Here is a 281,040-nt window from a genome sequence, read left to right on the forward strand (position 1 = left end):
GGGCTCCCTCCTTTCTAAACATGCTTTATGGGGGAAATGCAGACAAGAAGCATAACCTAGTCAATTGCTAATCCAGTCATAGCTCCTTACCAGTATCCTCAGCACTTGAGCACACTAGTCTTTTCAGTTCTGATATTTTTAAAGACAATCCTGTCTCTCCAGACGTTGTTTAGTATGCATACTGAATTTTGTTAGTAGAACTGCATGCAACCCTTCTGTGTACTGTGATATGATTAGCCTGCTAGGAAACAGCATGCCTTTGAAGAATCGGAAGTCGTTTACAGTGACGTATTTCTGCATTGGACACATATGACAATCGTATGGAGAGACAACTGGGAATGATTTGGAAAAAAAAAGCTACTGCATCATTCGTGCAAACTTACAAAACATACAACATATAATTAGGAAATAAACTCCGGCGAGTTCAGCGCAGGACGCAGGTAGAATTGAAGTTTCAAAAGTCAAGCGCTGTTGTTAATAATATGGCATATGCAAATTATCTAATATGAATCAATCAATCTACACGAAGCGGTATGCGGTAATTGTGGAAGAAACACGAATCTCCTTTGTGGGAAATTTGGCTCAAACGAGCCACCGTCCCTGAGTTTCCTGTCGGCTAGGAAAAGGGGTGGGGACAGCAAAGCGTCGAATCGGAGCTGGCGGGAGACTCCGGAGAGTCAAGGATGGCTGACCAGGGGCTCGAAATGACTTCCATGATCCCAGCCCTCCGGGAACTGGGCAGGTCTGTGAGGCTGAAAGTCAAAAGGGCTTCACTCTTTTGCTGCTTGCCTTCAGGCTCTTTCTAAATCTCTGTAACCAAGTTTTCTTCCCAAGAGCTTGTTTCATCATTATTTGTCTTATCTGGGTCTGTTGAACTGCAATTCAGAGACTGGCAAAAGTGAGGAGGTGAACAATTCTGCAACAGAATTGTAAATCCAAAAAAACTTGGCTGATATTTTTTCCTAGCCCAGAAAAACTTTAAAATTAGCACATTTTATTGTGCTAATATTTTAATTAATGGGAACTTAAATGTATTAATTACTATACCTTTTGTTTGCTTTTACTACACAGTAGTTATGCTTTACAGCATATGTACACTCATATCTCATGTCCTTATTTTATTTTCCTTAAAATGTTGCACTACCCAACTTTCTGGGAATTTAGTACATTGGAGGGCTCTGATGAGACTTTAGAAAGAGTGCAGAGAAGAGCAACAAAGATTATTAGGGGCTGGAGGCTAAAACATAGGAAAAACGGTTGTGGGAATTGGGTATATCTAGTTTAATGAAAAGAAGGATTAGGGGTGAATATGGATAGCAGTGTTCCAATATCTAAGACGCTGCCACATAAAAGATGAGATCAACCTATTTTCCAAAGCATTAGACGGCAGGGCATAAAGCGATGGATAGAAACTATACAAGGAGAGAATTGACCTAGAACTAAGGAGAAATTTTCTGACAGTTAACAATTAATCAGTGGAGCAACTTGCTTCCAGAAGTTATGATGCTCCAACACTGGATGTTTTTAAGAAGAGATCGGACAACCATTTGTTTGAAATGATATAAGATTTCCTGCTCCAGTAGGGGGTTGGATGAGAATAAAGCACTATTCTCATTTGAGGGGCTCATATATAAAGGGAGAGGCCAGGAAAAAAGTGAAATGCACAATCTAATTAATACACTAACAATTCTAATTGCATGTAAGTACTCATTCACAAAATCATTGATAATAGAAGCATACTTCACATTGGTAGCTTCCATCTCTTATTGAATAATATGCTTTTCATATGTTTCACAAGCTATTTAAGACATTGATACCCTGAACAAATTGCTGTCAACTGAAAATTCATTTTCTAAAAATAGAACTTATTTTCCTACAAGACTGAGCAAAATTATATAGTGCTTGAAATTCAGCATTTTTATAACTGCAATGTTTTAAATAGTTCATATTGTACCTTTTATTTGTTTACAACAGTATACAGTAATGTGTGTGTGTTAATTATATACATCACTATTATTCTAGTCTGTGACAATAATAAATATTGGATTTGATTTTATGCATTTCAGTATAAGAGGTAGCTTTTTTGATAACATAACTTTTAAATGCATCTTTATTTCAGTGCTACACCTGAAGAATATAATACCGTAGTACAGAAGCCAAGACAAATACTCTGTCAGTTCATTGATCGAATTCTTGTGGATGTAGATGTTGGTGAGTAAAGTTAGTAAATGGCCTAGATTCAAACTATGTGATTTCTGCTACATGGTATTCCAACCCTAAATCATGATCATGGACAAAATCTCTTAACACCATACAGTCTTATTATTCACTCATACCACAGAGGGAGAGAACTAGATAAAAATATTCTTTGTTGTAAAATGAAATATTAACTTTCACCTTAATGAAAATAATTCTTAGATAGGGATTGATTAAAATGTAATTAAATCATTTTGGTTAGTCTAGTTATGCTTTGTTGGGTCATTGTAGTTTGAAAGAAGCACTCCTTACAGATAGTTTTCACTTAATGACCATTCTTTCAGTGGCTGTTTGAAATTACTATGGTATTACACAAAGGGATTTATGACTCATGCCTGGAATTACATGGTCACACGATTGCAATCTGGGCACTTCACAACCTACTTGCACTTATGATTGGTTACAAAGCACCCTGTGATCATGTGATCTCCATTTGCAATCTTCCTGATCAGTTTTCCTAGAAACTGATTGAGGGAGCTGGCAAAGTAGACCACAAGCCATTGCTGCCTGCCTAGAGGACTCCTTCTTGTCTGGGGACTGACTCAAAAAGATCTGTCCTGAAATCCACACAGGATTTTGGCATGGAGAGTTTGCAGCATAGGGCCCTAGAGAAAAGAGCCCCCTTTAGAGGAAAAGGGCTGCCTGTCAGAGGGATTCAATCCCAGAGGGATTCAGCTCTGTGTGTGGCTGAGTAGCAGAAAGCTCTTTTGCTCTAGCCACTTAGCAACCTGGAAGATTGCTTAATAACTGCAACTCCAGGTGCCAGTTATTGACCGAAACAGTCACATGATATCTTGCTTAATAAGCACAGTGACCAAAATTTCTGGTCTCAATTGTGATTGTAAGTCAAGGACCACCTTTATTTTATTTTCCTGTATGACTTATTTGAGGAAGAAAGAGGAAAGGAAGCATGAGAAACAAAACATTTAACTTCAAGGAATCCATTTGTAATTGTACAGACTTGTTATAGAGATCCAGGAAATGCTACATATTTCTTGAAATAGCAATAGGTTTGAACTTTCTGATTAGATTATGCTATCTTTTTAGTGGCTCTGGAACTTATGAAGAAGACTGAATCTCAGCCAAGTTCTGTAATGTTGCTTGACTTTATTCTCCATATCATGAAATCATCTCCACTTGTGTTTGTAAATGGAACTGGACCTGATCAGCAAAATGACACAGAGTCCAGCTGTGTTGGTGAGTTTATTGAAACATATCTATTGGATCTATAATTTGACAAATTATAGCATATTGAAATGTTAATTATATATTTTATATCAGTAAATAAACAAAAATGTAGCTGAAAAAATACACTTAATTTTCTAAAAAGAATATGAATTACAAATGAATGGAAAGGGAAATAGCACAATTTATTGAACTAACAGATATGATCTGCAAAAATCCAAAAAAATCAATAGGTGGCAACAAGATTTAAAAAGAAACTCTCATACCCCTGGATTTTTAGTCCTAATTAATATTATGATCATAATGTTTTCTTTTTTCTTTTCTTTAGAATTCAGCAATTGGATAATAGCAAGACTTTTGAGAATTGCTGCTAGTCCAAACTGCCATATTTTACATGAGAACATTAGTAATGTCATTTGCTCTTTACTCTGCCTTTTCAAAGTCAAGAACTGTGTCTTGTTTAACTTGGCAACAAAAGAACTGCTATATCTTCTTCAAGATCTGATTTCAATCCATGAAAAAAATATAGAAACGATTTTGACATGGCCTGCGATTGTGAGCAGATTTTCTTGCAATTCCACTATAAATCTGGGCAATTTAAGTTCTGTTCAACTACAGTTAAATGGAATGAATAATGTAGAATGCTTGGAAACAACTTCAATAAAGATTCTTACTTCTATAGTTTCTTACATGTTTTTCAAACCACAAGATATTATCCTTTTTGGAATAGGGTGCTCCCTTATGGACTATGGTAGTCCTAAAGTTAAAATTTTGAGTATGGCATTTTTAACAGAACTTCTAGAACTTGGAGGACTTCCAGAAGACCTAGCCAATAATTTCTTCTCATTTCTATTTGGATTTTTACAATCCATTCCTGAAATGGATTCTACAAAGCTGGAATTATATGAAGAACCACTCTTAATATTAGTGAGAACTTTATTTCCTTTTCAAATTAATTCCCATGAAACTTTTGAACCTATTTATCTAAACATATTACTGGAAAAACTTCATGCATTGTTTGAAGCTGATGTGCTCAAGTTTCTCCAGTCTATGAAAATAAAAGAAGTATTATGTCACATACTACATTATTTCTTGATGTATGTGCCAGCTGGATATGAATCTGCTGTTCCGGTTAGAAAGACTTATATTAACAACATTTGCAGATTTTTCATCTCAACAATTGGATGCCAGGTAGAACAAGAGGTAAGTGTTATTAAAAGGTTAACAAAAAATTGCCACAAAATGCTGACAAATTAAGGGAAAATTATTAGATTTACTGTTAAGTAGGAGCTAATTTTCTCCTAATGCTAATGCCATCAGGGTTTGTGACAGTAGCTTCTGCTTTCTGTACCGACACAAGCAAGAATAACTTAAACATTTTAGTGTTCTAAATTCATGAGTTTACAGTGTAATTTCAGTATAGGACTGATTTAGTAGAGTTTATAATTGATTGGTACATATTTAGCTTAAAAGTTTAAAATAAATAAACCTGTTAATTCTATTTAAATATCTATGAATTTTATGAACATGGTATATAGCATAATTTCTTCTTTTTGATAAAGTATCTTCTGAGTCCACTCTATGTAGTGCTGAAGACTGTGACAGCAGAAATCATCCGGGAGCTGCAGTGTAGCTGTTATCCAGAGACTTCTGATACTGATGGGGGAAGTAGTAGCAGTAGTGATGATGTCCCACAAAAAAGGCTTCGTTTATGTCTATCCTTAAAACATCCTAAAAAGTTGTCAGCGCCTCCAAAGTAAGTTGGTAGCTTTTAAGAACCAATCTTATTTTTGGATCTATTTTGAATATGCTTCTTGTGTCCAGTTCCTTCTGAATCTTAATACTATTCTCTAAGATGTTTGTCATGCCCACTAGAGTATCTGTAGATTTGATTAACATAGTTTCTAATCTCTCATTCAAGTTTTTTACAAATAGTTGTACAAAGGTCTGTTGTACACTACTTGGTATCTCCCAGTTTAGTGTACCCTTGTTATACAATTTTTCAATCAACTGTATTTTCATCTAACAGTTAAGGTCACATTTTCCATCTTCTCTAGTAGGATTTCAGAACACTTTCAAATGCTTGTTGAAGTTAAGATATAACTACTGTATTCCAATGGTCAAGTAAACTCATTACTCTACCAAAAGGAAGACAAAATTGCTTTGAGCTGCAGGCATGAAATGCTATCATCTTTGCTACTGGTTTGGAACCGCGAGCACGATTGCTTCACACATATGCAGCGCTTCTGTGCATGTGCAGAACCTTCTGTGCATGTGTAGAGCCTCCATGATGACATCTGGGCGGGTGGGCAGAGCCTCTCGCCACCGCCACTACTGGTTTGCCCAAACCGGGGCTAACCGGCTGAATACCACCTCTGATGAGCTGTCCTTGATAAACAGTTGTTGGTTCATTCCAAGCAATGCATTTGTTTTTAAATATTCACAAACCGCTTAATTGTTAACATTTCTGTAAAATTTATTTTGTATTAACTTTAAAAGAAATACATTTCAAACTTTTAAAGTGCCTTTGTCATTATAATTCAGTTTCTTATTCCAGAGTTCTTGAAAAATAACTAATCTGTTAAAGTTAACCTGGATCATATAAATAAAATTATAATACTGATGATAATTCAGATTTTTGGACATCATTAATGCATCTGGATAAAACTGCTTAATTAAGAAAGGTTTTATTTGGTTGGAATCTGGATTTTATTTATAAAATCCAGATTCCAACTCAAGAGGACTTGAGATTTGACTGGTAGTACTTTGATTTAAAGTATTAGCATCTATAATTGTCCTTTGAAATCCTATTTGTTGTGGTGGTTAAGGCATCAAGTTAAAAACCATGAAACATGAGTTCTAGTTCTACATGAGGCACAAAGCCAGCTAAATGACATTGGGTCAATCACTCTCAGCCCTGGAAAGGATGCAGTGGTAAACCCCTTCTGAAAAACCTTGCCAAGAAAACTACAGGGACTTGTCTCATTGTTGCCAGGAGTCAAAAACTGACTAAAGGAAGAATTAAAATAAAATTCTTAACTGCCCCAACACATAAAAAAGAGATTACCTGCTGTTTTCAAATTTATTGTCTCATAATATAAATTTTTCATATAAATACAGGTCAAGATTTTATCTCTGTCCCAACTTTTTCTTAATGCATCCTGGAGCTTTTACTGTAAGAAATACAATAGAACAATGGCTAAAAATGCAGCCAAGCTTCTATCATGATTTCTGAGGAGTCACACAATAATTTTCTAATTCTGCCCACAGTTTTTTTTCTATCACATGTTCCATAAAGAAACAAAAATCTAAATATACTTAAAGGTAAGCGTAAAAATCAGGACAATTAACACCCCCATTCTTATATACATTATAGGGCTACATAAAGTTCTGATATTAATATGTATATTTTGTTTCCTTAAACATGTTTCTTTCAAAATGAAAGATTTAAAACAGTCTTCATTTAGTTTCACTATTACCAAATATCTTATTTCGCTTTTAGTTTTATAGTAAACTTACCACCAAATACTCTAAAATGGTATCTAAAATGTTGATTCACAGGCCCCATATCATGAACATGAAAATGAAGAGCAAGTTGTGGAATTTGATATGCCAGAAGGCAGACTCTCTGTTGTCGCTTTTGGAACAAGACAACCTTCCAGTGGAAGCTCTGCAAACTGTAGAAGGAATTGCTTTAATAGCTCAACTGGCCACAATATGTACAGTACATTCTGGAGAAGATTTCAACAGGTAAAAGAATTAAGGACAGTTTCTTTTTTATTTGAGCTTTACAAAAATATCTGAAGATATTTCTGATATTTTTGTAAATACTCACATGCTATTGGTTCAGTTAAGCTTTGGGGGGAAAGCATGGAGTTATAATAGCAACTGTCTTACCAACAAGGACCGTGATGGTGAACCTATGGCACGCATGCCAAAGGTGACACTCGGAGCCATTTCTTAGGGCAACACCGAGCCTGTCAGCTCCTGATTTTGGCCTTCATTTTTGGCCATTTTTCACCCTCTGGAGGCTTCCCTGAAGTCTCCAGCGGGTGAAAAACAACCCAACATACAAACCAGAAATTCGGAAAATGTAGGGAGAAAAACGGCCTGATGGGCAACCCAGAAGTTGAAAAACAGTCTGTTTCCGGTCTCAGGAGGGCCTCCTGGGGGGGGGGGGGGGGGCAGGGGAGGCTGCTTTTGCCCTCTCCAGGCTCCTAGAAAGCCATGCGTGCATACGCGGGGCGGCGGGGGGAGTGTTCACATGTGCGCATGCATAGGGGGCATGGTGCAGGAGGGGCCTTAAGTTATGGGGATGGGCATGTGAGTGTGCGCGATAGCGTGCACACTCATGCTTTTGGCACCTGAGGCGAAAAAGGTTTGCCATCACTGAACTAGGGGCTCTCTAGAAACTTGCCCACTGCTTACTGCTAGGCCAGCATTTCATTTTAAAAACGAGCATGATGTGGTAGTAGTCTTCCTTCTATGGTGTCAAGAAATGTATAACTTGATAGAAATATTGTTTTTAAAGATCTTGGTAAACTGTAGATATGATCAGGTGATTTGCTGAGTCAGACAGCAAAGAATGGAAAAAAATTAAATGTTACTCATTAAACTCTTTCACGGACCAGTTTTATTTTTCTTTCCTAACAGAGAAGATCATCAAGTTGTTCAAGTATGTAATTTATTTGGTCATGAAAATGGTAAAGCTTCAGAATCAAAAGAACACATCCAGTTAATATGGGTTTCTTCAGAATTTATCATGAGAGCAATTAGAATTTGTTGGAAGCTTCTGGATACTGCTTCACTGATAACTGACCCGGAGCCAGTGATTCAAAAAGTGGTGAAAATAATTGATGCCTTTCTTTATATGCAAGGTAAGATTTCTTTTTTAAATACCTTAACAAGCAAAAATAGCCATATTGATGATGGAAATACGGAGCTGCTGCTTTTGCAACATATTTGCATGGTATTGAATTTCCAAGAACATCATGCAGCAAATTTAAAAAGGCAGGAAAAGGAAAGTGTAACAAAGTATTCAAGCCATGTCTGTACCAACTCTTGGGTGGTACAGGGTATACTAGAAGCATTGTGGCACATTATAATACCTGCCCATTAGGCCATAGAAAACAAAAATGGCAAACCACTTCCATATTGCCATACTGGTGCCAGAACCCCTACAATCATGAATTCAGCTAATTATCAAAAGTCAAACTTGACTTGAGGGAGGCTTTACCTTAATTCTCCCAATAGCTTGACTTACTGGAGCATAACATTAATTCAGTACCTGATAAAATCCAATTTACATATCCTCAGAATTTCAAACGTGATCATCATTTTTAATGTCAATATAAATCTTGTCTCAATAATATAGTCTCTCCACAAAGTTAAAATGACCTGATGCTGTTCTCTTGTTAATGTATTTACCTCTTATAAGCCATCTCAGTAAAAGTGTGTACATTTCTACTACCTAAAAGTTAAATTCCAGTTTAACGATGAAGTGTTTGACAACTTGTTTGGAATACTATCTTTGCCATGGATTTCCAGCCATTTAGATGACTTCCCATCCACGCTTCCTGGTCTTAATTTGGATCTTTTTGCATTGAGTAAACATCTGGCAAGCCATTTTAGTAAGTAAACAATTCTTATATTTATTTTTCATGTTTGTATTGTTCTGTCTGTTTCCTTAGTGTCTTAAGATATGATTTTTACAAACTGCTTTTATTTAATCTAAATATTATTTAAATATTTTGCTCTCAATACTCCTTCCCACTTTTAAAAATCATGGTGGACCCCCACAAGAGCTTTTGGCTATATGAATTATACTGATATTTACTATATTAAATATTAAAATCAATTCATTCATTGAATTATTTATTGAATCATGTAAAAAATAATATCAAATCCATTGGCTAATAACAAATGTTTTTCTTGAAAAAACCCTGTATTTTGTAACAAATAAAAATATTAAAATATTAGAATTTTTTTTCCACATCTGGCAAATAATTTTGACTTCTCAGACCCCTAAGAGGATATTGGGGCACCTGTAGGGGTACTTGGACTATATTTAAGAAAACTAGTCTAAAAGGTCCTTTACCTGTCACTTGGAAGTTATGAACGTTTTTAGGCAATCCTTTTAAATATAGTATTTCAAAGTCAGGATGCCACAAATAAGGCCTGATCTTGGATCAACATCAGCTATACCTGTGAAAGATGGAGATGTAATCTAAACAACCAAAAGTTAATGCTATTCAATAAGTTACATATTGAGAAATATTTAGAAAATATTTATTTCTAGTATGAATGCAGAATTAAAAGACCAGAAAATTGCAGAAAGTATACTGATATAATATGTTTTATTTGTCTCTCTGTATAGTTTAAATTAATATTATATATTTAAAATATTAGCTGTAATGTTGATAGATCTCTAATAGTACCATGTTTCCCTGAAAATAAGACAGAGTCTTATTTTTTTTTAACCCCCGAAATAAACACTTGGCCTTATTTTTGGGAAGGTCTTATTATTTTTGAGGTGCAGGAGGCGGCGTGTGTGGTCACCTCAGCGCTGCTGCTGTGTTGCAGTATTTTCAGGGAGGGGTTATTTGGGGAGATCTTATTTTCAGGGAAATAAGGTATGTCGTGGTCTATAATTTTCATTGATTCAGGGGATAGAGAGAGTATGTTTGCAAGAATCAATATTAAATTCATTGGTTTTCTTTATCTTTCCTTTTAGCACCAGAAATTCGTTCAAATTGTGTGTTCCTTCTTTCTCTGCTTCCAAAGAGTTTGCATCTGAATTGGAGGAATGCTGTGTATGAACACACACTTCAGAGTTCCGATGAAGCTGTTAGAACTAGTTGTATTAAAGGCTTTCCTATTTTGCTTCACCAGTTAGGCATAGAAGTCTGCGCCACGTTGCCCACATGTCTTTTGTATGTATTATTTGATAATTCCAAATAAAATTGTGGTGAAGAAAAATGTCTTGGTAAATACAATAAGATATGATGAAAATAATAGCTGAAGAATGGCCATATCACAGGTTCCTTTCGAAGACATGCAGTTTTAAACTACTATGAGGACTAGGGAGGGGAACTTAGCCTCTTGCCAATATTTATTGTTCAGAGAAGATGATATTCCTATTTAGATTTACTATAGGATCTATATATCATTTTGGGAAAATAGTCTGAGAAATCATGTGGACAGATTTGCATTGGCTTCTGATAGCATAGCTGATTTCTATTTTTTGATCTAATTTATTTTGAGTTAAGGGTAAAAATACCAAGTCACTTTCTATTCTCCAATACTTTTGGTAGCTATGACAAGCGAGGTTTTCTCACATCTTTTCTGATAAAAGCTAGATAAGCTACAGTAATTTTTTACTAAATTATTTGTCACCTTATTTATCTATTATTTTGATTTCAAAAAGGAAATATAAAGAAATGATTTTAAAAAATGAATCTTCCAAGGAATTTTCTAAGGGAAGGGTTCTGCAGGCTTAAGAAATTGAAGAGGAAGGATTTGTTAAAATTTAAAATCCAGCATGTATGTGTACAGGCATATGTTTAAGAGAATAATATACATTGCTACATATATGCATTTGCATTGGCAGACAAACCTATCTGTAGCCTGTAATTGCTGCCAGAACCTTGTAATCTAACTAGGAAACTATAACTATTGCTTTCTAAACAAGTAAAAATACAGAAACCAACATTAGACTAAGACGTCATGTAGAACATACAGTGTTCTGAATCAGTGGTTCTCAACCTTTTCTTCACTGCAGATCCCCCTTTAAATACCTTTTGTGGTCATAGACCACCAGACTTAACTCAAGATTTAAATCATAACATAAATCATTTCTTCAAACCTTCAGGGACCCTCTGTGATATTGTGGGCCCCCACGGGTCCGAGGAACACAAGTTGAGAACCATTGTTCTTAACCAGTGCTTAATATATTTTAAGGCTGTTAGTTTTCTAGTTCAGATGTTTCAGGAAACTGGTTGAAGAAAAAGGGAGCAAAAGCATTCCATAATATTTCTGTATATTCTGACTTAACAAGTTAGGTTTAATCATTTGAAAACTCTGACATACAGTCATGCAGAAAATTACAACTGAAACTTGCTTTAATTTTATTCCAGAAATCACATACGGGACGAATCTTTACTAGTTCAGAAGGCTTATGCTGGTATCATTGAAGATCTAGCTTGTTGTCTTTCTGGCAGCTTTAATTTAAGGCCACCCTCAGCTGAACTTAGTAACCAGTTGAAAATTAACAATATCCTCTGTAGCAGATTTATTGTTACTTCTCAAGGAGAAAAGCATACAGTGAAAGCTGATGTGTTTAAACCTTTTTTATATCTTCTTGAAAACAATATACCTAGTCCAGTAAAGCTTGGTAAGTTACTTAAAACATACTTTTATTGTTTTTTTCCTAACTTAATGTCATTTCATGCATACTTCCTTCTTTAATAAGCAAGAATTTATAGAATGGGAGTGGTCCTATTTAGTACTAAAATCAACCATGTTTGCTGTACAGAATCTGATTCCATCACCCCACCCTGTTTTTTGCATTCCTTACACAGTAATAATCATTCTGTTGGCATACAACATTCCTCGATAGGCTATGTTTGGGGCGTGGATGAGTTTACACTTTCAGCTTTTTTTCTATGTTTACTTCTGGAAACCCTGAATTTTTCCCAAGCATCCTAATACTTGTACTCTTTTCTAGCATCTTTGTTTTGGCTAACTCAGCACTTTAGTATGTCCGAGGTGTTGTTCAATGATAGAGCATATGCTTTGTTTTCAAGATGCCCCAACTTCAATCCCCAGAGTCTCCAAACACAAAAATAAAACAGCCTGAAGTCTGGGAGAGAGTGTTAGAGTCCCCCCACCTCAATTCCTTTTCCTGTACGGGAGGATTTATTTTATAAAAATAAAAAATTGCTTAAACAAAAGTTGGTAATTTTCTAAATCTTAGATACTTACTTATGTGTCTATACTTGCTTTGTTTTATCAAAGTTTGCCAACTTTTCTGGCTTTGTGGACCAGCGGGATGGGCAGAGAGGAGGAAGTGGTTCTATGCGCATGCTCTCCTGCCACTTCTGTGGGTTGATTCTGAACAACTCACAGCTCAGTAGTGGGCTGCGGCTTAGGGCTTGGTGAACCCTGATATATATAATTCTAAGGAGTCTTGTATGCAGTTTCATTTTTCTTTCCCCCACTTTTTTTTAGCAGAAGGGTTGAATTGCTTATATCCGTTTACATTATCATGTCTAATTAGCCCTGACTACCCAAGAATTTTGACAGATTTTGTGACTGACTGGCTTGTTTGGATCTTTCAGCCAAGTACTTGTTGCCTTTTTTAGAGAGAGAGCCAGTGTGGTGTAGCAACTAAAGTATTAGAGTAGGGAGATCCAGATTTTAGTCTTCCCTTAGGTACATAAATCAAAGGTGTAATCTTGGGCCAGGCACTCCCTCTCAGTTCTAATCAGTGCAGTTGGCTGATAAACAAAACCCTTGTTGCCTCATACATTGATTACTGCACTGTAAGAACTAAGTGAGGGCAGTGCAAAACAAGTGAGCATGCAATCATGTAGGACAAATGTTAATAAAAGCAACTGTTTGCTTCCTTCATATGCTGCTGCAAAGACTTCAGCATTTCTAAGTTTCTTAGTCTTTGTTACCAACTGGCTGCTGCTTACCACTTAGCCTTTGACTGCTTGTACATTGGATTCTGTGTCCACTTTTTCCGTATCACCAGTTGCACACTACACCAAGGCAAATTATCCTGCTCTTTTCCTCCTTTCACATGCAGCCTTCTCTCCAATTCACAAACACAAACCTCCCTCTCAACCCAGACCACCACATCCAAATGCAGAAGAACTTATTTTTATGGTTGAAATAGAGCTGTATTAATATCTTAGTGGAGGGAACAAAAGAAAACTGAAGGAGGGCTTACACCAGAGGTGGCAAACTCGTGTCGTTATGTGACAAATTTTGCCTTCCCCCCCCCTTTGCTAAACCAAGCGTGGACGCGAATAGCGTGTGAGACATCCAGCCGAGGGGCAGTGAGTTTCACAGCCCTGGCTTACACTGACTCCTAGGAAACTGTCTTTCCACAGCATGGCAAAAGATATCATGTTTGTTACTTGCAAGAACTGCCCATTCATTCTTTTTTTTTTTTGTAAAAAGTTTTTTTATTTTTCCTTTCAAATTCATTCTTAAATATATATTCTTATAATTGCTGTTTAACATTTGTCAATTCATATCATTTTTCCGCCTGTATATTTACATTTTCATATTTTCTTATTTCCCCTCCTCCGAATTTAATCATGTGTCGTCTACGATATTCATTTCATGTTTTGTTCCTTTTTCTTTCTATTTATATCTTTTTTCAAGCCACTCATAAAATCGCCCCCATGACCTGTAGTGCACTGATTCCTCTTTGTTCTTTATTCTCAATGTCAACTTGTTCATTTCTGCACAATCTAATATCTTCTTTATTACCTCCCCTTCTGATAGGATTTTGTCTGCTTTCCAACTTTGTGCATATACAATTCTAGCTGATGTTATTATTTGTGTAATCAAATATGAATCTTCTTTACTATATTTCTCTGGTAGAATACTCAATAAGAATACCTCTGATTTAAACTCTATGGGCTGATGTATCATTTTCTTTAACCATGTTTGTATTTTGACCCAATAGCTTTTTGCATCCCTACACATCCACCACATATGATAATATGTTCCTGGCAATTGGTAACATTTCGAACATTTAGCTGATATATCCTTAAACATTTTATATGCTCTTTGTATGCAGTCGCCATTGTCAATTTATAGTTCCTTTCCCATAGTTGTTGCTGTTTTTCTAGTTCTATTGTATATCCAAAGTTTTTTGCCCATCTTATCATTGTTTCTTTAACCTCTTTTTCTTCTAAATTTATTCTAAATAAATAACTATACAATTTTAAATCATTTTTTCATCCGTTCCCATGAGTATCCTATCTAATTCTGAATCGTCTATATTAAAATCATACTCTTTAACATCTTTCTCATATCTTGTTTGTATTTATATTTGTTTAAACCATCCTATATCAATCCCTTGTTCTGCTAATTCTTTCTCCTGTTTTAGTTCTCCCTGTGCTATTAGTATATCTTTGTACCTAATAACCTTTTTCGTACTACTAAATATTCAGATGTGTCAAAGCTTCCACCGTTGAAAGCCACATTGGTACTTCCATATAGTGCTTTTCTTTTACTTTTTCCCATACTGCGTATAAACCATTTCTTATATAATATCTCTGAAAATAACCATGTATTCTATTTTTCCCATACCACAAAAATGTGTGCCAACCCAGTTACATATCATGTCCCTCCAAGGATAATAACCTTGCATTTCTTAATAATATCAATTCTTTTATTCACATTAGAGCTGCTGCTTGATAATATAATTTCCAATTCGGTACACCAAATCCACCTCTAATCCGTGAATCTTGTAACATTCTTATATTAATTCTCGCTTTCTTTCCTTGCCAAATATATTTTCCTATTATTTTATTTAGTTTTTCGAAGTATTTTTTCCAGTTTTATCGGTATTGTTTGGAATAAAAATAATATTCTTGGTAATATATTCATCTTAATTACCACTATTCTTCCCATTAGTGATAGCTGTAAGATTTTCCATTTCTCTATATGAATTTGAATTTGATTTCTTAATTTATAGTAATTATCTTCCTTAATAGTTACGCATCTCGAAGTCAACTGTATTCCCAAATATTTCACTCTTTTTCCTATTTGAATATCTAATTACTCCATTATTTCTCTTTTCTGTTTTTCTGTTATGTTTTTCACTAAATTTTTTGTTTTATCTTTATTAATTTTCAATCCTGCCACTCCTCAATACTCTTCTATTTGTTCTAGTAGTTTGGACCTGTTTCTATTGGATCATCAATAATGAATACCAAGTCATCTGCAAATGCTTGCAATTTATATTCTTCTTTTTTAACTTTCATTCCTTTTATATCTTTATCTTGCCTTATCTTCCTGTTCAAAACCTCTAGTGTCAATATAAATGATAGTATAGATAGCGGACACCCTTGCCTAGTCCCTTTTTCTAATTGGCACATTTTCTGTCATATCTCCATTTACTATCACTTTAGCCTGTTCTTCTTTATTGATAGTTTTAAACATATTTATGAATCCCTCCCCAAAATCCATCATTTGCAGCTGCATTATCATAAATTGCCAATTTACATTATCAAAAGCTTTCTGTGCATCCAAAAATAGCAATGCCATTTGTTTCCTGGGATGTGCTTCGTAATATTTTAATGCATTCAATATAATTTGCATATTATCTCTAATTTGTCTCTTGGGTAAAAAACCATTTTGATCTGAGTGTATAAATTCACTTAACAGTCTTTTAAGTCTTTCCACCATTATCGATGCAAAGATTTTGTAATCCACGTTTAATAAAGAAATTGGTCTTTATTTGTTGCAAGTCTGTTTCTTCTTTTGGGATAAGAGTTATATAAGCTTCCGACCAAGAATCTGGTATTTTGCTTTCAATAATAGCTCATTGAATACTTCTAGCATGATGTTGCTTAGTACATCTTGTAGTGTTTTGTAGTATTCCGCTGGTAATCCATCTGGACCTGGTGTTTTTCCCTTTTTTGTCTTTTTATTGCTTCTATTACTTCCATCAATGTTATTCTCTCTTCTAGTGCCTTTTTAAGTTTTTCTGGAATCTTAGGTATTTCCGCGTTCTCTAAATATTGTTTTATCTTTTCCTCTGCCGCTGTGTCTTGCTGGTATAATTCCTTATAATATTTTTCTACTATTTTTTCCTTTTCTTCCTTTTGATAACAAATATTCCCTTCTTGGTCTGATAATTTTTCTTCTTTCTCTTTTTTCATCTTGTATGCCAACCATCGTCCTGGTTTATTTGCGTTTTGAAAGAAATTTTGTCTTATTTATTTGCCACTTCTTCGTTTTCCATTAAATTCAATTTGTATTTTTCTAGATCCATCAAATTTTTAATTTTAGCATTTTGTGGGTTTCTTTGTAATTCTATTTCCAGTCCCCTGTGTTCCTCCTCTTTCTTTTGTATTTGTCTGTTTTGTTTGTTTCTTTTTCCTAGATAAGTCATTACTAGTCCTCTAGTATATGCCTTGCTAGTATCCCACACATTCTGTAAGGATGTGTCTTCCTTCTTATTCTCTTTTTTTTAAAGTTCAATTCTTTTTCCAAATATTGCTGAAATTCTTTTTCATTTAATAGATTTTGATTTAATGTCCATCTCATTTTTTTTCTCTGACCTTTCCATGTCATTATTATTGGATTGTGGTTTGCCCATATACTTGTTTCTATATCAATCTTTTGTATTTTAGCGATTAGGTCTATTGTTGTCCAAATCATGTCTATTCTTGACCACGACCTGTGTGTGTTTGAGTAAAATGTATATTGTTTTTCTCTCAAGTGTCTTCTTCTCCATACAACTTGTAGACTTAATTCCTCCATCATTGTAAAGAATGTTTTAGGCAGTGTTCTCCTTAACTTCTTATTCAACTTTTCAGTTTTATAATCCAACTCATTATTTACTATCGCATTAAAGTCCCCTAATATATATATTTCTTCATATTCATATTCTATTATCTTTTTGTGGAGTTTTCCATAGAATTTTTGATTCTCATTTGGCGTGTATATCGCCACCATCAATATTTTTTTATTATTCATTATTATTTCCACTAACAATAGTCTTCCTTCTTCATCTTCAAATATTTGTTTTGATTGTATTGATTTTTTCATATACAGTGCCACACCTTTTTTGCTTTGATCTGCAAGTGTCGCATACAGCTCCCCCAATTTCGGGTAATCCAAATATTCTTTGTGTTGTTTTTTAATATGTACTTCTTGCATACATTTTATATCTAATTTCAATTTCTCTAATTTATTAAACATCCTCTTTTTTTTATGCTCGATTTTAGTCCATTTATATTTAATGAGATTATTTTTATTTCTTCTTCTATGTCTTAATTATTTGTCGTTTTAGTTGATCTAGTCACTCTCATCTCCATTTGTCCTTTCTTCTCTTTTGTTCTTGCTCCTTCTCTTAACATCCTTTCTTCTTATTCTTTGGCTAGTTCTCTCTGTTCTGTCTCCTCTCTTCTTGTAGGCCATTCATTCTTCTGTATTAAAAGGTTAATAGAAATGGTTATTCGCAAAATGTGATGCATGGCGGGTTTCTGATTTCAAAAACCAGCCTTTGCCAATTGAGATCAGCAATTTCCACAGTAATACTGAGGTCTCCAAAATGAGTTTTCGGCAGTAAAAGAGATGTGGCCGCCTTTCCATATAATCAATACTGCTGTTGTAGGAACAATAACAACCTGAGTTGTTGTTTGGAGTGAATCAAATTTCACTGCCACCTTCTCCCCCTCCCCCTCCCATAAGAACAATTTGTGGTTCTGCTCTTCATGTAAAGATTTACAGAAAGTGAAAAGGGCAGTATGTCTTTGCCTTGAAATATAACACAGGGAGAAGTAGCGGGACCTGATGCTACATGTTGACTGGGAATTTCTGGGTGAAAAATAAATGTGATGGTACAATATGGTCAGTTTAACATTTAACATTATGAATTTATTATCTGGTTTGGAAACCTAAACCTCAAGAAATAAATTATAGGTTAACCTGATAAACAGAAATGAATTTTACTTAATCCTTTTATGAATATTTTGTTTAAAAGTAATATCGAAAAAATGGAATGTGCTATTTCTCTTTTATATCCTGTTTTAGATTTAATAAAGAACATTCCTCTGTTGTGCAAACATTTGGACTTCAGAAATGATACATTGAATGTAAAAACTGTTGTTGGAGCTTTCTTAAAGCTGTTGGAAGATCCAGATAAAGATGTAAGAGTGGCCTTTAGTAATCGCATCAAATATATATTAAATGCTTCAGACTCTGAGGAAGAATTCATCAAAGAGGTAAATTTATTGTGTACTTAGAGACAGCAAAGCATTAAGTTGTATTTGCGACAATGACTATAATACTTTATTTTCTCCTTCAGCTGTTTGTTTCCAGAATGAAAGAGGCTTATACAAATGCAAAAATGTCCAGGAATAATGAGTTGAAAGATACACTGATTATTACTACCGGAGATATTGGAAGGTGATGCTTCTTAATAGATTTCTTTTGCTGCATTTATAAATATTTTACCCGAAGAAGACCTTACATGGAAAATGATTAATTATTGATAGTATTTACTGAATAAAAGCAATCTCATTTTAGTTGCTGAGAAAATGAAATGTTTAGCTGTTATATTTGTTTATGGATAAGTTTGTATGTTTTGTTTTCCCATGTATTATCTTGTATGTTAATATTACATTTCCTTGCTGTTGATTATCATTATCCTTTATTAGGTCAGCAACAGGAGATTTGGCACGCTTTGCACTGTTGCACCTACTGCATTGTTTATTATCCAAGTCAGCATCTGTGGCAGGATCAGCATATACAGAAATCAGAATGCTGGCTTCTGCCAAGTCTGTAAAACTGCAGGCTTTTTTCAGTCAGTACAAGAAACCCATCTGTCAGGTGAGGACAGCATGTTCATATTGACTAAGTGGAATAATTTTGTAACCGTCATAAAAGAACCTGGAGTCATTAATTGGAGCTCAATTGTGGAAGTTTTAGAATGCAAGGCAGTGCTGCCGTGGGATATGATGATAGCTACTCTTTTTGATGGCTTAAATGATAGTTAGAATTAGGGGGGGGGAGGGGATATACTGGCTTCAAGTATCTGATACAATTTCTATGGAGCAAGAATGGGTGGATGCTCTTTTGTTCATATTTACTTGAAAGCTTCTGATTTGTACACCATGGCCCCAGTATGTCTATGTACATATTTGCTTGTTTCAGGGAGCTTTTAAATTTTTATGATTGATAAAATTATTCTTACTTCATCCAAAACAATAAACAGTATTAAATTCAAGTATGTTAAACACTTTGTGTGCTTATGCCATCAGTGTGAGGCTTGGGGGCGGGACTGTTAAATGCACATTGTTTTAGTTGGGAGAGAATTTGTTGCCTGAACCATAACCCTGCAAAAGCTAAGAAAAGCTAAAATAGATGGAATGATCTGTTGATATAGTATTCCTAATTAACACTGCTTGTTTTCAACTGACTGAAATAAGAATAAATGCATTTCTCTTTGTTTAGTTTTTAGCAGAATCTCTACACTCCACTCAGATGGCCCTGCTTGCAAACACTCCACGGCAAAGCAGTGAAATGCAGAAGCAAGAGATTGTTCATCAAAGAGACATGGTTCTGGACATGTTATCTGAAATTGCTAATGTTTTTGATTTTCCAGACCTTAATCGTTTCCTTAGTGTACGTAGCAATTTAAGATTTATTAGATTTCTATATATTGGTTCATTTGGGGGGGAGGGGGATTAAACAAGGTAAAATTCCTGAATTGTGTCTCTTGTATTCTTTTCTATAGTCCGTCCTGAGCTTCCATGGCTTAGGATGGACTATAATTTCAGTCTCTTTGCCCTTGTATACTGTATTAGCTATGACACCATATCTATTTCCTTTGTGGATGGGATGGAATGGAATAGAATAGAATAGAAATTTATTGATTAATTTGACTATATCAAATATATAAATATACAAATAGATACAAAGAAAACAATAGGACATGTTCATAGTAAGTTTCTTTTTATGCAAGTAATGAGCATCCACGTGCTTTTATAGTTTGTCATGGCAAATATAGGAAAGCTGCTCCTTTCTCATTAAGTGAAGCTTAACCAGAAATATCCCTAATCATAAATATCTCAGTGGAGCACAGCAAATGAAAAGTGTTGAGTTAGGGCAGATTTATGCAGTCTAATTGGGAATGATTATGCACATGGATTTTAAGATATTAAGTATTCAGAATTTTTCTCTGCTGCTGATATATAGTTGTCTAAATTAGAGTGACCTTTTCAACTTGGTTTCCTCTAACTGGAGAACCAATTTGATGTAGTGGTTAAGGGATCAGACTAGAAACTGGGAAGATGTGAGTTCCAGCCCACTTTAGGCATAAAACCAGTTGGGTAACTTTAGGCCAGTCACACACTATCACAGTGATAGCTAACCTTTTTGTCATCATGTGCCAAAAGCGAGGGGAGCATGGGGTGGGGGTCATTCACGCACATGCCCCCCATGCATGCTCATGTGACAACCACTACCCCCGCTTTTGGCGCGCAATGGCACAGTGGACCTGTTCTTTTGCCCTCCCCAAGCTTTCTAGGAGCCTGGGGAGGGCAAAAATAGCCTCCCCCACCCTCCTGAGCTGACAGGACAACACATGTGCCCTAAGAAATAGCTCCACATGTAGATTCACCATCACGGCACTATCAGCTTTAGGAAGAAGGTAGTGGCAAAATACATCTGGAAGTCTTGCTAACAAAACAGGGACTTGTCCAGGGAATTGCCAAGAATCAAGACAGACTTGAAGGCACACACACACAAAATTCAATCCTCAGTATTGTGACTTTCATTGATCATGTTGTCTAGAGATTATGGGATTTGCACTGTGCAACATGTGTAGCGTACTTGTTGGGTTAGAATGATTTAGCATTATCATTTTGAATTAGGAGGAGTGACACTACATTTGTACATTTACTTACATGAAGGTATAACATTCCTAAAACAGCCATCTTTTTATTTTTCCAGCGGATTCTCCAAGTGCTTTTGCCTGACCTTGCTGCCAAGGCTAGTCCTGCAGCCTCTGTACTTATCCGAATGATAGCAAAACAACTAAATGTAAACCGCAGGGAGATCCTCATTAACAATTTCAAGTACATCTTCTCTCATTTAGTTTGCTTCTGTAGTAAGGATGAGCTGGAGCGAGCACTTCATTATCTTAAGGTAAGATTAAACTTTATAGAAGAAAGTCAGAACAGTAAGATTGATCGTGTTTTGGAATGTATTGAAAATTGATTAAATGGCACGGACCCTCACTGCAATCACAGTAAAACTCTTGGGTACTTCTAAGATCTTCTAAAGATCCTCTTTGAAATGAACTTAATCTTCAAATGGAAGAACCAAGCCTTAATCATCGTTCTCTGTTTCTTTTGGTTGCAGAACAAAAACTAATTTACAGACCAGGTTCTTTCATTGAAGTATATTATAAACATTTATTTCCCCCCCTTGGAAACAATGGTGTTTTCATTTAGCAAATTAGTGGCTCACCTGTATTTGCAGTAATGGGAATTGTTGTGCTGTAATATTTTTATGTTGTGCACATGCTTGTATAATTTTCAAGCCAATAACATTTTTCCATGGTATCTTATAGAATGAAACAGAGATAGAACTGGGAAGTTTGCTGAGACAGGATTTTCAGGGATTGCATAATGAATTATTGCTCCGATTAGGGGAGCACTATCAGCAGGTCTTCAATGGATTATCAATTCTAGCTTCATTTGCTTCCAATGATGACCCATATCAAGGACCAAAGGACATCACATCTCCTGAGCAAATGGTAAGTAGCAATACCAATTTGTAGTTTCTTCTGCCCTCTTAATAAGAGAGAAAGGAATAGCTCTTGCAACTTTTGTAGGAAGAGAGCCATATTAATCTATGGTGGCCAACAAATCAGGAGTCTGGTAGCACTTTCTGACTAATAGATATTGACATATTTATATATTTTATAAACATTTGTAACCCAGTTAACTATTTATATCTTATTATTATAATGTATTGCTTCTGTTCAATATTTTAGGAGACTTTAAAACCCCATGATATTTTTTGTGTAAAACAGAAAAAATGAGCTTATGATCTGTGATTTTTATGATTAGATCAGGTAGACTATAGAAAGAAGAGTTATAATATAACTTTAGAGAAAAGAGGTAAATCTATACTTACAACTGATCTAAAGAAGATCAGAAGCCACTTCTTTTTTTCTTTTGTATCTTTGTCTTTTTTAAACTTTAGATTTCTCCTTAATTCTTCCTTTCTGTTTTCTCCCCTTGTCTTAACAATTTAGTTTGTATTGATTTGTACTCTTCGTTTTTAAAACTTTCAGTTATATTTAAAAAAGGACAGATGACTTTCCTGAATTAAAGTTGTGAGTGATGTGGTGGTTATGTGTGTGGCAGTGTGATGCATGACTATTCAGATAGGAAGTAGAGGTCATTATTTATTAGTCACAATTGAGACCAGCAACTCAGTTGTTAAGTGAAGCAGTTGCTATGTGAAATCGTGACAGTGCTTATCATCTTACTTCAGCTTTCCTTTGCTTTATAGACCTGCAAAGGTTGCAATTGTGAGGATTGGTCATAAAGTTACTTTTCATGACTATTGTAACTATAAATGGACACTAAATGAGGCAGTTGCTAAACAAGGACCTGAATGTGGCCTGGTTATGTTTTTGCAAGCATTACCTGTTTGATAAACCTAGAGCCAGCAATTCTAGAAGCTCTCTTGGAATTGTACATTCAGCTCACCTCCCTTTAAGCTCTTGGAGCAGAGAGATAAATTAGCTTATGTCATGCCTCCAGTTATTTTTACCTCACTTCCATGCTTCTTCTTGAGGAGGGAAGAAGAATTTCTCTATTTTTATACAGCATATATCCTGTGCAGTATTTTTCGGTTAGATGGTGTCTCCTGGTGGTCAGTGTACCTGAAAAATACCATTCAAGATATACGCTATAAAACATGAGAATTGATATTAATTTTTTTAATCCATCATCATCAATCAGGTTGAGACTGAAATGAAGTGGAATATTTTATCTTATTTTGTAGTTTAGACTAAATGTAACTTATACATAAGGGCTCAGTATGTTGCCAGATATTAGTACTGTATTTTAAATATTTTAAAATATCAGAATATGTTTTATTGCTATTTAGGCTGATTATTTACATCCAAAATTGCTAGGCATTCTGGCCTTTTTCAACATGCAATTGTTGAGCTCTAGTATTGGAATTGAAGATAAGAAAATGGTGAGTAAATCCTTTGTTGAAAACAAAATAGACATGAATATTTTTTTTCTTAGTTAGCAATGAAATCCTTGTAAAAGAATACTTGAAGGTGGTATTTTTGTTAATACTAATGAGATTGGGAGAAGTCCTGAAGTTATTTTTTCATTTGCTTTTAGTAATATAGAAAAACTATATTCATAATTTCTGATTATTTTTTATAAAAGGAAGTCTAAATAACTGACAGAGTACATTGCCTTTGAATCTAGCCTCTAGTGCACGCAAAGAATATATAATCTTGGTAAAAATTAAAGTCTGGTTAAAATAATTAAAAAGCTTGACTATATGTAAAGGACCAGTTTTAATGCATAGAGAGAAGATGGAGGATTATTTTTTAAACTCCTTTATAGATCATGGCATTGGGGGGAGCAGTGCTATGTTTTCCATAGCTAATCCTGACATTCCAACCCTGTTGTTCTGCTTAAAGAACTCTTAGCTTGTAACTTAAAATTTTTAATTGTAATTAATTCAATTTCTATAGCTACCTATTTCACCTTAGTGACTCGGAGCAGCCCACAACAGTTAAAACAACAACCAAACAGATATGGGTTATAAAACTGTTTTAAAACAAAACTATAATCAGCAGCTAAATCGATCATTATTTCATGTCTAATATGATCATTGTAGAAGACCCCCCATTACTATAGATTCCCAAGAGTGATGGCAAATCCATGTCTCCAGGCCAGCAGGATCAGAGCCAATCTACGATCTGGGGGAATGATGTTTCAAAGGACAGGCATCATAGCAGAAAAGTTTCTCTTCCTGGCTTCAGATATAAATGATGCTCTTTTGTAGTCATGGCCTATATAGCATGCCTTTCCTGCTGGACTTGATGAAGTGGGTAGATGTAACCAGGGAGTGACAATCCCTCAAATAATGTAGTCTCTATCTATTTAGGGCTTTATAGTCATTATTACCATCTGAACTGAACCCCGATTTTTCTCAACTGTAGGCTTTAAACAGTTTGATGGCTTTAATGAAGCTTATGGGTTCTAAACATATTACTGCAGTGAGAGTGAAGATGATGACAACACTAAGGACAGGGCTGAGATATAAAGATGATTTCCCACAACTGTGTTGCAAGTAAGAAAACTACCAAAATCCTGATTTATTACTGTCCCTTCTTATATATAAGATTAAAAAGAAATCATTGTGGTATACCTGGCTTAATGGATGATTTTGAAATTGCTGGAAAATATAGAACAATACTGTATATGTTATGTTGCTTTTGTGTTTTAGGGCTTGGGATTGCTTTGTACGATGCTTGGATCAAAGTCATCTTGGGTCTCTCTTGAGTCATGTGATAGTAGCACTCTTGCCCCTCATACATATTCAACAAAAAGAAACAGCAGCAATCTTCCATTTTCTTATAGTTGAGAACAGGTAACAAAATATTTTTAACTGTATTTTTCTGGGATTATACAAAATAATCTTAAAATATAAATGTAATAAGTAATATTGCAAAATTGTCCTTTCCTCAGTTTCAAATGCCATTAACAACATATCATAAATCCCCCAAATACAGAAAATTTACAATCATCAATGTATGTTTCCTTGTAGAAGCAGTTTCTTCCTTTCTCTTCTAATGTTTCTTTTGTAAATCATATCGCTCTCAATTAAGAGAGGAAGAAAGATGATTGCTATTTTCTGAGAATGTGTGTATTACTTAATAAATCACACATGGGTTTGAATAAAGGCAGACTGTCTAAAAGCTAAAACTGTAACTTTCACAACATTAAAAATGTATTTTTGACCATTTCCAATTTATGCGTATTTAAGCATATTGTGCATGCTTTAAAATATTTTTTATTTAACAGTATTTGTTATTTTGCTTTATTGGTTAGGGATGCAGTCCAAGACTTCTTACATGAAATTTATTTTTTACCTGATCATCCAGAATTGAAAGAAATCCAAATAGTTCTTCAGGAATATAGAAAGGTATTACTTTTTCTATATTTTGAATACAAATATTTGAAAATAACATGAATTACTGTGCCTTTGATGCTGACAGAACAAAAACTTTCCTGCATGTCATTTAGTAACTCTGGTATTTGCTCTACTTGCATTTAATTAATTCTTTTAATTAAATTATTAAATGGGAAACCTACAGTTATCATTTATGTCTTGAATGCATTGAAAGTCCACAAATCTTTTATGTAGTTCTTTGTTCCTCTGCCAAGAAAAGGAAAAAGGTAAACTGCCTTATCTCTATGTGGTCACTATAAGATGACATTGATAGCATATTAATTAAGCTGCTTTAAATTCCTAAGATATGTAAGATAGAAAGCTCACCAATAAATGGTTCAATTGTTTTAATTCTGTAGATTACTTGATTTCTTGTATTAAATACTTCTTGTATAAATATTAAGGCTGGGTAGTGCTTTCAATTTGGGGCAAAAATACTTTGGGCATGTGAGAATACAAATGTATCATCTGCATGAAACTCCTTAAAGCAGCCATGCCCTTTTGCAGAATCACACAGCAATCTTCTGTAGCTGCTTTATGAACCTGAAGAAATACGGTTTGGTTTGAAGTGCTGTATACATGCTCTGAAGTACTGTTTAGCCAAATTAAGCACAATACAACCTGTACACTATTAAAACATCCTCTAAATTTGCAAGTTGTGTGTTAGCATTTTCCTATAAATGCAAATATATTTTGACATAAGTACTTCTCAAAATAAAGAACTTAATGAAAGTTGTACCCATCATTCCATACAGGAAACTTCTAGGAGCACAGACCTGCAGACAGTGTTACAACTCTCTATGAAAGCCATCCAACATGAAAATGTCGATGTTCGGATTCATGCTCTCACCAGTCTAAAGGAAACATTATATAAAAACCAAGTATGTAAAGCTGAGGAACTCAAAATCAAGCTGAAGTATGATATTCACTTAACTCCTCGTAAGCCTCCTGAAGTTAGCGCTGCTTTTGACAACATATATATAGTTATGTGAATCAAATAAACTAGCACAGTCTCCCTGACAGACTGTTCAAAATTATGATAGTGTTGAAAAAGTAGGTTTCTACCTAGCCCTCAAAAATATGGGTGTTGTACATCCATGCAGTAATTATCATTTGTGATCCTCACAGTCAGCTTCCAACAAGCAGTGTCAAATGGCAAAGCCAACAGTAAATCACAAGTCATGGTTACAAAATGTTTCACTTAGCAGTAGAGTTGGTGTTTACAAGTGCAGTTGTTAAGTGAGGACTACCTGTATCCCAAAACAGATTTATGAATATAAATACACTTAATAATTTCTACAGCTCACTAGTTCTCACTACCAAAAATAGATACTGATAATGACTTATTTTAGGCCAACAACAAAGCCAAATAGGTGGTTTCATTCTGGCAGTTTAAAGTTTGATCTAGATATGGAAGAAGAAATCTCATAAGTTTTGCTTTAATATTTTTCTTATAATTAACAACAAAATTAATGAGTTTATTACTGTTTGTATAAACACATTTTTTTTAATTTTAGGGTAAGTAAAAATAATGTCATCCCTTGACCTGAAACAGCTAAATTGCATTTCTTTCATTTTAATTCTTGATTCTTTCTTACTTAATTAAAATAGAGTATTTCTATGTTACAAAGTTTTAAAGCACTTGTCTCCATCATCTTGCAATTAATTTATTGTTACTCTTTTGTCAGCATTGCCGAAAAAAGGATATTTTTAAGATCCTATCCTAATAATGACTAAAGTACAACATCACTGATTCATATAGTTGTAAAGTCATGTCCATATGTTTCTCCAAATTCTACCTAAAACTCCCCATATTGTTCCTTTGAGGCAGGGATTGTATAAAGCTCTTCTGTTCTTAGTTCTTCTCTTTTCCTTTTTCAGTGTCTTAGAAAATGATTTGAGAATTTGGATTTGTAAGTTGCTGGTTTACAATTCTACCATTCATTGCCAGCAGTCAGTGGTGAGAGATTTGAAATGGTCCAGATTATCAAGAGACATAGTTTATAGTTTAGTTAGTTTATTTAATTTATAGACCGCCCCCTCTCCCCGTAGGGACTCGGGGTGGTGTACAGACCATTCATAATCAAAACAATAAAAATGACATAAGACATAAGACATGAAAAACAAACAACTCACACACACGGTCTGTTATAAAATCCCAAAACCAATTTAAATATTAAGAACAATTTTAAAACCCGTTAAAACCCCAATATAAAATTTAAAAAGCCATCCAGGAAGGTTTGAATAGATGTTAAATACAGTTACGATTATGGTTGTAATTAGGCCAGATCTGCTACTCGAAACAGGTGGGTCTTGAGTTTCTTGCGGAAGGAGCGGAGATCAGAGGTGGTTCTAATATCGGGGGGGAGGTCGTTCCAGAGGGTTGGGCCCATCACAGAGAAGGCCCTACTCCTAGGCACCGCCCGCCCGCACTGTTTAGCGGATGGTACCCGGAGGAGGCCCTCTCTGTGAGAGCGGATTGGTCGCAGGGATGTATGGGGTAGAATGCGATCCCGCAAATAACTAGGTCCCGAGCCATGGAGTGCTTTGAAGATGACGATCAACACCTTGAAACGCACCCGAAAGGCCACAGGTAGCCAGTGCAGCTCGCGCAGGAGAGGTGTTACATGGGAGTACTTAGTACTCCCCATAATAACCCGCGCGGCTGCATTCTGGACCAGCTGGAGCCTTCGGGTGCATCTCAAGGGGAGCCCCATGTAGAGAGCGTTACAGTAATCAAGGCGAGAAGTCACTAGGGCATGAGTGACTGTGCAAAGGGCGTCCCGCTCCAGTAAGGGACGCAATTGGCGCATCAGGCGAACCTGATGGAATGCCCCCCTAGCCACGGCCGTTTCCAATATGTATTGATTCCAATACAGGAATCAATACATAGATTCCTGTATTGGAATAGTGACAAGATATGATGTATTTCCTTGTGTGATTTATATTGTTTGCTAAAGGCAAGGAAAAAAAGTGTCATGAAAGGGAGAGGTGAACTTAGTGAATGGTGGTGAAACTGTATGAGAGAGAGCATATTTCAGGGGCAGAGTCATACATCACATGCAGAAGGATACGTGGCATTTTAAATTAAAAATATTTGTAGAAACAACGAAAAAAGCCTCAATCCACCTGAAATCTGAGAGAGAGAGACACTATCAGTCAAATTAAACAGTCTTGGAAATGGAAATAGTTCCATGTTCATTTTTTACAGCATCTTAAGAGTCAACCGATTCAACAGAAGCAAAGCAAAGATAAAATAAATTCTGTTATTTCAGGGTGTAGGGAAAAGGACTCATTCTGAATAAATAAAACTGCCATGAAATAAAAATCTTGTCATTGATAAAATCTTTTTCTGTGGTATGCTTGGATAAGAAAATAGCTTGCAAGAAAGAATGCAGGAGTTTTTTTTCCCCAGCAAAACATTTTACAAATAGATGCCTCCCTTACTTCTTCCAGGGCACTTTATAGTATGCCTCTAAATAGGCTGTTCTATTTCCTTCCTACATTTCATATTATTTTTTTAAAATGCTGTATCGTTTGAAAGAATGACAAAAGAAGGGTAATTCAATGAAAGCTAACAGATGTTTGTGGACATAATTTATTAACTCTTTTTTTCTTTCTCTTTTCTAGGAAACTGTGATAAAATATTCAACAGATAGTGAAACTGTTGAGCCAGTTGTTTCTCGACTGGTGACAGTCCTCCTGATTGGCTGCCAGGATGTGAATTCTCATGTACGGTTACTCTCTGGGGAGTGTTTAGGAGAATTGGGAGCTATAGATCCAGGCAGATTGGATTTCTCAACAAGTGACAACCAAGGAAAAGGACTGCTATTTGTGGCAAGTAATACAGTAACATTGACATTTTTAATGCTGGCGGATCTGTTTTATATAATAAAAAAATGATAAAGACTATAGTTGTATATAATTTACTTGTTTCAGTGCTCCCTTACTGTTTAAGCATCCATTTGACATAAGAATGCTAGAGAGATTGTTCTGATTGTCATTGTTTCATTTTTCTGATCAATGAACAAGTATAGGGTTTTGCTGAAAATCATTGTGTGCATTATTATGATTGGGAGTTCCAGAAACATTTTATTTTAATTTACAATGGCATTTAGACTTGGATAATGAGAATGAGAATATTAACATAAGACATTTGCTTTCAGGCGGGTGTAGAAGATTCAAATTTTGCATATGGATTACTCGTGGAATTGACAAGAGCATTCCTTGCTTATGCTGACAATGTCCGAGCTCAAGATTCTGCTTCATATGCTATTCAGGTGAGGATGTTTTCTTTTCCAGTATTCTGTTAATTTATTACTTATTAAATAACACTTTAAAATGTTTTTAAAATCTGTTTTTTTTCCGGTATCATGGTGTCAGAATATGATCACAGTAAACCAGGATTCTAAAGAATGATACTGCTGCTTCTTAATTCCTCATTAGAAAACCAAATAACTCCCAAGTCCGTTGCCTATTGTTCTTTCTTATGGGCAAACAAACCATTTTGAAGCATAATTTTCTTAGCAAGATATAGTCAGAGATTGTTGTTTTATCTTGGTAATGATAATTTGTTTAGAATTTTGGAGCTTTGCCTTGCCAATGGAGTCAGAATTTGGTTGGAACCTTTTCACTGGGTTAATAAGCCTCAACAGGTAGCAGATATAACCATCTCTGGCGATTTAGAACGTTAAGCAAGATTGGCTTGAGTGAAAGATCAGCAGGGAATTGCAGGATTAGGATGGACAAAGGGGTCAAGAATGTATCCTTCAAAAAAGGAACAATTTTCCTACCATTTCCTGGTAAGAAAATGGCATATGTGTTTATATAGTAATCATCATGTGTCAGGTTTGACTCAAAAGAGACTTTTCAGTTGGTTATTAATCAGCAATGGAATTTTTCATTTTTATAATTCTTAAAAATAATTACATGTGGATTCTTAATTTTGTTTTTTAAGGAACTGCTATCTATATATAACCGTAGTGAGATGTCTACTGATGAAGCAGGTGCAGTGCTTTGGAAGATGTTTCCAGAACATATTCAGGAAATATTGGAACCTCATTTAAAAACCCGGTATCAAAAATAAATTTAGTTTTTTTACTTCAACTTTTTTAAAAAATCAAGGTAGTTTTAAATATAGCCTTTTTCTACTTTCTACTTATGCAAAATTGCGCATCACATCTGAATTACACAGTTGAACAAGCTAGCAGACAATTCCCAATTTGAGCTTATACAAATTATATACTATGTAAATGTTAGATATGGATATTTTTGAACTAATTTTAAGTAGAATTATATAATTAAGAAAAGTTACATAACCCATACATTTTTCTGGAAAAATAGCAAAGATGTTCAAAACGCAAAGCCACATTGTATATAAAAGTATGAGAAAAATCAGAATGGTTAACTTTGTTAACAGATAACTAAATTGATATTCAATATTACACGAAATATACCCCATGAGAGACTCAAGACCCGACTTGAATCATATTCAAGTGCAAATGGACTGGTTAGAGGAATGCAGATTTCAGTGGAGTGTTAGAAAAGTTTTCCTAACAACAAGAGTAGTTTAAGGTCAAAGAGTGATGCTAGAATGTTGGTTGATTGTCTTTTTGTTTATCATAAATAATGTGATTTAACAAATTTTGGAAATTCCACTTACAGATACAAGAGTTATCAAAAGGCTATAAATTGGTCTAAAATGAAGAAGCCAATTTACTTAAGTAAATTAGGCAAAAACTTTGCAGAATGGTCAGCAAGCTGGGCTGGCTACCTAATAACAAAGGTAGGGACAATTACTAATAATTAAGTTAGATGCTCTATATAAAAATTATTGTCTTTCAACTTTCATCAGCTATGCCAGCCTTAACACATTTTTCCTCTCAAAATTTTACATTCAAACTGTTACCTTTGTTCCAGGTGCGACATGATCTTGCCCGTAAGGTTTTTAATTGCTGCAGTATTATTATGAAGAATGACTTTAAAGTGACTGTCTATCTTCTTCCTCACATTCTTGTGTATGTCCTTTTGGGATGCAGTCAGGAAGATCAACAAGAGGTAAGAATCCCCTGACTTGTATCCCCTATTAAAGAGACATTACAATTGCAGTCATTGGCTATTACATCAACCCAATATATCTCTAAATTGTTCACCTTAATTCTATGTTCAGATCATCATATATTTGAGCTATTATTGCAAAGAGAAAGAGTATTACACATAGTCCTTGACTTATAATCACTCATTTAGTGGCCATTTGAAGATACAATAGCACCAGTGGTGGGTTGTCAATTATTTTACTACCGGTTTGGGCTCGTTCCCCCGCGCATGTGACACTTCTATATATGTACAGAAGCATCTCGGCGGGTAGGCAAATCCTCCTGCCGCCGCTACTAGTGGTTCACCCGATCCAGGTTGAACCGGGAGCAACCCACCTCTGAATAGCATTGAAAAAAAGTGACTTATGATCAGTTTTCATACTTTAAGACTGTTGCATCATCTTCATGGTCACATAATTAAAATTTGGGCACTTAGCAACTGGCATGTATTTATGACAGTACCACAATCCTGGTATCATGTGATCACCATTTGTAACTTTCCTAGCCGGCTTCCAACAAGCAAAGTGAATGGAGAAGTTATATTTGCTTAATGATTACATGATTCATTTAATAACTATAGTGATTTGCTTAACAACTGCCTTACTTAGCAACAGGAATTTTGGGATCAATTATAGTCGTAAGTCAAGGACTACTGAGAATTGACTGCTAGACTGAAAGTAGGATAACTGCCGTGGTATATTGTCAGCATACCATTATACTTGAATCAGTATGAAGTATTCTGAACAATACTTCAAAATCTCCTCCTTTCTGAACCAGACATATTTGCAAATTCATACATAACAATAAACAGCGTTATTTAATGTGATACTCATTGCATTAATAAAGTGTCTTGCAGCAGCAGAAAAGTATTACAAACAAATTCTGTTTCATTTGTTACTCTTTTTTTTAAGTATATGCTTATTGATAGGATTATATCACAATTAGTGTAGACAGGACTGAAATATCTGCTAATTTGCATTTTTTGTTTTATTGCGGTAAAGAGTTACTAGAGACTTAACAATTATTTGTTAAATGCAAAATAATAGACCACCAAAATTCAGGGATTTGCCATTGAATATTGGCCATGGCTATACAACCTTAGAGGGTTCCAAGTGCTGCAAAAACTTGGGGTTTGGTTTAGATGGAGTGGGTTATTCACTCTTGCTTTAAAGTCTGGAATTTTGTTATGGTGATATTCTGAGGTCTCCTAAAAAGTTGGGAAGCCCATTGGGGGTTCCAAGTAAGGATGGTTCATCTTGGTGAACTCTTGAGTTAGGTGGAAGTGTATAGTATAGTCATGAAACACTAAATAAGCTTTGATTTTTGTCGTTTTAAAAATATTGTGTCTTTTTTATATTTATGGAACTGCAGGAAAGTGTTTCACATTAAGTTTCTCATGGTGCTAACTAGCTCTTTTTCTAGTTTGAGCAAGCTTGAATAATTAAATTCCAAGAAATTTTAAAATATCATGTGTCTAGGTTTATGCAGAAATCATGGCTGTTTTGAAAAATGATGACACCTGCACACGACGATGTGAAGACAGTGCATCTGATCTAGGTCATTTAAGCACCCAGACAGTGTTTTCTATGCTTGATCATCTAACACAGTGGTCTAGGTATAAGTTTCAAAAATTGAGTATTGAAAAAGCTGCTGGCAAGTCAAATAAAGACCCTACAGAATTATCAGGTTGGTATTCTCCCTTGCTTCAGTTGAATTACCTCTGATTTATAACTGTTTTTAATTGCCTTTGGAAGAACTTCATTATTTGTCCAGAAGCAGAAAAAATACAGGATGTATTGAAGCTTTAATAAGCAAGAAAAATATTTTAAACAATAATTGTTTTTATAAGTAAATATAAAAAATTCCCAACATTCTATTCCAAACTCATGTAGCCGTACTTTTGATAAATAATGTTATCTCACCACCTAATGAAAGCAGAAGAAAAGATTTCTTTGCTCAATGCTGATTTAACAGAAAGAGATAAATATTAAAATTTTTATAAACATCTGCAAATCTTTAAGCACCACTATATACATTTTAGGAGACTCGTGCAGACCCACTTTCTTCTGAATACTGCAGTGGAGGGAGGATGCTAGTGGGGAACTGTTCCAGTTGAAAAAGTTATTTATTGGTTTCTGATGCCAACTGTAATGAGCGATCTGTTTTATGTAATATTTTAGGTCCTTCATTCTGAGAGCACTTAAGATTGGCATTTTGAAAGATGAAGTTTGATGTGTCCTTTTAAAACTCTTTATTTATAGCATCAAATGAGGAATATGAAGAATATCAAAATGTAGTTCGCTTTCTTGACCTCATACCCCAGGATACATTGGCTGTGGCTTCTTTTCACTCCAAAGCTTACACCAGAGCTGTAATGCACTTTGAATCTTTCATCATAGAAAAGAAACAAGACATTCAAAAGCATCTTGGATTTCTTCAGGTTTAATACTTGTTTTAAAATAAAATAAATTTCAGTTTCTATGTTATATTGTGTTATTTCCCCCATTTTATTATACTAGGGCTTTAATTGGATATCAAAGTTGCTATTTCTCCCCTCCCTCCAATAATAATGCACTCATTTAATAAAATAAAAACCTAACATTAGATATCATGTATATATAATTTTATGTAAGGTGTTTCTAAAAGAAAAATGTTGAGATCGCATTTCTTAGGTCAGATATAATTGGGAAAAGGAAAGTTACATTTTCAGTACTGATAGTTAATGTATTCAGAGCAAAAACAAAAGAAAAATGAAATGTTTCTTAAAATTAGCAGTACATTAAAGTTGTAGAAGGAATTTTGAATATAATGGTAGAACACAAAGATGTCCTTCAGGTTAATTAAGTCTCACATGTGACTTTTTGCCAGAATGCTGTCTGATGGCAAATGTTTTCTTTTTACTCAAAGAAACTCTATGCAGCAATGCATGAACCAGATGCCGTAGAAGGAGTGAGTGCGCTACGGAAGGCTGAGCCATCTCTCAAAGAACAAATTCTAGAACACGAAAGCATTGGGTTGTTGAGAGATGCCACTGCTTGCTATGATAGAGCAATTCAGCTAGAACCAGAACAGGTAACCAGAGACTTTTTCTACTTGGGGCTTATTTTAAAATAACTACATAAACATTTATGACAGATAATATAGTGTGTTATTTCCTTGACCACAAGAAAATCATGGCAACAAGGAATGGTTTCTGAACTAGAAAAATCAATCTCTTTTGCAAAAGGTATAAAACAATCCAGGAAGCAGAAGCTTTTGCTTGATTAAAAATTGAAGCAGATTATAAATGGATCCGCTGTGTTCTTAAATTGTAGTGGGGGAAGTGTTCAAGGGCATAAAATGATTATGGGGGGAAATGGTAAATCAGTGTTTTGTTCATATGAGCAGGAGCAGGCCAGCTAGAAATGAGATAGTTTGAAGTTTAATTTCTTTGTAAGATAGAATGAAATATGGACAGATATGAGTAACAGAGGTAATATTTGAAAATATCAGAAGTAGGAAGGAGCAGTCACTTGGGAAAAATAAGGCAGTTGCCTTAGGCTGCAGGTATTGGGAACATAGAAAACAGAATAAAGAATTGGAAGGAGAGAGATACATATCCAGAGTCAGAAAAATGACTGTGGGTCTAGTTTGCCTTCTGGTAAGCAGTAAAGGCATATTCTGTGTTTTTAAAAAATCTTACTCCTAAGTGTAATTGTTTTTTAATATATAAGTAGCTACATCTACCATCTCTTGCTATCCTTGTCGTTTCTTCTTCTATGCATTTTTATGTGAATTTGGAGGCATGGGGGAAAAAACCTAAATACATATCATTAAAGACATGACACATTCTTTTTTTTCCCTTTGTGCCATTTTCTTTCTTGTAAACCTATTGATGTATGAGTCACCTTATTCTTTGTAAAGCAGGCCACACTAGGATGAGAATCAGAATGAGACATGATCAAATTTTCATTCAATAAAAAATGTCCCTGGAAGATCACAGCTGTTTTTTTTTAAAGAAAAGTTAGGTTTCAGGATTAACCTAATTTATAGTGTGTGGTTGTGACGTGATGTTGCAAAATTTGTATGCTTCCTTATAGAGTATAATGGACTGAAAAGTTATAACTGTTATTTTGCTTCCTTCTAGATAATTCATTATCAGGGTGTGGTGAAATCTATGTTAGGTCTTGGTCAGTTCTCTACTGTAATCACTCAAGTGAATGGAGTACTTGCTAAAAGGTAAGGAGACTCACTTGTGCCTTATTGTGCATCAGAAATATGTACAAATCTAGTGCAGATAGAATTGATTAACCACACTATTTTTCTGACTATGATTTTCTGGGAAAATATGTGGCTGGGCATGTATCTTGTCCATTAAGATATAAACCTTTTGTATCTTATTTAGGGGAAAAGAGGAGAACAGTACTCCTCCACATCAGGGATGTAAACTGTTTGACTTCTCAGTTCATGCAGCCTGCCAGCATCCCTTTTGCAGCCCCCCCTACAATGACAATGGCCAACATCAGCCTTTTTAAAAAAATGTATGTTGTAAGCCACACCGTTTGTGTGCATGTTCCTTTTGAGTCAGTGATGATTGACAACTGACTAGTCCTTCGGTTTTTGGCAAGGTATTTTGGAAATGGTTTGCCATTGTCTCTTTGAAAGGCTGAGAGAAAGTGACTAATCCAGGATCACTTGGCAGGCTTTGTGCCTTAGGTGCAACTAGAATTCACAATTTCCTGTTTCTAGTCTGATGTCTTAACCGCTATGCAAAATTGACTCTCTAGTTTGAATATAGATGCACAGTTTTGAATGGCTATATAATAAGTATGACAAAGGCTGAATGACTGGCATAAGGTCACCAAACTAGCTTTGCACCTAAAGCAGAACTAATGGTGTACTAATTTTTGGACTAGTGCATTAACCAAACTGGCTCTCATTTTATTTCTATTATATATCTTTATCTAACCATCTTTTCTCCTTTTACCAGACCTGAATGGACACCTGAATTAAACAGCTACAGAGTAGAAGCTGCCTGGAAATTGACACAGTGGGATTCCCTGGAAAATTATTTAGCTTCAGGTTGTTGGAATAAAGATGTGATATTTGTTAAATACGAATTTTATCTTAATTTGGTCTTGATTATTGGGAATATAGAAGATACCAGCCATAACCAGTAAGAGGACCAAATTCAGTAATATTGTCTCTCATTTTTATTTATTTATCTTATTTAAAGATCGCCCATCTCATTCACAGAGCGACCGAGTTTTCCAATTCCTACACTGTTCCAAATTCATCAGATTCTTCCGATCATATTTAGGCTTTATGAGATTGTTTGAATTTGATTTGTATTATTAATAAGTAACTGTCTATTGCAATAGAAGTATCAATAACATCCTTACTATTTCTGTACTATACAGTAGAGAAAATAGCACACTGCTCCAAGTGTTGTCTCACTCCCAAAATGGAAACATGTTGAAATTATATGGAATTCAAATGCCTTTATCATATCTTGTGTGTCATTCTAAAATCTTAGCCATTTCAAAAAACAAGTAAAACATTTTACATTTAATTAAAATAGTGTTATTTGGCAGTGTCAGATGTTGCCATATTCATCCCAACTCATGATCTAAATGGTCTCTCCCCCCCCCCCCCCCCCCGGCTCTCTCTTTGAATGACATTAACACATAGAACTATGGAAATTAAGGGCTGGAAGGAAATTTGGGCGTCATCTTCTAGTTCATCCCCTTGTTCATCCTTTTTCCAGTACAGAAATCTTATGTTCATTTTGTTAATATGTTTTTATAGGAGATCTCAAAAATGTTATGGCGTAACTGTGGCAACTAAAATACCAACATTAATGTAATTTGTGACATTTTAGATAAGAACTGGAATGTTTACAACTGGTTCTGTTACAACATTCTGGTAAAGTGTGTCTGTGTATCAGAAGTATTGACTATATTAACATGAAATTTTGGTTCTCCCACTGACCTTTGTTTAATTAGATGAGAAGTCTAATACATGGAGTATTAGGCTTGGAAAGTTGCTGTTGTCAGCCAAAAAGAAAGAAGCTGCCACTTTCTTTGAAACTTTGAGAACTGTTCGAGCAGAACAGATAGTTCCTCTTTCAGCAGCAAGTTTTGAAAGGGGCTCCTACCAACGAGGATATGAATATATTATCAGGTATTTTTAATATGTTTAACAGCTGTTTAATAATGAACATATAATTTTCCCCAAAACTTAATAGTATGTTGATGTTTTAATTTACTTTAATATTTTGTACTTTTTCTTAACCATTCTTTCTTTTTACTTTTTCTTAAGTTCAACAATGATTTTTTAAAAATAGTTCTCGGACAGAGAAAAGCATCAGGTCGCATTTGCAGTAAAACAAATATAAAAATGGTGAATTTGAAATTTTGTGATTTCCTTGTCTTGTGAAAATCTGTATAAAAGTTTTAAGAGATTTAAATTGGCTGTTTTATATAATTGGCAGCACTAGATTCAGAAGGGGATTTCAGGCTCTCTAGGCCAGTGTTTCTCATCCTTGGCAACTTCAAAGCATTTGGACTTCAGCTCCGAGAATTTCCCCACCTACCCAGATAGAATGAGCTCTTCCTAATCTGAATTAAATCAGATTTTTAAAGTTGTGATATTTTAATGTCATTTTTCCATTAAAATAATTTTCTAAAATGAGCTATCCTTGTATTCACTGAAATGACAATATGGCAAAATTATAACACAATCTCTAAAGTCTGTAGCTCTCCAAATACTCTTTTAATAGACAAATATTCTTAAATCATAGGTTACATATGCTTTGTGAGCTGGAGCACAGTGTTGGATCCTTGCTTCAAAAACCTGATGATTACAAAGATTCTTTGAACTGGCATGCTCGTTTAGAAATGACACAAAATTCATACAGAACTAAAGAGCCAATCCTGGCATTTAGACGGGCTCTGCTTGGCCTCGTCAAAAGGTAAAATTCTGCCATGGAACTTATTTTCCCCATCCTGTCTTTTTCTCTTTATTATGTGAATTACAAATTAAAATGGACTGAAATGTAGTTAATAAAGGGAAGTATCAGTTCCAATTACTTTCACAAAACAAAAGCAAAATTGTACTTTCTAAAAGGAGCTCCGAGGAGTTACATGATCCTGATTTTGCAACAGTTTTATGGAATGATAGTTTAGATAACAGATAGCAAACTAGCATATAGCTGACTGGAGGTTTAGATAGATGAGCTATCAGATTGGCTTTCCAAGATATGGTTAATGCATTAAATTTATAAGTGTATTTATGTAATCTTCAGGGGACAGATTTCTCCCTTCAGAAGTCAGTTTGATACTAAGTTACTGAGTTGTTTATTGTGAGCCAAATAAAGAACATAAGATATGTATATTGCTTTAAGTCGACAAAAAATAAATAAAAGGGAGGAAAAGTATAATAAATATGTGTAAGGTAGAGGCACTATTCAAGTGTTTAAATATTGCTGAATCTGCGCAGTTTTTGTAATTTATGGATTCTTTATTATAACAACATTAGAACATCTTACTAGGGGAGGAGCAAGGGCCTTGCCATCATGGCTAACCATACCTATTGAAACAAATGAACTGGTTACAGAAGACTTTAGTTGTTGTTCCTTTCCAGCAGCTGGGAACTTTTTCTATTCCGATAGAATTCTATTCCATTAGAATTCCAGTCATCTGATGGCAGTGAATGCAACCATCCTGTTTTATAAATCATGAGAATTAAAGAGAAGAATATTTCTAGGCAGCTATTAGTATACAACCCAGTCATTTACCAAATATTAATAATGGTAATTAATAAATAATGTTGCAAGCTAAGTAAAGTTCCTTATAAATAGCTCATATAGGAAACTACAAAGGGGTCAAATTTCTGTAATTGTTACTTTAAATTATTAGTTTCAATTAGTCCCTAAGCTAATAGATGCAAAATATCTGAAGACTGTAAGAGTTGTAACTATGTAGAATTTATTCTCTGGCACACATGGAATATTGTAAGTATCTCACTATATTTTTCACAATATATATTCCAATAGAGAGGATGCCAATGAGCAAATGGGAGAATGTTGGCTCCAAAGTGCCAGAGTAGCACGTAAAGCTGGTCATCACCAAACTGCCTATAATGCTCTCCTCAATGCTGGCGAATCCAAGTTATCTGAACTTTATGTGGAAAGAGCAAAGTGGCTCTGGTCTAAGGTAAATGTGATATAATGAGACTCTCTCTATATTTTAATTTTCATCACATGTTAATGGGCAATATTTGATATTTAAGCTTATTCATCCTGATCTAAATGAAATGTAGTCAGAAAAAATATTGTGTAGTGTTTAATATTACAGTTTAAAGATTAGTATTAAGAAGGTTTTTCTCTAAGGCAAAATAGTATTTAGATAATATATATAGACTTTTTACAAAATAGCGCAATGTTCCTTTTACATATAAGAATGTTGATTGTAATACCGTGTTTCCCCGAAAATACAACATGTCCCGAAACTAAACCCTTGTAACATTTTTCGCGTGGGCAAAAATATAAGCCCACCCCCGAAAATAAACCCCCCCTCCGGCCAGGCAGAGCACCGCTCACTGACCTAGTGTTATTCCGAAAGCGCCAAGTCCAGGAGCCGGGGGGGAGCGCTCACGTTGCTTGCCGCCTTCTGGTTACCGCTAGGTTGGGGAGTGGTGTTCTGCCTGGCTGAAGGGGAGAGTTGCCGAGCGGCTGCTCCCTTGTGAACTGGCTCCCGAAGAGCCGGGCACAGCCTCAGGGGCGAAGCAGCCATGAGGTAATCATGCCCACGAGCAGCCGCCCGGCAAATCCCCTCTCCAGCCGGGAAGAGCGCCATTCACTGACCTAGGGGGTAATCCCTAAGGTGCCAAGCCATGTGGCGCTCTGCCAGCCCCCCAGCTCCTGCGGCTTGGCACATTCAGGATACCCCCCAGGTCAGTGCATGGAGCTCTGCCCGGCTGGAGAAGGGGGTTGCGCGAGCGCCTGTTCCGCCCGCAGCCTCACCAAGCCCTTGCGCAGCTCTCCCAGGCCACCGCCGCTGGCTGCTGCTGCCCGCCGCCGCCCCGCTCCGCTCCGCGCATAACTTCCAAACTCCAAAACTCGGGGCCGAGTCTTTCAGCATCGGCCGCTCTAGGAGTGCTCTCTATGGTGGGCTGGCTGCTGGAAGACTCTGTCCGGAAGACTCTATGCCCGGCAGCCGGCCCACCATAGAGAGCACTCCTAGAGCGGCCGATGCTGAAAGACTCGGCCCCGAGTTTTGGAGTTTGGAAGTTATGCGTGGAGCGGGGCGGCGGCGGGCAGCAGCAGCCAGCGGCGGTGGCCTGGGAGAGCTGTTCAAGGGCTTGGTGAGGCTGCGGGTGGAACAGGCGCTCGCGCAACCCCCTTCTCCAGCCGGGCAGAGCTCCATGCACTGACCTAGGGGGTATCCCGAATGTGCCAAGCCGCAGGAGCTGGGGGGCGGGCAGAGCGCCACATGGCTTGGCACCTTAGGGATTACCCCCTAGGTCAGTGAATGGCGCTCTTCCCGGCTGGAGAGGGGATTTGCCGGGCGGCTGCTCGTGGGCATGGTTACCTCATGGCTGCTTCGCCCCTGAGGCTGTGCCCGGCTCTTCGGGAGCCAGTTCACAAGAGAGCAGCCGCCCGGCAGCCCCAAAACAATAAGCCCTCCCTGATAATAAGCCCAAGGGCATATTTCGTGGGGCAAAAGAAAATAAGCCCCTGTCGTATTTTCGGGAAACACGGTAGTAATAGCACTTAGACTTACATAATGTTCCATAGTACCTTAGAGCACTCTCTAAGCCAGTGATGTCTAACTATTTTTTTCCTCAGGTGCCGAAATCGCACATGCACGCTGTCGCATGCACGCCTGTGCCCACATCCATAATGCAATGCTACGCCCCCCACATCCACATGCGATCCCCCCCACGCGCTCGCCCTGTGGATGCATGCAACATCCCCCCCTTTTGACCTCACATACCAAAACAGCTCTTAGAGGGGGAAAAAGCCTCCCATCGAAAACAGCGCTGTGTGTGTGTGGGATCCTCCCTTTTCCCCCTCTCAGTGATCTTTTGCGTAGGGAGGCTTATCAAAACAGTTCGGGGGGGGGGGGGAAGCCTCCCATCGAAAACAGCACTGAGTGGGGGGGAAGCCTCCCTTTTCCTCCTCAGCGTTCTTTTGCGAAGGGAGGCTTCTCAAAACAGCTCTGAAAGGGGGAAAAGTCTCCCATCGAAAACAGCACTGAGGGGTGGGAATCCTCCCTTTTCCTCTCTCAGCGATCTTTTGCGAAGAGAGGCTTCTCAAAACAGCGATCTTTTGTGAAGGGAGGCTTTTCCTCCTCTCAGCGGTCTTTTGCAAAGCGAGGCTTCTCAAAATTGCACACCCCTGCTTCTTTGCTCCCCCCAATCCCTGTTGCATTTCTCTTTTTCTCTGTTTCTCTTTCTCCCTCTCTTTCTCCCCCGTTTCTCCCCCCCTTTCTCCTTTTTTTCCTCTACAAGGTTCCTCCCAGTTCATGCTGAGCCGTGGGGCAGGGGGGGGGGCAGAGAGAGAGAGATGGATTGGGGAACCTTGGCCAAGCATGCCAGGGAGCAAAGAGACGGGGACGTCCTGTTTCGCAGCCACAGCAGCTGCAGATGTTTTGGCATGTCTTTTTATTTGCTCACCCTTGGAGAGTTCCCCCCTCTTTTCTCCTCCTTTCCTACCTGGCTTTGCGGGCACCTGCAGCTGCAGACTGAAGAAGGAGCACCGAATGCTGTATTGATGGGGGGGAGAGGAGGCGGTTGGGGGGAGAGAGAGAGAGAGGGAGGAAGGCATTTTGGCAAAAATCTTTTACGCGTCTTTCCTTGTTGGATTTATATTAATTGTCCTTTCTAGTCCTAGACCCCGTCCTGAAGCCTCTGGAGAAAAACAACTCAATGTGCAAACCGGAAGTCTGTTCCCAAACTTCTGGTTTGCGTGTTGGATTGTTTTTCACCTTCTGGAGGCTTCAGAAAACCCTCCGGAGGGTAAAAATGGCCAAAAATGAAGGCCAAAATCAGCTGGCCAGTGCATACATGCGCACTGGAGCTGACAGGGCAATGCCTCACATGCCCTAAGAAATGGCTCCGTGTGCCATAGGTTCGCCATCACGGCTCTAAGCGGTTTATGGCATCAGCATTTTGCCCCAAACAATCTGAAACTTCATTTTATGAACCTTGTAAGGATGGAAGGCTGAGTCAACCTTGAGCTGGTCAGAATTGAAATCCTAGCTGTGGGCAGAATTAGCCTGCTATACCGCATTTTAACCATTGTTCCACCATGGCAAAACAAACAATACAAAACAATGTAAACAAAAATAGAAAGAAATAGCATAAAAGTGTAGGAAAAAAGAAAAAAGAGGAAAGAAAAATTATATTTTTCTTATAATTATATAATAAAGAAAGTGTGGGATCCTTGGTGCTCTCTGAGGTTGGCTGTTTTTTTTTTGCAGATATTTCATTACTACCCTGTTTCTCTTAAAATAAGCCCTCCCCGGATAATAAGCCCAATCAGGTTTTTGAGCACATGCACTAACATAAGCCCTCCCCCAAAAATAAGCCCTCCCCAAAACTATTGCAACACAGCAGTAGCCATGAGGTGATCACGCTCGCCTCCTGCTGCGCCTCAAGAATAATAAGACCTCCCCGAAAATAAGGCCAAATGCTTATTTGGGGGGATCAAAAGAAAATAAAACCCTGTCTTATTTTTGGGGAAACACAGTAATTAGATAATATAATCAGTGCTGTAGAAGAGAGTATAAAGATAAATAAAGGGTAAAGAAATATATAAAGGAGTAAGTTCCAATCTCCATCACAAGGATAAATTAATTTAGTAACCTTCTGTTTCATACGTTTTGTCATTTGTCCCTGTTTCTGTAACATATGCTTTTGGTTGAATGGCGAAAAGATTTATTTTATCTGTGATTAATATAAAAGCTATCTAATATATATTTATAAAACCTCTGTGATAAAAATAGTAATGTGACCACTAATTTTTTGCTCTTTTTTCAGGGTGAGGCTCATCAAGGTCTTATCATTCTTCAAAAGGGAGTTGAGCTATGTTTTCCAGATAGCCAAGAATTATGTGATGCTAAAAATAAGCTCATTCATGGGCAAGCCCTGTTATTGGTGGGAAGATTTATGGAAGAAACAGCCAATTTTGAAAGTAATGCAGTAATGAAAAAATATAAGGTAAATGTTAAAAGTGGAACACTTAAATAATGTAATTTTAAAACTTTAAGCTAGGTCACTTTTGTTCACATGAGCTTTCTTTGGGTGCAATCTGTATATCTTGTTTTTTATTTTTCTATTTTAGGATTTATATTACTTTGGACTGGCATAAACCTAGAAGGAGTTTATAAATACTTGAAGTAATGATTGACTCATGGAACTAAAATTTAATTACTACTATAAAACCTATATTTTTTTCCCCTCAGGATGTCACCACCTGCTTGCCAGAATGGGAGAATGGGCATTTTTATCTTGCTAAATACTATGATAAAGTGATGCCTACAGTAACAGAGAACAAGATGGAAAAGCAGGGAGATCTGATCAAATACATTGTTATTCATTTTGGAAGGTTAGTTCAGTAAATGCATATAATGATCTTTGTTTACAATACAATACAATACAATACAATACAATACAATAGTAGAGTTGGAAGGGACCTTGGAGGTCTTCTAGTCCAACCCCCTGCCTAGGCAGGAAACCCTATACCGTTTTAGACAAATAGCTATCCAACATCTTCTTAAAGACTTCCAGTGTTGGGGCATTCACAACTTCTGGAGGCAAGCTGTTCCACTGATTAATTGTTCTCACTGTCAGGAAATTTCTCCTCAGTTCTAAGTTGCTTCTCTCCTTGATTAGTTTCCACCCATTGCTTCTTGTTCTACCCTCAGGTGCTTTGGAGAATAGTTTGACTCCCTCTTCTTTGTGGCAACCTCTGAGATATTGGAATAATGCTATCATGTCTCCCCTAGTCCTTCTTTCTCTTAAGCTAAACATACCCAGTTCCTGCAACCGTTCTTCATATGTTTTAGTCTCCAGTCCCCTAATCATCTTTGTTGCTCTTCTCTGCACTCTTTCTAGAGTCTCCACATCTTTTTTACATCGTGGCGACCAGAACTGAATGCAGTATTCCAAGTGTGGCCTTACCAAGGCATTATAAAGTGGTATTAACACTTCACGTGATCTTGATTCTATCCCTCTGTTGATGCAGCCTAGAACTGTGTTGGCTTTTTTGGCAGCTGCTGCACACTGCTGGCTCATATTTAAATGGTTGTCCACTAGGACTCCAAGATCCCTTTCACAGTTACTACTACTGAGTAAGGTATCACCTATACTGTACCTGTGCATTCCGTTTTTGTTGCCTAAATGTAGAACCTTACTCTTTTCACCATTGAATTTCATTTTATTAGATAGTGCCCAATGTTCAAGTTTGTCAAGATCCTTCTGTATCTTAAGCCTATTTATTTATATTTATTTTTTCCCATTCTTTCAGGTAATTCTAGATACTGATGTTTATTAACATTTTATGGATGACTAGATTAATGCCAGTTTAACAGTGTGGGAACTGGTATTCTTAAATGCCAACATCATTATTCATGACTTGGCGAGTGGCCATAGGCCAACAATAGATAGTTCTCATTTGATGAGCAATTTGGAAGTTACATTAATTGTATTTAAATTAATGGGCATGACAAAATGGGCATGACAAAAAGCTACAAAAATACGATAAACTAGATATCCTTTCCAAAAAGAGTACATTGTAAATAATTTTCTATATAAAACACTTTATATAAATGCATTTATAATCTTAGATAGAGGATTTTAAATATCCAAAGTCAGATACAAAACTGCCAATTCTTACAAACTATACCAATAAAATAGCAATTTTATATCTTTGCACTTTTTCCTGTTCTTGCAACATGTCAAATAAAATGTAATTTAAAACCACTAATGTGAGATAAAGTGAAGACAAACTGCAGAAGAAAAAGGACATAGATAAAATACACATTTTGCAAGGTGGTATTTTAATTTCAGATCTTTGTATTTTGGAAATCAATTCATATACCAGTCAATGCCAAGAATGTTGTCTTTGTGGTTGGACTTTGGAGCAAAAGCATATGAATACGAGAAAGGTAAGACATAAAAAAGTACTCTTTTTGCATTAATGTTTAGCTGATGCATATTTGAGCGAACTACAGATTGGGTCATGTGAAATGTATGTTCGGTAGCTAAGTGTGCATATGTACGAATGAGTAAGAGTGTGAGGTGCTTGTGTGTAAGAAAGAGGAAAGAATAATATGTTAGCCAATAGGCAGATACCTTGTATGGCTAATCTAATCTAATTCAAATTAAAAAAGGAAGATATCGTATTTTTTTGTCCATTTTTAATGTGCTTTGATCTATCTTGTAGATATGTTGATTTAAAATGTAGGGCTATGGTTATTGAAGTACTGTGTCGAATAAGTTGGCATTTTCTGGAACTTGGTGAAATGATTTGTATGAAATTAAATTATTCCATATAGGGATATAACTAAAAAAATATGTTCTTATGGGTGTTCAATAGATTTTCAACATGCAGCTGCAGAATCAAGGATAAAGAAGAATAATTTTTATATATATATAGCTATCAAAAATGCATTTTGGGCATATGTTTGGTTTGGAATTGTGTACGTGTTTCTTTTTTCCATGAAATAAGATACTGATTTACATTGCTTTGTCTAGCTGTTCGCCATGATCGTGCACAAATGAAAAATGACTTGGCTAAAATTAACAAAGTGATTACAGAACATACACAAGTCTTGGCCCCTTATCAGTTTTTGACAGCATTTTCTCAGCTGATTTCCCGAATCTGCCATTCACACGATGAGGTCTTCCTTGTTCTTATGGCAATCATTGCTAAAGTTTTTCTAGCTTATCCTCAACAAGCTATGTGGATGATGACTGCAGTATCTAAGGTACCTTCATTAATGTTCTTCCATTTTTGATTGAGCTAGAAATTCCCCCTACAGGAAATATTAAAATGATTCAACTTTTGCACTTGTAGAGATGCTTCCTTGAAATGTTTCTTGTGAGCAACAGTTTTTATGTGTATCCCAGGTAATCAAGGCTATTAACCAGAATGAGGGGGGAAATCATATAATTAAGATATACTTTATTTTCAATAGCTTTCTTCAGGTGTTGAACCTACTTATGTAAAAAGTATGTTGAGAGCAAACATGTGTATATACAATCTACTTGTTTTCCACAATGCTCCCTCAAGGACTCATATCTAGCTATGAGTGCTCAGTTTTTGTGTCTTTATTTTGCTTCAGTGAGCGTGAGACTTAGTGCTTTTTACATTCCAGGCAAATATGTTTTTTGGAGGGGTCAGGCTTTAACTTCTGAATTTATTTTGATGCAGTTGTTTTGTTGTAATTTTTGTGTGTAAGTGTCAATTGCTCTGGAAATTTTGATTTGAAGGATAACATTAAAACTCAATAAACTGTGTTTTCTGCAGTCATCCTATCCAATGCGGGCCACCAGGTGCAAAGAAATCTTAAACAAAGCTATTAATATGAAGGCATCTTTGGGCAAGTTTATTGTAGATGCAGCTCGCCTGACAGATAAGCTCCTGGAACTTTGTAATAAATCGGTAATGCATATACTATACACACACTAAACTATCTCATTTTCTATAATTTAATATTCCTGATAGATTAAAAATGTTTATTTTGTGAAAGCAGATTATTCATTCCAGTGTGTTCTTTGTTATAATCTATAAATAAATTACGATCTATTATAAAGGATTGAATTTAGACTTGTTCATGCCATGGATTTTGGTGGAATTGAAAACATCAAACTAGGAATTGTTGACTGAAATATAAACTAAATCTAAACGAAGACCATCAACATAAGTGCTCTTAAATATGCTTTAGGTAATTAAAAGAAGCAACAATCAATAAAGGAGAATATTTGCAGCTCACCTTTGAAATGAGGGGTCCTTGGTACTCTATGAGCTTGGTTGTTTTCTTGCAAACATTTTGTTACCCAAACTAGGTAGCATCATCAGAGCTCTGAGCACCAAGGACCTCTCAGAAGAAACTATTTTGAAGGAAAGAGCAAAGAATAGTGAGCAGAGAGATATTTCAGAGACAACTCCTACCCTCCTGAAAACTCCAAACTTTTTAAAAGCAGATTTTGTGATTTTTCTAAGCTTTTTTGAAGTGTAATTAATATCTGAGAATACTTGTTAGCTATTACTTCCATCCACATAACCAATAACGTTTGTTCTTTTGTTTTATAAGTCAAAGGATTAAGGCGTCAAATATCTAGTTTTTTAAAACAAAACTTTAACTATAAAACTTGTATTGTATTGTTCTGAAGCATACCAAGAATTGAATCTTTTTTCTAAATAATTGCCCCTTCTTTTCTGGCTATCTTCTTGACAATCATCATTGTCATGCTAAAATAATTGATTAATGGCCATATATGCACAAAAGTTTTTAAATACCGAGGGACCTAGTAAAGGAACATTACCAGATGTTTTTATTCTTCAATCGTTTGGCTTAATTATGTGAAATTTCAGTTTATTATACACCTGTACGATAGGTTCAGATAGGCTTCATCTAAAGACTATTAGGGATAATAGTGTTCCAGGACCTATATGACAGAGTCGGAAAAGAGGGCTGATAGCTGAAAATTGTGCCCACTTCCCATTGATAAATACATGTTTTCAGCTGCAGGACACCAGTTCAATATCATTTATTTTTAAAAGATAGGAACACTCAAAATATTTTCAGTAGATTTATGCAAATATAGCATTACATTATTATATCCAGCATTATAATAATGTTGCATTTTGTTCTGGGATTGAAATTACATCCTAAATTTTATAATGATGAGTTTGAAAAAACAGTATGGACATTAAAGTTATACAAGATAATTATATGCTTGAATGTTTGCATTTGATTACTTTTTAAACTTTTTTTTTCAGGTCGATGGAAACACCTCCACTTTAAGTATGGCTATTCATTTTAAAAACCTCAAGAGGCTGGTAGAAGACCAAACATTCAGTCAGATTCTTATTCCTTTGCAATCTGTAATGATACCAACTCTTCCTTCAGTTCCTGGAACACATTCCAATCATGATCCATTTCCTGGGTGTTGGGCTTACATTGAAAGTTTTGACGATACTGTTAGTATCTATTAATACTTATTTGTTTGTTTGCTTGTTCAACTTATATAAGTAATAAGTAAGTAAGTAATAAGATGGCAGCATATAAATCTAATAAATAAATATTTAGCCACCTATGTCAGAAATATGACTCTGGGTGGCTCACAACAATTAACATCGAGAAAAATAAACAAATGGAAATAAAAAGGACAAGGATACAAAACCATGTTAAAATCATATTGAAACACAAAAATATAGTCACAATCCACATCAGAGTACAATCACATTCAGTTCTACTGCCGGATCACCAAATGTGGAAACAAAGCTACATTTTCCATAATGCCTGTAGTATTCAGGTGTTCAGCTCGAGTGGGATCATTCTCCAAAGGGAGGACATCACAATAGAAAAGGCGCCGAAACTTATTTGCATGTTTATAACTCAGCCTAAATTTATTTTCCGAATCAAACTTTTTCTCATGGTAGCCCAAGTAAAATGGGAAAAGGAAATCAAGTCTTTAAATGAAATTATTTCTTAACATTATGCCACGTCTTTTCTTCAGGACCTCAAAGTAGTCCTTGACTCTACCACAATTGGGACCAAAATTTCAGTTGCTAAGTAGTTAAACAAGTCATCGCGTGAATGGACCTGATTTTATCATTTTTAAACTCTAGTTATTTAGCCAATCCAGCTCTCCCCCGTCCCCCTGTCCCCCTGGCTTTGCTTATCAGAAGCTGTTTGGAAAATTGCAAATCATGATGACCGCAAGATCCTGAAATTGTCATAAATGTGAGCCTATTGCCAAATGCCTAAATTTTCATCACATGATCCCAGAGATGATTTCATGGTAGTAACCTTGACAATAGGTCAATTTTTTTATCACCATTGTAACTTTGAGCCATTGTTAAATGAACAGTTTTAAATCAAAGACTATATTTTCCTCACAGTAGCAACATGTCTGTGAGGTATGCTGGCTGAGATTGTGTGAAAGAACTGTGCCTCTTTTTTAAATTGTAGGTTGAAATCCTTCCATCTCTTCAGAAGCCCAAGAAGATTACTTTAAAAGGTTCAGATGGGAAATCTTATATCATGATGTGTAAGCCAAAAGATGATCTTAGAAAAGACTGCCGACTCATGGAATTTAACTCCCTCATAAATAAGGTTAAATTCTAAATATTTTTCTGAATGCATGGCAAACTTGCTGCTGACAATCCACTAACTGTTTTCTTAGTATCAGAGTTATCACTGAGCATATTTGTGTATAATGATTAACCAGAACTGATTTACCCAAATATGCTTGCTTGTAGTTCCTCTTACTATCTGTCCCATTCTAAATACAGGATTATAAATCAATGACTTATTTGCTGTTAAATATATTGCCTATAACCCGAGAAGGCTTTCTGGTTTTAATTCACAATTATTTAGTATATTGAGTAATGGTCTACTTTCTAAAATATATAATATCTATCTTATGAAAAGCTGATTTTGAATATAAATCTCAGCAAAACTTTCTAATACTATAGTGGTACTCATGGAAATACATATATTTAAAATCTAGTCAGATATGCAAAGCTTTTTATATGCTTAAAGGGAATCTAGATTATTTGTCTTTCTATATAAAGACATTTTGGTTCTTGTTTGCTAAATTTTGAATAAATACGAACAGTGTTTTTGTTTTAAAAGAGATTCAATACTTTTGTCAAAGGGATCTTTTTGGGGGAAAATAAAGCAATTGATGTTTGTGTATGACTATATAAGTGTGTTTGCATGTGTGTGTGCGTATGTACATATACACCCTTTCTAAAAATACAAACCTTTAATTTGGGATTACAAGAAACAGAGAAATGAATTAAAATGAAAATTAAAGATACTGTTTTACATTAATCTTATGGAGCATGGTATGTTTCTACCCTAGTGCTTAAGAAAAGATGCAGAGTCACGAAGACGAGAACTCCACATCCGAACCTATGCTGTTATTCCTCTGAATGAGGAATGTGGAATCATTGAATGGGTGAACAACACTGCTGGTTTGCGAAATATCCTAATCAAATTATACAAAGAAAAAGGTAAAATAATGATGATGTAATCTTTAAAAAGTGTGAGTGAGAAGTTAAAATGGAAGATAAGAAGGAGAAATAGTGAATATAGTAACTCTTTGCAATGCTTCACCAACAGTTACTGGTTATATTTGCCACAGAATGAACAGTGTAATTACCATATTTTTTGAACTATAAAATGCATGCATCCCCCCCCCCCCCCCAAAAAAAAAAAAAGTGGTGGAAATGTCTGTGTGTGTTATAGACCGAATACGGGCCTGTTTTTGGCCTCCTGAACCCTCTGCATGTCCCATTTTTGCCCTTCCTGGCGCTGTTTTTGGTTTCCCAAACCCTCCATGCGTCCTGTTTTTCATCCTCCCCGGCCCCCAGAAGCACTCTACAAGCACTCTACGAAAACGGGACATGTGGAGGGTTCAGAAGGCCAAAAACAGCCCTGTTTTTGGCCTACAAAGTGCTTCTGGGGGCCAGGAACAGCGAAAATGGGACATGCACAGGCCAAAAACTTTTTTTTCTTGTTTTCCTCCTCTAGATTTAGGTGCATTTTATAGTCTGGTGTGTCCTATAGTCTGAAAAATACGGTATATTTGTTTTTCTTTTACAGGCATCTACATGACTGGTAAAGAGCTACGTCAGTGTATTATTCCAAAGACAGCACCTTTATCTGAAAAGCTGAAGGTTTTCAAAGAAACTCTACTTCCTCGGCATCCTCCAATTTTTCATGAATGGTTTCTGAGGAAATTCCCTGATCCTACCTCATGGTCAGTCTTTTTTCTACAGTTATTGGGAGTTGAGTGGTATATAAATGTAATAAATATACATTTAGATACAATTTGAATTACACTACAATAATATCTAGAATTTTAAAAGAAAATCTGATTGCCTACATACAAGTATTCCTTGGCTTTCAAATATTTGTTTAGCAACATTAGAAGTTATGATGGTTTGAAAAAAGTGACTTACCACTGGTCTTCGCACTTATGACTAGCCTTCACATTGTGATCATTGTGGTTTCTCCAGTCACACAATCAAAAGGAGCTTATCAGCTGATATTTATTTGCAACAATTGTAGTGTCCTGAAATCACATGGTTTCACAGCTGGCTTCCGGCAAGGGGAAACTGGAGTCATTTAACCTCATGATTCATTTAATGACTAATGATACACTTAATGATCACAACAAAAAAAGGTTGTAATATTAGTTGCAGCTTACTTAACAAACAACTTGCTTGGCAATGAAAGTTCCATTTCCAATTGTGATCATAAGTTGAGGGTTGTCTGTAATAATCATCATAAACTATATATTTTTTATGTTTTTGCTGAGTGTACAAATTGTTTTGCCACCAATAATTATTACAAAATGATCAAGGACCTATAAGGTATCTTGATTTTTATTTTTTTCTGTAGGTACAGCAGCAGATCAGCCTATTGTCGTTCCACTGCAGTTATGTCAATGGTCGGGTACATGCTGGGTCTTGGAGACCGTCATGGAGAAAATATTCTGTTTGATTCTCTAACTGGTGAATGTGTGCATGTAGATTTCAACTGTCTGTTTAATAAGGTGAGCAGCTAAATATTGAATGTAAAATATTTTTTATTCCGAAGTATGTTGGCAATTGAGATGAGACGATTAGGTCAACACTGGTAATGAAATCTCTCTCCCATCTCCCTCTCACCAGCTTCTAGAAGTGTTTATCCAACCCCATCCCCCTTCCAGCATTTTCCTTTCCCCCTCCCTTGAGCTGCTAATACCAATGCTTGAAGTGAGCCTTATCCCATGCCTAGTTATTTATTTTTCTAGCATTTCCCCATCTTTCTCTTCATCTCTGTTGCTGAAGTCCCAAAATATTATATTCAATTGGACTACCTTAACTCTCTCAAATCCCAGTATCCTACAGTACCACATCATATCACATCAGGCTGCTCACCCATAATTTTCATTGCTTCATTCACCTGCTGATTTCTCAAAACAACTTACTCCTGTGTCCCCCAATGTTCCCAGCATCCTTCTTCTTTTCCTTCCCTATCTGTCCAACTTTCAATATCCTTTGATTTCTCCCCCCCATAATCGCCAAATCGCTTTTGCATGGATCAGATCTACCCTGCTTAGTTCCATCAGACCCAAACACCTAAAACATTTGTTTTTATGTAGCCATGACCCATTTAAAAAAGCTGTTCCATGCATTGAATATTTTCAACATCCAGTAATAAAAATCACAAATATGGCTTTTTTAAAAACATTTATAATTACATTTAACTTTGATTAACAGAAAAACATAATCAGCCAGTCTGTACACAAACACCGAAGTAATTTTGAAAGGCGTGCAATAAACTCTACTAACATTATAATAGTATAACTTAAATAATTTTTTTTGTATAATTGCATAATACAAGTGGTATAAGAATCTACTGCATTCCATTTTGAGAGAAGCATGTGTTACTGAACTTATTCCTCTTATATTCATTTAAAGGGAGAAACTTTTGATTTTCCGGAAATTGTTCCATTTCGCCTTACTCATAACATGGTCAATGCGATGGGTCCAATGGGCACGGAAGGGCTCTTCAGGAGAGCTTGTGAAGTTACCTTAAGACTTATGCGTAACCAGAGAGAACCACTCATGAGGTAAAGAAAGAGTGGTCTTCCAACAGGATGGGGGAATGCACATAAAATCATTACCCCTAATTATTTCAACTTCAAATTTTCATTATTGTCATGCTACATTGCATAAATGATGATAATGTCCATTTAGTTGTGTCCTACTCTTGGGAGATTTTATGGGTCAGGTCTCTCATCTTCTGATCTTGCACTTTTGAGTTTTTCTATGTTCTGGCTGGCCTCAGCTTTGATGGTGACCAGCCACCATATTCTTTGATAGCCTGGTTTCCTTTTATACATTGCATAAACAAGCCTTGTAATATTCAATGGGTAGTACTGCTTACGTATTTTTTTCTTTTTCTCTGCTTCTGTGACTCAGAGATCAGACCAAACAGGATAGTCATGCAATTATAAACAATTGTGCTAATAAGAAAGAGCTACAAAGAATTATTTTGTGATTATCTCTTCTGGATTTGCTCATGGAACTTCCCAAATAAGAATTAGAAAATGGTTTGCAATGGGAAAACCAAAGTAGATAAAAGTCTAGTCACAGGCTTTCAGCTCAGAATCAATGCACTTACTAACTTTTTAAGGCTCTTATAGAAATCTAAAAATAATGTTATATAGGCCACAACGTGAAATCACAATTGCCAGTTTTTAAACTGGTATTGGCTTTCATATGCATCGAGTTCTTCTCAAGAACCTAGGATGTCATAATGTATTGGCATAGTATATATCTGTATCCAAGAAGTGTGGCCGTTTGTAATTGACAGATAGAAAGTTTGTCAATGTGTCAATAACCTCTGAGACCACCACAGCCAGTTTATGCCATGTTCAACATCAGAACTTGATACTGTACTTGATCTCTTCCAATTCTTTGATTCCTATTCTACATCCCGTGATTATGGCCGGCCAGCTATCTACACTGGATTTGGTATTTTTATCAACCTAGTGAGTCCCTTCCAAGGAAATGAGATCGGTAGATGTTGTTTGATTGTATTAAAGCATCACCACAGAATATAAGTTATTCCAACAAAAACTGTGTTTTGCAATCCATTATTTTGTCAAGATGGTGTTGAAGTGTTGCTCCAGATGTTTTGGGATTGCACCCAAGGCACCTATTACAGGTAGTCCTCGACTTACAACCACAACTGGGCCCAAAATTTCTGTCACTAAGTGAGACATTTGTTAAGTGAGTTTTGCCCCATTTTACAACTTTTCTTGCCGCAGTTATTAAGTGAATCCGTGCAGTTGTTAATTTAGTAACATAGCTGTTAAGTGAAACTGGCTTTCCCATTGACTGCTTGTCAGAAGTTTGCAAAAGGTGATCCTAAGACCCCGGGACTTTGCAGCCATCATAAATATGAGTCATTTGCCAAATGTCTGAATTTTTATCACATGACCACAAAGATGCTGCAGTGGTCATAAGTGTGAAAAACAGTCAGGTCACTTTTTTCTATACTGTTGCAACTTTGGATGGTCACTAAATGAACTGTTGTAAGTCAGGGACTACCTGTACTATTACTCTGCTTTTTTTGCCACAGTTGTTGTTCTTCTATTTGCAGGTCCTTGCATTTTGTGATTTTCTCCAGTTCTTTCTCTTCTTTTTTGCTGTTTCCATCTCCTGCCACATCATTATCCAGATATTTTTGTCTAACATGAACAATTAATATCTGTGTTGTTATATGGAAGGCAATTGTTTGTCTGAATTCTGAAGTCAGACACCACTTTAACCTTCTTTTTCTATTACTTTGGTTATTTTGTGGCCCTACAAGTTCTTGCTTGCAGGCAAGTGGTATTTCTTGTTGATATTTCAGTGCACCATTGTTGCTACTTTGCCATGCTGTTGTTTGTAGGCAATCTGATTAAGATGATGATTATTTCACAATCTGCTGTTCTACTCACAGCAAATTTGGATAGTAACTGAATCTAATGAGACTTATTACAACAAATGCAACTAAAAATATTTTGTTCCCTCCCAAACCTAGTGTTTTGAAGACGTTTCTGCATGATCCCCTTGTGGAATGGAGTAAACCAGCTAGAGGCAATACAAAAACCTTGGTAAATGAAACTGGAGAAATTGTCAATGAAAAGGTAAGCTGGTAAAACTCAGGGTTAAAAACTCAATCTTTGACCCAGGGCAGTAAACAAATCAAAATGGATACTATAATATTAAGCAACATAACCTTGCTTTGAATGATAGCTGAATTTATTCAAGAAGAACAAACACAATAGGAACAGATAACTACAAGACTTGGAATCTTTGACCTATTTGTTTTTCATCAGGTCGCACTCATATATTGATGAGTGCTAGCCGTTTATTTTTTTAAATTATTTCATTCATTCATACAAATAGTATTCATAAATATTTATTTTTGTGATGCAGATTAATTTTTATGATACAAATAAAAATGTTACTTTAAAAATTTTCTGGTCTCATTTAAACTTTATAGATTGTGCTTGTAATGTTTTATTACCAAAATATACATTGTTACCTCTTTTTCCCATGCCTTCAAGTCGTTTTTTAAATTTCTGGTAAGATTTTGGAAGTTTTACATTGCCTGCTTCCTATGGCAGATACATAGTTCCTGGTCCAGCTAGCTTTATGTCTAAGGTGGGACTACAACATATGTTCTCCCAGTTTCTAGCCCATTTCCAGAATTTCCAGTTAGCTCGTTGGGACCGTTTTTTGCCCTCCCCAGGCTTCAGGAAAGCCTCCGGAGGCTGGGGAGGGCGAAAAACGGCCCCAACGGGCCAAGCGGAAGTTCGGAAATGATCTGTTTCTAGCTTCCAGAGAACCTCCGGGGGCCCAGGGGAGGCCATTTTCGCCCTCCCCAGGCTTCAGGAAAGCCTCTGAAGCCTGGGGAGGAGGAAAAACAGTCCCAATGGGCCAAACGGAAACTCGTTTTTGAACTTCAAACTCAATCGTATCACGTGACATTACATGGCATCGCAACGTTTTTTGCCTTTGCTGAGCCGGCGTGGGCGTAGTCTGTGCATGATGCATCTAGCCCGTGGGCCACCAGTTTGATACCCCTGTATAGTACAGTTTTATATAATTCAATAAACCTTCACTGGAAACACAATCTTTTATGTTGGAGAGAGAAAGCTACAATACTTACCCCTAAAAATTTAGCTTCTAGTGTACTAATGACATCTTTCTCTTATGTAGATTATTTTTTGTTTTTCAGGCCAAGACTCATGTGCAAGATATAGAGCAGCGGCTGCAGGGTGTAATAAAAAATAGGAACAGGGTAAAGGGCCTACCATTGTCAATTGAAGGACATGTTCACCATCTTATTCAAGATTCAACTGATGAAAACTTGCTGTGTCAGATGTATCTTGGTTGGGCACCATATATGTGATATGCAGTCATTTGCAGCCAACATTGTTAGGTTTTTTTTAAAAAAAACTTTAGTAAATTCTGCTAATGCAGATCAGTGTTTAAGTGTATATATTGTATATAAATACTGTTTCCACTGATACAGTGGAAATTCTGTTTATAGAACTTATTCCAGTTTTAAAAAATGCTCACAAAATGTTATTCTGTTTATCACAATGCTGTTTCCACAAGCTTAATAATACAATAGTAGGTCTTTGAACTAGGAATGTTAAAGATACTGGATGTATAATAGAATAAGCCAGATGAGAATAAATGCAGTTTAAAAATAGAACAGAATTACACAGTACATTTCCATTCCTTTTTGTCCCTGCAGAGCATTCTTGTTCTTACTGTGTCCATGTACCACATTGTTTAGAGTTTTTTCTTCTTTAAACACCTCACCTCTCTTTGAGGATTTCAGTAACTCTACTCGCATAACATTCTCATTCTTCAAGTTCCTTTCATCTCCTTTACTATTCCATCACAAAGCTGTTTTGGCTTCAATCCCTTTTAATTTTCTTACTTCTTGCTGTCAAGCCTGCGCATGCCCAAGATGGTGTCCTGTCGCGTTTGAGGAGACCTTCGGGGAGATGATTGTCCTTCTTGGGGCTTGCAGGGGGTGCTCTATCCCATCGTTGGTTCCAGGTCCAGCTATGAGAATTTCCTGGGACCTCAGGGATACCCTTGAGCTGCGATGTCCTGCCTTGTAGCCAGAACGTCGTGAGTGAAATGGGGCGGTTGGCGGTGAAAGGAGAATGGAGAGCGTTGGTGGCTGGTGGCATGGGTGTGGTCAGCGGCTGCGACGGGACGCCCAGCCTGGGGTCTCTGCAGCCAGCGTGGGTGTGGTCGGCGGTGGCGGCGGGATGCCCGGCCTGGGGTCTCTGCAGTTACCGCTCCCCACGCCGTGGTGTTATCCCGGTTGCTCCCCCCCTCCACCTTGCTTATGGACATGATAAATTGGATCAGCGGGGAGTGGCTGAGGCAGCTGGCATGGATATTTACGCCAGCGGAAGATGGCTTCGGTAGTTGGCGTGGGCGCAGTTGGAATGGGGGGGTCCTTCGTTGTGGCCCCCTCCAGTATTACCGCCATTGTCTGGGCCACCAAACTGTGCCATTTGGTCATTTGACCCCTCCTCCTGTGATATTATGGACTGGGTCAACGGAGTGCGGCCCTGGCAACGGATATGAGCGCGGCTGGCGTGGACGGAGCTTGGCTGTTGGAGTCATTGAAGTTGGAGCAGCCACCGCTGCCGCCGCTGCCCTCACCGCCACCATCACTGGCTGCTTCACCACCTCGCAATCTATCATCTGCTGCGATTTTGACAGCTAGCCGTTACTCTTACATACTGTCCTTAACACTGACCATTTCTGTGATGGACACAAGCTTCCCGCTACCCCCTTGAACACTGTTGGCTGCCCCCCCCCATGGACATGTCATCTCGTTCCATCTCCCCAGGATGTCATCCCGTTTGGTTGATGCCACACTCTCCTCTATGTTATACTGTGACAGAAATTTACTCCCTCTGGGAACTCCCCCTTTCCCGGGGATGGCCTTCTTGCCTATCAAGACGCTTCCTTAATGACGGATCTTGGGATCCCGAGAGGTGGCATGCGAAGAAGAGATTTCTTAGGGGTTTTTTACAGGTTTTTAAAAATCAAATTTTAAGGGGGGGGAAGGGGGGTTGATTCGGATGGCTCAGACAGGCTTGGGGGGGAGTCTGCCAGGGCACAGGCCAGAGCTAACTAATGGGTGCGGGTCGGGAGTGCTGGGAAGGGTAGGGATTCCATGGGAGACATTAAGCCATTCCATTGGGGGGTTTACCATCTCTACTGTTTGTGGGAGAGGCAGATATGGTGGGGGCCGAGGGCCAAATTATGTTCGGGGGACACGGGTTCGCTGTTTAAGAGCGATTGCGTGTTCCGACCCTCATCGCCCTTCTCGCACCCCCGGGTGCTCGGGATTACAGGACCCTGGTCTCCGGCTGCTGTCGCTTAACACCAGGTCTGTGGTACATAAGGCTCCCCTCATTTACGACCTCATACAAGAGGGTAGAGCCGACCTGGCATGCATTACAGAGACCTGGTTGGGCCATGAGGGGGGTGTTCCCCTTAGTGAACTATGCCCATCAGGCTTCCGGGTGTTTCACCAGCCGAGAGCCCAGGGCAGGGGCGGGGTGGTGGCGGCGGTGGTTATTAGGGAAAGTCTCAGACCTCAGGAGGTCACTGTGCCTCAGCTAGGCGGGTGTGAGTCCCTTTTTGTGAAATGGGGCCTTGGAGTTCAGGTGGGCCTTTTTGTTATGTACCTGTCTCCCTGCTACGTTTCATCGGCCCTGCCAGAGCTGCTGGATGTGTTAGCTGGATTGACGGTTGATTTCCCCAGGCTTATGATCCTGGGGGATTTCAATCTGCCTTCCATTGGCGAGACATCCGAGTCAGCTCGGGAGTTCATGGCTTCCATGACGGCTATGGACCTAACTCTGTTAATTCAAGACCCCACCCATAATAGGGGACACATGCTCGACCTGATTTTTGTCTCTGGGCAGTGGATGAATGATCTAGATTTAGAGGATATTTCTATTCAACCCTTGTCATGGTCTGATCATTTTCTCATCAGGCTTGACTTCCATACTGCTACCCCTTGCCGCAGGGAGTCGGAAGTAACTAGATCGTTCCGCCCCAGGCGCCTAATGGACCCTGAAAAGTTCCTGATGGAACTTGGGACCTTTCTTAAATCCCTTGTTCACAACTCGACCGAAGCCCTAGTGGAAGCCTGGGATAGGGCAGCCACTGGGGCCTTGGATCGCATTGTGCCTTTGCGGCCTCTGACCCGGTGTCGATCCCGGGTGGCTCCCTGGTTTACCGAGGAGCTCCGGGAGATGAAACGCTGGAAAAGAAGCCTAGAGAATGGTTGGAGGGCCATCCGGTCCAAATCTGAACACTAGTAAGAGTTCATATTAAATCCTACTTAGTGGCGATAAAAGCGGCAAAACGGCAACATTTTTCCGCTCTTAGCGCGTCCGCAGATAACTGCCCAGCCACCCTGTTTAGGGTGACCCGTTCCTTACTTAACCAAGGAAATGGGAAAGACCCCTTGCAGGGTAGGGCTGAAGAATTTGTTCAGTATCTGCAGGGTAAAATCGATCAGATCCGGACAGGCTTGGACTCTATGACTGGGTAGATTCGTGCGAGCCAACGGGGATGAATCTTGTGGAGACAATCTGGGATGAGTTTGACCCTGTGACCCCCGAGGGCATGGACAGGATTATGGGGAGACTCAGTGCTGCCACTTGTGTGCTGGACCCGTGTCCTCTTGGTTAGTTTCGGCTTCCCGGGAGGTGACACGAGGCTGGCTCCAGGCGATTACCAACGCTTCATTGAGAGAGGGGTTCTTTCCCACCGCCTTGAAGGAGGCGGTGGTAAGGCCCCTCCTCAAGAAGCCTTCCCTGGACCCAGCTTCTTTAGCCAACTATCGTCCGGTCTCCAACCTTCGCTTTGTAGCAAAGGTTGTCGAAAGTGTGGTAGCACGTCAGCTGGATGAAGCTGTCTACCTGGATCCATTTCAGTCGGGTTTCAGGCCCGGGTACAACATGGAGACGGCATTGGTCGCGTTGGTTGATGATCTCTGGCGGGCCCAGGACAGGGGCTGCTCCTCTGTCCTGGTCCTATTAGACCTCTCGGCCGCTTTCGATACCATCGACCATGGTATCCTACTGCGACGACTCGGGGGGTTGGGAGTGGGGAGCACCGTTTTACAGTGGTTCTCCTACCTGTCGGATTGGTCGCAGTTCGTGTTGACTGGAGGGCGGGGATCGACCCCGAGGCGCGTCACTTGTGGGGCGCCCCAGGGGTCAGTTCTCTCACCCCTCCTGTTCAACATATATATGAAACCGCTGGGCGAGATCATCCGTGGTTTTGGGGTACAGTATCATCAATATGCTGATGATACCTAACTTTTTTCATTTCTACCTCAAACCACCCAAACGATGCCCTCGACGTGATGTCCCAATGCCAAGAGGCTGTGTGGATCTGGATGGGGAGGAACAGGCTCAAGCTCAATCCCTCCAAGACTTGAGTGGCTGTGGTTTCCGTCATCCCGATTTGTGCATCTTGTTCCATCTTTGATGATGGGGGGAGAAATTTTAGCCCCCTCAGAGAGGGCCTGCAATCTGGGAGTCCTCCTGGACACACGGCTTAGTTTAGAAGAACACCTGATGGCCGTGACCAGGGGGGCCTTTTACCAGGTTCGCCTGGTATGTCAGTTGCGCCCCTTCCTGGATCGGGATGCTCTATGCACAGTCACTCATGCCCTCATCCTTTCTCACCTGGACTACTGCAATGCTCTCTACATGGGGCTGCCCTTGAAGAGCACCCGGAGGCTTCAGCTGGTCCAGAATGCGGCTGCGCGGGTTATCATGGGGGTACCTAGGTGCTTCCATGTTACACCCCTTTTAGGCGGCCTGGTTGCCGGTTGTTTTCCGGGTGTGATTAAAGGTACTAATTATGACCTTTAAAGCGCTCCATGGCTTAGGCCCAGGGTACCTGCGAGACCACCTACTGCCACCAGTAGCCTCCCACCGTCCAGTGCGATCCCAGAGTTGGCTTTCTCAGGGTGCCGTCGGCCAGACAGTGTCGGCTAGCGACCCCCAGGGGGAGAGCCTTCTCTGTGGGAGCGCCTTCCCTCTTGAATGAGCCGCCCCCGGAGCTTCGCATAATCCCCGACCTCCGGTCCTTCTGATGCGCCCTAAAAAGTTGGCTTTTTCAGCAAGCCGGCCTGGCCTATTAATTTTATCCAATTTTTTAAATGTTAGTGTTATATTAATTCGGTTTGTTTCTTGGATTGTTTCTAATTTTCTTTTAAGTTTTGTAATATGTGTTTTTTAATGCTGTACGCCGCCCTGAGTCCTTTGGGAGAAGGGCGGCATATAAATCCAATAAAGGAACAACAAAGAAACATACTTAACCAAACCATTTCAACATTACATTGCAAATCATACAGTAAAATAGGGTTTGAGTTGTGTTGCTCACAGTCCTAATTCATGTATGTGAGATTGTGTGTTACAGAAAGTGAATGCATTTAGGATGATTTGAGTACGAAATCAGGAATAGAATAGCCTCAGATTCCTATTAGAGAAGAGAAATGAGAGTCAAAAAATTGTAGCTGGTCTACAAAGGAGAATTTAGGAGATTTAAATATTAAATATTTCAAGGGTAACAATAATGAATGAGAAAGGGAATACTTCACTGAGAATTATTCTTAAAATAATTTTCACCTAAGGAATATGTTTATTATTGTTATTAAAGACAGTTGTACTTTACCCAAAACATTGATTTTATGATAGCCATATGTACACAAACATCCTTTATTATTTTTCGTATGAAATGTGTGTATTTGCTTACTTGCATCTTTTCACTATATTCTATGGGTAGGATCCTATTTTTCAGTAGAATAAATTATTTGAATGAGAACAGCACGTCTTTCATTCCACAATCAAATAGTGGTTGCTGTTAGCCAAGTTTTTTGGCATTCATTTGGAATCTAACTTCCAGAAATTAAATAAATATTCTGTGTCCTGTATTTCAGCACAATTGATAATAATACTCTGTGACATTCTTTCGGGTATCTGAAGATTACTGTAATCTCTACTAAAGTATTGAGTTCTCAAGGATAAACATGCCTACTCCTTCAATCTGTTCATAAGATTTGTAGATTTTTGGGTCCTTAAAATTCTCACTGCCATGCCCCAAATTCATTTGTTTGAATCCTTAAAAGTGGTAACAGAGTTAGAAATAATGCTTTAGATGAGATATGGTTGTTGTGGAAATTGAGGACTCAAAGACCAGCTCTTTGCAATGCAAGAAAGTTTATTGCGCAGGTTCAAACAGCTAAAATAGCATATGGGGGTTTGAACCCCGAACAGTCTCTATCAACAATCCTATATAGTCATTTTGACGTAAGCATATACGTAGGCATACATTTGCTAAATTTGGTAAAAGGAGAAATGGGAAAATACAGAAGAAGCCAAGAATAAAAATACGTTAAGGAACATTTAACATCTGCTAGACAAATACGGAACTATCCCCTGTCCTGGACAGATAACAGGATACACCCCTCATGGTCTGTCTGAACATAAAGATAAAAATATAAATGTTTACAGCCAAAAATATAATTGTTATGCCCCATCGACCCCACCTTGCAACTGTCTGCAACTATCTTTTTCCTTGACCAGTCTTTGCTTTGTTATAATGAACCAAAGTTTGAACCAAGATTCAGGGCCTGTCTTCCCGATTCAGGGCCTGTCTTCCCTCCTTCCTTAATCCCCCCTTTGTGACTCATCTGAGTTTCCCAGAAGAGTCACATATTCTTCCAACTCTATTGTAGGTCTTAAGTTCTCATATTCTAGCACAGCCATCACCTGAGCAGTTGCCTTTCTTTCTGCTAATAAAGACAGACTATTAGAGATGGTTCGAACAAAAATTGGCAATACACAAGGAAGTATCACACATCCCGCTGCAATTAACCCAATCAAAGCAACTATGGCCTGTAATCCTGGAAGCTTGGGAAACCATCCCCCAAACATCTCCTTCAGATTAAATCCTCGCCATATTTGAGTGGGATTATGTGTAAGTTGTCTAATTTCTGTAGTCAGCTGTTTTACCACCTTCCCTGTTTCATCGATTTGGAGGCAGCAGTTGGACAAATTAAACTTTCCACACACACCTCCTTCTTTAGCCAAGAGATAGTCTAGGGCCAATCTATTCTGATACATAGCAGTTCTTATCTTATCAGTGGCTTCCGACAAAACATTAAGTGCTTTGTCTATTCTCACCCCTGCCAGATCCAGAACTGCCTATAACCGAATGATTCTATTTAACATGTATATAGGGGTGCGGTACCCCCATGATCCATCTTCTGCCCATGTTGCTCTTCCATATGTACACACTATGCGTTCACTAGTCCATTTCTCATCCTCCTTATCATAAGCAGAATATTCTTTACAAGGGAAGTCTGTGAACACAGTTTGCACTTCCCTCTTTGCTCTCAATCCTACTTGTTCATATAAGGGGACCCCTAATATTTGTTTTGATTGAATTGGTAACAAAAAGAAGGATGGTTTTATCCAACCTAAGACACACGAACCTGACCAATTAAAAGGGAGTTGTTCATAAGCTAGTTTTCCACATATCCAATACATGTCTTTAGGAGCTACCCATCCATCAGCCGTCCGGGATGAGTTCAGGTAACCTAGATAGGTTCTATTAAAATATTCAGGTTTTGTGGCATTACCTGGAGATGTCCATTGGTTATACTTTTCATTCCAAATTCCTAAGCAAATAAGTTCTCCTACATAATGTGTACCATTTCTAGCAAAACAGTTTCTTCCTACAAGATTAGTGGTGAGTGTCCAGACAATACCTGTAAGCTGTTCCCTCTTTGTAATATTCCCTGCCTTGGAAAGATTATTATAGATCAACGGATGAGCCTCCAGCGCCTCCCATGGCCATTGTTCCCCCATATTAGTTCCTCCACACACAAAACAATTCTTGACTGTAAGGGTTTTAGCCACTTCTTCGGCAAGCTCTACAAAAAGATTATTGGCTTTTGCGCTTATTAAAAGGGGAGTTTCTAATTTCCGTAGAATATCGTAAACCGACCATCCCAGGGATTTTACTTCACCTTCAAATACTTTCTCCACCTTTATAGTAAGATACGTTTTTGGATCTGATCCTGTACCATCTATTCCAAATCCATAACTTACTACAGCAGGATGCCTTCGGTCCACTTCCAACTCTACTACATTTCCACTGCTTCTTCTAAAGGAATATACTTACAGCCCTTATAACCCCCTCCAGTATAATCACAGATGCACTCCCAGCCAGAGCATTGGGTGTTTCCAGCACAGGGGAGCCATTGGTTTGGGTTGCCATAAGCCCAATTCAAGTTAGCGGAACACAAATATTTATGGTTTGCTTGGTAGGCTGATACCCAAGACTTGTCTCCACAGGTGGAACCCCATCCTTTGCCCATGGCTATGCATGCATCAAAGCTTATTCTTAAGGGGTCTTTTCCTCTTTCTAACTTTAGAGTATAATTGAGAAAATACAACTTCCCGTCACCTTCAGGTGAATTACGGGAGCCATATTTAGCCAATCCAGCATATATGGTCACATTCAACCGTATGGGAGTACTAGGGTTATAACAAATAATTTTTCCATCATGATTGCACAAACTATACATGGTTTGGTTATGTATGCAATTAACAAGCTGAGGCTTACAGTTTCTAGGTGATTGTGTGTGGTAGACTAAAGTGTTAAGAATGGTTCTCCCTACTTGTGCCTTTGTAATACAAGGAGAACAGGTGTCAGGGGCCTCGGTGGAGTGAGGTGCCCGTCTAGGTGCTTCTCTTGGTGTAACATGAGATTTTGGTGCACGTGTTGGTGGGGAAAGTCTTTTTACGTGTGCTTTAGTGGGTGTTTGACGAGGGGGTGGACAGTGATCCAATGAGCCATTGCAATCCTGATAACATAGTACCCCTTCTGTCCCATTACATCTTTTGTAAATACCTAGGCCTCTTTTTCCGGATCGAGCACAAGTGGTTAAGTCAAACCTGGTACAGGTTTGTGGTTTCTCCAAACGAAAGAAGAGGGCTCCATCCTTTAAACATTGAGTACAGGGACCTTCCCCTAAAGGCCATTTTTCCCCAACACTCCGCTGTTCCCTTCTCTTCTTTCTCATAAGTCCTAAATCTATGCGGCTATGTTGTAAGGTGCATATCCCTTTCCATCCAGGTTTCAACTGATTGATGTGAGTAACTCGTTCCCAATCCCGAAATATTGGATCCCCACAGTCTAATATAATAGGAGGTCTTTCCTCTCGATATGAAGCATAGCTACACATTCCCTTCCTGAGCACATAGTCTACGTACTTACAGAGGAGATGATTTGTGTACTTCCGAGCTAGACAGGCTTCCTTGACTAGATGGTCAAATGCATGGGGGGGGCTTGACAAGGATGTGGTAAAATTTCATTCCAGCAATCTGGTGTAAAAACAAGAGGTGGATAGCCCTGGCACTGTCCATTGCCTATTACATAAGACTGGACAATACCTGGACGCTCCTCAGGCCTATTCCACTGTCCTAGATTCTGCACGCACACAGAATTACCTAACACCCTTGTAAATAAAACACTTACCCCCAACCAACCAATAGCACAAGTGAAACTCATCCTCTGTTGTATCCGGGTAGTTCGCTTTTTCCTGACGCCTCTGGATGGCTTGATTTACAGTAGGACAAGGTTTAAGTGTACAATAAACTGTGTTATCTATTCTATAACCTGTGTATGGTGATAATACGTCCTCTATAATTTTTACATCACATTCAATTCCACAATGTGAGTATGCAATACAATCAATACAATGTGCACAGCAACAACACCCACACTTACAATTACAAAACCAACACATATAGACTTATCCTATTCAGTTATATAATAAGATATGTATGCTATACTATGTATTACTCATCCAATCTTCACCCATGCGTCGAAAGTCAGCTTCCAGGATGTGACTTAGCAGGGGTTGCTTCTTTCTTCCAGGAATTCAATCCACGTCACCAACTGTTGGGTTTCAGGCACTGGTGTTGATAATGGAGACAAACTAATCAAAGGATCATTAGGTTTTGGGATGCCACAAAACCACTCCCGATAGTGATAAAGCAACACTAGCGTTAGTGATCCTACTATTGCTATTCACAGTCCCTAAACCCAATCTTCAAACATCAATCCATACCAATCTTCAGCCGTGCTTGGGAACCAGCTTCCGGGTGTGGTCCCTGCAGGGCTAGGTCCTCTTCTTCCGCCTTCTTAACACAACCTGGGTACACTTAACCTATTTATCTACATAACGCAAGTGATTTAAGCACGTTTGAATGTCATTTTGGTAGGATTTCTGTGGTCCACTGAAACGCTCCATCCCACGTCAGCAGCTTTGACCCTCGTCCAATGAATCCAGGACTTGGATTCCGCTATTTTCACTGCCAAGGGTGACACCATTATAACCACATATGGACCTTTCCATCTCCCTTCCAACTGTTCCTTCTTCCAATGTTTTACCCATACATTATCTCCCGGCTTAAATGGGTGACATTTAGTTACTAGTGGAGGGTTTTTTTTTGTTCTTGAACATAATTTCGGAGTTTTTCAACTTGCTTGTTTAATTCTTGCACCATTTCCATATTCCAAACACCCCCCTTATGTCCCAAGTCAGGCCACCCCGCCAAGTTTCTTCTCAACAATGTAGGTGGACGCCCAAACATTAACTCATAAGGTGACAGTTTGTGTTGGCGTCGGGGAGAACACCTGACAGCATACAAAGCCAATGGAAGGGCATCAGTCCATTTCAAATGACATTCCGCACAGATTTTAATGATCCTTTCTTTAAGGGTTCTGTTCATTCTTTCAGCCATCGCTCCCGATTCAGGGTGATTTGCACTATGGAACCTCCACTTGATCCCCACTGCGTTAGCCACCGCCTGGTTAATGTGATGGACAAACTCAGGCCCATTATCTGATGAGATATGGGATGGAAGTCCAAACCTAGGGATTATCTCTTTAAGGAGTAGTCTAGCCACTTCTCTAGCTTGTTTTGTTTTTGTGGGAAAAGCCCCTGGCCATCCGGTATACATATCAACCATAACCAACATTGCTTTATAAGGGCCACAGCTTGGCATGTCTGTAAAATCAATCATTAAATAATCCATTGGGAGATATGACACCGGGATGGTTCCAGGGGGCAAGAGTGGTCCCTGCCTAGGATTTACCTTAGCACATATAATACATTTGGCCACAACTTTCGCTGCTATTCCAGCCAGTCCATTAATGAAATAATCCCTACTCAGGGCGGTTTCTAAGGCAGTTTTCCCCATATGAGTAGTTTCATGTGATAGCTGGACCAATGTCCATGCTACTGACGTCGGCACATATATTCTTTTATCTGGCATCACATACCAACCTTCTTTTATACTAGCATGTGAATCATGAGTGGCCTTAATATACTCCTGTTGAGTGTATGTTGGCTTTATTTCTGGTGGAATCACTCCTAAATCCATTGCCACATGAATTGCTAAATCAGGAGTAGGGCCCGCCCGCTTGGCTGCTTCTCTGGCTTCCAAATCTGCTAGTCGATTTCCCTGGGCTATCCTATCGTCTCCCCTCTGGTGGCCTTTACAATGCATAACAGAAACCTTTGCAGGTTTATGTACTGCATCGATGAGGCGACTAATCAAATGTCCATGCTGGACATATTTCCCTGCAGAATCTCGAAAACTCCTTTCCTTATAAACTGCTCCATGAGCATGTAAGGTCAGGAAAGCGTACTTGCTATCAGTCCACACATTCAAAGTCTCTTTCTCTGCTCTTTCTAAAGCTCTTGTTAATGCCCACAATTCTGCCACCTGAGCACTCCACTTCCCTCCTATCGGTCCGCTTTCTACAACACCTTCATCATCCACAATCGCATATCCGGCCACACGTTTCCCCTCATGCATATAACTAGAGCCATCTGTATACCAATAAAGTTTTGCATTTGTCAAAGCGATATCAGATAAATCGGGGCGAGTTGAATACACTGTCTCTAATACTTGCAAACAATCATGTTCCTTTTCAGTTTCTGTGGGCAACAATGTAGCTGGATTCAATCTATTGGAAACTATCAACTGCACTTGAGGATTCTCAATCAACATGGCTTGATACTTAGTCAATCTCTGGTTACTAATCCATAAATGTCCCTTACTATCTAATACTGACTGTACTGCATGTGGGGTGTGCACATTGATAGGACAAGAAAATTTTAGTTTGTTACAATCCTGTAACAACTCAGCAATTGCAGCCAAAACCTTCAGGCAGTGCGGCCATCCTTTGGCCACTCCATCCAATTGTTTGGATAGGTAGGCAACAGGTTGTTGCCACCTTCCAAGTTTCTGAGTGAGCACTCCTAGAGCCATATTTTTGCTGGTATCCACATACAAATTAAAAGGCTTCCTCAAATTAGGCAATGCTAAAGTAGGTGCAGAAGTAAGAACTATTTTAATATTTCTAAAAGCATTTTTCTGTTCTCCTTCCCAAAGGAAAGGATCTACATTTGCTCCTCTAGTAAATGCATATAGAGGTGCTGCTATCAGAGCAAAATTAGTAATCCAAATTCTACAAAAACTTGCTAAGCCAAGAAATCCCCTAAGTTGTCTTCTATTTTTGGGTTCTGCTATTGTTAAAATTGCTTCTTTTCGTTCTGGTCCTAGCGATCTGCGTCCTTGTTCAATATCATAGCCTAAATATCTCACTTTCTCTTTTACCAACTGCGCTTTCAGCCTGGATACTCTATAACCACAATCTAATAGCAGATCCAACAGCCTTTTGGTATTCTCCCAACAAGTATCCTCACATTGTCCTGTCACCAACACATCATCCACATATTGCAATTCTACATCTCTCTCCTGTCTAGGAACAAAATATAACAGATCTTGCCACGAATTCCTCCATTTCTCCTGACCCCCCTCCTTCTCCTTCACTCACAGACATTTCTCCACTAACTTCTGCTTTTGCCATAACATCTGCAAGCTTCTGCTTCCTACACACTGCTGGTGCCCCCCCCTGTTGCCGCAGCAACTTGAGGTACGGCGGGGACCTCACCACATCCTCTTCTTTTCACTAACTACATTTTTCTCTGTTTTCTGAAGTTTTGCTATGTTTTCATTACAACAATTGTTACAATTCTTTTTAGATGTTTTACACTTATTTCCCTTTTGTCTGGCAATGCATAACCACACCATTTCCGCCTGACATTGTAAGAGCTCATCCGCCCTCTCTACCACAGTGGTACGCCACTGATCTATATAGGGAAATTGATTGGGATATTTCTCCTCATGTTGGTGAATCAAAAGCCACAACTGATTATAACTTGCTCTCTGAAAGATCCCTGAGTTGACCACCCCACCCCCAGGTGGGGCCAATGTTTCTCACACAAATATCTTAATCTCTCTTTAGAAATTCCAGGATAGGGCGTTGCACAATGGGTGTGATTGAAATAGGACTCGAACCCTTTCAATATGCATCCCAACGGTGTGCTGGAAATGCTTGATGACCCACCCATTTCTAACAGCACAACCACCGACCCGTAGCCTTGGAAAAACCACGACCACTAGCGGGGACTGCGGTGGCAACCACCCACACAACCTAACACGGAGTTCTTTAGGGTCGACGCCCCGACTCCAGGAGGGTGATCAGTCCCCCTCTTCTATCTTCAAATGAGATAGGTACTTCACAAAGTTAACATATACTCGCCTGAAAAGTCTTCACACACGTCCTGGCCAGGAAAAGAAGTCTTTCTTGCATTCAAGGGTTCTTGGACTAGGTTTTCCAGCACCGTCGATCCCACGAGAGGCCCCTACCTTTTCCTGGAGATAAATTTTCCCCACGGCGCCGTGGAAGTCGGGAGTGGCCTCCCCTGGATGCGAAGGGTGAAACCTGCCCTCAGCGAAATTTCGCCTCGTCTAAGAGTCCCATCTGGATGGTGCCATGTTGTTGTGGAAATTGAGGACTCAAAGACCAGCTCTTTGCAATGCAAGAAAGTTTATTGCGCAGGTTCAAACAGCTAAAATAGCATATGGGGGTTTGAACCCCGAACAGTCTCTATCAACAATCCTATATAGTCATTTTGACGTAAGCATATACGTAGGCATACATTTGCTAAATTTGGTAAAAGGAGAAATGGGAAAATACAGAAGAAGCCAAGAATAAAAATACGTTAAGGAACATTTAACATCTGCTAGACAAATACGGAACTATCCCCTGTCCTGGACAGATAACAGGATACACCCCTCATGGTCTGTCTGAACATAAAGATAAAAATATAAATGTTTACAGCCAAAAATATAATTGTTATGCCCCATCGACCCCACCTTGCAACTGTCTGCAACTATCTTTTTCCTTGACCAGTCTTTGCTTTGTTATAATGAACCAAAGTTTGAACCAAGATTCAGGGCCTGTCTTCCCGATTCAGGGCCTGTCTTCCCTCCTTCCTTATGGTGAACACTAAAGCTAACTATATTTATAATAGTCATATCCATTCAACTTTTAATAATATCAACACTAGGAGAAATTATAGACACAGAGCTAGGAAGAAATGGACAAAAAACATCTTTTTCAGGTATTATGGGTGCCATGTTTGTGTTCCCATGTGCCCCAAAGCACTTTTGAGAGAGTAACTCTGAAGCACAACTGTATTAAAATAAGAATTGGCTTTACTTCCAGTTAAAGTAATTTCCTCCAGAATAATTTCATTTCTAATCATGTTATTGCACTTAAATTACATTAAAATCCAGCTATGTTTCTAGCTGGTACTTTCTTAAATTACATTAAAATCCAGCTATGCTTCTAGCTTGGGCTATATAATAGCCCAACAGAATCAGTGAAAGAGAAAAGGAAGTAAATTCTCTCGTTCCCCATAGCATTCCTAAAGGATTCATTTGTATTCATCCTATCCAAACAATCTCAGGAAATCTTTCTGATTCATCAGATACTCCGAGTGAGCTATTTTAACTGGCCACCTTTCTTTGCAATAGTTGTAGTTTTAGTTAACACCATCATTATGGATGCATAGATATGGTGGAGATGTTCTCCAGAACCCATTTTACATTTCCATAGTTAGGACTATCTTTAATGTGTAGCAGCAATATAAAGGTTGGGCGACTGATAAGTCTAGTGCCACTGCAGAAATAAACTCCCAAATTACCTCCAATCTCTATGAGAAAAGGTTAAAATTAGCCAGTACCAATAGTCTGAGCAAATCCATATCCATAAAATCAAGCAGTTTAGAGAGGGATACTGCCATATCTCTGTGAGAACAGCACAAAAGCAGCAACTCCATTTTATTCCTTTAGCTTAATCTCACACGCCAGTGTTCACAATAGCCAGGACTGATCTCCCAGCACACAACTGCTGTAATACCTTTCTTGCTTGGGACAGGGATAAAGCAAGACATGAAACTCCTGGACCCATCTCAGTAAGAGGGGCTCATTATCTAGCCAGCTGTTAGCAGCACATACAAGCAATGCCTTCTCATCCACAGTGGAGTCATCAATAAAGGCTGGATTTATTACCAACCTACTGTAGTAAGGTAACGAAAAATAATCCAGAGAGCACAAACAGGAACGAATTAATGAATACATAATCAGGGACCAAAGCTAGAGGAAAACACGCACACATAAACAGGAAGAGGTTACACTTAGTCACAAAGGAGATAAGATAATAGGATTAGGAAAAGCATAATGGAATTGGGAAAACCCCGAATCTAGCAATGATTACAAGATAACACGAACACCATGACCATCTGCATAAAACAGATCCCTTTGTATAAGCGCCCCGAATAACAGGAAAACATCCTCTTCAGGTTTTATGATAAGATTAACATAAGGGCAAGATACCAGACAAACGAAACCCAAAAGACAAGAGAATCAATATCAGAACGATCATCCAGAATAAAGGAACCTTTTTATTCTCATTAAAATTTACACCGTAGCCAGGGGCAAGAAAAACTGTATATAAGGAGAAACCAAATTGTATATGGTGCTGCAGACCTGGGAACGACAGAGCTGCGTCTCATCCTTCCCATCCCCTTTTTTCCTTCAATAAAGCTCATAACTTTCAGGTGGCTGTCTTCACGAAACTTTCTTCTAAGCATCGGTGGTGTCTCCCGGCTGGGAACGAACCAGGAAACCTTTGATCTTCCAACACTACTATTCAAAAAGCACCAATTTCAGTCTGGCATGTCCAGAAATTTGGTTGCCTAATTTGGGTTAAGTTTGGTAAAACAGGTTGGAATTATAAACTGGAACCAAATTAACAAATTTGCTTCTCCTAGAATGGCCCAGACTCTTTCCTACCATTCTTTTCCATGCCCTTTCAGCTGTCTCATAACCCACTCTCTCAGACACTCAATAACTGGTTATATGTGACAACACCGAATTGGAGTTAGATGGTTGTGAAAAATACCCATTTCCCCACTATTTCAATAGTACAGCAACCAGCCTCACCTCTCCTGCTTCACCTCTACCAATCCCTCCCCAGCTAGGGCCAGAAGAGCCTTCCCATTTCTACCTTCCTCTGCTTGGCAACTTCATCTCTAATATATTGCATATTGATTGCTGCTAGCTAGGTGCCGATTTCCTAGCACATTAAGAGAAGCTTAAATGTTTCATCACAAATCAATTTCTTGTTTAGTTTGATTATTCGCTCCCTTGCTGGTCGTCCTCTTATTCCCCCTCCCCCCCGGTCCCATTATGGATTTTTCAAGGGGAATTTTTTTTTAATCCTCTCTTCTACTGTTTGATGGAAATCTGGGGACCGAAAAAATTACTTTCGCCACTTTTTCTCCTCCATCACCTGCAGTAACAAGGGGAAACTTTGGCCGATACAGGATGATTGCAAACCTGCAATTCTCACGACATCCAATAAGAAGCGTCCCCCGCCAGCGCCCGCCTTTAATTTCCGACGCTGACTCGTCCTCTCTGGCGAGGCCCGCTCTATGATTTGGGGCCTTGGCGGAAGGAAGCGCTTTGCCTGAGAGGAAAGGTGGCAGAGGCGTTTGTTTGGGTCCGAGTGGACTGCGGGAAAAGCCGGCCGCTATGGGGGTGCCGAAGTTTTATCGGTGGGTCTCGGAGCGGTATCCTTGCCTCAGTCAGGTGGTGAAGGAGCATCAGGTGAGCCGCTGCGGGTTTGCGCTTCCCTGCTCCGGAGAGGGAAGCCGAGCCTAGCCGTCGCACCCGGGGAGATTCTCTTCTTTCCCTCGTGAGGGGCCTCTAGTGTGATGGACAGGTCTGGCAATAAAGCCGCGCCTGGATCTGGAATTGTTGCGTGCATCCCTACCTGGAAAGCGCCGTGGCGGAGATACCATTTTGGATTCCCGACTTGCTGGCAGTCCTTTCATTTTTCTTCTATTTATTTATTTATTTCCCGGGCTCAAGAGTTTTAGGCCGCTTTCTCTTTTTTTTTCAGGAGATGGGAAATGGGTGGAGAACAGGAGTGAGCCCGAGGGGGAAAAAAGCTACAGCTTACTAATATTCAAACACATTTCAACTTTTCCTTTCTGTCCGGGTGTCTTGGACACCCTAACCGCGAATGTCAGCGGCGGCATCTCATTTAGGAACGAACGCGGGTCTGGAAAGAGTTTTGTGGAACTCCCAGCGACCTCGGAGTTTTCATTTCGTGTGGGAAGCCGCGCAGAAGAGAGCGGCGGGCTCTTATTTTTAGAGGTCTGGAACCTGCCAGTTTACTTTCAGTTCTGCTTCATGGTGTCGTAGGAAAAACTCTCCACGTCATTAGAAATATTTTCTTTTCCTTGTTAGCCCAACAGCGTGCTTAAGGAGATTACAACTCCTCTTATTAGTATTGTTTTCAAATTTAAATCGGATTTATAAAGCACATCGCATCCTAGTGTACTTTATCATTTTAACAAATTCGGGGAAGAAGAGATTGCTGAAAATGTGCGACAAGTTGGAGAAATGTAGCATTCCTCATGTCTGTTACATTAAAAATTCAATATAGTTTCTTTTGTACTCGCCAACAATTTAAAGGAGTACAAAGAATTCAAAACAAAGAATGAAGAACAATAACACAAGTGGTTATGCTGAGAAAGAGGGAAACAAATAATAGTGTAGTCCTAACTAGCAGAATTAATAAAAGTAATCATATGAAATTTCTATTGAATCACAGTTTAGGAATACTTCGCATAGGATATAATTAATTGTGCTAAGGCATAATACTATTAATTGATTTTGTCATATGAGTGCTGTATGAATTTAGCTAAATGCAGTGTCATACAGTTGCAATATTATCAGTTATTGTTTGCTTCCTAGCTTGACATTCTTTTCCTGAGGCATCTCAGTTACAGACCTGCTTTAAACCAGTGGAAAATAAAATACTAGATTAAAGATAGTGCACTTCGTTTCAGAGGAATATTGTTTCTAAAATAAGTTGTCGTAGTTTGTAATACGATTTATACAACCCTAGTATTAGCAGGTATGGTTTAATTCAAAATAAATTAGTTTACATATATAGCTTCTTCAATACAGAATAAAAATAATGGATTAAAATTTAGATATAATTTGTATCCAGAATTGAATTTCTGGATAAAAATTCTTTTTAAAAGTACAGTTCTAAATGGAAATATTGTGCAGACTTATTTTGTTTTTTTCCTATTGATTCTCATTCAAGTACAAGTAGTCTTCAACTTACAATGGTCATTTAGTGACCGTTCAAAGTTACAATGGCACTGAAAAAAGTGATTGTGACAATTTTTCACAGTTATGACCATTATAGCATCCCCATGGTCACAAGATTTATATTTGGATGCTTGACAACTGACTCACATTTATGATGGTTGCAGTGTCCTGGGGTCATGCGATCACCTTTTGTGACCTTCTGACAAGCAAAGTCAATGGGGAAACCAAATTCGCTTAACAACTATGTTACTGCAGCAGTAATGGTATCCTCTTTTCTTCACTACTGTTTTGGTAGCGGGAGCTGGGCATGCGGGAGCTGGGCACATCTGGGCATGTGTTGACGTCTGGGTGGGTGGGCGAAGCCTCACGCCGCCCCCACTATTGGTTTGCCCAAACCGGTGTGGACCGGCAGAATACCACCTCTGTACTGCTGTGATTCACTTAACAAATGTGGCACGAAAAGTCATAAAATGGGACAAAACTCAACAAATAGGAATAGCAATAGCACTTAGACTTATATACTGCTTCACAGTGCTTTATAGCCCTCTCTAAGTGGTTTACAGAGTCAGCATATTGCCCCCAACAATTCAGGTCCTCATTTTACTCACCTTGGAAAGCTGAGTCAATCTTGAGCCACTCAGAATTGAACTGGAGTGCGTAGTGAGTTAGCCTGCAGTACTGCATTCTAACCGCTGCGCTATCACGGCTCTTTCTCACTTATTTATCTCACAAATTTCTCACTTAGCAACATAAATGCTCCATTATGGTCATAAGTTGTGGACTATCTGTATAGAACATTTTTGGCCTTTAAATGTATGCCTATTGCCTTTTTCTTTAATCACTTCAAATGTAAATCCTCAAATAATGTTTAAATAAACACAGATCATTGTTTCACACTATTATATATTTTAAGTGCCTTTTGTGTTACGTTTTGTGCCTATGAGTCTCATGATTTAATGTAAGAGTTTTTTAATACATTTTTCTACTTATTTTGTTATTTTGCTTTATTTTAATCCTTTTTGTATGGGTTAAAGTATTTACAGATTTTGATATTAAAATGGTAAAGCAAAGCATGGTGAGTTCATAAGAATTATGCTCGCGTCCGCTGCTCGTCGTCTTGGTGGGCTCCCTTTAAGCTTAGGGGAGCACAGGGAGCCTTGGAGGGGCTCCCTGCTGTAGGACGGGACCCCCTAGATCGGCGGCGGCCGCAGGGGGGGTCTCCAGCTTTGCCCCAGGAGCCGGGGAGCGTGGGGGGTGCGCAGCAGCGTGCCTTCGCCGAGCGGAGCGTGGAAGGAAACAACTAATCGGACATTACAGCTGAAATGCGGTGAGGTGGGAAGCTTCCCTCAATCTCCTTTTTAACTACTTAATCGATGAACAGCAGCCTTTCTTAAACTGTGCTTTCAATCTTTTGAAGTGTTAAGACTGGAGGGGTTTCCCCCCCCCCTCGGAAAAGCGGCAATTGGAAAATCCCTGTCTCTCGGAAGAGAGAGAGAGGGAGTTAAAAGTTACTTTCTCTTCCTTTAAACAATGGGAGGATGATTTCATGCTACAACTGCAAAGGAGGACTGCTGAGTTGATTCTTTTAAACTATCTTATGGAAACTTTGGATGTTGCTTTCTGATCTCCTGTGAAGGCGGAGCCAAGATGGCCAACTTCCTCCTTCTTCTTGCACTTATGAAGTTTGCCTTTTGAAAGAATTTCTGGCTTTGTATTATATCACACCCTAGAGATCTCCAGGAGCCTCTCCTTGCACGTATCTCCCTTGGATTTGGAACACTTGATTTATATCACCTGGCTTGGAGCTGTATAGAGACCAACGCTCTCCTCTGGACTTGCTTGCCTTATGACTTCTCCCGGTTGTGTCTTTCCACAGACGCCATTTCTTCGTGCAGACTTATAGCTATCTCTGAACTTAATATGGGTCCTAAAAAATTACCGCCTGGTAAGCCGTCTTTGGCCCCAACATCTTCTACGTCCAGCCCGGTCATCCAAAAGACACCACTGGCTTCATTTTTACAACCTAAAGTGACTGAAGAGAGCTCAAAGGAACTATCCATTGAGCAAATGTTTCAAACTATTATAAAGGGACAGGACGAACAGAAAAAACAAATGGCAGATTTAACTGATGAGCTCAGAGAAACGCAACAACAAGCAACACAACATAAACAGGGAATAGGTGTGCTGGAGGAGGGTGCGACTGGGCTGAGGGAAGAGGTTAAGACAATCCAGAAGGGGAATATAGAATTTGAAAATCATATGATAAAGGTGGAATTTGAGAGAATGTCTTTTTTCCTTAGATTTCAAAACTTGCCAGAAACAGAGAATGAAGATCTCAAGGAGATCATGACCACAATCTTAGCAGAATATATTAAAAGATATAAACAACAGCTATGGTGGGATATTGATTTGATCTATAGGATTAACTCAGCATACGCTAGAACGCACAACGTGCCAAGGGAAATACATGTTAAATTTCTTAGAAAGACTACAAGAGATGAGGTCTTAGGAACTCAAAGGGTGGGACCACTAAAATATAAAGACAAAGAAATAGCCATTCTTAAACAGATTCCAAAGAAAGTAAGAGATAAGAGGAAGAAATATTCCTCTTTAGCAAAGAAATTATATAATAATGGAATCTGGTTCAGATGGTTATTGCCAGAAGGAATGCTGATTTTCTGGGAGGGCAGCAGAATTAGAATCAACACAGGAGGAGTGTTGTGGAGGCAGAGGCCTTTATTAAGAAACATAGTGCCCTCCTAGACGAAACGGGACAGTACACAAGATATGAAGGAGGGAGGGGCCACGGCTCTGCTAGCAGACAGGGGGGAGGAGGCAACACTCAGAAGACTCAGGTCACAAAAATGAGTTGAAACATTATTGCAATTGTTGTTATAATGTAATTCTTGGAAGTGATACAAAAGATGATTGAATATATTGATGATTGAATGTAAAAACAAGCTGCCAATGTTTATTCAAATTTTGATGTTTTCTTTTTCTTTTTTGCAAAAGTTGTGAGATTGGGGGGGATTTCTACCTTCCACATGATGTAGCTGTCAAAATTTTCTATACCTATTTACCCTTTTCCTCAAAACATTTGTAAAAACCAATAAAATTTTACAATAAAAAATGAATTATGTACACTTGTATGTTCATTATTAAATGTTTCTATACACTTGCTGTATTATATTTTGGATATAATAAAATAAAAAATTATTTGGATCTTGCTGTTTTGGGAAGATGAGTAGCATCTTAGTAATATATAATTTGTGGGCTGCAGTAGATAACCTTTTAGAAATTAAGGCATGTAAAATGTCATGCTATATCTTTTGTTAGGAACATACAGTTTTTGTACATATGAACAGGGTTCCTAGAACATGTTCAGTCAGATGGAAACCAGTTGCATTATAATTTAATGTATATGTAAATCTAGCCAGGGGTGGGTTCCGGCCAGCACTACTGCTGGTTTGCTTGTGTGCATGCATGCGCAGTGCAATTAAAATTGTTTTGCACATGCACAGAACTGAAAAACAAGATTCCAGTGACCCAGGCTGCCAAACCACTACCGGTTCAGCCGAACCGGTAGGAACCCACCACTGAATCTAGCTATTCACATGTATTTATTTCTGAGGAGATTCATATGCGTAGTTCCTGCCCATCTACAAGCCTATAGAGCCGTGATGGCGAACCCATGGCATGCATGCCAGAAGTGGCATGCAGAGCCATCTCTCCATTGCTCTTCCGGGTTCCAGCATGTGCGCCACCAGCTGGTCTTCACATGTGCGGGACTGCTGGAAACCTGAAGAGCTCCTTGGAGTGCATGTGAACACCGGGAAACTTAGCTTCCGGTTTCCACTATGCGCATGTGCGCTGGCCAGCTGGTCTTTGTGTGCATATGCATGCCAGAAACCAGGACATCACATGCACACTGGAGCTCCTTCCGGTTTCCGGCGCTGCTGCATGCGCGCTCCCGTTTCAGCACTCAGTGCCGAAAAGGTTCGCCAACACTGCTATAGAGAGAGCTGCTATATTGCCCTTCTTGGTGCAATAATGATTCCTAAGCCCATTTTCACAAGAAAAGGGATAAACTTTCAATATTACTCTCTTCACTTCCAATACATGAAGTAGCACAGTAATTCAAAGTCATCTTCACCATGAAACAATAATTGTGAAACTTCTTTTTGTCTCCCAGTGAAAGCTGACCAAATTAGGTGGGCAAAGAATTAACAAGAATATGTCAAAATCCTGGTGGGCACCTGTGTGTCTAGGGACACAAGTTTATATTGAATGATAACTCAATCATTTTATAGCAGAGCATAGATTTCATCATGGATTAGTGTTATTAATATTTAGCATTGCCCCTTAATTGTATTACATATGTGAATAATTGGAACATTGTGAAGTTCACCATCTCCAGTAAGTTTTGTAATGAGAAAATTAATAGGTGTAATATTATTGGATTGTGGTTTTTGCATCTTAATCAGCAAAACACAATTGAAACCTGTCTCAATACTCTTATAGGACATTGGCTATTCTGGTAAGAGATATGCTTTAGTCAGATATGCTTTTGATATTTAAAAATGGAACTTCTGTGTCAATTGTTGAGATTTTACATTATAAGGTTTTACAAGTTAATAGTGTGCAAAATGTTTTGAATCGGAGTATTTCAAATTAAGTAGCATTGCTTGGAGACTGTTAAGGGCTGGATGGGGAGCAACAGGTGAAATGGAACCCTAGCAAGATCAAATGACTCTGAGTTGGGATTCTTTGGTCCATGGAGAATTGCCATCTGTGGTCTTGGATGGGGTTACAGTGCCTCAGACAGATCCAGTGAACAATCTGGGAGTTCCCCTGGACTCATGACTTCTGCTTGAGGAGCAGTTGACAATTATGGCCAGGAGGGCCTTTGTGTAACTGCAGGTTGTGCACCAGTTACACCCTTTCCTGGACCAACAGTCATTCATGCCCTAGTCACCTCTCAACTATTGCAATGTGCTCTACCAGATGCTGCCCTTGAAAAGCATCTGGAAGCTCCACTTGGTTCAAAATGCAGTGGCCTATATGGTTTTGTGCAGACCCACATGTCACCTCTCCTGCACAAGTTGCACTGGCTGCCGATTTGCTTCTGGGTGCAATTCAAGGTGCTGGTTGTCACCTTTAAAGCCCTACATGACTTGAGACCAGGTTATCTGAAGGACCATCTCTTTCCAGTTACATCCATCTGACTCACTATAGCGGGGAGGCAGGGAATATTGTTGCAGGTTCCCTTTCCTAAAGAGGTAGATCTGGCGGGATCCAGAAGATCCTTCTCCCTTCCTTTAGAACATCATCTCCATGGAGATTAGATTGGCTCCTAATTTGACACTCTTTCATAAGGCCCAGAAGGTCTGGTTTTGCAATGAGCTTGGAAACCCAAAGTGGGATATATCCCATTAAGTGGCTTGTGTAATTGCTTGATGTCACCTGGGGGGGGGGGGTATTGTTTTTACTGCTTTTATATTAGGCTTTTTATTTATTGTTTGTAAAATGCCTAGAGTCACTGAAAGTGAGTGGATGGCCACATAAATTCTCTAAATAAATAAATATGGATCTATGTAATGCACTTTTTGAAAAGTTCTGGCACTATTAAAAATGAAAGAGTTTAGAATTAAAGTTAATGTAATCATTACAGAATAATTATTAACAGTAAAAAGCTTATTTTTAGCAGTTTCTAAATTTTATTTTTAATCAAAACTTTCATGGAAGACAGGATATACAATATGTATCTATGAAACTTAGGTGGTCTCTTATAAGCAGAATATATTCAATATTAGCATATATATTTTCCAAGTAGAGATATAAAATGAAATTAGATAATGCAAAGTATAATTTTCACAGAAGACATTTAACTTAATTAAAACTTGTCTTTATAGAACAATTTCTATATTTAATGTGTTTTCTAGATTCCAGAATTTGACAACTTATATTTGGACATGAATGGCATTATTCATCAATGTTCACATCCTAATGATGATGATGTTCATTTCCGAATCTCTGAAGATAAGATCTTTGCTGATATATTTCATTATTTAGAAGTTTTATTTCGCATTATTAAGCCAAGAAAAGTTTTTTTTATGGCAGTTGATGGAGTAGCTCCAAGAGCAAAAATGAACCAGCAACGTGGCAGACGTTTTAGGTATGTATGTAAAATTGGTTTTTCATTTATTGTTTTCACTGGTCTCTTTGTACCTCCTGCAGACTTTGATGTAATATGCTTGTTTCTTCATACTCTGGTGATTATTTATAGGAGTGGATGTAGGATTGCTCATTCAATGCTATATTTTTTTCCTGGAAAAACTATGGAACTCTAGAAATGTTTCCTGCTCTTGGTAACAAACTGACTTCCCTGGCCAAACCTAAGGGGGAATAAGTGGTGCTGGCTTCAACCCAATCATTCTTTTCTGAAGGGAAGCCATGTAGGGAGAGATAGTAAAGGTGGTCCTTGATTACTGACCATTGAACTCATTCAGAGGTGTTCAAAGTTACAGTGGTGCAGAAAAAGTAGACTTACAACTGGTCCTCGAAGTTGCTACCATTGCATTGTCCCCATAGTCACGTGATCCTAATGCAGTCGTTTGATATCTGATGTGCATTTACAACAGTTGCACAGTCACATGATCCCCATTTGCAAATTTCACCATCAAATTTTGACAAGTGAACTCAGTGGGGAAGCCAGCAGGAAGTTGCAAGTTGTGGTCAGAAGCGAGTCTTGAGGGACCACGCTGGGAGGAGTTTGACTCTGTTGCCCCCGAGGATTTAGACAGGTTACGTGGGCGGCTGCGAGCCACTACATGTTTATTGGACCCATGTCCCTCCTGGCTTGTACTGGCAGCCTGGGAGGTTACACGAGGCTGGCTCCTGGGTCTAGTGAACGCTTCATTGGGTGAGGGGTCCTTACCGGCCGCCTTGAAAGAGGCGGTGGTGAGGCCCTTACTCAAGAAGCCTTCCCTGGACCCGACGGAGCTAGCTAATTATCGTCCCGTCTCCAACCTTCCCTTTTTAGCGAAGGTTGTAGAGAGTGTGGTGGCACAACAGTTCCCACGGCACCTGGAGGAGACCGATTATCTAGACCCGCGCCAGTCCGGTTTCCGACCCGGTCACAGCACGGAGAGGGCCTTGGTCGCATTGGTTGATGATCTCTGGAGGGCCAGAGATAGGGGTTGTTCCTCTATCCTGGTCCTATTAGACCTATCAGCGGCTTTTGATACCATCGACCATGGTATCCTATTGCGCCGGCTGGAGGAGATGGGAGTAGGGGGCACCGTTTTATGGTGGTTCGGCTCCTACCTCTCCAACCGGATGCAATGTGTGTTGGCAGGGGAGCAGAGGTTGACCCTGAGGTCGCTCACTTGTGGGGTGCCGCAGGGGTCGGTCCTCTCGCCCCTTCTGTTCAACACATATGTGAAGCCGCTGGGTGAGATCATCCGTGGTTTTGGGGTCGGATACCATCTGTACGCTGATGACACACAGCTGTACATTTCCACCCCAAACCACCCCAACGAGGCCGTCGAAATGATGTCCCGGTGCTTGGAAGCCGTTCGGGTCTGGATGGGGGACAACAGACTCAGGCTCAACCCCTCCAAGACGGAGTGGCTGTGGCTACCGGCGTCTCGGTTCAACCAGTGAACTCCATCGCTGGCCATAGGGGGCGAGCAACTGCCCCCCGTGGAGCGGGCGCGCAATTTGGGCGTCCTCCTAGATGCCCGGCTGTCGATGGATGACCATGTGACAGCCGTGGCGAGGGGAGCGTTCCACCAGGTTCGCCTGGTGCGCCAATTGAGCCCCCTATTGGACCGGGACGCCCTACGCACAGTCACTCATGCGCTGGTGACATCCCGTCTGGACTACTGCAACGTTCTCTACATGGGGCTCCCCTTGAGATGCACCCGAAGACTACAGCTAGTCCAGAATGCGGCCGCGCGGGCTATCATGGGGGGTACCAGGTACTCCCACATAACACCTGCGCGAGCTGCACTGGCTGCCTGTGGTTTTTCGGGTGCGTTTCAAGGTGTTGATTACCATCTTCAAAGCGCTCCATGGCACAGGACCTAGCTTCCTGCGGGATCGCATCCTACCTCATACATCCCTGCGACCAATTCGCTCCCGCAGGGAGGGACTCCTCCGGGTGCCGTCCACTAAGCAATGCCAACGGGCGGCGCCCAGGAGTAGAGCCTTCTCTGTGATGGGCCCAACCCTCTGGAATGACCTCCCCCCCGATATCAGAACCACTACCGACCTCCGCTCCTTCCGACAGAAACTCAAGACCCACCTGTTCCAATTAGCTGGCCTGGCCCATTTATAGTCCCATTTTATACCTCCTGGCAAACATTTTACTCTGGGATAGTTTTTTAGGGATAGTTTTTAATGCATTTTAAATTTGAACTTTAACTACTATTGTACAGTTTAGATGTTACCTCCTCCATTTACATTTACATCTACATCTATATCTATATTTATATTTATGTATATTTATTGTGTTTTTAATATGATTGTACACCGCCCCGAGTCCCTTCTGGGAGAGGGTGCGGTTTATAAATTAAATAAAAGTTAAAGGTCGTAGGACATCATATTTAATGATCTGCAGTGATTCACAATGACTGCAGCCAGAACTGATGTCATATGTCTGCAAGGGCATGTGACATTTCACTTTACAACTACACCTGAATCATCAAATATTTTCATCTAGTCATTTTTCATGTTTTATTGTGTTAAGAGTATGCACCTTTTTAGCACATTTCATGGCCTACTTTCTAAAATGCAGGTTAACAAAATGGAGACCTGATATAGTTTAATTTATGTTGATGACTGACTAAAACCAGTTTCGTTTATTAAATAGTTAGTGTATAATTAAGCCTTAATTGTATGTTAATTTCTCCTATGGTTTATATTAGAATAGTAGTTTCAGATTTCTGGGGCTGCAGTCAGCTCTGGTCCCTCAAAATGGTGGTGCCTTTGTAAGCTATGGTATGTCTTTCTTAGTCTAATTTAGGAAAGAATATAGATTGTCTATTTCAGCGGTTCTCAACCTGTGGGTCGCGACCCCTTTGGGGGTCAAATGACCCTTTCACAGGGGTCGCCTAAGACCATCGGAAAATTGCAAAATTACAGTTATGAAGTAGCAACGAAAATAATGTTATGGTTGGGGGTCACCACAACATGAGGAACTGAAGGGTCGCAGCATTGGGAAGGTTGAGAATCACTGGTCTATTTGTTCTTTGTCCGTAAACTTCTTTAAGTATTTTCATCAGAGAGCTGCCAAGCAATCCCCAGGTTTACTGTCAATTCAGGGGGAGATGTTGGACTTCTTTCACAACTCCTTGGATGATTTTATCTATCTATAGATTCAATGTTAACAATGTTGCCAATTCTTCTATTCCATGCAATTTTATAGATATGCATAATGAAAGTTAAATAATATAAAATTTTAATTAAATTTATTTTGCTAAGGAAACTGTACATTATGTGTGAGCAAGGGCTGGCATGGGTATTCTCCAAAATTTGTCTGTAATCTGAAGATATTTCCACCATAATCTCTGCAGAAGTGTTGTGAGATTGTAATACATATGTAGCCATCAGATTATTGCAGCACTAAACTACAAAGTGTTGTTATAGGTCAGCAAAGGAAGCAGAAGACAAAATTAAGAAGGCATTAGAAAAAGGAGAAATTCTTCCAACTGAATCCAGATTTGATTCTAATTGCATTACACCAGGTAGGGAATTCTGTTATTTTGATACATTATTTCAAACTTCTTAATTTTTTATTTCATGAGAATTTTATCATTCCCTTAAAATAAAAGAATGTGATTTTCAAATATATCAGAGGTCATAGATATCAAACTAAACAGTATGGTACCTCTGTTATAGAATGCCCTCTCTCCTACCCCATTCCCTTTCCATAGCAATAATGACACAGCATGAATTGCAAGCTACAATTACTGTTATTCATTATTTACTGTATTTTCTTTTCAATTAAGTACTTACATCTTATACTAAAACCAATTAATAAGCAATTTCTCAATTTTACACATATATGGATTCTGCGTGTGTCTGAATAATCTTGTTTGATATTGCCCCAGATTTATATTAGATTTGTAATGGAGGAGATGCAGTCCCAAGGAGGTTGTATTTCCTGAAATCAGAAAATAGTTGAAGTAATGTAATAGAGATGTTTATGTTTAACTTCAACATTTATATTTGTATTATAATTGTGTACATGTTTAACATAATTTCAACATATTTAGTTTAACATATTAGTACTGTTAAAAATTGTGAAATCTTTTTTAAAGAAATATATGGTATTTGAAAAAATATTTTTAAGATTTTAGTGAATAAAAATGTAACTTAGATTTCTGTTATTAGGGACTGAATTCATGGCCAGGTTGCACGAACACCTGAAGTATTTTGTAAATATGAAGATTTCCACAGACAAATCTTGGCAAGGCATAACTGTCTACTTATCAGGCCACGAGGTTACTATTTACTTTTATAAGACTTTTTAAATTAGTTGTTATTAATTCAATATTTATTAATTTGTTTTTTCTTTTCATTCAGACACCAGGAGAAGGAGAACATAAAATTATGGAATTTATTAGATCAGAAAAAACAAAGCCTGACCATGATCCAAACACAAGACACTGTCTCTATGGTTTAGATGCTGACTTGGTATGTTTACATGTCAACATGATTTATTTGGGGGGGGAAAATAAGATTCTTGATTATAAATGTCAATAGTTGTGGTAAAAAGAGTCTCTTTAGGTTGCAAGGATTTATTTTGCACACAAGATTCTTACTGGTTTGCCTGCTATTTTGTAGGGTTGTATGCATTATGCAAGCAGTGTGTTTTATAGTATGCTATCCATTGTGGAAAGGGGCAGTGTTATTCTCATAGATGTCAGTGAGATCTTTTGATATCGGTATAATAAGCTGAAAGAATCTCATTCATTATTGATCAATTTTTAAATGATTGGTTCTATTAAATTACTTCTTTCAATAGATAATGCTTGGGCTGACAAGTCACGACCCACACTTCTCCCTTTTAAGAGAAGAGGTCCGGTTTGGTGGCAAAAAATCACAAAGGTAATCTGCTGCAAAAATTGTTAAATGATGGCAAAAGAAGTTATGCAAAACTGCTAAATAACCGAGAACACTGAATTTCTTCAGTATTAAACATTCACATTTTAATCTATGAAATCTAACATTTTAATTACTGAACTGTATTAATAATTTACAGAGCAAGTGCCCCAGAAGAAACCACTTTTCATCTTTTGCACTTATCATTAATGAGAGAATATATTGACTATGAATTTTCATCAGTTAAAGTAAGTATGAGTGAATTTACTAAAAGTTGTTGAAAATTGCTAAAGGTTTACATAATTAGTTAATTATTTGTATCAACATTTATTTATCAGGACAAGATTTCATTTCCATATGAAATTGAAAGAATAATAGATGACTGGATTTTAATGGGCTTTCTTGTTGGAAATGATTTTATTCCTCATCTACCTCATTTTCATATTAACCATGATGCATTACCGCTGCTTTATAGAACATACATGACTACATTGCCTGAACTTGGAGGTAAGCTATCTTACATAGTTACTGCAAGATGATTTTATAGTAGACCCTGCTACAGAGTAAAATGTAGAATGGGAAAGGAAATAATTACTTTAATATTGATATCGTGATCTGTATCATGCTGGAAATTTCATTTTTTTCTTTCCATTTTGTGGATTGGGTGCTGTAGACAATACCGGTAGCCCTTGACTATCATATTTGGCTCTGAAATCTTGGTTGTCGAGCAGAGGGGTCATTAAGTGAGATGCCAATGTGACCCCTTCACTCAACAACTGTAATCCCAGCACTCTGAGTTGTCGTTAAGCAAGTGTTTCAAGGGTTAAAGGAAGCTCTGGTAGGTTTGCCAAAGACCACATATGAGGTAGGATAGTGGCTCAAAGGTGCAGTTGCCCCACCCTAGTTCTAAATTTATTTATTTAATGTATAGCATAAAGCACATGGATAACAGATCCTGGTTCTCCTGGCTTGGGCCTAAAATAAAGGCCAAAGCAATTTTGGCCAGCTGCCACTTCCCTAGGCATCAGCTCTAGAGCCACCATTGAGAAAAGCCACTTAATTCTCTATACCTATTTTCCCTCTGATCTAAGCTCCCTCCCTTTGGTCATCTAGTGTGACCGATAACTGTTTTGGATAGGCCCTTTCAACAAGAGTAGAAAAGTACCTGAAAGTCAGTGGTACCAAGCATGGGTTACCTGTAAAGAAGATGACCTTAAGGAACATATGCAAGGATGTTGCCAAGGCAACAAGGAAAAGAATAAAACATTGAGTTCAAAACACTGGAAGCAGCTCAAATAGGCACTTCTGTAATTAACTAAAGAGGAAGAAGAATGCAAAATTTGATGATTCTCTTGTTTGTGGACCTGATTTTTTTGACCTGATCTACTGATCCTAATTTACATGCACTTGTGTTCCACTGGCATTGGAGGAGAAAGTGATATTGTGCCCCATTTAGCAGTCTCCCATGCTTTTCCAATCTGATCTAAATAATGGTGGAGGGCTGCAGGGGGGAAAAGGCATCTGTATTTATTAGTATGCTACCTCCATTCTTCAATAGGAAGCCTCCACAATTCCTTTATTGAACAGAAGAAATAAGTATAGATCATTTTTTAAACAGTATCAGGGGCTGGGAACACATACAACTCATGGTTGTAAATATAAATTATTCTTCTGTTTCTTAGGTTATATAAATGAAAGTGGGCACCTCAACTTGCCCCGCTTTGAGAAATACCTTATAAAATTGTCAGATGTAAGTATGTATTCTTTGTACTGCATAACATTAAAGAAATAGCATTAGAATACATGAAGAAAGGAACTTCTCAAGGCTAGCTCTTGAAAAAGGTTTTGTTCAGTAGTTTTGTAAATATCTGCCCAATTGCTATCTATGATGCTTTATACATTTCCGATGTATGCTAGAATCTGGCTGAACTCATTCTTACATTTCACGTCTAGAATCCTTTCTCTTTTAGTTTGAGGGTAATCCAGAAAGAGGAGTCCAAAGGACACTTTGTGTTAGGTGAATGATTTGCAAGTATTCAGGGGATCAGTCTTGGAAAATGGAATGGAAAAATAGAGGTATTTAAGCCAGAGAAGTAAATCAGTAGCCAGGCCCTCAGTTCAACTTTTGGTTACTCTGTTGGTACCTGAAGCGATGCATTAACTGTATCTCTGGGTGCCTGAAACAATATTTTCAAGAACTGTTTATAAAATTTCTTAATAGCTATAATATGGACATGGCATCACTTGAACACCATAGAGCAGTGATGGCGAACCTTTTTTGGCTCGTGTGCCAAAAGCGGGGGGGGGGCAGCAGGAGGTTGTGCGTGGGCGTGCCACACCCATAATGCTATGCACATAACCCCAGCGTGCATGCACACACACCCCATGCATGCACGTGCAATCAGTGCCCCCGTTTTTGGCATGCTTTTTTCACTCCAGAGGCTTTCTAGGAGCCTTGGGAGGGTGTTAGCAGCCTCCCCTCCCCCGGAAGCCCTCCAGAACTTCCCTGAAACCTCCAGAGCATGAAAAACTGGTCCTGCAGGTAAACCAGAAGTTCGGGAACGGACTTCTGGTTTGCTCATAGGCTCGGGAACAAATTGAGCAATTGTTAGGGCACATGAGACGTTGGTCTGTCAGCTCCAGCATGCACACGTGTGCTGAGCAGTTAACTTCGGCCTTCTTTTGAGGCCATTTTTCGCCTTGAAAAACTGGCCCTCCGGGCAAATGGGAAGTTCAGAAACGAACTTCCAGTTTGCTCGTAGGCCGGTTTTCGCCATCAGGAGCGTTCAGAAGCCTCCTGAAGGCTCCCGAATGCTCCATAGGGTGAAAACTTGCCCTGTGAGCAAACCGGAGGTCTGTTCATGCATGCTGGTGCTGACAGGGCAACGCCTCGTGTGCCCTAACAAATGGCTTTGCGTGCCACCTGTGGCACACATGCATAGGTTCGCTACCACGGCCATACAATATTTGAACCATGGCAACACAGTTTCAGAGCTCCTGGGCTGCAATCCCTATCTTTTTTCATAGTGAATTTCATAATGGCTGTTGTGCTTCTTGTGCTTCTGAAGTGACGTAATCAATATAGGCCTTCCAGCATAGTCTTCTGGAACACTAACCCCAAATATATAAAATCCTTTTTTTGTATGAGCTGTTAACATTTTTAGGTTTTTTAGCACAACCCACTACTTTTTTTTAATTTGATAAGCAAAGATTATGGTACCAATTATTTTATTATCTGTAAACCACCTAGAACCCATAAAGATTAAGGTGATAGATAAATTTCACAATAAATAAATAAACATTTGATCACAATTGCCCTTATGGAAACTGGAGTGAACTGAAGTGTTAGCCTCTTGACAACAGTATCTAGGAAGTTTGAAGTATCATCCTCACCTTGTATGAGACAGACTTGTTTGTAAGATTTGTCTCCTATGTAAATTACTTACCCAATAAACTATGTTCTGCTCAAAGGACAACCCTTATATTTGTATGATTTAATATTTGTCAACCACATTGCTGGAAAGAAAATTCCATAATTCCCCAGTGGAACAGCAACTGATCATCTGGATAAACAGAATATGCCTGCATTTCTTTTTTTTTTAAGAATTGGTGGGCTAATAATGCTTCTTTTAAGATATAACCTTGTTAGCTTAGAACAGCAGTTCTCAACTGGGGGTGCAAGACAATATTCCAGGGGATGCAAAAACTGGGTTTAGAAGTTTTGAAATTATAGTGTATATGCATAATTATATACATATAATTATTTACTTTTGTAGGGGCTGCAAGAATATATTAGAAGCATTCTAGGGGTGCGGGGTATTAGAAAAGATTGGGAGCCCCTGACTTAAAAGAAAGTACTCTTTTGAACTGATGGTTAATTTGAGATTTCTATAAACGTTACCATAATTATTTTTATTACCTTTCAATACTTAATAGTATAACTATCTTGCTTGCTTCATCTATTGCCTTATTAATTTTTTACTATACTATTTTTGCATTTAGTATTTGGTTAACTGTACGTGGTCCTTTTTGTTTTTAAACTTTGTCTGTAAAACAGGTTATGGAATGACTGATGCCTTGTTTTTCTTCCCTTTATGTTAATAGTTTGATCGTGAACACTTCAGTGAAATCTTTGTAGATCTAAAATGGTTTGAAAGCAAAGTTGGTAATAAATATTTAAATGAAGCAGCTGGTATTGCAGCTGAAGAGTCAAAAAAACAAAAAAATCTCAAGGTTGGTATATTGAGATAATCTTTAGAACTCTGTTTTTTGAATGAGAAATTAATGTTTAGTGCTTATTACATGTAAAGATGTTTACTGTATTTATTCCTAAATATATATCTGGCTCTTACGACAGCAATGCCTTGAGCAAATTTGCTGGAAATACATTCTTAGGGATTAAGGAAGAGATTATGCATCATGACCAAAGGATTGAATTAATAAATGAAGCAAATTTCCATTCAATGTTAAATAGTTCTCTGTGATGAGAAATGTGAGATTCTGAATTTAGGAAAAAACAGGTGTACATAATAAAAACAAGTATCTAGCATAGTAGAAATGTGAGCAGCATCTGGGAATCTTGGTAGACCATAGATTAAACATGAGCCAGTAATGTGCTACAGCTGCCAAAAGAGCCAATGCAGTTTTGGACTGTATCAGCAGATATAGTGTTAAGATCCCAGGAAGTACTACCACTCCCAATTAGATCATCACTAGAATACTGTTCCCAGTTCTGGTCTCAACCATGTGAAAGGATGCTGTGATACTGGAATAGGTGCAAAGAAGAGTGACTTGGATGGTAAAGAAGTTGGAGACTCAATCCTATGCTTAAAGGAACTTGTTATGTTTGGCCTAAAGAAGAGAAGATTGAGGAGATATGATAGCAGCTTTAATACAAGAAAGATGTTGCACATATGAATTTATTCTCCATAGCATCCATGGGTAAGACTAAAACAGTGCATGAAAGCTTAGCAGGGAAAGATTGAAATAAGAATGAATTTCCTAATTGCAAGAGCTATTGTGCAGTGAAACAGCCTGCCTTCTGAATTTGTGAATACTCCCATCACTAAAGGTTTTCAACAAAAGACTAGGGGGAACTATTTGTTCAGGGTGGTATGAGTATTCCTGCACTGGGCAAAGGGTTGGATTAAATGACTTCTGAGATCACTTCCAACTCTTTGGTTCTGTAATTTATTCTCATTAAATAGAAAGTGGTATTTACTAAACTCTTTAAAGGTTACATATCAGGCTTGTCAAGTTGTTTTCTGATGGACTGTGCATTTAGATAACAATTTTGGCAAGATGACAGTAGTTTCTATCCATAGAGCAAGCTGTTTTCATTCTCAGTTATTCTTTAGCATTTGCTCCTGAAAAAGACAATTATATTTTTAGGGGACCTAGTAACTACGAGGAGAAAATTAAAAGCTGAAGTTTATACATGTGATAGTGGATTTTGCTTCCCCCCCCCCCCAAATGCAATTAGAGAAGTATTGAATTTCATTGGTACATATTAGTGGGGTCTTTTATTTCTATATTGTTTATTTTAGCTTTCACTGCCTGTTTATGCGAGTTTAAACTGTTTTAATAATTTTTACTGAATTTTTGGAGGAGTTTTTAATAAATTGCTCAGAAACTTATAAATCTAATAAATTTAATTAATTAAGCTATTCATTTCTGAGATTTCTGAGTGTTTGTTCCAAAAATACTATAAATGAACAGATTTGGAGCATTGATTTGTTTTTGTTCATTATTAAAGTGTCATTCTTAATTTTGGGCTAAATCCAATATTTTAGGAGGAGATATTTTTTTCTTCTATTAATTTTCAAGAACTCCAAATTGGCTCTGGAGGTAACCCAGAAGCAGTTTGTGAGATGTCCAAAGATGTAATGAAAGTGTCGTTATTTAGACTTTTCCTTTCTATAGTACTGTGGTATTAATACTACTATGTTAATTCAAAAGTATGAATTATAATGTCAACAGGCTCAGGAAAATGTTATATGCTTGGATGCTTTAGAGAAGACTGACAATGGAAGTGTAGAAGCTTCAAAAAGTAAGTTCAGAAAATACTGTTCAGTTCTGTTCATATTTTGACCTATATGCTATGCACGACATGGTACAATTATTTTGAATGTGTTGCATAATACGAGCTTTTATACTTTTGTTTCTTGTGTTTCTACAAAACGTAATATAAAAGATTATTCTCACATGGCAAACAGAGCTACAGTTTATTTTAACTTCTAATATATAAGTTAAATAAAACCCCTATATTTGCCTATATTTCGCTGCCAGTTAGGTACCATATTTTTCTCACTTTAAGGCACACTCCCCCCGCCCCAAAGTGAGTGAAAATGTCTGTGCGTCTTATATAGCGAATATTGTGGCAGAGGGAGGGGGATTGGTGCGGTGGCCTGTCACCACTGCTGTTATTTGCTGCTACTGGGGAACGCTGGAGCCTTTGCTGCCGAGCAGCTGATCGGTGGTTGGATTGGCCTCCCGAAATACCACCGATCAGCTGCCATTTGCCGCTCTCATTGACGATCGTCGAGTGGCAGCAGTAGCGAACAGTGGCGATAGGTGATGGCAATCCCCGCTGCCTAGAAAAGCTGATCAGCGGTATTCCAGGAGGCCAATCCAACCACTGATCAGCTACTCAGCAGTGAAGGCTCCAGTGTTCCCCGGCGACAGTAGCAGCTCAGCTCAGTTGACTGGTGGTGGGCGCAACGGAGTGGATCTCTGATGAGCCATGTGCTGGGGCTGCGATAACATTTTGAAGCTGACCAGGTTATTTGCTGTTTGTTGCAAGGATGTTAGCCAAATGAATACCGGATGGATGCTGGGAGGCAGAGGCAATTTTTTTTCCTTGTTTTCTTCCTCTAAGGCTAATGTGCATCTTATGGTCTGTTGCATCTTACAGTGCAAAAAATACGGTATTTTATATGTGGATATAAATATAAATATAGTTTATATTAACAATCTGCTATCAGTGAAAAATGGTTTCCTTATATTCGGTGTCTTCCAGTCATCTGACACAACATTAGGATTTAGTACACTTCAAGAACACTAAAATTACATAAACTCTTTTCTGTGCTTTTATTTTATCCATAATATAATATTAGACATTTTACTTTATTGACATCAAACCCCAAATACTTTAGCTATTGGAAGACTTTTCAGATACTTCGCATAGTGAATGTGTCATACTCCTATCAATTAAATGGAAGTGAGATTTGCAGCTCAGTTGATTGAAGAAAATTATTTTTCCTATTCAGAATTAGAAAATTTGCATTTGGTACAATAGCAGTACTGCATTATGCATTGCTTATGTGTTTTTCTGAGATAGCTGATTAATTACTGTGGTAAACGTGATACTGCTGAAGATGGATTTTATATAGCCTGAATTAACAGCTGTTTATGTTGTTGATTTGAGCTCCGAGCTTCCCAATTTGGTTGCAAACATTTCGTCCTCAATGTGCTCCCCCAGACAAGCACTGAAGATGTCACCTCAAATGGGGACGAAACGTTTGCAACCAAATCACCAAGCTCGGAGTTCAAACTAACATCATAACTACCAACCTGAGCTACTAATATTCAAAGACCTTTCAGAGCTGTTTATATCTTAACACATTTAATGTATACCATGTCAATTTTAAAAACTAGTATTTTCTGCAGATTTTTTTGACATATAAGTTTCAATGTCTAACAGTATGGATAGTGTTAATAGTTAAATAACGCATTGTTCAATTTTGTGTGTCTTTTAGCAGCAGTAGAAGATGAACTGGAAGATGAGGGTTTGTTTGAAGCAGAATTTAGACAATACAAACGAACATATTATATGACAAAGATGGGTGTAGAAGTTGTTTCAGAGTAAGTGTTAGCACTAAAGTATTGTAAACTTTTGCTATGAAAAACTTGTCAAAATATTCCAGCCGCTTGATGGACACAGTTGCTTAGTTATTTTTAAATGCATAACTTCGTATTTCTGTCCATCATGTATGTATTTGTGGCTTTTCTTTTTTAGTGACTTTCTGGCTGACCAGGCAAAATGTTACGTCCAGGCAATACAGTGGATATTGCATTATTACTATCATGGGGTTCAATCATGGAGCTGGTAAGATAATTATTATAAAATAAATTATATATCATATACTTATATATTTTAGGTTAATTTTTTACACTAAAAGACCTTAGAAAGCCATCTCCTTCTAATTCTTTCTCAATCTTACTCTCAGAATTATGTTACTTGAATTGTCACTCAAATGACATGTTATTTAAGATGTCTTTTTCCTACCTTCAGCTCTTTAATTGAATAAGCTCAAGATACTAATTTTCATATATCTATGCACTTTAAAGAACTGAAATAACATATTACTTCCTTCTAGGTACTACCCTTTCCATTATGCACCTTATCTCTCAGATATTTGCAATATCAGTGAACTGAAGATTCATTTAGATTTAGGAAAACCATTTATGCCATTTGAACAACTTCTTGCAGTACTTCCTGCAGCTAGCAAAGATTTATTACCAAAATGTTACCAGGTAGGTTGCAATATTTTGATAAAGCATGCATTTGTATTGGTATGTATAAGGAGAATTTTAATTCATTCACATTACACTCATATGAAAAGTAAATACCCTTTTGAAATGTTTGACTTTTTTTGGAATATGTCAACATGCAGTTATTTGATCTTTATTTTAATAATATTGATAGATAAAAGTTGTATAACAAATGCCACGTAGCTTTTATATTTTTTATTTCATTGTGTAATTTAAATAAGCATAAATGCAAATTTTGCATCTGGAATAAGCAAGTAGACCCTTGGCTTGTTTTGCCTTTGGGTAGAAGCAACCTTAAGTAGGTATTTATTATAGAAGTCTACCAATCTCAAACATTGACCAGGAGGAATTTCCTCCCACTCTTCCCTGTATGTATTATGTTAGAGGGGTTTCTTGCAGCCCATTTCAAATCATCACAGCATCTTGATGGAATTTACATCCAAGCATTGACTTGGCCTTATCAATCCCCCCCTCCAACCCATTTCTCTTTGTTTTCCAAACTTCCTTTTGGTGGATTTACTGGAATGTTTAAGATCAATGTGATTTTGCAAGGTTTTTTTTTGAGCCTTAGTCTTCTGACAGATGATTTCATGTTCTCCTCAAGCATGCTCCAATTCAGTGAAGAATTCATAGTGGATTTTATGATGGTAAACTCATCTGATACAACAGAACGGCCCCAAACTATAACATTTCCACATCAATTGGTAGTACGTTCTTCTGGTGAAATACTGTATTTCAGGGGTGTTAAATTCGATTTCATTGAGGGCTGCATCAGGGTTGTGTTTGACCTTGGGGAAAGGGGGGGGCAGCACTCTGCCAGCAAAAACAGAGCTCATGAGGGAGCTAAGGGTTGTCGCAGTCAAAAGAGAACCCAGGAGGGCTGCGCTTGGCCCTCCCAAGCTCCGTTTTCACTGGCAGAGGCACGCAGGCCGATCCTTCATTGTTTCCAGGGCAGGTCCATGGGCCAGATCTAAGCATCCTTAGAGCCGCATCCAGCTGCGGACCTTGAGTTTGACACCTCTGCTGTATTTGATGGGTACTATGGCCAGATAACTCTATTTTTGTTTTGTTTGTCCAGAGCACATTATTCCAGAAATCCCAATTGTTGCCTAAATGTTCATGAGCAGATTTTAGTCTTGCCCTTTCTTTCAGGTCAGCAAAAATTTCCTACTGACATACCTCCCATGTAGATCTAATTTATTTAGCTTCTTTCTAGTGGTAGACTCAAATCGTTTGAAATCAGTGGTGATGAGAGCTACCTCTAGGTCATGAATCAATTTCTGGAGTTCTTAGCATCTTGTTTCAGCATTTTGCGTTATATTTTTTGTCTCAACTTTCTGGGACAGTCTAGTCTGGGCAAGTTGGCATTTGTTTGGAATCTTTTCACTTGTAGATGAAACAAATGGAACCATTCTAGACAGTGGAATGGTTAATGTTCACTTGTTTGGCAATCTTTTAAAATGCTCTTCCAGATTCATAGATATCTAACCTTTTTAAAGATCTCAGAGAGCTCTTTCGATATAAGCATGGTGATACCATATACTTTGAAAAAGAGCAAATCAAACTAAATGTCTGGTGTTTAAATAAGACATGTTCTTCCCAGATCCTCTTTAATGAGATTCTATTCATTTGCACCTGATCTAATTCATTTACATTACATTTGACATTGTGATAAATGTAGAGGTATTCTTGCTTTGCCCACATGCAAAATTTGCATTTAAGTTTATTTAAATTAAACTAAATCAGCAAGCGGTACCTGAACACACTTATAAGCAGATCACAAGCTTCCTAACAAACAGACAGCAGCAGGTGAAGCTAGGCAAAATCACATCAGACATCTGTACAATTAGGACAGGAGCCCCCCAGGGCTGTGTGCTCTCTCCATTCTCCTCTCTATATACCAATGACTTCATCTCAAACGATCCATCTACTGAAGTTTGCAGATGACACAACAGTGATTGGTCTCATTCAAGACAACAATGAATCCGTATACAGACGGGAGGTTGAACAACCAACAATTTGGAACTGAACACACTCAAAACCGTAGAAATGGTGGTAGACTTTAGGAGAAACCCTCCCATATTACCACTTCTTACAATACTAAACAACACAGTATCAACAGTAAAGACCTTCAGATTTCTAGATTCTATCATATCTTAAGACCTAAAATGGACACCTAACATCAAAAACGTCATCAAAAAAACCACAACAAAGAATGTTCTTTCTATGCCAACTCAGGAAGCTCAAACTGCCCAAGGAGCTGCTGATACAGTTCTACAGAGGAATAATTGAGTCTGTCATCTGCACCTCTATAACTGGTGTGTTGTGTTGTGGTCCGCTGGTCGCCTGCAGACCTGGCGGCAGAATCGAATGGAGAGGAGGTTGGGGAGAAATGTGGGCTTTTTACTGTCTCAAGAATCCTAGGTCAGAACAGTTTGGTTCTGCAACCTAACAAGACAGACACAGACTTCAGAGGATAATTAGAACTGCTGAAAAAAACAATTGCTACTAATCTGCCTTCCATTGAGGACCTGTATATTGCACAAGTCAAAAAGAGGGCCATGAAAATATTTACAGACCCCTCACATCTTGGATATAAATTGTTTAAACTCCTACCCTCAAAACGACTCTAGAGCACTGCATACCAAGAGAACTAGACACAAGAACAGTTTTCCCCCCGAATGCCATAACTCTGCTGAATGGATAGTTCACTCAACACTGTCAAGCTGTTCACTAAGACTCAATTACTATTGCTATTGCTGTTGGTTTCCTCATCATTCCTATCACCCATCTCCTCCCACTTAGGCCGGCATAACTGTGGCTTGTTGCTTGTATCCTTAAGATTGATATTGATTGTTTCCTGATTACTTATTTGCATCCTGTGACTATCATTAAGTGTTGTACCTTATGATTCTTGGCGAATGTATCTTGTCTTTTCATGTACACTGACAGCATATGCACCAAAGACAAATTCCTTGTGTGTCCAATCACAATTGGCCAATAAAGAATTCTATTCTGTTCTATTCTACCGTGTTTCCCTGAAAATAAGACAGGGTCTTATTTTCTTTTGCCCTACAAAATATGGCCTTGGGCTTATTATAGGGGGAGGGCTTATTGTTTTGGAGTTGCCGGGCAGCTGCTCCCTTGCGAACTGGCTCCCGAAGAGCCGGGCACAGCCTCAGGGGCGAAGCAGCCATGAGGTGACCAGGCTCACGAGCAACCACCCGGCAAACCTCTCCAGCCGGGCAGAGAGCCATTCACTGACCTAGGGGGTATCCCTAAGGCGCAAGGCATGTGGCGCTCTGCCCCGCTCCCCAGCTTCCGCAGCTTGGCACATTCAGGATAATCCTTAGGTCAGTGCATGGAGCTCTGCCCGCCTGGAGAGGGGGATTGCGCGAGCGCCTGCTCCGCCCCGCTGCGCTCCAAGCATAACCTCTTCTCCGGCTTCCAAACTCCAAAACTCGGCTGCCGAATCTTCCAGCAGCAGCCGCTCTAGGAATGCGCACTGTGGTTGTGGGCTGGCTGCCAGACAGAGAGTCTTCCGGACAGAGAGTCTTCCAGCAGCCGGCCCACAACCATGGAGCGCACTCCTAAAGCGGCCGCTGCTAGAAGACTTGGCAGCCGAGTTTTGGGGTTTGGAAGCCGGAGAAGAAGTTTTGCTCGGAGTGTGGCAGGGGCGGAGCAGGCGCTTGCCCACCCCCCTCTCCAGCCAGGCAGTCCTCAATGCACTGACCTAGGGAGAATCCCGAATGTGCCAAGCCGCCGGAGTTGGGGAGCGGGCAGAGCGCCATGTGCCTTGGCGCCTTAGGGATACCCCCTAGGTCAGTGAATGGCGCTCTGCCCGGCTGGAGAGGAGCTTTGCCGGGTGGCTGCTTCGCCTCTGAGGCTGTGCCTGGCTCTTCGGGAGCCAGTTCGCAAGGGAGCAGCCACCCAGCAACTCCCCCCTCTGGCCAGGCAGAACGCCACTCCCCAACCTAACGGTATCCCGAAGGCACCAAGTAACGTGAGCACCTTCATCCCCTGGCTCCTGCGGCTTGGCGCCTTCGGGATACCACTAGGCAGTGAGCAGTGCTGTGCCTGGCTGGAGGGGGGTTGTCCAGGGGGCTTATTTTTGGGGGTGTGCTTATATTTTTGCCCACGTGAAAAATGTGGCAAGGTGTTAGTTTCAGGACAGGTCGTATTTTCGGGGAAACACGGTATAACCCAGTGAAGTAGAAAATGTAAATGATGTGTGATATTTATTATATTATATTCCCTTTATTAATATTGATGAAATGAAGATCGTGTTCCCCCGAAAATAAGACGGTCTTATTTTCTTTTGACCCCCAAAATAAGAACTTGGCCTTATTTTCGGGGAGGTCTTGTTATTTTTGAGGTGCAGGGGGCGGCAAGCGTGGTCACATCATGGCTGCTGCTGTGTTGCAATATTTTGGAGGAAGGATTATTTTAGTGCATGGGCTTATTATGTGCGGAGGTCTTATTTTTGGGGAAGCAGGGTAATATCTATATATTGAAACATGTTGAAAAAGTTAAAAAAATCAATGAGAGATACTTATTTTTTCATATTATTGTATATAGATATATTAGTTTAGTACTATTATTACATAATTGATCCATACTTTGATTTGTTTGGCATTTCTGCCATGTACATTTCATTTTTATATTAGTCATCCTGTTTAATATAAAGTTTAAATAATATGAATTTTCCTTTCCTATCTCTCAGCATTTAATGACTGGTGAAGAGTCTCCCATTATTGAATATTATCCAACAGAATTTAAAACAGATTTAAATGGAAAGCAACAAGAGTGGGAAGCTGTAGTTTTAATCCCATTTATTGATGAGGTGAGACCTTTATTATTTTTATTTTATTATTACAGTATTTATCACATGTGTCCTCTTGTTTCTATATCTCTCCTAAGTATGATTCTTATTTGGTATTTTCCTGTTCAATACCAATTTAACTGAACAGATCTTAAAATTGAATAAGGTATTGTATACGGAAATAGGCAATCTGTATCATAATGAATGTCATTAATATTACAAGGGACAATGATTTTAATTTAATAGTCATTCATTTCAGCAGGACAAATTAGCATAAATTTAAATTAGCAAATTTAGTAGATACCTGGCACGTGACCTTGTAGTAACTTGTTCCATTGATATAGATCAAATCTGAATCTGATCCAATCCAGTATTTTAAGATTCTAAAAGTATATGGTTTCTAAATAATTACAAAATTATGTCTTTAATTTAGAAACTATTATTAGAAGCCATGGCACCAGGCAACAAATTATTGAAAGCAGAAGAAAAGCAAAGGAATAGACACAGTGAATGCCTAATGTACTTCTATGATAGAGATAAAGAATTCCGGTATTTATCACCATGGCCAGAAAAGTTCCTTTCCATAGAAAAGTGTCGTACGAGGTAAGTCTATAAAATTTTGTTATAAGGATAAATTAAAAGTGGAAGGATAAATGTACCACCTTGAACTTCTGAAGGAAACACAGAATATTAAGAATATTTAAGAAATTATATAAATGAATTATTGCTTTTTTTTTTTTACATTACTACCTTTTCTTAGCAACTGAAATTTTGGGCTCAATCATGGTTATAAGTTGAGAACTACCCATAGCTATATAGGAAAGCTCTTGGCTTTAGCATTATTATTTTGCATACTTGTGTTCAAAGTTGTTATCCCACCTCCGCCCCCAAAACATCAATATCTTCAAGGTCTGCCTTTAATGCTGGTTACTGGTTTATCTGCAGTTTAATTTATTTTCTTTCTTTATGTAGGTGTGAAGCTGTGTCTATGGATGCTTGGCATGTGGATATAGCTGATAATAAAATAACTCAATTAGATACTGAGAAGTTATATTTTTGTGGCTTTCCTACTCTAAAACACATTAAACACAAGGTAAAATGCAAGTTTTCATTCAGTAGTTTGTTTTTTAATGTAGGAAACCTAATGGCTGTTATTAATTGTATATGCAAGAATATGTTTTTTAGTATATTTGTGAATGGGAGGGAGGGTTATGAATAGAAGAAGCTCTTTGTAATCAATTATTACAAAGGACTAATAGTGCTGTTGCAAAAAAGATATGCTTCTGAAGCTTAGTTTGACTTTGCAAAGCTACTTTTTTGGTAATACAGTATGTATCCTTTTTCTAACCAGCCCTGCCCATTTCTATATCATCTCACTTCCCCTCCATACAAATTCGTTTTTTCTTTTCTCCCCAGCATAGCTATCTTTTCTCACAAGCCCATCTTCATTCTTCTTTTTTTGCTATTTCTGCTAAAAAGACAAAAGAGAATGTATGTAGGTGTACTTCTATGTTTCTGAATGTGAGGTTAGCTTGAATGGATTTGAAACCGATGCATCTATGGGGTTCAGTTGGCTTGTTTATATACTCGCAGCTTGAACTAGATATAACTTCATTTTAATTATTTTAGTTATGGCCCTTAGCTATTAGTGACAGATTGACTGAAGTGTGGTTTTGGTACACATGAATATATACATCAAAACTATATATGCTTTGTGTTTATGAGTGTAACCTATATTTTGTGTGTTTGTGTAATATGCACATATATTCATATGTGAATATATGAGTATGTCACATGTAGCAGAGGAATTTTCAGGAGTTGGGATCCCTAGCATTATTATGATATTTCCCAGGATTTTGTTCTTGTTCCTATTCTCCTTTTTGGGTATATATCATCTTTCTTCCCTTGTCTTAGTTTGGTCTGAAAAAAAGTGGAGTGCAAGTATTTCAGCAAAGCAGTCATGGAGAAAACATGATACTGGAAATTATAGCTGCAGAAGACTCAGAAGAGTTGGTAAGTATTTAGCTTTCTCAAATTTGTTTTGTAGAAATAATACTCTTTGTAGCTTGGATTTCAGTGTTCAGCCTCAGAGTTTTATGTTACCTGTATTACACCACATTAATAATCAATTAATTTAATTTAATAAACATTATTAATGCATAATTTAGACAACTGGTTTGAAAACATTAATTAAAACCTGTATGAGAGTCTGATATGATAATCCAAGTTGTCTGAGAGTTTATTGAGATTATTCACTGATGGAGATGTACTTCAATTAAGTAACACAAATCATCATTACATGATTTATCCACAGTTCTACTATATGTAAAGTAAGTTCTGAGGTTAATGGACATATTATTGAATTTAAGTCAACAGTATATGCCATTCGGGATTGATAACTTCATTTTGAAAATAGTATGGTGATAATATTGTGGGCAAAATTTGGGAAGAAGTTTGAGACTAAAAGAATCTGGCTAGAAGTTATATGGAAAAAATAATGCAAATAATGAGTGATACTTACCTGAGCATTGATTTCCTTGACTGTTGATTTATTTATAATTGAGTTGATCTGAGGAACTAGTCACCTTAGTTTGTTCTTTTTGGAAGAGACATTACAGGTCTTGTCTTTCCACCACATGTACTGGTGATAACTTGAAAGGGTATAGTAATATGCTATTTTAATGCTTGTTCTGCATGTTAAACAATGATTCCATTGTGTAGGAAATGCTAAGTTTTGGATATCATTTTGTCACCAAAAGAAAATCCACATTTTTTCTTGCAGCACTAGTTTGCTGACTTAAATCTATATTTGATGTGAAAAGAAGGCAGAGGTTATGTTCATCTTGGCGGACCTGGGAATAAGTTTTACAAAAGAAAGTGGCCCTAAAGATAGCCAACACATTTGTAGATCTGAGGTTGTTAGTACTATCATTTCTTCATCGAAAATCTGATGTATTTGCCTGTTGATTGCATAATAGTTTCAAGAGTGCCTAATGTGACAATCTTGCTAGGAAGGTTTAAAATAAGGCATATTTTACATTTGTTTCACTGACAAATCTAAATCATATAAAAATAGAATATGCACCGTGTGTTTTTAAAGTAATATATGCATTTATGAAATTATTCATAAATACTGGTAATTATAAACATAATCTAACTAGAACAAAAGGTACTTTTAATTATTAAATTTAATTATAGGTAATCCTTACTTAACAACCACAACTGTGACTGGAAACTCCATTGTTTAGCAACATGGTCATTAAGTGAGACATCATATGACTGAACTGGACTTATGACATCATTTGTTAAATTGTTAAGATATAATATAACCACAACTTGCAACTTTATTGGTGGCTTCTCCTTTAACTCTGCTTGTGGAAAGCCAGCTGTGAAGCATGTAAATGGCAATCACAAGACTATGGGCTGCTGCCATGGTCATAAATTCCTGCCATTTGAAAAACATGAATTTTGATCACATGACACTGCTGTTCATAAGAGTGAGGACTGATTGCAAAATTGCTTTTCCAGCATCATCATAACTTCAAACGATCTAAAAAGGAAGTTGTTACATGAAGACTGCTTGTAGCCATTTTATTAATTTTTTAAAAAAGGTTTATGTAGCCTGATATACAAATGTAGGGCTGGAATTTTTTTTTGCTGCACTAAACAATTATTTTTCTCCTGTAGGATATAGAAAAAGTAGCCAGCTTGATACTTGGGAATTCAATCTTTGTTAACTGGCCACATCTTGAGGAAGCAAGAGCTGTTGCTGTATCTGATGGTGACACTAAGTAAGAGACTAATTTGGAAGAGTTATTATTTACTTCTATATATGTATCTTTTAAGGCTAATTGTCAGAAGATAGTTGAAACAAGAGTCTATAAGAATTTTTTTAAAAAAACATGTTAAAACAAAATTGGAAGAAGCTCCAAAAATGTTTTTTTTACTTTCAACTTGTGTTACTAGCAAATTAATTTCAGTTTCACCTAGTACAGGGGTGTCAAACTCACAGTCCGCTGGCCAGATGCGTCACGTGCTGGCTCCAGCCCTGCCCAGTTTAGCAAAAGGGAAAAAAGTCCCAATACATCACGTGATGCCCCCGTGACAATGTGAGTTTGACACCCCTGACCTAGAACCTTAAGGACATTGACAAATAATATATTTGTTAAGGTACTTGCCTAGAAACCAGGAGACTGAGTTCTAATCCCACTTTACGCATGAAAGCCAGCTGAATTACTCCCTCTCAGCCTGTTCTGACTAGGCTTCCTGATACAGTAAAAAGCACACGCTTAGTCCCCAAAACCCTCTTTTTATTTCAAAGGCTGTGAATTAAGTTGTAAATAGTTATAAAGAGTCCTACAATAGGCTGCCAAAGTCCTTCCGGATAAGGCTGATAAGCACCCACCTTTATCTTCCTTGACACACTGCCAAAGACTTAATTGGCAATTAGCTTGGCAAGGTCACACGGAGTAAAAAGTGAAAACGGAGCTTCAGAAGGTGAACTGACCAGCATGAACCAAGTTGCTTCCTGCAAAAGCTCATGTGCCTTTGCTTCTCCTTTTGGTCCTATGGGAGGGGCCAATTACCTCCAAGTCTTACCTCCGAGTCGTTCCTTCTGTCTTAGCTGTTCTTGCCTTCTGGCAGCTCTGTGCATGCTCACTGGGAACGGGGAGCCTGTTCCTCTGCCTCACTGCTATCTGACTCTGGAGGCTCCGGAGGCAGCACATACTGTATTTTTCGGAGTATAAGACGCACCAGAATATAAGACGCACAAAGGTTCTGAAGAGGCAAATTAAAAAAAAAAGTTTTCGCATTCTGCAAAACTCCCAAAAATGGCCTGTTTTTCACAAAAACAGGCCCATTTGTTTTTCAAAAAAAAAGGATATGAATAGCCTTTAGGAGGCTTGTAGAGTGTTCCTGCAAGGGTAGGGGGGGCAAAAATGAGCAAGTGTTTCCCAAAAATGGGCCTGTTTTTGTCAAATAAAAGGGCATTAGGAAGCTTATACAGTGTTCCTCGGGCTGGGGGGGAGGCAAAATTGAGCAAAAAAAAGCCTCCTACAAGCTATGCAAGACATTTTGGTGAGGGGACAGGGTTTCAGGAGGCAAAAAAATGCTGTGTTCAGTGTATAAGACGCACCCAGATTTTCAGCCTCTTTTTTGAGGGAAGAAGGTGCGTCTTATACTCCGAAAAATATGGTAATAAGAAAAGATAAGAAAACAATACCAGATAAACAATTAGGGAAGAAACAATACCCTAATTAAGGAATTATCAAGGCAAAAAAATTACACCCCAGTCAGGACTGGAAAGGCAAACTTCTATATATAAATAATTCTCCCATGCATTGATCATGAAAGCTCTCAGGAAAGCAAATTCAAAGAACACAAGAATTTCATCAATATTGACTGAATTCAAGATACTTAAACTTGTGTAATGATGTTAAACTGAGGTGAAAATTTAAAATTATTATTTTAAACTAACTGAATGATTTTATTTAAGGTTTTATATGGAGGAGCATCCTGGAACCCAAAAACTTTATAGGGGAAATGCTGTGCCACCAACTAAAGTAGCATTTGTTGGAGAAAAGGAAAATAATATATGGATAAAAGAAATCCAGGGAATTTCAGAACAGTAAGTTTGTAACTGATTTATAGTTTGTTTGGAGACCATATAGCAAAATTAAGTTGCATAGTAGATTATTAGTTTAGTTTAGTTTTAGTTTATTTAATTTATAGACCGCCCCCTCTCCCCGTAGGGACTCGGGGCGGTGTACAGACCATTCGTAATCAAAACAATAAAGATTATGCTCATAAAAATGAGAATCCCAGAACATCTCAATGTCTTCGTGAAAAACTTATTTATAGGTCAGAATGCCACCATTTGGGTGAAGCAGACTGGCTTCAGATTGGCAACAGACACAGCTACATACTCCCCTTATTTAGTCAAACTATATGCTGGATATATATTATGGGAAGTTGGATTCGATGAAGATGAGTGAAGTTTCCTCATGTCCCTGTCAGACCTTAAGGCTTCATGGGTATTATCTCTACAGAATCTTTCTTCTAGTTTCCATAATCCACTTCTAATGTTTATTAGAAAAGTGGCTATCAGTAATCTTATTAATTTTTGTCTAATTTAGGAATCCAGCATACTCTTGCAAACTTTTGGAAAAAGTGATAGGTTTAAATTAATGGATTTTATTAGTATTTGCTTGACTCCCCACTCCCCCAAATGATTTTTCTAGTGTCATTTCTAAAAAATGCAAATTCTAATTTACTGTATAATTTTTTATCAGCTACCAAAGAAGAAAAGGAGTAATTATAAATGAAACATCTATAATTGTATATGCCCAATTACTAACTGGGAGTAGATATCAGTTAAATCAAAACGGTGAAGTGTATTTTGAAAAACAGTGGTCCAAGCAAAATCTACCTTTTGCATACCAGACAATTGTGAAGGTAATCTTTTCAAATTTGTTATTGTTATACTTATTTACATATCTATTAATTCAAGGAATCCATATTTATTAGCACAGCTCAAATTTAAAATATTTTTATGTTTAACTTCTTAATTTGTTAGAAACGTATGCATGTTTATATTTACATAGACATGTACCCAGATACATAAATCTAGATGCAGAGGCCTTCATTTATGCTGTTCTATAATTCTGTAAGAGTGCTGTATCCAGTGAGAAATATACTGTGATAACAACATTCTTCAGTACTGTAGGGAGAGGAGGTATATGAACCCTGTATAACTCTTTGTAATCCAGCTGTAAATTACCTATGTGATCAAGGCTTTATCAATCCATGTTCAGGAACATGGTTTTCAAATAGAGGACTGCAGCACCATTGTTATTATTCCCAATAATAGCAATCTAATAAAAGAATATCTCAAGAGCAAGGCATACACTACTTCAGGTTATAAATAAGTCCAAGATGACTGTAAAACATGCGTGCCACTCTTGAATTATTTATATTCATGGCTACAGAAAGAAAAACTGAACAAAAAAATAGTGGTGGGAAGATGTCAGCTTTGGTTGGAAAGCACATTGCCACCTGCTAGCAAATTTTTGGAACTATCATGGCATTAATGAGAACATTTTAAGAATATGAAGCACTTCATGCTGATAAAAAGAACCATAATACAGCCATGAAGCATGATGCACGGAATATAGTATGTCATAATTTGGGGTTGCTTTGAAATCTCAGGAACAAACAACCCCCAATCTTTCAAGAAACAATGTGTTTGGGATTGAACCCTATATTCTCCATGTCAAAGTATCTATCCAGGGCCTGAATATATCCAAATGTGGGTTATGTAACACAACTAGATCTAAACCCACATAGAAATTTCTGATGGAATGATTGAAGCAAAATAAATTCTTTGTTTAGGAATGGGTAATTCAGATTTTTTTTACCTAAATCCAACTGAAATGTGATAAAATCTGAAGCTAGTAATTTATGAAATTAGACCAAAAATATCCATAAGATAAATCACTGCTTTAAATAGGAACAGGCTGAGGCAGATTGAGCCAATATTCACTGTCTTTGTTGGAAAAAGTATGTGACATTTCAGATTTAGTAACTAGTGGCACCTCCTTTAGCAGCAAGGTCTCCAATCAAACATTTCCTAATACATCAATCTATTCAATAAAACAAAGGCACAGTACTACCTTGAGGTCCAGAACCTCTTTATATGTAAGTAGTACTTAGAAAATCCTCTGATCATACTATATGTCATAAACAGTAGGATTACAGTCATGAAATATTACCGCACCTTCCCCTTCTTATCACTACCATTTTCTTTTGTCATGTATTGTACTTAAGATGATATTGACTGTGTTGAACAGATGAACATTATTTAACAGAAAGTCCTAAATGTATTCATCTTCATTGAAGAATAAAACTTGCAGTTTTAAAATAGATAATTGGCAAGCATTATTACAGTTGTTAGTGTGGATTGTCTTAATGTGATGTATCTTTCTGGGTTTTTTTGACAGGATATAAAAACTTTTGATTGCCACTTCTCCAAACTAAAAACTTTGGATGACCTATTCCCTCTTGGATGCACAGTTTTCATGCTAGGAACACCTTACTATGGCTGCACAGGAGAAGTGAGTTTCAAAATAATCTTCCATCAGATTCATTTCATAAATTTAAACTATCAGAAATAGATCAAATGGTTATCTAGGGTTGGTTTGTTTTTTAGTTATCATTTGCCTGCCTGTTGAATATATGACTTCGTACTTGTCTTCATCTCTTTTTAAAATGTATATATTCATTATATTTCTGCCCTGTCTTCATTTTGTAGAACTCCAAGCAATGTACATAATATTCCCACCTCTTCTTTTCTTCACAGAAAAGATGCTGAATAACCACAGTTAGGACTGGAATGTCAGATGTTAAGTGAAGCAGTTAGGTGAGAAATCACATGATTGCTTCACTTAATGTCTATAATATTAGCACTCCTGATTATACTTGTCTTGGGTAAGGAGTGCAAGGGTCGGGGGAGGCCTGGTGCAGACTATGCACAGGTCTTTCTGCTCAGGAACTGAAAATCCTCCCTGCTGAAATCCAAGCGGGATTTTCAGCTCCTGAGCAGCAAGAGACTGTGGCCTGCACTAGCTTCCCCACCCTCATGAAACATCCACACTTCTTACCTTATCATGCTGCCTTTCCACTTGGACTGAAAATCCTGCTTGATTTTGGCTCCCCGTTATCTGTTATTTCTGAGGACCGACTGAAAGAGCTTTATGCCGAAGGATTTCAGCTCCATGCAAGCAGGCTCCAAGAATTTCAGCTCTGTGTCAAGCAGGCATGGAGCTAAAATCCTTTGGTAAGAAACTCTTTCACTTAGTTCTCAAAGATAAGGTCTCCTTGTCAGTCAGCAGTTTCTTCAATCTTTCCTTTTGTCTACCCCATTGACTTTCTATGGAAACCGTCAGAGAAGATTGCAATTGGTAGTCACATGATTGTAGGGTGATTGCAACTGGTTGTAAATGTAAACAAGTTGTCAAACAATCAGATGTAATCGCATGACTGAGGTGTGTAAGTACAATGATCCAAAATGCTTTACAGGCCATAAAGCACCCTTTCCAAGACTGTTAATTTGAATAATTGTTAAGCTATCTGGAATGACCTCCCCCGCCCCCCCGACATTAGGACAGCAACCGATCTCCGCTCCTTCCGCACGAAACTCAAGAACCACCTGTTCCAACTAGCCGGCCTGGCCTGAATTATAGCTATCTTCTAATCCCTCTGGATAAAATTTTAAATTAAGTTTGACTCTGGGTATTTTAATTGTTTTTAATTGCATTTTGCTGTTTTTAATTAACTGATTATTTATTTATTATGTGTTGTACATTGCTTTTTATATCTCCTCCTTGTTATTTATGTGTTGTGTAATAAATTGTATGCCGCCCCGAGTCCCTTGGTGGAGAGGGTGCGGCATATAAATTAGATTAATAATAATAATAATAATAATAATAATAATAATAATAATAATAATAATAATAATAATAATAATAATAATAATAATAATATAATCAATATAAACATTTGGAAGACATTTTTTCCATTGTGAACTTATGTGTATCAATGATTTCTTTTAGGTTCAAGATTCCACTGATGTAATCTCAGATGGCAGAATCCGTGTTGTTTTCAACATTCCAATTGAACCTCAGCTAGATATCTTAATACAGAATCAGCATGTGAGTGTTAATTTTCTAGCAGTGGAATACCCTTGCAGAGTTCATCTTAATCCTTCAGGAAGTAATTGAACTGTATGGAAAAAATTTCAAATAATTAACAATTACATCATTTTACTTTAATCTTTTCCATTTATATTTTTGTATACATACACTAGAATCTAAACGATTCTAAAGTATTTTGAACTGGTTTTAAAACTTTTTTATTTTAATATTCTTTAAAGAAACATATTGCTATTTTAGAATTAAAAGCTTCCTCCATTGACTAGATTAGAAAATTGCCTATGAATAAAATTATTTATTATGTTTATTATTTATTTTTCCCCTTCATCCTTCTCTCTTTTCCTTTTTTCCATTTTTCTATGATTTTTGTTTTCATTTGTATTTTATGCTCTTGATAAGTTTAATAATATTTTATTCCTTTAAAAAAGAAAATTACTTATGCTAATACAATATTCAACATCCAGCCAGTGATTGATTTAGAATTATAATTATGATTGACAAATCAGAATTCTGGTGAGAAAAGTATTGAACTTCTGAAACATTCCAGACCTTAAGACCAATCTATGACTATATTGGTTTACATTTGCTTTCATTAGTATATCTTTGCATTATTCTGTTAATCAGATCATTTCAATAGACAATAATTACTCCAATAATTCATTTCATTGCTCCGGACAAAATTAATTGGTTTCTAGCTCTCTAGACTTTACTTATGCTTACTTTTTGCCTTAAAAGCCATTGTATGCTTTTGGTTTAGCTTGACTGTGAGAATATCATGCACTTATATTATTATTACAGCTCTTTGCTGTCCCAATGACTTTGAGATAAATATAACATCTGTTGGCTTTTTGTAAATTACAATATTCAGAAGTGGCAACCAAATTGCATTGCATCTTAGCTGAGAACTGGGAAAATAACTGTAATTTATGCTAATCTTTCTGCTGGGAAATAAATGCTTCTCCTGTGCGCTGCTTGGAGAGTCCAAGCATGGGTTAAATTCAGTCTACTCGCCCAAGGACTGAGTTAATTCTTTTGGCCACGCCTCCTCTCCTCATTGAGGACCAGTTCAAAAACTCAGTCCAGCTCAGTTCGGACACGTTTTTGGGAACTTCCTCAGTCTTTGGACAAATAAACTGAAAACCTCCAAAATTAGTTAGTGTTTTTTTATGTTTGTCATCCTAGATAGAGTAAAATAAACCGCGTTGTAAAGATTGCTGATTTCGCAGGCTGAGGGAGTCCGGAGTAACGGCTTTAAGCTAGCAAGTAGCTGCGGTGTGTGGGCGCTTGTCCAGCGGGTGCTGGCGAGCGCGGGGGGGGAGTAGGAGGCTTTCTCTCCCCCCAGCTGTAAATCGCCCATGGGCTCACCCGAAGACTTCAACGGAGGCTCGGAGCAACGCAGACAGCTCCTGTGGACTCCGGAGAGGCATGGCGGCCATTACAAGCGCGTTTTGGGGCGCTTTTCTATCGGGCCGTTTCCCAGCTTTCGCGCCTCTCTCCCTCAGCGCGGAGACGCCGCGGGGGGGGGGATTAGCCTTTGTTCGGAGCGCCGGCAAGGCTTTTCCTCCCAAGGAAGGACACCTACGAGCGGCCTGGGAGAGCTTTGACCCCTTGGGGCATACTAGGCTGCATCAACAGAGGGATAGAATCAAGATCAGGTGATGTGTTCATACCACTTTACAATGCCTTGGTAAGGCCACACTTGGAATACTGCATTCAGTTCTGGTCGCCACGATGTAAAAAAGATGTGGAAACTCTAGAAAGAGTGCAGAAAAGAGCAACAAAGATGATTAGGGGACTGGAGACTAAAACATAAGAACGGTTGCAGGAACTGGGTATGTCTAGTTTAATAGAAAGAAGGACTAGGGGAGACATGATAGCAGTATTCCAATATCTCAGGGGTTGCCACAAAGAAGAGGGAGTCAAACTATTTTCCAAGGCACCTGAGGGTAGAACAAGAAGCAATGGGTGGAAACTAATCAAGGAGAGAAGCAACTTAGAACTGAGGAGAAACTTCCTGACAGAACAATTAATCAATGGAACAGCTTGCCTCCAGAAGCTGTGAATGCCCCAACACTGGAAGTCTTTAAGAAGATGTTGGATAGCCATTTGTCTGAAACGGTATAGGGTTTCCTGCCTTGGCAGGGGGTTGGACTAGAAGACCTCCATGGTCCATTCCAACTCTGCTATTGTATTGTATACTCCCGTCTCCTGGACAGATCTGCGAGGCGCGCAGCCACTAAACAATGCTCGCGCCTATTCCTGGCCTACTGTTTCCAGCTCTAATGATTGAAGATGGCAGAGAAGACCAAAGGAGCGCCAGAGGACGTCGTGGACACAGTGAAACGCAGTAGGCCAAATCCACCTGAGGTGGAAAAGGGAAGCAAGGGTCTCAAAGGGAAGGGGATTCCTAACCCCAGGGGTGGCAAGGCCTTGTCCAAGGCCGAGGCCCGCAGACACAAGGCCCTTGAATAAACCTTTGAAAGGGCCAGGAAACTGTCCATTTCTTCTGGACAGCCTTACAGGGACCCCAGCCCAACGCCCCAGCCCTCACAGGGATCTCCAAGGCAGTGTAATTTCCCACAGGCTCTGGGGGAGGTGTTTCAGGCCTCTTCGCCTGCAGCCTTCCTGGGATAGCCAGAGTCCACCTTGATCCAGGAGGAAATATGCCCCTTTGGCTGTAATGAGCTTGAGGAGGATCCAATCACTCCTAGTCACCCTGAAGGGGAAGGGCTGGAGCCATCAGGCAGTCCAGATGATCCAATCTGCCAGCTTACATTCAAAGGGCCATTGAGCAGGCTATTGAGAGAGGCATAGGGGCTGGCATTCGTAAGAAGCTCCAGGCCTCTAAAACCACTCAGGTCAGGACTAGTAAGGGATCTGCTCCAAAGGAACAAACTGTTGGCCCTCCGTCTCCGGGCACTTCTATAGCCACAGAGGAATCAGCCCTGGAGGATGATAATGCATATGAGCAGGAATTTTCTGCTCAGGAGGATGAGAACCCTCCTCCTGAGAAACCTGCTTTTACGGGCCTTTTCCACCCTTCTATTTTCAAGTCAATACTGCATAAGGCAAAGGCCTCGACCCAACTGGGTGTAACCACCCAGGGGGTCATTTCCACCTCAAACTCTCAGGACCCGAAGAAGGGTCTTTTTAATGAGACCACCCTGGCGCAGGAGTTGGTTCCAGCACCTACCATGTTTCTTAACGTAATCCAGCGGCAGTGGGCCAACCAGGCTCCCTGACCAATCCCAGCGGGGTGGACAAGAATCTCTACTTGGTGGAGAGTAAATTAGACGAGCTGTTACAGTTGCCACAGGTGGACACTCCCATCATTTCACTTATCTCCAATTCGGTCCTCCCAGCTGACCTCCTTGAGGGGCTCAAGGCTGAAGATAAAAAAGCAGAGAAAGCCTACCACAAAACCCACCAAGCGACTGCTTGGTCTATAAGAGCCTCTTCCTCAGTGTCGTTCTTCACTAGAGCTTCTCTCCTGTGGCTGAGACAGCTGAGGGCACATCCCCCATCATCAGGGTCTAGGTGGAGGCATGACCTTAATAAAATAATTACAGATGTGGAGTATTCAGCCGATGCTTCCCTCAATGCTGCCAAATTTGCCACTTGCGCTCTAGCATCTAACGTGACCTTCCACTGCCTGTTGTGGCTTCATCATTGGCAGGCGGACATGAAGTCAAAATGGAAATTGGCCTCTGTCCCATTTAAGGGCAGGAAATTGTTTGGCTAACCCTTGGAGAAGTTCTTAATTGAAACCAAGGATAAAAGAAAAGTGCTTCCAGCTACTAATAAAAAGGGGAGTTCCTTTTTTCGTAGGCAATCCTTTCGGGGGTCGGACTTTTCCAACCCGGGCACCTTCTACCAGAGGCCATATCCCCAGGGGAATGATAGAGGGCAGGATAGGACCAGCTTCAGTGACAAAGGGCGCCAACAACAACAGCCTTTTCGTCGTCCCTTTCACGGCGGTTCCAACAACTGTTCCTACCGCAGGTCCAAGTGACCAGCAAGGGGAAATCCCCATAGGCGTCTGTCTTCAACTCTACGCTGCCCATTGGGAGTTGATCTCCACAGACGCATGGGTCCTCAACACGATCAGGCAGGGCCTTACTCTAGAGTTTCTATCCTTCCCCCTGAGGACATTTGTCAGGTGCCCTGCCCTCCCCTCCTCCTAAAAGGGAACACATGCAGGTGGAGATTCAACACCTCCTACAGATAAACGTGATACAGCCAGTTCCCGTAGAGTAGGCAAGGAAGGGATTCTACTCAATACTATTCCTAGTTCCCAAAAGCTCTGGGGTGGAGGGCCATCCTGAACCTCAAAGCTCTAAACCGGCATCTGGCCTACAAGCGTTTCAAGATGCAATCCCTATAGACCATCCTGGGTTGCACCAGATGAGGGGACAAGATGACCTCTATAGACTTGAAGGAGGCGTACCTGCATATTTCCATCTGCAGGTCACACAGGGCGTTCCTCAGGTTTTGTCTACATCTACTCTGCTATCTAGACGACATCTTAATTCAATCAACGTCTTACGAACAGGCCTCCAGAGATGTCCAGCTCACCATCTCCACCTTACAACATCACGGGTTCTCAGTAAACCGGGAAAAGAGCCAGCTAATGCCGTCCACCCGCATTTTACACCTCGGTGCGCTCATAGACTCAGACTGTTGCAGAGTGTTCCTGTCACCAGACCGCAAGCGCAACATCACTTCCCACGCCCGAGAGGCAAGAGTGAAACAGCTAATACCCATCGTCTCGCTGTCCCAGCTTCTGGGTTTCATGATCTCTTGCATAAGCATTGTTCCTTGGGCACGCCTACACACCCGCGAACTCCAGTGGTTTCTTCTCCCCATCCAGAGAGCGAAAGCCAGCAACTCCCCCAGACATGTCAAGCTTCCCCTAAAGGTAAAACGATCTCTTTGGTGGTGGAAGTCGCAGGCTGCCTTTTCCGGGAGCCGGAGAGGCTGGTGGTCACCACCGACGCAAGTCTCCGGGGATGGGGGGCCCACTTTCAGGAACAGGTGACCCAGGGGAAGTGGTCACAGAGAGAAGCAACACAGAGCATCAACCTCTTGGAACTTCGTGCAGCCAGGCTAGCACTCCGCCATTTCCAAAAGGACATTGTGGGCCATCATGTGTTGCTCCTCACGGACAACATCGCAACGAAGGCCCACATCAACCGCCAAGGGGGCACCAAGTCTAGGACCCTCATGACGGAGGCAGACTCCTTAGGGAGGTGGGCAGAACGTCATTTGGTCTCCCTCAAGGCGGACCACATCTTGGGGGTGGACAATGTGCAAGCGGACTGGTTGAGCCGAATGACCATAGACAACACGGAATGGCGTCTTCATCCGGACTCATTCCGTCAGATCACGCTCCAATTCGGTCTCCTGGTAATCAACCTCTTCGCCAGTCCTGCAAACGCCCAACTCCCGAGGTTCTTCTTGCGGTACAACACTCCGCAAGCGGAAGGGACAGATGCCCTGTGCTGTCATTGGCCGAGAGGCCTCTTACACGCTTTTCCTCCACTCCCGCTCATCCCTCAGGTGATCCAGAAGATCCTGGCAGAGGGAGCAGAGGTCCTCCTCATAGCCCCGTATTGGCCCAGGAGGTCTTGGTATGCGGACCTTGTCGGCCTCTCAGTTCACAGACCTTGGAAGATTCCCCAAGACCTACTGACTCTCAGCCAGGGGGCCATTGTTCACCCGGATCCAGTTAGCCGTCTGGTCCTTGAAGGGGACCTCCTGAGAAGGACAACTTATCTGAAAAAGTCATCTACACCATTAAGGCTTCGCGCCGTCCCTCGACAACTCGCATCTATGATGCCACTTGGGCGGCTTTCGACTCTTGGTGCTACTCCCAAGGCGTGCCTGCAGCGTCAGCTACTATACCACAGCTCCTTGACTTTCTGCAACAAGGCTTGGACAAGGCATTGGCACACAACACCCTTCGCCGCCAGGTAGCTGCCTTGTCCACCATCTTAACTAGACATTCCTCAGTCTCCTTAGGACTGTATCCTCAGGTGAAGAGTTTCCTAAAAGGGGCTTCCAACTTGCATCCCCCTGTTATTCACAGGTTTCCCACGTGGAATCTTCCGCTCGTCCTAAGAGCTCTGACCAAGACCCCATTTGAGCCAATCAGGTCCATCGGTCTCCGTCACCTAACCCTGAAAACTGTTTTCCTCATAGCCATTACATCGGCTAGGAGGGTGTCAGAGTTGGTAGCACTCTTGATTCGTGAGGACTTGTGCATCATTCACGCTGACCGCGTCATCCTCAGGTTAGATCCGGCCTTTTTACCAAAAGTGAACTCTTTTGGTAAAAGAGTTTCACAGGACTCAAGAAGTAGTGCTCCCTAACTTCTGCTCTCATGCTTGGCATCCCAGAGAACACAACTGGCATAAGCTGGATGTGCGGTGAACTGTCCACAGGTACATCAGGAGGACAGAGACTTTTCGTCATTCCGAAGCACTCTTCGTATCCTTTCAGCCAGGTTCAATGGGGCGGACGGTCTCTCCTTCTACTGTAGCTCACTGGCTGAAGGCTTGCATTAAGTTAGCTTATGTGCAACAGGGCAAGGCGGTACCACCTAAGGTGATGACTCACTTGACAAGAAGCGCTGCCACCTCGGCCGCGTGGGCAACCCAGGCCCCCATGGAGGAAATATGCCGAGCAGCCACTTGGACTTCTCCATCTTTATTCATCAAACACTATCGCATTGACTCCTATGCCGCAGCCGAAGCATCCTTCGGGAGGAGGGTGTTGCAGCAAGTTGTAGCAAATCCACGCTCCTTGAATGTTCCTGTTTCCCTCCCTGGGACTGCATAGCTTGGGTATGTCCCATGCTTGGACTCTCCAAGCAGCGCACAGGAGAATGACCGTTGGCTTACCTGAATGGTCGTTCTCTGGGCGCTGCGGGAGAGTCCAACCCCGCCCTGGGGTTTACTTCCTCTTTAATGGATTGAAATGGCTGTGAGGAGCAAGAGACTATTGACAAGACTGAAAGAGACAATGTACACACGACCTTCACAGACCATTGCCTTCGTTTTTGAACTGGTCCTCAATGAGGAGAGGAGGCATGGCCAAAAGAATTAACTCAGTCCTTGGGCGAGTAGACTGAATTTAACCCATGCTTGGACTCACCCGCAGCGCTCAGAGAACGACCGTTCAGGTAAGCCAACGGTCATTCTTGCCTTGGAATACCTAATAATAATGCATTTATGTTACAAGTAGTCCTCAATTTTCAACCACAATTTATTCCAAAATTTCTTGTTGCTAAGTTGTTAAATGAATTTTGCTCCATGTTATGACTTTTCTTGCCATAATTGTTAAGTTAGTAACCTGGTTGTTAAATGAATCAGGCTTCCCCATTGACTTTGCTTACAAGAAGGTTGCAAAAGATCATCACGTGACCTTGGGGTATTGCAACTGTCATAAATATGAATTAGTTGCTTAGCCCCTGAATTTTGATCACATGACCATGGAGCTGCTGCAACGGTCATAAGTGTGAAAACCAGTCATAAGTCACTTTTTTCAGTCCCATTGTAACTTCGAACGTATTGTTCGTCAAGGACAAAGTACATTTCTTTTTTATTTCTTTGTAAATCTATCAAAAAGAAAGATTTTTTCCTTTTCCTGTTTTCTTTCCTTCCAACAACCAACCTGACATATTAACCTCTCCATTACTCTCATAATACCTCTTTCTTTTCTTTATTCAGCAAATGCTGATTTCATTATTTTTATTCTTTCTGTTTTTCTATTAGAAATGGTACACTGTGAATCTCAGTAGTTTCTTACCCTATTACATATCATTTCAGAAAATACATATCCTACTTACTTGAAGCCTAATATATGCATTTGCTATATGCCTATAAATTGAAGGATGATAGAAATCCACTTCATGAGATACCTTATATAAAGACTTGTCCATAGAAATATATTGCATAACAAATCTGTAGTCTTCAAAGGCTCCATATTTTTGTTTCTATAAATGTTAATATAGTTCTCAAATATTAAAAGTAAATGTTTGATATTTTAGAAATATTCTGTGAAATACAATCCTGCATATGTGTTGGCCAGTCGTCTTGGAATGAGCAGCTATCTTGTGTCAAGATTTACAGGAAGCATTTTTATTGGAAGAGGAGCCAGGAGAAAGTAAGTTTGGATTATAATACCATTTTGCTGTGAAATATCTAATTGCATTTGAATAAAACCCAGGTTAAAATGCTATTAATCTGATTCTTCTTATTTGCTTTGAAAATCGGTTTTAACAGAGAAAAATTAATGGAATTTAGACATTTACCTTTATTTGTGCATTTAGTACAGAGAGAAGGCTAGTTTGCACAGTGTCAGTAAAGACCATTTTATGTTAGTTGTGTCCAGTTTTTAATTTAAAATTTGGAAAGAATACTTTTATGAAGTATGATAAGGAAATGCCGTAAGTGCACAGATATTATTTTTCAAAAACATAACTCACTGCACTTTTGCATCACTAATGTATAGGCGCATCTTTCTTTGCCCCTTTTTGTGATCCAGTGAATTCATTGGGAGTATTATCTGGTTTTTTATTTAAAAGAAATGTTTATTGTTGCTTTGTAAAATTCCTTATAAAGCACTATAAAGCATTGTTAAAGTTATTTTTCCAACGGTACTTCTTTTATAAAATGCTTTGTCCAATTTTCTATCTGTCTTTTCCCTGTGTGGAATTATTCTTGTATGTACATTTTTAAAATGTATTCCAAAGCATGGATAGGTTGACTTTGAGCATAATTTATCAGGAAAGAGAAATGAAAACAGGAAGAAGAGAAGCAGTTAGAGATATGAAGGTAGAACATACTGTACATGTTGAAACTGATCAGTGATACTAATAATATTTATGTGTCCCCTTGAAGCGTTTAGGCAGCTATAATTTTTTGACCTCTACCATAACTTCTTCAGGGCCTTCCTAGGTTGTCTTCAAGTAAATGGGTGTTGGTCTTTACCTGATACGCTCATTCTCACTGCAGCTGGAGATAGCAGTCACGTAGGGTTAACTCCGTCCAGTAACCAATAGGGCTGAGTCTACAGATTATAAAGCCTTCCTCCTTGCTGCTCTTCCCCAGCTTTAGACGAAGACATGCTGTAGACTGATGTGTAGTTGATATGGAGAAGGAGAATAAAGGAAAACCAAGAAAAGGAAAGAAAAGACAGACCCAATCCTAATAAAGGAGAACCCTGACAGGAACAGGGTGGGGGTGGCTGCTGTCTCCACCTGCAGTGAGAATGAGCATATCAGGTAAGGACCAATGCCCATTCTCCACGATTGGTGAAGATAGCAGTCACGTAGGGACATACCCAAGCTAGTCCTTAATTAAGGGAGGAATCCGGTCCCCTTGGAAGCGGAGTCCAAAGAATGGACTTGTTGTAAAACCCTCCTTCCAAAGGCAGCTTCAGCCAAAGCAAACAATCTATCTTGTAATGACGGATAAAAGAAATAGGAGAAGTCCAAGGGGCTGTCCTACAAATTTCCTCCATTGAAGACTGAGTAGCCCAGGCTGCTGACGTGGCTGCACTACGAGTGGAATGGGCTGTTATACACTGTGGAGGAATGAGATAGTTTGCCCTGTATGCCTTAGATATACATACTCTAAGCCTATGGTGGAAGAGGAGACTTTAGAGCCAAGGGAAGCTGGCTGAAAAGAGACTTACTAAGGCTTCAGAACGCCTGAATGCAGCAGAACGTTTGATGTAGAAACGTAAAACCCTGCGAACGTCTAGGGTATGCCACTTTTTTTCTAACCCATGAGAAGGATGGGGACAAAAATTAGGTAGTATTAGTTTCGGAAGCTTATGAAAGAATGAGTTCACTTTGGGCGTAAATGCTGGATCTAGACGGAGAACGACTCTATCTACATGAAATATACAGAGGTCGCGTCTAATCGACAGAGCTGCGATTTCAGAAACCCCTCTTGCTGAAGGGCACCGCAGAGTTTCCACCCCCTCCGATCCCGGAGATGCATACCTGGTGAAGTATCGTGGAAGTCGGGCGTTTTCCCTTGTGGCAAAAAGGTCAAGTACTGGTCTCCCGTAACTGCAGGACAGTTCCTGGAAAAGGTTGCGCGAGATGCTCCATTCACCTTGGTCCACTTAATTTCGACTTAGCCAGTCGGCCTGAACATTGTCGAAGCCCGAGATGTGTTCTGCCCTGAGGGAGAAAAGGTGGGCTTCCGCCCAAAGCCCCAACAGCCATGCCTCCCTCATTAGCGGTTTGGACCTGGTGCCCCCTTGCAGATTTACATGTGCCTTTGCAGTGGTATTGTTTGTGAGGACGAGGACATGGGTGTTGCACATTGTGACCTGGAACCGTTGAAGGGCTAGATGGATGGCCCGCAGTTCTAGCCAATTGATGGTGTTGGCTCAATTGGCTTGTGACCATAGTCCCTGTATCATCCCTGACTGGAGGTGAGCCCCACCCCATCAGGCTGGTGTCTGTGGTGAGAGTTAGGCAAACCAGCTCTCGAAAGAGAGTCACCTGAGTCAATGCCGGTGACAGCCACCACCCCGGGGACTTTATCATGTGTGGAGGGGTACAAACCTGTTGCAGAGAGCAGATGATGGCTCTCTTCTGGTACCGTAACAGGTACCACTGCAGGCAACGGCTGTGGAGGCGAGGCCATGGCACGATGGAGAAGCAGGACACCATTTTCCCCAACAGGTGAGACAACTGGAGAAGTTGGGATTTGCAACGGCGGTGGATTGTCTTGGTCAGCTCCTGCAGGCTGTTCCGTCGATCTGCTGAGAGGAACACTTTTCCCTGCACAGAATCTATTAGAGCTCCCAGATGAAGAATACGAGTGTCTGGGGTCAGAGAGCTTTTTGCTAGGTTTATGGAGAATCCTAGCTCCTGAAGGACTTGAATGGTGGTTCAAATGTCTCTGTGGCCCTGCCTGATGGAGGGGGACAGCAGGAGAATGTCATCCAGATATACCTGGATCCTGACTAACCTTGAGCGAAGGTGGGCTGCCACCACTGCTAGAAGTTTTGTAAATACCCTTGGGGCTGATGACAGCCCGAAGGGAAGGGCTCAGTACTGGTAGTGATTTCCCCTGTACTCGAACCGAAGGAATTGTCTGTGTTCACAGAGGATGGGAATATGAAGATATGCCTCCGTGAGGTCCACAGAGGAGAGGAAGTCATCCTTGCGGATGCTCTCCAGGATGGACTGCAGGGAGTGCATCTTGAACCGTCGATAAATGACAAATCGGTTCAAGACTTTGAAATCCAGAATCGGTCTCCATCCCCCTGAGGCCTTCGGAACCACAAACAGCCAGGAATAAAACCCCTGGCGTTCTTGACCCTTGGGAACAGCTTGAATCGCCCTGATCTGAAGAAGATGACCGATGGCCTGTTCCACTAGCTGTCTCTTGACACTGTCGCGAGACACTGGGCAAGGGATGAAATTCCTCGGGAGAATGGAGAGAAATTCCAGGGTCAGACACCATCTGATGGTCTGCAAGACCCAAGCATCTGTTGTTATGTCCTCCCATCAGTCCGCAAACACAGCCAGTTGGCCCTCTATCGGGAGATCCTCCAAACAGTCACTTCTGACGTCTGTAGGATCGATCAAAGCCCCCTCTAAAGAATTTTCTAGGAGGATATTGTTGGAAGGTCCTATTGGACCTATCCAGGAGTTGGTTGTAGCCCTGCCTAGAGTTAGACTGACGCTGTGGACAGGAGTTGGAGAAACCCCCGTCCTGCCCTCGAAAGGGTTGGTGTCTATACAAAGTAGAAGAATTTCTATTGTCCGCCTTGCGGAGGTCAATTGAAGGACTTTACGCTTGTCCTTCGACTCCACTAATAAGGGCTCCAAAGGAGCCCCAAACAGACTACCCCCAGAGAAGGGAGACAAAGCCAGACACCACTTATGTTTGGCATCGGCTTGCCAATTTTTTAGCCATAGTAATCGCCTTGAGGTGACTGTGGAAGCAATAGCTTTTGAGGCAAAGCGAGCTTCATTATGTGCAGCATCAGCAGAAAACCCGAGAGCTGCTTTTTGTTAAATCCCTGAGGGCCCTGGTGTCCCTATTTGGAATCCTGCTCTGAAGTTGTTTTAGCCAAAGGAGAGCGGATCTACTAAAAAATGAGGAAGAAGTAGAAGCCCTAATAGCCCAGGCCAAGGCCTGGTGACCTTCGACAAGCGTTTGCTCCAAACGCTTATCCTCAGGTTTAAGGGAATCTTCCGGAGCACCAGCAGCTGCATTAGGAGAAGCCAGGGCTACCACTGGCAAATCTATAGAAGGAAGATCTAGTATCTTAACTAGTGCAGGCCTCACGTTGTACAGATATTTATCAAGGGCATTAGGCAGAGGACCAGTGCTAGGAGAGGTCCATTATCTCTGAACCACATTCATAAAAATTCTAGGAGAAGGAACAACCTCCTTTTCAACAGTGGGCTCCAGGAAGAGAGGATCTTCAGAATCCCCCGTTTCAGTGGCAGCAGCTTTAGGAGCTGGGGTAGGCTTGAAGCCAGCAATCTTCTTTGCTTTAAACAGCAAAGATCGAAAAAGAGCAGGTTTAAGCAACCCACAAAGGCTGGTTGATCAGGGCCTAGATCTTCGTCCTCCGAGAGATGTGAATCTCTGGAAGGTTGCTCTTCTTCGTCCGCCACCGTGGATTGATCAGAAGGGGCCTTCTGAGAGGAATGTTTCTCTTTGCTCTTAGATTTGGAGCCCCCAGATTTGGATTTAGAACTGTGACTTGAAGATCTCTTATGCTTGAGGCCCGCAGCAATGCCTTTTTCAATTGCTGATGATATGATGGCAGCCACATCAGGGGTTATAGCGGGGTTGGCTCAAATCCCAAAAAACTCGGGGAAGAGGAAGCCTTATCTGCCACCGGAGAAGGCCCTGCCTCATTTATTGACTCATCTCCACTATGAGGGGAATCAAAAACACCAGTACCATCTCCTATCTGGGAAGGAGAATCAGGCTCAGAAAGAAAAGCCCTTGAATCCGAGGAAAGACCCACAGGAGGAGAACTGTTAGGAGAGACTGGAATCACCTAGAAAAGATGAGGACTGACTCTGCCACTATGTGCCTGTTTGTTGGAAGAGGTTTTTTGCAATGCAGACTTGGATTGCTTCATCTCCCCTTTTTTGGCTGACTTGGGAGGCTTTGAAGGGGGTTCCTCAGCTGCCTCAGATGCTATCACCCTGTTCCTTGAAAGCTGGACCGAAGAAGGACCAGCCAAAGGGCTACTTGGTTGAGAGACCTGAATAGAGTCCACTGCCCCATCTCCAGAATTAAAAGCCATAATGATAACCAGAGAAAACAGCCACCCTCAAGGTATTGCTGATAAAGCAGCCCTGTTACCGACCGTTGTCCCAAAATGGCGTCAAATCTCTTCACGCCAAAATTAACTGCCTCACACTCTCTGCTGGCTTAAAATGGCATCCGCGAGTATCCCTGCGAGGGAAAACAGCCAGCAATCCTCCTAAAGCTCAGCAGCTGTTGCACTGTGTTTTCCGACAAAGCCGCAGGGTTACCATCCTTGGGCTTGTCATCAGGGCTCTTTCTGGCTTCTCCTGGAAGTCTATAGCGAAGTAGAAGTGTCAGAGCCGCTCCACTGCCTAAATGGAGCTTCCGACAAGGCTGAAGAGAAAAAATGCCTCCATCGCTTTAAAAGCGGCGTTTGAAGCCATGCGGCTGGCTCCGAAGCACGGAACCGCACCCCTGTCCGATTGAAACTCTCCCTCTGCCTGCAAGATGTAAGGATGGCAGAGGGTGAAAGAACTTTTTTTTAGAATAGCCAATTAATAATTTGGAATAATTAAATCAGAGAAGCCAACTACACGTCCAGCCCAGAACTGGCTGAGTCTAAAACTGGGGAAAAGCAGCAAGGAGGAAGGCTTTATAATCTGTAGACTCAGCCCTATTGGTTACTGGACGGAGTTAACCCTATGTGACTGCTGCCTCCACCAATCGTGGAGAATATACAGACAGTGCTTCATTTGGAACTGTAAGGAATTAAAGCACTCACTTCCAGAAGTAACCTATGGCAAGACCTCTAGAGGATACTGAATGCCTTAGCACAGCAGTTCTCAACCTGTGGGTCGCGACCCCTTTGGGGGTCGAACGACCCTTTCACATGGATCACCTAAGACACGGGTGCACGCTGCTCTCTTGTCTCTGACAGCCATCCCCCACGGTGTTTTTCCCTGGGGGGCTCCGCAGAACATCCCAAGACCGATGCCACTGCATCTGCCCTCTTCAGGACAGGTCCTCTTCAGAAGGACGAGGCCCCGCTGGTCCCCTTCGCATTCCTCGCCTTCCAGCTGCGGCCCCAAGCCATGGAAAACATAGGCGCATGCACACCCCGCACAATTACAGCCTGGAGCAGGACAAAAGGCCCTCTCCCAACTGGCTCTTCCTCCCTCAGTGGGTTTCAGGGGGAAGCTTCTGCAGAAGCCCGGGTGAGTGAGAACAAATTCCCACTGTTACGAAGTCTCTGAGGCTGTAATTGTATAGGGTGAGTGCACGCGCCTATGTTTTCCACGGCGTGGAGCTGCGGCGAGGCTCTGGGCGGCCAGTGATGACTCCGGAGCCCATCCATGGGAGGACGGGGTCCCCCTCACATTCCTCGTCTTCCCAGATGAACCCTCCCGCACAATTACAGCCTCAGAGTCTTCGTTAATGGCGGGAACTTGTTCTCACTTGCCCAGGTTTCTGCAGAAGCTTCCCTCCAAAGCCCTCCGAGGGAGGAAGGGTTAGTTGGGAGAGGGGCTTTGGTCCGGCTCCGGGCTGTAATTACACGGGGCATGCACATGCCTATGTTTTCTGTGGTGTGGGGCTGCGGCCGGAAGATGAAGAATGCAAGGAGGACCAGCGGGGCCTCATCCTTCTGAAGAGGATGTGTCCCTGAAGAGGGGAGATGTGGTGGCATCGATCTTGGGATGTTCTGAGGAGCCCCCCAGGGAAAAATGCTGCTGCCAGGTACTTTTAACCATATATTTTGGTCCTATGACTGCAGAATGCTGCAAAAAATCATAAATGCAGGCCAATTGTTGAGTGTTTCAAATGTGATTGGAACACTCAACAAGGTGACCACAGTATGTGTGTCTGTGTGTGCGAGAGAGAGAGTGAGTGAGTGAGAGAGAGAGAGAGAGAGGGGGGGGGAGGGAGGAAGGGAGGGAGAGACAGACAGACAGACACACACACACACAGATACACAGAGTGATTGAGTGAGTGAGAGACAGACAGACACATACACACACAGAGTGACAGAGAGAGACACACACACAGAGAGATGGAGAGTGACAGAGACAGACAGAGAGAGAGACACACACACACACAGTGAGTGAGAAACACACACCGTGACAGAGATGGGGAGAGGGAGGAGAGAGAGACAGGGTGATAGAGAGACAGACAGACAGACATAGAGAGAGAATGATAGATAGAGACAGAGAGGGAGGGAGGGAGGGAGACAAAGAGCCACACAGAGAGAGACAGACAGAAAGAGAAATTGGAAGGAAGGAAGAAAGAAAGAAAGAGAGAGAGAGAGAGAGAGAGAGAGAAAGAAAGAAAGAAAGAAAGAAAGAAGAAGAAGGAAGGAAGGAAGGGAGAGAGAGAGAGAGAGAGAGAGAGAGAAAGAAAGAAAGAAAGAAAGAAAGAAAGAAAGAAAGAAAAAAAGAGAACTTATGACCACAATTGAGCCCAAAATTTTGGTTGCTAAGCAATAGCATCATTAAGTGAGTTTCACCACATTTTGTACAACTGTGCAACGAGTTGGATGCGCCAAACAATGCTCTCCTATTTCAGATTGTGCATACTATTGCAAAATGAAGCAATGTAGTTTACTGTTGTTATATTAAGATTGTTACATCATGCTTCAAGACAACATTTCATTTATTTGTAATTAGAAATAAATATTTCACAATATATAATTACATATTGTTTTTGTAATTAATCACTATGCTTTAATTATGTTAAATTTGTAATAGTGAAAATACATCCAGCATATCAGATATTTACATTACAATTCATAACAGTAGCAAAATTACAGTTATGAAGTAGCAATGAAAATAATTTTATTATTATCACCACAACATGAGGAACTGTATTAAAGGGTCGCGGCATTGGGAAGGTTAAGAACCACTGCCTTAGCAGCATGAGTTTCTGATACTTTTGGTCCTGCCAGGTAGCTGCAACTTCACAGGTGTGCCTCCTAGGTTTTACCAAATTATAGGATTTAAGGAGGATCTGGAGCACACCTACCTTATTTGGCCTGTTAGGACTGATAGATATCCTCAAGGAAAGGAGGTCCACAAATAACCTGGCCTTGTACCATTAAGGACTTTTATGGTGATCACCAACACTTTGAATTATGACAGGAAAGAAACTAGGAGTCATTGCACCTCAGGCAGTAGCAGTATGAGAAGGGCAAACCACAGAGTACCCAGAACTGTGTGTGCCATTACATTCTGGACTCGTAATTTCTGGGTAATCTTCAAAGATAAACTAATGTACTGTAGATCACATTACAGCAATCTTGCATGGAAATAATCGAGTGACTATGAGCATGTATTTTGCTGAATAAATCATTCACTTAGTTTAGATTGTATTAATATTCATCCTTTGCTCTTTTTCAGCCAATACATTTAAAGACTGACTATTAAGTATTAATATTAGTATATAGCAAAATTAGTATTAGAATTTTCATAAATTGCAATAGAGTTAACATTCAACATCTATTTTGCAGTCCACGTGGAGACCATAAAGCAAATGTAGGTTTAAATCTGAAATTCAATAAGAGGAATGAAGAAGTCCCTGGCTACACTAAAAAAGTTGGAAGTGAATGGATGTACTCTTCTGCAGTGGAACAGCTTCTAGCTGAATATTTAGAAAGGTAAGCTTAAAATTGTGGACTTGTGTGGATACCTTGTGATTGATAATGTTGTTTATAGCATTATTGTAGGGAGCTTTGTTGGATCCAGATAACTGTCTATTGAAGCATTCTCTTTATTTCATCTATTTAGTGACCTAAATATTGTTTATCACTAGCAACTGGCCTATTAATCATACTGACTTTGATTTTTGGGTTTAGCTATTTATGGTTTATTCTATATTTATATTTCTTTTTTCAGTTTGTACGACTGCTTAGTCACTTAGACTTTAGCCAGTTAATGGCTAGTTAAAACAAAAATAAGCAAATAGCCAAAGAAAAGAAAAAAGAAAAGAAAATGTTGACACAGAATTCCCAGACTTCACCACTCTGCATAATATATTTCACTATTATATGCAACTTATTTTTCCTACAAACAGGAGTCTAGTAAATGTTGGTGGAGGTTTTATGATATGTGGGTAAATATGAAGTATCTACTCAAATATATTTATATATTTCACAGGGTACCAGAACTTTTTACGTACTTAGCCAAAAATAGTTCAGAATATATATTTTATGAAGATGACATTTGGCCTGGTGAAGAGGAGAATGGGTATGTAGTTCATATTTTTGGTAGATTAGTAAATAAGTAGATAATTTTTCTGATCTTGCAAAGACAATCACCATGAAGATTGCTGGTTCAAATTTAGTAGACGAGTCCTTGGATTGAAGGAGGAACAATTTCATGATGTATTCTTTCATGGTTGCAGCTGTCTAATTACTATCAAGCAGTCAAAATATTATTTCCTAGGTATTGTCTCTTAAAAACACAATTGTTATTTTGAAAATATATAATCTTGATCCAAGGATCGACGGGTTGAGATATAAAAATAATCCCATTTCTTTTATAGAGGTTTTTTTCTTGTTCCCTATTTATTCAGCATATGGCATAGAACATATGGATAATAGTAATAAAGTTATATACACCAAACTAATTGGATTATAATTTTCAAATTTGCTTTGACAGCTTTGATGTAATTGTGAAGCTTTGGGGCAATGCTTATATCTATTTTTCTTACATTAGGACATATATTTTAAAAAATAAAAAACAAATTTTAATAATACAAAATAATTTGCCACTTGATAATATTTACATGTTGACTATGCTAGATTTTACATCTTGACAATTATTAATATGGAATAATTTTCAACATAGTGCTGAGAAGGTTCAAGAAATCATGTCATGGGTAAAGGCTCATCCTGTCAGTGCACTTTCACGTTCATCTTGTGATTTGCAAATTCTGGATGCAGCTATCATTGAAAAGATTGAAGAAGAAATAGACAAATGCAAGGTACATAAAATATTGTCTAAATTATCTGATTCTTATCACAGTATATTTAAATTGCTATTAGCATGTTGTACATTATGAATTCTTGAGTGTAATTTTGGATTATAAAGCAATAAAAAGTCAATTTTAAAAATAAAGCAAAACATGCAGGAGACTTTACCACCTTATCTGATGATCTTACTTGTTTATATATAATCTGTATCACCCACCTTGATTTAGATAAAATTTATTGAGTTTACAATTCATGAAGTCACATACATCTAGGGTTCCTCTCTGTCCTGCTCTTGTTAGATTATGTTTCTTTATACTCAGATAAATATTTGGTGTTGGAGAATTCTAAACAACAGAATAGTTCAGAATACCCATAACATTAGTTATACATTGTGATTGTCTATCAATACGATATTTGGAGTAGGAATGAACTAACTTTTTCCATCAAGTTCATATTATTTTCATGGATTGTCAATTAAGATCTGTGTGATAAATCAGAATATAAGTAAGCAGTGGATGTGTCCAAAGACTAAAGTTGTCTTTCTCACATCCTCTTTTTCTCTTAATAGCACATTGTTTTTTCTCAAACCACCCTCCAAGCAGCAGGCACCAATAATAAGTCCGAGAGCTATTACATAACTTCTGGATTTATCTTACAGAATGGTTTTAGAATTAGGTTGAGTAATACACATTAAGCTAAGGAATATACTGTAGATAGATTTACAATCAGTGTTATAATTTATATGGACTATAATATGTGACTTTTTAAATTTTGTACAGCAATAAAAATCTATGATTTCATTCAATTTTTACTTTTTTTTAGCAAAGAAAAAGTAATAAGAAAGTGCGTGTGACAGTGAAACCTCACTTATTATACAGAGTAAGTTTAATATAATTATAGTTGCGTAAGAGTAAATGCAGTAGAAAACCAATTTCATGTTGCCAAGAAAGGAAAACATGAATGTATCATGTAGTCATCAAGAGTTAAGCTTGACTCAAGGAAGGCTTTATGTTTCATACCAGCTTCCTCTTTTTTCCTCCATCTTACATATTATAAAACTGATGAACAAGGTACGCAAAAAATGGCAGTGCTGGTTCGATTGTGTTGATGAAACTTAGTATATTTTCTGCTAGCCGGATTTGGAGTCTGATTGCTTTCTATTGAGAAAGCATCCCTTTATCATAAGCTCAATATAGTGAACAGGACATTACATGATTATTTAATCTTTTCATTTTAATAAAACTGCACATAAAATTAATACCCTGAGGCATATAGAGCTACTTTTATTCTATATTATATTCATAATTAGATATTTTTGCTATAATTTAAATCTTTGGTTTTATTAGCCTTTAGAACAACAAAATGGAATTTTACCAGATCAAGATGCAGAATATCGATTGTTTGACCGTGTTGTGAATGTGAGAGAGAACTTTTCTGTTCCCCTTGGACTTCGTGGTACTATAATAGGAATTAAAGGAGGTATGACTGAATTTCTTTTTAGCTTTTGATAATCCTGCCTTTGATTTGTAAATTATTTCTATGTTTAAAAAATGCTGATTACTGTCAACTGGATATTTATCAAAGATCCAGTTTAACTGAGGTTTAAAAAGTGCATCTTTTTGTTGGTTTTAATGAGTTGAATTCAAAATTCTATAAGTGGGATTTCTCTACACTTGGTATTCTTGGAGACAGTCAGGTATTCACCTGAATTACACTGCTACAGTTGAGCATAAGAATTTTATCCACACCAAATGGCCTCTGCTCTTTTATTGCAGTACCCTTCACCATAGTTCAAGCTATTTCAAAGGGCCTCTAGACTGACACATTTTGGGACAGGAGAGAATTGGAAAGCTGTTTTACAAATGATATTTCATACATACTGGTATACTTTTGGATCCAAACAATTGACATTAATGGTTTTGTTTTGATATTATGTGACCAATGCTATTAATCTTTAAAAAAAATATTGTCCATACCACACATCATCCCTTGGTTATTGTGAAATGGAGTGGCTACCATGGTTGAATGAGTACTTATTTTTAGTCTGCAAGGAAACAATTCTATAGTGCATTTGTAGCACTTGTAACTAAAGAACATTTGGACATATGTTTCCAAATATACAGTATAGTCAAACATGTGGGAAAGCCCTAGCTGTATTAATTCGTTACTTGCATAAAATATTAGAAAAAACATTACTATCAGATGCCGCCTTTGATCATTTTTTTCTTGTTTTGGAAGGATGAGAATGTTAACTCACATAACATGTCTTGTATATATTCTCAATTTAAAAACACTGACTTTGGTGGTGTTTCTCTAGTAAGACTGAAGCTACTTTAAAGCTCATTGACGCACATAAGTCAATAATACAAAAATTATAAAAATGAATCAGTTCTGCCTCTGGATTATAACATCTTGTTAGTCATAATAGTTGGCAATTCTGGAATTTATAATACACACCATTAGGAGGGAACCATGTAGGCAAGGTGGAGTTGATTTAAATCACTGGTAAAAAGACTTGATTTAAATCAACTCAGTTTAAATCATAATTTTTAAAGAGCAACTGTCATCCTTATCCTGCAGCATCTCCTCCTCTGACCCACTGTTGACTTACCGACAGTCCCAATATTGCAGAATATACAGCCTTATGGTACATAACTAAGATCCATTTCATGCTGAATAAACTAAATTATTAATGTATCTTAAATAGAAAATTATCTTTAGATAAGATTTTTACTCCAAAAACATTTTATTAAAATAAATTTGATTTAAAAAATTTAAAATCAGATTTAAATTTAAAAAATATATATTTTAAAATCATTGATTTTTATTCAACCTGCTTGTAAGTGAAGATAGTCTAAGTAGTCAGCTATATTGGCCAAGAATGGAAGCCAGTAGAGAGGACAATATTGAAAACTCTTTTTTAAAAAGAATTGTATTGGTTTTTTAAATTTTTTGGGGGGAAAGGGTAGGTGGATATACAAAAAAATTTTTTGGGGGCAGCTCCATCATGCTAGAGGTAGGAATCTCTCCAATTCTCACAACTTTTTACAGAAAAAAATAAATAAAAGATAAGCAGAAACAGCATCTTATTATACATTGTATCAACCATGTGTTCAATCATCTCTTTTGCCACTTTCTAATATATTAACAATTAAGATGATATTCCAGATATATTTATTTTTGCGACCTGAGTCTTTCCATTATTATTCCCTCCCCCCTGTCCCCAGGCGGAGCCACAGCCCCTCCCTCCTTCATGTCTTGTGTTTTGTCGCCTTTTTCACTACTTTTTATATTTCCGTCCTCTAGGAGGGCACTATGTTTTTTAATGAAGGCCTCTGCCTCCACAACTGTGTTAATTCTAATTCTGTTTCCCTCCCAGAAGATCAGCATTCCTTCTGGCAATAACCATCTAAACCAAATTCCCTTATTATATAATTCCTTTGATAAGGAGGAATACCTTCCTCCTCTTATCTCTTATTTTTTTCGGAATTTGCTTAAGAATGGCAATTTCTTTATCTTTATATTTTAGTGGTCCGCCCCCTCTGAGCCCCTAGAATCTCATCCCTCGTGGTCTTCCTAAGAAATTTAACATGTACTTCCCTTGGAACATTATGTGTTCTGGCAAATGCTGAATTAATCCTATAAACCAGATCCATATCCCACCACAACTGTTCTTTATCTCTTTTAATATATTCTGCTAAAATTGTACTCATAATATCCTTTTCATCTTCTGTCTCCGGTAGGTTCTGGAATCTGAGAAAGAAGGACATTCTTTCAAGTTCTATCTTTGCCATAAAATTTTCCAATTCTATATTCCCCTTCTGGACTGCCTTAACCTCAGCCGTGCCCTCCTGTAGCACACCAATTCTCTGTTTATTTTCTGTTATTTGTTGCTGCACACTTTTAAGCTCATCTCTAAAATCTGCTACCTCCTTTTTCAACTCATTTTGTCCCTGCACAATAGCTTGAAACATTTGAGTAACAGATAAGTCTTTTGAACTCTCTCCAGTCTTTTCTTGTAGAAATGATGAGATTTTTGTCTGTTGAATTGTTGGACTGGATGCAGTAGAAGTTGGTGTCGAGGCTGCTTTGCCTGTAGGTGGTTTTCTGGACCCCATTGTCTAAGTTCAGAAAGAGTAAAAATCTTTTGCAAAAGAAATGGCGTTTGTGAAGCGCGCAGCCGAGCTAGTCCGAGAAGACAGGCAAATCCAAAAGTGAAAATTAACCCTCTGTCACAGTTCCAAGCCAAGAAGTCACTCAAAAAAAAAAAAAAAAAAGGAAATCAAATAGTCCAAATCCAGAAAGACCACGTAATAGGAGAGGCTCCAAGAGTCCTTCAGGGGGGATAATATAAAGCCAGACTTTCTTCAAAGGTAGTTTCAAAAGGCAGACTTCATTTATAAGTGCGAAGAAGAAGAAGGAAGAAGGCCATCTTGGCTCTTCCTCGGGTTCAGGAGCAGAACATTCAAAACTTCCATAAAACTTTCAAAACAACTCCGCAATCAGCTCTTGCAGTTATGGTATAAATCTTTTCACATAGTTAGTTCAAGTGGCTAATTCAATTTTTTGCTCTCTATCTCCATTTCGAGATTGAGAGACAGTCCAAATCCCGCTTTGCCTGAGAGGGGTAGAAGAAGAAAAAACAATCCCCCTCCAATCTTCCTACTTCCTACTTCAAACTGATTGAATCCACAACTTGTAAAAAAAGCCGCTACTTGTCAGTTAAAAGCAATTAAGGAGTGAATTTCTCACCTCCAGCACTTCAGTCGCTGCATGTAGTTAACTCTTCCCTTCCGGGATCTATTCAGCAAAGGTGCTGTTATGCACCCCCTACGCTCCCCGGCTCCTAAGGCGAAACTGGAGACCCCCCCCCCATGGCTGCCGCCTATCCGGGGGGTTCCAGCAAGCCGCCCTACGGCAGGTGGTACTTCCAAGACCCGTGCTCCTAAAAGGAGCCTACCGGAGAAGCAACCAGCAGACCAATGTCTGTCGCCTTCGGAAACCGGAAGTGATCTCAATATTGAAAACTCTTAATTGGTAGTTCCTATCTTTGTAAATAGTTCTGGAGATAAATATAATGGTTTTTTTGAATATAGAAATTGTTGTCATTGTAGTAAAAAGCGATAATATTATGTTTTTCTTTAGCAATTTCACATTTGATGCTATTGCTTACAATGTATATTTTCTTTAGCCAGCAGAGAAGCTGATGTACTATATGAAGTACTGTTTGATGAAGAATTTCATGGCGGTTTAACAATAAGGTTTGTTGCAAACAATTGCTTGTTTTTCTTAAATGTTTCAATAGAACCTCATAAACATAAAATAATTGTGTAAGAAGGGGACACAAATGTTTTTTTCTGGTAATTGTGTTCTTTGTTATCTATTTTTATTGTCATTGTAAATTTCTAAACTTTCATTTGATTAATGACAAATAGAGATCAAAAACACCTCCATCCAACCATTCACTCAGCCTCATAAAACTGGATCTAAAGTATGTTAGTCAAGTTCATTTTATGTTCCATCCAAAATATTAAATTATTTCTATAAATATTTTTAATATATAATTTGAAATTATATGAGTTACATGACAAAGTTGCTTTCATTGCCTCTCTTTCATTAGGAGTTCACCTGCCAGAGGATACCGCATGCCGGCTTGTGCCTTAATTAACATATCTTATGGCTATCGAACTGAAACAGGAAATCAGAAGTTAACAGCCATAGTTAAGCCACAGCCAGCTGTGAGTTCTTACAACTCATATTCATCTGAATCCTTTTCTGTATGTTCCCAAAAAGCACATCTGGGAGGCCTCAATCATTCTCCTCGTTCCCTCTTTGTTCCAACTCAAGTAAGTGTGAATTCAATTACCCAGTTCTATCATAAACATATTGCTATTCTCTTATGCTAGTAAAAGCATAGCCAAATTTAAACAAAGCTTAATAATTGTCATAATAATTAGAGCTTGTTTGGTGTAGTGGTTAAGGCATCAGGCTAGTCATTGGGAGGTCATGAATTCTAGTCTCACCTTAGGCATGGTGAGCTTGTGCCAGTTACTCTGTCTCTCAGATTTTGGAAGCAGGCAAGGACAAAGTGTTTCTGAAATTTTGCCAAGAAAGCTGCAGGGACTTTGCCAGGCAGTTGCCAGGAGTCAAGAACAAAACAAACAACCCCGAGCCAAAGGAGCACATGCACGTGCGCACGCACAAAAAAGAATAATTAGTTAGTGCAGATTTACCAGACTTACCATATTTTTCGGAGTATAAGACACACCAAGGTTTTGAAGAGGTTTTTTTTTTTAAAAAAGTAGGTAGGTAGGTAGAGAGGGAGAGAAAAAGAGAGAAATACGGTAGGTAGGTAGGTGGGGAGAGAGAGAGAGTAGTTAGGTAGGTAGATAAAGGGAGAGAGAGAGAGAGAAATACAGTAGATAAGTAGGGAGAGAGTAGGTAGGTAGGTAGGTAGGTAGAGGGATAGAGAGAGAGAAATACAGTAGAAAGGTAGGGAGAGAGGGTAGGTAGGTAGGTAGGTAGGTAGGTAGGTAGGAAGATAAAGGGATAGAGAGAGAGAAATAGAGAGAGATAGAGAAATACAGTAGGTAGGTAGGGAGAGAGAGAGAGAGAGGCTAGGTAAGTAAGTAGGTAGAAGGATAGAGAGAAATAGAGAGAGAGAAATACAGTAGATAGGTAGGTGTTTCTGCTGGCACAGCACTTGATCAATGTAATTCTCATCAATCAGTCAAAGAGCTTTCCAAAAGGGAAAAAAAAGGTTTTGCACTCTGCAAATCTCCCCAAAACGGCCCGTTTTTCACTAAAACGCCCCCCCTTTTAAAAAAAAGACACGAATTGCCTTGGGTTTGCAGAGTGCTCCTGGGGGGGGGGGGCAACCAATATGGTACTGAGCTTTCTTTTGCCCATAATACTTCATAATACAAAATCCATTTTGTCAATACTTGCGAATGTTATCAATCCATCTTGTTTTAGGTCTCTTATGTGGATGCTTTTTATCAAGTGGGATCCATTCTATGAGTGCCTTGGTCCACCTCCTTTTAGATCTTCTTGCTGTGTGACCAGCCCATTTCCATTTCCATTTCCATTCTTTTACTCTCTTGATGATATTGTATACATTTGTTTGTTCTCTAATCCATGTGCAGGTCTATCTTGTTTTGTAATGCCAAGCATGTATCTTTCCATGGCTCTTTGCACCACTCCTAGCTTTTGTATAGATTGTGAGGTTAGTGTCTATGTTTCACTGGCATATGTTACAGCAGTTAGCAGACACTGATTGAAAATTTCTCTGCAGGCATAAGGGGAGGTTGTTCTTGAAAATTATGCTTAGCTTGCTGGGGGGAAAAACATCTACAAGGTTTTCACCAAGATAATAGCAAAAAGAATATTCAGAACATTAAATGATGCAGAGCCAAAAGGGCAGGTAGGATTCAGAAATGGTACAGCACAATGGATAACATCCAAGTTGTTCAGCAAATCATTGAAAGGCACAGCAAGTACACTGTGCCTCTGTGCATGGTTTTCATCGACTACGAAAAGGCATTTAACCCAGTATTCCATTAAGCAATAATTAATGCATTGCTCAACTAAGGCGTAGACACTGCTTACATAAACCTGTTACAATCAATATATGAAAAAAAAACCTGGCAACAATTACCTTAATGATCTTAAAGTAGAAATCAACATAGAACGAGGTTTGCAACAAGACAATACCATATCACCCATCCTTTTCTCAGTCTGCCTTGAAGTATTTCGCAAACTAGACTGGGGAAATGATGGAATAAAAATTAATGGTGCCTTTTTAAATCACTTAAGATTTGCAGATGATGTTATTCTCACAAGACCCAGAAGATCTACAAAGACACATGCAAGAGCTGCACAAAGTAGGAGAACCATTTGGCTTAAAAATAAACCTGGAAAAGAGCCAGGTGATTTTTAATAAATTCCCCAAAGAAAGAAAGAAACATATCTGGAGAAGAACTATATGTAATAGACCACTACATATACCTTGGCCAACAGATCTCAATGGAAGGTGGTACAATAAAGGACATTGAATGTGTTAAATGTGGTTGACAGGCATTTAACAAGCTAAGCATAATTTTCAAGAATAACCACCCCCTATTCCTGAAATGTTTTTGATTAGTGCTACCTGCTCTAACACATCTCAGTGAAACATGAGACACTAAATTCACAATCGATACAAAAACTATCAGTGGCACAAAGTGCCATGGAAAGATACATGCTTGGCATTAGAATGGGCTGGTCACATAGCAAGAAAAACTGATGGCAGGTGACCAAGGCACTCATAGAATGGATCCCACCTGATAAAAATCATCCATGAAAGAGACCTAAAACAAGATGGATTGACATATCAGCAAGTGTTGCCGATCCAATTAGGAAAACGAAGCTCAGGACTATATTGATTGGAAACATATGGAAGAAGCCTTTCTCCAGCAATGGATAGACAATGGCTAAAATGATGATGATGATATAATAACTTCAGGAAGTCCAGTATATGCACAAAGAAGGAAATGATAGTTCTTAGATGGGCCTTGAGGACTTCAGTTATTGTGTATATATCAGAGAAGTTGATTTTTACATTTGTTTGATATTCTGTTCCATAATATCTAAAGAAAGAAAGTAGATAATGTCCCATAACAATTATTGTTAAAATTGTTGAGTATACATTGTGGGCCTGTTAATTTGTAATACTGTGTGAGAAAAAAATAGATGAGTGTATAATATTTTAAATAAATAGAAAAATTGGAAAGTCGTGTTTTTCTTTATTATCCAGCAATTGAATGGAAGACAGCATAATAGTATCAAAGCAGAAAAGCAGGGCAACTCCAGTTCTCAGCAGAAAGTAACCTATGCAAGTAGCCATCAGAAATATAAAGTAAGTTGTTTTACCTTCTACCTTAGAGTAAATAATTTTGGATTCAGTGGGAAGTCGGTTTAGGGTTTGTTTGTAAGTAGCTTTTGTTAAAATAAGTAAAAAAGTGAAAAAAGATTATATATTATTTGGTACATTTGTATTTTTCAATACTCTTAAGATACATAATTCATTAAAAATCAATTTCTGAATAATATAATCTTAAGCTAAAGTAATGCAAATGAGACAATAAATAACACCAACCAAAGACAATAAATTGGACACATATTCCATAATGTATCAAATTGCAATAAATTCAAGAAAAGCACAAACTATTTTATATAAACACATTTCTTCACAACACATGTGAAGAAATGTGTTTATGTAAATATTTTTGTTTAACAAATATATAATGCTGCCTATCTCCCCAAGGCACACTTTTATGTTTAGAAGTACTGAATTGGTCTGTGAGTTATACATCAAATTATCTACATTTTGATAATATTCCAATAAAAATGTAATCTTATTTTTTAATTAGTTGAATTAAACCCAGTTTTTATGGTATCCCCATAAAATCAATTCTACAATATAGCTTGTTTCTTGTTCACCTTGCACTGCTGTAATAAGTGACATTTTGACAATCTAAGATAAACGAGGATAGATCAAATTTATTTTTTCTTCCATTTATTTCAGTGAGTCTACTTTAAATATACCTCAATTGAGTCGCTATATATTCGTAAAAATGGAATAGGGTGGACTAAGATATTTCCAATGTATTACCCATTGAGTAATTGATAATGTCATGGCGGCTCAGAATCAGAGCAGAGTTTTGATTTTTTTAAAAAAATAAAAAAGATCCTTCCCATTCTCAAAAGTCTAGGATTAAATAGCAACAGTGGTAGTAATAGCTACTGTGAACCAGTTTACTTTTAGAAATAATGGGAGATGGAAAACAATTGGGATATTGTACTATATGGTACTAAACAGAGTTGAAAAGCACAAATGAGAAATTCATGAAAGCTTCTGAGATTTTCTGTATGAAAGAGGAGATGATTGATTTGGTGGATCGAACCATGGGACATGACTATGTGTTGGAAATGGGGGGGAAATGTAAAAAAAAAACCTTGGTGTAGAATTTAGAAATACTGTGTCTGCAATACAATATAGTAATACTCCATTATGAGGCAACTGTTCATGAAAAGATAACACGTGTTCACTTCTTCTATTTTAAATGTGAATGGCTGCTTTATTCACTGAAGTAACTAAGATATATGCCTGCAATTTAAATTGCTACTTTGTTGAAACTTAAGACATGGCTAGTTCTTGTAATAATGGAAACATGGCAGAGTTTCCATTTTATTTGTTTTATTTTTCTTTCCTAGCAAGCTCACAATAAAAAAGATGATGAATTTTGCAACATTTGGCAATCATTGCAGAACCCTGGAAAGTCTCAGCCTTCCATACAAAATAAGGATGAAATGGTTAGTATATGTCAAAAAGGTGGCATTTGTACCCATATGGCACATTGATGATCAAATCCAGATAAATGTTTTGAGGGAAGGTCAAGGTCTACATGTACCTTTGTCTCATTCCTTTGCCAAATTGAAGCCAATCAGTTTCACCATATTCCATCTGGGTAGTGGCTTCCAAGTCTGTGTATTGGTTTTTACACTGAGGACAATGAGATGTTCTGGGATTTCCACTTTTATAAGCACAGTCTAAAAGCTTGATATGAACAACAAAATCAAAGGCCTTTCGATTTTCAAACCAACGAAGCAAATACTAAGGGTTTTTTGGGTATTTTTGGCTGTCTCAGTTGTGCAGCAACAGCATCATGTTCTTCAGCCTTTTCTATGGCCAGCTTGAATATTTCACTTGCCATGAAAACTCTCATCTATGTTGATAATTCTAAACAACTTGCTAGGATATAAAATTAAATACATTGTATGATAATTTGTACACATCTAAAAATACAGTTCAAAGACTGAATATTTCTGACAGTCTTGTCATATACATCTAATACGTATTTCCTAAATATTTATTTTTCAACTTTTTGAAAACCTCTTTATTTCTTCAACGTCTTTATTTCTTTCAAACAGCTAGAAACTGACTCCAATTTGATAGTGTGCTTTGCACTGAATTTAGGAAATTGGGGAGGGAGGGGGTTTCCTCTGCAGACCATAGATTATCCTCTCACATTTTATGTATTCTAAACTACATGGTCTATGCAAATTGTTACTCTTGCAAAACTTGATTTTCTAGGTTGAAGATTTTTTACCTCAATATGTAAAATTCAGTGCCAGTAATAGGTCCTGCAAACCAGGTTTCAACGAGAATAGCTTTAAAAGCCAGCAAAAAGCCCAGGACTCATCTAGGAAATGTAAGTACTGTAGAGTGCATATTCTTTAATTTACTTTAAATATTTTTTTAACATTTAACTTTAAATATAAGAATCCTGTTTTGAAAACAGCTGACTTCACTGAATCCTGTGCTAAAAGAAGTTTAGGTCCATAGACCATGGCTGTGGATCTTAATTTTTCAAAATTCTCTCATAAACACAAGTTTTCCACTGCAGTTTTATATCCTGATTCTATCTACTTTATAATAGTACAGTATCTGAATAGATAAACTATGAAGGAAGCGAGGAAAAATATACTGAGTTGTGTGAAGAAAGCTCACTGTTTTACTTAACAACAAATCCTAGTACAATTAATGGATTTCTTTTTAGCAGACACAGACAGAAATTTTGTTTTTCATTATATTAAACTGGTTTCGTTGTATTAAACTGAATGTTTTAATTCCAGCCAAAGAAGATTCTAAAGAGCCAAGAAATGAAGGTCAAACACAAAAAATATCAAACAAACTGGTAACTGTTCTCTTTCTGCTTGCATATGGCTACTCATAGTTGTACCTTTATTATTTATTTATTTTACTTTTGTTACAGGTCTTTATGGAAGTCAGTTCAGAATTTTATTAAGCAGATTTGTGATGAGCAATATAATATTGCTTTTAAATGGCTTACAATAGTTATTCCAGTATTTTCCTTTACTCACACTATAACATAATTTCTGTCTCCCAAAATGGCACATGGAAGATTCCTGAATGATTTTTTTTCATGAAAGGATTGGAATATGAAAATATTACAATTTCACAGGATTTTAATATTACACCCACATACATTTGGGTTCCCTCTGGAATGAGCTGCCCCGTGAGCTTCGCATAATCCCCGACCTCCGGTCCTTCTGACGCGCCCTAAAAAGTTGGCTTTTCCAGCAAGCCGGCCTGGCCTGAACAATATAAAATAAATGATTGATTTAATTGTTAATTTTAATCTAATTTTTAAAATGTTATTGTTCATATTAATTGGGTTTGTTTTGGGATACTCTATCTAATTTCTTTTTTAACTTTTGTAATACGTGTTTTTTATAATGTTGTACGCCGCCTTGAGTCCTTTGGGAGAAGGGCGGCATATAAATCCAATAAACAAACAAACAAACATTTGCAAGAGAATGTCAATATCTTTTGACATCATAGTTATTCTTAAATAATTTAGAAAATACTTTGTCATTTACTCCCAAAACCAATCCCCAGATTACAGGTTAAGAACAATTTGTCTTCAATTTGATTACTGGGCCTTATAGAAATATGAAGAGGGATCCCAATCACTATATAGTAAGACTGCAAAACAAGGGACCTTTTATGTGAGAGCAGGAAGCAAGTGAAATATCCCTCTAAACCTGCTGCTAAAGTTTTGAAGTGCAATGTCCTCTTGAAGGCTCACTGAGGCTACTCTGAGACCTTCCTATGTCATTTCAGTATGTATGTGAATACCTAAAAGTTACTTCAAGCAGTCAATTTGGAAAACCATTTTTTTGAACCATTCACCCTCCTCGTACATATAACTTGTAGATGAGTCATTATAGAATTCTACAGCTTATGCTTGATTTTAAAATATTGGTAGTTTTTAGAGGAATTATTTTGCAATATGTTCACATATAAGAACCAATTTAATGAAAAAAATTCTATTAAATTGCAGAATTTTGCAGGTGTAAGTAAGAGTAATGTAAAGCTTCTGAAGAGAAATGAAGGCTCGAGTACACAAAGAGAACAAAAACCTGTAGTTCATGACCCCAGCATAACTACAAAGGTAGGATATGGTTGACTAAATAGAAATATATATTTGACTGTACTCTGGAACGAAATAGGTTTATTAACCCATAATGGAAAGCTGGAAAATTCCACCACTCTCCATTTGTTATTGGACAACAATTCTAAACTACCTTCACAATTGGCCATGATTAACTGGAACTGATGAGAATGTAAGTGGATCAAGATCTGGGAACTATAGATTCCTGCTCTTGACAAAGTACTTAAATACTGCATTTAATTTTGTTTGTGGCTGTGTTTCTTTATAGAATTACATTTATGCTGATAATGTAAAGCCAGTGGTGGGATTCAACCAGTGTAACAACTGGTTTGCTGAGCATGCGCTCAAGGGAGATTTTTATAGTAAACTAGGTCAGTTACATGTTTAAAACAATGAATAAGATCAGCATATTAAAAGTCCTATAATGGATTGTTGTTAAATTGTCCCCAGTATGGTTTACTAAAAACAATTAACATTGTTGAGAATGCATAATTGTTGTGCATCCTTTCAAGTACAGCCTCTTTCTTTACAATTCTATTGAAATATATGACAAAAATTGTAGTGAATAGTACAAAGAACAGATGTCTCAGAATCAAAATGTGTTTAGTTTTGAATTTGAAGAAAGATCCTGTTTCAAATTGGCTGAATTTTCTCAGAGTCCAGAATAAGCCATTTATTCTCTTCTTTTTCACTATAAATCTGTAATAGTAGAAGTGGTGGTAACTATGCTAAGTTGTATAAGTAGGTAACATGGCAGAAAAAAAGTTGCTAATTATGTTTAAAGCACACTCAAACTGTTTTGAATATACTTAGTAAGAACCTTCTACATAATATTTAAATTTCATTATTTTTACATATTGTATGCTTTTAACTATATCTTTATCTACTTCTTAGAATGGGTCTGAACTTGGAGATATTTTGGCATCTTTAAAAATTTTCAAAGAAAAGGAACAATCACCTGGTTCCAAGGAGTCAACAAATGAAGACCAGTTATCTCCCCAATCTTTTGCCATGGTTTGTATATTGGATTGTGTTACTTGTCAAATTGGAATTTCCTTTGGAATTCTGTTTTTTAATTTAAAATGCAGAATGTATGCTAAAATTTCAAGTTATTCTGTATTCTATATATATATATACATATACACACATATGCACACATATATGCTTATAATATATTGCTATTTAACTTCATTTTTTAAAGAAAGGAACACAGATGCTCAAAGAAATTTTGAAGATAGATGCTTCTGCTACTCCAGAAGGAAAGACTAATGAAATTTCACCTTCCACTTGTAAACAGGACTCTCTTGAACCTGCATCACAATGTAGACACCCCCAAAAGATAGGTATGTCTGTTTATTTTAGTAAATTGAATAGTTGTAGCACATTATAAAATTAATAATTATAATTAACTATAAGCACTTCAAATTAGAATTTTCTTCTTTACCTAGAACAAACTCTCTATATACTATGAAGAGTAGGGAGGATGGGGAAATTGGTTTTTACTGGTTTATTTGTAAAGAAATACACCTTCAAAAGAACACGGAACCATTATTATGTACAGACTATTTGATACTGTAAGATCTGTTATTCTCTTGCTGCAGAAGCTGGTCTATTCAAAGATATTTCCTAGCCATCTATGTATCTTTTGAAGGGGCCATCTAAAATAGAGGGAGGATGAGTGTCTGCTTGCAGCAGACCAGTTGTGGAATATGTTACATTGAAGTAAAGCTCAATATTTTGACTAATTCAGAACATTGGTGTTATATATTCATTTTTATATTATGTTTCATTGATAGTGGAGTTCATGAATAAATCTAATATTGGAGGGTCACAGAACATTCAAGCCGTGGGAAAAGGAAGCCATCCTCCACTTGGAACACCAAATACAGTATCTACTGCTGTGTCTGAACTTTCTCGTATCTGTTCCCTTGTTGGAATGTTGCAACCAGATTTCTCTTTCCTTAGAACGCCACAGGTAACCTTGGAATTAAATAAATTGGCTGAGTAAGTTAATTGTTACCTATTTAAAATTGAAGGAAATACTGCCTTTTAACAACCTCTTTCTACCTGCATAAATCAAGGATTTGCCATGGCATTTGGATTGTGTAGGCTTCTGGTAAACTTCATATATACTCAACAAAAAGTTTCTTCTAATATCAAGATTGTTTTCAGTGGTGCTTAGTCATTGATGGAGTGGACTTGTCTGTCTGTCTGTCTTATTACATTTCCACACACACCCCCAACCTCACTTAAGTGGTCAGTTTACAATAAAAACATGGCATAGTATTAAAAATCATAAATAAAAAAATTCCTTCATTCACTCTCTTCCATCAGGGAAGATCTAAATCACTTCATTAATGAACAAATAACAGTGGATACAATGGTAAACAGTTCTGGAGGCACAAGCAGGAACTTAAATAATTTGCTAGTAATTTCCCCAAGGCAAATTTAAATTTTATTTATTTATTTAAAAAAACATATATGGCTGCCCTGTCAGTGACTTCAGAAGGCTTATAAGATAACATTTAGATTATGTAGGAGGGGATGCAAATGAAGGGAAGCTTTGCTCATGAAGGAAATTGGACTAGATGACCTCCAAGGTCCCTTCCAACTCTGTTATTCTGTTATAAAACAACAAATATATAAAAGCAGTCATTATAAAAATATAAAAATCATTGTTAAAATTAAAATATTATTAAATTAAAACTATAGAAACCTTAAGTCATAGAGAGAATGACTATAATAACCACAATAGTGGAGCCATAGGAGCATATATCGTTTCTGGGACACCCCCCCCCCCAAAAAAAAAAGGCCTGGTGACATAACCAGGTCTTAAGGGACTTCCAGAACATTAATAGGGATGGAACTAACATGACTGGAGGGTGGGATGGGGCAAGGGAGAATTTTCCCTAAGGCGGCACCACAACGGAAAAGGTTTGCCTCCTGGGATCCACTAAAATGTAAGTCCCTAGCAGATGGTACCTGCCTTCTTTGCTAGATCTAATGGTATATTGCATCCTGCTTCTGTTTAGGAGAGTTTAGGAGCCTATCACAGTTCTAAAATATAAGCTCTTTACTATTTTTGTTTGCGATGTGAAGCAAAAAAGGTATTTATTCACATTTTTTGCTTCTATTCCATAGACAATGACAGTTTGTCAAGTGAAGTTATCCAATGGCTTATTAGTGCATGGACCTCAGTGCCATTCTCAAGATGAGGCCAAGGAGAAAGCAGCAATTTTTGCTTTACAACAGTTGGTGAGTCCATGTTCTTAAACTTTTGCATTGCATTGAATTTTTAACATATAATGCTTCTACTTTCTAACGCTGAAAACATTATCTTTTTCATACAGAACTCTATTGGGATGAATTTTCTCCTGCCACCACAGCAACCATTGCCACCCCCACCAATATTTCCAAATTATCAGCCACTGGGAAATCTTATGGGACCTAGAGCTATTCCTCCAGTTTTCAGTCAACAGCAGACTGGTAAATTTGCTAAATGTTATCTTTTATTTTTTTCAGAAATGTTCGGGATGTGAAATCTTTTCCATACAAAAAAGTTAAATATAAACTCTACACAGTCCTAGTCTTTTGCAAGTGCTCTGGCAAGAATTTATTTATACTTTTTATTTAAGATTGGGGCATGAGAAAAAAAGAAAAGCAGCAGTAGCTCTCCTCGTGCCCTTAACTGATTATACTTAATTGAATGGAGGCCTAGATAGAAAAACAGTTATTTTGCACTCTCTTTAACATGAACAAGTGCAAATATTGATGAAATAGGTGTAAAAGTTGCAAAAAGTTAATTGTAGGAAGTTGTATAATAAAAAGTAACCAATTGATTAATATATTAAAAAACTCATTATGTTCCTTGAATTGTGCCTCTTGCTCTCTAATTTACAGAGTAAAATAAGAGATTATAGAGGCTCTGCTGCAGTAACATCAGTTTAGATCTTGCAATTACACAATTTATTTAGTGTGAATTGTTGAAAACCAACCCACTAAAAACAGTTTAAATAAAAATAGTTTTTATTTAATATATCTGTATTCAATTCTTTTCACAGCTAATATATTTCCTTCATCATTTCCTGCCTTTGGTTCAGTTCAGTGGGGAGCATCAATGCCAATTCACAACAAATCTTATTACACTGGTCCATATCCTGGAAATGCATATCCTGCAACTATACCAGTTGGTACACATAACCAATTTATACCTTTGCAGGTAAGTTTGACAGCAGACAGAGTGCATATATATGTACATTCTCTGTTTTTAGAAAAGTAATTCAGGTTATTGTTTTGTTTTTAGGTAACTAAAAAAACAGCTGCAAACAAAATAAATTTTGAGTCTAAGGAGTTCCAAGCTTCTCTTCAGGATGCACAGTTAAAGAACGATCAGTTAATATCTGACACCACAAAACAGAATTCACCAGATGCTTCTTCAGATCCTTTAAGACCCTCTCAAACTGTTCCATGTGCAGCATCTTTTCAAGAAAAAATGGCATCTCCAAATTCAAGGGTACCTCATAGAAAATCAACACAAAATGTTTCCACCAAACGAAAACCCAGAAAATTGGCTGTCAATTTTGGGGCATCAAAATCTTCAGAATAAGTATGGTACACAGAATGTTTACCTTTCTATTGTATTATACGAATAAATACAATTTTAAATTTTGATTCTAATCCAAATTATGCTTTTAATTAGTATTTTCTGCCAGTAATATTATTTTAATACTAATTATGCTCATTAAATAACTTTATTTAGTTGATAAAATTCAGAAACTTTTAAATTAAGCTAGTTACACTAGCCGTCTTGCCTAAATATTTTTAAAAATGGCTTTTAAACATTAACACAAGAGAACAGCAATATTGATACCGCTAGAATTGCTTTTTTAAAACTGGAAGTGAGTCTGAAAAAATTATTCCTGATGATTTATCTCCTTTTTAAAGATTACATAACTTCTACAAACTATGAATATGTAACCATTATGTTATTTCTATATTTCAGATTCTTTTAATCTGATACAGCATGAATAGATTTTAACTATTGTGGCACTGCCAACTTTACATAAAATTATATCTAGGAATTATACCAAAGCAATTTAAGAACTTAAACATATCCTAAAATTATTGTACAGGTAGTCCTGAACTTACGACAATTAGGACCAGAATTTCTGTCACTAAGTGATGTGGTCATAAAGTAAGATGTTATTGATTACATTGCCTAATGACTGCAATCCCAGTAGTCCTCGTTCTGTCATTAACCAAGAATTGTGAATCATTAAGCGAGTACCCACCCTAATCCAAACCATCCCAGGCTTTGTCCCTTCCAGCCAAAGTCTCAATAAGGTAAGGGACTGCCTGCAGTTCCCCCCACCCATCTATCTCACACCCAATCCCTGCCCTTTGACTGCCATGCACTCTGCATTGTGGAGCAGCAAGCAACCACAGCATGACTGTGAGGCTGTGTGACACGCCATGGGAAGCTCAGCCCAGTCCTAGGTAATCTTACCACCCTGCACTAGGAGACCCCTGCCACCCTGTCCTCTGCAACCCCTCCCCCCTGGCCTTCACCATTTCCTTGCTCCCACTGCCAACAAGCTATCCTAATCTGGCTGCTTGGCTGGGCAGCACTTCTGCTGGTGGGGAGAGGAGTTCAAGGCAAAAGCTTCTCAGCAAAGCTGAGCTTTATGTTCCCAACATTAAAAAAAACTAAAAGCAGTCCCAAGGAGGGGAAGGTTGCAACAGTAAGCTCATCCATTCCAGAAGCTCTGTACAAGGGGTTGCTTTGAGGGTTTTTTTCTCCCCTTTTAGGAATGGGAAGCTCACCCCCACCCAGAAGCTGGTTACAAAAGGTCTGCTTTGGGTTTTATTTTTCCATGGCTGAAGCTGAGTCCACCAACCAGGCTGGGCATACCTCATCAGCACTGGGAAGAAGCAGACAGTGAAAGTCAGCTGAGGCAGTGGAGCACAGGGTGTCAGGGTTCCAAAAAGGCACAGATGGGGATATGGGTGGGGAGGAGTTGAAGTGCCCCTGGGGTCATAAATGTAGGTAGGCTGCCAAGCAGTCAAAATGTGATCAGGCAACCATAGGGTGCTGCATGGGTTGTAAGTCTCTCTATTCAGTTCCATCATATCTTTAAACCGTCATGAATGGTTGTCAATGTTTTAGTTAAATGTCTTTAACTAAATGGCACCATGTTCCCGCAAATAAAGTACACGTTTATTGATCTGGTTTTATCCTGAACACAAAAATTATCTCTGCACATTGCTCAGTAATCCCATACACTTGGATGTGGCATACAACATGAGCTCTGAACCTATCCTTATTTATGAAAATGAACTCTTTACAATTTGGAACAGTTTTCATATGTTTTCCTAAAAGGAAATAATTGAGAGTCTTAACTCATTCTGGGATACACCACAAGTCTTTTTATTTTTGTTTCATTGTTCACCTTAAGTGTCTTTTGGGAGAAATAAAACATGAATCAGCAGGATGCTGTTTTATTACTATTTGAAACATTCAGAATGTTTTTTTTACTAGAAGCAGCAGTAGCATTATATGAATTTGATCACATAACACATTTCTCATGCTGGAGTAATTTCACTATAGGAAAATATCCAAATAATGCTATCAATATATTATCTCCACATACTTGCATCCAAGCCAAGTCCATGTTGATCCAAGACAAAAAACATCTTTTTAAACATGAAATTTAACAATTTCATGCAAAATTAGTACATTGTTACATCACAGCATGGGAAGTGGCCATACTCGCCACTTTCAATTTGAACAAACAGTACTTTACTTATACTTTACCTTGAATTATGTTAACAGAGAATTCTTATTTAATGCTGGCATTTGTTTTAAATCCACAGCCTATTATTTTTCTGAGTTTAAGTAAATTACGCTGTTAATTTGGGTTTTGGTAATTAATAGGTATAGTCTGGTAACAGATTTCCATGGATGACAACCACTTTTATTTGCCAGTGTGACTGAAGGCTGAATTTCTTTTTGTTTACATGTTTAGGAATATAAACATCCATTCTCTAGGCTCTGGAATGTTTTTTGTGTGTGTCAAACTCTGTAAACTGTGTGTTAGCCACTAAAGAAAAAGTTGACTTAGAACCAGCAAAAATATGCATTTTTCCTATTAGAATTATATTTGTTTTTAATCCAAATTGCCACTTACTTTCAATGATTTCATTCATATCTGTACACTACATCTGTTCCATTTTTATTTTTCTTATGAATCAGCCAGATCAGTATTAGTTTCCATATAAGGTATCCTAGGTTTTTTTTATGTTGTAAGACATAAATAATTGGCTTAAGGCCTCTCAGAGTGTATTTTATAAATGCTGGATTTTTTCACAAATCTTGTACAAAGCAGTATTTTATTAAAATCTCAAAGGGAAAATGTGCAGATTTTATAATTTCTTTTTTAGAAAATGCTTTGTTTACATAACAAGTGAGACGTGATAAACTGGCATGAATATGAAGTGTATTTTTGTGTATAGTGAGTCTATGTCAGAATTCTATCATATCATATAAAATATTGTGCAAAGGTATTTTAAAATGCAAATTTACAATGTACAATGAAGGATTAACATGTATGGTTGAAATACCATGGAGAAATTTAATACAATAATTTTATATAAGACTTGGCTTTGTCTACTTGTATTAAAATGTAATAATGTAATGATTTGGCAAGAGGCTTTAGTAGCCAAATGATAACATGTATTAAAGATTTTTTTTACATATGTTGACATTAGGATTATCAAAATTGAACTATAAAAATTAATATAGGCAGTTATAATCCAGCTCTGAATTCAGGGTAAATATGGAATAAAGAATAAAAGTATAATTTAAATGACATTCTTAGTCAAAATACAATTAATATTATATCTTAATTTCAAATAAAAAGTTTGAATCAGTCCCAAAAGAGTCAAATCTGATTAGCTGTGTTCACATTCATCTATGAATAATTTGCTACCCAAATATAGATATACCAGTTGATTCAAATTTGTATTGCAACTGCATTTCTAGTCATTCAGTGCATCACCTTGCTTTTGATGGTACAAGAAAGTATAAAAGATTCTTAGCATTAAATGATTTTGCATAGAAACAACTTTTATTCATTTACTAATTTGGAAAATGCTTTAATTCTGTTTTTTGATGTTCAATCATTAACTCTTGGCTGACTCTTCATGACTTCACGGACCACAGCTCATCAGACTCCCTTGTCCTCCACAGTCTCCTGGAGTTTCCCCAAATTAATGTTCATTGTGTCAATGACACTAAATAACCATCTCATCCTCTGCTGCCACCTTTTGTCTTCAAACTTTCCCAACATTTACTATTACTTGGAACCCTGACATAGGGAGACTCCAGTGAGTCCTCTCTTCTTCTTAAGTGGTCAAAGTATTTAAGCTTCAGTATCTTCCAAAGAACAGTCATGGTTGATTTCGTTTAGGATTGACTGATTTGATCTATTTATAGTCCAAGGGATTCTCAAGAGTCTTCTCTAGCACCACAGTTCGAAAGCATCAATTGTTCGGTGCTCAGTCTTCCTTATGGTCCAGTTCTCACAGCCATACATTACTACTGGGAAAACCATAGCTTTGACTGTATACACCTTTGTTGGCAGGTTAATGTCTTTGCTTTTTAATATACTGCCTAGGTTTGCCATATATTTCCTCCCAAGGAGCAAGCATTCTTTGATTTCATGGCTGCAGTCACTGTCTGCAGTGATCTTGGAACCCAATAAAATAAAATCTGTCATGCTTCCATTTCTTCCCCTTCTATTTGCCAGGAAGAGGTGAGACCAAATACTATGATCTTAGATTTTTTAATGTTGAGTTTCATGCCAACTTTTGCACTCTCCTCTTTTACCTCCTCAAAAAGTTGTTTAGTTCCTTTTCACTTTCTGCCATTTGCATGGTGGTTGATATTTCTCCCAGCAATCTTAATTCTAGTTTGTGATTCATCCAGCCCAGCATTTCATATGTACTCTGCATATAAATTAAATAAGCAAGATGACAATATATACCCTTGTTGTATTCCTTAGCCTATTTTGAACCAAGAGTTTGTTCCATATCTGATTCTAACTATTGCTCTTGACCTGCATACAGATTTCTCAGGAGACAGGTAAGATGGTCTGGTACTTCCTTATTCTGTTTTTGTCTGTGGTTGTATAAAACCAAACTATAAAAGTCTAAAAGCTGGGTTTTTTTTTGTTAAATTAGTTGTGCCATAAAACATTAAAATATTTTTCCAGTTAGATACTTTTGATTTACAAGTTGTAGATATCTGTAGGTACTCATCTATTAATAATCTGTTGAATCATCTACGAGTAGAATAATGCATCAATTTAAAACTAGCATTAAAAAGCAATTAAGTCCTTGCTGCTTTCTGCTAAGTGTGGTTATGAGAACACTTATCATTTGGTTTGGCTAGAAAGACTAATCTTTCAGCCAATTAACTAGCCTTTAACAAATAGCTCAAAGCACTAGCTCCTACAGCAACTGTTTAAAATATGGGGAATATTCCATTTCGGTTTTAACTCCAAATGTTAACCTAGTCAAATTTTCCTGCTGATTTGCAGAGCACAATCATGCCTACAGAGCAAAATGTTGATTTCTGAGGAATATAGAATCCATGTTCATGTTCTCCAAGTGACTTATACTTCAGAAACTCTTGTTCCAAGAAGGCATTGGTAAAGCTTTATTACATCGCCAAGCCCTTCAGCAGTCGGCACAATATTACATCGCCAAGCCCTTCAGCAGTCGGCACAAAAGGGAAAATTAAGGTCAAAGAGGGGAGACTGGCAGAGCTCATTCCCCATTTCAGAAAAAAATATCTTCCTATCCTTGTTATTATCTCTCCTCCTGGAAAGTCCCTCTCTTCCAGATTCTTAATATATCTGTCCACCATGGCTAAGGAGGACATATACCATAGAAAATCCTGAAAAATCTTTTCTGACAAAGAAGCCTGCATGTAACCATAGTCTTCCTGCTGATCACATTTAGGCTTCTGTGCAGAAATACAAATACTAATAAGGATAGTACAGGTTGTTTGGTTCTGTTAGGAAAGCTGCTTATTGGAGAGGGAATAAAGGGCTACAGATGATTTTACATAAGTGTTTTTTAAGTCATCTAGGAACACGAAAAGAAGGACTGGAGGTAATAGCAATTAAAACGGGCATAGACAATTGTAGATTTTGAAAATATAATTTTAATTTTAAAAAAGTAGCAATAGCATGGTGGCTTACAGGAAATATACAACAGATAAAGCGCATTAAAAGAATGCAATATGTTAACTATATTTAGAGTAATAATGAATACAATCTATATAAATTCAATGGAATCACAGTGTTAACCACTTATAGAGGGCTGTAAAGCGGTATATAAGTCTAAGTGCTATCGTGCTATTGCTATTAAGCATAACACCTATACTGCTGAACTGTTTTTGGTTTGAGAAATATAATCCAGAGAATATTGAAGACTGAAAGAATAGAATGTGTCATATAATCTATCCTGCACATATGATCTCCAGGAATAAAAGAAATTTTACCACTTGGAAAAAAAGCCTGCTGCCAGTCTAAGGGAGAGAGCGAGAGAGAAAATGCCACTAGTCTATAAACTCTTTGTTAACTCTAAAATTAAGAAATAGATAGCATTAGAAGTAGATTAAACATAAATTAAACCTCCGTGACCTGCGGATGTGTGTCCTTAAAATTATTTAGTGTTTTGCATTTTAAGTCACCAACTAAAGCTTGGGTGGAGGAAGTAATTTACAACGTGATGCGATTAGTTGGTCAAGTATGGTCAAGACAAGATTTTCTTGTTTGAATGTTTCTTAATAAAGGGATTAATGGAGCTGTCATTCATTAAATCTTGTGAACATGTTGGAACATTCCTGTTGCCTCTCATTACCCTGTCAGAGCAGTCACATACAATCAATTAGACTAGTAATATATAAGTTATGGTAATAAAGTAGCATGAGAAAAATCATTTTCTTACAGCTTCTAAGGAAAACATTTTGAAAGAACAACTAGAAAGGATTATAGTGTCCTTGTTGCTCTCTGAGTTTGGTCATTTGTTGCAAACATCTCATTACCCAACTAATTATTATCATCACTACTAGTGAGTGTGGGGTTTGTTCCCTCTATATAGTATAGATTGCCCTGCCCTGTGGGGTATGGTTTTCTCCTTAGTAGTTGATTAGGGTATTACTTTTTGCTTGTTTTTCTGCTTATCTGGATCTTGGTTACTGGAGAGGATGTGTTCTGGTCTTTTTGTTTCCTTCTTAGCTTTTTGTTTCCTTCTTAGCTTTTTGGTTCTCTTTTGAATGGTCTATAAATATGGTTTATTATAGATTCTCAGAAATAATACAACATTCAGAACTTGTGATTTTGCTGTTTACTAATAGTGATAAACTTGTTTATTTCCAGGCATGTAAAGCAATTTATGCAGTATTTCATTAAAACTTTTAACTAAGAATAATTTCTCCCCCCTTTTTCTCATCTCTGCCTCAATAATACATTAAAAAATCAGCAGTTATTTATTTCTACTTGTGCTAATTAACCTTTTCTTCCTCTCCCAATTTAGAGATGACTGAACAATTACATTAGCTGGCATTGTCTCTTAGGCTGGCAAGACTTGGTTATTTCTCCCCAAGGCCATCAGTAACAAAGACTAATCCCTTGCCATAAACAGAACTGGTCTGTTCATAACCCCACCCGGGAAGGAGTACATCAACAGTCTCATTCCAGTCCCTCTGGATCAAAGTCTTCAGGAAACCAATGTGCCTAGAACTCATTTGATTCAACCACACACCGCCCTCTTCCCTAACTTATTTTCAGCTTAAAGAACTTATTTTTCCCTTTCAGTCCATCATCACCCTTTTTAATTTTTCCTGATAAATTTTCTGAGAGAAGTTTGTTGCTTTCTCAGTTTGGTATTTGAAAAGAACGATCCTATTTGCCTGAGATTTGATGCAAAGATACTGTATACAACCTGGTCATCACCAATGCACAAACTAGTAAATCCTTTTCCACGACTTTGTGCAAACTCAACTTCTTCCTTGGGTAGAATTTTGGTTATTTTAGAGCTGTTGTGTGGAACAGCCCTTAGTCCTCAAGTCTTTATCTAAGGTTAGAACCCGCAGAAAGTTCAGCCACTTTAAGGAAGTCCTGGGGGAACTTCCCACCCCTGTTCATCCTCAGGGCTTGACCTCACTTGAAGCAAGTGGAAAGAGGGAGGGTAAGAAATGAGAATGGAGGCATTTCTCCATTCTCACTATGAAATTGGAGAACCGTATCCAAAGGAGCCATGAGCCATGTCCCCATCCACCCCTTGTCCTGACACCTAGGGAAAAAGAGCAGCTGAAGAGATCACCCTCCCTCCTCTCTTCTCCGTCCTACTCCCAGAATCCCCTCCAGTAAGAAAAGTGGATGCAATCCTCTATCCTTTCATTTCTGGCAACCCCTCTCCCCGATACTGCCGGGCCCCCAGGAAAAGACGAGAACCTTGAAAAGTGGTTCGTTTTCCGTTTCTGGCTCCTTTTACACTGCAGATCTGCGAGTAGAGGCAGTGTTGTTTTTAATGACTCTTAAGTAATTCTTAAGAATTACCTAGAGTCGGGAACGACTAGCACATATGTGCGAGGGAAACCTTTACCCTTACCTTTAAAGGGTGGAAAAACCGAACAAGACTAAAATCGCAGCACCTATCTTTTAATTGCAATAACGTATTTGTGCGGTTGCATCATCATCATCCTAGAAACACAAAGAAACCACCTGGCTTTGGGCTTCAGTTCCTAGAATGCAAAGTATACTAGAAAACCAAAACAAGTTTTTGTGTTTTAAACTCGCAGGCGGCCTCTGAAGCAACTTCGTGGAAAATTGCTCGCCGCCTTCAGCTCTTGTCCTCGCCCCGCTCAGTTATTTCCCCGAGACACCCCTACGGAAACAGGCACAGATTACAATCGCCTCTGTAGTTCAATTAGAATAAAGCATTCGCGGGAGCCGCCTGGGAACTCCGCGAAAGGGAGCGACTCAGCACACTTCGCTCGTCCTATTCCCCTTCCCTGGTTGGCTCCGGCTTCCCCGCGCGATTCTTTCGCTTCCCTACCAGCTTTTCTACGAACAGCCTCCGCCTCCTTTTTCTCGCCTCATAAAACCCGCCCCTGAAGTACGGGCGGCTACTGCCGGGCCCCCAAAGGGTTGGTTGACACTTTCCGCCGGAGCCACTGCGAGAAGACCTGCGTTAGATTCTGCGGAAAGTTGCCTGCCTGGGCGCGGAGAGGCGAGGCGCCGATGAAACTGATCGATAGCGGCGCACCAGCGGCCAACAATGCCTCTGCCACCAACGGTGCCACGGCCTGCTCTCTTGCCCCGGAGGTGAAGTATATCTTGGGGATAGACGTGGGCAGCACGGTGATAAGGTGCCATGTGTACGACAAGGCGGCGGTCCTCAAAGGATTCAGTAGCAAACAGGTGAGAATTGTGCGGGCCTCGGGAAGAAGGCCCGACATAGCGAGGTTCCTTTAACTCCGTTTTACTCACCGAGTTCTTTGCGGATTGTTTTATGCTCTTGCCTAAGATTACAACTCAAGAGCAACGCGGTTCCCTAATTCAAAAATTATGGGCGCACGACACTCGGAATCATGAACCGTCCAAACATATGTTAATCCAAAATGTGTGTGTTCAGCTCGTGTGTTTAGTAAATAATTAAGCTCAACATAATTGATTCAGTAAATCATGGTTGTGCCAACTTCGTTGTTTACTTAAAAACAAACTCAAGAGACTCCTATTCCTAAATTGTACGCTGCTTAAATTCAGTGGGACTTGCTGTCTTTATGTAAGTTATATACAATTAAAACTAAAGTTTTTCCTTGGTGCATATGTTATAAACATTTGCCTCCTGAAATCCAAGCTGGTTTCCTCCCAGTCTTACTACTTCTGGGCAGTATGTTTGTTTCCACTGTTTGATGAATGAGGAAAGAACTGGAGTTTTTGTTTTCTTTTCTTTTTGCCTTAGTCTCCGACTTAGTGATCACATTGGGTTTTGCAGTTTTTCTGCAATGTACAGTGTAACTTACGTCATCGTTGAAAGATATAACTTGTCTTTTTGTTCGTGTTTAGTAGAATAAGTAAAGAAAAACAAGTTGCACATTGACCTGTAATGATTATATAGAAATTGGATTTTGCTTTGGTTTGCTATGTGGTACTGACTCTGAACTGCTTATGCAGCAGGAGTAAGAGAGTCCATGATGTACACATGGACTGTATGATATCCTGCTGATTTCTTATTGCAGCATTTACAGATATCCTACTCTATGTAATGCTTAAATACTATTTTAAAATTTCAGTATTTAACCTGCACTAAATAACCACACCATAGGAATTGTTTTATTCATAAATAGATATTATCCATGCTACGTTTGAACATTTTTCAAAGTTGAAGATAAATAATATAAAAATGTAGGTGTTAGTGCTTTTGAAAACAATAACATTGCCAATTCAAGTCTTGCTTTAGCCATGAAAACCAGCTGGGTGACTTGGGCCAATCACTCACTCTCAGCATAACTCACCTCACAGGGTGATTGTTTTGGGAAAAATAAGAGGAAGGAATATTAAATGCATTCATTGCCTTGAGTTGTTTGTAAAAATAAAGTGGGATACAAATAAATCTTGTTTGAAAGTGCAATGATAGTGCACAGATCTCCCATGAAATGCTAATAGAGTAGCAAAATGCAGTCTTGATCATGCTACCAGTGTCTGGATGTAAAGCTTATTGGAAAAGATATAAAGCTTATTAAGTGGGATGCGGTGGCTAAGACACTGAGCTTGTTGATCAGAAAGGTTGGCAGTTCGGCCTTTCGAATCCATAGTGCCATGTAATGGAGTGAGCAACCGTTACTTGTCCCAGTTTCTGCCAACCTAGCAGTTCAAAAGCATGTAAAAATGCAAGTAGAAAAATACAGAGTTTCCCCGAAAATAAGACAGGGTCTTATTTTCTTTTGACCCCCCTTAAATGTTACTTGGGCCTTATTATCGGGGGGGCTTATTGGTTTGGGGTTGCCAGGTGGCTGCTCTCTTGTGAGCGGGCGCCCGAAGAGCTGGGCACAACTTTATTTTATTTATTTATTTATTTCTTGGATTTCTAGACCGCCCCCTCTCCCAAAAAGGGACTCGGGGCGGTGTACAGTCAAGTGCAGATAAAAATGCAATCATAAAACAATTAAATACGTTTGGATGGAGGAGATAGGCTGTACAAGAAATAAATATATTCTAAAACCCTAAAAAACATCCCCAATTAAAAACCCAAACCCAATTAAAATATATCCCCGGGAGATAAAACTAAGAGAGTGCCAGGCCGGCTGATTGAAATAGGTGAGTCTTTAATTTTTGACGGAAGGAACGGAGGTCGGTGGTAGTTCGAATGTCGGGGGGGGGAGGTCATTCCAGAGGGTTGGGCCCATCACAGAGAAGGACCTACTCCTAGGTGTTGCCCGCTGGCATTGCCTAGCGGACGGCACCAGGAGGAGGACGGCACCTCAGGCAAACAGCTGTGTTGCGCTGTCGCAGCAGCGCAACACAGCAGCCATGAGGTGACCACGCTCACAAGCAGCCGCCCTGCAACCCCCCCTCCTAGCCGGGCAGAGCGCCACTCACGACCCAGTAATATCCCAAAGGTGCTAAGCACTTTGCCCGACTGCAAAGGGAGGTTGTGCAAGCGCCTGTTCCGCCCCAGTTCACATGCCTCCCAGACTCACCATGCTCAGGCCCAGCTCTCCCTTCAGGGCCAGGGCGCCGCCACGGCACCGCGCTCCAAGCATAACCGGCTTCTAAATTCTGAAGATCCGCTGCTTAGTCTTCCGGCAGCGGCCGCTCTGGAACTACGCTCTATGGTTGTGTTGGAAGACTCTGGTGGGACAGAGAGTCTTCCAGCAGCCGGCCTACAACCATAGAGAGCAGCCACCCAGCAACCCCCTGCTCCAGCTGGGCACAGCGCCACTCACCAACCTAGTGGTATCCCGAAGGCAGCAAACAATGTGAGCACCTTTGTCCCCCTTCCCCCCAGCTCTTGCGGCTTGGCGCCTTCGGGATATCGCTAGGTTGGTGAGTGGCGCTTTGCCTTGCTGGAGGGGGAGGTTGTCCGGGGGGCTTATTTTCGGGGAGGGCGTATATTTTTGCCCACCTGAAAAACATGGCATGGTCTTATTATCAGGACATGTTGTAGTTTCGGGGAAACATGGTAGGGACCACCTTTGGTGGGAAGGTAACCATGTTCCATGCACCTTTGGCATTTAGTCATGCCCAGCCACATGACCATTTTGATGTCTTCAGACTGGGCTGGCTTTCCGCTTTAGAGATGAGCACCGCCCCCTAGAATTGGGAACGACTAGCACATATGTGCGTGGGGAACCTTTACCTTTATCTTTTATAAAGCTTAATATGGGGGGGGGATACCCATATCAAGGTAGAAGGAAGAAGTGTTGAGTGGCATACGAAAGGCCTGAATTCTAGTTATTCTTCTTATGCTATTCAACATATTTTTAAATAAATAGGCTAACCTGCTAAAAATATGGCGATGAAATTTGCAGACAGCATAAGGATGAAAGCTAATGGTGCAAAGTAGGAAGATTCTGGAAGATTTTATAAGCTGAAACAGTAGGCAGAAACCAGGAAGGTAAATTTCACAGGAAGAATTACAGAGCCAAATGGGGTTTTCTTAGATTCAGTAAGAAAAGATATAGGATGGGAGGCGGGGGGAATCATGTTGGGCAATGCTAAATGCAAAAAGGATCTGGATATTGTGGTAAATCACAAACTGAACATGAGTCAGGAATGTGATGCAATGGTAAAAAAACAAATGCAGTTTTGGCTACTTCAACAGATGTGTAATGTAAAAAGTCATTCTTCCTTTCTATTTAGCACCAGATTGCATTAACTCATTGATTAAGGCTGCAATTTAAAAATGGCATTGACAAACTGACCAGAGTTAAGCATAAACTGCCAAGAGTCCCTTAAGATTGTAGCTTGTAGTGGGATATAAATATAGTTCTTAGGTTATGATGGCATTTGGGACTACTAAGTGAGTCACACAATATTGCACTTTATGACCAGCAATATTGTGTAACTGTGTCACTTAGCAACAGTAGTCCTGGTTGCCATTGTTAAATGAGGACTTTATGTAATAGCAACTTCTGGCTTCCTGTCTGTTTCTTTATTGACTTTGCTTTCGGGAAACCAATAGGGAATATCGGAAACTGATCACATGAGAACAACTCCCTGTGACATTGTAATTGCAAGCCAAACACCCAGATCAACATCATGTGATTGCAGGGAAGCTGAAATAGCTGAAACTCTGACTGGTCATACATTCTTCTCATTTAGTATTGTCACAAATTTCACACACTTGCTAAATGAGTAGTGGTAACCTGAGGCCCACCTGTAAAACCAAAGCCCGGTTATAAGAGGCCTAGAAAGAAAGAAAAATGCAAGTATGTTTAGCCTAGTCAAGACTTCAGGTAGTAATAACAGCTGTCTTCCAGTAGCCAAAAGGATCTTATATGGGAAGTAGGGCAGAACTGATCCAGAAAACAAGTCAAGAAAATATGTTTTAATTACAAGAAACTACATTTTGGCACTAGGTATATATTTCTAATGATAAGAGTTATTCAGTGAAAATAATTTGTCTTCGTGTAGGTGAGATTTTTCGGTCACTTAAGCTGTTCAGTATCCTGTTTGGATTGGATTGACATATATGCCCCAATAAATAAATATACTAAAAGTCTTTGTCATCCCCACTGGATAGACCAGACCAGGAAATGAATGTCACAAGAAGACAAGCAATTTTTTTTTTCATATTGGCTAAAATAACGGAACCTTGCAAATCTGATTGTTCCGTTTCTCTTTTCCTTCCTTATACTCTGTGAATCAGGTAGGAATCTACCTGAGCCACTTCAAAATATTAACTTGTTTCTCTGGATTTAAAAATGTTTTTACTTGGTTTCTACTATTCAACTATTTTGCTTAAGTAATAGTTCTTGCATATTTCCTTCAATATCTTCCCTGTTGTCCATCATGTTTAAACAGAGTGAAGTGACCATCTTCTGCTGTGGCCCCACCCTTTGGCATATTCTCTCATCACATATGAGATCCATCTCCCATATTCCTGGCCGCCTGGAAGAGCCCAAAACCTTGGTCAATCGGGACTGGTTACATTTGACTGATAGGATAGAGAAGATTCTCACCCTCAGGCTGCCCATCATCTTGGTTCTTAACTTTTAACCTTTTATTTTAATTGTTTTAGCACTTTTTAACTTTTTATTACATTGTAAGCTGCCTAGAGACACTCTATTAGTGAGATGGGTCTCATAGTAATTTAACGAATAAACTTTATAGGGACGCTGGAGTAGAGGATTCTTGCGTTGGGTTGTGAACTGAACTACTATACATCTTCATTATCTCTTCCCACTATAAATTCAATGATTCTGTGAAATATTTTTCAAAATATGTTTAGTACGTATGCTGCTTGCTATTTTTGTAGTTGTTCCCAAAGAAGCATCAAAGTCACAAATTATTTTTTCCAGTTATGCCTCTGCTATGCTACCCAGACCAAGTACAGGTAGTGCTCAACTTACAACAATTCATTTAGTGATCATTCACAATTACAACAGCACTGAAAAAAGTGACTTACGACCATTTTTCACACTTACAACCACTACAGCATCCGCATTGTCAATGATCAGAATTCAGATGCTGGGCAACTGACTCATGCTTATGACGGTTGCAGGGTCTAGGGGTCATGTGATCCCCTTTGGCAACCATCTGACAAGCAAAGACAATGGAGAATAACCAGTCTGTATAATCCCATTAATGTAGCAACATTATGATAGAAATACTTAAGGAATCCTCCCTGTTTTTCCAGTCTTCAACATGCATCTCTTTAGCTCTGCATCTGGGAATGAAGACACAGAAATTAAATTATTTATGAATTAATATTGTCTCCTTAAAATCTGATTTTGATTCAAGCTTCAGGAGGTTTTGTTCACAGAAAATATATTCAAAATGCTATTTATACATCTATTACCAACTCTAGGAACCAGTTTAAGTATTGCCTTCACAAAGACATCGAGACACAAAGTATTAGCAATGTAACAACAATATTTGTACCACAACTACCGCGATGACCTTGGAGATAATACAACAAAAGCATACCTCTAGCCCAAGAAACAGAGGAAGTATGGGAAAGAAGCTAAGACTGCTTCCACCCTAATTTGTCAGGATATAAGAGTGAGGGGAAAATACAACCATGCTTCAAGATTTTATTATAATTTATATCAACTAAACATAGCTCCACTTAAATTTCCTGAAGTCTATTTGTTGACCTTGCTTACTTCAAAAAGGTTGAAAATTTGCTGTTTCATTTTGATACTAAAGCGTATTAAGAACATGGGGCACAGTGGTCAAGTCCCTGGGCTTGTCGACCAGAAGCTTGGTAGTTTAAAACCTTGGCAGTGGGTCACGTATGCATGCGCAGGTGGGGGGTGTTACGCATGCACATGCGATAGCACACACACACAATTTGCACATCTTTAGAAAAAGGTTAGCCATCACTGCCATATAGCATGCTGAAATAATATATTTTGTGTACAATTGCAGCCAACTCTCATTTACCTATTTAAGGAGAGAAAAAAATGAAATACATTCCACACTGTGGTTGCACATTCTTGCTGTAGTAATAATCTACTGCATAGAAAAGCTACTAAAAGTTACTAAAGATTCCTTTCTTCATTCATACCAAATGAGATAAAGTAGAAATTTATTAACGAGGAAATAAATGACAATTTAAGAACCAAGTAGATTTGTAGTATTTAAAGTCTAGTAGGGTAGGGTAGGGTACTTAAGGTATTCCCATGCAGTAGAAATGAGAGGCCAAGGTTCAAAGCCATCCTTAGCCACTTTAGATCAATCACAATCTCTAAGCTGAACTACTTCACAATGTGTTTGTCCTGGGGAAAAACTGGAGGAAGGAATGCTATGCAATCTTAAACTCATACAGGAAAATCAAATCTAAAATACATACATCTGAACATATGTGGGAAAGAGAAATGCCAATAGTGTAACTCCTTAAGCTGCAATGCTATATTTAATTCATTTCATAAAGAAGATGACTCCAGTGGCTTTTGAGAATGTTTAATTATTGTTAACTTGCCCAGTTTTCTTTATTCTCTTGACAATATATGGGTTGGTCCAGTGGTGGGATTCAAATAATTTAACAACCGGTTCTCTGCCCGAATGATTTCTTCCAACAATCAGTTCACCAAACTGCTCAGAAAGTTAACAACTGGTTCTCCCGAAGTGGTGCAAACTGGCTGAATCTCACCACTGGGTTGGTCCCATAACATATTAAAAGACAAATGTGATCCGCAAGAGTGTGGTTCAGTGGCTTGTGCAAGTATAGCTTCTATGTCCTTCACTGGGGATTTCCAACATGCGCTGGTCAGACAGAATATACCAAATGCCAACATAATGCACGTACCATTTCTGTACTTGGGAATTTAACTTATCAAATTGGCAGGGTTAATTAGATCAGAAACTTACACTGAAATCTCTCTATAATAAACTATCCAAGTTTCACAGTAATAGGGAATCTTTATACAATAGCCCTTGACTTACAAACATTTGTATAGTGAGTGTTCAAAGTTACAATGACACTGAAAAAGTGATCCATGACTGGTTTTCACACCACGCAACATCCCCATGGGTCAGAGGATTAAAATTTAGCCACTTGGCAACTGCATGTATTTATGACAATTGCCCTGTCCCAGGTCATAAGATCACCATATGTAACCTTCCCAGCCAGCTTCCAACAAGCAAAGTCAATGGAGGAAGCTACTTAATGGCTACATGATTCACTTAACACCTCTAACTCTTGCTTAGAAACAAAACTTTTCGACTCAGTTATAGTGAAGGACTCTCTGCATTAGCTTTTTGTGGTAAGCACAACTTGTGCCTGGCATTTTATGTGCTTGAATGCACCAAGAATGAGCAAGATTGAGAAAAAGCTGAATTATTATTACAGATAGATTTGTTGCTAAATGAAACATTTGTTAAGTGAATTTGGCCCAATTTTATGACCATTCTTGCCACAGTTGTTAAGTGAATGACTGCAGTTGTTAAATTAGTAGCACTGTTGTTAAGGGAATATGGCTTTTATTAAATACTTATGCAGCATTTGAATGGCGGTTAGTAATTAAACCTGAGATCTCATCTATGAGTTGCAGTAGTGAGTACACAAAAACAATATTTAATATAATCAGAAAAAGTTTTGCAATCATTTTAAATATATTTAACTTTGTGTAATACTTATTGTTTTATAATTCTTATATTACTGTGATGGGGTTTGGCACTTTGCTACCAGTTTCTTTGGAAACCTTCTTGAAGGTTTATTAGTAGCATTTATTTTCTGATGATCAATCTTTAAGAATTAGTATTGATTTGCATTACTTACTTTTGTTTTTTATCTTTGAAATTAGATTCTTTTTCAAATTCCAAATTCAGTTAACGGTTTGTGTTTTTATGGTGACTTTTAATACCAAAGAAATATCCACATTCTATTCTCATAAGCAACAGTCTGCTTTAATGGAAAATGTGGACATACGCTGAAGGTTCCAACAATATATTTGATAGTATATGTACAAGCTATACATTGATTTCTAATGGCTGTTTTGTCATTATCTTTGTCTATTTTTAAAAAAGAATGTGGGTATGTAAGAAATAAGCTAAACAACTTTAATTCTTTTAATATGTGAAGATGCTTTTTTGTAATCTTCATCAAGATCATTAACATCTACAATCTTGGTAAACTTGTGTTTCCCTTAATAGGTACAGGCTCTTCATCCTCAGCCCGGTTGGGTTGAATTAGACCCTGAAAGTCTGTGGACCCAGTTCATTAATGTGATTAAAGAAGCAGTTCAAGGTAATCATGCAAGCATATTAATTTCCTCTTTCAAAACTTAATACTGCCATATTGAATTTATTTTATGATGAGGTTCAGGTTCAAGCTCAAAGATGAGACACGTTCAAGGTTAAAAATGACTCCGTAAAATCCAATCAAATTTGATCCTTTATTTACTTTCATCTCATGGACCGAATCTTGTGAAACTAAAGCTATAACCTAACCCATTATAAATTACTGCCTCCTCCTTGGGAAAGCTCTATAGTGCCAAAACTCCTACCCACTAGTTTTCTAGGTGCACATTCTATCACAATACCTAGATTAAAGATAAGGCCTTCACAAAAGAGCTCACAACACAAGTGAGCTGCATTTCCTTGGAAAGCCTATTTTCCATTCACATCACCCCTTAGAAACTGAATTAACAATTGTTGTTAGCTAAGTTTAATTTAATGAAACAATTTATATTTATTGAAACATATATGCATGTGGATTAATTATTAAACTCAGTCAATGCCACCATTATTATTCAGCTATTCTTGTTTAAATTAAGGGAATAAAAACCTGGCACTGAGATAGAGTGGTGTAGCTTGCAGATAAATGGTTGATGGAGGCACAGGCTTTTTGTGGATTTTGTAGTTTTATTTCTATGACCCACCCGAATGGATAACCATGCAAATCTTTTAAAATAAATAAATATATCTTTTAGTTGCAGGAATTAAAATGAATCAAATCTCTGCTCTTGGACTTTCAACACAACGTGCAACTTTCATTACATGGAACAAGTATGTATAAAGGTTATAACATACCACGTTCTGTGCTTGTTGATATGTATGGATGCTTTCCAAAATAAATAAAGTTCACTTGTTAGAGCAATACTTTATGGCATTATTTACTAACACTCATGATATTGAAAATAATAACGAAATATATTTAGCCTTTGTTTTAAAACCCATATATGTATCATTATAAATTGTATTTTTCAACAAAGTTCAATGAATGATTTGCTGCAGGGTAGATGCTAGTTAAATTGTTTATGTATGAAATATAGGATATCACTCCTACACATCTGAAAAGCTTTGCTAATTCTTTAATTAGTGGTTTTAAAATGCCACTTTAAAAGTTAGGCCAAGGTTGGGAGGAACCTTGGAGTCTTCTAGTTTGAAAATATCCAACTATCAAAAGTGTTATTTAATTATTTAGTTGCTTCTTACCCTTTGTGATCTAAGGAACAATGTTTTGCTAGGGTTGCCAGGCAGCAGCTATTTTATTGAGTTCTTGTAAGCTCAAGTTTGTATTATCGATGATAATTTTTGGCTACCATATTATTGGGCTTTTCTTCAGTTGCCTTAATTTTTTTCAAACATCAGGGATTTTTCAACTGCCTCTTGCCTTTGCATCATGTGTCCCAAGTACTTTAAAGTTCCTTTTATAATAGTATTTCCAATGGGCATTCAATTCTATGATTGAATGATTTGTTCGGTGGATGACAGTTCACTGGCACCCGTATTCAGAGGCATCAATTTGTCCTTCAGCCTTTCTGATATTCCAATTTTCACAACCATGTTTTTACAAATGGAGAAATGTAGTCTCTGTCTGTGTAGAGATTCTCAGTCATCCAGGGCATAGTTGTCCCAAAGGCTTTGAGTCGGAGCTGAAGGAGCTTCTTAGCTGAGAAGCAAAACGTCTTCAAAGGAAAAACAAGAACATCCTGTTGCCTCCTGAAAAAGCATCTTTGGGGACAGTGTCACTATTATCACTAATTATCACTAATCCTGATAATTAAAAAATATGGATGTCTGTATGCCTTGAATTAGAGACCTTAACTCTTAATTCATAGTTATACCATCATCCCTGTAAGTTTTCAACCTAGGATGATAAGCTATTACTATTTCAACCATTTTTCATCTTCCCGCATTGTTTGGTATTGTCTATTGATAAAATTTGGTACTGTTGAATATTAGCAGCAACCTGGCTTTTTCAGTTTCTTTCAAATGGTTCTTTTTCAATATAACGTGTCCAATATTAATCTTACAACAACCGTGCATAACTAAGGCAGTCATCAATCTGTCTTGCCTGCCCAAAATATTCTTATCATTGATTCCATTAAACTAATTAATATATTAACTGCTTAGAGAGCAGAAAGAACACACCTTAATGTGAATTCTATCAAATAATTGGGAATCTGTATATCATAATTACTGTGTTTATATAAAATACTTTCTAATGAAATTTAAAAAATGATAGAGGTATAATTAAGATGGTATGTAGTTGTACAAGTTGCAGAAATAAATTTCTATGAACAATATGAATATTGACATTTCTTTCCTTAATTCTTCAGCTATAAGTCCAGTTTGTTCTGTGGACGGTTTTATACATTTGATAAATAATTAGTTCAGTAATTATCTCAACTATTCAGTCAGAAATCTTCCATATGTGAATAAATTAAAGAAATAATATATATTCTAGGATGAATTACAACAGGGGTGTCCAAACTTTTTGCAAGGAGGGCCAGATTTGGTGAGGTGAAAATGTGTGGGGCCGATCATTCAGCCTGACATTCTTTGAACCCTTAACATTAAATGCGAATTAACTACCGTATTTTTCGGAGTATAAGACGCACCAAGATTTTGAAGAGGCAAATTAAAAAAAAAGTTTTTGCACTCTCCCAAAAATGGCCCATTTTTCACGAAAATGGGCCTTTTTTTTTAAAGGGCATGAATAGCCTTTAAGAGGCTTCTAGAGTGCTCCTGGGGGCTGGGGGGGGGGCAAAGTTGAGCAAAAAATGACCCATTTGTTGCTCATTTATGCCCTCCACAGCCCCCAGGAGCACTCTGAAAACCTCCTAAAGGCTATGCACAGCCATTTTGGTGAAGGGGGCAGAGTTTTGGGAGGCAAAAAATGCTGTATTCAGTGTATAAGATGCACCCAGATTTTTAGCCTCTTTTTTGAGTGGAAAAAGATGCATCTTTATACTTCGAAAAATACGGAATTTTATGAAAGACTAAACAAATGACTCCAGTAGGGAGAAGAGGCTGCGGGCTGCTTGAAATTTGAAAAAGGGCCACATTTGGCCCCCGGGCCGCACTTTGGACATGCCTGAATTACAACAAATTGTAAGTTGAGAGGTAGGGCAGGTAGAAAACAATCTCTTTTTGAAAATTTCAGCAAAGTACTATTGGTGGTTTCAACATTTTGAATAGGGACAAAGGAATATAAAAGCAGGTGTTTTTTTTAATCTTTTCCACTAAATAAATCTCACCATTGCAAAACCAGTTATTCCACTAAAATGTTCTTATGTAGAAATAGTTCTGATTGTTTTGAATTCTTTAGTTAAGGTATTAAGTTGTCCTAGTTAAGATACAAAGAATAGAAAAAATTAATAAACAGCCTAAGCTTAATTCATGTCCTGTAGATAAGGACAATGACATTAAAGCTGTTTTTGAATAGATTTCAGCTCTATTATGACAGTGATCTACTGGGTGGGGAAGGTGCGCAGGTGGCCAGTGAGGCATCATGTGAGCATGGAGAGGCCAGGGGTAGCAGCAACGAGTAGAGGAAAGGTGCACAGGTAACTAATGAGCTGGCAGTGACTACTGCTGGTGGCAGAGACAACTTGCCAGTTTCCCTGCAGCTTCTCCATTTACTTTGCATGGGTGAAGTGGTCAGGTGAAGTTACAAATGGCAATCACTTGTGACACTGCATCCATCATAAGTGCAAGCTAGTTACCAAGTGCCCAGATTTCAATCATGTAATCTAAAAATCGCATGTTGGGACAGCCAGAACTTTGAGTGCCTGTTGTAAGCACACTTGTTCAGCACCATTTTAACATCAAACAGTTGCTAAACAAGTGGTCATTAACTGTGGACTAGTTGTATTAATTTTCAAACTAATTTACTGCAATGAACATAAAGACCTACTTCTGAAATCTCTAACTGCAATAAAGGCCTTACCTGTACCTTGAGTTAGGGAGAAACATGTGTTAAAATTGTTGGCTGTACAATCTTGGTTTTTTTTCCACACAGGATTTCTTTTTACTTTCAAGCATGATATCCAATTTGTTACGTGAGGAGATACAATCCAATAATCATGAATTATTTGTTTTATGTTTTAAGTCTTCTTGCCCTGGGCCTAGATTTTAAGAGCAGTTTTGCTTCTGAAACAAAATTCCCTGTAGTTATTTTAATAATATTGAAAATTATGCTTTGAAATTTGCTTTTTAAATATGCAATGGTCCTTAAAAGTTGGTAATTTAATTTTGAATTAATATTTCTGCATACATATCTACAATGTGATCTATTCTCCACACAACTTCTAAAACTAGATTTTTAAAAAGTCAATTAAATAAGTCCAAAGCACTATTGTTCATTTGTACATTGAGGAAAATGATCGAAGGTCTGTATTTGTGGAAAAAATATGTGAACTTTTCTTAATTTCTTCTCTTGGGCACTAATAACTGCAAGTAAACCTTTCCAATGGATGTTGATCAGTCCTGTACGTTGGCTTGGAGAAACTTTAGTTCATTCCTTAACAGAATAGCTCCAGTTCAGGGTATTAGTGGGCTTCCTTGCACAAGTTGTTTGTTTCCTTTCCTTTCACAATGTTTTTCTAAGCTCAGGATTTTGATTTGGCCATTCCAGAACATTAAATTTCTTCTGCTTTAACTATTTTTTGGTTGTATGGCTTGTGTGTTTTGGATTGTTGCCTTACAGCTTGACTTCTTTCTCTTGAGTTTCAGTTCATTCACAGACACGCTGACATTTTCCTGTAGAATTTTTCTGTCACATTTCAGATTTCATAGCATCCTGATCCAGAGGAATGAAGCAGGTCTAAACCATGATTCTGCCACCATAATTTTTCACAGATGGGACACTGTTCTTATACTGGAATGCCAAATATAATTCTTTCAATATATTCTTTCAAGACAAAAAGTTCTGTTTCTTCCACAGAACATTCTTCCAGTAGTTTTCTAGCTTATCCACATGCTTTTTCACAAACAGTAGATGGGCAGCAATCTTCTTTTGGGTGATGGTTTGATGAACATCAATGCAAGATAATCTTTACTTACTTATAACTTACCCTCCTGGGATTCTTTGAACCCTCTTGGAGAATTTATGCCTTGCTCCTGGTGTGATCTTAGTTGATTGACCATTCCTGGGGAGGGTAACACTGATGTTGAATTCCATTTGTACTTAGAATGACAGAGTTGGAAGGGACTTTGGAGGTCTTCTAGTCCACCACCACCACCCCGGTTTAGGCAAGAAAATCTCATGATTATCATGTATCTTAAATTCTTCTTTAAAACTTCCAATGTTGGAGCATTCACAACTTCTGGAGGCAAGTTGTTCCATTGATTAATTGTTCTGTCAGGAAATTAGTTCTAGGTTGCTTCTCTCCTTGATTAGTTTCCACCCATTGCTTCTTGTCCTGCTCTCGTGTGCTTTGGAGAATAGCTTGACTCCCTCTTGTCTGTGGCAGCCCCTTAGATATTGGAACACTGCTACCATGTTTTATCAAACAAGACATACCCAATTCCAGCAACCGTTCCTTATATGTTTTAGCCTCTAGTCCACTAATCATCTTTGTTGCTGTATCTTTCTTGATTTTCTTGATAGTAGACCGGTGGTGTCCAACTCCTTGCTTATATTCATTACCATTTCTGGTCTGGTGAGCATCTGCTACTGTTTTTCAGAGGTCCTCAGAAATCTCTTAATTTTTATAAATAACTCAAGGTGGCGAACACACCTAATACTCCTTCCTCCTCCTATTTTCCTACAACTGTGAGTTGAGTTGAGCTGAGAATGAGTGACCGGGCCAAAGTCACCCAGTTGGTTTTCATGGCTAAGGTAGGACTAGAACTCAGAGTCTTCTGGTTTCTAGCCTGGTACCTTAACCACTAGGTCTCTTTGAACAAAATATAAGGGCAAGTAAGGATTAACAGGAATACGTGGGATAAATATGAGTATAGTTTGCTTCAGAGAAACAGGAAATGCAGGACAGGGAGAAATACAATGCTGCATTTCAGGAATTAAGGAATCCAGGCAAAGGATAACAGGACAAGATAAAAGTATCTAGGCTAGAATAAAGGGCGGGAATTGATGTTTTGCTAGAAGTCTGATACAAGTCATAGAAGAGATAGATGATAGAATTGAACTACCTAGACATGTGGGAAAGTTAATTCTGTCAGACACGAGATGTCAGATTAATTTCGCTCTGTTTTAATGATACCGGTAATTATATCTTTCAAACGATTAGACAAACACGAGGCAATTTGTTCCTTAGATTTTGACCTTATTGACAGGAAGTCATTGATTGAATAGATTTAAAAAACTGACCATGATATGCTAGACTTGATCTTAGCCAAAATTTGGTTTAAACAGGTCAAATACAAAGTATGGATTTTAGAAAGGCTATTTTTAATAAATGAAATAGTAAAGAAAATGCAGAGGAATAAAACCTTAAAGACAAAGATTTTTGTCACTAGTTGAGTTTTCTTGGAAACAGAAGTATGGCTTAATCTCAAATAATGGCAAAAAAGCCCATGTGACTGAATAGGCAGCTCAGGAAGGAGTTTGAGATTAAAGACGCGTGCTTATTTAAAGTGGAAGAAAGGATTAACATTCAAATACGTCTTCCCAGGTTTCGTTCAGAAATTAGGCATAAGGTCAGGAAGGCAAAGGTGGAAAGCTAAAGCTATTCAGTAAGGCAAAATCAAATAGGATTTCTTCCTATATGTCAGTAGCAAGAGGAAATCAGCGAAGGTGTAAAGCTGTGGCTTACTTCAAACTGAGAGATCCTAACACAATTAAGAGAAAGTGTAAGAACTCCAGTTTTTGGCTCTTTCTCTCCAACGGAAATGATGATTTGAGTAACATAAATTAATAAGAAACAACAGAAGGCTCCAACTAGCTACTTTGAATCTACTAGTTAGACTTTCATGTCACAACAGAAAAGCTGTTGTGTAGAGCAGTGTTTTTCAACCTTGGCAACTTGAAGATGTCTGGACTTCAACAGAGTTGAAGTCCAGACATCTTCAAGTTGCCAAGGTTGAAAAACACTGGTGTAGAGCATAGTCACTAAAGCCCACGCTTCCCTGAAATCCAGCATTTCAACTAATTGGAACCTCTTCAGGTCCCCATGTTTTAAGGAAATATACTTAAAATACTGAAGGATCTGACTGAAGAATGATTAGGATTTGAACTTATCTTCGAGGAACCGGGGTGGGAAGTGTTACAAGATAGGGAAAGAGTAAATAGAGTACCAGGGATTAAGAAAAGAAAAATAAAGTTAACATAATAATTGACAGTAAGCCTAACATCAATATCTGTAATATGTTAAAAGGTAGATAATAAAGCAGGCCATTTGTAGACAAAATGAAGACTATGCTCTCTTTCTAAAAGTCAGCATAGTTTTGTCAAAAATAGGTGAGACAAATCTTATCTCTTTTCTTTGACATGATAAAAAACTATACTGGTATGGGTGGATAGTGCTGCAATAAAATGGGTCCATAATTAAGTAGCTAACCACACTCCAGTCAGCATTTATAGTTCCATAGTGAGTGAGAGACAAGTAATGGTCTCTGTGTTGGCCCAATATTAGTCAACAATTTTAAATGGATGAGTTGCAGTTGAAACACAATTAGGAAATCTAGCCGGTAACCAGGATCTAACAACATTGCAATCTAAACTGCTCAGTTTGGAAAACTGGGCTACAAACAAAATATCCTTCAACAGGGAACAATGTAAAGTACTGTATTTAGAGAGAGAAAATACAGGACATTATACAAAAAGGGGCTTAGAAGCATTACACTGAGGAAGGACTTGGGAATGGTCATTGACTGTGAGCTGAACATGAGACAACAGTGAAACTTATGTTAAAAGAGTTCTGGGCAGCATTAGAAGAAACATTCTCAAAGCTGCACTATGAAGACCACACCTTAGGACTATGTGAAAGATTCTGGGCACCATTTCCAAAAGGACATTGACTAGAACAGATTGGGTGGAGGCAAAAGAGATGAAACAAGGTCTTGTCAACAAGCCAATGAAACTTGGCATGATGTATCTGGAGAACAGAAGATTGAAAGTAGAGATGGTATCAGTATTGAAGTCCATTGAGATGATTGTCAGAAACTGTTTTCTATTGTCACAAATATGAGGACAAGAAATAATTGGTACGAGTTAGATGTGTGTGGAGATTCTCAGTCATCTAGGTAATGGTTGTCCCAAAGGTGCTTTTTCAAGAGGCAACTGGACTTTCTGGTTTTTCTTCTCATCAGGACAAAATTCAGCAGTCCATATGCGTTTAAAAGACAAATGCCACTTTTCTGAAGATAGAAAAGCCCACATTTTGGACAGAGAGGACTGCTGGTTTAAAAGAGGAGTCAGAGAGGCCACCTATGTCAAAATTGAATGGCCCTCTCTCAACAGAGGAGGAGGGATATAACATCTATCTCCAGTCTACAACACAGTCCTTTCAACAGTTCCAAAAGATTCCACATCCATTTAGTGTTAAAATCTCTTGCCCAAATGGTTTTTGCCCATTATGGACATAATGAATTGTAATGATTACAGTGTGATGATATTAATTTGCAGAGGTAATTATCAGCCATCATTCAATAGCTACAATCTTGCCCCATTTGACAGTGGGAGAGGAAGCACAAAATAGTCTAAAGAAGAAAATGTAATCTGTTGGTGTGTGAAACTCACTGGTCAGTGAAAACATTTTGATGGCCAAAAAACAAACAAGGTCCCAAGTTGCAAGTACCTACATTTCACTTAAAAAGATTTCCTGATTGTAAGATCTTTATAACCAAAAATGATCAATTCAGAGCAGTTTCTGAGAAGAGCTAGACAACTACCTTTTGAACAGCGTTTATTTGTTTATGGACTTTTTTGCATATTGTAGAGGATTGAACTACTAGTTGATTTTTGTGATCCCATCTACTTGCACATTTCTTTGATTCTGTGTTGCTACATTTTTTTTTATCTGTAATCTGTTTAGAGCTGATATCTAAACTCTGTTAATGAACTAAAAAATAACATTAGTGAAGCAATTGGAAAGTCAATTATCCTTTTTTGCTCTTTCAGAAAGACAGGGAAACCTTTTCATAATTTCATAAGTTGGCAAGATGTGAGAGCTGCTAACCTTGTTAAATCCTGGAACAGATCTTTTTTAATGAAGGTAAGATATTTCTTTGTGCTGAAAGTAAGTTGGTTGAAGGAAGGCTGGTATTTGGTTGTTACTTATTTAAACCAATGGATTAGGAGATGTCTAATGATTTGCAGATGAGAGAAGTAAGGTAGAGCTGCCCTACCTGTATTTTTATGAAAGAAGCAATGTCATAGGTGAGAATCTTTGAATTTTTCTGTCAATTCTCCTTTTCTAAATGGCAAGTAGATCCTCTCTTCCAAAGCTGCATTTTGTAAACTACAAGATTAGGAGAGGGAATTAGCCATGAATCTCCCAGCATGTTATATATCAGTGATGGTGAACCTATGGCACGCGGGCTGGCCAGCTGAGTTCACCCCTTTTTAAAGCCATTTTTCGCCCTCCCCAGGCTCCAGAGGCTTTATAGGAGCCTGGGGAGGGCGAAAAGAGCCTCCCTGCCCCCCCCCGGATGCCCTCCGGAGGCTTCATGAGCTTCCCTGAAGCCTCCAGAGCACAAAAAACCAGCCCTAGGGCACGGACTTCCAGTTTGCTCGGAGGTTTGTTTTGACTGCTCCGGAGGCTTCAGGGAAGCGTCCTGAAGGTCCCTGAAGCCTTCGGAGCGATCAAAACGACCCTCTGAGCAAACCAGAAGTCACTTCCACTTTGCTTGGAGGTTCGTTTTGACTGCTCCGGAGGCTTCAGGGAAGCGTCCTGTAGGTCCCTGAAGTCTTCGGAACGATCAAAACGACCCTCCGAGCAAACTGAAAGTGACTTCCGGTTTGCTCCGAGGTTCGTTTTGACTGCCCCGGAGGCTTCAGGGAAGCGTCCTGAAGGTCCCTGAAGCCTTCGGAGCGATCAAAACAACCCTCCGAGCAAACTGGAAGTGACTTCTGGTTTGCTCGGAGGTTCATTTTGACTTCCTGACGGTCCTGAAGCCTCCGGGGGGGGGGGAGGCTGTTTTCGCCCTCCCAGGCTCCTATAAAGCTTCTGGAGCCTGGGGAGGCCGAAAAAAGCATGCAAAACAATGGGGGGTTGCGCCTGTAGTGCACGCATGCGCACTGGGGGGTCACGCATTGCATTATGGGTGTTGCACGCCCGCACACGACCCCCCCTGCACTCCCCCCACTTATGGCACGCGAGCCAAAAAAGGTTCGCCATCGCTGTTATATATCTTGGACTTTATTATTAGATTTGGAAATACACAGATTTGGTAAAATAAGCTTAAGTCACAAATTCCCTGAATGAAAATGTTGGTACAGGTAGTCTTTGACTTAACCATTCATTTAATGATTGTTTGAAGTTAAATGGCACCAAAAAAGGGGACTTAGGACTGTTGCAACCTCCTCATGTCCATGTGATCAAAATTCCGACACTTGGCAACTGCATATATTTATGACTGTTGCAGTGTCCCTGGGTCATGTCATTACCTTTCACAACCATCTGAAAAAGTCAACGGAGAAGACATATTCCTATAACAACAGTGCTTCCAATTTAACAACTGCAATTATTCATTTAACGACTGTGGCATGAAAGGTCATAAAATGGGACAAAGCTTATTTAACAACTCTCTTGCTTAACAATGGAAATTTTGGTCTCAATTGTGGTCGTAAGTCGAGGGCTGCCTGTATTAGTGAGGGGATGCAGATGAATTTTTACTTCTGCAGTAAAATGGTTCTGGAACTGTTTCTTACATAGATTGGTTTTGAAACACTGAAATAAAGTTATTTTTTAATTTAAAAATGGCAATTGTTAAAAATTAATTGCATGTGGAAAAACAGCATGTCTGGCAAATTCTTGGGGTATAACCTTTTTCTGCTCTGATTTCTGTACGTGGCAAGTTTATAATTTGAGCAGTATTCAAAATGGATTTCCTTCTTAGCAGTTAGAAGTAAAATACATTCTTGCTGTTCAGTGTTCTCTCTCGATCCTCTGTACACAAAGACTGGTAACAGTCAGACTGTGATCTAGTCCTACTCATCAGAAAATTGTCTGCCCAACTTGCTTCTTGCTGGAATTCTGAACAACAAAACTTATTTTGGACTGGCATGACAGAAAATGTTATATACAGGTCCAGATAACCACCATATAAGCAACGAAGTAAGGCATAAATAAATCATTTTTTGCCTTTGTATCTGAACACAGTCCACTAAGCTGTAGGCATATGCTACTAAGAATATTAAGAATCTATAAAATGTGCAGCTGATTTTGAGCACTCGGCATGCTGGTGGGACATGCCAATAAAACCTGCTTCTTACTGCTGAAACAACTGATGCAAGATACGCATCCAGTATATTTCCGTGGCAGCTGAGAGAAGGTTGCAAAAAAAAGATCCAGAAATTGGGAGGTGCTAGGCCAATTAGAGATGGTGTTTTGAACTGCTGAGACCACTGTAGTAGAGAGGCAGGTATATGGGCCAACACATTTTCTATAGAATGAGGGAATGGAAAATACTGGGAAGATGGGGAACTGGATGAGTCAGTGCAAAGGCAGGTAAGGGATCCTCTGGATTTTGTCTTTGCTGAAATGCAGAACAACCCCAAAATTATGTATTTTCTGTGAAACTGCAGCCAATTTTGCAAACTTTCCAGAATGCACTGTTTATTCTGGATTCAATTCAAAATATACATTTCATTTACTGTATTGTCCTAAATAAATATAACTTGACTTAAATCTAATTGGGCAGAAGCTCAAATGTTCATCCTATGAATTTTGTTTTCAAACAGGCAGTCCATGGTATTTCTTCTTTGCTGCACTTTTTCACTCGGATTAATAAACTTCTGCTAGGCCGTTCTTTTAGTTTTACGACACAGCATGTCTCTTTAAGACTGGTTTGGATATTACAACATTTATCTGAGGTAAGCCTCATGTTAAAATTCTTTGTGTGGGATTTCCTGTTGGCTCTGAGGTTACTGGCAATGGTATCTAAGTGTTCATTTATTTGTTTTAGCAAATTTCCAATTGAAGATGAACTTGGTAACTATTCTAGTCTTTTCCAGTGTACTGTTCTTGATATATAATCCTAGACTGACTAGAATATTGGGGTTTAGAGGCCAATATATCTGGTTAGCATGCAATTGGAGAAGTTCCATATTCCCAAATGTTCCAAACTGGTGATTCATACAAATTTATTTTCTGGGCTGTACGTAGTTATTATTGAGAGCCAGTTTGATGCAATGGTTAAAACATCAGGCTAAAAACTGGGAGTGCTAGTACTGTCAGGCACAAAGTCATCTGGCTAACCTTGATCCAGTCAATCTCTCTCTCTCAGCCCTACGAAGGAGGCAAGGGCGAAGCACTTCTGAAAATAGTGACAGGAAAACTACAGAGGCCTGTTCACACAGTTACCATGAGTCAAAAACTGACTTGGCACAAAAAAGAAAAACAAAACAAAACACCATAGTTAATATTATCTGATGGTCATTTTATATGGGTTAGTTTCTGATGTAGCAGTACAGTTTTTAACATGGATAGACCAATACAGAAAATCTTAATTATTTTATGATTCATAAAGATAAAATAACTTTTACAGAATGTGACAAGTGACAAAGTTGTGATCATTGAGATAAAATAACTTTTACAGAATGTGACCAGTGACAAAATGCTCATTTTGTAAAAGATTAAGCACAGTTCCCTTCCTCTAAGGATTAGCATCAAACTGCATGCTATATGAATATACACATCATTATCAGTCCAACCTATCAAAAACAGCACCACAAAAATCAGATTAGGAACACAAATTGAAATAGGGAAGAAAATGGTTAGTGAGCACCTGTCTACCTTAGACGAGTTCAAATCACCAGGACCGGATGGATTACACCCCAGGAACTGGCAGACGAGATCTCAGAGCCACTGAACTATATTTTTCAGAGATCCTGGAGCACCGGGGAACTGCCAGAGGACTGGAAAAGAGCTGATGTGGTTCCCATCTTCAAAAAAGGAAAAAAAATAGATCCAGGAAACTATAGACCTATCAGCCTGACCTCAATACCAGGAAAGATTCTGGGAAAGATAATCAAGCGATTATCTTAGCGAACACCTAGAAGTAAACAAAGTAATAGCCAAAAGTCAATATGGGTTTGTCAAAAACAGATCATGCCAGACTAATTTTTTTTAATTAATATATATATTCAAAACAAACACAACTTCCTTCTTTACATACTGTAGAAAGTGTATCAGTTGGTTACAAAAGGCTTTCGTGCATCTCTTCCACAGTCATCAAGCATAATTCATATTAACTCAAGTATTTTAACTCAGATATTTATACATGTTACCATCATCATACCTCCATTTTCATTTGACTATAATTGTTTAAATGTCCTTCATCATAAAATATACCAAGATTTAATACATAACCACATACTGGCATTTCATTTACTTTTTCTAAAATCCTCCAATAACACTGAATCCTTATGTCCTATTCTAGCTAAACATCCATACTATTTAGTAACAAAATTTTCTAATCCTCCTTTCCAAATCACTGTTTACAATTTACATCCAGTTTCTTTATGTTATATCCATACATATATATAGGTTGTTATTATTATCCTTCCTTTATTTGACTATATCCTGTATCATAACATTTTTCCTCCTAATAATCAAGACTTAACTGAATCTAACTTAGTTCTTTTTTATTTACCTTTATATATAATCCAAAAAGATTTCTAATCTTCCTTTCATGGGTACCATTCAATATTCATATCCAATTATTACTTATCGTAACACTACACATTGTATACATTATTATCATTATCTATTATTTATTTAACTATATCTATTGTCACTAAATTTCACTAAGTTTAACTAGTTTTAAATTATACACATCCATCTACTGTATCAACCAGTATCTTTCCAGTAGCAAAACAGTCTCATGTCTTCTGCCATTTGTGGTGTCAGTCCTCTAATCATCTCCTTAATCAAATTTGTATGGACTCCTCTTAGCAACTCCTTGCTTATAAAATCTCTCATGTAATTTCGATGCCCTTCTTCTGTTTCCTTAATCAGCTTATCTTTTATTGTCAATAGTGTTATCAATGATGTTGCTAATGAAAATTATCTCTTTAAATCCATAAATTATTTTGTTTTTTCTTCTTCTGTGTCTTGCCATCTGGGGTAGAGTTCCCCTCCATTTAATTCCTCTTTCAGTATTCCACTCTTTCCATTTCCAGAAACAAACCAATCACCATAAATATCAGCAAATTTAATTTCTTTATGGTCATTTTCCTCTTCGGTTTTTAGGTTCTAACCTCCACTTTTTCCACTTGATAAACATCTCCAACTTCTTCATATTTTACTGTTAGATGCTCTAAGTCTTACAGCTTCTTCTCTGTCCTCTCAAATGTGTTTGATAATTTCTGAATTTCTAAGAATATCTTTTGCAGACTTAAAGTTTCTGCTGTTGAAATTGTGCCATTATATCCAGCTAACAAACACTGCTGCTCTAGCTTGGAAGGTTTTTACAAGATTAAGTATAGATTCACAATAAAGTTTTGTTTTCACTTTTCTCTGGTTGAAGATATACTTCAAAGGGACATCTGTATGCTTTTCTTCTTATCACTTTCTATAAACAAGCAGTGAGACCTTGGACTGCCAAGCCAGGATAATCAGTAAGAATAGTAAAAGTGTTTCATTTCCAATACACAAACCTCCAGCCTCCGAGTAGCAGTGTTATTGTTGCAATTTTCTTTGTTTCTTTTTGTATCTTTTTTGTATTTCAAGTAAAAAAAAGGTCGGTTCTTGAATGAGTAAGAAAAACACCCACAGTAATGAAAGAGGAGAATTTTAGTCCATAGGTTACAAAGAATAAAAAAATAAAAAAATATAGAAGAAGAAAACTAAATCCATTCGTTTTAAAAGGCTTGCATAATTCCATCCATGAACATAGCATTTAAAAAGTAAGATAACCCACTGTCCAAAACCATTCCAAACTTAATTCTACCACTTATTTCTTCTGTTCTCCAATTTAAATTAATTTTAAGTTTTTTATAGGCAGTCTCTTTTAAAGCGGTAAAAATTCCTCACCAGCTGGAAACACTTTCTCTTTCCATATTCTTCCGTTTTGGAGCTGTCCCAACTTCATCAGCCTTGGCTGGATTTTTTGTAGCTGGCTTGAAGAACGTATCTTGCATCGACCAGGGACTTTGCAATGTCCCTGAGATCAGCAATACGTATTCTTCCTGTTCACCGTCTCTGCGGGACGATTTAGGTCCGATTGGACCATCCAGTGGCAAAAGTATCAGCTGTATCATATTGTTGCGATGTTGGCTCCTCCTCCCATGCCAGACTAATCTTATTGCATTCTTTGACAAACTGACAAATTAGTGGACCAGAGGAATGCCTCAATATAGTTTACTTGGACTTCAGTAAGGCATTTGGTAAGGTAGACCATAACTTACTAATAGATAAAGTAGAAGAATGTGGGTTAGACAGCATCACCACCAGATGGATTCGTAACTGGCTGACCAACTGTACTCAACATGTAGCCCTCAATGGAACTGCATCTGCATGGAGGGAAGTATGCAGTGGAGTACCCCCAGGCTCTGTTTTAGGCCCAGTACTCTTCAACATCTTCATCAATGATTTGGATGAGGGAATAAATGGGGAACTCATCAAATTTGCAGATGACACCAAGCTGGCAAGAATAGCCAACACTCCAGAAGATAGGCTTAAGATACAGAAGGATCTTGACAAATATGAACATTGAGTACTATCTAATAAAATGAAATTCAATGGTAAAAAGAGTAAGGTTCTACATTTAGGCAAGAAAAACAAAATGCACAGGTACAGTATAGGTGGTACCTTGCTCCATAGTAGTAACTGTGAGAGGAATCTTGGACTCCTAGTGGACAACGATTTAAATATGAGCCAGCAGTGTGCAGAAGCTGCCAAAAAAGCCAACACAGTTCTAGGCTACATAAATAGAGGGATAGAATCAAGATCACGTGAAGTGTTAATACCAATTTATAATGCCTTGGTAAGGCCACACTTGCAATACTGCATTCAGTTTTGGTTGTCACGATGTAGAAAAGATGTGGAGACTCTAAAAAGAGTGCAGAGAAGAGCAACAAAGATGATTAGGGGACTGGAGACTAAAACATATGAAGAACGGTTGCAGGAACTGGGTATGTCTAGTTTAATGAAAAGAAGGACTAGGGGAGACATGATAGCAGTGTTCCAATATCTCAGGGGTTGCCACAAAGAAGAGGGAGTCAAACTATTCTCCAAGGCACCTGAGGGTAGAACAAGAAGCAATGGGTGGAAACTAATCAAGGAGAGAAGTAACTTAGAACTGAGGAGAAATTTCCTGACAGTTAGAAAAATGAATCAGTGGAACAGCTTGCCTCCAGAAGTTGTGAATGCCCCAACACTGGAAGTCTTTAAGAAGATGTTGGATAGCCATTTGTCTGAAACGGTATAGGGTTTCCTGGCCTTGGCGGGGGGTTGGACTAGAAGATCTCCAGGGTCCCCTCCAATTCTGCTATTACATTATTGTATTATTGTCATAGCCAATTTATAGTTTACAGTGGTAATCTGTTCTTCTCATCTAGCAGTTTTAGTCAGTAGCTAGCAAAGGGTCCAGACTGTTTTTTTCCTCCCCTTCTCCCTCCCCAATATAACACAGTGTGTTTTTGAAAGACATCTAAAAAATATTAGTTTTGGGATCAGCCATGATGCATGGAGTTGTACATTTCATAAACTATCTGATTTATCTTCTGAACAGCAATTTCCACATTATGGCATAAAGAAAAGGGTTTCCTTTAAACATCATAAGAGCCTAGAAGGCTGATGTAATTAATTATCCTAATTAAGTCAACCTCCTGGATTGTTTAGGGTTTTGCATACTACTATCAACCCCTTAGACTTGACTGAGTATCAGACTAGCTGTCTAGAGCTATTGTAAGTGCACTGATGTGGATGGATTACATTTGCCTTCCTGCAAAGAGAAATGTGACCTGTGTGTTCATTTGCAGGTAGAACAAGCTGCTAAAGATGACAATTGCTGTTTTGGAACAGTTGACACATGGTTACTTTATAAACTCACTAAAGGTGGGTACAGTGATTAAATGGGAGGAGGGAGAAGTAATATACCCATGTCTCCGAAGTGGGGCATGGGAGCAGTCACATACGGGTATTGTCATGGCCCATCTGCCCAGAGACTGAGGTAAATCTTGAGGCCACTCCCTCTGCTCCTTCTCTGACTCCCCAGATTAACCTCAGTCTTTGACCCAGAAGGAGCTAATTTAGCTGGCTCTCCTTGGTACGAGACTTTTATCTTTTTTCCTTTCAGCTAAGGGTAATTGTCTAGCGTAGCTTTGTCTCGTGCGCTCTGTAATCAGCCTGTGCACAGTAAGTGTATAGCGCTACTGAGAGGCTCCCGAGCCGCAGTTCGGAGGCGGGGGGGAGCCTCATAGCACGGCTGCAAGTGATCCCAGGTTCAGCACGGGGATTGCAGGACCCAGGAAGGAGGAAAACGACTCAGTCAGAGTCGGCTCACATGCTCGGACCGCATGGTCATCACGGGGAGTGCAGGATCCGGCCTCCGGTTTCAGAGGCCGCAAGCACCCGCGACCACCGCCAGCACACAGCAGGAGGATTGGGCCCAAACTCCACCGGTAATCCAAGGAGGGCCACAGTATCTGGCGCTGGCCTGGTTGTAACTCGAGCCGCGGATCGGCGGCAAGGCTAAAGAGCGAAGATTCAAAGGAGAGCCGAATCTTTGCAGGCATCCTACTGACCGGTTCCAGCAGAGAGAGAGAGGAGGTGGATCGACTAACAGTGAGTAGAGACGCGATGGTGGACAACTTGAGGAGTGGAGGACCGGTGAACTCCGGTCCCCTAGGGGGTGCAGGCCCAGGTGAGGGACTCTCCCGGGGGGCCAATCCAGCAGAGAGGAGCAGACCCATGGCGAGGAAGTGTACCAACAAGTCCTCGCGGAGGGATGACTCTTGGAGGGACGTTAGGATGACCAGGGCGGCAGGCAGGAGAAACAGGGATACCATCAGTCCTTCCCCGGCCAGGTCCCATTCTCCAGGCAGGGCTGCTTCCCCGATGGAGGATCCTCCTGGCTCTCAGCCTCCCCACATGGCTCGCCAAGGGGAGGGTAGCCCCTTACCCCCCCCCCCCATCACCATCCTACTCCTCTGGAGCAGAACAACTAGTTTACCCAGACAACGCCTGGCTCCTCAAGCTTCTGAACCCAGTGCGGGCCTAGAACCCCCCAGCCTCTCTCCGGCTTACCCAGAGCTGTCGGAGAGCTTCCAGGAGGTCATAGCCAGAGCTATTGCCCAGGGGATCTCCTCGGGCATGCAGCACCAGTTTTAGGGGTCTAGAAGCAAGGCTTCTCGCAGGGCGCCTCGAGGTCATCTAGACCTGCCCGAACCTTCAACCTCCAGAGACCTCAGGGCAGACTCTCCCTCCACGGCTAGTGAGGAGTCGTGATCAGAGGGGCGGGGAGCACAAGGACATTGGCTTCTCCGATGACGAAGAGGCTCAGACTCCCGAGGCCCCAGCCATCATGGGGCTCTTTCCCCCCGCAACTCTCTTTAGCTCCCTGCTGCGCAAGGCTAAGGCCACAGCAGACATGAACAACTCCGGGGCAGAACTCCAGTGTCAGACGTAAGACTCCTGCTGTCAGGCCTGTAGTTATATTCTTTTTAGGATCTTTGGCCTGCCACACTTTCTTATAATTTTCTATGCTGTTTCAATAGTGTAGTAGTTGGGAGGGGGGAATAGAAAGGAGTAGGATTGTAGAATGTATTGTTGACATTCTTTTATAGAAGCTCAAGGTCATCTTTTGTCTCCGCACCTCGACACCTGACCGAAAGCAGAGGGGTGTAGATGCCAGCGTGGAAGATGATGATTGGACCATGTGATAAATTATGGGGTGTGAGGGTAGATGATGAACTTTTAACTGGGTGAACCCACAGGATGTACATTAGAGTTGAAATTTCACAGGCTAATGCCAAAATGTCTGTCTTATTAAATTGGAGTTTTAAGGATAACTTTGCCTTGGATAATGATTTAATTCTGCATGATATTTGGAACGCTGACATTATTTCAACTCTGTCTACCCAGAAGTCTAGGGGAAATTGACCCAGAATTTCATTGGAGCTTGTTGAAACCAGTAATTGGGTCTAACAGAAGAGCATCCACCCAAGCTCAATCTCCTCCTGTAGTGATGGAAGGGGAAATACAATCTGAGGTGGAAAAAATTGTAGATTTCAGGCTGAATAGGGGTCGCTTACAGTACTTAGTGCATTGGAAGGGTTACCCTTGGTCTGAAGCTAATTGGGTGAACAGTGGGAACCTAAAAGTGGAGAAGTTAGTAAAGCAATTCAATGGGACGTTTCCCGAGAAGTCAAAGGGTTCCCCTGGGTGGAGAAGAGGTGGTTAATTTTGTTATGTTAACTTTTATGTTATTCTCTTTTCAGGAAACGTTTTTCTTTTGAGGAGAGGCCGTCTGTCAGGCCTGTAGTTATATTCTTTTTAGGATCTTTGGCCTGCCACACTTTCTTATAATTTTCTATGCTGTTTCAATAGTGTAGTTGGGAGGGGGGAATAGAAAGGAGTAGGATTGTAGAATGTATTGTTGACATTCTTTTATAGAAGCTCAAGGTCATCTTTTGTCTCCGCACCTCGACACCTGACCGGAAGCAGAGGGGTGTAGATGCTAGCGTGGAAGATGATGATTGGACCATGTGATGAATTATGGGGTGTGGGGATAGATGATGAACTTTTAACTGGGTGAACCCACAGGATGTACATTAGAGTTGAAATTTCACAGCCTAATGCCAAAATGTCTGTCTTATTAAATTGGAGTTTTAAGGATAACTTTGCCTTGGACAATGATTTAATTCTGCATGATATTTGGAACGCTGACACCTGCAGGACATTACGAAGTTAATGGCGGCCACACAGTTCTCGGACGCCACCCTGGATGCGGTAAGGTATTCTTCTGGGGCCTTGTCCTCTTCAGTGGCATCCAGATGCTTGCTGTGGCTATGCAACTGGCAGGCCGAGTTCCAGGCAAAATGGCATTTGGCAGGCATGGAATACATGGGGACAAGCTATTCAGTCCATCTCTGGACCCCATCCTCATCGAGGACAAGAACAAGCAAAAGTTTTCCCATCCACGTCCAAGCGATCTGATCACCGCTCGGCACCCTACCCCAAGAGATCCAATCATCAAGCACCTGAACAGGACTTCCAACAGCCGAGGTACTCTGCTCCAGATTCTCCAGGCGGGGGGTAGACAGTTCTCTAGGGACAAATACAGGTTCCAACAGCCTAGCAAGTGTTCCTTTCGAGGAGGGCAGGGCGTCCTGTCCACAGAAACAAGTGATTTGGGATCGAATCATCCCATCAGCGGCCGCCTTACTTTGTTTGCGGATCGCTGGGATTGCATCACCACGAAGGCATGGGTTCTCCAGACAGTCAGATTTGGTTTACGGTTGGAGTTTCGCTCCCAATCCCCGAATAGATTCCGGGTCTTTTCCTCTTCCGGGGGGGGGGGGGGGCACCCTGGATCTTAAGCTATTAAATTCCAGGCTTATCTACCGCAAATTCAAGATGGCCTCCCTCAGGTCTATTCTGGAAGGGATTAGGCAGGGGGACTTCCTAGCCTCCATTGACCTCACCGTTGCTTACTTACACATTATGATTGCCCCGGACCACCATAGGTTCCTTAGGTTCTCCTATGGGAGCACTCATTACCAATACAGAGCCCTTCCCTTCGGGTTGGTCTCCGCTCCCAGGACCTTTACCAAGGTTCTAGCCGTTGTGGCGGGCCTTCTCCATTCCACCCCGGTCCAGTTGCATTGCTACCTAGATGACATCCTCATGTTAGCCACCTTGGCAGCCCAGGCAAGGGGGACCTAGGTCTCACAATCAACACCTTGAGGTCCCTGGGATTCTCAGTCAACCTTGAGAAAAGCCATCTGATTCCTACCACCAGACTCCAACATTTGGGAACCATCCTTGACTCAGTGGGGTGTGAAGTTTTCCTCTCGGAGGAGCGTAGGGACAGTATTGTGCAATTGATTCTAGAGATTTGCAGGAATCAATCTGTTCCCGTAGCTTTTCTTTCCAGGCTTCTCGGCACGTTCATCTCCTGCATTGGGATAGTGCCTTGGGCTCAGCTCCACGCCAGAGAGCTGCAGTGGTTCCTCCTTCCACACCAGAGAAATGGGATGAGTGACGCAGAATTCAAGGTCCTCGTGACGCCCCAGGTACTCCTGTCCCTCCGCTGGTGGATGTCCCCGGCTCTGGCCAAGGGCTCCCTGTTCGGGGAGCCAGACAGGTTGGTCCTGATGACAAATGCAAGCCTGTTTGATTGGGGGTACACCTGGACTCCCAGCTAGCCCAGGGATGGTGGACGCCGATGGACCTTCAGAAGAACATCAACTGGCTGGAGTTCAGAGCGATCCACCTAGCTCTCCGGTGCTTCAAGGCGACGGTATCCGGGAAGCACGTCCTGGTGCTGACTGACAATGTGGTGGACAAGCACACGTGAACAAGCAAGGGAGCACCACTCCGTGGCACTTCGCGACAAGGCAGTGAAATTGGGGACTGGGCAGAATGGAATCTTCTATCAATCCGAGCAGAACACATCGGGGTGGAGAATCATCAGGCGGACTGGCTCAGCAGAGAGACAGTAGACCACGGAGAGTGGCAATTTCACCCCAGCATCTTTGAGCGGATCTGCCACAGATTCGGCCAGCCGACAGTGGATCTGTTGGCCTTCCCGTCGAACGCCCAGCTTCCAAGGTTCATATTGCGGTTCCCAACACAAGGAGCGAAGGACATCGACTCCCTGCACTGCAGTTGGCCCTCAGGGCTTCTCTACACCTTCCCTCCCCTTCCCCTCCTTCCCAGGGTGCTGAGGAAGCTAGTGCTAGAAAGGGCAGAGGTCATCCTAGTGGCTCCCTATTGGCCCTGGCATACCTGGTTCGCAGTCCTGATAGAGATGTCAACCTTTCCCCATTGGAAAATCCCTCAGGGAGAGGTGACCCTACTCCAGGGGAGTCTGGAACACCCAGAACCAGACTGGCTCCAACTGACCGTCTGGCGCTTCAGCGGGAGCAATTAAGGGAAGCCTAGATTTCCGCCAAGGTCATCAGGACCATCGAGGCCTCCAGGAGGAGATCCACAACTCGCATCTACGACGTGACCTGGGCCTCCTTTGCGTCCTGGTGCTAGTGTGCACAGGTAGAACCAGCATTGGCCACAGTCCCGCAGATACTGGACTTTCTCCAGGCAAGTCTCAGCCCTTGCCACCATCCTGGGGGGAGTGGGTACTCAGCCTTTGTCCCAACATCCTATCATAAAGTGGTTCCTCAGAGGAGCAACCAACCTCCGGCCCCTGGTGATCCACCGTTTCCCCTCCTGGGACCTACCCACAGTCCTCCAGGCACTCATGGAAGTACCATTCGAGCCCCTGAAGGAGGTGAGCCTTCAGCTTCTTACCCTTAAGGTGGTGTTCCTCGTAGCCATCACCTCCGCCAGGAGGGTGTCAGAGATCAACGCCCTGTCGGCTAGAGCGGATCTCTGCACCTTACACAGCAACAGGGTTGTGCTCAGGCTCGACCGAGCCTTCACGCCTAAGATTAACTCCCTGTTTCATAGGGCTCAGGAGATAGTTCTCCCGGACTTCTGTCCATCTCCCTCAAGAGGAAGGGAGAGATCCTGGCACCGTCTCGACGTTAGGAGGGCACTGCGCATCTATCTGAAGTGCACGTCTGTCCTTAGGTAGTCGGAGGCTCTCTTCGTTTCCTTCCACTCTTCGACTAGGGGAGCAAAGGTCTCCCTAGCCACCATCAGTAAATGGATCAGACTGGCCATCTCCAAGGCCTACGAGGTGCAAGGTCTCCCGGTGCCTGAAGGCATCACCGCACATTCCACCAGGAGTGCAGCCACCTTTGCGGCCTGGTTGGGGCCACCCAGGCTCCCATCGAGGACATTTGCAGGGCGGCAGCATGGGCTTTGCCCTCTCCCTTCATCAGACACTACCAGCTGAATGCCTTCGCCTCCGTGGAAGCATCCTTTGGGAGGAGAGTTCTCCAGAGAGTGTTAGACCCTCGGGGGGACTCAGGCCCTATGGCCCCTCCCAGGGACACCTAGCTTTGGTATGTCCCAGATGTGACTCCTACCACGCCCCACTTTGGAGACTGTCAGTTGGTCTTACCTGAACTGCATGTCTCGAAGGATGGCGTGGGAGCAATCACTTCCCGCCCGTAGTGCGTCCCCACGCAGGGTGGGCCTGAGTTCGGTTAGTTACTGATAAGTCAGGGACCAGGGAGGGAGTGGGGGGATTGCCCTGTTCTCTTCCTTCAGGTTTGACTTGACTGGACCATCGGTTAATCTGGAGAGTTAGAGGAGGAGCAGAGGGAGTGGCCTCAAGATTTACCTCAGTCTCTGGGCAGATGGGCCGTGACAATACCCGGATGTGACTGCTCCCACGCCATCCTTTGAGACATGCAGTTCAGATAAGACCAACTGACAATCTCACCTCTAAAATTCAGCAAGTGAATCATATTCTGACATCCTTCACGCAGCAGCACTTGTGAAATAGAATAGACCTATTGTCTGCAAATAAAAACATTGTCTGTCTAACCAAGGTCAAAAATTCAACAGATGTTTGCAGTGAAAGAGCAATAACAAGTTTTGTCCAAATCTAATCCAGGATCAAAAACAGATAATGCCAAAGTTTCAAAGGTGCAGGCATAAAGCGTAGTCAAAAGGCAGAGCAAAGTTCAGGAATCTGGATGAAGAAGCTGAAATAAGATGCATAATATAAAAGGGAATTGCAAAATACATTATTTCTAGAATTTTTATCTCAAGGCAGCATAGAATTCTTCTGGAATCCCATATTTGCTGATTCATGTCTTTGTCCTAATAGTAATCCATTTAGAAAATATTCATGTTTCTCTGGAAGCTCAACTCTAAAATCTTGCCCTTTTTCACCATTTTATACCTTGCACCACAATTTGAAGGTACTGACATTCTCATAGACTTAAGGATTGTGAGGTATTTTTAGGGTTAAGAATTAGAGTTGACAGTTCTAATTCTATGCTCAGATGGTATCTTTCAGACAATAGATGTCTCATAGAATTTGTTCTATCTGATTCTCAGTCCTCCACTGACAAGGCAAAGAGACCGTAATAGCTACCGGGGGGGGGGGGGGGGGCTCTGGAGCCTGGGGAAGGTGAAAATGGCTTTTTAAAAGGCTGAAGTCATCTGGCAGGGGAACGCCTTGCATGCCCTGACAAATGGCTCTGTGTGCCACCTGTGGCACGCATGTCATAGGTTCGCCATCCCGGGTATAGAGGATCAAGCGCACCAATAAAGACAATAGTGATAATAGCGTTAATAGAACATTAGTTTAAATGAACTGCTCTGTTCTATATTGCAAGATAATTAAAATAGCCTCTTGGAAGGAGGCAATCGTGGTTTTATAATTATGAATTATGTAACTGATACATTGTTCAGGAGATCAATCACCAAATTGTAATTTCCATGTTGTACTATAATTGCTTTTTGTTTTATTTTTTAATATCTGATTGTATATTCTAGGTGCAGCGTATGCTACAGATTATTCAAATGCCAGTACCACTGCGTTTTTTGATCCTTTTAAGGTATGACTAGTTCCTTCTGCCATGTTGTTATGGTTTGTCTTTGCATTGTTTTTAACTCTTTTTTTTCAATATGCCTGTGATTTCAGCTGCAGTGGAGTGATCTTTTTAGCAAGTTGCTTTCCATTCCAATATCGCTTTTCCCTCCAATAGAGGACACTAGGTAAGTTTTAGTTAACATATATTTTTACATTTTCCAAATAAAGACTGTACTGTATTTTTCAGACTATAAGACGCACCAAGTTTTTGAAGAGGTAAGTAAGAAAAAAAGGTTTTTGCCTTTCCTCAGCCCCCAGCAGCACTCTGCAGGCTACAGCAGGGCTGGGGCAAGGCAAAAATGCCCCCGTTTTTGCAAAAAACCCAATGGGTCATGAGTTGTCTAGTTGAAATATAAATATGAAATAGCTGAAATATATATATGAAATGATATCAAAGTTCTGTTTAGAATAGAAATGATAAGTTTTCTCTAGTTAGTTCATTTACTGCAAATGTATTGAATACGTTGGAAGCATTAACTTTATTTATTTATCTTTATTTTAAGTCACATTTTTGGATCAGTTGATCCTGAAATATTTGGAGTGCCTATTGCAATAGCAGCTTTGGTAAGTATAGATTCAAATTAACTTATTTAAAACCTTTTACATTGAATTAATTCAGTTCTTAAATTTCAATATAAGATGACTGGAAGAAAGGGAGAGGAAGAATCAGTATGCACAAATGGATTTGCACAATAGCTGCATTTACATTTGTAAATCTCGTTTTACTCTGAAGATCATGCTATTTAATCCATCTTAAAAAACTAAGCATTCCAGTTTTTTGAAATCTTCTATTTCAATGAATTGCTAATGAGAAGTTCTTTTTAAAGAACTTAAAATCGCACAATATTATGTTCTAAATATTTATACCTCTTGAATGCTTTGAGAGCCAGGTTTAAGATTCAGCATTTATCTATAAATCTTTCAAAACTAATAAAACACTCATATTCTTAATCTGGACTTAGAAGCCTAAATATGATTCACATATATTATTTGGGCAGGACTTATTTAGGGTCATAATTCAGAACCTGTATTTGATAATGATTATATTCAATACATCTGGCATACCTTGTTTATGCTCTAGGACTGGAACCTAGCCAGAACTTAATCCTGACATCACATCATAATACATAATTAGCATTCAACTTATGAACCTCCAAAAAACTACTTAGGACACAGTTTCAAAGTTCTGAAATCTGAGTAACATACACACTTCAGTCATGTGACTGTACTTTGGACATTTGTCAAGAAGCCTACATTTATGTCCATTTGTTAGTGCCCTGTGGTCACATGACTGTGATTTACAATGTTTTTTTCCAGAAACTTCTTTATTTCAGGTTTCGGTCAAAAACTGCCCTAGCAAATAATAGGTTTGTTTAACAACCATGGAAATTGCTTAACAGCTGTCTTTAAAAAAAGTTGTAACATCAGGTATGGTCAACTGATGACTTGCTTTAGGATCATCAAGACTTACGACTGAAATTGTGGAGTCAATTACAAGAACTACCTCTAAATATTTCCTTAAACCATTTTTGACTTGTTTCATGTCTGTCAAATTTAGTATGTCAGGGAAATGGGTAAGAGAACAAATTGAAACCTTTTATAAATTAAAAAAAATGAGTTACATAAAAAGTTATGTAATGCTACTGATTAGGGTTTTGTCAACTATTTCTTCCTTTTTCTGTTTGATCTACAATGTAACATATAGATGAACAAGGGCTGCTTTCTTAGCAAAGCTTCCTTAAGTTGTGCGCAGAGAGAGAAATAAATAGCATTGCTATTGATGTACTACCTGGTCCCTAAATTGTTTTAAAATGAATAGAGAAGAGTATAGTTTTAAAGCCTAACTGTCATTATGTTTTTCTAAATACATTCAGTATCTTTTCCTACCACACATAATAACATTTTACGAAATTATTATTATTATTATTATTATTATTATTATTATTATTATTATTATTATTATTATTATTATTATTATTATTATTATTATTAATAATAATAATAATAATAATAATAATAATAATAATAATAATAATAATAATAATAATAATAATACTATCTTTGTTAGAATTACAGCTCAAATAATAAAATGCCTCTTTGTTTCCTGAGCGTGGTAAACTTTGTCCCATAATACAATGGACTGGAAGAAGCTGTTGTCTCTATCCTCTCCTGTCTCAATGGCTTACCTATCTGCAGCAGCCAGCTGGATTTAATTATTCTTTCAATTGTCCCACAGTGTGCCAGAGGCACTGCGAGGATGAGGACTTTATGAGAAGCTAAAACATAGCTGGTTTACTAAAAATATATGGAAAATTGGAAACCAGAAGTACAAATATGTGTAATCCAGACCCAGTAACTGTAAGAAGTTCTGCCAGTATTATCACTTTATGACTGTACAGCAGAGGTCTTCAGACTTGCCAACTTTAAGACTTATGGACTTCAACTGCCCAGAATTCTATGCTGTCTGGAAAATTCTGGTAGATGAAGTCCACAAGTCTTAAAGTTGGCAGGTTTGGGGATCCCTGCTATACAGTGTGAAATCAAAATATAGGACCCAAAGCAAATAATCAAGACATGCTGCAGTGTTCACAATTCTCAGTTATTTCCTGCGCTTCTATTGTTACTATCTTCAAGAAAGAGTCATTGTTTTAGAAAAAGAAACATGTCATTAGATTGCCATAGAATTTTTTTTGATAAAAGTTTTTTGTTAGCTAGACATGCAAGGCCACCTTTCTCTGTGTGTCTATTTGATTAGCACACATTCCTTCTTTGTTTCCTTTTATGTTTCTATTTTGCTCTCACAGTCCTATTTCTCTAAGAATTTATTTTCCTCACAACAGTGATACCAGATTCTGAGGCTACCTTAAATAAAACTTTTTAAAACAAGCATAGACAGGCAGGCAGGCAGGCAGAACACCTATCAATATTATTTATCTGACTAATGAAATGGAAAATTACATGTCTTCTTTCCATTCTATTCCTTTTCATTTTTTTTAAAGCTCGGCACATAAGCTTTTCAACACAGTAAAGTTATGATGCACTTCTCAATGTTTAGATGTTTAATTTCTAGAATAGCTGGTGATACCTCACTCTCTGATTTTCATTTGTAGGTAGCAGACCAGCAGGCAGCCATGTTCGGACAGTGCTGTTTTGAGAAAGGTGACATAAAAGTCACCATGGGGACTGGTACCTTTTGGGATATTAATACTGGAAGCAACATTCATGTATCTAAAAAAGGTAGGTTTGTATGTTTCTGGTTGGCAGGAACAATTGTGGACTCAGCAAATTTTTTACCATGAAATAAAAATTATTGTATAAATGCAATGCTTTATAAATTAAATGTTAATTTCAATTTAATGTTAAATGTATTTGTTTTAATTTTACAAAAGTTCATTTTATTAGAATTAAAACAATATAATTAAGTATATTAATTATTTATCAATTAGTAATAAAAATCTATTTTAGTCAACATCAACACCAAAGTAAGAAAGACTTCCTTATGGGAAAGACTGGATATACAAGATCCAATTCAACCTGGACTCCAAAGATTATCAATTTTTTATAAAAATATGATTTGAATAAGTCTCTCAAAAGACTTCTATGTTTAGGAAACTTCATGTAAATGTGTCCATTTATTCACACAATGGAAGAACATATAACTATGAACATATTTAGATTTGAATGTAGCTTAATGCTGTGCTCTATGATAAATCACTGATTTCCCTATTAATATAACCTACGGATAATTCTTGACAAGTTGCTTAGCAATTATTTAAAGTTACAACTTATCCAAAAGAGAGGAAAGGAAGGATTCTTTAATTATTCTTCTACCCCTTTTAGGGAGTCTTAATTCTCTGGCTATATTTTCAGAGATTGTAGGGGAATTTTTTGAACATTATTAACATGTCTTCCATTGATGAAGGCTTGCACTGAATCCAAAGCTTCTCTGTTAATGTAACAGGCCTATTTTGGCATATCCCTGAAAACACATGTTTTGTTATTTCAAGGCTTGTATCCATTGGTTGGTTGGAAAATTGGGAGCGAGATCACCTACTTAGCTGAAGGCAATGCTTCTGATACTGGAAATGCTATTAAGTGGATTCAGAGCATAGGTGAGTTTAATTATTGAAGTTGAATTATTTAAGCCTATGAATGATAAAGTAAAAATATCACATCTCAACATGTTTTTATGTGGATTGATGAGGAAATTGTCTTTTTTCCTTTTAATACTTCTGAAGATGTAAATGTAAATTATAGCAGTTCTTTTTTACTTTATTTATGATCCAATGCCAAATGAAACACCAGGTAAAGCAAATGTGAATGCAGTATTTAAAAGCTTGCATTTTATATTTTAAAACTACATACCGTGAAAAATAAAGTAATGCTACTAATAATATTACCTATATTCTAGAAGAAATATATTTTTAGATTTAGAAACTCTCTGACCCCAAAAGATGTGTACTTTACACAATTATATATATATATATATTATTGTTAAGCCATAGCTGTACAAACACTCATTCCATTTCCTCTGGCACATAGGAAGTATGCTTTCTGCTATTTTTCCTTACTTCCATTTGTCCATTCAGCTACTCCTGCCAACACTGCCAATAGTGAGAAGATGGAATAGCATCTTCCATCTTCCTAACATTTTCCTCCCTCAGGACAGTAAGGAACAGCACTTCCCTCACTTTTTTGAGAAACAGAAAGGGCCATTTAGATTACTTTGCCATAAAGAGGTGCCCAACACTTGAAAAGCTAGAATATTTTCCAGTACAGGTAGTCCTCAATCTTACAATCACAATTGAGCCCAAAATTTCCATTGCTAAGCAAGGCAATTATTGTGAATTTTGTCCCTTTTTGCTATCTTTTTTTGCCACAGTTGTTAAATAGATCACTACAGTTGTTAAGTGAATCATGTGGTCATTAAGTAAATCTAGCTTTCCCCACTGACTTTGCTTGTTGGAAGCCAGCTGGGTAGGTTACAAATGATCATATGACTCCAGGACAGTTCAACTGTCATAAATGCATGCCAGTTGCAAAGTGCTCTCATGACAATGGGGGATGATACAACGCTCATCAATGTGAAAAATGGTCATAAATCACATTTTTCAGTGCCCTTATCTTTGAATGGTCACTAAATGGTTTTAGGACTACCTGTACTGAAAAGATAACTGAGGTAATCATAACGAAAGGAGCAGATAAGACATATACTACATTTTCTTGGATTCATTGATTATGATGTGTAGAAATTTGGGAATTGTTGATACATATTAATTCATATCTTGTGTGCTTACACAGAACTTTTTGACAATGTTGAAGAGACCTCACAAATGGCACATAGCCTAGTAAATTCGGGAGGAGTTTGTTTTGTTCCATCTTTTAGTGGTTTGCAGGTAAAAATACTGCCTTTGATTTATTTACTTGTGACTGTTTTTCTTTCAAATATGATTGTCCTAAATTACAGGTAGTCCTTTATTTACAACCATTCATTAATGACAGTTCAAAGCTATAATGGCACTGAAAAAAGTGACTTATGAAAACTTTTGATCCCCTTACGACTATTACAGCATTCCCATAGTCATGTGATCAAAACTTGGGCATTTGGCAACTGGCATGTATTTATGATGGTTGCAGTGTCCCGTGATCATGTGATCACCATTTGTAAATTTTCCATCCAGTTTCCAACAAGCAAAGTTAGTGGGCAAAACCAGATTCACTTAACAACCACGATTCATTTAAGAATTGCTTTAAAACTGTGGCAAAAAAGTTAGCAAATAAGGCTGAATTCACTGAACAACTGCCTTGTTTAGCAATGGAGATTTTGGGTTTAGTTGTGATTGTACATCAAGGACTAGCTGTATATATGTTATTCAACGTCCAGTATGTTCTACAATGTTTTCAAGGTAAATAAAATTACATTTTGAATCTATCTATCTATCTATCTATCTATCTATCTATCTATCTATCTATCTATCTATCTATTTATGGGGAGTAGTGAGTTCCCTCCCATATTTGGGCATACCAGGGGTTGTAACACAAATACATACCTATTTCCCTGGCTCAGATTATAAGGAGGAGAGCCTGTGGCTTAGTGGCTAATACATCTGCCTAATATGTAATATAGCCCAGGTTCGAATCCCAGTAAGCATATGGCTAGCTGATGAGAGCTAAACAGCTTGAAATAGATCTATACTAGTCTCCCTTTATTTATTTATCAGCACAAATACAACATACATACATACATACATACATACAATATTGCTTATAGACTGCTTACTGTTCTTTCAATTTTCTTCTTCTTACTATGCTGCCTCTTATTGTCACCTGTAAGTTATTCTTTTTCCTAATATTTCAGTCCTTTCTTGAACAATTGTCTATATAACATATGCCTATATATTTTATTTCAAATTCTGTTTTATTTCAGATACCTGTGAATGATCCTTATGCATGTACTTCTTTTATGGGGATCACACCTACTACTACCAAAAATCATCTTGTTCGAGCTGTGTTGGAATCCATCGCTTTCAGGTACGTGGACATGCTCCCTCAACATGGTCGGGCCTGTTCTCAGTATGCCCTCCTTGTACTATTTGTGTACACAGGCTACACTAGCTACACATCAGCAGTCATTACAACCAATCACATTTAGTTTCTGTTTGGTTCAGAATTCATAGTTTTTCAGAAAGTTACCAAGATAAATGATCAATGTATAAATTTCCATTGTAATACCTCTGTAGTTTTGGATTGCTTCTTGGAATAAACTTGTTCATTGTCAAGGGAAGGCAACCCAACTCCCTTAAAATACAAGCACATCCATGTAAGGAAACGAATCCCTATCATTATATCCCAGGGCATACAAATTATGTAAGCTCAAACCCTTGTTCACTCCAATGACTTTTTTGACAGTTGCTTTCTATGCACATTTCTTTCCAGTACCCTGCATTTTCTCCCCATGTTCAAATCCACTTCTCCATTTGTATTTCATTTTTGGCTCTTTACAAGATTTAAGACAATAGATTAGATAGATGGGATTTATTTTGCTTTGTTCCTTGCTGATCTAATTTTAAATTCAACCAGCAACTAAAATCTATATTATAAAAAGGCTTTATATTATTTATATTACTTTTTGTTGGCAAATTACAAAATGTGTGATCACTTAGGAGATGCAAAAATGCTTCAATATTTTGATTATTGAGAAAGCTACTTTATATTAAGTATATTGATCTTAATTATCATCTCTGCCTTTGTCATATAAAGCCTAAGACGAAGAACAGAATTCATATATTCTAATTTGGGAACAATGGTTATCTGATAAAATGACTCTGGATAGACTAGGAATATATTGCTCTTAGTTTTAGACGTTTGTACTAATAGCACTTTCTATATTAAGATCATTGGAATTCTCATTTAATTTTTCTGTCTTTAAAATGATACAAAACAATTTAATGTATTGACCTTGATCTTTAGTATCTTTCCTGCTTATGATTTATTTTCTGGGGTTTTGTTGAATATCTGATGTATACTGCTTTAAACTTATGGGGGAAAAACCCTAAAATGTTATTTAAAAAACTATAGCTCAAAAATCTAGAGCTCTTAGTTTATTACATCTAATTTATTTTACTATAGCTAATTTTAACTCCATTATAAACATGTGTTTAAATATCTAGCTAATTTTGATTGATTATTGTTCCTTATGACACTTTATGCTTTTAATGTAATTGTTACTTAATATATTGCTACTTTGTTGAATTTCTACTTCCCCATCTATTTTTTCAAGAAACAAACAGCTGCACGATATCATTACAACAGAGGTGAACATTCCATCGATGTCCATTCGGTATGTTTATATTGTACCCAAAATATTCAACATGAATATGAATATTTGATATGAATTTATATATTAAATAAGTTTGGTGCATGAACTTTATGGCCCAATGGTTAAGTTACAGCCAGTGTAATTCTATTTTGGAACCATCTCTTGCTGTAAGCGCCTAATTGAAATATTTCTAGCAGCCTGTAGAATTGTTGGTTTTTTTGAAAAATTATTTTTTTTTTTAAACAAACAAGCACAGACAAACATAAAACATAAAACTATCTTCCAGTTACATACAGTGTGTCGATTGGTTACAAAGCTTTTATGCATCCTCACCATAGTCTTCACTTACAATTTATATAGAATCTCATATTATCAATTTGATATATATGTATACAATTATTATCATTGTTAAACATTTATTTGACTATAACTATTATTACTTCATTTTATGTGAGTTAGTCTAAATTTTGAATAAATTTATATTATGGCATTTCATTACATCATCCTAAATCCATCCAGTAGTAGTACATCTTTATATTATATTCTGTATAAAATTGTTTGTCTTTGGTTACAAAATTTTTGTGCATCCTCTCCATAGTCCTCACTTACAATTTATATAAAATCTCATATTATCAATCTATATATATATATATGTTGTATTTGTGCTGATAAATAAATAAAGGGAGACTAGTATGGATCCATTTCAAGCTATTTAGCTCTCATATTTGGGCATACCAGGGGTTGTAACAGAAATACACACACACACACACACACACACACACACACACACATATATACACACACACACAATTTTTATCATTGTTAATAATTTATTTAACTATAACTATTATTACTTCATTTTCTGCGAAATATTCTAAATTTGAATAAATTTAAATTAATTTTTATTATAGTATTTCATTACATCATCCCGTATCCATCTAATAGTAGTACAATCTTTTATCTCTTGCCATTTGTAGTATTTGTGTTCTAATTGCTTTCTTGGTAAATCTTATATGGTCTTCTCTTGGCAACTTGTTTTTCACTGCATATCTTGTAAAGACTCGAAACCCCTCCTCTGTTCCTTCCATCATCTTCCCTTTGATTATCACCAATGCTTCTGCCAGAATTTCTATCATTTCTTCTGCCAAATTTTCTCCCTTTTCTTCTTTGATATTCTGGAATCAGGTAAAATTCTGATCTATCAATATCTCATTCCAATATTCCATTCTTGTCTTTTTCAACCACACTCAATCTGCTGTCAATATCTCCAATTTTCTTATCTCTTTATTCATCTTTTTCTTCAATTTTTTGAAATCTGTCCTCATATTTCATCCTTGTTTGGTAGATATTTTCAATTTTTTTATCTGTTTTTCCTGTTCTTTGTTCAATATTCTCTGTTCTCTTTTCAATGTTCTCTATTCTTGTATTTTTTGAATTTCTTGCATAATCATCTGCAATGTCACTTCCTTTTCTTTTTCCTGCTGCAACATCATCTGTATTGATCTTTTCCTCCAGATAGTAAACACTGCCACTATATAGAATCCAAGGCTCTTTTATTAAGTTCCAAACAAAATTAACAGTTCTCTTTAAAGTTCACTGCAATCTTCTTTCTTTCAACTCCAAGCTTTCTTTTCCCTCCAGTCCAACTACTGATAGTATCCCAAGGAGCATAAACTGTATAAACAATCCGTGCTCATCCCACTATTATTTTCAATAAACAAGCTCCTTGAAATGTAACACCAGTTCTTTCTTTGCACAAGATTATCAAATGCTCAAAGAAAGAAAAGAAAAACAATATTTCCAAGCCTCTAAGTGGCAGTGTTATTTCTTTTCCTCTACTTTTGCTTCCCTCTTTAGATTTCAAACTTAAGGGTTTTTTTTTTAAAGAAAATACAATAGAGCGTTGAAAAAAGAAAAAGAAAGTCTTAATAAGTATAAAAAAAGGAAAAAAACAGTCCAGTTTAAAAAATAAGCGTTTGTAAAAATTCCAGCAATAAAAGGATTAAAGAAAAATAACACACTAAGTTTGACTCAGGCTTAATCTCGCTGCTTGATCTCTTCTGTCTTCAATTTTAACTTTACTTTTAATCTTTTAGGGCAGGGGTGTCCAAACTTGGGAACTTTAAGACTTGTGGACTTCAACTCCCAGAATTCCCCAGCCAGCCATGCTGGCTGGGGAATTCTGGGAGTTGAAGTCCACAAGTCTTAAAGTTCCCAAGTTTGGACACCCCTGTTTTAGGGTGTTCTCTCATCTAATAATAAAAATTATCTCACCAATTCGACACACTTTCTCTCCAGTTTTGCTTCCGTTCTGGAGCTGTCCCAACTTTCAGCAGCTTTAATGTCGGCTTCCCTGTCGCTGGAAAAAAAGGGCTTTTGGATCTACCAGCGATGTCCCTGGGATCAGCAGGATGTGCCCTTCTCTATCACCGTCTCTAAATCATTCCGATTTTTAAAAAAAACCTAAGAAGCATCTCCATTTGCTACTTATATCATAGTAGAATCGCCATTATGCATACCATTCCGAGATTGCAGATAACAATACTGCAGTGTTTATGTTTTGTCTTTTGGGCATACAATTTAAATAATATATATTTTATAGAATTTGAATATTATGTTTTTTTCCTCTCTCGCCCATCTTTATAGAGCTGATGGAGGTGTCAGTAAAAATAGTTTTGTGATGCAGATGACTTCGGATTTAATCAATGAATCAATAAACAAGCCTGACAGTACAGACATGTCTTGTCTTGGAGCAGCTTTTCTAGCAGGCCTCGCTATTGGTATGCTTTAGTCTGAATATCCGGGGGAATCGGTTTCAAGAGAAATGGCCTTTTATTCCATATTGTACAAAATTGGCACATAATGATTTTTTTTTCAAGAGTATGCTGTATAACAGGGGTCTCCGACCTTGCCAACTTTAAGCCTGGAGGACTTCAACTCCCAGAATTCCCCAGCCAGCTTTGCTAATTTTCAAAAATTATTCGCAATCATTTGAACCAAGGTAGAACAGAAAACTACAGTAGTACGTCTCTTACTGTTGACTAAACTATTTGTTTGCTTCTTTGTTTATTTGTTTAAAAACATTTACATAACTGCCTGTATTGTAGCAGCAACACTGGGGAGGGCAGTGTTAAATCAAGAGAAAGCACCAAACCATAAAATGAAAATCAATTATAACTCCATTAAAAATGCCATCACACCTTATGGCAACACTTTCCTATACATCCCTGTGCCATGTTCTTCTCCAACCTCATCCTGCTTCAACAATTGTGGGAAGAGTTACGTAGCTCTCCAAACTTCTAGAAGACAAGAGGGTGGGGCTTAGGGGCACTTACAGAGAAACAACCACAGAATATATAATGCTGCAGAAAAATCTATAGATTATTACTTAATACATTTATTCTGCAAGTTAATTCTGTAATGTGAAAAGTATTCCAAATATTTAAACATTGCGTTGTTTATATTCTTCATACTAGATTTATATATACCCCTACACATGTTTTAATACAGGAATTATGGTCAACATGAGAATGACTATTTTGTATCTTTTTTTTTTTAGGATATTGGACTGACAAAGAACATCTGAAGACGTTGAGGCAAACTGACATGGTTTTTAAGCCACAAAGAGAGCCAAAGGAGTATGAACCTGCCATGAGTAACTGGATAAAAGCTGTCCGTCGTTCTCTCTCTTGGTATAGCCAGGCATCTCAGTAATTAATATTATTTATACGTTGGACAATATACACTATATTTCCAAAAGTATTGGCTCACCTGCCTTTACTCACATATGAACTTACAGTATTTAGCCTGTGATTATGTCTTCCCAACTGAATTGCTGTTAGTATTTTCTCCCTTTGGATTCATTGTTGAGTCACTGACACTGCATTAGTGCCCATAATGTGGCTAGATATTTCCTTAGTCTACTCCATGCTTCATTCATTTTTATTATCCTACAGATGCATATCAGTTATAACATGACTTCTCCAAATTAATAACTTTTTTCATTATTCTTTGTGCTAATTATAGTCTGGATTTTATCAGACTGATTTTCATTTATCTGTTCTGTATTAATATGAGTATTGGGTAGAGAATTTGTAACAATATCCATTAGACATCAGTCAGCAGAGATCTGGAGCATCCATATGGGAATGCATGGGACAGGCAGAGGTTGAGGGGAGCAGGTAGCTCAATTCTATGGTATCTAAAGCTTTAAATGCAATAACCAGGAAATTTGAATTGCACCTGAACAGTATAAGTTCACATACGAGTAAAGACAGGTGAGCAATTACTTTTGGCAATATAGTGTAACTCACAACTTTATTTCTGCTTTAGACTTAATTGTACTAAGCAGTTATTGTTCTCAGACAATATTCAAGCAATACAAAAAGTCTCCTGGAATAGTAGTGAATCCCAGGTCGTGGTCAAGAGACTAAACATCAGAGCGTCATGTTCTAAGTGGTGCTTATTTATAATGGACAGACTTGATTTTATTCATGAGATCAGTATGCGGGAATGTTCAGATACCACCCTAGCAGACCGCAAGATGCCGCAACCATGATAAATGAGAGCCAGTTGCCAAGTGCCTGAATTGCAGTCATGTGACCACAAGGTGGCGCAAGCAGTTGTAACTTCAAAGATGGGTTTTAAATCACTTTTCTGCCAAGGCGGTCATAACATCAAACCATCATTAGACAAAAAGTTGTAAAACAAGGATTACCTGCAAATTTATAAACTTTATCTTGGTATTCAAAAATACTTAGTAGTGAAGTGAAGTTAATCTTTGTGTCTCAGAGTTTTCTGAGCCATGTGCATACTGGCTATGCAGTGATATATCTTTGGTCTGAGAAAGAGATATAACCTTTGCAGCAAGGGAGTCCTTCACCTACAACAGTGCTTCTGAATCTGTGGGTCGGGACCCCTTTGGGGGGTCGAACGACCCTTTCACAGGGGTCGCCTAAGACCATCGGAAAACACATATTTTCAATGGTCTTAGGAACCGAGACACCAATTTTATGGTTGGGGGTCACCACAACACGAGGAGCTGTATTAAAGGGCCGCGGCATTGGGAAGGTTGAGAACCACTGATCTACAACCTATTCTGTGATGGCTCAATATATTCATCAGAGATAAAGCAAAACCTAACAGAAAAATAACACAAAGGAGAAAATGAGTTAAACATTTGTAGACAAGTCTCAAAAAATTTACACAAAGTTTTGTTGTAAGTAGTAATATGCAACAGCAATTAAGTATGAAAATCACTGGCATGTATTTTTTCTAGGCAGAAATTTTATTGCAGATTCTGATTTATGGTGCTGTATATCATAATAGCCAAGGCCTAAGTGCCAGAAGAAGGAATGGGAGCAACTGGGAGCTTTCTTTGAAAATCATGTTAGTACTTCCTCTGTTTCTTGAGCCAGATAGGATAGTGAATTATATTTCATCTCATTTTATACATTACCGATTATAGTAACTAGATTACTATATGTGAATTATAGGAGTGATCTATGTGTGGTCACAAGAGCCGGAAAGATCCCTCCCTCCCTCCACCCACCCACCCACCCCAAATAGGCGAGTCCTCTAGTAGAATATTCATCACGTGCTATTTAATTGAAAGAATTGTTTCTAAAAATATATGTTTAATATATTTTTAATTCTGTAATAAAGATCATTGTATTGTTCTGAATTAATATACGGATTAATTTGAATCACTACTCTGTTCAAGCAATCTGTACAATATTATATACCTAAGAACTGTATTTTGTGCTTATATTTTCATAATATATGTTTTGTAAATTGAAACTAGCTGTTACAAAGTGCTAAATCAAGGCTGCTTTAATTTATACCGTGATCTACTTCAGATGTATATACTGAATACTCACTTGTAAATATAAGTTTCCGTCTCAAAATATTTTGAAACTATAAATAAAACAGACTCTTATTGTATTTAAGTATGGCCTTTAAGACGAATCATTGTTTATTAATAGTTTTATGTCCTTGCAAGCTTTGTCCTGTGCTGTAAAAATGGTAACTCAGAAAGGAATTGGGTGTAAATGGAGAAAAATCTGTTCTGCTTAATTGCTTTGAGCTGAATTCCCCTGGTCTCCAATTTCACAGTAAGGTACTGTTATGTTTTCCTCTGACTTGGATGCAGCTCAAGAATTCAATGCCACTGAATTTGGTGGACAAATGAAGAGTTACAGAATTGCTTCATGAAACTTTTAACTTTAATTGCAATAAAAAGTAGTGTCTTCTTTAAGATGAGCTTTAATTTCAAGTGACTAATGGATACACTTACCGTATTTTTCAGAGTATAAGACACACGAGTATAAGACGCACCAAAGTTTTGAAGAGGCAAATTAAAAAAAAAAAAACTTTTGCACTCTGCAGACCTCCCAAAAATGGCCCATTTTTTTGCAAAAATGGGCATGCATAGCCTTTAGGAGGCTTATAGAGTGCTTCTAGGGGCGGGGGGAGGGGCAAAATTGACCAAAAAAAACGGCCCTCCCCAGCCCCCAAGAGCACTCTGCAAGGCTCCTAAAGGCTATGCACGGCCATTTTGGTGAAGGGGCGGGGTTTCAGGAGGTAAAAAATGTTGTATTCAGTGTATAAGACACACCCAGACTTTCAACCTCTTTTTTGAGGGAAAAAGGTGCATCTTACACTCCGAAAAATACAGTATATAATTTCCAGCAATAGAGAAGTGGTTAACATTGCTTTCTTCTGGAGTATTTTCAGTTTCTTAGATCATTCATGGATGTGGAATTTCTGTGAAATATCCCATCCAAATAGTAACCAGGCCCAACTCTCCTTAGCTTCCAGTGCCACATCAATATATTTTGAATCTCTCATATTTTCCTTGATGTTAATAAGGTTTATTGCTGTCAAAGTCCCATATAGTTAGCAAAGCCAAGAAGTAAAAATGACATATTTCAAGGAGGTATCTATAAAACAAGCCTGGGTTATATTGAAGTCCCCATCTTGAAAATACTCAATCTTTTTAACATGCATTTCTCTCATGACTTTCATATCTGAGCTGCCTTTTTTGAGATAGTTTCTAAAGCCTCCACTTTCCTACAATGCCATAAAAGTGGGCTATTGCAATATTTTAGCACATTACAATGCAAAGAATAAACCTCATTTCATGTGCACATTATAAACAAAGTACATAAGATCACAGTTCTCTCTGTCCTTTAATTCGGGAACACAAATCCTGTAATTTTGATTAACTCTATATGATATAAAGGAACATAAAAAACTATGTTTAGACAGAATGACAAGTACCTGCATCAAAAAGAAATATCTCTGAAAAGAAAGAAGCCATAATATATGACTTGTATCCAAAGGTGTTTCCACACAAGATTTTGAATCTTACAATGGTTCCGTGTCATGGAATTTTAAATAGTCTATAGTGCTTCCAATTGTAATATCCTGTACTTTCCCACTGCTTTCTTCCATGGCAAAACAAAACAGAAAAATAAACATAGCTGCATAGAGCAGAATCCTTAATTTCCGGTGATCTTTGTTGCAGCAAAATTCAAGACCGTCTGAGTTCTTTTGGCAGCTGCAACACACTCCGGGCTCTTATTTAATTTGTCATTTATCAGGATGCCCAGATATTTCTCACAAGTACTACCACCCAACCAGGTATGCTCTATGAGGTCCCTATGCATCTGTTAACTGCAGAATCTTATTAAGAAGACAAAAACAGATAAAATGTCATAGTTGTGTAAGACCTTGAAATCGGGAGAAATTTGATATATTTTTTAATCAGCAAACATTTGTATTGATTTATATTGACCTCCTTCCTTTTCAGATAAGAATATACAGTATCTACCAATGAAATAATGATCAATTAGGTTTCGGATCCTCTACTAGCATGCTTTCAATAGAAACAATTTTTATCAGAACAGTAAACATTTTGGAAACTCCTCTATATTTTATATTGATTCATAAATATATCTACAAGTACAATCTGGATGTGAATATGTATCTTCTAATTTTCCATCCCCTTTCAGTTGCCATTTTAATTATTCCAGCAAGAGACAAATTAGACCCTTATAAAGGCTTTGTTTACACACTATGCTCGTGATGGCGAACCTATGGCATGCATGCCACAAGTGGCACACGGAGCCATTTGTTAGGGCACGTGAGGCGTTGCCCTGTCGCTCCAGTGCGCATGCACGTGCTGGCCAGCTGACTTCGGCCTTCTTCGGAGCACGAAAAAACAGGCCTACGAGCAAACTGGAAGTTTGGAAACGGACTTCCAGTTTGCTCGTATGGCCATTTTTCTCCCTCCAGAGCCTTCAGGGAAGCCTCCTGACCCAGAACGGACAAACCAAAAGTCCCCATTCCCAAACTTCCAGGTTCCCCGTAGGTCCGTTTTTCATCCACCAGAACCTTCAGGAGGCTTCCCTGAAGGCTCCAGAGGGCAAAAACCAACCGTACAAGCAAACCGGAAGTTACTTCCGGTTTGTCTGTAGGTCCATCTTTCGCACTCTGGAGCCTTCAGGGAAGAAGCCTGAAGGCTCCTGAGGTCGAAAATAGGCCCTATGGACAAACTGGAAGTCACCATTCCCAAACTTCCGGGTTCCCCATAGGTTCGTTTTTCGCCCTCTGGAAGGGAAGTTCCTGAAGCCTCCGAAGGGCCTCCGGGGGGTGGAGCGCTGTTTTTGCCATCCCCAGGCTCCTAGAAAGCCTCTGGAGCCTGGGAAGGGTGCAAAAAACATGCCAAAAGGGGAGGGGGTTGCTGGTTGTGTGCGCATGCATGCTGGGTCACGCACATAGAATGTGTGTGGCATGCCCACACACGATCCCCCTGCATTACCCCCGCTTTTGCCATGGGAGCCAAAAAAGGTTAGCCATCACTGCATTATGCTGAACCACAAACTAACCAACCATATTTTGATTAGTTATGAAAAGCCAATGTAATTAGCTCATTGTTTAATTTTTGTACAATTCCCCTCAATTGAGTTAATTGGGGGGAAAAACCAGAAAAGGCTGAATCTATAGTTATTACTGAATTTTTTTACTAGTCATCTCTGCCTCATCTGAAGTAATATGTTTTGTAGAGAACAACTTGTTTTCAGAACATGATGCCAACTCCTTGGATTTTTCTCTTTATAATGGTGGGAGCCAGCATCATAAGCCTATTGGCTCTATTGGCAAAGAAATTAGCCTTTAGGTTAAAAATCTGTCCTATAAATTTTTTACATTTTAAAAAATATATTTACGCTCTGGTTACAATTTTGCAAAGGTAGATTGACAGGAGATGCAGCTCTTCGACCCCCTCCTGCCCATAGATATGGAAGACAAATTCAGGTATTGAGCCCCACCCCTTAGCTTTTGGCTAGCAAGTAATCCATGAGAAGGTTGGGAATACATAAGGAAATGGGCCAATAGGCTTGTCAGTTCACTCCAGCGTGTTGGCCAATGGGGGAATCCTGTTCACTTCCTCAGGAGCAATAGGCTCAAATGATTCCCAGATAACAGCAAGAACCTCCACAAGTGCCTCCATTGAACCATCAACCATGGCATCTAACTGGGAATGAAGCTGTACAATTTTGTCTTCTAGAAAATCAACATTCAGCACACCTCTTCTGGTGGATCTCTAGCTTCCTTACCCAGGAGAAGACAGCTCACCATAAAAAGGATTGCTGGCTGATCACTGCAGACACATTGTGGAGAAGTACTTAAGCTTCACCACTTGAATCACCATGAGTTAGGCTTTAATAACAGGTCTTGCCCATGTTCTCTTGAGTTTGTCTTCTGCCAGCAGCGCTTTGGGCATCTCTTCATCCATGTCATCTCTCTCAATTTCTCTATGTACCATGTTGGACAAAGAGGTCCATGGGTTAGGAGAGGTCGCATGGGCACAATCCTATCCAGAGCCTTTAATTCAACGTTTATTTGACAATGGTAGATAGTTGAATAATGCTTAACCATTTCTGTTTTTTATCAATCTTATTTTAATTCTGTTTCTGTTTAACTGTCCTCTGTTGTAACTTCCTTTGTTGAAATCAAATGAGTCATTTTTGACAATTTTTCACCTACGTACAGTACATGATGAATTTCATAGACAGTCTGTTTCCTGTCAGTTCAGTTCTAGACACCATGGTGATGCCGAATTGTATTTTTTATTTCCTGACTTTTCAAGAACTTGGAGATTACAGACATTAGAACATATATGTGGTATCTCATCAAATGTTTCTAAGTTGTTGAATCCTATGTATATTCATTGCTTGCTTTTGTCTAATCGCTCCTTGAAATATGTACATCTGTATGTCTTAGATCAGGGGTTTCAAACTTAAGACCTACGGGCCAGATCCAGTCCATACGGCTGTCCTGGAAACTGCAAGGGGCCGGCCCGCATCACCTTGGCCTGGCCCACCCCATCCAGGCAGGCAGACACGTAGGAGGCAGAAAGCGCATAGAAAATGGCCATGCTCATTGGCTCTCCCTGCCCAGCCTCTCGCCTCTGAGCTCCTGTTGACAGGCAGGCAGGATCAGGTGCAGGGTTGCATGGGGTGGCAGGCCAACTGCCCATTCGGTGCCAGGCAGGTAGGATCAGGTAGTTGGCCTGCTGTGCATCACTGCTATTCACCTACTTCAGGGGCTGGCACAGCTTCTGAAAATACAGGGGGGCTAGGGGGGGTCACACAGGCAAATGGCAAGAGTTGGGGTTAATCATAATCAGCATTATGAATGCCCTCAAAGGACCAGATGGGCATGACTGAGTGGTCATGTGAACAGGTCGGTGTGGCCAATTTGACCTGACCATTAGGCCAGACAAGGCTGGGAGGGGGGGAATCCAGAGGTCTCCAGCAGAGGAAGAGACTAGAGCAAGCGCCAAAGCATCATCCATCAGAGAGCCTCACTATACGGTGGGTTGTGTGTTAATGCAGGAGAGCAACAAGGCCAATGTGGCTTCTGGCATTGCGGTTGACGTGCCTGGGGGGGCTACGTAGGTAGGCGAACTGAGGTGGTGTACAGCTTGGAGAAGTCCCGCCATTACCATTCCGGTCTCACACTTAATAGGCAGTTTGGCTACCCCCAAGCACGTGCCACCTCCATTTCCCTGCTATGCCACCCCCAGACCCCTGTTATTATAGAAGTTGTACCAGCCTTGCTGCTTGGCTGCATGACCCCCCCCCCCAAACAGTGAGGCTTGTCCGATGGATGAGGCTTTGGCGCTCACCCACTGCTGCCTGCCCATTGCAGTTTCCTATTTTCACTCCCCCTCCCCAATGCAGTTAATGCAGTTAAGCTGCCCCTCCCGCCATGCCCCATTCAATACTCTGGACACCCTTCCCAGCTGCACGCAAGCATTGATGCCCTGCCAGTTCACCTTCCAGACATCAGAAATAGTCATGCGCAAGCAGGCTTTGCCTGCCACCTCTCCTGCCACCCTTCCTAGTCCCACTTCTCTGAGGGGGCTCCTGACCACACTTACCTCCTCCTCAAGGCTGCTGCTGCTGTTGCTGCCACAGACCAAGGCAAGGTGAAACTGGGCACAAAGGCAAGAGGCCAGGCGGGGTGAGGCCAATAAGTATGGCCAGTCTCCATGCACTTTCTGTGTGCCTGCCCGCCGGGATGGGAGGTTGAGATGACACAGGATGGCCCCTTGCAGTTTCCAAGATGGTTGCCTGGGCTGCAACTGACCATATTGCAGGCCAGATGTGGCCCACAGGCCCTGGGTTTGACACCCCTGTTCTATGCAGTAAATTTTGTTGGAAGTGAACATTCCTTGAAATTAAATGGAAGAACAAAGATCAAGCTATCTATGGAGATTCTCAGTCATCCAGGTCATAGTTGTCATAAAGATGTTTTTTTCAAGAGGTAACTGGACTTCCTGGTTTTTCTTTGAAGGCATTTCGCTTCTCATCCAAGAAGCTTCTTCAGCTCATTTCTCGGAGCTGAAGCTTCTTGGATGAGAAGCGAAACATCTTCAAAGAAAAACCAGAAAGTCCAGTTGCCTCTTGTAAAAAGCGCCTCTGGGACAAGGGCCACGATAATTTTGAGCTGTATTTTGAACTAGTTCTTTATAAGAATTTATCTTGTAATCAGTATCCTTTATCTTTACAGCAGATGGCAGTAGAGCAAAAGCAAAGGCATAAAACCTATGGATAGCATCTGTTCTGGATTCAAGAGAAAACACAGCTCTCTCAGTCTAAATAAAATCTTATTCACAAAAAAGGTTGATTTAAATTCAAATAAGATGTTCTGCATAACTATAGCCTTTCATATAAGAAAATAATATTAAAACAGTATCAACATTTCTGAATCATATTTGCCTTCCAGAAGATCAGTGTGATATGTGACATCAGAAATGAAAATACCAGTATTGTTTAAAATGCTGAGTTCTTTTTGAATTTTAAAAACTTCCCCTGTATCATTCCCCATTTTAAAAAATCCACCTTTAGTGAATAAATGGGTTTATTTTAAAATTGGCATTATGGTTCTGGAAAATGAATGCAGTTTCCGGAGCACTAGGTCAAACATAAATTTTTGGCTTCAAGATATATTTGAATTGTTTGGCTGATATACCCCCATTGTGTTGTTTTAGTTGCAAAAGAGTTTCTCAAGGTGGCAGTAAGGATTATTTTTGTAGTATTTTTGATTTGGATATATAATTTTTATTTAAATATACAATCTTAAGTGTTTATTCACATAAACCTGTAGAATGTAGTATATCATTTCCTTTGTGAAATTGGACGAAGCACAGTGGTTCTTGAGGTTAGGATGCTGGGCTGATGATCAGCAAGGTCACATTTGAAACCTGGTTGCTACTGTGGGATGGGTCAGCTCCCATCACATGCTCCTGCTCCTGCCAACCCGGCAGTTCAAAAATAGGTGACTGTGAATAGATGGATGGGTATCACTTTGGTGGGCAACTTCATGGGGACATGAAAGGAGCCCTCAACTCGGCACCCTCTGGGCAAAAGGGATGTCACCGTTCAATTTTTTCAACCCCGAAGCACTTCAATGCACCCAACACCAATATAGTAGCAGTGGAATTGAAGGCTCTATCACTCACGTTCTACCTATTTTGCATGCATGCATGGCCTTCTGTCTCTAGTTGAGCCCCAGTATGGAAAAGGAGGATGAGGAAGAGCAGGAAATGGTGGCAGCAAGGAATAAAAGTGAGCCCAATGCTGACAGAGTCCCCATGTCATGAAGCTTGAGATGCTGGCAAAAGGGCAGAGTGAGGCAGAGTAAAGGAAGAAGATCCATTGTGGGGGACAGAACAGTAGCACAAAGTCCAGCACTGTGGCGCGGCAATAACATGACATTCACACCAAAGAAGGTGGGGGGGGAGGTAGACATGGCAATGGAATACAGTGGTACAGAAAGGGCAGAGATGGAGCAAGTGAATTGGGGTGGGAAGAATTGAAGCAGACACAGTTTGTGTATGTTTGAGAAGGACCAAACCAGGAATGGTATGGTTTCGAGTGGGCCCTTGCCTAATGATTGGGTGGGATTTGGTTAACGATGGCAACCAGGATTGCTGAGATTACTGTCATCAAGCAATGCAGTCAAATGATTATGCATCTTGAGAGGTGAACTTTATGAACTTTTGTTTAATAAATGTCTGAAATTACGATGGCCTCAGAAAGGGTGCTTTATGGCCCATAAAGCACTTCTAGTTTCCCACGATCATGTGATTACCATTCACAATCTTCTCTGCCAACTTCCTCAGAAAGTCAGTAGGAAAGCCTAATAAGAAGGTTGAAAGTTGCTACTGCCTGCCAAGAGGATTCACCCTCATGTCTGGAGGCTGGCTAAAAGAGAAGCCTGCCAAGGCGACCTGAAGTCATCCAGTGGGGTTTAGAAATGAAGCTCAAATCCTGAAGATTTGAACTCTGTTCCTTCACCTCACTGAAGGAATCCTCTTCTATACATGGAGGGGAACTGAACTCCTTTGGTAGACAGTTCTTTCAACCAGTCCCCAGAGAGAAGAGGAACCTGAAACCCAAGCAGAGAGCAGAAAGGCAGCATAGTAGAGTGTGGGGTGCTGCAGGTAGGTGGGGTACCATAAATCATGTGTGAATGTCTTTGCTCAGGTCTTGGTTGGGTTTCAGCAGGGCAGATTTTCAGATCCTGAGTGAAGCTCCCCAGGGTCTCCCACATCTCCCTGAGATACTTCATGTTCCTTATCTGAGGCTCTGTTCATTTAACAGCCTCTAGCTCTCACAGCTTCAACCTTAAAATGTCTACCGTGGACCTCACCCCATTCCTAAGAGGTCCATAAAAGGGGCATAAGCGCATCAGCGTGTCTACCGTCCCGGTCCTACTGTCCCCATTTATTCACTTCTTTTGTTCATGTCCACGTTTATATTTGTTCCTGATATCTTGTACATGTTTGACAAACTAATAAATACAAATACAAATATAGCAACCTGTGCTATCGCTTAAAAATTATAATTAGGAATGCTGGGATTGCAGTCATTGAGTAATGTCTCACTTAAGTGCTTCACTCAATGACCAAGATTCCAATTCCAACTGACAGAAGTCAAGGACTGCTATATAAACACATAGTTTAATGATGGGATGTCTAGTCCCAATTATCATTGTTAACAGACAACAACCTGTAACTGAGGTATAATTACAATATAGTTGCCAGAACTGAAAATAAGGCAACTTTCCTTTAAGTTGCATGTATTTTAAGATGTTTTCTTCAGATTCATTCCTGGTTATTTTGGACCACATATTATATACTGTATCATGTGGTCAGATTTCTGTTTCTTCCTTGGTACAGGCAGGCCTATAAAATGTTTGACTCAACAACTTGTACTTACAAGTGGACTGCCTACTACTAAAAATGGTGTACGGTGTTCTTCCTTGAGCCAATGAATCACTGAAACCATGCAATGTTTTTATGCTTAATAAAAACCGCTGAATATGCAACCTGCTTTCAGTGTTTCATAAAAATACTGTGCAGTTTCAGCTCTTTCTCAACTGGAAGATGGAGAATGCTGTTCCATTTGTAGTAATAGACAGCTTGTTTGTAAATATGAGTTATGATATAAATACAAATTTGAGCTAAATATAAACTTAGGAACATAACTTGTTCTTAACCTGGGAACTATCTGTATCTTCCTTTGTCTTTTTCTCCGTGTACTCTACTATGTGCCTTTTAAAGTTCTTTTTAAGTTACAAGATGGCTTACAGTAAAAGTCTTAATTTGGTGTATTTCTTATTTTTAATCTTATTTGTATCTGTATAGTACATGTTTTTTCTTTTTCTTTTCTTTTTCATGTACGTGTTAGTGTTCAATGTTTTTCTTGTAAAATATAGTATATTATGAGAGTAAGTGTCAATTAGGATATGCCAAAGTAACACACTCTTCAGATTTTTTTTCATATCCAGAGGCTAATAGCTTTCTCTTAACAATTATTAATAAATACTGATAGTGAACTGTATAACTATGTCAAACACATTCAAGACTTTGGGGCATTCTGTCTGTAATTTCAGTTTGGGATACAAAAACAAATGATACCTAATATTTGATATATGTGATGAATCAGAAAGCAACAAATCAACAATAATAAACATTTATGTGCAATAAAGGCTTTGTTTTATTAGATATGAGAAAAGACAGATACACTTAAAATAGATTACATCTCCTTTCCGACCCAGGTTTGTTTTTAACACTTGCAACGTTAATCAAGGACTTCAGCCTTATTGTCTGATATAAGATCCCTGAATAAGCTAGTTTTGCACATCAAAAGAAATGGCTTTGGCTCAAAAGAAAAATATGGTTTCCTAATCTTCAAAAGGAGGCACAGACTGCCATGCTAAAATGCTAGTATCACCTTTACTAAAATACTGATAATAAAGTATAAAATTCTACATACCGGCTACAGTCTAGGACTCTAGGCGCATAGTGCAAAAACTGATGTCAGCATTTTTTTTAACTAACGGGTTTTTAGGGAGTGTACTTTATTTGGTTGAAGAACACATATATTAAAGATCCATTGTTCAACCTGCCTTATCTGAATCAGTATATATAATAACAACAAAAATTACTTGAGACCATAAGGAAACATTATTATCAGAAGCAACTTACCATTCGGTAGCATTGTATGGAAACGGGATATTACGAAGAGCCATTGGGCCTCCTTCATGAAGAACTTGATTTCATGGAAAGTATAGGTCCTAGACTAATAGACCTTTGGTTTAATCCAGAGAATTTTACTTCTATTAATCTGTGAAACGTTTCCGCGAGTTTCAATAGATAATGCTAAATAAGTCTAATTTGACTTAAATATTTGTTGGTTTTAGACAAATCCCTGATTTTATAAAATATGCTGTAATCTTATGAATATTGTATTTTGAGTTTATAATGCTTTCAGATCGCTTGCATTTAAATCATAGTAATGATTGCTACAGTCCTTCTGTTAATTGAAAATATTTTGATCCACTTCATTTGTTAAACCAATTAGATTCCAAAGCTATTTTGTACTTACACAGTCTAATACAACCATTTAGATAGTTAATGTGCATTTATTGCAAGCATAAGCATTGGGGGTGGGTGGGGGTGCATGGAATATGTGTGGGGAGATAATTTGTTTTAATTTTTAGGCAGCCATTGGACCTCTCAACAGTATGTAATGCTATCAACAATAATCCTTCTGGGCTGACTTTGAAAGTAGCAGAGGTGGGATGGTAAGAGGGTAGAGGCAATGATCCATAGTAGTTCCATTCTACCTGAATGACCGATTCCAATCAGCAGTTGTTGGGGAAGAGCAAATGAGTGCCTACTTGATCCAGTGGAGAGCATTGCAGTGTTCAATCCTCTCCCATGTTACTTAACAGTTATTTGAAATCTTTGGAAGAGATAATCTGTCAAGTATGGTAATGATACATAACTGTGCATTACTGTCCTGGAACAGATTGGAGATGCTTTGAAGGTCATATTGTTTTACTAGCAAAATGACATGTTATTCATCATAAACATCTTGGGTTCTCTGAAACTTTTGTCATAGTTGTATGTCTGAATCATACTCCCATGAAGGAGTCAATTCAGTGGTAGTACAGTTGGAACGGGCCCAGTGTCGTCCCACATGCACCCATGCAGCATGCTCACACATGCACGCATGCGTCTTACCATCCAGCGATGCCTCCGTGAGCCTCCGCAATGCTCCAGCTGCTCAGCGGAGTGTCGCGCAGGCACTGTACACACTGTGCACGTGTGCGGAAGCGCCAAAGACTTTAAAGACAGGTAAGGAGCGTATACCTGGTGCTCCGGGCAGACTCCACTAACCCTAACCCTGCAACCCACCACTGAGCCAATCCTTTCCTAAACAGTTCTCTGTATCTTTATAGCTAGAATAAAAGGGTATTGATATGCTATTCTGCCTTCTGGTTACAGACAATCCAATTTAGTGACAAAAATTTAAGCCAAATTAAACACAAGACTGTTTTGAGTCAAAACTAATATTCTGTTTTAAGTACTAAGAACATTTTCTTGTAATATCAGCTCTCCTTACATTTACCTCATTTCCAGTGAAATAAGAAACATTTTAAAGCCAGTTTGGTATAGCGTGATGATTAAGATGCTGGCTTAGAAACCCAGGAGACTTAGTTCAAGTCCCATCTTAGGTGTGAAAGCCAGCTGAGTGACATCAGGCTATTCTCTCTCAGCCCACACATCTCATTGGGTTATTATGGGAAATAGGAAGCAGGAGTATTATGTATGTTTATTCCCTTGAGTTATATATTAAAATGATGGATAAGGTAATAAATAATGATTAAAATATAAGTAATAATAACAGTATCTCAGGTTCTTTGGAAGGACTTGATAATTGCATAAAATGCCGAATATGTAATGAACTATAATAATAGTTATTATAGCCTGTTGCATATCTATTTGTGTAACAAACTTAAGAACAATTCATTTTATTCACATTTTTCCTTCGTGTTGCACATTTGAAAGCTAACTAGGCATACTGTATTAATCATAAAGTGGCTTTTAAATGTATCATCATGAAAAAAGAGTTGGATAGTTCATAAAATTGTACTTGTGACTTTCATTTCAGGCCTTTGAATAGCTTTGTACAAAAAGTGGAAGGGGGGGGAGGAATAACTAAGGCAGAATATCAGCAAATAGCCCGAGCATGTAAAGATGAAGTGAGGAAAGCTAAGGCTCACAATGAAGAAAGGCTTGCCACAAAAGTAAAAAATAACTAAAAAAGCTTCTTCCAACATGTTAAAAACAAGAAAAGAGTTAAGGAAACAATTGGTCCATTGCTGGGAGAAGGTGACAAGCAACAGGGAGAAAGCAGAACTATTTAACTCATGTTTTGCATCTGTCTTTACACAAAGGGATAAAACAGTCCAAACCTATCAAAAACAGCACCACAAAAATCAGATTAGGAACACAAGTTGAAATAGGGAAGAAAATGGTAAGTGAGCACCTGTCTACCCTAGACGAGTTTAAATCACCAGGACCGGATGGATTACACCCCAGGGTTCTGAAGGAACTGGCAGACAAGATCTCAGAACCACTGAACTATATCTTTCAGAGATCCTGGAGCACCGGGGAACTACCAGAGGACTGGAAAAGAGCTGATGTGGTTCCCATCTTCAAAAAAGGGGGAAAAAAAATAGATCCAGGAAACTATAGACCTATCAGCCTGACCTCAATACCAGGAAAGATTCTGGAAAAGATAATCAAGCAACGTATTAGTGAACATCTAGAAGCAAACAAAGTAATAGCCAAAAGCCAACATGGGTTTGTCAAAAACAGATCATGCCAGACTAATCTTATTGCATTCTTTGATAAAAGTGACAAAATTAGTGGACCAGAGGAATGCCGTTGATATAGTTTACTTGGACTTCAGTAAGGCATTTGATGAGGTAGACCATAACCTACTAGATAAAGTAGAAGAATGTGGGTTGGATAGCATCACCACCAGATGGATTCGTAACTGGCCAACCAACCGCACTCAACATGTAGTCTTCAATGGAACTGCATCTACATGGAGGGAGGTATATAGTGGAGTACCCCAAGGCTCTGTTTTGGGCCCAGTACTCTTCAACATCTTCATCAATGATTTGGATGAGGGAATAAATGGGGAACTCATCAAATTTGCAGATGACACTAAGCTGGCAGGAATAGCCAACACTCCAGAAGATAGGCTAAAGATACAGAAGGATCTTGACAAACTTGAATATTGGGCACTATCTAATAAAATGAAATTCAATGGTGAAAAGAGTAAGGTTCTACATTTAGGCAAGAAAAATGAAATGCACAGGTACAGAATAGGTGGTACTTTGCTCAACAGTAGTAACTTGAAAGGGATCTTGGAGTCCTAGTGAACAATCATTTAAACATGAGCCAGCAGTGTGCAGCAGCTGCCAAAAAAGCCAACACAGTCCTAGGCTGCATCAACAGAGGGATAGAATCAAGATCACATGAAGTATTAATACCACTTTATAATGCCTTGGTAAGGCCACACTTGGAATACTGCATTCAGTTTTGGTCGCCACGATGTAGAAAAGATGTGGAGACTCTAGAAAGAGTGCAGAGAAGAGCAACAAAGATGATTAGGGGATTGGAGACTAAAACATGAAGAACGGTTGCAGGAACTGGGTATGTCTAGTTTAATAGAAAGAAGGACTAGGGGAGACATGATAGCAGTCTTCCAATATCTCAGTAGTTGCCACAAAGAAGAGGGAGTCAAACTATTTTCCAAGGCACCTGAGGGTAGAACAAGAAGCAATGGGTGGAAACTAATCAAGGAGACAAGCAAATTAGAACTGAGGAAAAATTTCCTGACAGTTAGAACAATGAATCAGTGGAACAGCTTGCCTCCAGAAGTTGTGAATGCCCCAACACTGGAAGTCTTTAAGAAGATGTTGTATAGCCATTTGTCTGAAACGGTATAGGGTTTCCTGCCTAGGCAGGGGGTTGGACTAGAAGACCTCCAAGGTCCCTTCCAACTCTGCTATTGTATTTTATTGTATTAAAACCAGATTCAGAATTCTTTCCATCTTTAATATAACATATAAGCTGTACAATTCAATTGAAAATCAGTCTGACGTGTAATGTAATGTAATAATATAATAAATATAATATAAGTATAATATAATAAATATAATATAGTATAATAAATATAATAAATATAATAAATATAATAAATATAATATAGTATAATAAATATAATAAATATAATAAATATAATATAATAAATATAATATAGTATAATAAATATAATAATATAATATAATATAATATAATATAATATAATATAATATAATATAATATAATATAATATAATATAATATAATATAATATAATATAATATAATATAATATAATATAATATAATATAATATAATATAATATAATATAATATAAAAATATAATAATGGTTTTATTTTCTTCCTTGAATGAAATTAATTTGGTAACATTCCCAGTATGTGTTAACACATTACTCAAACTGACTTTGCTTTAAATTAAATCTAAAAGCAAGAGAAAACTACAAAATCTAGAGCATGGTGATCTTAAATTATACTGAAAATGTTGTAGTGTTTTATAGTGTTATAATATTTCCAATAATGTGGCTACGAAAAATATTTTTCAAGAACAGATTTTCTTAAAGCATTGAAGAGCTATGCTAAGTGCTATTTTCATCATCAAGATGAAAGGAGAAAATGTATTTTGCTGTTGACATTTAAATCCCTTGGATTTAGTTCAAAAAAAGGTTCCGGCCTAACCAAGTTCCTTTTTATTCAATTTCAAACTTGTTTAATGAGGTAGAAAAGCTTATCAACTCCTATTGCCTAGTATGAAAAATGTGTTTTAATTAGAAAAATAGCATTTGAACTTGCTGAGATGGCAATTGCACAAATGCATATATAGCTTTAGCCGAACCTAGTTATGTTTCAAATATCTTTGAGTTATGAAGTAATCAAGGAAATATAATTGTATTTGGACATGTATTAATGTACAATTTAGAAAATGCAGTCAAGTTCTATAGGAAGTATCCTCTATTACTTTTTCTCTTTTGCAGATTTGAATACCTGTTCAGTTTTTAATGATGCTTTTGAAATCCATGATGACAATAAAGTATTGAAACAAATAAGAATGTCACTTAACCCAGAGATAGGCAAATGCTCATCAGATGATTTAAAAACAACTAGTGCCTAAAACTTTAGAAAATTATGTTGCAGGTAAAGTGACCGTTTTTTGCATTTGTAGATTAAGTACAAAACCTCATGTTAGTGAAATATTTCTAATGATGTCAGATTGCATGAGGATGAAAGTATTGAGTGATTTATAAAAGCTGGCAGATTATACAACTAATTGGTACTTTGAAATTTCTGAAATTGGAGATTTAGAACTCATAAACAATCTGTGATATTTAAATTGGTTACTATTTCAAATGGCCTCATCAGTATTCTTCCTGTCATCCTGCTAATTAGGAAAAATTATCTATCTGCATATTTTAGCAGTTCTGTGGAAAATCTATACATCTGTCAGACAGCTTATTTCAATTCATTATTCAAAAACCTGTATGATGACTAGTGTTGAAATCTAAGATAGCTACAAATAAAAGAAGGGAGATAGTCATATTTAACAAATAGAAGAGGGTGTATGAAAAAGTTGTTCATGTCTAACTATCCTGAAAGTGATAGAAAAAAGGTGTTACATGTAAATAACAGATGTGGAAAAATCTGGTCTCAGCTGAACTATTCTTGAAGTTACACTTTTTGTAATAGGAATATTTCTCTCAATCCATATTTCACCATTATGTCAGTGTTTTCTCTGCTTTTGCAAATCCTAGAATACCGCATTAAAAAAATACTGCATTAATGCAACGTGATATCCAAGTATCCTTTTTTTAAAATACAAGGAATTAAATCTTATCTTTGTGAGGTTTTAAGAGTTATGCTTGTGTTTTGTTTTTCTATACCATTTCTAGGCTTAAATTAAAACTACACATTTCGCTGGACTCAGTAATTAACGGGATATAATAGAATAAAACTCACCATTCCTATGTCTTATTCACTACAGCACAGCGCTTAAGGAAGATAGCAAGGAAACTGCATAAAGTTTATTCAGTAAATTATGTTATTGAGATGCGACTGTTCATGTTTGTTTAATTTATAAAGAAAGAAGGCTACTAGCTCTGCTGAGGAATAGAAATTGACAATAGCTATTTAGTTAATGTCTTCCATGAAATACTACAGGATATAAATTAGAACAATTTAGTTCATATTTTATGTTTTAAACTTTCTAGGGGGAAATATTCTATAATTCCTTCCTATAGTGTAGCTAAACACAAAATGTCATATTCTGCAATGGGAGAAGGGACGAGTATAATAAATCCAGCTTCAATGATTGACAGGGCATGCTCTTAAGTAAAAGTTGAGAGTTATTTTTTTCAGGACTTTATATATCTATATTGCTAAATTGAGGAATACAGAAAAAAATAATCTCTTTTTCTCTTTGTATTCCATAACTAAAATATGCTATGCTGGATTGTATTCTGTGATTTCTTTTAGATATGCCTAAAGGAATGTATTGCCTGAACTAGTGTTAAATTCTGTAAAATCGGGTTCCACTTTGATAATAAATGGGAGCACTGCTATTTTTAGGTTACATTTAAAGTGACATTAAAGTTTTATTGTATTGCATTGTATTGCATTCTATTCTACTCTATTCTTAGTTAAAATTCTATGTGTAGATGCTGAAGCAGCTTTAGCAGCAGGGCAGAAGGACATTTTCTAGCAGCCAACAGCCAAGCAAAGCAACACTGAGCTACTCACAATCACTGTGCTTCTCCTCATACATTTAATGAGGAGGATGAATGTACAATACAATACAGTAGCAGAGTTGGAAGGGACCTTGGAGGTCTTCTAGTCCAACCCCCTGCCTAGGCAGGAAACCCTATACCGTTTCAGACAAATGGCTATCCAACATCTTCTTAATATAACTCATCTTCATCTGATTAAACGTATACCACCCATTGAAATTTTGCCCTTATATATTATTTTCATAATGTTCTTTATGTACTCTTATTCCACATTTTACTTCTTTAATTGTGTTTAAAGAGGTTTAAAGAAAAGATGCATCTCATATCAGAGAAATTGAAAGCTGTTTATAATTGTTTATAACTGTTCACAGAAGATATATCAATATAAAGCAAACAAGCAATATGGGTAAGTGATTAAACTGTATAAGGGTGCAAAGTTTAATAGTCAAATGAACTTTTCAAAAGATTCATTCTCATTGTGGCATGAAGGTATATGGCCTTCCTAATACTCTATCTAGTCTAGGCCCATGTCTATACAGCAGATTGTAAAGAAAAATGAAAGTCTTATTCACTTTAATTGGATCACTTATTTACCTTTTGTTTGGTTTAATCCTCACACTGTTTGCAGACTTAACAGTTAAGTATATGTATTTTACTCTGGCCTTTGTTAAAGTGTTTGAAGAAAGATAAATAGTGCAAATATTTAAAGAAATTATAGGGCTATTCAAATATTTAAAAAGGGAAAGGTATCAAGTGATTTCCACTTTTCCACAACTTTAAAAAAAACCTGTTTTAAACTTTTAAAAACATGTAACAATAAATCCATAACCACGTGTCTTTGTAAATTGTGTAGAGCTAATTAGATAACAAACTCCGATTTCTTCAGAGAAATGGTATGGGTGGCAATATATCATTGCTCTTGACATTTGGGCCAAAAGCATTGTGCTTTGTTTTAGGGATAATGAAAGAAATATTTTGTGTTGGTGTATTACATAATAGTTTTGTTCTACAGTGATTTTTGTTTTATACATGCACAACAACTGCTAAATCTCAGCAGGTATTAAGAACTGTATCTGAAGCTAAGCAGTGTAGGGTGTAGTTACCATTGATCAGAGACTGTCAAAGGTTCCAAAGAAATAAGCTACATTATGAAGTTTCTTTAATTCCAAAAAACACTGATTATTATTTTTGTCCTCTTTGCTGCGCCCACCCACCACAAACAAAGCAATGCTATGTTAACAGGTCTTCAAGAGAATATCTTGACTTTAGGATCTCTTTTAGTACAAGCATAGAAGGTTAAATAGGAATACCTTTAATTGATGTTTTATGTCAGAATGTTATCCAATGAGATAAAGAATACTGAACCTTTAAAATGTTACATATGGCCCAATAGCATGCAGCACTTTTTTGTTCTTTTAAAAAGAACAATAGAGATTGCCTTTCATCATAAGTCGTATTGCAAATGATTTTGACCCAAGAATTTGCCTATTATGAAGTACAAAAAATAGCCAGTACAAAGTCTGGGGTGTAGCTAAGAGTAGATCTCTGAACTTCATTGCAGAACTTGTTTTTAATTCTTACTTGGAAATGAATCAAACATTTTGTTTACAATCGCCCAATTCTCTGCAGAAAGCAAAACTACAAAAGGCACCGCAGCTAAAATATGAATTTATTACAAAATCATTAGGAAGTGCGACCTGTGGCCAATGTTCTGATACTCCACTTTAGATTTTAACAAACAGCTTTAGAAATGAGCTCTTTGAAACAAAGCTTTACATGGAACTATTGGCTGCTTTTATGATTCAGGAGGAAATAATTCCTATAGATGCTACATTTAACGTACATTTTACATACATGCAATACTAAATTGGTTACATTTTCATGCTCTTAATTTTTTGCATGTATTTACTCTTTTGCATCATTCTAGTTGTGATAAAGTGAGGTGCAAAAGTGAGGTAGGGGGGAGAATCCAGTTATGTTTCCCTGAGATCCCAAGCAGTTATATTCTCATATATGATTCTCTAGTGGGTAGTAGAAATAACTTGGACAATCAGGAGGAAGAGCAGCAACTAAGGCAAAATAGAGGAAAAGAACGTCAACTCTTAGACAGAAATATAATTTGAAAAAGGATCTTAGACTTGACACTCCCTATTTCTCAGAAAGATAAAGGCAGTGAAGGAAGGAGGGGTGAAGCACATTCAGATTTGAAGGTCTCTGTCACCGTAACCGTACAATAAAACTAGTATAAGCATTCATAACTTTGGTTTTCTAGCATCTACCTCAAAAGGCTGACACATTCTCAGAAAGCTGTGTTTCTGAGAACCTTAACCATAAATTTGGGTTACATTTATTTTGTATTATTTTATTGGTAGGAAGAACACTGGAACACTAGAAAAGTTTACCTTTTTCTAAGTCTGTAAATTTGGAACTATTAAAATAAAATGGATGTTTACAAAATATTTCCTATTTATGTTTGCAACAATTTTAGAATTTTACTCTGAGCCTAGACATTATAAACAATTCTGAAATATTCTTTATAAAGCTTACAGATAGTCCCCAAGTTACAATTGAGCCCAATTGAGTGACACATTTGCTAAGTGAGTTAAGTGAGTTTTGCCCCATTTCATGATTTCTCACAGAATGTGATCACGTGACCTCAGGACAATGCAACTGTCATATATATGAGTCAGTTGCCAAGCATCTGAATTTTGATCACGTGATCATGACACGGTCATACGTGTGAAAAACGGTCATAAGTCACTGCTGCAAATTCAAACAGTCACTAAATGAACTGCTGTAAATTGAGGACTACCTGTATTTGTTTATGGAATACTTGGAGTGAGCTTTATCTTTTGACAAAAATGCCTTAATTCAAATTTAATTTTGCCCATAATAATTTTCATGCAAATTTAGCACACTGTAACTAATACAACTTACATTTAAAAGTTTTTTTAAAAAAGTTAACATTTGGAAAACGTTAGAATATATTATTATAAGTTTCATAAACTGAGAAGCTAACTGCACAGAATTGATTAGTTACCGAAGCATTATAATCTATTCTGTGTAATAAATTATATAGAACTTTTATGTTCCATGTAAATAATAATCCAATAGAAAGTATCCTACTGTTTTCCTTTCAGCTTTTTTAAAATCAATTTTGAAAGTGAGATTTCTCCTACTTAACTGTGTACATGTTTCTCGTTCTTTAAAACTTTGGCAACATGGAAAATAGCAATGATCCCTAAGCATAGGAAGCAGTAAGAAACATGTTTATCACCTCAAGAATGTAGCACTCAGCTATGTAAAAAGATCCAGCATATTGTGGTGAGCTATGGGTGTTACAAATAAATTTGCAGAAATCTTATTTCTGTATATTTCAAGTTATTTCTATATTATTAAAAGGTGAAATGAAGCGTGCAGAACAGGGCATTTGACTGAAGTGAAAAGCATGCATATTCTCAGGAAAAATAATATCCAGCTGCTTGTGACTTGAGAAGTAAAACTAAACCGTTGAGCGGAATAAAATAATTTAAAGACAACTGGGGTTGCTCTTGTTTTCAAGCAAAACACCATGGCAGAAGAAAGCAGTCAAAGGTTAGTGTTTGTTGCATGTGTTCTCCATCTCAAAAAATTATCTTAGAGAGTAAACTACAGGGGAAATGAGGGTCAAGCCAAATTGGTATTTTCAAAATAAATAGAAAGCTAAATTATTTTCAACACTTCATAAGCTCTTGCACACCATGTAGGTGATTGTGTTTCTTAATTACATGATTCCACTTCTCATTCCATTTTACATACTGCTTGTAATTCAAATACAATAAAAATAGGTTATTTTCTAAGAATCTAATTCTATTATTTTTTTAACTTAAAATCAACTCCTGCTGAGATTAGTGAGAAGGGCTCAGAAATGCATTTGTGAGTGAAGCCAAACTAGATAACTTGGGTGAGAGCAATAAATATGCAAAAGTGAGGTGCTCTAAGGATGAGTAAAATACACAATTAAAAATGTTTGAATCATATAGTACATTTAATCCCATCTACATATTCATGTGTTGATTTATGACCATCGAATTCAAGTTATGACTACGATTGAGACCAGAATCTGTTTTTGACTGCTTGGCTCAACAACTGCAATCCCAGCTCTCCCAGTTGCGGTCCTTAAGCCAATGGAGAAAAAGAGCTGCACAGTGAAGGAGGGCAGAAGGGATCTCTTGTAATGTGTTATAGAAAAAAAAGGCAGGAACTTCAGGATCCAAACTTCATTTCTGCAGTCTGCCATGGGAGTTCAGCTCCCCTGAATGTGTGCAAGGGAACGCCTGTTACAAGCTGCAGAAAGAAATTGGATCCCAAAGATGTTTCATTTGTGCAGCCCGCCAGAGGAATTCATCTTCCCGGGCATGTTTGGAAGAGGGATGCAGTAACAGAGCTGGAATCTTCAGGATCTGAGCTCAATTTTTGCAGCTCAATGGAGGAGTTCCTCTTCTGCTAATAGGTAGACTTTCACTCTTGAAGGAATGCCGGCGGGTGTCTGTGTGTGTTATTAGCTTTATGCAGAGCTGAGATCCTCTCCTGGCTGAGATTCCCTCCTGGCAGGCAGCTCTTTCCATCTCAAAGAGAGGCTGCCAGGAGGGAATTTCAGCTCCACAACAGGTGGCATCTTCTCTTCTCCACTCACTTTCTGGGGAAGTCGGCAGAGATTACAAATGGCAATCACATGATTACAGATTGCTTGATAACTGTCATATATGCAGATTGCAACCACTCAGATTGTGACCATGTGACCAGTGTGCCTGTGTGTGTGCGTGCATGTCACAAAATTTTATGACAACCAAATGTGCTTCATGGTCCATAAAGCATCCTTCCCAAAGCTGTCATACTTTTGAATAGTCATAAAGTAAACAGTTGTAAGACAAGGACTACCTATAGAAAGTCCATGTCTATGATCAAACATAAGTCAGCTCCTTTGTTGGGAGCTCCCATTTGATTATTCCTAAGAAGACATTTTTGAGGTTTTGTTTGATCTGCTAATGAGAATGATAAAAATGATTTCTTAAATAACCATCATTTCTTTTGGACTCTGAAATAAGTAGAGTAAAAATCCACCCTAGTAAAAAGCAGTGGAAAAGTACAGGAACAGAAATAGAACAGTACGTGCCTTGGATGTGTTTACTTAATGTTGTTGTTGAATCACAGTTTTGGGCAGACTTTAGGCTTCATTTTTTTGTGAGATCCTTGAAGCCATAATGGAAACCTGGGTGTAAAAGGCATAAAGCTCTAACTCGCTTTTTCATTATTCTTAATTCTGAAGATGAATAGTTGGAATGAACTATCCGCTCCAACGTATAAAATATTAAGCATATATTTCTTTCATTTAATGAACATAATTTTTCTCATCATCTAGGAAGGAAATACAATATATTATTGAATGGAAACATGAAGTCTGAATATGCATTTAACTTCCACTACCTTTTCTACAAACGATTTATTTTTGATGTAAAATTTCCCATTCTTAGTGATGTGTTAAAGTTGTAGCTCTTCGGTTGCTGGGTACCGTCAGTATAAGCTGCTGCAAATACAGTGAAAAGACTCCTTGTCTAACATATTAAAAATGACATACTGCCATTTTTAGCTGGCTAACTGCCGGTTAGCAATGTGTTGACTAAGTGAGGCTTTTTGCTCGTAGAAAGGGATTAGTTCCATCAGACTGAGCCCTCTGAGTGCATGCCAGTTTTGTATAAGTACCCAAGCTTATGAAATAATTTTGGTTAAAATGACTGATTTGCATCTGTTTCATTCAAATAAGAACTGAGATAAATTTGTTTAGTTCCAGGGAAAATGGGAGTTATATTCATCTTTATAGCAGCTAAATTCTTTTTGTCATATTATTTTTTTAGAAAGGCTGAATTTTGTAGGTGGAATAATAGCTCAACCAAAATGAATAGTAGCTCCATTGGTGCCCCTTAAATTGCAAAGTATAGAGATAAAAAGCCAACAATGAAGTAGAACTCATGCTGTAGAAATGTATTACTTCTGAACGTACATCTCAGAATTTCCTAGTGCAAGGTACTAGCCAAATCTCCCTTTCCAATCATCTTGTGAGTTTGTGTCAGTACAAATGATCTATTAATTGCCATGTCAAACAAAATGTTGGTTGCCACATTGAACAAAATATTTTTGGAAAAATGTACTTAACTGCAAGACATTTCTGGATTTTATACACGACTATCCCGTAAGTTACTATAAAATCCTTTCTGCAGATGGCAGCTGTATGAACTTTGATAATTCCTAAAGTTTATATTTATAAATAGTAATCTTTGCTGATATTTTTATATTTGTGCAGTTGTACTTTTTTAAAAAATGGAAATGGTGGTCAAACACATATTGCTAAATAATAAATACAAATCTCTTTGCATTTCCTTCTGGGAATTCTTTTTTCTTTGTTTGGCAATTACGAATACTGTAAAGCTATCATATTGTTTTATTGTAGTGAAAGGAAAGACATTTGCTAAGCATGAAATGTTCAGGAAATGAGTCAGAAGACTTAGCTCTAATTAATGTGTGCTTTTGGGCAATTGTTTGCCTTTAATTTGACTATCCCTGCTCAGCACTACCTAACACTCTAGGCAGAAGCAGGTTAGGACAATTATTGTAGCCGCTGGCATGGGCAAGTTAATTAAATACACTAAGAAAAAGTTACCATAAGGGTGTGTACTTCCTGGAACATTCTGAAACCAGTACCAATTTAGGATTTGCTTTAAAGTTTCATGCCAGAGAGTATGTCCCAACCTGTAGATACAGTTTTGGCTTTTGATACTGTACAATTACCCACGCAAACTCTAATTAAGAAGTCAAAATTACTGTCTTTAGAGATGGGGATTTATTTATTATTGTGATAATGGAAATTGCAGGTACATTTTGTCATAAAAACACCTTATTTAATATAAAGTATTTTTTTAAATGTGGATCATTTTAATACCTTGTTGGGGGGGGGAACCTCATCAAAAATTGATTACCTATCACAGATCTTGTAGCTTTGAACTTTCAGTTTGAATTTACTAGGAAATCATGGAATGAATACTGTAATGCTGGGAAAGATGGAAAGTAAAAGAGAGAAGGGAAGAGGGAGAGAGCGAGAGAACAGGGGAGGGGAGGGAGGGAGGGAGCGAGGGAGGGAGGAAGGAAGGAAGGAAAGGGAGGGAGGGAGGAAGGAAGCAGCAATGGACCTGTAGTGATGTATACACCCTTGGAATGGATCTTCTAGAAGACAAGGTTAGGGATAGATGGTCATGAAGAAAAATCTATGCAGTCACTACCAGTAGGGGTTGACAATGACATAGCACTTAATTAGTCAATCATTAATTACCTTAAAATATTGATACATGTAACCAAAACAGCTAAAGCACAATTTTTCTTCGGAAGTCTTATTTTTTTTAAAAAAAGGATCAGGAAATCAATAACTGAAAATCTTATCAATGTTGTCTTGTCTGTCTGGGTACTTTTGTTTCTACTTCTTTATTTAGAGAAGGATAATCAGGAACAGCTTACCTTTGCTAGCAGTTATTGAAAAAAATCACAACTGCTAGAACTAAAGTTTTGTCTATGTTGATTCAGGACTTGAGGATTCAAATGATTCAAAGAGTTGTTTTGAATATTTTTTTTCTACATGTGGCCTATGATCCCAACATTGTTTTCAAGGAAACTCATGTCTAATAAACATGGGAAGCTTCCAAGTTTTAATTACTCACTAAAATGCTCTAGCATCCATTCAGGCAAAGCAATACAGATCTACATTTATTCCCATCCCATCATTTTTCCTTGTACGCTTTTAATTCACAATCTCTTGAGAAATATTTTTATGACTTTTTCTCTACGTTGGTTGTAAATCTTTTAGACTGTTCTGTACTATGTTGTGGTTTTGTCAGAGAGAGAATAAAAAAATAATGTAGAAAAGTACATATAAACAGAGGCAACAAATAAAGCAGAATTCACATTACTGATTCAAATGGCACTAGCATGCAAATACTTGGGAACAGAGTCAGAAGACTAAGGCTCTTGAATGGTGGGAGAGGGGGGAATACATTACTACAAGACTTTTATGTCTAATACAATAAATTGGGATACCCCAAACACTTTCTAATAGCAGAATGAAACTTTCTTGCCTTTATATTTTTGCTGGAATAAATTTGTTGTCCAGAACTAATGAGGTGGTGTAAATAAAAGGGTTCAGTGGTGCTGAGTCATCATATTACCGGGTGATCTAAGCCATAAATCTGGCTACACATTAAGGGACAAAGTAGAGTTGTAAAACAATAGCCTCTTGTCTGATCAAGTTTCTATCATACCACTAAATTGTTTTCTTTCCTTCCTAGATGAGAACATGTTATTATAGGTTTTTGTCTGATTATATTTCATCCTCTTTCCTCCAACATACTTTGACCCATTTGAGATGAATCTTAAAGGCTTCTATATTTAAAAAAAAGATTTTTAAAAAATTCTGGCAATGGAATTCTGTAAGAAAAAAATGGCATTTATATACAATAATGAACAGAAGATAAAAAAACTAAAATGAACAGAACAAATAATGCTTAGAATAGGGTAGTGCGTTCTTAATATGATTTGGAGTAAGAGCTTGGGCTCTTCTGAAAGTTCGAACAGTTCTGTTAGTCATTAAAGCTCTCCTTTCTGAGGGAAGCATGAAAAAGTATACCTGTTTTAAGACTGGTACAGTGGATGGACTCATTTGCAAGAGTCAGATAACTCTAATTTTGAACTTCTCTTCAAAACTTTTTCCTGTTAGCTGAAAATGCTTTCATTGTATCAAAGAAAGCAAGTACTGCAACCATATACCTGGTGGGAAAATCTTATACATAAGACTAGACTGATCTGATTTTGATCTTTGGGGAGAAATTTTGACAGCATTCCCTCATGCTGTGAGATACAAGAGGGAAATTAGTCTTTGTATGTATTAGTATAATGATGACATCTAGTTAAATCAATATTTACATCAAACCCAAGTAGACTGATAATCTATTAACAGCCATTTGTTTACTTGGTAAATAGAAGTGATATGGCTTACTCTCTTAAATAAATACATGAATACAGAGCCAGAAAGAGGGCTGTGAAAATATCTAAACCCCTCATATCTAGACATAAACTGGACATAAACTGTTTCAACCTCTTCCTTCAAAACACCAGGGCATTGCATGCCAAAACAACTAGACACAAGGGCAGTTCATGCCAACACTCTGCTAAACAACTAATTCCCACAACATTGTCTTATGCCCTGGGATGTCAAACTATCTAGTAGGGCTGCATTATTATCTTTCTCATCTTTCCTATTACCTATTTCTTTAGCTTCTGAGTATAACTTTGTTGTTTGCATGTTATGATTTATGTTGATTGCTTTTATTAGTATCCTATTATGGTCTCTGTTGATTGCTTATTTAGTATCCTATGACTATTAATGCTTTATGTTGATTGTACTTTATGATTATGATCATGATTTATCACTTTTTGCTTGTATGTACACTGACAGCCTATGCACTGGAGACAAATTCCTTGTGTGTCCAGTCACAGTTGGTCAATAAAGTATTCTGTTTCTGTTCTATTCTATTCCAATGTTGCTGCCCATTTAACCAGTGGAACGTTGAGGAACAGTGAAAACATGATATAAGTAGGGTGCAAAAATATTCTTTAGCATTCATTTGGGCTAGTGCAACATCATATTCATAAGTGTTTTTTCTTCAAAAGCCAAATAGTAAAAAAACGTGAACAATATGACTAAGCAGCCAATAATTTATGACAAGGGCACATAAACCTTGAAAATTTACAATACCATACAAAAATGTTAGGCAATTGTGCAAAAATATGTAAATTAAGAATGCTTTTTGAAGAAACTTACCAAGCTCCAATTACCTACGTAGAATTGATGTTGTTTTGAAGGCAAAGGGTGGTCACACCTAATATTGATTTGATTTGGTTTTCTCTTCTGTTCATTTACTTTCCTTTTTGATAATAGATAAAAAATAAACTATTAACGCTTCTATTTTTAAAAGCATTCTTAATTTACAGCATTTTTGCACAACTTCCTAACACTTTTGCAGTTTTTATGCTGCAGTTCCACTATGAAAATTTGTTTTGCTGTGGAATGACTTATATTATCAGCAGAATCACCTTGGAAGTTGAAATCTGACAAAATGTAATGTCCAAAAATGATTAGGGAAGAGATAGTTTTCAGGAACACTATAGCATGAAACTGTTAAGATTGAAAAGTAGATTTGTTTATCTTCAATCCCAAGAACAAGTTCCTACTTAGTTGCTTCAATGCAGCCCTAAAAGAAAAGACATTTGTACTGGTGTTATGCAAAAACATTTCAAATTCAAAATCTTTCAAAAACTGTTCTGTCTAAACTGGTTTGACCATTCTGGAAGTCTTCCAAGCTCAGAACAGTGTCAGAACATTTCTGGTAAAGTTGGAACAACTTTGTTGTAGTTTCTTACCTCATGACTACTTGCTCAGGCATAGTCCTGTATGCTATTTTCAATCCCTATTTTTTTCTTTCTAAAATGTGTATCTCTGATATCTGATTATCACAAAAGTTGCATAAGGATTAATATTAAGATTTCAGCAGTATTTCTAGAACAGGGTTCCTTGCCAGTAAATTCTTGAAAGAGGCTAGATAGTTAACAGTATAAATATATTTAGTCAATTACAAATGGCCAAAACCAGAAATATCAGCATAAGAGATAATTTATAGGAAAAGGCATTGAAGGACTTACATTTACACTTATACTTTTATAAAAAAAAGAAAGTGTATAAGAGAGTATTTTTACAGCGCAATATGTTCTGGAGAGGACAGACATTAAAAGAAGGCAGAAACAAAGTTAACTTTGTTTCACAATCTTCCTTAGTTTTAAAAAGATTCAAATGTTTTAAGTCTTGGAAATTTACTGGTACCTACTTCTATGCAATGTAAGATTCTGATTTATGACTAATTCCTATCAAGCAAGTAGTATTAACAACTCCATATTCCATATGACTTAATTAAGAAGAAGCAACCCCCCTTATACAAATAATCAGTACAAATTTATTTAATTCCAAAGAGGACATGTTGGAAAACTAGCTTTTAAATATTTTAAAATCATTTTTCTGTTGGTGTTTTTTATAGAAAGCATAGACAAATAATGACAGAAAAAATATATACCTGAGATAGTCAGGTATATCCTTTTAAAGCTATCCCAGAATCTAGAGAGATTTCAAAATAGCTTTTGTTTTATCATCATTATAATTGCAAATGTGTGTGTCTCTGGCAACTACTAGATTTGCTCTTCAAGGATGTGTTACCAAGTTTTCATCACCAAACTGCCTAATGAAGCAAGATCTGATCAGAGCCAGTCAGCCAAATAAAACTGCTTTGTTCAATCCTGTTTATTTCATAGCTGCAGTTGCTAATCTTAGAATGAAGGAGAATTTAAAGTATGGAGAAATTCTTTAAAAGTTTGCAAATTGTTCCAGAGCAAGACTAATGCAATTGTATTTAAAAACAACTTAGGAATTCTGTCTGTTTTGCATTAAAAACAACATTGTATTGTCCCATATTTTTTTAACTTACTCTCAGAAGGATGGCATTCACCTGATGTTTGCTCCAATGGAAATTTTCATGCAAGAAACACAGGAAAGTCTCCTGCTGTTATTTTCCACAAATTACAAATAAAACATGAAGAGAACTGAATGCCATCTGTGATTGTGTTCATAGGACACCCTGAATCAAAATAATCAATGACACTTTTGCTCAAGTCATTGTTGTGTAAACATAGCCTATGTAGTTTAGGTGTCATACAGACAATGATTAAAATAAAAGTTAAGGAAAATAAAGGTTAGCATGTTGTGTAAATAGTCTATGAGTCAAAGTGGTGTTACTAGAGCTTTGCCTAGAAATACCCACATTGTTTCCATCTCGAGTCAGATTGACAGTACACAAAAATAAACATATATTCAATTTTTCTTTATAAAAATGGTCTCCATGCTTGACAACAAACAGTCTAATTTAGAACTTTTAAACACCTCAAACATAGCTCAAAATACTTCAAGTATCATTAAATTAGAAGTGGCAACATTCCATGTTGAATGTTTGTCACTTGATCTACAGAAACACTGATCAACTTGCTAAGCTTTAAACAATTGAAAAATATCACCTACAAAACTTCAATATGCCTCCCTAAAAGCAATAATGGAATCCCTTCTTTATGCTACTACAAAATAACTTCTCACTATCAGTTCTATGAGGGTTCTTACTCCCTCTTCTTTGTGGCAACCCCTGAGATATTGAACACTGCTATCATGTCTCCCCTAGTCCTTCTTTCTCTTAAGATAAACATACCCAGTTCCTGCAACCGTCCTTCATGTTTTAGTCTCCAGTCCCCTAATCATCTTTGTTGCTCTTCTCTGCACTCTTTCTAGAGTCTCCACATCTTTTTTACATCGTGGCGACCAGAACTGAATGCACTACTCCAAGTGTGGCCTTACCAAGGCATTATAAAGTGGTATTAACACTTCATGTGATCTTGATTCTATCTCTCTATTTATGCAGCCTAGAACTGTGTTGGCTTTTTTGGCAGCTGCTGCACACTGCTGGCTCATATTTGAATGGTTGCCCACTAGGACTCCAAGATCCCTTTCACAGTTACTACTGCTGAGCAAGGTATCTATATTGTACCTGTGCATTCGGTTTTTGTTGCCTAAATGTAGAACCTTACTCTTTTCACGACTTACAATACATGCACATGCAGGTTTTGCAAATGACAAGTTTTCTGAAAAAGAAAACCCTTTCAGAGGGAAAGAAGCATTTCATCTAATTACCCTATAGCAAGGGATTTTAAAAACCACAACTCGCCTTCCATCAGGTAGAAGTCTGACTTATATTCAAAATTATTCTGACTCACTGAAGAGATACTTAACTGACTCTCCCCTACCCAACCCCACCCAGCCCTCCTCTGAACTAGTGCCAGCCAGTATGTTAGCAACAATGTAATCTTTGCTCACTGGCTAATGAACTCTCAATGGCTTGGAGAAAATAAAGGAAAAGCAAACAAGTCAATTACAGGATGTCAAAATACTTAAAACAACAAAAATTCCATTGTGTCTTAAGACTGGTACAAAAAATCAGAACAAGTGCCTGTTCCAAGGTTAGAACAAATGAAACGGCCATTTTGTGTTTGAAATGTTTTGCTCAGATTTTATAAAGGGTTCTGCAGATTAGCAAAATATGTATTTTTTCATGGAACTGCCACTGTATTATTCTAAGGACAGAGAAACTGACAATTCTGTTTTATGGCTTTAACTGATATAAGCAGTTATAAGCCTTGCAGGAAGTATTTTGGTCTCATAATTCAGTATGCATCAAGACATCAAATATTTTTTTTTACCATTCTTTAAAACAGAGCGCCCAACACTTATGTGAAGTTTGGCTGACACATATCAAGATCCAACGTGAATTACAATTTACTTCCTAAGGCAGAATACCAACTAGTTCTCCATAACTCAAGTTACATCATATTTTAACACTTGAGATAAAAATTGTGTCCCATTCCTTCCATACTATTACTCCCAGAGAGACACCATGTGTCTCATTCATGGTTTTAGAAAGCAGTTGAATATATTGATAGGGAACAGGTCTATGCAAGTCTATTAGACTTCTGTGAACTGGAATCAGTATGCCTCTGAATATTAGTTACAGTGGCACAAAAGCAGGAACTCTCTCCACATCCTGCTTTTGAGCGCACTGGAGAATTTAGCTATGGTGGGAAAGGAAGTGCTGAGCTGAGACAGGCCTTGGTCTGATCCAGCAAATGTCTAAAGTTCACCTGTCCACCTTGCAGTATTCACTTCTTTTACACACAGAACCTTTGAGGGGCCCAGAACATGGTCTTTCAGGCAATAGTGAACTCATCCATTATTCCTTTCTTGCCCCTGAGAAATACCAACTTTGCCCATGTCTGTGACTCTCCAATACCACATCTTTTCAGAGATGATACTTGTTATATTCTAAACAGCCAATGTTAGAGTTATATTCATAGCCAGAATCTTTTGCCAGCCATACCAGCATCTTGATTCAACTTCTCTCGTATTTAGGTACTCTCTGTTATATCAAAAGACAGAAGTATTTAAAACATTACCTTTGAATAAAAATTCAAATCATATCTCAAGTTTCACTGTTTTATCCTAATGCTTAACCTGCTCAAGTCTATGGCTATAGTACCATGATGGCGAACCTATGGCACGCAAAGCTAACTCTCCGGGCACACGAGTTGTCACCCATTGATCTTCTGGGTTCCAGAGCGCTGGCCAACTGTCTTCACACGCATGGGAGCGGTAGAAACCGGAAGAACAGCCACTCAGTGCGCGCAGTTTTCGACGTGTGCATATGCACTAGCTAGCTGATCTTCGTGAGCGCATGAGCGCCAAAAACCAGAAGACCAGGGGATGGGGGCACTTGTGTGCGCCAGAAACCAGAAGATCCTCCTCCCAGCGTGCGCAGCTGCTCTTTTGGTTTTCGGCACACAGACGCTCCCATTTCGGCACTTGGTGCCGAACAGGTTCGCCAATACTGCTATAGTAGTTTTCACAACACAGATAAAAGTTCTAACAGGCTAAGAATAGCAAATATAGCATTAGAATCCTCCTTTTTAAAAACAACAACAACAACCCACCAATAGCAAGTCATAAAGCATTGTGGGTCTTCTTTATACTGCAAGAGAATTTTATTTCTTTTTGCTATTCACTAGCTTATTTCATTCAGACTCACCAGGTCCAAAATTATATATTCAATCTTTCTGGATTGGTTCTACCTTCATTGAACATCTTTTCTAGCTACCTTGGATATGCTCAATATGGATCTTAAATATTTAAAACAATTCAAAACTTTCCCTCTCAGAACTTGTTCTATTGTTAATGGAATTGCTCTTACTGTTATGTTATTGTTCTTTTTAAAAAAAACAAATGATTGCATAAAAGTTAATTGTGTATTTTAATGCACATTTATGAACCACTTATTTTTGGTTCTTAAAGTGCCTGGAGTGAAGAGAAAAGAAGAAAGAAAGATCAATAACATATCCTGGAATACAGAGAGGTGTTTAAAATACATCTTGAAATGCAGAGGATATTAATCTTTAATAGAAAGGATGCTTAATAGAAAAAAAAAACCCACATTTTAAATACTACTTACAAAGGACAAAATTCATATGAAACTATATAAATTAAAGAAAGGAATGTTTAATCGGGACAGTCCTTACTGAGTTTTAAAATATTTAAACAGACATTTCTCCATTCTGGCATATTTTTTAATTGGAAATTGTACATCTAGTCCCATATTGTGAGGTCTTATTTTTATTTCAAGCAGCTTTGTAACATGACGGTTACCAAATCTCTAAACCATACACATTGTAAAGGACTTGTTTCATATTGATAATGTTCAATTAAAAAGTTTTAAAAAGTGACATTGTATTGGTTTGATCTGTGCTCCATGTAACAGCAATTAACACAATAATTTGAAATTGAAATATCAAATCTAGACCAAACATTGCATATACACACAATACTTGCACAATAAGCACAACATCTACTTCAGTATTTAAATAATGTCAAAAATCAATGCTGACACTTAAAATCCACATGAAGCTCCCCAGTACCTCCCACCCGTCACAGGATTTAAGGCATCTCTGCACAAACTTAATTCACGGTGTTGGATTGAATAGTCTGAAATATCTTACCTCTCACTCTAAGACTGTTGGTATTGACATGATAGTTAACCAGTGTTAAACCAATACAATATTTACATAGCACAGCACATACATTACAGACACTCACTTGAGGATAAAGCCCACATTTTGAACAGATCAAAAACCACCATGATTACATGTCTGGAATCTATTTACAGGCCACTAAAATGATTATATCTGTACAGTGGTACAATAGGCAAAAACATGATGGGCAGTTACATTGTGACAAATTGAAATCATGATTTGGAAGCACATTATGCTACCCTGAATGCCTTGTTCCACTCTAGGTTTCTTATGGGTGGTTTCATCTTTCAGAATGGCAGGTCCTGCTGATAAGTTTGACTTTTTGGCGATATTGGTGATTTTTATTCAGATACCTGAAATTTGAATGAAACCCGTCCCAGAAATTTGTCACGTTCATTGTTATTTTTTAAGTTGGCTGCTCCGAGGATCTTGCATTCAATGGTTACGTCTTCTTTGGCACTGGTTGTATTAAATGCTAGCTGAACAGCCACTAGTGGCTGTAAGTAGTCAGGCTGGTTCAAAAGAGGCAGAAATAAAAATAGATTTTTTTTCAATACAAAAGTAGATTTAATATAACTAAAACAAACTATAATTGTTTAGTTAAAAACCAGGCATTTAATTATACCAAATGCATATTAGTTCAGTATAATTTTTCCAAGTAAACATGTATAAATACTACCCTCCTCAAGTTTGAGAGAATTATTAAAGCTATAGCAAAGACAAGAAAGAAAAGAAAGGAAACCATCAGCCCTCCAGAGAAGCCATTTAACTATTTTTGTGGTCAAACAAGCTAGGATTTTTGTAATATTAAGAATCTGGCTCATAAGTCTTCTCATTTTTTTTCCTTTTTTGCCACCCTTTTTTCTTCTTGCACTGCTCACAAGTCAACTACTGTTCTCTGAGCTTGTAAAGATTAAGAGGAACACAATCCACATCACGTCTATGCCCAGTTGGATGATAGAGATCACTTTCTCTGTCATGTTTTCATCCTGCTCCTTTGTACCCCAAGCCAGGCTCAGATCCCCATTAGGAATAGGAGCTATTGCTGCTTCTTGGCTGGAGCCTGGTTGTGTCTGCCCCCAGTGCAGCAGCAACAAAAGCTTCCCAATGTCCATGCCCTCTTACTCGCACAAGCCAATGCATAAGGTATCATTATGAAAATCCTGCTGATGTGTTATTAGGTAAGAAGAGAAGGCAAGATGAATAACCAGATAAAAGTGGTTTTTCTTTTAAAGAAATCATTCAAAACCTAAAGCTTCTCTATAGGGATAAAGACTAGGAGCTCCAGCAAAACTGGATTGCTTTGCTCACAAAGTAGAAGCTGGGAATTGGGTCAGCCCCCACCCCACCCCCGAGAGGCAATGAACCCTGCCTGTTTGCTCCAGAAGGAGGGAGCATCCCACAGCCGCACATACTAATTTTTAGAAGAATGCAGTTGAGTAGAATGACACTATTAGCAATGAACATGAACAAAGCAAATTGACAGATGCAGAATTAAGACAAACTCACATGTAGCTGTTTTCCATAATATGGGAAATACATCAAATCAATTGTTCCATTAGCAGGAAAATAACTTATTGTAGCCTTGCCTTCTTCCTATAAAGAAAGAACATTTGTCAAAGATAAACGTAACATTTAAAAAAAAATGCATGTGGAATACATGGACAAATGTATAACAAGAATTTTAAGAGACAAGATTTAAGATTTATTCAATTGCCCATTCAAACTATAATAAAGTGAACTCTGAATTAGCAATACTAGAGAAAGATCTGTGTCATATAAAAATAAATAATAATCAGTTAATCAGCAAAAAAAACCTTTTAACAGCATTAAATCTATACCTTAAACCTGTACACAAAAATAAATAGGAAATATGTTACTATTACAACAATATTATTTTACCATACTGATTTGTAAAGCATTGTCTAGGAACCATTTAAAGTCTGTTCCAATTTGTTTATGAACATCTCATCTTAAACTCAAATTGACTAAAAGAGATCTGTTAGGAAAAAATATGTTTCATATTGTGGAATATGTCAAATGTACAGAACAGTTTTTGGGAAAGGGAAAACTACTCCCAACATATAAGAAAGCCTAGGTGTGTTTTACACTGAAGGCAATGGAGAGTTTCATGTTTACCATCTAACTTGCTAAGTATGAGAATCTTTGGATTAGGATCCGAATGCTTTTCTAGAAAACTAGAAAAATGTCATTTAAAAGCCCAATTCATAACTTGGTGATACTTTTAATATCAAATATCACAGAACAGATAATCAAAACATCAGGTATTAAAAACCTGAAATACAATTAATTTAATCAAAACCAAAGACAAAGCCATCATTTTCCTCAAATAGGTTGATTTGAAACCTCCAGTTATCAACCTGAATGTGCCAAAATAGGGATACACAGCACCTTATAAAAGTGTTCAGATTCCTTACTTTTGAGCATCTGTATATGAAATCTTACAGCAGTTATCAATGAAAAAGAAAATATCACCATTAATATAACAGCATTAATGTAGCCATAATAGGCAATTTGCAGTTTTAAAAGACAGAATTTTAACAGAATCATTAATTGGTTTAATTTTTATAGTTAATTATTTTAATAAAAATGCCTGACCTTTATTTATTAAGCAAATTTATTTACCCGCCATCTCACTAAGTGACTCTGGGCAGTTTACAAGTAAAACAAGTTCTGTTCAAGAGACATTAACTTGACTTTGGAAGGTAAAGCTACAAGAACAGGTAGTCCTTGTAAGTCATTCATTTATTGATCAATCAAAGTTACAACAGCATTGAAAAAAGTGACTTATGACCATTTTTCACACTTACAACCATTGCAGCATGATCAAGTGATAAAAATTCAGATGCTTGGCAAACGGTTCATATTTATGATCGCTGCAATGTCCCAGTGTCATGTGATCACCTTTTGCAAACTTCTGCCAATCAAAATCAATGGGGAAGCCATACTCATTTAACAACTATGTTACTAACTTAACTGCAGTGATTCACTTAACAACTGTGGCAAAAAATCCATAAAATGGGTCAAAACTCTCTTAACAACTCTCACTCAGCAGCAGAAATTTTTGCTCAGTTGTTCACAAATTGAGGATTTCTTGTATAAGAAATAAAAATTAAGAATAAAATTTTGATGTGTAATTCTATGACTACTATTCATAAATAAATTACATTAGCATTTTTCCTGAATTTTTCAAGCACAAATAGATTTTAAATGTCTGGATAAATGAGTCACTTTATATTGAGTAATGGAACATATGCAAATTATGCCTCTAAAGTGTTTGTGTTAATTGAAATACCCTCAGATATAATAAAAGTTTAAAGAGTGTAACCTCAAGCTGTTTATATCTATTTTTTATGATTGAAAGTTCAAGAATACAAAAAATTCTATCTGAAAGCATTTTATCAACAGGAGCTATATACTATCCAGATCATATGGAGTAGATGTCATACTTCAAAATAGGAATTTCATAAAAGATGATGCCATAAATTATGAGCAATGTTATGGCAATTATGCATGTATTAGTGAAATCTATACTGGCATTTAATGGGACATGGTGGCTCAGTGGCTAAGACGCTGAGCTTGTTAGTAAGAAAGGTCGGCGGTTTGAATCCCTAGTGCCGCATAATGGAGTGAGCTCCCGTTACTTGTCCCAACCTAGTAGTTCCAAAGCGTGTAAAAATGCAAGTAGAAAAATAGGGACCACCTTGATGGGAAGGTAACAGCGTTCCACACACCTTCGGCGTTTAGTCATGCTGGCCACATGACCATGGAGACATCTTCGAACAATGCTGGCTCTTCGGATTTGAAACATAGATGAGCACCGCTCCCTAGAGTTGGGAATGACTAGCACATATGTGCGAGGGGAAACTATCTTTATCTTATACTGGAATTTAGCTGAATAATTCAGATACAATCCCAGGGACAGGCATTTTTGAGGAGGGTTTAATACAATGGGATAGGCCTAATGACAGGCGTTCTTTGTGGGGGCTTCTTTCCTTTCGAAGAGCTCCCCCCAAGTGAGGATGATTTGTACGGGGATTTTGAAGGATGGAAAAAGATGCTAGTTATAGCATTATTCTTGTTTTGGTTTAATAAATGTAAATACAGAGGAAAAGATTTTAAAAACAGTGCGCATACAGATACAGTGTTTCTCAAAAAAGAAGACTTATTTTCTTGTGACCCTCCCGAAAAAACAGCTTCTTGGGGGGGGGGGGGCTTACTTTTCTTCCCTCCATTTACCGGTATGAGGCAGGGGGCAGGGCAAGTGGCCCCTCATGCCAGCTTCCTGAAGGGTCACAACAGGTCATCCCACCATCCACAAACAGCTGATTTGCGGCTCGGGTGGCTGCTGCTAAGGCTGCTGCCTCCAGCAAGTGTGGCCACTTTTGCAGCTGATTGCTGCCACAAAAGAAGCAGGAGGACAAGCGATGCGCCCTACATTCCTCGCACCCTCACCTAATAGTGACAGTCACAGCAGGCAATTCTGTCCACAGAACAGCTGCTTTGTGGGTGCCACTCCAGCTGCTGCCTCCCACAAGACTGACTGCTTTTTCCGTTGATTGCGGCCGCAAAAACATCAGGAGGCCAAGCAATGCGCCCCATGCACCTTGTGCCTCTGAGGGGTACTGTAGCAGCAGGTATCCACATTTTTGTACCATTATTTCAGCCCAAACCACGTGGTCCAGTACAGTGTTAAAAGTTAACATTTCAGAAATGTTACCATACCTGCATAATTCTCCTTGTGCCATGCTCTGCCATCGCAACTTTGGAGCAAACCTCTGCTTTCCCTGCACAGGATTGCAACACTGGAGGCTCCAAAGCCATGGAGCGAGCATTTTTGGATGTGTGTCTGTGCAGGGCTCCTGTTTTAAAGAACAATCTGCAGGGGGGAGGGGGAGTTTTCCTGCACATCATCCTTTCCTCCATAGCTACGGTAACATTTCTGAAATGTTAACTTTTAACACTATATACTAAGCCACATGGGTGTCAAAATAATGGTAAAAATATGTGGATACTGGTAGCTGCTGCTACAGTACCCTTCGGAAGGCCAGCATGAGGTGCAAGGTGTGTGTCTCCTGATGCAGAAGTGGCCACGCCAACGAGTGCTTTTGGGAGAGAAGGCAAAGAGAAAGCGATCAGCTTCGCCTCACCCCTTGCCCTCAGGCCCCCAACAAGCAAAAGTGCTGCACCCAGAAAGAGAAGGGCAAAAGTGGTATTTGCGCTGCCCCAAGGGGCCAGCGGGCTGCAGCCAGAAGCTGCCTCTTCCATGCCACCACTTGTGCTGGCCACGCCCATCCCCCCGGGTTTATTTTCAGGGTAGGGGTAATATTAGGCCCACCCCCCAAAAAAAAATTAGGGTTGGGCTTATTATTGGGGTGGGTCGTGTTTTCAGAGAAACACGGTATATTCAATAATATTTCAGTATATAAGCAGAAGATGCATTTTGATTTAGGTATCATAGGCATGTATTACAAAATTTAATACATTCATCTTTTCAGTTTATTGAAATAAAAATAAATTTCAAACCACTTAATTTTGGTTTTCATAATTTGATCACAACAGATGATTATTGCACATGGACCCTACGCTCACTTGCCTTTTGTCAGTTTTGATGCTATATGACCCTCAGAGTTCAAATTAAAACAAAATTAGCTTGATATTAAATTGAACATCTTCACCTGAATACAGTTTGGCAAATATTACAACAATTCTAAATGGGACTTATGTGGAAAGCATCAGTGTGCGATCTTGAAACCCAAATTCATTCAAATGTATAAATCAGTAGACATATAAATTGCAAAACTGCCCAGACACTATCATACAAGTGTGATAGGCAATGTAGAAATTTGATAATAAAAATATTTTTTCTTAAAAAATATAGACGTATATGGTAAAATCATCTACATAGAGGGAAACATTTTAAAACACATAACTTTTATGAAAAACTTAATGAATAAGTTTTTAAAATAATGGAATGCTTACAAGTGAATTATTTCACAGTGCAAACACTAAGATTTCATATTCTGCTTCAGTGTTCATTTTCTTACCCATCATAAAAATATTGTGTAAGGTGCATTTGCAGCATGGAGAGAAAAACAAAATGCCGGTTATGAAATGAAACAAAATAAAAAGCAATAATGAAGAAACCATATCTTTTTAAAATGGAGACTGTAACATAAAAATTTAAATTAGTGAGTGGAAATCTAAAACACAGGGATATATAATAAAGGTTAATTTGTATTAAACTACTTGTTCTTTTAATGACATAAAAGTGGGCATATTTTTTATTTTAAAATGCTTACCTTAGAATTACAGTTTATATATGGGTTTCCATCAGGCTTTAATCCAATTATCTGAAATGTAGAAAAAATGTTATACAACTTGGAATAGAATAAATATTCACAATAATTTAAATAAAGTAGCACTTTCTAATACTCCACATTTTAAATTTTAATATAGTTCAGTATATAAATATTTCTGTGGTATAACTTTACCCAGAAATTACTGTGTCACATATTAGAAATCAATATATTCAAAATATAAGGTAATAGTAATGAAAATTATTTTTTCAACCACATAAAAGTTGTTTATTTTCAGTACACAAATGGATATCCATAATATTCATACATGTATGTCCTGTGGCTACTAGAAATATATATGCTGAACGTATATAAAAAAATTGAATTCTATAACAATCTCCATTCAGTTTGAACTGTTTTGTAAGATATACCATAAATATAACACCCTTATCCATTAGTTATGTTATGTCTGCATTTGTTGGTAAGCAGAAAGCAAGGAAGGAAAATAATTATTGGACTGCAGATATTTTGAGTGTTTAATATAAACCTGTTTTAAAATCCATGTGATGATTCCAACAACAGCCATTTATTATTTCAAATTAGGCACATAACATTAATGGCTGAATTCAGAAGACATATACAAATAACATGTCACCTAACACATAATTAATTATTTAAAAAGAGAAACATTTAACTATAAATGTCCATCAGAAATGTTTAAGGAATCAAATGAAACTCATCTTTTTTGGCAGAAATATATACTATGTATCCTTGTGATGACCATTTCTGATCAGTAGATAAACTCTTGCATGATATATACTTATGTGAGTTTTTTTTTACTGGCTATATTATTTGTTAAGACCAAAAACATAGAACTGGATTTTTTCTTTTCTAAGCAAAAATTAACAATTTCTAAGCAACTGGGAATGGTAAAGTGCCATCCAACTTTAACATAAAAGGGCTGAATTAGAAACTCTAACACAGGCAGACAATATCTTTTCCATGAGCTTCCATCTTCAACATAAAAATCAGAAAAGATCAGAAAAGAAGGAATTATAAGAGCATCCAGAAACATACACAGAAATTTACCTTCAAGCAAATACTATCCAGCTACAAATTTTGAACAACAGTTTTCCACAGGAAAAACTGAAAGCCTTATGAAATCCAAAAGAGTAACTGAACTTACTCTATTCATTTTTATAATAACACATGGTGTTCCTTTGTCATAACCAAAATTTTCATCTTGTAGTCCAGAGCAAGGTCCCAGGCTATCACGATTAAACTGGCACACTGATTTATTTCCAGATTTCTGGTCAAAGAGCTTTCCTGGAGAACACCGAATGTTTCTGGTTTGCTTTGATTCATTATATGCTAGAAAAAACAATTCAGTGCATGACATTAACTATTTAATAAATATACAGACTAAAGAATCATTTAGCAGGTGAAAATCTTTGGAGAATATTCATTTCCAACTTTTGAGAAAACATTACTGCGCAGAGATGTTCAACTTGTCAAGAGCTGGGAACGATTTTTAGTGTGAACACAAACCCAATTCCAAGATTCATGCATTTAAGGGAATTACCAACGAGAAAAAAGCAATTCAAAGTGTTGCAATAGATGGTCATAACCAGATTAACTTCCAAACATCGCACAGTATTTGCTTTAATGACTACATTAATTGAAAGTTTCTGAGAATTCACATTTTTCTTTCTTTCAATGTTTGTTTCACTGTACTTTGCAGAATACAGGGGGGGGGGGAGGGGTTCATAATAAAATATGCTACTAAATCTGTCCTTAATTTTATTTGGCATGGAATACATGTTCAAAAATAAGCTGAGCTTAAATATAATAGAAGTGATCATAGCATCAGTTACCACCTTTTTATTAACAGAAATCCAAAAGTGCAGTAAATTTTATTCCTGAATTTACAGCTTTAATCTTGTGCCATAAATTAATACAAGTTAAGAGTTGAGAATATTTTTCTTCCATCTTTAATCTTAGGCTTCAGTATGTCTAAATCCACACTGTAGGCAATTTTACTCCATTTCATATCTTCACACCAACTTTGGCATAAAGGTATCAAATGTCCATATGTTGCATTACTTCTCCTTTGTGAAACTGTTGTAGTATTTTATTGAACAGAAAAATTCTTATACAACCAAGAAGCATTGCATTTCTCTGCATATTGATACATTAACAACTAAACCTGTTTGCAAGGTATGCTGGTTTCAAAACCAGAACTTGTCAAATTAAAAAAAAAAATAGCCCATGGTTTGTTTCACTCGAGAACAATATTTTATACAAGAAATCTCAAAAATTATAAACGTTAATGTTAATATTAAAAATCTATTTGTTTCTATATTTGATTGTAATTATCTGTTTCAAATAGTTCTCTGTATACAAAGCTAATAAATCTATTTTAAATTTAATAGTATTAAGCAAAGTAAATCAATAAAGATAATGACATAATTTTGGCAACAAATCTTTCTTTTTCTGAAATATATCTCAACTATGCAAGAATAATACAGGTAATCCTCCCTTAATATACATTTGTTCAGTGGCCCTTTGAAGTTATGATAATACTGAACAATGGGACTTATTACAGTCCTTGAAGTTTCACCTGTTGCTGCATCCTCCTGGTCATGTGAATAAAATTCAGAACCATGGGCTTATATGATCACCTTCAGGCCATCCACCTACCTGCTGCCACCACTGCCTCTTGCTGCACTGCACTTCTGTAGCAACTGGAGTCTTCTTTCCCACTGGTACAGCTAGGTGTTTCCCTTAGGCATCAGCCAGGGTCTCCGTTTGCACCCTGTTCAGGCTCTCCTTTTGCCCCTGCACCTTCTGCCTTTCTTTCTTTCACGAAAGAAGGACACAAATGGAGGCCCTGTTCAGGGTGCCAAAGGAGCCCTGGTAAGCAGGCAAGAAAAGCCCTGGCTGCGTTGGTGGGAAAGAAGGTAACACGAAAGAACACTGCCCCCTGATATAGTGCGGTATGTGATGCGATGGACATCATGGTGGCAAAGGCAGCTAGTAACAGGTGACCAAAATGCAAATACTGGGGAGGAGATAGGGGAATGGGGTAAACTGTAAAGGTAAAGGTTCCCTCGCACATATGTGCTAGTTGTTCCAGACTCTAGGGGGCGATGCTCATCTCCGTTTCAAAGCTGAAGAGCCAGCACTGTCCGAAGATGTCTCTGTGGTCATGTGGCTGGCATGACTAAACGGCAAAGGTGCACAGAATGCTGTTACCTTCCCACTAAAGGTGGTTCCTATTTTTTCTACTTGCATTTTTATATGCTTTCGAACTGCTAGGTTGACAGAATCTGGGACAAGTAATCAGAGCTCACTTCGTTACACGGCGCTAGGGATTTGAACTGCCGACCTCTCTGATCAACAAGCTCAGCGTCTTAGCCATTAAGCCATTGCGTCCCTGGGGTAAGCTGAGGTGGAGGCAAACCCTTACATTTTTCCAAAAATGGTTTGGGTTCGGATAGGTTTTTACTTAACCACTGTGTAGGATTCACAAAGTGACAGCCAACTATGATTGCTAGAACCACAATCACTAAGCAGATATATGTTTTGCTTAATGGCTGTATTGCATAGCAATGGAGTTGTCGGTCAATTAGGGTCATTAAGGACTATCTGGACACAATATTTATTGATTCTTTTTAATGCATTGCAAATGCTTTAGTTTTTATATGCTGACTATCTACAGCAGGCGTATTCAACCCGCAACTATGGACAGCCAGCTGTGGCCCCACAAAACAATAAAAAATATTTAAAAATAAAGGAAGTTTGTCTTTATATACATTAACTATGTTGTATGTTTAATACCGTGTTTCCCCGAAATTATGACATGTCCTGATAATAAGACCATGCCATATATGGTGGGATAGAGAGTCTTCCTGCAGCCAGCCCATAACCACAGAGCGTAGTCCAGAGCGGCTGCCACCGGAAGACTTGGCAGCGGAGCTCCGGAGTTTGGAAGCCGGTTATGCTCGGAGCATGGCAGCGGCGGCGTCCTGCCCAGCCCTGCAGGGAGAGCTGGGCATGGTGAGGCTGGGAGGCACGCAAGCTGGAGGTAGAACAAGTGCTCGCGCAACCTCTCTTTCCAGCCGGGAAGAGTGCCACGCGGCTTAGGCCTTTGGGATATTACTGGGTCAGTGAGTGGTGCTCTGCCCAGCTAGAAAAGGAGGTTGCCGAGTGGCTGCTCATGAGCGTGGTCACCTCATGGCGTCTTTGTTGCGCTGCTGCGACAGTGCAACACAGCCGTTTGCCCCTGAGGCTGTGCTTGGCTCTTCAGGTGCCCGCTTGCAAGAGAGCAGCCACCCAGCCACCCCAAACCAATAACCACCACCTCCGATAATAAGGCCCAAGCAAAAAAATTGGGGGGGGGGGAAATAAGACCCTGTCTTATTTTCGGGGAAACACGGTATGTGGCCTAAGACAGTTCCTCTTCACTCAATGCAGTTTAGGCAAGCCGAGAGGTTGGCACTCATTATCTATGGCCTTCAATCATTGAAAGTGTTCTCAGATATTTGACTGTAGTGCTCAACAAAAATTTAAATTTAAATTTTTAAATCACTACTATATATTTCAGTATCCATATTAATTGCAGTTTGCAATATAAACTTCTTGTGTTTAGTTCAATTGTTCATTTTTTTCCACATGAGAATGTGGAGTTCTGCCATATTTTAACTGTGGATTCTAGTTGACATGAAGTTGCAAAATACAGCAATTTTCATGCAAATCTCAAGGTTCCATCTATTTTTTTTCTTTAAAAGCTAGAGTGCTACCGTAACAGCTTTTGTGGTTTCAATATTTGAAATGTTGTATTTGCCAATGTCTAATGTAAACTCACATGTGGCCTTGGTAATCTACTTCTTCCAGCACAAGTAATCCTGTACTTAATGTCAATTAAAGAAGTATTTTCACATTTGCACATTCTTACCAAAAAGGCACCTGTAACCACTGAAATCTATTTCAGTTCACTTCTTTTTAGTTTGCTCTCTCTCTCCTCTATCTTCTTTTTTTCTCTCTCGTTTACCTTCTATTCATCTCTTCTTTCACCTTCACCTGCCATCGCCTTTGCCACTTTTGTTCATTTTTCTGCATTTTATCCTTTGACAATTTTTCTTTTTTTTCCACTTTCTGTCACCTTTCCTTGCCCTCTGACTTTCCTCTACCCTCTTACTTTCTCATGCCTGCAACATGTAAAATACAAAATATGAGGGCGTTCAAACAAATTAAGTTGATTGCAACCGAATTATCTGCTTTCAATGAAGTTCTGAACCGGATTTTTGATGCGGATTCTTACACATGGCTTCCTTGCTTTTTTCAACATTTTCCTATGTTCCCTTTTCACCTAAATGCTGCAGTTAAGAGTTTCAGCTCTCTGCACATTTATTTAAAATAGGCTACTCTGAACAGTGTGATTAACTTCTCTAAAAATATGCATAGGAAACAGTGACAGTATTACCTGAAAAAGAATTCTACAGAAAAACTTACTATCTTATATGCATGCTTTTGGTTAAGCTGATTAAATGCCTGCTGCATAATAAAGCCCTTGTACAGCTTACAAAGGCCTATAATATAGAAGAGATTAATGTGATTTTATTATCTTAATTGACCTTTTTTCCTTCTTGCCTCTCTTTAAATGTTTGTTTAACAAACAGAATATATACATCAAAGATATTCATAACTAGAGTAACAAACACTATCACATTTCCACATCAAGCCATAAGTTAATAGATATTCATCTCAGCCAATTTAGTAGTATTAATAGTCAAGCTAACTAATTTTCCAAAAGCTCCCAAAAGAATTTTTTTTTAGCAGTATATAAACAAATGTGGCCACATTTTAAATTCAGGATCTTTATTTGTCACAAAAAAATTGCTTTTCAGGTGTCAGTAAGTCTGACAACCTTAAAAAAATTCCTAATCATCACAAAAATAGCTGCTTTTACCAACAATTATTGTTAGTGCTAGAAAAACAGGGACTCTTAGTACTTTATATAAATTTCTTGGAAAAAAGAGAAAGTATACATACCTCCTAGAAATTTATGAAGGGATTCTACATAACGATTATAATTATAGTTTCCTGAGTTATTTTTGCTTATTGAAAATTCCAGTGCAGTTTCTGGTTTTGGTGAAATCATTAGTCCTACAAAAATAAAAAAAATGAATTGTTTATCCAAAGTATCCCTCAAAAATGATAATTTCTAAATGTATAAAATAGTTTGAAGAAACAGTTTAAGAACTGGGTTTTACATGATTGCATAAGATTAAATAGCTAAATCTTGTCATTATTTTACATTAAATTATCAATATATCACTGTGTTACTGAATCAGCAATACTAAAATTATTTAACACTTACCCTAACAAAGCACAATTTACTTTTACTTACCTATTTGTATGGTAAGTATAGTTACCCAAGCATCACACAATTCTGAACAGTTAAAAAACAATAAAATAACTATCCTCACAATTAAAAATCAGGCTTATTCAATATGTAGGCTCAAATTTCAAAGTAAATCTGGGTCTTTATTGTCTTATAGAAGGCCAGCTAGGTCAGTATCATCCATAGAGCAAATGCCATGACAAAGAAAGTGTATTTCTTGAATCCAGCACTGTTTAAAAGGTATCCACTATGCCAATTATACAGCCATAATTGGAGATCGGCAGTCCCACAAATAATCCACCCCTGACCCTATACCTTTAAGGGCTCTAGAAGATGGCTAGGATCTTGAATTGTGTCCAGAAGTGCACTGGAGTACACCCTATTATTTCAGTATATTTTTGCATGTAATATAGCAAAATTACCCAAGAATATTCTCAATCCATTAATAACATGTAGGACTTTTTACTGGAGTAATTGTACCTCATAGCTCAAGTTGGAGGGCATGGCTATTTTAGACAGTCTGATATCTGTCATAGCACATGACTGTCATACATAGAATTATATTTACAATAGACATCAATCTTTTGTTGATATTCACCTATATGAAGAAGTGGACAATTGAAGACAGAGAGAAGGATGATGAAGTTACTAAATTTTAAATTTTAATTTGAAATAAAGGAATAATTAAGTTAATTGTGTGAGTGTAATCATATTAATATTATGTAAATGAAATCAACTTTAGCTTTTGTCATGATTTTATCCATTATTTTTGAGAATACAGTATTCAGGAGGTAGCTCAAAAGTCAACATGACTCAGCACGAAGAAAGTTGCATGTGTGACTTACATATCTATAATCTATAAACACATTATATTCTGTAGATATTGTCCGTCAATTAAACAAAGTTCATTTGAACTTTGTCATTAATTTGTACTAGCCACCTCAAAGAAGAGAATGCTGAAATGGTTTTGTATTAATTCCATGATAAACATATATTAAGAAGTCAAATCCTAATGATCAATTCAGAAAATGTGTTTCAATGTAGAATATGCACTAAAGACCTTCATTAATGAGAAATACACTCAAACAATTAATTTACTACAACAATGGGTAGTACAGAATGACTAGAATGACACTCCAGTTTCCTTCTCTTACGTACCACCATCTCTACATAACATGTCTTTTCTGCAACAGTCCCTGCTTTGTGCAACATTCTTCTCCAGGGATTCCACAAGCCCCATCCTTTGGCTCTCTGGAACACCATAACAGCTGGCTCTTCCACCAACCATTGGAATAGGGTGAGATTGGAGCTGAAGTTTGTATCATTGAATTTTATTGGAGTGCTGCCTAAAGTGCCCTGTTTTGGTTATGCTGGTTTCTATATTGTTGTAAGCCACGCAGAGTTATATTTCAGAAAGAACTAGAAATTCATTGTTATGATTACATGGTAAATGTTGAGAAAATAAACGTAAGTAAAACACCTTTTCTATTAATTTATAATGACAATTTCATTAGACTTACCTGGAGTACAAATCAGGTCACGATACTTGGGTATATCGGTTCTTAATGTCTGGAGCATAACCCACATTGTGAATGTGAAAAGTGCAGCTAAGAAGCCATAGAAGACGAGATAAAATAGCAAAATTAAGCCTAAAAAAATAAAAAATGTAAAAAATATGAACAAAACATGCATTGAATAATTTAGTTTAGTCACTTATATTGCAAAGACCGACATTCAGCTGAAGCTTAACATAATATGAGACTCAATATTATTTTAAATAATATTAATACTATGTAGCTGAATATTTCAAATTGTTTATCTTCTAAATAATACAAGCTTCTAAGAGGATAGTCATGGTAACCTTCTGTAGAAGAAAGAGAATTTTGTTATACTTTCAAAAATCAATATATTTGATTATTACACACTGTGAAATCTGATATAATAATAAAACTGATTATTATTGAGGTTGCTCTTGATAAGAATCTCAAAATGAAACATGAAATTAAATGAAATTACTTTATTGTCATTGTACATATATACACAGCATACCCATACAACAAAATTCACATAACACCCAGAGACCAAGCCCAACACACATGACAATTCCCCCCCCCCACTCATTATTATCTCATTGTTATGATTGCTATCCTACAACTATGGAAGAATTGTAAGTATTTCTTTGCTCTTTCAATCAATTCTTAATAATAATGGAAGCTAAATGAAAAAGCTGCCTTTGCTCCAGTTTGTTTTTGCTTCAAATGTTGGATACTTTCAAAATTAATGAAACTCAGAATGAAGAACCCATGGAGTCTTTCCAGATGAATTTTATAACACAAGGAAGACTTATAATATTCGCCATATTAGGAAAAAATTTCCCTGTGCATCAACAGTGGAGAAATTTAAGTGCTTCTACAATCTAATCTAGAAGTTTCAAAGTCACAATTCTACATCACTGGAGATAAGTCTCACTATACTAAAATGCACTTTAATTCTAAATAGGCATATGCAGGATTGATATTAGGAAGTAATCCGAAAATAGCGATAGCATGTTTCTTTTCCCAAGCAATATTTTATTTGCTTGGAGATGACCCTTTGGGGCTTAAAGATGTTCAGTTGCCAGGGGAACTCTCCAGAAGTTTATGATTCAAGACTGATTTAATGTTGGTCAATGGTGAAGACATTATTTATTCTAAAATTTCAGAATGTCATGCTTAAATTATTTTTGTGTTTCTTTGTTGTTAATCTTTTGTTGTTTTTATTGTTTTACAGCAGGTCTGTGGACTTGGACCGAGCAATGGCATGCCAGAAACCAGGCCGTGCAAACAAGTGAAGCCCGATTCATGGGAGGCAGGCAGCATGCGAAACCATGCCCCTCTGTTCCACGGAAAAACCTCTCTCCACAGAACCGGTCCCTAATGCCCCAAAGGTTGGGGGCCACTGTTTTACAGTGTTTTGAGCTATCTCAAAACATACGACATGGCATATAACAAATGGGGGGGGGGGAACCCGAGAAAAAGGCATTAAACAGGAACAGCTGAAAGCAATTGCTTAGCACACAAATACTCATATGTGAGAGAAACCACAGCCAATAGCTCACTGGTTTTATACAGGTTTCCTCAACTTACAATTGAAATTGAATCTGTAAATATAATTGTAAGTGAAGGCTTCACATAACTGGATTTTAAGTTATGACTCTTTTTTATGACAGTGTTTAAGAGACTCTAGTTTCTCTAGTGGACATTTTTTTCCAGAAACCAGAAGTAAATGCCAGAAACAGGCACAAAACACTACAAATCATGGTCACATGATCTCAGGATGTTGCAAAAACATATAAAGACGAGTTGGTTGCTAAGTCCCAGAATGTAATCACATTACTGCAGATGTGTATGTGTGTGGCTGTCGTGATTTTGAACTATCATTAAGTGACCGGTAAAAAGTCAAGAATGTACAGTAAAATGTAGCATTCATCTTTGCATTATCTATAATTTATATGCTTTCTAACACTTACTTTCTGGCTTCCAGCCTGAGAGCAATAAGATGCCTGCATTATCAGTAAGTATCTTTCCCTTTATAGGTCTCCTAAAATCTCCAGAAATCACAGTTTAAGTATATAGGTAGTTGGGTAGAACAAGCCCTGATCTGCAGCTCTGATCTGCAGCCCAGTGTGGGCCGCAGCCCACTCGGAACCAGGCAGCAGAAGTGAGGGCAAGCGTGCACGAAGCGGCATTTATGAAAATGGCACACTTGTGTGCGTGAAATCATTTCTTCTCACCACCACCACCACCATTGCTGTTGCCGCCTCCATCAGTCTGCCGAGCCAAAAGGTTGGAGATTGTTGGGTTAAAGATTATACATTATTTCAAATTGAGCATGTTAAAAGGTCATATAATTAGCAGGCGTAAAGTTTAAGTACAGAAATCACCCACTAGGTAGGCTCTTAGACAACTATTGAAACATATCTTAGAAAATCAGGACCCTGGTTTCATGAATAGTAACTTATTATGGATGTGCAAAATTTGTCAATTCAAAAACAGACTGTTTCCCCCTAGAACATTCTGTTCTAGGGACAGTTCAGTAGTTTCTACAAATATATCCTTCAAACCAGAAAAGGTTTGAGGCATTCTGGTCAAAACAGACCTGCAGGATGTTCTATCCTTGGAACAGCTCAAGCAATTTCTGGTTCAAAAGATTTATTTGCAAAAGCCATTGAATGGCATGGTCCAGAAGGAGTTGTAGCAAAGCCTACAGAAAATGTAACACTCAGATTTCAAATAATTTTATATGTATTAAATGAAATCTGGCATTTCACCATTCTTTAAAATTTCTCAAAAATAGTTGGCAATGGTCAGGTTATTTCCTTCAGTACCATAAGATGTCATTTAGCTGGCCATGTTTTTGTTTATCAATGTCAAGTTTCAACCCACTCCATCCTTCTCTTTCTTTCTAATTGCTTTTCAATGTATATAAAGAAATCGTTAGATACCTTGTTCTTAGCAATTCTATCAACCTCATCTCCTTCTGAACTTTTGCTCTCCTAACACATCTAAGGTTGTGGGGCTACTCGTATGTCTTCCTTTTTCTATTTTGCATCTTATATTCTATTTTGTTTCAGATACCCACTATATTACAGTCACACTTGTTTTAGCTTATTCTGCTGTTATGTTTTTTTTCACATTAGAATTGTTTACAGATATGCTTTTAGTCTCTCCCTCTCTCTTTTTAGGAATTTCAACTCATCTTGAGCCAGTTTCCTCCATTAGTTTGAAATGTTTCTAGCTGTAGAATTCTATCATTGTTAAGAATTTATTAATTCTTTTTTTGGAAGTCCTATCTTGAATATGATTTTGATAATACATATAGACCTCAACTTACAACTGAACCCAAAATTTCTATTGCTATGCAAGACAGTTGTTAAACGAGTTTTGCCCTTTCTTGCCTGAATCACTGCAGTTAGGTTAGTGGCATTGTTAAATGAATCTGGCTTCTTCATTGATTATACTTGTCACAAGGTAGCAAAAGGTGATCACATGATCTGGGACATTGCAACTGCCCTAAATACATGCCAGTTGCCAAGCACCCAAATTTTGTAACTTTGAACTCTAAACGGATGGTCGCAATTTGAGGACTATCTGTATTGCAGCAAGCTTTAACAGGTAAGTAGTACATTGTGCCAAACCACTATGCCTACTCTAGATCCACATTTTTATAGAGACTAAATTTCAATAAGAATTGGAATGGTGTAATAATAAAATCATATCTTTTTATTACAACAGAGTTATAAAAATATTTCTCAAGGATATTAAAATATTGTTTGTGGGTACTCTTGACTATCATTAAAGAAAACAAAGTTTTATAAATCAGTTTATACTACTAACAACAATTTAAATAAATTAGCTTATTGAGTCTGAATAATAATACAAACTCCCCTCATGGCAATAGTAAAAGCAGAAGAGAAGCACCAAGGCTCAATGACAGAATAGTGTTCTCCATATATTTTGGACTATAACTCTTATATTCATTACAACTCACATTGTCTCAGGCTGATATGAACATAAGTAAAAGAAGGCATATGAAACAGATTACAGCACTCCAGCATGAAATAGCTGACATATACAGGTAGTCCTCAACTTATGACAACAATTGAGCCCAGAAATTATGTTGCTGAGAAATCTTTTGAGTTTTGTCCAATTTTACAACTTTTCTTGCCATATTTGTTAAGTGAATCACTGCAGTTGTTAAGTTAGTAACACGGTTTGTTCAGTGAATCTGCCTTCCCCACTGACTTTGCTTGTTAAAAGGTCACAAAAGATGATCACATGGCACAGGGACATTGTAACCATCATAAATATGAACCAGCAGTCAAGCATCTGAATGTAAATCACATGACCATGGAGATGCTGAAATGGTCGTAAGTGTGAAAAATGGTCATAAGTCACTTTTTTCAGTGCTGTTGTAACTTCGAACAATCACAATGAATTGTTGTAAATCTAGGACTATCTGTATTCCACTTTCTGTCAAGGCAATTACTAAACATTCAATGTATTTTAAGCTTCTTTATTATCCAAATTTTAAATTACCATTATTTTTCACTTATCTAGGGTGATGTAGAAGAATCTGAAATCATCATATAGTTCTATGATGCTTGGTAAACAGATCTATACTTAGTGGTTTGGTTTTCCAAAAACATTCATATTATTTTAGTGTGGGGGAAAAAAAGGGAATTTTCTGTATAATAGTTTATAGGAGGGAAAGTCCCTCTCTTAATTCAGGAATCATATCGGATTGGGCAGCCCCACTAATTCAGAATAAATCAGGTTATTTCTAAAGCCCAAGATCCAGACCTAAAATCAAAATGATTGACTTTTCAATTATCCTAGCAATAAATGACAAGAGCTGATTATTTAGGATATTCTCTAGATACAAACTTCATAGTGAACTGTATAATAAGTTGATAACTCTATGGAAGGTAAGAGCTGAATAACATTTAGAAACAGGTAAAGAGAAGAGAAAAACCATGATTAAACATGGTAGACCTACTTTCACATGTTTATGGATTCATACACTTTCATGATGGCATATTGTTTATAAATTTAAAGACCAGAAAAGGGGTGGTGGGAGATGTTTTTCACCCAGGCGTTCTAGATTTTTCATGCTTCTAAAGCATATACATTTACTTCAAAGTAAGACCATTACATTGGGATTTACTTTTAGACATATACTGATACAAGATTGTACAAGTTTTTTTTTTCCATAGTGAGAGTAAAAAGCTCTTAAATAACTATGTAATTAAGTTGAGAATATCTAAAAGTATTGAAGCTACAAATGACACAGAGAAGTAAGAACTATCATAGGTCCTACAGGCAAAACAAATTTTTGTAATATGTGTATCTGCTTTGTTCTCATTTTTTTCTTTAGCCTCTATAAAAAATTCATTTCAGAGCCAAAGCAGTAAATATCTTTCTACAACTAAATTTTAATCACTTCATGTATAATATAATTTATACATGAAAAATATAGTGGCTCTATTTAAAAAACAACTGCTTACAATTCAGCATGCCAAGCTTTTAAAACAGACTAAATTCAAATGGTTTATTTATACATAGAATGTACAATAAGCATGAAGAACAATATCACACCCAAAATAAGGTGGCATGTCAATTAGCAAATCATACCATAAGCATATTACCAGAAGTATATGCATTAAAAAGTTTACTGCACTTTAATACCCTTTAGAAAATCCATTATCATCCTTATTTTTATTAAAAAATAACATATTCAAAGATTTAATTCATTAGTTTTAAAATATTTAGCTGTACAAGACTTATTTTTTTTCTTGAAACAGATATCCATTCCATTGGGAATAATCAAAAGGAAATCCCATTTATATTACTTTGATATACATACATAACGAAGAATTTAAATGGTAAAGAACATTGCACCATTTATCAACATACTTATATTCCTCTATGTTCCTTGATTTCACTTGTGAGTGCACACACTTTTAAGGTAAACCAGGGAAAGGGAATCATTAGGGCAGAATGGAAATTTCCTTTCTAGTCCTCAATTTTCAAAAAAAGAAAAAAAACCCATTTCTGTATGAATGAAGAAAAATTTACAGCACAGTAAACACTGTGACAGATTCTCTTGGCAATAGAATACACATGTGTGTTCTGTTTTCAATTATTCCACATCATTTTGACCATGTGCCTAAAGCACAAAAGGGGGGGGGGGAGAGAAGAGAAACCCTATCTCGCTGCACTGGAGCTGTAAATCATTCTTCAGGGAAGGGCGTCTTTCAATTCCCTGCTTCTACTATACTGGCACATTTCTTTTAACTTCCCCGTCACCCTTCCTCTCGATGAACTAATGTAATTAAAAGCAACACCCACGCACCAATTTAAAGTTTCCACGGCAAACTTCAGAACTTGTAACATTAAACACTTCTATGAAGTAGTAGACCACGGCTGGTAATTCAAAGCACCTTGTCCAAAACATACACGAGGGGAGGGGAAAAAGAAAGGAAGAAAGGAAGGGGGGGGGGGGAAGAGGCTTGAAAACGAACGATCGGGACTAAAAGAAAAAACGGGCTGTGGAAAACAAAATGTACAAAGCCCCGTTGAGCTTTGAAGGCTTCCCTTCCATCCGTGCCGCTTCCAAAAGCCAAGAGCGACCGAGGCATCTTCGAAGTGTGTAGCACGTGGCAAGCAACAGCTCCCCAAAGGCAAAGCGGGCGAGGGGAGAAATCTTCTCCCTGCCTAGCTTTTTTTGGGGGGGAAGGAGACACTACTCCCCCCCCACGCACTGACGCAGCTGCCAAAAGGGAGGAGCCTGCGGGTGGCAGGGGGTGGTCCCTTTGTAACCCCGACAGTGGCGGGGGGGAGTGGGACCAGCAGGAAGAGGAAGGCGGGCAGTCAGATGGGGACACGCGTTAAGAAAACACCCTCCTTCCCTTCAACCAAGGAGCCCGCATCTGCCCAAGCGCTGCCCAGACGGCTTTCCCGTCCCCACCCTGCAGAACCCGGAGGGGAGGGCCAAGTCACCTCTCGAGGGGAGGGGGTCCAACTGCCCTCTTCACCCCCCTTCCCGCATCCCTCAGCTTCGCGCTGTCACGCTTGGGCTATTTTTAGCTCGGCGCTCGCGGCAGTTCCCGGCCCGCCACTCGCCTCGTGGTCCGAAGCGACTGGGGTCCCAGGTCGACCGAGCCGGCCGCTCCGCCCCGTCCTCTGGGCTCAGGGTGCCCGCTCCCGCCACTCGCCCTTACCCCAGCTCTTGGCCGTGCGCCCCAGAAACTCTCCGCTGTTTCGGTTGTAGATGAATTGCCGCCACTCGGCCATAGACTGGCGGAACGGTTTCTTCTCCTTCTTGGCCATGGCTGGCAGAGCCCAAAATGCGAGCGAGAGATGGGCAGGATGGAGCGGCTGCTTCCCGGGCACCCGAGCGGCGACGGCGGAGATCCGTTGCCGAACGAGAGCGGATCTTCCGAACCGCTAAGAAACTACCCCTCAGGCGCCCGGCGGGAGAGCAGAAGAGAGGAAAGGAAAGAGGGGCTGGGCCAGTCACACGCACTGAACTGCTCTCTTCGCGCCGCCTCTCCCCACCCCGACAGAGACGTCAATTCTTGGAAGAGCCAATCGCTGCCCGCGTCGTCTAGTAGTTCTGATCAGACAGAGCGCCATCTACTGGAGGAACGTAAGGCGGCCGAAGACGAGAGTTGTTCTGCTGTGCAGAGCGAATCTTGAAAGGAGAAGCGAGGAAGGGGAGGAGAGATGGGGAGTTGCTACCAGCCTTTTTCGTTTTTTCTTCCCACCCTGGTATGGGGGGAGGGGGGGAGAAGAGGTGGGCTCTCTGCATGCGGTGGGTGGCAGTGCAGCCGGGGTTATAAGTTCCAGGGGACTAAACTTAAGGCCAAAAGAAGATGGCATCGTTCTGCCCTTTATCACAGTTGTAAGCCATATATGGCATGAAATGTTGCTCGGGACTTACCCCGAGAAGATTATAGTTAAGCACACACTCTCTTCTATGTCTGAACTTGGCATAATAGAACCCGAAGTAAGAAATATAACCTACGGAATACTATTCAAATACACTTACAAGGGGCTTTCTTACATTCCGTGTCTTATTAATATACTTTCAAATAATGTTTCGTGTCGAGAGTTCTCGGTGGAAAAGGAAAATCAGTTCTGGAATCCTGACTCCTTGCATATGCAAAGATGGGACGGTTTCCTTATTCAACGTAATTTGCCTGTACATGCAGGTGTAAACAGAGCCACATGCAGGTGTAAACGGAGCTCCGTTGCAAAACAAAGCTTGGCAAGACTACAATGGTTGTGTAACCAATCATTGGGAGGCAATTTCAGGCTTTGTCCAACCCAAGAGTGTTTGTCACGTTCCTGCCTATAACAAAGCTGAACACCCATTACATTTTTATGCACCCATGCTACTATGAGGAGAATGCTATCTTTACCTTGCTAAAAATAAAGGAAAACATAATCACGCCACCATTGAAATAGTAAGGTGGGATCTAAGATGGTAAAATAAAAGTGCCACAGCCACAGACATTCAAACTGCCTTACTTCAGGCTACTTTTAAATTTGCAATGTTCCCCCAGTTTTTCCTAGTGTTATGGGAATTTGCTGATACAAGTGGAGTATGAAATGCTTCAGTGCTAAAGCTATTACTTTAAAACTCTTGTTTCTCCATTTGAACATCACTTTCTTCCTGTACATTTGACTTTTTGACATAGCTGCTTCATTTTGTTGCCTGATACAGCCAGCCCAGCTTTTTGCAATATGTCATGGCAAAAGAGGAACTTTATCATATAACCAGGTGTTAGATCTGGGCAACGAGAGACAGACTGCGGACACGAAGTGACTTAACAGCTCTTTATTAGTAATAATAGTGATCCAGCTTGTTTGGTAGTCGGAGGGTTCCCCTTTTATAGGGATTGGGCACGCCCCTCGACCAATCAGAGGGATACCTGTTTCCCGCTGTAGGAGCGGACCAGAGGGAAGACTTATCCCGATATATGTTAATATCTAACACCCCTCCCCTCCTAGATGGGACGTTGCGGTAGGTAACATAATCTTTTAGGTAGGTGGGTGTTTGTCTTGCTCGGGAGGAACGTCGTAGTTCGGGTTGGCTTGAAGTGGTTGCAGGACTGGGTGCGGGTTGGTTTGAAGTAGTTGCAGGATCGGGTGCTTTTCCTATTTCCCGTTCTGGAGGTCTTGTGCCTTCGTTGCTCGGGCATTCAGGAGTTTGTTCGGCTGCGTTGTCTGGGGGTTGCTCTGCTACGTGCGTGTTGTCTTGTTCCACGCTTGGCTCGCCGGCGTCGTTGTTTCCTATGATGGGGTTTTCTTGTGGCTGACTTTCTGTAGACAGGAAGCTTTCGTCTTCATTGCGAAGGTTGGAGTGTGCTAGGCGACCCCGCAGTTGATCGATGTGCCTTTTCCAATTCCGCCCATCTTCTAGCTCTAGCAAATACGATCGTGGGCCCGTGATGCCTATGACCTTTGCCGGCATCCATAATGTTCCCCCCGTGTAGTTGTGAGCGTATACTGAATCCCCTACTCTGAAAGACCGGACCTTACTTGTAGAGTCTGGGGGAGCCCTGGCAGAGTAATTCGGATGGAGCCGGTCTAGGTGAGATCGTAGGCGACGGCCCATGAGTAGTTCAGCGGGGCTCCTACCCGTCGTTGCGCTCGGGGTAATGTGTTGAATGAGGAGGTAATGATCAATGCGTGTTTGCCAATCACCTGGACCCATCCTGGCGAGGGCCTCTTTTGCGAATCGCACCATTCTCTCCGCCTGTCCGTTTGATGCTGGGTGGAATGGCGCGATGAGAGCATGCCGGATTCCCAACCCTGCTAAAAATGTTTCAAAGTGCATGGCCGTGAATTGGGGCCCGTTATCGGATACGAGGAGATCTGGCAGGCCATGGGTGGCGAAGAGTCGCCGTAGAACCTTTATGACTGCCTCTGCCGTGGTTGAAGTCATTAGGACTACATCTAGCCACTTTGAGTATGCATCCACAACTATAAGGAAAGTCTGACCTTGGAATGGCCCTGCGAAGTCGATGTGTATTCGCGACCAGGGTGCTTTGGGTTTCTCCCATTCTGTGGCGGGCGCTTCCGGGGGTGCTGGTCTCGATTCCTGGCATGGGTCACAAGTGGCCACCCACTCCTCTATTTCTTTGTCCATGTTTGGCCACCACACGTAACTTCTTGCTAACGCCTTCATTCTAACAATCCCCGGATGACCCATATGTAAAGCATCTAATACATTTTTACGTAAAGCATGCGGAATAACAACTCGATCCCCCCACAACAAACATCCTTGTAGTACTGAGAGCTCGTCCCGTTTCGACCAAAACATTTTGAATTCCGGGCCCACATTTCCCTTTGGCCACCCCCTCCAAACCCAAGTTTGAACTTGTTTTATTAAATTGTCTTTAGAGGAGAACCTTGCAACATCGTAGGAAGAAACCGGTCCCGAATCCAAACAGTCAATGAGCAATACCGGTGCTTCTGGAGTGGGGTCTGGCAGAATGTTAGGTAATGGGCAACGGCTGAGTGCGTCTGCGTGTCCAAGAGTGGAGCCCGGTCGATGTATCAATTTGTATGAATATGCAGCCAGGAAAACAGTCCACCTGGTCATGCGAGGAGAAAGGGAGACCGGAGTGGGGCGGTTTCCCGCCAAAAGTCCCAACAGCGGTTTATGATCTGTGATCAGTTCAAAATCGCGGCCGTAGAGGTATTCGTGGAAACGCTTTACTCCCGCGACGGCAGCCAGCGCTTCCCTGTCCATTTGGCTGTAATTTCTTTCGGCCGATGAAAGAGTTCTGGAGTAGAACGCGATGGGTGCTTCTTTTCCGTCGGGCATCCTGTGGCTGAGGACTGCTCCAACTCCGAAAGGTGATGCGTCGCAGGTCAATACCAGCGGTAGGGTCTGGCTGTATTGAACAAGCAATGAGTCAGTGGTGAGTAGACGCTTTACTCCGGCGAAAGCTGCAGCTTCGGATCGTCCCCATTTCCATGGTGCGTTCCTCTGGAGTAGACGGTGTAGTGGCTCAGCAACGGTCGCCTTCTGTCTCAGAAAAACGCTGTAGAAGTTAAGTAATCCGAGGAAGGCCTGCAACTCGGTCTGATTTCGTGGTGTGGGGGCGTCCTGGATCGCCTTAATTTTCTTTGAAGTGGGGTGTATTCCCTGACCATCAATTCTATAACCCAGGAATTCTACGCTAGGCACGTTAATTTGGCATTTTTCTTTTTTAAGGCGGAGACCCTTTTCTCTGATTCTGGCCAAAACAGATCTGACTCTTTTGTTTAATTGCTCCTCGTTTGCAGCTGACACCAAGATGTCGTCAAAATAGGGGACGACTCCTGGTATCCCTTGCAACAGTCGTTCCATGACGCTCTGGAACAATCCTGGGGCAATGCTAACGCCGAATTGTAGCCGGTTGCATTTGAATGCTCCTCTATGCGTCACTATCGTTTGGGCCTCCGCTGTGGCGCTATCAACTGGCAGTTGCTGGTAAGCTTGTGCCATGTCTAACTTTGCGAATACCCTTCCTGGCCCCAACGAGTGCAATAAGTGCTGTACTACTGGCACAGGATATGCGCTCTGTTGTAGCGCGACATTAATTGTGCACTTATAGTCCGCGCAGATGCGGACTGATCCGTCGGGCTTGACTGGGGTCACGATGGGCGTTTCCCAGCGCGCGTGATCTACCGGCTCAAGGATTCCTTGCTCCACTAACTTATCTATCTCTTTGTCTATTTTAGGGCGGAGTGCAAAAGGCACTCGTCTCGGTTTAAGTCGGATTGGCGCCACTTTAGGGTCTAAATTGAATGATATTGGTTTACCCACATACTTACCAAGACCGGGGCTGAACACATCCTCGAATTCCTTAAAAATCTGTTCAGCGCTGCTGTTTCTTACGGCGTTGATCCCGGTGACTTCTAACCCCAGGGCTTCAAACCAATCAAGCCCCAGAAGGTTCTGCAATGGCGCGCTGGCGATGGTCACGGGCAGCTGGGCTTCGATGTCCTTGAAACGGATGTGGAATGTGCCTTGGCCCACGATGGGGACTTGGTTCCCCTGGTAGTCTCGTAGAAGGACGTCTGGAGCGTGTAGTTGGCTCTTTCTGAGGCTAGGAATAGCCTGTTTCATGGATGCCCATGAAATGATCGTCAGGGTCGATCCTGTGTCAACTTCTAGCTCGCAGGGTGAGCCCTCCAAGAGGACTGTGACTCTCAGCCTTTTTGGCCGCTTAGGGCGGACCTGATGTATTGTGGTGAGATACGTTCGCAACTCCTCTCTCTGGGTCAACTCTATCTCATCGTCAACATCCTGAAAATACTCTCGTTGAGCGTCTTGATAGAACGCTCTTTCAGCTCTTTGTGTGTATTCTCTCTGGGGATACGCTTGCTCACTTCCTTGTGAGTAATCTCTCTGGGAATACGCTCGTTCAGCTCTTTGGAAATTTTCTCTCTGGGTAAACACTTGTGGATTTCTCTCTGGGCGCCCTTTTTGATTTCGCCAAGCCCCTGGGTTGGGCTTCTGTTGGCGGTACATGGGTGGCTGCCGTGAGGTAGGGACTCCGCTCCGGCACACTCGTGCGATGTGCCCAAGTTTGTTGCAGTGCGAACAAACAACGTTCCTGAACCTGCAAGTAGACCTGGGGTGATTCCCTCCGCAGCTTGCGCAGGGCGGCAAACGGGATCCGGGTCTCCCCCCAGGCCTCACGTGACTGCTCTGCATTAGGTGACTGTCCTCGAACTCGGGATTCTCGTAGTCGGGGCTTGTGTCCTCGTAGTGAACTCTGGTTTGCCTCGGTGCTGGCTGGTTTACGCTGGCCCCTCGTTGTATGGTCACCGATGATTTCTCTGCTGATTCTGACGCTCTTGCTTCGTTTAACGCTGTCTGTAGGGTTAAACTCGGGTTTGCCAACAGCTTCTTTTGCAACGAAATGTCTCTTATCCCACAGATGAGCCGCTCTAAGATGTGCTCTTCCAAATCCCTGTATTCGCAGTGAGCTGCTGCTTTTCGTAGGGCTGCAACATATTGATTGATGGATTCTCCCGCCATCTGGGTCCTCATGTTGAATTCCTTGCGGCAGACATGGCGGGAAGGTTTTGGCGCGTAATGAGTTTGCAGAGTCTGTTGCAACGTTGTCCATGATACTGCTTGTATTGGAGTAGGCGCGGTGAGGTCTCTGGCCGTATTGAAGACTTCTTTTCCGCAGTAGCCGAGGAAGATGTTTTTCTTCCTCGCATCGGTGATCCCCGTGTATTCGTTCGCTTCGAGGAAACACTCGAAACGAATCATGAAGGCTTCCCATTCGTCGTTTGCTGGGTCGAAAGGAGCGGGGGGAGCATGCATCGCCATCTTCTCTGTTTGAATTTGCCGCGCTGCGGTGATCTGAGATGGCTGTCGGAATTGCTGCCGAATTCCTGGGCTGGATCAAATCCGGAGATTCTTGAGGTAGCGTTCTTCGTCCTATCTGTCTCTCGATCCCACCTTCGTCGCCAATGTTAGATCTGGGCAACGAGAGACAGACTGCGGACACGAAGTGACTTAACAGCTCTTTATTAGTAATAATAGTGATCCAGCTTGTTTGGTAGTCGGAGGGTTCCCCTTTTATAGGGATTGGGCACGCCCCTCGACCAATCAGAGGGATACCTGTTTCCCGCTGTAGGAGCGGACCAGAGGGAAGACTTATCCCGATATATGTTAATATCTAACACCAGGTTTACATTCTCATGAGTTTGCTATGAGATAGTGCTTACTGTATAACAAGAAAAACAAAACAAAGTAGCAGATTGGAATATATTACATCAAATGTTTACTCACCAAACATAGCAACATTAAAATTCAGACAAGTGGCCTTCTACTTACAGCATCATAACCCAAAATGGAATAAATGCAGTTTCTCCATTTTGTAGGATAAAATTAAGTCATTAAGTATTTATTGTGAATCCAATTGTAGACGTCAATAAAAAGAAAATACAGTATGTGATACAAATGTATATATTATACAGTTGGACCAGGTTGTTGCATTTGATTGTGTGAAATAGAGTTGATTCAAAAAATGGAATCTGCACCTGCAAGAAAATACTAGGATGATAATGAAGAAGATCAGATGGAATAATAGCAGGGCAAAATTATTACTGTTGGGACTACAGATGCTAGCCAACTGGATGATAAGAGATATGTCATCTTTAAAAAGCAGATTTGTCTGAGAAAGACAATACTAAACTCTGTAAACTATATAAATGCCACCACCCCCCTGAGACGTTGGATATGAAATGGGAGGCAAATAAAATTTATAAATAAATAAAGAAACAAATAATTTTTTGTGCTGCACAGATTTTTAAGAATGACCTTATAAAATGAATCTGAAAAGAATAAACTAGATCTCATTTATTGCCCAAAGGAATTTCAGCCATTTCTGACATTCCTTGACGCTATCATCTTCACTAACATATTTGAATAATGCAAAAGGTCCAAATGAGGTAACCACACATTGCAGGGGGGGGGGGGGAGGAATACTAAACTTTTGCTAAACAAAATGAGGCAGCATCAGGACCTTTCACTCTAAAATGATCACAGTACCCTTTGTACAAGGCTGTATCTAATGTAGACTTTGTGAAAAGCATTGCAACTTTTCTAAGAACAGCAAAGCTAAAGTTGAGATATATTTAGTAATGCTATATCTATTGTAAATGTTCCAGCACCTTTTTAAATTCTGCATCATTAAAGATCAACCAGAAAGGTTTAAAAGGTTTTTAAATTTGTCTTTACTTCTGTCACCCTCTTTTTTTCAGCACATGCTCAATTCTGTACCCACATTGTTGGTCAGAACCTTTTAGAGCTTCTCAGGGTAAAAACAGCCCTTTACAGGCTTAGATTTGTAATCTTTTAATCTGTATATCATTCTTCACCCTTATCCCCTAACTTTTCAGACTAATATATCCCCCATATGGGTTTGCTAATAGCCATTTTCAGATCTCCAATTCAGTCTCGATACTCTGATATGAATACTATGGAAATAAATGCAATCCTGAAAAATATTGGCCTGAACAGCCATATACCAATAAATATTTCTATATATAAATAGAATATAAATGTATCTAACTTGTCAAAGGAGTATCCAAGTATATTTTGATCATCAATAAGATGAAGCAGTTTTTGTGTTTCTTTGGAAACATTTTGTAATATCTATGAGATCAGACTGTTAGAGATAATCTAGGCAGAACATAGTATTTTGTTTCTAAGGAACTGACCCTTGGGATTTATGAAGTCTATAAGCCTCTTGTCCTGAAAGCTAGGTCTTGACCTGTTTCTTGGGCAGCTTTTTATCACGTTTTCTTCTGTCTTGAAATAAGGAATTTCCACACCCCAAAATTTTTTACATGACCAGGTATATAATAAATGTTTAGATTAGTTTCATAGTTCAACATAACTGAAAGGCTGTGTGGAAATGATCATCTTTCTGCTTAAAATGTAATATTAAATGTAAACAAATATTAAGATCAGAAGAGTATTTCTATGATATTAGATGAAGTCCCCTGATGATTATCACTTTTTTCTGAAGAAATTGGATTACACACCTTGTATAATATGTATCCCTTTGTAGTCTCTCCATAACCCCAAAATCAATGTTTCTATTTATCAAAATACTGATATTAGATTTCATAAGAGATGGTCAGCATTTGATATTCTTTTCATGGAGGCTGCATCTTAGAAGATACTGAAGAGTATCCCCAGTGATATGAAAAGAATGTTAATCTCTTTTGTAAGAGTCATGGGTTGCCAATATCAAAATTATAATCTTTTATTTTTCAAAAGCATATGGGTCTTTAAATGGTAAAAGTCAAATGTGATCTCTGCAAGTGTACCAGGGCACATAAAGTATGCTCCCTTCACTATGTGACATTTTACCTTTCCAGAATATGTTCTGTGCATGCATAGAGTATTTAATTTGAATGTGTTCAGACACATATCAAGTCACCTCTTACAGAACATGCTTTGGGCATGCCAAGAATATTTGTGGTGGACATGCCCAGACCCATAGTAAATCTTCTTTTGCATTTTTTCATTGTTTGCTGAAGGGTTGGAAGAATGTGAATCTCCAATTAAATTTTGCAAATTTTTGCAAAACTAGGTGCGATTGAATGGAAAAGAATGTTTCCAATGTGATAAATCTTATACTTCCCCAAATGAAAGGAATGCAGCATCTAATACATACACATATACATATTGATACAATGGAGAAAAAATTTCAGAATGAGGAAAGACACTAAATATGGTTTTCGGATGTCCCTGAGTCTTGTTCACTGCTACTAGAAAATGCTTAAATTAATATCTAATCTGAAATAATTTTTCTTGTAGCAAGCAATCCTAATCAAACCGTTACTTATGTTATACCAGAAGCTTATTTTTTGATAGAAAAACACTGGCGGTCCTGTTCTGTTACTACAATTGTTAATCTCACCTTTTGCTCTCTTCTGCCCCAGCCCTCTTGTAAAACTCTGAAACTAGATATGAAAACGAATATTGTTTATAGCGGGGAATACATATGACAATATTCCCGGAAAGCATGATTTTCAGTCTATAGTTGTATCCGTAAATGCCTGGCAACTGTTCTTTGTTTTTTTAAAAATCTGCTTTACTGGAAGCTACTGTGTCTTCTTCAGAAAGCAGAAAATATTATTAGGTCCTTTCCTGTTTCTTTTTTTATAGTAGCGTGTATATCTCTGTGTGTCTTTATATTTCATTCTTTCCATAACCTTCATACCTTTTTCTGTGAAACATTTAGCAGGAGAAATATTAAGGCCTAGCTATATCCTAATTGAGTCCTTCTTAGCATTTTTTGCTGCTACTGTTGTATAGAACATTTGTATTTTACTGAAACTAAAAGAATAAATGTGCAGGTCACTTCCCAGGATATAGGGATTACTATATTCCATAGAGTTGATTCTGAGAAGACATGGATGGGCTTTTCTTTTGTAACAAATCAATGGTCTGAAGGGAACATAGGTTTACAGATCCAGGCAACTGGCAGACTTAAATTCTAGCCTCGGGATTGCAGGAGGACACATGCATCCAGGGATTAAAGAATGAGCTAAAAATAGAAGGTGGTCTTTACCTCCCACAATTCTTGGCAAGGAGCTCTTCTTGCAAAATCCCTCATTCTCCTTGCTAGAAAGAGTACACATTTTTAACCAATGATACCCAAACATATTTTGTTATGTTGCATACCACTTAATTGTGAATGTTATTATTACAAATATGGAAAACTGGTTTTAAAATATCTTAAGGTCTTACCCAACCAAATTTATAGGTGCTATAAAATTTTCCAGCACCTGTCAAAGAGATCTTAAACCTCTTTATAGATTCAGCTGGATCAATCCATGACAGGTACTTTCCCAAACGTTAGGGAAATATTTGGTCGACCTTCTTCCTCCTTTCTCATACATTCCAGACACAGCACAATGTAACATCTAATCAGAGGTTCAGGGTGGGTCTATACTTCCAGCTTATACCTGCACAAGCACACCCTACACATCATTTCTCAAGGACACGAATGCATGACCTGGTCCTTCATCACCTTCTGCCTATACTTTCTGACTCCACATCACAAATAATCTTTTCAATTGTTGTATTTTACAAAATTTACCAATGAAAGGGTGAATGAAAAGCTGGGTATTTTTGTTTATTTGTTTGTTTTACAAATTCACTTTTAGAAGATTGGGATAATAGGCCTGTCTTGTTTTTATTATTATTATTATTGTGTACCTAGTTGAAAATGATAAGAATTCTGCCACTTTCCCATCTAGCAGAAGTAATTGCTTTCCTTTCTTTCTACTTGCTTCCAGAAGGGGGAAAGGATATGGAAAACCAAGCCTAAACAGCAAGCCATTACCATGGCCAAAACAAAGGAAAGTGTTGAAATCCAGAAACAGATTTCTTAAAGCTGGCTTCATTTCCAGCCAGTTTATACATGGAAAGGAAAGTAGCTGAAGAGTGCACCATGGAAAAGTCTTTAGTAAAGACACAAGTATTGTAGAACTTATTCGTTAACATATTCCATGGAATTCTCATAATCTGTGAACTCTATCTGTGAATAGAATGAGTCAAAGGTTAATAAGTGATGAAAACAATAATATAAACAGCAAGGCCAAAGAAGCAGCGTTAGAAATAACAACAGGAGGAAGGAGACGTGTACTGCAATTTATAATAGGATGTTCCTGTCAAGTTATTTGCTTTTAACAATGTTTTCCAAGTGCTATTGATTCTTAGCAGTTTTGAATCCTGTAAAAAGATTTACATCATATAATATTTTTATATTGCAATAGCATATGACTCAGCTGCAGATATTATATGTAAATCATAACATTTGTTTTAATTATTCATGCAAAATAAGCTATGCATAAATGGAGTTCTTATGAAACATACATCGATAGCAGTGGTTTCTACAGAGAAATATTTTACATTTATAAATTTTGTAATGCGATGAAGTTGATTTTAATATTTAAACTTCTCATGTCAGTATTTCTCTTTGTCCTCTTCTAAGAAAGAGGCAAAGAAATATAAGAAAGCCAATATAAGAATGGTTAGAAAATTGTGAAAAAACATATTCTGTTGCATATAAAAAAGGAAGGCAAAAGTTACAAGACACATGCATCTACAAACTCTCCACAACAATGTGAAAGACTTCCCACTCTAAAGCAAGGATGAAAACCTCTGTGTCATTGTAAAAGAAAAGGTCTGGCTGGCTGCCACTGAATCAGATGTGTAGTGCCCAGCAAAATGGAATCATTGTATAAATTCCTGTAAATACTCCCTACGCACCAAGGCGAGGTCCTGTTCTGACATCAGAACAATGGTGAGAAAAAAGCAGCCAACAGGGAAAATTGATTCAAAAGCTGAGTTAAATGTGATAGCAATTCTGTTCTAAAATATTTCATTTATATATATGGTTGTAAATTGTGACTTTCACTAGCCCCATTGCTTTTCGATAGAGGAATGGAAAGAAGGATGGATAGATGAATGCATGGATTCATGAATGGCTAGATGTATAAACCTTATTACAATTATAAACCAGCACAATACAGCATTTTAAGCAACTGTTTGTGTAATATACTTTATAAGTTGTATTCTTTATACAACTTATAGTATACTAAAGTATACTTTATAAGTTGAAGTGGTGATGATGGAGAAATACATTTCCAAAAAGCTATAATTTTATAAATACTTTTATAAAAAGTAAGAGTAGTTGATATATCACGCTTATAAATCAACCTACTCTTTTACAACATTCCTGTAAAATTCAGTTTGGAGCAAACATGTTTATGTTATGCAAACATAACTTGTTGGGTTTGTTAGTTTAATAGGACTGAGTTTTTAACAACATGATCTAGTTGCTGTAAATGAACACTTATGAATCATGAGGGACTATTAATAGAACCTGCATGGATTGGTCCCCAACAAGGACTTAATTGATGGAGATGGCTTTGTATACTGTAGCCTCAAAAGAAAGCTAAATTGTACCATTGAGGTGAGTTATTCTTATCAGATGTATTTATTTAACTCTACTATAAGGTGTTTATCACAATCTACCCACATAATACAGTATATTTGCTACACAATGGGATTGTAATTTGTCACTAAGTGATGTGGTTGTAAAGCACAATGTCATGTGACCATGCTGCTTAGCAGTGGATATTAGTATTTTCAATTGCCATTGCTAAGAGAATCACCTCTGGTTGTGAAAGGATGATTTCATGTAATCATCTTTTGTGGCCTCCTGCTGGCTTCTCCATTGACTTGGGTGTAGGAAGTCGGCAAAGAAGGTCAGAAATGTTGACCATGTGACAGCAGAGAAGCTTATTAGCAAGGATCATCTATATTTGGATATTTGCCTGAGCATTGCAAATGTGTAAATGTGTAAAATTAAAGCAGCATGGAATAACTTTATTAGGATACAAGTAGTCCTTGACTTACAAGAGTTCATTTAGTGACCCTTCAAAATTACAAGAGCAGTGAAAAAAAGTAATGTACAACAATTTTTCAGAGTTACAACTTTTGTAGCATCTCCATGATCATGTGATCAAAATTCAGATCAGTAACAGAGTTGGAAGGGATCTTGGAGGTCATCTAGTCCAGATTACAAGCTTATCAACTGCAATGATTCACTTAACAACGGTGGCAAGAAAGATAATAAAATGGGGCAAAAGTCACTTCACAAATGTCTCACAATAACAGAAATTTTGGGCTCAATTGGGGTAGGTCGAGGACTACCTGTATTGATTTAGTTAATCAAGTTAATATGAATGCTGATTTACTTCAAGTTTTCGAAGTCAGCTAACTGCAGGTTAATGGAAAGTATGCTTGTGAAGAAAGATTCAGCTATCTGTGAATGTTGCACAGCAAACACTTCTGATGCTTTTTCACAAACATGAATAAAGTCAGTAAGTATTTCAGTAGCAGCATCTGTGAAATGTAAAAGAAAAAAAATATTTTATGAAATCAAAAAGGATAGTATAAATTGAAGAAAAGGAAGAAAATTGCTATGTCATTTAACTAATGGAAAGAAAACTAGTAGGGATAAAAGAACCAGTAAGATATTAGTGTTGACCACTATTTTACTATATTTTCATTCTGCATTTCAGAATATTCTCTTTCAAATATGTCCACCCATCTGAGTTTAAACATGGGTGTGGCAAAGATAACTACTAGAAGACAAAAATTATAGATGGAAATCATGGTTGGTCTCAAAATTCAGAACAAAATGTCAAAGAATAAGCAATGCAGGTTGTTCTTCCCTCCCTGAATGTTTTTGGTTAAAGGTAAAGGTTCCCCTTGCACATACAGTATGTGCTAGTCGTTCACCGACTCTAGAGAACAGTGTTCATCTCTGTTTCAAAGCCGAAGAGCCAGCGCTGTCCGAAGACATTCTCTGTGGTCATGTGGTCAGCATGACTAAATGCCAAAGGCGCACAGAGTGCTGTTAGCTTCCCACAAAGGTGGTCCTGGTTTTTCTACTTGCATTATTTGCATGCTTTCAAACTTCTAGGTTGGAGAAGCTGGGACAAGTAATGGAAGGTCACTCTGTTACGTGGCACTAGGGATTCGAACCACCAAACTGCTGACCTTTCTAATTAACAAGCTCAGCATTTTAGCCACTGAGCCATCGCACAACAAATGTCTCTTATTTAGTTATATGGTGGCTGAATCTAGGGTTCTTTCTTATTTTGATTTCAAGCCAACATTAGGTGTTCTTTCTGTTAAGCAGTATGACAGACAAGCATTGCTTTTCTGAGCAATGAATAGGCCAAATTAATTTCTTTCTCACTTTGATGACCAACAGCACTCAATGTGTAGACCTCAATGGAACTGCATCTACATGGAGGGAAGTATGCAGTGGAGTATCCCAAGGCTCTGTTTTAGGCCCAGTACTATTCAACATCTTCATCAATGATTTGGATGAGGGAATAAATGGGGAACTCTCAAATTTGCAGATGACACCAAGCTGGCAGGAATAGCCAACGCTCCAGAAGATAGGCTTAAGATACAGAAGGATCTTGACAAACTTGAATATTGGGCACTATCTAATAAAACGAAATTCAATGGTGAAAAGAGTAAGGTTCTACATTTAGGCAACAAAAACAAAATGTACAGGTACAGTATAGGTGGTACCTTGCTCAATAGTAGTAACTGTGAGAGGGATCTTGGACTCCTAGTGGACAACGATTTAAATATGAGCCAGCAGTGTGCAGCAGCTGCCAAAAAAGCCAACACAGTTCTAGGCTACATAAGCAGAGGGATAGAATCAAGATCACATGAAGTGCTAATACCATTTTATAATGCCTTGGTAAGGCCACACTTGGAATACTGCATTCAGTTTTGGTTGTCACGATGTAGAAAAGATGTGGAGACTCTAGAAAGAGTGCAGAGAAGAGCAACAAAGATGATTAGGGGACTGGAGACTAAAACATATGAAGAACGGTTGCAGGAACTGGATATGTCTAGCTTAAGAGAAAGAAGGACTAGGGGAGACATGATAGCAGTATTCCAATATCTCAGGGATTGCCACAAAGAAGAGGGAGTCAAACTATTCTCCAAGGCACCTGAGGGTAGAACAAGAAGCAATGGGTGGAAACTAATCAAGGAGAGAAGCAACTTATAACTGAGGATAAATTTCCTGACAGTTAGAACAATTAATCAGTGGAACAGCTTGCCTCCAGAAGTTGTGAATGCCTCAACACTGGAAGTCTTTAAGAAGATGTTGGATAGCCATTTGTCTGAAATGGTATAGGGTTTCCTGCCTAGGCAGGGGGTTGGACTAGAAGACCTCCAAGGTCCCTTCCAACTCTACTATTGTATTATTGTATTGATTTTATTCCTGGATCTAGGTATGCAGCTTCCTAGTGTTAGAAGACTATGGTATATTTCTCTTCTGCTCTTCAGTTGAAAGGAAATGTGGGGAAAAAAGAAGAAGCAGATCTAAGATGCTAAGATCGTGGAACTCAAAGAAGAGAGCTTGCATTAGGGAAAGTAAACTTAAATTAGGGCTTTATACAATTAAAAGCAGAACAAAGCAGCATGTAATTCTATGAAGGTTTACTCAATCATGTTTGTATATTCTGAATTTGTTTCACTGAAAAAAATGATATACACATATGAAATTTGAGCTTTGTTTTTACTTCAGTTCTTATTCCACATTGAGTTTTACTGCTGTCAAACATATAATAATCAGGCATCAACAATATACAGTAATCCAAAAATAAAACAGCACTATATGTATTAGATTTTTTAAAAAATTGATGAAAAGAGAAACTTGCATTACTTTTAAAATCTCCCTATAGCCATTCATCATTCTCCAATCCTCTATACTTATACTATACTTATACCTGAATTCAATCACTGATCTAAACTGATACATTGAAGGAAGCTATTAAGTCTGCTATCATAGATCTAGAGCTGGCTCATGGAATAAGTACACTTTCTGAGAGAGTGGAGTTCCAGAAACTACAGTAAGTGTTATGGAAAGCCAAATGAATTAAGTCAGCACCGGGAGGGAGGGAGAGAAAGGGAAAAAGTGAGAGGCCATTATCTGATAAGTGACTTATAGTTTCTTTATGAAGTCTCTCAGCCATCATTAACTGAAATAAAACTGTCCCATACTGTTATTTTGGCACAATTATAGTTGTATGATTCTTAAAGATGCTGTAAATCACAGTGGATAATTATAAGTTTTCGTGTATTTCTCATTTCAAATAACAGGAAATTGTACACAGATTTTTCCCCCTGCACTTGTTTTATGGCATCTATATAATGACTAAAAAGATTCAATTTATTATCCACACAATGTTTTCCTATCTAGGATGCCCGAAAGTGTTTTTCTGTAAATCTTAACTGGTCAGGGAACAAAGAAACTGTTCAGAAGTACAGATCTTTGAAATCATAAGAAAAAATATGTATTCAAGTATATAAACAAAATGAATGGCCTCCTATGCATCTTTGCAAACATTAGTAGCATTTTGCAGATTGATTTCTGGTAGCACTTTTTCCTCTGTGGGTATTTTAATGGCTCTTCTGGTGCTATCAACTTTGTCATTCCTCATCTTTTATTAATTTACTAAATGGGTTTTTAGAAAACAATTTAAGAAGAACACTGAAAGTGTTCTTTCACCTAAAGTGAAAAGTGTAATGACTCAGTGTTAAATCTACTTTAAAACTAGATTGGTATATTTTCCATTGAACCATCTTTTTAATAGCAGCAATAAATATTGATTGACTGACTATAATCCTAGCTACTATTTGGTTGAGATATGCTGTATATAGGTGGCAAATCGTAGCTCCAGGGCTGGAATCAGTTACTGTTTAAATATCAAATGTTGGGGAACATAAATGGGAGGGAATGGCACTCCATACATAGGACAATTCTATACTTCCTTGCTACTCTAAGATACCAACCCCAACACAACATGTTCTGGTGCAGCTGCACTTAAAATTTGTCAGAAGATAACTATTTTTAAGGAGTATGTCATTATAGAATGCTCTGTATTATGATAGGTTTAGTTTGTGGACTGGAGGATAAAACCTAAAGAATGGTTGCTGGAATTGGGTATGCCTAGTTTAATGAAAACAAGGCCTAGGGGGTGACATGATAGCATCTCAGAAGTTGCCACAAAGAAGAGGGGGTCAAGCATGGGTGGCTTCCTACCGCTTTGGACCAGTTCAGCCAAACCAGTAGTGGTTTGGCAGCCTGGGTTGCTGGTCCCGGCAGCAACCCAGGCCTGCCACACCCCCAAATTGCTTCTGCGGGTGGCGCCGTAGGCTCTGCCATCTTGTTTTTTACTTCTGCGCATGCGCAGAACAATTTTTATTGCTCTGCGCATGCACACGCAGCACGTATTAAGTGCATGCATGCAGTGTGCCCACAAGTGAACCGACAGTAGTGCCTGGAACCCACCCCTGGAGTCAAGCTATTCTCCAAAGCACTTGAGGGCAGGACAAGCAGCAATGGGTGGAAACTAATCAAGGAGAAAAGCAGCCTAGAACTAAGAAGAAATTTCCTGGCAGTTAGAATAATTAATCAGTGCACCCAGTAGGTATAAATGCTCCAAGACTGGAAGTCTTTAAGAAGAGATTAGACAACCATTTGTCTGAAATGGTATAGGGTTTCCTGCCTGAGCATGGGGTTGAACTAGAAGACCTCTAAGTTTTCTTCCAACTCTGTTATTCTCTTGTCTTGTCTTGTCTTGTCTTGTCTTGTCTTGTCTTGTCTTCTCTTCTCTTCTCCTCTCCTCTCCTCTCCTCTTCTCTTCTTTCCCTTCCCTTCCCTTCCCTTCCCTTCCCTTCCCTTCCCTTCCCTTCCATTCCATTCCATTCCATTCTATTCTATTCTATTCTATTCTATTCTATTCTATTCTATTCTACATTTACATATCCTACCCCCTTTAAACTGCTTTTTGATCTTCATTTTTATTTTACCTTTTTTATTCCTAATTTTATGCCTTTTAATTTCTTGTACCTACCCTCCTTATGCTGATCTTTGATCATAATAAAGATTTGATTTGAGATATTGTGTTATAGCAGTCTGCTTGAAAATAGGGCCTGTCATTATAATCCACCACCTGTATACCAAGTGCACACAGGTAGGATCATCTATAATGACTTCATAGAGAACTCTTAGAACAACCACTGATCATGCACTAGCTATTTGTGGAGTCAGGAAGAGTAAGCGCTTACAAAATCAGCTTCTCTTCCTCTAAAATCTGAAGCTCCAAGCCCGGAAGATCTTCTGCTTCAACTTTGAAGGCATAAGAAGTTCCTGCTGGCTGCCACTGCAACTTCAACAAGCTCTGGCTTGAGCAAGAGTAGAAAATGTAAATACCCTGTTTCCCTGAAAATAAGACCTCCCTGGATAATAATCCCAATCGGGCTTTTGAGTGCATGTGCTAAAATAAGCCCTCCTCAAAAATAAGTTATCCCCAAAAATATTGCAACACAGCAGCAGCCATGAGGTGACCACACTCGCCACCTCCTGCACTTCAAAAATAATAAGACCTCCCCGAAAATAAGGCCAAGCACTTATTTTTTGGGGGGGGGTCAAAAGAAAATAAGACCCTGCCTTATTTTCTGGGAAACACGATAGCTACATCTTAGAGGTACTGAATAGATTTTTAGTCATACTGACTCTGACTTTCTTTTTTAAAAAATCTATTCTAATTCATCTCCTCAGACCTGCCCACGAAAATGCTTGATGTCTCCTTTACTAATGAGATTGGGATGCTCACAAGGAAGGGACTGTTAATTAATTAGCCCCTCAAACAAATGCAATAGGCTTCATCTTCCCATCAGTAATAGGAATTACTGTAGGAATTACATTCCGTACCTTTACTCAATTTCCTTTGGAGAGGATTCCAACTGCAGGCACCAAATTTGAAAGCCCTGTAACAAAAAGAGGAATGAAATATTTTTTATATGAGTGATGCTGAATCTTGTCCCATATCAGATATTCAGCTTTCTGAATATGAAGGAAAGAGTGAGAGGTACAAGAAATAAACTTCAACTCTGACTTGGGCTTATGTATGAATCTGCAACTTTATGTGTATGTAAATAATTTTATGTAGATATGTTCATTCTGTCTGCATTATTTGTATGTTATTATAACTGGTAATGTCATTGAACAATACAGACCACCAATCATCTGTGAAGTTTACTGCATGTACTAATGTCTCTAATTTTTAAATTACTCTAAATTCTGTATTGTTCTTACAGACACAGGAAAGAGCTGGTGAAAGCAGTGAAAATATTTACTTGAAAATAGTTTTAAGTAAAAAGAAATTCTCTATTATTATTTTTATTTATTTATTCAATTTTGATCTGCCCTTTTTTACTTTAGAAGTAACTCAAGGCTGTGTACATAATTAATACTCCTTCCTCTTCCTATTTTTCCCAAAGCAACAACCCTCAGTTGGACTGAGAATGGCTGGCCCAAGGTCATCCTACTGCAGGGGTGTCCAAACTTGGGAACTTTAAGACTCGTGGACTTCAACTCCCAGAATTCCCCAGCCAGCATGGGTGGCTAGGGAATTCTGGGAGTTGAAGTCCACGAGTCTTAAAGTTCCCAAGTTTGGACACCCCTGTCCTACTGGCTTTCATGTCAAAGGTGGGACTAGAACTCACAGCTGGCCACAACTCTTGCCTCAAAAAAAAAAAAACCTTTGATGGATTCTTCTTTTTTAACCTAATGGCTAATGTAGGTAATTATGGTGTTTTATGATAATGTACTTTTTGGCTATGATCCTGCAGTAGAATCATTAAATATCATTGATGAGAGTCTTACAGTGCTGTTCTGATAATAATGCAATATTCCCATCATATCCTTTCACAGTAGACTGAGCATGAAATGCAACAATATCCCCTATTATTTAATTCTAAATGGTTAGTTATTTAGAAGTGAAAATAATGGAATCTAGATACTTCCCTGAATAAATTGAAGATAGGAATTATTTAAATATTTATTGCAATATTTCCAGTCACAGTATAAAGGTAAAGGCAAAGGTTCCCCTCACACATATGTGCTAGTCATTCCGGACTCTAGGGGGCGGTGCTCATCTCTGTTTCAAAGTTGAAGAGCCAGCGCTGTCCGAAGACACCTCTGTGGTCATGTTGCTGGTATGACTAAACACCGAAGGTGCACGGAACACTATTACCTTCCCACCAAAGGTGGTTCCTATTTTTCTACTTGCAACTTTTACATGCTTTCGAACTGCTAGGTTGGCAGAAGCTGGGACAAATAATGGGAGTTCACTCCATAACATGGCATTAGGGATTCAAACCACAAAAATGCCGACCTTTCTGATCGACAAGCTCAGTGTCTTTGCCACTGAGCCACCACGTCCCTTTGTCACAGTATATTTCCTGTTAAATAATACTTCCTTTCTAGTACTGGTACTATTAGTTTTTTTTTTTCATTGTTCTTTGGAAAAAAAATAGGATAATTGCTGTTTTTAAGCAAGCAGGAAAATCTTGAGAATAATAAATAATTAAACTATTTTTATAAACAATGAATGGCTTTGCGGATGCCTTAAGAGACAATGAAACTTGAAGGTCTCTAAAATATTTGCTTGATTTATAGCAACCTTTCTCAATCTTACAGTCAATTTGGACTGTAATATAGCTAAGGTCTTACTTTCTTAGTAAACTAGAAAATAATAACTGTAATAACAACCACAATGTTTTCAAATGTCAAAGTGAGTCACATACCTTATCTTGAAAACCATTACAACAACCTATAAAGAGGGTACCCTGGCTCCTTATAGCCAAGCCATTTTAATGGCTTGGTGCCCTCCAGGGGTGGGTTCCTGCCAGTTCTAACCTTTTCTATAGAAGAGGTTCCTCAAATCTACAGTGCCGTTTGGAACCGGTTCCAACTCCCTCCCCCCGCCTGTACGCACATCATCAAGATGAAGAGCGAGAGGAGGAATTCTGGGAGTTGAAGTCTACAAGTCTTAAAGCTGTCAAGTTTGAACACCCCTGGGTTTTTTTTCTAAAGGGTTAGGGGTGCAACGGTCTTGTAACTTGACAGCTTTAAGACTTGCGTGCTTCAAATGCTAAAGTTTCTGAGCCAACATTTTGGTTGCTAAGCAAGAGCGTTGTTAAGTGAGTTTCACCACATTTTACAAGTTGGCCACACCCACCCAGTCCCATGACTGCCAAGCCACTCCCACTCAGTCACATGGCTGGCAACCCCCCTGGTCACATGGCCAGCAAGGCCACTCCCACCCAGTCACATGACCGGCAAGCCACTCCCACAAAGCAGGCCACATCTACAGAAGAGGTTCTAAAAATTTTTGAAACCCACCACTGGTGCCCTCACATAATCTCTCACAGGCCTACGCATGCATATTTTTTCTTGTTATCCCATCAGCATGTTATGAGGTATGGAGCTGAGGGTAAGGCAATGTCAGGGTGTAGTTTTGGCACTCATTCTTTGGCCAGAGGAAGATAATGGTACTGTTCAACTAACTTCAGGGTTGACAGGTACCTTCCTTCCCATCTGCTCTTGTTTGGCCTTGCTGTGGAAAAAACATGAATTAAAAGAATATGTAACAGGCCAGACATTATTGCCCCAATAATATGGACAACACAATAGAATGGATATACATGAATCTGCTTATCCCTACATTTCGTTTATTTATTTTAGAATATATATCGAACAGATCTGCTTGTTGTATCAGTTCATTCAACATAACTACCAAATGTATGTGTGTACTTGTAAGGTTAGTTGAAGTTAAGCATTTATAATGAGTCAGCTACTTAAAGAGTAATTTCTTTAAAAAGCAAAATTATTGTACTAAAGGTATCCACACTTCTCCAAAAAAAAATGTAAGATTTTTTACAGAAAAGGAACCAAGTCAGAGAAGCATTCAGATTCCAAATTTGGATGACCATTAAATGGCAGCAAAGTAATGCAGACATTTGCTGACATCTAGCCATTGTCTAGAGACTTTTGCAGGTCAGATCTTATAGCTGTAATTCAGGAGGGTCACAAAAAGGACAATGCTGTTCTTAACTTTCTACAAAATGTAAATGAATGAATCATGGTATTTTAACACTAAATACATGGTGTGGAAACAATCGTAGAACAGCGAGACAACAGATATATAAATTATTGTATTTTGGTAGCAATGTTCCAGTCAATTAGGTAAATATTTCTCTTCTGTATTAATGTATCTGCCCTATCCTATCAAGCCAACAACCATTTCATATATATCTCTGTAGATACTTTTCTCCTATCTAGTTCTCTAGTTTCAAACTAATGTGAGCACAAACTTTCTGGAAAGCTATGAGGTCAGTTATTGAAATGTAGGTTTGTGAACCTTTCTGGGGTTCACTAATTTATGGAAGTTATCACATGGAACAGTATCCATATGCTTTAGATTCCATTACTTTAGGGGCCCTGCCCTGCTATCTAGCAGATGCTTTGAACTACAGTTCCTATAATGTCCTTGTAAGGATCATATTAGTTGGAGCTTATGAAGCCTACAGTTTCCAGCACCTGAAGGGCATCTAATGATTTCCCCCCTCACTACAGTGCTTGTTCATAAGAAATGAGCCTGAAAGAGCTGACCCAAGAGATTCAGATTTTTTCTTGCATCTTTCCTGCATTTTTGAGTTTTGCAACTCATTGCTTCTGGAGAGTAGATTGCTTGTTGTGTTTGCTCCAAGCAAAGGCTCTCCATTTTGCATTATATTGTGGTCTGATCCAGTTTTAGGTGATGAATGAATAGAAGATCAGCTTTCTTCCACAACGCCCTTCTGACTTGTGGGATGGAGTAGAGGGGGTACTGCCACCCGGTGGCCAGTTAGGAGCCAATAAGATCTTTAGGATTCAGGTACAATATATTCAAACCAAGGTAAAACGTCCAAACAATTTTATTGAATTTTTAAAGAAAACAGTATTTTTAAATCCTATCTTAATTGCTTTTATAAATAACTCAGGACAGCAAACATATCTAATATTCCTTCCTGCTCCTATTTCCTCCAAAACAACAATCTTGTGAGGTAGGGTGGACTGAGAATGACTGATCGAATCAGACTGACATCATCCACCTGGCTTTCATACCTAGGGTGAGATTATTTATATCTCATCTTTTGTTCAGAAACTCAAAGCATGTACATAGTGCTCCATCCTCTTATATTTCTTCACAACAATAGCAATAGCACTTAGACTTATATACCGCTTCACAATGCTTTAACAGTCCTGTCTAAGAGACCCCCAACAATCTGGGTCCTCATTTTACCCATCTTGGAAGAATGGCAGGCTGAGTCAACTTTGAGCTGGTGAGAATTGAACTGCTGAACTGCAGTTGGCTGTCAGCAGAAGTAGCTTGCAGTACTGCATTCTAACCGCTGCCCCACCGTGGCTCAATCCTGTGAGATAGGCTGAAAGTCACCACATGAGCTGCTGTGGCTGCAGATCAGTGGTGGGAAAAGACCGGTACGCCCCGGTACGGGCGTACTGGTGCCTACTGGGAGCACCGGGTACCATTCCGGTATGGTGCTCCGAAGGGCCCACCCGCGCACCCGCCCACCCACCATCCTTACCTTACGGGGCTTATGCGCACGCCGAACAGCTGGAGCATCGCGGAGGTGCACGTCCAGCCCTGTTGCAACGTACCGGTTGCAACGGGATCCGGAACCCACTACTGCTGCAGATGGAGTAGAAACTGGGTATCTGATATCAATCAAATAGATGAACCATTACACCTTAGTCCTTGCCCATCCTGTTTCACTTTTTAACTGCTTCTTGTTCTGAAACTGAGTGTAGATCAACTTCTCCTTTGGCAACTAGAGATCAGGTAGACCTGTCCTGCCCAAGCCCTCAGGAGGTCACATAACCCTATTTTAAAACTGTTTCTGATATTTTGCTACAACTCAGTCAAATAATTTGCTAACAATATGTTTATGGGAGACTTCTAATAGGCTGCCACTGCTTTCTCTGACCTCACTAAGCATCTGATCTGGAAACTCATGCTGTCCTGCTTCTCTTAATTGGGACAAGTAGGATAAAACGCTCAAAGGTGAGAGTGATTTACAATACTATAATGCAATCTGCAAAGCTTGCTAAGTAATTTCTTAGCATAGACATGTGAAGGGATTTACAATGCAAAGCTTGCTAAGTTGCACACGGTTTGCTTCCTTTGGATAAGTATGTTGTATATGTGCACAGAAAAAAGTGGTTTATATCACTATCGCCTTGTACTACACCACTACAAATGGCATCAGTGTGGGAAATATACAGTATGTAACATTGTGTTAGGGAGGAGCAAGTTAATATGGGCTGAAGTGGTGCTACCTTTAGCATGTAAAACATTCCAGATTCTCAAAGTGGTTTGAGTCACCTTTTACAAAAATTCTCCTATAGAATAGAGGAGAAAAATGTTGACGTTCAAGTTTGCTATCCAGATTTGATAGGACTGATCCTGATTTCAATCTTTTCCATTTTTGAGAACGACATAAGGCAATGCCATTAAATTTGCTCATTATTATTTTTTCTTCCTCTTCTTTCTTGCAACATATAGTTCATTAGGAAGAGCAAGAGTTAAAAATAGGGTTTTATGCTTCAGATGAAGAAAATTTACTGTTAGAATAATTCTTTTTTTTTTCTGACTGTGTGCTTCTTCAGAATCTTTTAACACATTAATTAATCCTTAATTTGGTTTATTTATTTTTCACATTTCTGAACCCCCAATTTCCCTCAAAGAGGGACTCTGGACAATGTGCAATAAATGTCAAAATATTAAAATGTTAGAATTAAGATATTAGAATTAACAGTTTTAAAGGAAACAGGAATAATAACGCCCTGTTAAAAATTATTGAATGGAAGCAAAGTGAGGGCTTTCATGGCACCAACCAGCCCCACAGCTCCATGCTCCTTTGTGCTCCCCACATGAGGCTGGAGAACCATGGTTAAGTCCTTTTCGGAAAGCCAGAAAGGTGGGGATTTGCCTCACTTCTGGGGAGGGAGGAAATATTCCATAGGGCAGGGGCAATGGCACAGAAAGCTCTCTTCCTAGATCCAGTCAGTCAGAATTCTTCACCTGACTAGCTCTGCAATATACCTTCCCTGTCTGACTGGGCGGGATGGGCCTATGTAATGGGATGAACCCAATTCTGTAGGTAGCCTGGCCCTGTGCCACGTAGAGCTTTTAGTTCACAACCAACAAATTGATTTTGACTCAGAAGCAAACTGGTACTCAATGCAGTTCCCGGAGCAGAGGTGTTACACATGCTTTTCTTTGGCCACCCATATAGCTCATAGTACATTGTGTACCAGCTGAAGCTTCCAGATACTTCATGTAGAGCTTGTTGCAATAGTCCAAACAGGAGATGACTAGGGCATGAGTGACTGGAGAGAGACTCCCTATCCAGGAAAGGGTTTAACTGGTGCACAACACTGAGTTGAGCAAAGACTCTACTAGTCACAGCTGCCATCTGCTCCTTACATAGAAGTCATGAATCCAAGAAGACCTCCGGCTTACACAGCGTACCTGGGGTAATGCAACTCCATTCAAAGATGATAAACACCTAGATACAGAGGTCTCACCCACAGTTACTTATCAGGGTTCAGCTGAAATCTATTGTTTCCCATCCAGCCCTCCACAGCCTCCAGACACCACGAAAGAACCTCAACAGCATCTCTCACTTCACCTAGGACAGAGATACATAACTGTACATCATCAGCATAATGGTGATAACTCATCCTGTGCAGTGGTGGGATCCACTTACCTTCCCTACCAGTTCGCAAATGTGAGCGCTTACCGAACTTCATCAAACAAATTTTAGAGACCTATATCTACTTGGAAGATTTTACTTTTGTTTTTCTTTGCCAGTAGGGTGGTATTCTTTTCTATTCTACCAGTCTCTTTACTTGAGTTCTTTATTTTGACTTTTCATTACTTCATGTTTTCAGCACTTTTCAGATTCTCATAATTTGCTCTGCCATTTTCCCCACCAGTTACAGCAGGCCAGTATTCTAATCATGCAAGAAATTCCCACAGTTAAAAGAACATTCTGTGAAAGAGATCTATTGCTCATTAGCTGAACACTTACCTCTATAACTAAAACTAATGTTTTAAAAAAGCGGAATTAAGAGGGCAGTGCTGTTTGAGAGAAAATCCAGGATTGCTTAATGCTGTTGCTTAAGCTGGTTTTGCTAGACCTC

General features: G+C 38.5%; 4 protein-coding genes across 7 annotated transcripts; 3 read left to right on the forward strand and 1 right to left on the reverse strand.

Moving 5' to 3' along the window:
* The first annotated feature begins 603 nt into the window (after positions 1-603).
* Positions 604-57,008, forward strand: ATR (ATR checkpoint kinase). Its single transcript, XM_081954328.1, has 47 exons — positions 604-742; positions 2,120-2,211; positions 3,304-3,453; positions 3,770-4,644; positions 5,004-5,197; positions 7,003-7,191; positions 8,095-8,318; positions 8,919-9,071; positions 10,175-10,373; positions 11,577-11,833; positions 18,229-18,419; positions 18,503-18,603; positions 18,855-19,026; positions 19,651-19,821; positions 21,151-21,345; positions 21,773-21,958; positions 23,326-23,418; positions 24,407-24,537; positions 24,694-24,837; positions 25,299-25,392; positions 26,175-26,300; positions 29,050-29,256; positions 29,586-29,699; positions 30,377-30,492; positions 31,084-31,204; positions 31,339-31,476; positions 32,993-33,200; positions 33,776-33,954; positions 34,422-34,586; positions 35,641-35,732; positions 36,484-36,575; positions 37,499-37,676; positions 38,296-38,466; positions 39,550-39,709; positions 43,539-43,718; positions 43,964-44,106; positions 45,570-45,667; positions 46,257-46,489; positions 47,032-47,166; positions 48,508-48,708; positions 49,703-49,846; positions 50,601-50,751; positions 51,344-51,500; positions 52,145-52,298; positions 53,209-53,360; positions 55,322-55,427; positions 56,525-57,008. Exons 1-47 carry the CDS (start codon positions 684-686, stop codon positions 56,696-56,698), a joined length of 7,965 nt encoding a protein of 2,654 aa, XP_081810454.1. The 5' UTR covers positions 604-683; the 3' UTR covers positions 56,699-57,008.
* Positions 57,009-73,248: 16,240 nt separating this feature from the next.
* Positions 73,249-152,471, forward strand: XRN1 (5'-3' exoribonuclease 1). Of its 4 annotated transcripts, XM_081954427.1 has the most exons (44): positions 73,251-73,463; positions 80,927-81,159; positions 84,636-84,733; positions 85,383-85,492; positions 85,575-85,685; positions 86,017-86,099; positions 86,254-86,341; positions 86,432-86,600; positions 87,776-87,843; positions 90,198-90,326; positions 92,073-92,142; positions 93,851-93,956; positions 94,111-94,200; positions 94,472-94,628; positions 99,370-99,489; positions 99,902-100,071; positions 100,441-100,561; positions 101,383-101,481; positions 103,156-103,259; positions 104,966-105,097; positions 105,762-105,924; positions 107,469-107,582; positions 109,080-109,178; positions 117,229-117,344; positions 125,925-126,071; positions 126,571-126,660; positions 127,264-127,399; positions 128,211-128,267; positions 128,735-128,867; positions 132,580-132,649; positions 133,009-133,234; positions 136,183-136,284; positions 137,643-137,741; positions 138,523-138,640; positions 139,065-139,126; positions 140,297-140,407; positions 141,302-141,421; positions 141,609-141,750; positions 142,204-142,382; positions 143,549-143,662; positions 143,758-143,893; positions 144,469-144,626; positions 144,711-145,018; positions 152,014-152,471. In XM_081954427.1, the coding sequence occupies exons 1-43, from the start codon at positions 73,389-73,391 to the stop codon at positions 145,011-145,013; spliced, it is 5,328 nt and encodes a 1,775-aa protein (XP_081810553.1). In that variant the 5' UTR covers positions 73,251-73,388; the 3' UTR covers positions 145,014-145,018; positions 152,014-152,471. The 4 variants fall into 4 exon arrangements, with proteins under 4 accessions (XP_081810555.1, XP_081810554.1, XP_081810553.1 ...); XM_081954429.1 differs by lacking the exon at positions 152,014-152,471 and having other exon boundaries at positions 73,249-73,463; positions 141,705-141,750; positions 144,711-148,062; XM_081954428.1 differs by lacking the exon at positions 152,014-152,471 and having other exon boundaries at positions 73,250-73,463; positions 93,854-93,956; positions 144,711-148,062.
* Positions 152,472-153,580: 1,109 nt separating this feature from the next.
* GK5 (glycerol kinase 5) lies at positions 153,581-200,687 on the forward strand. Its single transcript, XM_081954778.1, has 16 exons — positions 153,581-153,900; positions 162,304-162,397; positions 163,083-163,158; positions 171,461-171,554; positions 174,245-174,376; positions 179,489-179,564; positions 187,089-187,150; positions 187,237-187,310; positions 187,689-187,749; positions 190,296-190,422; positions 191,193-191,297; positions 192,487-192,581; positions 193,613-193,716; positions 194,966-195,025; positions 197,651-197,784; positions 198,564-200,687. Exons 1-16 carry the CDS (start codon positions 153,721-153,723, stop codon positions 198,716-198,718), a joined length of 1,629 nt encoding a protein of 542 aa, XP_081810904.1. The 5' UTR covers positions 153,581-153,720; the 3' UTR covers positions 198,719-200,687.
* A 32,330-nt stretch (positions 200,688-233,017) lies between these two features.
* Positions 233,018-255,350, reverse strand: ATP1B3 (ATPase Na+/K+ transporting subunit beta 3). Its single transcript, XM_081953843.1, has 7 exons — positions 255,055-255,350; positions 247,814-247,942; positions 245,942-246,055; positions 241,074-241,258; positions 239,891-239,941; positions 235,077-235,163; positions 233,018-234,079 (listed from the first exon to the last, which is right to left on the reverse strand). Exons 1-7 carry the CDS (start codon positions 255,161-255,163, stop codon positions 233,909-233,911), a joined length of 846 nt encoding a protein of 281 aa, XP_081809969.1. The 5' UTR covers positions 255,164-255,350; the 3' UTR covers positions 233,018-233,908.
* Positions 255,351-281,040: the final 25,690 nt, after the last annotated feature.

Source organism: Natrix helvetica (assembly GCF_964273705.1).
Source record: "Natrix helvetica genome assembly, chromosome: 5".
Lineage (NCBI taxonomy): Eukaryota > Metazoa > Chordata > Lepidosauria > Squamata > Natricidae > Natrix > Natrix helvetica.

Excerpts from the sequence above, each read along its gene's own strand:
- ATR (XM_081954328.1), top strand. The coding sequence starts at position 684 with ATGGCTGACCAGGGGCTCGAAATGACTTCCATGATCCCAGCCCTCCGG. Across the intron at positions 21,346-21,772 it reads GAGCACTTCATTATCTTAAG|AATGAAACAGAGATAGAACT; the intron begins GTAAGATTAAAC and ends GGTATCTTATAG. Across the intron at positions 26,301-29,049 it reads AAACATTATATAAAAACCAA|GAAACTGTGATAAAATATTC; the intron begins GTATGTAAAGCT and ends TCTCTTTTCTAG.
- XRN1 (XM_081954427.1), top strand. The coding sequence starts at position 73,389 with ATGGGGGTGCCGAAGTTTTATCGGTGGGTCTCGGAGCGGTATCCTTGC. Across the intron at positions 100,562-101,382 it reads TAAAACACATTAAACACAAG|TTTGGTCTGAAAAAAAGTGG; the intron begins GTAAAATGCAAG and ends CCCTTGTCTTAG. Across the intron at positions 132,650-133,008 it reads CATGGCGGTTTAACAATAAG|GAGTTCACCTGCCAGAGGAT; the intron begins GTTTGTTGCAAA and ends CTCTTTCATTAG.
- GK5 (XM_081954778.1), top strand. The coding sequence starts at position 153,721 with ATGAAACTGATCGATAGCGGCGCACCAGCGGCCAACAATGCCTCTGCC. Across the intron at positions 193,717-194,965 it reads TTGGAATCCATCGCTTTCAG|AAACAAACAGCTGCACGATA; the intron begins GTACGTGGACAT and ends TATTTTTTCAAG. Across the intron at positions 197,785-198,563 it reads TCTAGCAGGCCTCGCTATTG|GATATTGGACTGACAAAGAA; the intron begins GTATGCTTTAGT and ends TTTTTTTTTTAG.
- ATP1B3 (XM_081953843.1), bottom strand. The coding sequence starts at position 255,163 with ATGGCCAAGAAGGAGAAGAAACCGTTCCGCCAGTCTATGGCCGAGTGG. Across the intron at positions 247,943-255,054 it reads GCGCACGGCCAAGAGCTGGG|GCTTAATTTTGCTATTTTAT; the intron begins GTAAGGGCGAGT and ends TTATTTTTTTAG. Across the intron at positions 235,164-239,890 it reads ATATAAACTGTAATTCTAAG|GAAGAAGGCAAGGCTACAAT; the intron begins GTAAGCATTTTA and ends CTTTCTTTATAG.